Consider the following 288,358-nt stretch of genomic DNA (forward strand, 5'->3'; position numbering starts at 1 on the left):
CTGCTCGGTTACATTGATTACATTTTTAGAGACATTTGATACATAAATCATGTAAAGTCCTCCAGACTTTACTCCATGTGCTACTGTCATCGAACCCTTGGATATCTTCCACATGTTTTGTCCAAAAGTGGTGACGTAGCCAGCATCATCAAGTAAACCTGTGCTGATCAAGATCTTTGTAATTGCGGGAACATGTCTCACATTCTTCAGCGTGAAAGAAGAGCCATTCTGAAACTTCAATTGAACATCTCCAACACCTAAGATCTCACATGTCTGCCCATTGCCTAGCCGAACATGATCTTTAGTGGTCACATAAGAGGTAAACCACTCCTTGTTTGGAGACACATGAAGTGATGCCCCTGAGTCTATAATCCAGTCACTCAGTGCATTTCCATGAGATGCTGTAAGAAGAGCTGAGTCCATTGTATTCTTCAAGAAGTAGATGTCGCCTGACACTAGACTGTCATCCTCTGCAACAGTGTTTGTCACATTTATTTCTTGAATCTTCACTGAGGACTTGTTCTTCTCACCATGGTCTTCAGCTTTCTCTTTGCCTTTTTCTACTTTCCATTCTCTGCAGTCTCTTTTCATGTGACCCTTCTTGCCACAATGGTAGCATTCTATGTCACTCTTGCCTTTAGCACTGCAGGACTTGCTACGAGACTGATTCCTCTTTCCACCTTTGTAATTTTCTTTGGTCCTTCCCCTGACAACTAAGGCTGTTCCTTTGCCTTTGTCCATTGTCTTTCTATTGGTTTCTTCAGTAAGTAGACTTCCTTCTACACCTGCTATGTTCAAACCATCTGGAGGTGCAGAATTACTCAAAGCTGTGCGAAAAGTGTCCCAACTTTCCGGCAATGTGATCAACAGGAACATAGCTCTAACAGGTTCATCAAACTTGACACCTTGAGCTGACAACTGACTGTAGATGGTGTTGAATTCATTCAGATGATTGGACATAGGTGTCCCTTCTTTCATCTTCAAGTCAACAAGCTTCTTAAGCCAATATACCTGTGAAGCTGCACACTGCTTCTCATAAAGATCACTCAGCTTTGTCCATGCTTCATAAGCCGACATCTCGTCTGCTACATTGAAGTAAACGCTTTCTGCCAAAGTCAACATAATGGTAGAAAGTGCCAATTTATCCATTTCGCTCCATTCATCTTCGTCCATATCTTGTGGTTTTATCCCTTTGAGCTTTATAGGTTTTATCTGCTTCTTTTGTACCAACACGTGCCAAATCTGCTTCTTCCACAATGGGAAATTGGTTCCATCCAGCTTCTTGATATTGTAAAGAGCAGTGTCTTGTGATCCAACCATAGCTACGCTTCACAATAGTTTACTTTCCTGGGAAAAATTCGGTAGAGTTTCCCCTGTAAACTGACCTCTGAACCAATATCAACCTGTCAAATGAACCAAGAAAGCTTCAGATTTTGCAGAAATTTCGGCAGAGTCTCCTTTGTAAAATGGCTCTGGTGTACTAAAAAACAGACCAAAAAACAGCTCAAAAAACACTGTCTCTCTGACACTGTAAGCTGCGGGTAAACCTGTCCTGCACCTGTACTGTCTCTCACTATCCTATCACTGTCTTGTAAGCATAGACTGTGACAATGCCTCAATGGCAGTAAAGCAAATATGCAATCCTAACTGTCTAACTCATAGTCAATACATCCTAGCTGCCTATCTAAGGGTGCTCGAGGGATCGCTCCAAGACCTGTATCACCGAAAGGATCTCAACATTCGAGAATCCCCCAGCTCAATAAAACCTCACTCGACCCTCAAAAAAGGATGCAGTAAATCTGACAATACATAGACTTCCCACAAAATCATACATCCACAAATTTCCCACTATATGTTGTAATCGCTGCGGCGGTTGTTTGCTGCGTGACTCACAGCCAGCAAACCCTCAACAGACATACATCATCTCTGACAATACATCCCATGTGGAAGTACCTGCAATGTCAGGATGAAATCTGGAACATCAAGCAGCAAACAAAAGCTACCTGATGAACTAGTGGATGTCACCTACAATCTGTGTGTAGATGCGCCCGTGTCGTATGTGACACGTCTCCAAGAACTGTGAGCCGTCCTTCGATTTGTAGACAGCCACAAATCAACACTTTGGGAGTGCCGATATCCTCAGCACCTGCAGTCGTAGGCCGAAACCCCAAATTTGCAGAGTCGGATCTGCACCCGCTGAGACCACGTAGTCGAAAATGGCCTGGGCAGAACTTTGTCGAAGCCGAACGTTGGCCGAGATGACCTCAGAATGAAATTCTGAGAACACCAAGTCCTTCGGGATCTCCCACAAGATTTGGGGCCGTGTCTTCGCCTGTCGAATCTCACTCCAATATGAGCAGGTGACTCTAGCTTCCTACAGTGCTTCCCCGAGCCTCGATCTGAGCTCTGATACCAGTTGAAGGAGTACGAGCGGAAGTGCGACGCGAGAGAGAGTGCGAGAAGAAGAGCACGACGATATGGTGAACTCTCTCTACTGTAATGTGTAGAGCATAGTGAGTTCTTATTAGGTTTTTACAAAAGAATATGTGAACATACCTGGCGGCCCGCCCACTTACCTGGGCGACCACATTGGGCTTTATATCCCAACAGTTAATGCTTTCTACAAAGTTTATGTTATGCTTGTGATGCATGAAGATTTACATCTTCATTGCATCACCTAGGTCACAAGGAACACAAAGATTGTATTGTACCAAGTCTCTCTTGATGGGAGAAACTATAATACAAATGCCTATTGGAGGGGGGACCGGCTCTGTATGAATCCAGTCCTCAACAGTTGTCATGTTCTCTAAACTCTCTCTCTTGCAAAAGTATTGTTCGTGCCAAGTTAACTAAGTACCATGTTTATGTTGCTACCATCAATTAAGTTCACCCACCCGCTATGCTCACAAAGTAATCTCACAAAAGTGCTTATCTAATTTTCTAATTCCGCTACTCTCAAAGTTCATAGGCCATTTCCGTTACAACAATTAAGTTACATTATCTATGGAGAGTTGTCAAAGCTTCTCCTTCTAATTGCTTCTTTGTATTATTGTCACTATATTATTAGAATGATATCATTTTATACTTTATCCCTTTGTGCTCACAAAATTTGGTACTTACTTATAGAGTCAACTTGTTTTGATGGGACAAGAGCAAGCAACCATATGCAGAGATGAAAAACACTCTATTCTCGGCATGTGAGGAATCTTAGAATACCTCCATTGCAATTCCAAGCAGCCTAATCCCCTTATCCCTTAAAGGTGCTTCAGTGTTTAAGGTGGAGGATGAAAAAAACTTTCCAAGCATATCATGTACTTGTATAACCACCCTAACCTCACTGTCAAGTACCACATGCCTCTCAAGAATTCCTTTTTATTTTCAATGATCCCGAGCCTCTTTAATTAAAGATATTACATCATGTTGATGATGATGCTGTATAAACTGTATAGCACTATAATGTATTTCTTATTTCTAGTCTCATCTTGTCTTTATTGTGAAGGTCAATTCTATTTTTGACAGTTTATTTGGCTTGTAACAAGGAATCTGCACTGTTGGTGTAGATTTTTTCAAATAAAAAATGCTTCCTTGCTTCAACTTTTAACAATAGACTTATGATAGTCAACTTAAAGGCATTATAATCATCACTGCTATCTTAGATAGTTTACTAAATACTAATCTTCACAAAGTTCATTTTAGTGCTGAACAGTTGGGTGTAGCTAACTATACCATTATGGTAGGAGATGGAGCAAACTACACCATTATGGCAAGAGATGGAGCATGGTCCCTTTCCTACTTCATGTTTACCTTGGACCACATCTCTTGACTGTTGTCGCCAAGGGATCCAAGGGGAGATGGAAATAGCTATCTAGACCCCCTTTGGCAGCGGAGTTCAAGGGCAGCACCCCCGAAGGCCAGAAATAGATGCATTTTGGGATATGATTTCTTATGTATCTTAACTAAATTGGGTGATATCACCATGTGATCAAGAGTGTTTAAATACTCATTTTTGTATAATAGATTGATACACATTTCATTTGTGGTAAAAAAGAAGCACTCTCTTGTAAGAGATTAATATGTACCTATTTAATTGTTGATGTCTCTCTCCATCCCTCTCTTGCTTTCTGAGAAAGGATCAAGTCAACAAAAAGAAATGTTTGACACAATAAAATTATGATAGATATGGGAACCAAGTCCATGGTTTTAAAAAAAGGGTCCTAAGACCATGCTAGGGCCCGAGGGATGAGTGGCCACAAGGACGTGCAAAACTGCCAAACAAGAACCCCTATTGTTAAGGGCCCATAGGGCCTTAGCATGGCCCTAGGGCCCCTTTTTTCTAAATACATGGACAAAAGAAATAAGCTAGAGTCATGCTTATGAAGACCATTTGAAAATCATACCTCGAGAAGTCTATGCTAGAAGAGCTTGAAATGTAACATAGACAAGATTGGGATACTTGAAGTGGCCCCTAACGTCTTTGGATACACCCAAGATTGATAATTTTAGGGCTTACTTATCAAATTATTGAATCTTACCTTATCATAGCACAAAGAGTACATTATTGGGGTAGAGCCTCACTGCAAGGTTGCTTTTGAGAAGATTAGTTCATTAAACCTTCTATTTCATTTTATTTGCGTATATGCCAAATCTCAATTCCATTAGAGTCCACCAACTTGAAAGAGACTACAACATATAGACCGACTTGTAGATCTCCTTCTCAATCTCTCTCTCTTGCTCAATAAAAAGAAGGAATCCAGTACCAACACAAGGAAATTCTCCTTGATCTATAATCCATCAGCACAATCATATTAATATGGTGTTAAGTTTTGATGGCACTAGTGCATGGTGGGAATTCTACCAAGGTTATTCCTTAGATATTATTCAGAGATTGGCATCTACTCTATTAAATACCTTTTCATGTTCTAAATAGCCAAAGAAAGCAGCAATTTACACTTAAAATGTTACAAATCTAGTTTAGGTTATCAACAAGCTCAAAATATGGTAGAGATAGGGTGATCTTGTGCATCAACAAAAACAATTCTTATTAATCGTGATCAAGTTATGGTCATGAAGAGTAAACAAGGGGTATTGTAGTCATAGTTCTGCATCCATTCAATGACATAGAGTGCTCATGGTAACATGTTACATTAAAACTATCTCTGGTGAGGGTGTTCCATGTTAGGAAATAATGTCTTGCTCATGGAAATATTTTTAATTTTTCTACTAAGGATCCCTCCATGTTAGCACAATGGTTTTTGTGGTGGGAGTTGCATTCTATTATACAATGAAATTGCTTGAGGAGAGCTTTGTGCCACCAAAAGAGAGTCATGTTATGCTAGAAGCTTGAGCCATTATCACAAATACCACGACTCAAGTAACATAGTAAGAGGTCATTTGTACCCTGACGCTTTAGAGACCTGCTCAAACAAAAAAATGCATGAGCTCAACATTTACAAAACGTATAATAAACACACTTGCTAATTATATGTTGTACAAATTTGCAAAAAATTGTATCCAATTTGGACTAAACAATGTTGAAATATACATTATGAAGAGATTACCCACCTCCAATAAGCATGGATTTGAAAAACCAACTTGCAAGGTCTTTGTTTATTTACAGAAAATTGGTGTTTGAGCTCTATTATGTCAAAGATTAAAAGATTGCGCAAGCTCTACAATGAAAGAGAAGGAGATGAGTGAGTGCATGTGTGTGTGTGTGTGTGTGTGTGTGTGTGTGTACGTGCTGGGTATACACACATAGAGTGTTAGGAAATATGATGTAGCCAAATAGATATTTGAGTAGATTACTTAATGGAGATAGATAGATTTCACACACAAGAGATTATAGAGTAGAGAGAGAGAGAGAGAGAGAGAGAGAGAGAGAGAGAGAGAGAGAGAGAGAGAGAGAGAGTACACACGATATATGTGGTTCACCCAATGTGGGCTGCGTCCACGGGAAAGCAGCCACTCAATGGCTTTAGTACTTCAAAACAAGAAGTAGTTTACAAAGGGATTATACCCTTAATGGAGCTCCTACCTTGCTTCACTCTCACCACCTCACACTCACCTTGTTGCATCAACTTCACACTATGAAATGTGTGTAGAAATGGCCTCCTTTTATAGGCCAAAAGGGCTGCCCTCTCTCATGAGAGGCAGCCATGTGTAGCCGCCCTTGTGTAGATAAGTCCAAATCAGACCCTTCAATCCGCCCATGTGTGGCCGTCCTTGAGAAGACAAGTCCCCTTTTGAATTCGGCCACCGGCCATTGACTTCCGACCACCGGCCACCGACCATTGACTACTGGCCACCGGCCAACTGACCGGTTGTTTTCCGACCACTTTCCGACCGCCGTCCGGCCATAATATTCCATTGAAAAGGAATATTTCGGTGAGGAAAAAAAAAAAGTCTCGGTTGCCCCTGATTTTTGGCCATGAAAATTTTGGTTTCCGGCGATTGATTTTCCTTCACGCATGATGGATTCTCCTCATAGTGGGGGCCTTACAAATGTGCGCTTTTACCACAGAAACTTACAAGGGTAAATCAGGCTCCATACTTACTAACAATCTCCCACTTGGAGACTGATCTCCAAACCAAACTTGTGACTGCTTTCCATCCTGGCTTCTTATCCTTGAATGCCGATTGAAGATGAGCAAAAGCTCAACTTCTCCTTGTTGACCACCTTTGTAAACATGTCTGTAAGATTTTCGCTGGTATGCACCTTTCCTAGCTTTAGCTGTCCCTCTTCCAAAAGAGTGCATATGAAGTGATATCTCACCTCAATGTGCTTTGTCCTTGAATGAAAGGTTGAGTTCTTTGCAAGATGGATAGCGCTTTGGCTATCACTGTACAAGACACAATTGTTTTGTTTGAATCCAAGCTCTTCTAAGAATCTGTGAAGCCACAAAATCTCTTTGCTTGCCTCCGTCATTGCTACATACTCTGCTTCCGTGGTAGAAAGTGAAACCACTTTCTGCAGCTTTGAAGCCCAGCTTACTGCTGTGCCTCCAACCGTGAACACATAGCCAGTAGTGCTCCTTCGAGTATCTTTGTCACCTGCCATATCTGCATCAGTATACCCTTCTAGAAAAATATCAGTTCCTCCAAAATACAAAGCATTTGTTGTTGTCCCTTTTAGATACCTAAGTATCCACTTCAGAGCTTGCCAATGCTCTTTACCTGGGTTGTCCATGAACCTACTCACAACTCCCACTGCATGTGCAATGTCTGGCCTTGTCCAGACCATAGCATACATTAGAGAACCCACCGCTGCAGCATATGGAACTTTAGACATATAGGCTATCTCCTCTTGTGTCTTTGGACACATATCCTTTGTTAGTTTAAAGTGACCAGCCAAAGGTGTAGAAACTGGTTTTGCATTTTGCATTGCAAACCTTTCTAGTACCTTCTTGATGTAATCTTCTTGAGATAGCTTTCTTGTCTTCTTTGTCCTGTCCCTTGATATTTTCATACCAAGTATACTCTTTGCAGCACCTAAATCTTTCATTGAAAAAGATTTAGACAGCTCCTCTTTTAGGTCTTTGATGTCCTGCATGTTAGCACTTGCAATCAACATGTCATCAACATACAACATTAGGATGATGAATTTCCCATCTCCCAAATTCTTTGTGTAGACGCAGTGATCCGAGTTGCATCTTGTGAATCCATGATCCAACATCCATCGATCAAACTTCAAGTACCATTGTCTTGATGCTAGCTTTAAACCATACAAGCTCTTCTTTAATCTGCAAACCATTTTCTCCTTACCTTTTACTTCATACCCCTTTGGTTGAAGCATGTAGATTTCCTCTTCTAAGTCACCGTGAGGGAATTCCGTATTTACATCCATTTGCTCGAGATTTAGATCATGAGCAGCCACAAGGCTTAAGACAAGCCTAATTGAGTTCATTTTTACAACATGAGAAAATATTTCATTGAAGTCAATACCTTTCTTTTGAGAAAAACCTTTTACCACAAGCCTAGACTTGTACCTTTTCTTCCCACCTTCTTCTTCCTTCACCTTGTACACCCATTTGTTTTGAAGTGTCCGCTTACCTTTAGGCAACTCAACCAACTCCCATGTTTGGTTGCGATGTAGTGAGTCCATCTCGAGTTGCATGCTCTTCGCCCATTCTTCTTTGGATTCATGTTGCATAGCTTCTTCGTATGATTCTGGCTCTCCAAGATCTGAGATCAAGAGATGGTTGAAGGAAGGCACAAACCTTTCTGGAGGTCTACTTGCTCTTGTAGATCTTTGGGGAATAGGTTGAGGCTCCTCATTTGGTTGACATTGTTGCACATTGTCACCGTTTACAGTCCTTGAGTCTTCACCGTCCTCAAGCTCCATGTACTCATCACCTGTTTCTTTCGTTTGTTTTCTTTCCAAGTAATCTTTGTATATATTTTGTGCGTTAAAAATTACATCCCTACACCTTAAGATTTTACCATCTTCAGGATTCCATAGGCGATACCCAAAGTCACCTTCTCCATAGCCAATGAAGAAACACTTTTTGGACTTTGCATCTAGCTTTGATCTTAGGCTTCTATCTATGTGCATGAAAGCCTCACACCCAAACACTTTGAGAAATGCATAATTCACTGGTTTACCCGTCCATGCCTCTTCTGGAACTCCCCCATCCAATGCCGTTGAGGGTGACCGATTGATTAAGTACATAGACGTACTTACAGCTTCTGCCCAAAGCTCAAGCGGTAGGCCTGCATGTAGCCGCATGCTTCGTGCTCGCTCCATGATTATCCCGTTCATTCTTTTTGAAATACCATTTTGTTGAGGTGTCCTTGGGGTGTTCCTTTGCTTCCGAATGCCATCGCTAGCACAAAAGCTTTCAAAAGCTTGGCTGCAATATTCACCTCCATTGTCAGATCTGAGGCATTTAACCTTGGTACCTGTTTCATTCTCCACAAAGGCTTTCCACCTTTGAAATATGGAAAATACATCGGATTTATTCTTCATGACATAAACCCATGTTTTTCTAGTCGCATCGTCTATGAATGTTACATAGTACAATGAGCCACCAAGTGATGGTGTACTTGCAGGACCCCAAACATCCGAATGAACCAACTCAAGTTTTTTATTTTTTCTTTCATTTCCTAATTTTTGAAATTTTACCCTCTTTTGTTTACCATAAACACAATCTTCACAGAACTCTAAGTCTACTTCTTTCAAACCTAGTAGAAGATTCTTTGTTTGAAGGATTTGCATTCCTTTGGCACTCATATGCCCAAGCCGATAGTGCCACACCACACTATCAACTTCTGTAGTTGCTGCACAAGCTGAAGGTTGCGTGCTAACATTACACAAGTAAAGTGTACCGACCTTTTCTCCCTTGGCAACCACCAAAGATCCCTTTGAGATCTTCCACCGTTTGTTTTCGAATGCAATGTTGTGACCTTCATCGTCCAATCGTCCTGTAGAGATCAAATTTTTGCGAAGAGAAGGAACATGCCAAACATCTTTAAGCTTCCATTCATTTTTGTTAGCAGTTTTGACAGAAACTGTACCTTTGCCGACAATCTCACAAGCTTCATCATCTCCCAAGTATACATACCCAAAATTACCTTTGGTGTAATATTGGAAATGTTGCTTGTGTGGTGTCGCATGGAATGAAGCCCCGGAATCTACTATCCATGAATTAGATACATTGTCAAATGAGAGAATTAGAGCATCTTGCTCTAATTTACCTGCCACATTGGCCTCCGATGTTGGCTTGTTGTCTTGAGACTCGGTCTCCTTCTTCTTCTTGGACCAGCAATTCTTCTTGATGTGGCCCTTCTTGCCGCAGTTCCAACATTCAAGAACTGACTTTGTGCGTGACTTGCTCCGTCTTGAACGATCACGACTCTTTTGGTTTTTGAACCTCTCCTTGGGCCTTCCTCTTGTTTCCACTGACAATGCAGCACTTGATGATTCTCCTGTGCTTCTCCTTCGTATTTCCTCACTTAGGAGAACACCCACAACATCATCAAACTTAAGAGTATTTGTGCCAGAAATAGAATTACTTACAGCCATCACAAGGCTGTCCCAACATCCGGTAGAGATGATAGTATAAGGAGAGCTCGTACTTCGTCTCATCGAAATTGATTTTCACCGATCGAAGTTGACTTATGTTTGTGTTAAAGTCATTTAGGTGTTCTGCAATTGAACCATTCTCTGTCATCTTTAGATTGAACAAGCGCTTCATAAGAAATACCTTATTGGATGCGGATGGTTTCTCGTAGAAGTCGTCAAGTGACTTCATCAAGTCCTCCGTGGTCTTCATCTCCGAAACATTGAAGGTCACCGTTGACGCCAAGCTTAACCGGATTGTTCCCAGTGCCTTTCGATCAAGGACAATCCATGCTTCATCTACCATCGTTGCGGGCTTCTTTGCAAGACCGCCTAGTGGCAGATAGAGGTCCTTCTAGTAGAGATAATCTTGAATTTGCATCTTCCAATGTTGGTAGTTTTTGCCATTGAACTTCTTAATCTTGAGCTTCGCTTCCTCCGCCATAACTCCCACTCAATTCAAAGAATCCTTTCCTTGAGATAAACTTAGCTACGAGCAAACCTTGCTTTGATACCAGTTGTTAGGAAATATGACGTAGCTAAATAGATATTTGAGTAGATTACTTAATGGAGAGAGATAGATTTCACACACAAGAGATTATAGAGTAGAGAGAGAGAGAGAGAGAGAGAGAGAGAGAGAGAGAGAGAGAGAGAGAGAGAGAGTACACACGATATACGTGGTTCACCCAATGTGGGCTACGTCCACGGGAAAGCATCCACTCAATGGCTTTAGTACCTCAAAACAAGAAGTAGTTTACAAAGGGATTATACCCCTAATGGAGCTCTCGCCTTGCTTCACTCTCACCACCTCACACTCACCTTGTTGCATCAACTTCACACTATGAAATGTGTGTAGAAATGGCCTCCTTTTATAGGCCAAAAGGGCTGCCCTCTCTCATGAGAGGCAGCCATGTGTAGCCGCCCTTGTGTAGATAAGTCCAAATCGGACCCTTCAATCCGCCCATGTGTGGCAGCCCTTGAGAAGACAAGTCCGCTTTTGAATTCGGCCACCGGCCATTGACTTCCGACCACCGGCCACCGACCATTGACTACCGTCCACCGGCCAACCGACCGGTTGTTTTTCGACCACCTTTCGGCCGCCGTCCGGCCATAATATTTCGACGAGGAAAAAAAAAGTCTCGGTTGCCCCTGATTTTTGGCCGTGAAAATTTTGGTTTCCGGCGAGTGATTTTCCTTCATGCACGATGGCTTCTCCTCATAGTGGGGGCCTTACAAATGTGCGCTTTTACCACAGAAAATTACAAGGGTAAATCAGGCTCCATACTTAACATAGAGGAGATTTTGGTAAAAAATGGTTCAAACGGGTGTTTTGTGATATTGTTGAGCATTATGGCTGCTAAACCTAAAGAAATGGAAGGAAGAAGAGGGAGGTAGGGGAGAGCAGAGGGAGAGAGTTAGGAGAGAGGAAAGGGAGAGGGAGAAATAGGGAAGAGGGAGACGACAAGAGAGGAGAGTTAGAGAAGGGGAGAGGGAGAGGGAGAGGGAGGAGAGAGGTAGGGGAGAGGGAGAGGGAGAGAGAGAGGGAGGAGAGAGGTAGGGGAGAGGGAGAGGAGAGGAGGGGGAGAGAGAGAGGTAGGAAAGAGAGAGAGGAAGAGGAGAGGAAGAGAGTTGTTTTTTTGGAGGGAAAAGAAAAATTCAAAAATTTTCCTTCTAGTGACTGTAAGTCAAAAAAGGGTCAAAAAATGCTTTTTTGACGTGTGTATAAGTAGAGAGGAACTTTTAAGTATAAAGTAGGTGAAAATGGGTTTTTTGGAATTTTTTTATTTAGCTTGGGGTTATGCACATTTTTTATGATGTGGCAAGGGAAAGGGATGGAAGTAGGTAGTTCATGCCACAACACCTTTTTCCCTTGACTTTCAAAGAGCTAGAGAGAGAAAGGGATGTCTAGAAGGCCCACAACTTACATGGCCCTAAAAAAAAGGCCAAAGAATCCTACTCAAAAGTAGCCTATTGAATGCACTTGTTCCCCAAAGTGTACACAAAATTAGCTTTCATTCCTTAAAATTATGGGTTTCTACAAAGCCCATGCAAAGTTCATATTTTTCCTAATGCTTCTCTCTCTCACTCTCTCTCTCTCTATGTGTGTGTGTGTGTGTGTGTGTGCCCCTCTCTAGATAGCAAGTGTCCACCTCTCCCCAAGGGTGATTTAAAAATTGAAGAAGGAAGGCGTGGCCAAGGGGTCTACCTCATCCGTCCTTTCTCTCATACCATGGGCTTCTCGCCATTGAACTCCAGTTGAACAAAGAAGAAAATCACACAATCTTGATGACTAATTAAGATTTTATTCATTGTATGATTGGCATTAGCACTAACATTTAAGAGATCAAAAGGCCATAACACATGCCGTTCAACTCTATCAGGACAAAGAAGACAATCCCACAATCTTGATGAATAATTAAGATTCTATTAATCATACATTGAAAGTAGTAGTTTCCTTTGTAAGATCAAAAGGCATAACATGAAGTATTAGTGACCACTTTCGATGTAAATTCCATCTCTCTCGCTCTCTCGCTCTCTCTCTCTCTCAACACCATACCACAATGGGTTAGGCCATCTGCACCTACCTTTGCATATAGCCAGGAGACGGTGGAGTATACAGATGCATACACTTACCTTGGTGTGATCTTTAGTGGCCCAGTGTTCTCTTTGAGGAGAGTAGCAGAGACTAGGCTAACGAGAGTGTATGCGGCTTTAGGGAAGATGGAGAGGATGTGTTCGTAGGTTCAATTTTAGGAGCCTCGAACATAACTATGGCCTTTTGACACTTTGGTCACATCAACTATGCTTTATGGGGTGCACATTTGGGGGCCATCAGTGGACTACCATAGCCGGCGGGCTGGCAGTCTTGATGGATGGAAGTGCATGGAGAGGCCTCTCGTCTCTATGATTTTTCGGATGATTAGGGACAAGCCCTTTGTACCACATGAGATTATCCATGAAGAGCTTGCTGCTCCACCATTGGTCATCGAGGAACTCACCAGATCCATCTCTCTCATGCACAGTATCTAGGATCTCCCCAGAGACAAATATGCCCATCTAGCTTTGGAGTCTTCTCGACAGCTTGCCTCACAGGGAGATACCTCTTGTTGGTATGCATAGATGACAGATTGGTTCAAGTTGCATGGTTTTGACATGGATAGATTACCCCCTTTCCAGTATTCGCTGGATGCACCCTCCTTGTCTCTCACACAAACCGAGATCACTCAACTCATTAGACAGGACTTGATTCAGTTAGACACTAGGAGGACATGGATACAGCCTATGCATGTGCCTGGCACGAAGATGGCTTTCTACAGAGAGCATCTCCTTGAGCTTACAGAGGATGGTTTTGTGATTAGACCCACTTACATGGACACTCATCTATCCCATGGATTACCATGTGCTATTGGACAGATGCACACATCATCACATCAATTAGAGATTGAGGTTGGTAGATTTAGAGGAGTACAAACATAGGCCATGATTTGTCAGCTATGCCATATAGAGCGAGAGACAAGAGTTACATCACATCTATCACTGCCCAGTCTACTATGAGATATGAGGTCATTTCCATTGCCTATTCAGAGAGGGTTTTGGACCACTGGCCACAGTTATGAGAGATTAAGATCATAGATCTCTGGGCTATTTTTATAGGAGTTGCCTAGACATAGGGAGAGCCTCTTGAGGAGACCTGCCAGTAAGAGACACTCACAAAGGCAGATCATTGTTTTTTTAGACTACATGCACGACATTCTAATGAGCAGACATCACAACAGACTTTAGAGTCCACCTGTACCAGAGGTACATTGACTGACAAGGCCATTGAGCTTGGGAGATCTAGACACCCACGATTGCGTCATTGAGACATTAGTGGAAGCTGCATCAGAGGGTTCGGACTGTTTTGGCACGACATGTGAGACACCCAGTCAGAGTACTCCACTGAGGAGGACATTGATGAGATCCGCCAAAGACCGGTGCTAGATATCATAGGATAGGATCTTGATTCCAACATCTCAGCCTTTCATTCAATTTCATTACATTTCATCCCATTTCACTTCATTCCATTTCATTTTAGCTCAGTTCAATTTTAGTTTTTCAGTTCAGTTTCAATTTTAGTTTTTCAGTTTTCAGATTTTAGTCTTTTACACAGGCATTGTATCAGATTCACCATTCGTAAACTCTTTTGTCTCATAGGTCACTTTGGCCTTTTTGAAGACGTTAATATATCATTTCATTTCATTTCATCTCTCTCTCTCTCTCTCTCTCTCTCTCTCTCTCTCTCTCTCTCTCTCTCTCTCTCTCTCTCTCTCTCTCTCTCTCTCTCTCTGGCGGCCCTGTGGGGAGGCATTAGCCTCAACCTTGCCGTACAAACAAACACACCCCAACCCGGCTCTCATTTGCAGCCTCTCTCTCGCATCTGTTGCACCTCCGCTCTGTTACACCCCCGCTTTGTCGCACTCATCTCTTCTCTGAAAGTTGCATTTGTTGCACCTCTGCTCTGTTGAATCCCCGATCTATCGCACTCATCTCTGATGTTCAACCCTCAGTGACAGTGGGGAACAAAGCGGCAAGCATGGCGGCACCACACAACTTACAACCCTAAGTTCAAAAAATGACAACCCTAAGTTCAAAAAACCAAGGAAGCATTCCCACTCTCGGAGTAAAAATGTGTTTGATGCCAATCACTCGCCCTTGCAAGACTTTTTTTACGGTCGCAGATGCCCCAAAGAAGGAGCCTTATACTCGCCAAGATGCAAGGATCACAACCCTAGAGGCCCGGATTCAAGAACTCCTTGAGGAGAATGCTCACCACAAGGAGCATTTGTGCAAGCTTAAGGAAATGAAGGACATCGAGAGCCAAGCTCTACTTGTGAAATCATGAGGCGAAAATCAAATCAGCCCACAAAGAAGCTCATGATGAAACACATAAAAAGATTGTTAGCGAAGTACAAGCAACATTACAAGAAAATTGACTACAAGAATCTATTGGCATGAAGGTCCGGATTGGGGGACTCCATTTGCCATGGTGCACAGAGGAGGATACTCTTGATGATGCAATTGCCAAGCTTAATGAAATTCTCCAACCAATAACTATCAAGCCTGAAACCATCTCTTGGATCAACGAAACACATAGAAATGTGCTACGCAAGCATTGTATCCTTACTTTTAAGGACAAAGAAGAGCGGCAAAAGCTACTACACTAGTCTTTCCTCCTAAAGGGAACAAAGCTTTGGATCGCCAAAGAATTGACCTTGAATCAACTCAAGGTCAAAGCAAGTGAACTCAAGAAGATGCACGAAGCTCACAAAAAAGGCAAATGGGTAGTCTACCGAGGTGGTAAAGCCGTCATCCAAGAGTTTCAAACCCCCAAACCGCCCCCCCTCCATTGGATCCCCTCGTGGATCCCCCTTAGGTTTCATCCCTCATCCTCCTTCTATTTTCATTACCCTTTTGATGGACCCTCCGTCCTTAACTGTTGATACGTATCTATGCTTCATTGGAAAGCAAGCATTGCAATGTTTTGTCTGATCCCAGAGGTCATATTTGACCTCTGTGGATGATAATTCAATCTCTCTCTCTCTCTCTCTCTCTCTCTCTCTTGCGCGCACAAAAACACACACACAAACATTAACGCATACATGCCCACAAAAGCACAAACACACTCTACACTCACACTATATGCACCCATTAGAATAAAACAAAAGAAAAGCACACAAGCACTCCCAAGTATGTGTATGTGCACACATATACACCTATACCACATATCTTACCATATCAAAATCACAATGTATGGTGGTATAAATGGAGTATTGCCTTGGCATCTCGGGGGTCCATGTCAAAATATGTACGTGTAGCGCGAGTTTACCTAGAGGGGTTTTCTATATTTCAAAGAGTTATAGAAATACAAGACCGGGCTTTGAAATAGAATTTTGAAAAATAGTTACAGGTTTATGAATGGAAGTGGGTCATTTCATTGATGGTGGTGTAGAAGAAATTTAAAATACCTCTTGAATGCACATAGGTACTTTTAGTCATTGATAGAGACAATACAACATGAATATGAGCAGCCATCGCAAGGGATGTCCATCCAATGTTGATTTTAGAAGCAAGCAGCTTCAATTCAACCATGGTCACCATTCATGTCTTCCCAAAGATGATTACATGGTAAAATGAATTGACCTCTTTCAGAAATTAACTCCACAATAAAGCATGGTCAAATACAAATTTCTTAACATAACAACAAAATTTAGTATATTTGTTCTATAAGCTTGATCTTCTACCCATGGGGACAAAAAAGAAAAGATACAGGTAGGGACAGTGCAACAAAGGGTCTACACCTTGAGCCAAACCAAATCAATGACACACATAGACAAATCTAGCAGTGATTCATGAGCTCATAAGTGATATTGAGTATTGCAATTTGAGCTTTCAAAAGTCAAAAGAACACTGATAATGTTCCAAAAAATTACAATATGCAACAAGCATCGAACACCCATGCAAGGTCCTCATGTGTGAGTTTACCTTGATGGATAAACATGTTATGGTCTACATCCACTCCAAAGATACACAAAAAAAGTAGCAAATGTGTTTGCATCCAAGATATGGACGTCTTTCTACTACTCACTTTGCAAAGTCTTTGTATGTGCACATTGGGTTTGTTGCAATGTGCACTTCATACACATAATCACACACTTGCAAACCTGAAGTGGCCATAAAAAATCTTTCATGCTATTTTTTCTTAATAACAACACCTGACTCAATCCTTATCTGTATAGATATTGCAGAGTCCGTTTTTCTAGTGGCAACAACTAAAATCTTGGATGATACCGCACATTTGTCATTTCCTTCACTACCCACTTTTAAACCTTGAATCCTCCTTCCTCCAATATTCTTAATTCACTTGAAGTTTTCTCTAGAGGCCATGTTTTTGGGACTCTTCTCGAGCATTAAGTAATCGTGTTGTAAATTTGTCACCTATAATCTACGCTGTCAAATTGCAAAACCACATGTGCTATGATTTTTCCCCTTGTCCCACCCACCATCATTTCCATTGTGCCAAGTTCTAATCCCCTAGAATGGTGGTGTTACATTGCCAATACTCGTATTTTAAATATTCTTCTTGCATTTTCCAGCCTCATCACCCAACCAACCTTGACATTGCGCTCTACTATCTCTAGGGATTCATTAAATTGCCCACGTTGTTTTTTGGATTTTAGATTCTTCAGCAACCATCCCTTCGTTGCTATCTTTATCCAAGATTCTTGGTGGTTCTTGGGGTGTATATCTGTTCGGTCTTGCAACATTTAAAGTTACATATTTTGGCCCATGTGAAGCATTTTCCTCTTCTTGTGTCATTGGTCGTGTTGTTTTTTTCTTGCGTGAGATTGTGACATTGTCTTTGATTGTTGGTAAATTAGGGTTTTCTAGTCTACATTTCTAATAAGTGAGGCCGTAGTCATAACCAATGGCCCACCATGCTCGAATATGTCTATACATTGTTGTGTCTTCTTTGTCACTCCTAGACATTTCAATAGCCCTTTGCGTCTAGCCTAAAAGTTTTTTTTACGGAGTAGTGTGAATATAGAGGCTCTGTTCCCAACAAAACAAACAAGATTTCTCTCTCTCATTCGTAACATTCAATGCCCCTCTATTGAAAATATTTTGAACTACTCCCCATCTTGTTGTAGCTTTTATCTCCCATGAATCCATGAAAGTCAATTGGAGGATGGCTGTTGTTTAACGTGAATAGTTTTCCAAAATATGATGGGTTGAGGTGTCCTCCTATGTAATCTCACATATGGATAAAGTTTGCATCTCTTGAACATAGCTACCACACAAAGTAGCCAAATTATTTTAATGCATATGAAAACCAACATCGGGTTGTTCAAGGATTTTACGTTAAATTGTACACATGTGCTGCCATGGTTGTCTAACCTGCCACACATCGAACATGATGCAAGAAAACCCAACTCTTACAAAGATAGCGAGCTCCATCTCAGCACATTCTATCCACTAGCTGAACACCTGATCCAAGCCCACTTGTTGACACTTTGAAAACATGAAATCTTCTATTTGGATCTACATACAATCTAGGAAACAATATGCCATGGAAAATGGATATCCATAGGTGCTTTTAAATATTAGTAATTGTGTCGCGATATCCACTCCATCTCTACTCGCACTTGTTTCCTTCATCGTCTGCTTAAATCTACAACCAAAAACTGTCTCAATTTGTATCGATTAAACCAATTGACCTCCATATCAGCTTTCCAACAATATTTAACAATGCATGTGCGCCAAAGGCCTCATCTCCTCCAAAATTGACAAGCGCTCATTGCTATTGAGTTCTCCACCATTGCCTTGCACGATAGCTCCCATCACCATTTGTTTAGCAAGTTTTAGTTTCAAATGGCTTGGTCCTACTTTTGAAACCACCCAAAAAACAAGCTCATATATTCTTTGTAGATTCTAGCACCCCGGGTGTTTGTTGTTCTCTAATGGATGAACAAAGGAGAGATGTTGTTGTTTGCTAATACATAGTAGACAAAGCAAGGTAAATCTTGAAACAATATTGTGGATTCACAAGAATAGAAGAAAATCAACAAAGTTCCATTTTGTATTGCTTATCATGCAATCGCATGCAACAATTTCCTTTTCATGCCATCTCGTCTAGTTTACCACTTAATGCTTTAATGGGACATGTCCACATCTACTTCATCTAATCACAACAAGGAAATTTATTTGTGTATGGACTAGCTTCATGTAGCATTGCCCATTGTAATTTTGTTTCATCCCAAGCATAGTAGAGCATCCTACATGAATTGGCACCAGTTCATAAGCACAATTACCATTATAGTGTTGTGGAATCTCTTCAACCTACTCAATTACCATTGTAGTGTTGTGAAATGACTGTGCTTAATCTTTGATACTTGTGCCTAGCCAAATAATGCACTGCAAAGTGCTTTCCATGGTGACTTTGTTTAGCGTAGCACACAGAAAACTGTCTTCTATATTGCCATCATTGACATTATATACTTCTCCGTCTCTACCATGAATTCTTTATTCGCATTCATATACCATCATCAGCCAAGTTGTTAAAGCTTTTTTCCTCCATCTCTTTAAAAGAGCTATCTGAAAAATTGATCTTTTCAATGTTGTTCTTATTGGAGTCCATACTTGGAAAAATTGATCATTTCAATGTTGTTCTTATTGGAGTCCATACTTGGAGGAATATTACTTGAGGATCCATTGTTCCTATCGAGAGATAATATCTTTGTATTTGTGACACATTGCCTCCTTGGTGCTAGCACGGAATAGCTGCATCATTCCTTGTTGCATCGAGTGAAAATCTATGAAGCATTTGATTGTTTGATTAGTTTAGGTTAGGTTTTTTTTCCATCAATCTTTCCATTAAGTTGTGGGAGGGTCACAAACCTTAAACACCAATGTGGTTGAGACTTTCTCTTGACGATTAGGTCTAGTTAAATTAAGATTAGGAGTTTTTCACCTTTTTGATGCTTGCTTTCCGAAAATATAATGAATTTAACTTTTATTTGTTTTTGCATTTTGAAAACCAAACACAAGTGGTTAAATGTTTATATCAACATTAGGACTGGCCCTAGAGAGAAGAATTTTCTCCAAAAAGTAGGACTACACACCAAAACAACTCTCTATCCGTGAGATTGTTTTGGGCTCAAGGTGCTATTTTGGACCTATAGTGGGCTAGTGAGGTCTTTAGACCCCTTGTGACACATAGGTATGCTCATAGCCTCATTTGGATATCAAAATTCTAAACTATATAAGCAAACTTTGGACTCAAACCTAGCCAATGAGTTAGTCTAAGGAGGCCTTCAAGGTGCTCAACCTTGCATAATTTTTCCAAAATCTTCCAATGTAAACTTTGGAGTCAAACCTAGCCAATGAGTAAGTCTAAGGAGGACTTCAAGGTGCTCAACCTTGCATAATTTTTCCAAAATCTTCTAATGTTAGAAAATGATATGAGCTCATAATGTTTTGGAGCTGTTAAGGTTTCTTGTCAAATCTTTTTGACCCTAGAGTTTGCCAGTGAGTTAGTCCAATGAGGCCTTCAACGTGCCCAACCTTGTAGAATTTTTCCAAAATCTCCTACTACCAAATTTTTTCCAATGCGGCTCTTAAAGCTTTTGGTGAATCTTGTAGTGTTGACCATTTGTGGCCCTCCTCTAAAGGCCGTGGATCCTGAGCAAAAGAAATCTATTGGCACAAATTAATATGAGCAACAAAGGGGGCTTAGAAACCATCTAGTCCTCTGTCGACTACCCAAAACAATCTAAGCCATAGTAGGAACATCTGCCTCGGGTGCTAACTTGCATTATTTATCCTCCAAAATAAATATTGGCTTTCCGATCTGAAGCACCATCTAAGGATTGTACTCGTAGTACTCAGGTGGTACCTTCCATGGACCATTTAGAGACCATATTTAAGAAGAAATAGTGTCAAATTATGAGGAAACCATCTCGTGTGACACTATCCCTGTTGGCTTAATGAAAAAAAACCATTGAGGCAGTTAGTCAAATCCTTTATAACTGTATTTTTTACTCTCATACCAATATCTTTTGTCCTGGATATCTATACAACCGATGACCAAACCACGACAGTGAATCTAGGAGGAGGTCACCATAAATTTCACCCACCCTTCTATTTTCAAAGACAAAGGAGATCACCTAATTGAGCATGGGAAGGACACCATCTTTCTAAAAACTCGCGTCTATGAGGCCATGGACCTTGGGGTAAGTCTCCTCACAATGATGCTTTGACCTAGAGTGAATCACCACCAATGACAACAACCCCTTTGCCATTCTTGAGGAGTACAAAACACCAAGACACACACCGTCGGCCCCAACTTGGGTGCCTAATTTGTTTGACACTCCTACAAGAAAAAACTCCACACAAGGAGAAATTCAGAGGTGGTTTAAGTGCCGACTCCACCACCAGAGCTTCATCCTAGATTCATAGGAAAAGTGACAATACAAAGGGTGTGTGTTGATAATTCTTATGTCAGGGTGGGTGTACACGATGCATAATCACAACCGTAACTACACACTCATGCAAACTCTATGTTTATGCAAGTGAATCCGATCCTTCTCAATTCTTGGATGGATGGGGAAATGAATATTTCAAGTTCATCCTGTGCAATCTTAGGGACTATACTTGGAGTGGAATGTCGACCTTTCCAAGAGACATAAGAAGGGTTAGAGCCGATGGCTATGAATTTGCCAAGCCAGCTCCCTTATTCCAGCCCCAAGATCCTCATTTTAGAGCTCAAACACCCCAATACCAATGAGACCCTTGGAATGTAGAGGACTTGGATGAGGACCATAAGAAAAAAAGGGAAACCAAACCGGTGTTTCCTTTGCTCCTATTCCAGTCATCCCACCTATAGGTCCCAAGGTCACTATGCTACCTAAAGGGAAATGGGGGGAATAATGCATAAATAGAGTGATGTTAAGGATGATCTTGAGACAAAATTTACCATAGTGTAAGCATAAGAGGGTAGTTCAAAGGAGGTGAAACACTCCCATCTACAAAAGTTGTCCAAGTGCTATCATGGAACCATTAAAATTTCATATGTGATCTATGCCAGAAAGGTCATAGAAATTCATACTATGGTCCAAGGCTTTGGGAGTCCTTGGCGTGGTTCTAGACTCTCCAAGTGCCGGTTTTGCACAATCTCAATTTTATGGTCAAGGCATTTATAGAGGAGAATACTAAAACTGGCATCAAGCACAACACTTGAACTCAAATTTTAAGAAGGAACTGTGCAAGATGCAATCGGCATGGTATATCTCAAGGTGTCCCACTTCAGAGAAGTGGTTGGAAGAGCAACATATTTCTTGCTTCCTATAGGCACTCATCTTTATGTATTGGTGTGTGTTGTAAATTTTCCTCCTTTCTCTTCGAAGTCGGAATAGCTTAGGTTAGCTACCCTCTGCTACTCCAATCTCACCGCATTTGGAGAACTAAATAGCAAATCTTTGTAAAAAAGAATGCCATTGACTGGCGAGTCTCTTATCGTAAGAATATGGTAAGAATATGACCAACTTCAAAGGCACCTTTTCCAATCCATCTACAAAGGTGAAATAAACTTCTTTTACCATCAAGCTTCAATATCTTATTTCAAAAGGCAACCTCCCTTCTTGGTTTAAGCTTCTAATCTCATTATCTAAGAAGATTTACCATGTCTTTTTTAGTCTTTCTTGATTGACCGTTTCCATCATTTAAGTCTCCACAAATTAAAATATTTCATGCAGAGGAAAGATTCAAGGCTTTAAGGTAAGAGAGGCAAAGCTTCAAGTTCCAATCATAAAAGGTCAATGTTGTTAAAGTATTAGAAGCAAGCAAAAGGATATCATCATGAAGGTTCTGTAGCCGCCATTATTCATTGGGACATTAACTTTGGAGGATCTCTTATGGAGCATCTAATTCACGTATTGCAACAAAGATGAAACAGAAAGAAAGTAATTTTGTATTTATCTATCAAAAACCCATTTGTCAAATCAATGTAAGGGGTCAGGTAGTGCCCTTGAGGAAAAATAAAGCCTAAGTGTCTGCTAGGTTCTTTGAGTTACGAAAAGGCCTTGGTTCTGGGAGAAGTACTCTTTTTGTATGGGTTTGTCCTACCTCTTTTTTGTTTGTTTGGGGGATTTCAATGTTGCTATCCTTTACTCTTGAGACAACCTGGCATAAGCTAGCTCTCCTAAGAGCCCCCTAGCAATAAGCTGTGTCGATGCAACCGTAGGAGCGATGCAACCGTAGGAGCCTCATGCATATATGATCGTGGACTAGGCTACTCACATTGGTCACTAGGCCAAGCATGGATCAAGTCACTGTGTGCTAGTCTACATGTAGGATGTGTTGTATGCATCGTATCTATGGATGCCATGTGTGCTCCATGGTCTTGATACTATAGTTGATGCGAAATACCACCTCTTGAAGCAAAGTTTACGTCCTTGTAAACATCATGGAACCCACTGAGGAGAGAAAACTATAAAAAGGTAAAATACTCTCCTTGGCCTTAGAGCTCCTCATTTCTTTCCTTTTGAGGTCTCACTTTTGAGAACTCTTATATATCAATCCAACTTGTGGATTACCAATGTAAAGTCCTCTCATGGCAACCCACAATCTTTTTTTGGTTATTTGGTGATAGATAATTACCCTCGCACTTTAGTGCCTAAATATACATAAATCAAGCATCTCATACTAGTGTGGTAATATCCCGGGGGATTCACCATGGAAAACTTCCCGCACCATGTAAGTGTAGGGGAGGGGGGTTTTTTACAAGTCACATAAACGTATAAGTTAGGGACATACCCCCAATAATTTATCTCCCAAGCTTAAAAATAAGGGAGAGGGGTATCATATTTGGTGGGGAGGGGAGTTTGAGGGAAGGGGAGTGAGAAAAGGAAAAATGAGAGGAAGGATTTGTGTTTCAAAATCTTGGCTTCCCAAAAGAGTTTACTCTCAAACTTATGTGTCAATAGCTACAAAGATACATGCAAGAACTAACACTCTTTTGTATCAATCGCTTATTCTCTGATTATAGTTCATTTGTCGAGGGATGAAATCTATAAAGAGTTTGTATAAAAATGAAAATTTACATGGAAAACCTAGCAGAACCTTATAACCATGTTTTTTGAGTAATTTAGATGGGTCAAAATTGGACAAGTACCCTAAGTGGAAGCTCATCGAGCACATAGTTTGAAAGTCAAACTAAGACACATTGAAGGTACATCTAGTTATCAATAGAAGTGGTTCCTTAGAACATTGCCAATCACTATGCTACAACTCCTTGACTAGTTTTACTCAATTAAATCATGTGAGACCTACATTCTATATATAAGATAGGGGTATGATAGTTTTTTCTATTGATTGTCGTATAAGCATAGAAAGGGGGGTCATATTCCTTAATATGAGTCGTATATAGAGGTTTTACCAATATTGTCCGCTCGCAGGTGGCGTCTCGTTTTGTAGAGTGAATCCCTCGAGGGTAATATCAAAATATTCATGTCAAGTAAGTGCTTTCCATCTTACCTTTAGTGTCTTTAGATTCTTTATACCACTAGCCAAGTAATAACTCCAAAGATCTACTACGTTTTCTCAAGATGTTATTGGCTGGGCATCTTTTGCTTGCAACCCACTAGCTTATTTCTTTCCAAGCCATTAGACTTATTTTCCCACCCAATGACACATTGTACACTAAGAGACTTACACAACCTATTACCTATTGGTCATAAGATAAATCGCCAACCAAATTGTGTTTCTTCTTGGATACTTATGTTAAACTCTTAGTTGGTTGCCATTCTCTTAATTATGAGTTTCTCTAACCATGTTTTCCTAAGTATCTGATATTCTTTTATTTTCTTTCTCCTTTGAGGATTTTATGTCTTCATATTAAAGTTCTTTATTAGATGTAACAACCTCTTGAATTTGTTCTTAAATCAACATAGCTGACTCAAGGCCTTCAATTTTCTTCCTACAGTAGAAAGCTAGGCCAAAAATTATATACAAAGTGCTCCTAGATGGAACCATGCATTGCATACTATATGGCTTCATTGAAGGCTGCTTTGTTGACAGAGTAGGGATTAGAGATCTATTTATTGAGACTAGCATCCGAATCGCAAACCATTAGGACTTGGTAACAAGGTTGACAATGTAGGATGCATCCAACATTATCAGTGTAGATAATGTTGGCAATGTCTTGTCCAACACCCAAATCAACCGTAAAGCTTCACAAGTGAGGAACTAAGTTGTGGATGGGTGGCTATCTAGTTGCCCCTAACATGTGAGCCTATCGAGGACCTAAGTACAAGGTGGTCATGCACAAACCACTTATCAAAACACTTTTTACTCTAGGTAACCATGCACAACTACCTTTAAGCTATTACCAATCCATCTCTAGCTGTCTCGATGGGCATTCACGCTAACGCCTTTATCGAGCGACTAAGTCTATAGACCTTGTATTGCTTCCCAAATGTCCAAGTTAGTCAATTAAAACTAACCTTGTGTAATTCAAATTCTAGCAAAGAACTGAAGGTTGAGGTAAGTTCCTCTATTCTTAAAATATGTGTCAGTTCCTATCAAAAGTCGTGAAAATTCTCATAGAGACTGGCCTCAACTTAGCATGTTCCAATTCAATGGTACCTACTTCCATCTCCACACATTTCTCTAGGTATTCATAACGGTTATCCATGCCAATGTGCGCGCGCATGAGCACACGCACATGCAAGGATAATATTGCTTTGACCAATGTGAGTGTCCGCCCAACCCATAGGAGTCCCATGCATATATATTTATGATGAGGATTGCTCACACAAGCGATAGTGTGATGGCGAACACACCTCATTGGGCCTCTTGACAATCTGGTGTGGCCTAATAGTCGTAGCATGTAATTACCACTTAATAGAAAATAGCAAGATTCTCTTCCAAGTAGCAAGAGAATCTGATACCTCACACGAGGGGGTCTTTAAACCACTGAAACCGCCTAATTTCTTAGCACAAAAATACATTTGGAAGGATTGTGTACAATTATATTGAGGACAAATATTTTATTTGCTAAAAAAAGTAAATTTTTTCGATAAAAATACCCGTAAGCCAAAAGGGTAAGCAATGTTATGGCCTGGCCCTTTGGGCAAGACCCCCCCCCCCCCCCCCCCCCCCCCCAAAAAAAAAAAAAGAATGGGTCTTGTAATTCCTAAAATAAATGTTGTGAACTCAATGAAAAGTGGAAAACTGGCAATTTGAGAAGTTGCCTTTGAACACAGTGTAGAAGTCGCATTGAAGTTTTCACAGGAGCTTCAACTCGTTCTTTCTCATTTGTAGAGAGCTGATTTGAACTTGCATTACCTCAACTCTTACTCTTCTCCATATCCAGGTCTTTATACAGTCGCACAACTTCTTGTGATTCCTCTTTCAAACCTGCTTCAAGCAACGCCCTTCACCAACCAAGACAAGTGTATTAGACCAAGTGTATTAGACCTTGTGGAAAGATTCTCTTGAGTTTGCAGTTGCAATGCATCGTCCTTAAGAAAACCAACCTTCCCAATATGACTAGAGAGGCATAATAGCAGTGCCTACTATCGGGATGCTCAGGTGCTTGAAAGCTTCTGATGGGTCTTAATGTTTCAATGCATTCCATCACCATACCCTATCATTTAGAGCAAGGACAACAAAATTCAATAAAAGAACAAGGAACCCATGATGCTATTCTATCATTTTATGCTAGAAGAAACATATAATGACACGATTTAAACGGGTGGATGGAGGGAAAAATCGAGGGATGGTCACTTTTCAAAACGTGTATCATATCACCCAAGTTAACTGGAGACAAGTTATAATACTCCAAAATGTATTTTAGTGGGGGTTTTGAAAATAGGCGCACAATGTGAATATAACATGTAAATAGGGGTATTATTAATAATCTCTTGAACGCATGAGATATAGGAGCTTTTGATGAGCCACCACCCTGGGAGAAAAATATGAAAGTATGAACTCTGATAAAAATCCATAGATGAACGAGACTATGATAAAAAGCAGAGGGTAGCTGATTGCTGATTACCTCCTTCAAAAGAGCTAACCCACATCCAGCATATGCAGCAATCTTGAAATCATCTGTTTTTCCCTGCAAGACATCATACAGGATTCTTAAGTGAGCTCTACAATAAGTCATAGCCATAGTTTTTTCATATGCCAACTATTGCATACACATACGGGTATGAAAGTATGAAAAAAGTATGATTCAGACCCAGAAAAAATACCATATGTTGGATTCCATACGCCATAAAGAAAACAGGGGGAAAATATGACAAGATGCATGAATTTCCCAATAATATTTCTAAACATAAAAAGACTAAACATTAGAAGCTAGAAGGTACAACTAAAAAGATGCAAATATAATGAAAAAAAAAAATGATTAAGCAATCATACGCATATGAAAAAAACAACGCTGTTAGCTTGATAAATCACATGCATGCTAAGTTCATTTCAACAAAAATTGGACTCAATTGCTTTAGAGAACACAAAAACTGACCTTGGAAATAGCTTGCTTGTAGTAAAATGCAGAATTCTCCCAATCTTCTTGTGTCTTGTAAACTAGCCCTAGCAATGCATAAGCCTCCCCTTTTTCAGGTTCCTCTTTGATAGCATCCCTGTTAACCATCACGCAAAAGAGCTGCTAAGTAGATCCATCGACAAGTTTGTAACATAGCTTTAGGACTGGCTTTCCAACAGCATAACCCTTGTATCAAACAACGCTTGACTAAAAATGAGAATCGGATTCTAGAATGCTTCAGCTTACTTAAGCAACTCGATGGCTTGTGAAATTTTTCCTGAATTGAAACGAGGACCAGCATCCTGACCAAGAAAATTGAAAGGATACATGGCTGAGTACTTAGGGCAAATTTAAAAAAAAACAACTGTTGCAGTCCTTGATGAGGCTAAAATGCGTCCACTGTCACGTAAGATATAAAAGCATAACCCTCGTTTCTATGTTCAATTTTCTGACAATAAAAGGATATCTGAATACAAAATGTTTACAAAAAGATGACCAAACGAGAGAGAAACAAAAATGAAAGGTTAAGAACCTTAGCTGAAGCTGAGTTCAAGATAGTGATGTCCTTTCAAGTAATAAACCTTAGTGATCAAAGTAAGCGTATTGGAATCATTCATTGGTGATGTGCCAAAAAAAAAGGAGGGCGAGGTGAAGAACAAAAGATAGTTGAGTAACCCCAAGAAATATTCATTGGTGATGTGCCGAAAAAAAAAGGTTGGTGAGATTGTCGAATAACCCCACCAAATTTTGTCAGCTTCAATAGACTTCTGCATTATGGAGAGCACGAAAGATTCTATCTATCAATTCTGACAAATGCCAACCTGGCCTACATTATTATCAATATATGTTGCCCTTGTTTCTGTGAATCATGCATAAAGACTAAAAGCACAGAGCTGAAAAGCATTGTGTCTCATGTGATCCATCTATGCCAAGTGCCCTGTTGCCACCGCTCCATCATCATACCCTTTCCGTGTCTGTGCCACTCCACGAGAAAGAGTCCTAGACAAAACGCCACCATGAAATGTTTCAGCACTGAGATGTTCCACAACTGAAATGGAACGTTTCACCCCGAAACGTGTCATCCTGGATGACGGTCTCGGTGAACATCTGTACATACATGTCCATGTGTAGTGTGCATGTCTAGTGAAAACTATAATAGAAGTGAATTCAAGCTTGCCAATCTAGCTGTGAATTGCAGATAGAAAAATCTAGGGTTTGTGCACACCATCCTAGTTTTGTAAACCTTCATGGGGACAGACTTGTGAAGCTTCCCCAGGAGCACTTCGTAAACAGTAATACAACCTTGGTCCTTTTGCAAAAAATAAAAATAAGGTTTCCTACTTTCCCCCATTGCACTTTCTTGTAAGTTAAGGTTACGACAATGATAGCTTAAACTAAATACAGTTTATGTTGCAAATAAAAAATATTTTACTTTTTGTTTCAGGCATTTTACCTTTAGGCTTCTGACTGGCAAAGTACAACATTTTGCCCATTTCAGGCGGTTCACCTATCAGGCTCGCCAAACCACATTTCGCAGTGACCATGCCTAGACATTTTTGAGAACTACATCACACTCTGAAATGAATCAGGTCCCTCTTAAAAACATATTGAGCATCTACAAATCAGTTTCTCTGCAGATTTTATTTACTGCTGACATAGTATACACATCCGACTCTCATAGCAGATTTTATTTCCTGCTGACATAGTATACACATGCGACTCTCATAGAGTACGCACCCTGTTCTTCCATCTATGGGATTCTATGCGATGAGATCTGAACCTGGGCTAAAGTCCTTATAGCCTGTGACATATACACATCCATGTACAGAGGTCTCTGGATATAACTGTGCAATACAATATTTAAAACTTGATCTCCGTAGACTTGCATCTTCATGCATTAAAGCTGAGATCCGTCAATGCATGCCCTGTCTGCTATCTTTGTTCATCAAATCAAATCGCATAACCATGTTTCTCTTTACATAAGAAAGTCAAATATAGTGGGCAAACAAAATCTAGCTGGAATGGTGGTGATCTATCATCTCTTGCCAGTCATAGCGGACTACCTATGCCTCCTACCCTGCAAGAAACACCTCCCAAGCTCTTTAAATCATCCAAGCATGATCAAATCCTTAGTCTATGAATAACTTATTGTCCGAAATAACGCCTCTAGCGGTGGCCGAGCCCTTGAAACGCATTGTTTCACTGCAAACGTTTCAGCTTGAGGATAGAGTGCAGTAAAACGAAGGACCAAAATGTTCATAAAAGGGTCCCCAACTTTTGAACCATTAAAAAGAATGGTAGCTCGTTCTTAGTGAAATGGTGTGTTTTTCACCCAATCAAGTGTAACGTTTCGGTGTTCGAAATGTTCCCCCCTTCAAACCTACTGAAACGTGTTTCATGGTGGTGACCATGCCTTCCAGTGTGCAACAAACACAGTACCCAAAATGTCATGAAATAAAGTTCTTTGTGGATCATCCAAGGTAAGATAATAATTTGACGGCGCTCTAGTGATAGCTAGAGATAAACCTGGAGCCCATACAAGTGGACTAAACATTAATGAGGGTATCACAATAATATAAAACGCCACCCCTGCAACCCAGGTTCTTGAAAATGTGGCCATTGGCACTGTGTCTTTAGTGTAGCAAAGGCCACTTACCCTTGCTCAGTGAGTGAGAGTCATCTCATCTACTTATGAAGCACACCTCCACTACCTCTCTGCATACATGATACATGTATACCTTGACTACGGAAGATGTGTGTAAAACTTATAACTTCGGTCTTCCCAAGGTCAGCTAGAAGTTCCCTTACCGATACAAAACTCGCAAGCCCTCTCCCGGGCTATTATGTGTCTCTGAAGTCCCTTCTGTGAAGGGCTATTTTCCCTCTTTTGTGAAGAGAACAGGCTACCAAGCAAGCACACTTGTGTGAAATGTGAAACTTAGCACTGACTACGCTGTGAAGCTTTTCCTCTTTGAGAAGTTTGCAGAGTGCAGCAGAAAAGCACACAAGACATTGGTGTTGTCAGCAGCCCTTTGTCCACATTGCAAACGGCTATTCGTTTGAATGTGTTTGAGATTTCCATTTTGCAAAACACAAATTTGAAAACGTTTTGGCATGGTGAAAACGCAATTTTCAGAAACAATGGACAACAGAGAGAGATCTTATAAAAAAGAACTACCACCATTTGTGATGTTTAGCCTCTGAGGCTAAACATCACAGTTAATATGGCCACCTTAATCGTAAAGGAGAACACAAAAGGGTTTTATGAACGAGAAACCAAGCATTTAAACAAAATGAGAGCTGTAAGGACTAAATGGCAGTAATTATATTATAATTGATGTTTTCCTCACAGGAAGTAAAGCTTTTCATGCACAGAGAAGAAACAGTGGATTTGTATGCTTAACTTAAGAGTTTCCCATAGCTGCTTAATGCTACAATAGATAGACCGCCAATGAATTGCAACCTTACCTTAATAAATTTCCTACACCTGCATGACAATATTGTAGACTCACCACCAGTGAATTTAAATGCTTACCTTGAGAAGTTTCTCATAGCTGCTTAAAGTGGTTGTATGATGACCACTAGAAGCAACAGGCGCCTTGACAGCGGCATTTTTCCTTGGCCCAACCACTTGTGTCAAAAACTTCTCATTTTGAAAGAGTACTGTCTGCCAACCAACATGAAATGTTCATCTCTTGAAGCCTAGAAGAGCCAAAGATTTCACAATCCTGTTACACTATTTGTAAACTATTTTGAAGGCTCTTGCTAAACTAACGCCAAAAAATTTGAGTATGCCTACACTTTCAAAACAGCAACCATGATAATTTAAACTGCAACTATTTGGCTGTTCCATGGAATCAAAACGTGGGGAGTTAGCCTCCTTTCACAACCAAGAATTCTACAGTAACCCTAAGCTTCAAAATAATAACTAGGCTCTTGCAGTGAGCAGACACTTGCAATCTCCATTTTGTGAGAAACACTTACTGCAGATACCCAAGCTAAAGATACTACTAAAACAGGTCCTTCAGTACATCGAATACAACAACAAAGAGCATTATATCTTTGATGTGGAAAAATAACCCTTTCCTCCCACATTCAAAACCTTTATGTACTATTTTTTTGTAGCCTACACTTGCTTGCACCATTTCTAACTTCTCATATTTTTTTAATGTTATGTTTTCAGGTCACGACAAGAAGAAAATTGGACACACCTGTGAGAAAGTCATAACGCTGTGTGGCACCAAAAACACTTGCAGAGCCTATCATAAAAATTAAATTCTCACATTAGTCAGCTAGACGGCTGACATGCAACTCTGATTTCAATAAACAAGGCATGCAATAACCTCTTGCTAACTGACATGCATGCTCTGGAAAAAGAAATTGCAAAAATGCATGGCAAACCCCTTATTATCAGCAGCATACCTGAGGAGCAGAACAGGTGAACCAAAATATGAATAACGTGGAGCACTTCAAAACTGTTTTCAAGGCCTGTAAAGGATCACACATCATGAGCACACAACTAGAAGCAAAGGATGCACTTTATTAAGCTGACGGTTACCTTTTCAAAGTCACCCCAAAGCCCCTTCCTGATTGGATGCCCCTGGAACAGTACCTAAAACTCTACACCTACCATAATTAAGCCACAGGAAACAGAAACTATCTCATAAGGCTAGAAGAAAGAAATAATCTAAATCTGGATCAAGCAAATTATCAGACGGCAGTAGGAAGAACAGACAATCAAATCTTCAAGCAGGAAAGAGCTTACATGCACATTTCCAAAATAGACAGCAGCCACCAGTAGAGGCAGCACAGCTCCAACAAGTCCCTGCCCAGGAGCCGTCAGGTCCTTAAACCACAAAATTCCACCCTGCATTGTATCAAAGTTAAATCAAGACCGATCACGATGACAATGAGGCCAATTAAGAGAGAGACTAGATGGGTAAAAGCCTATAGAGAGAGAGAAATGAAATGAAATGTTATATTAATGTCTTCAAAAGGCCAGAATGACCTATGAGACCAAACTGATACAAAAGTGGTGAATCTGTTACAATGTCTGGGGACCTTAGTACTAAAGTACTAAGTGTGAAAAGTGTGAAAGTGTGAAAATAAATGTGAAAAACTAAATACAAAGTATTAAATAAACTTCTTAGGAGCATTCTGGGTGTCTGGCTAGAATGCTTCTAATCCTTTGTTGTAGTCTCCTCCGGTGAAGCGTGCTTCTGTATCTTGGTCGTGGTCGTCTCGATTTCCTAAGCTCAATCGCCCTGTCAATGAGGGTGCCTTTGGTATGAATGTGGGTACTCCTTTGTGCTGGCTGCTGGCCTCTTGCTTCTCCTTCCACTCCTGCTTCTCTCGATCCGAAGAAATCTGTGATCTGCCTTTGAGGTTGTAGCAAGGTTGTAAGGTACGTAGTATTCGGTACGTGTTCGATACGTACTGTATGTTGTACCGTATGGATTGGGCCATAAGGTACGTAAAATTCGTAGTATATTTTTTAAAAGCTAAAAATACAAAGAATTTCAAATTTATATACAACCTATCTAATTTAAAAACAATGCACAATACTTAAACATAGCCACAACTTTCAAAAAACACTTAAAATCACCCCACAAGTTAAGTAACCGCTAGAATCGAGTCCAGACCACATGGCATAGTGTAGGTCAAAAGTACATAACTGAATGCTGAATCCTGATACAAAAATAACAGTCACTCAATAAAGAGTCTGGGTGGCTCAAGCAACAAAATAAAAAGCATAAATGAGTCATGACAAATGTCCAAGTCCCAAGACCCAAAGCACTGGGCAATCACTAGTAAGTACTACTCAAAATCATCATCAGAGGCTGATGAAGACTCAGAGAGAATGTCTCCATCTGTCAAGACATTGCCCTCATCATCATAATCGGGCTCTCTCTCCTCTGGCACAGATGCTAGGGGTGCATCCCCTCATCTGGATCATCAGCCTCTGAACTCTGGGTGTGGATGAGTCGAACAGCCTCATTGGCTTGTCTACGAGCAGGCCGAACGGGTAACTTTCCTCTGCGAATGCTCTCTCTGTGTGCAACCTCTGGATCTGCAGCAACAATGCGAAGAGGAATACTGTAAGCTCGAGAGTGAGATCTAGTGACCCGGCGATCCACGCTCTCTAGCTCCCTGTGCAACTCTCGAAGGATCTCCTCCTGCTCATCTCGAATCCGTGCATCGACCTCCTCCGCAGTAGGATCTGCCACCATCTTCAACTCTGTGGGATCCACCTACAATGACAAGACAAAACATAGTCCATGATTCAACACTGTCTTTTGATCATTGATTTGTTTTCATAAATGTGCATGTAAATCTCACCTGCTTGGGTGTCCCCAAGGCATGAAAGCTGCGCACAAGCCGCATGTTAGCACGGCAATAAACCAGTCTCTCTAACTGCTCCGTGCTAAGACGATTGCGGATCTTCGTGTGAATAAGAGAGTATGCACTCCAATTGCGCTCGCATGCCCCAGCTGAGCAATCCTACAACAATTCAAATAGCGAACACTCATGGGTCACAAGTGTCACGTGTGACAATATAGATTCATCATTCAATAATTATAAATTATAATTCAGACTTCAGTATTCACCTGAGAAAGGATGCGCAATGCAAAGTGGCACAACTTGGGAAGGCCCTGGCGTCCATAGTTCTGCCACCATGTTAAAGGAAGCTTGGTAGCTTCCTTTCTCAATGCTACGGACCGCACAAAGGTGGGTCCTAAACTGTTCATGTAGCTACTCATCTCTGAATCCAGAATCAATTGCTCATCCTCATCATATATAATGTTCAGATATTCAGAGAGTAGTGTGAGCAATGAAGCCTCCTCAAACAATTCTTAGCTCTTGTAGAGAGGATGGATAACTGCAGCCATCCCATGGATGGGACGACGCATGAACTGCCATCGAGTCTCTACAATAGTCAAAATATCATCACGACTGCAAACAAAATAGTCACAGTAAGTATGTGGTTTGAAAAATTATAAATAGACATGTCACATGAGGACATTAGAGCACTTTGTAGTTTGTACTTACCGATCCTGTGTCAATGAGGTACATCCAGAAATGTGTCTTCATCTGCATAAACAGATGATACACCAACCCAAGTGTAGAGCCCTCCATGTCTGTGACCCGTAGTAGTACATACAATGCTGTAGAGCCACTGCCAAGGATTGCACCTGTGTCCAGAAGGTCTCATCAAGAACCTTTCTTTGAATGTACTTGGTCGCCTCTGACTGAGCGTGGTACATCAATCTCCACTTTGGATCCACAACTGTCTGCAACAGTGGATCTCTCAATCTGAACAGCCTCTGAAGCACCAGATACATGTATGCAAATCTGGTCTTCGAGGGACGCACCATGTCTACTGTGCTGTGGCTCCTGAAGATTGCCAAGGCCTGGTGTTTTTTTGCGGAAAAAAGTGGTAAGCTTGGACGCATCAGACACTGTAGGCTGCACCTAGGGAAGTTTGCCTATGTCCTCCATGAGAAGGTCTAGGCAATGTGCAGCGCATGGTGTCCACACAATGTGCGTGAACTCAGCCTCTCACTATATCCCCCATGGCCTTGCAATTGGAGGCATTATCAGTGACTACCTACAATGAGTCATGACAAGATATTAAATGAAGTGTGGACATTATTACGTTGGACAATGTATGAAAAATTCAAATGTGCATGCCACATGGTCAGGAATCAGTATCTACCTGCACGACGTTCTTCTCCCCAACCTCCTTGATGGCCTGGCAAATATGTTTGAAGATGAACTCCGCAGAAATGCATTCTCCAGCTTTCCCTGCATCCACGGCTCGTAAGAAGTATGTGCCCAAGCAGGAGGAAACAAGGATATTGATAATGTGGCGCCTCCGCGTGTCACTCCACCCATCAAAAAGAATAGTGCATCCAAATTGTTCCCACCCAACCTTCACTGGAGTCAATGCTCGGTCTATGATCTCTTTTTGGTCGTTAAGCATGGTAGTGCGCATCTTTTGGTAGTCAAGACCATTCCAAGAATCTATAGCACCAACCTGTGAAATAGCTCTCACCATCCTCTTCCATTGACCATTAATACTAGTGCCTGCAAATGATGGCGCTGCAGACGCAGAGCCGCCAATATCTCCAAGTAATGCATCCTGCAAGGCATCCTCTGCTGCTGCACGTGCTCCCCTTGACTGTGATGATGCAGTAGATCCTGGAGGAAAATGCTCCAAAATCAAGGTATCCCTCAATGCTGGCGGGATAGCCTCGCGACCCCCACAATGTCCAGTGGTGCCAATACCAGTGAGGTGCTTCAAAACCCTGGTAATTGTACTCGTCATCTGCTCTCCGCAGTACTTGCACACCCAAGTGCGAGTCCCTGAACTTGCTTGGCCTCCTGTGTTGACAACTCTCAGGACATTGTGTGCTCGGCCCAAAGAGGATTAGGTCGACGAGGCATGATAACTCTGCAACACAATTAACGCACACTTCAAAGTTGAATACAAAACTTACAATCTTTCGCAAGGTGAGGACTCTAGAGTGCCTCCTTGCAGACTCCAAACACAAAGGGAGGGAGGGAAGGAGGGAGGGAGAGAGGGAGAAAGAACCTTATCGGTGGCGGCAAATCCTTCCTTGGTCTTTGTGCAGACCCTGTGCAGGCTCTGAGCGTGAGAATATGATCTAAAGTGGAATAACCCCTCCTGAATCCAGCTTGCCCTGTTGCCCTTATGCCCTCATTCTATGCCCATCTACTCAATTTTTGTTCAAGAATGGATGCGTACAGTTGGGTCAATGTGTTACCTACCATAATGGTACGGTAGTTCCCGGGTATCATAGGATCCCCTGACATGAAAATAAGTACGATAGTAGATAATTTCCAAGATTCAGGTAATCCTTCACACATGACCCGATTAAACAGACGAGCAAGGACTTCTAAAAGTAGATCCCTGGCATGGATCAGATGTTCTGCTACTAAACCATCATGATCATATGCTCTTCTTGTCTTCATCTTATCAATGGATTTTTTCACCATTTCCGTAGTAAAGAAAGTACTAGTAGCAGGGCATGGCTCTAGCGGATCTGGTAATGGAGGCTGTCCAGATACCATATATAATGATGTTACATATTGACCCCATGTCACAAAGTGATGACGTGGCAGATAGCAGAAACCCTAATTTCTGCCAGAAACCCTAAAATTCCTGCAAACCCTAATTTCCGGAAATCGCGGAGGCGGATTATTATTATTATTATTTTTTTTTTTTGGGGGAAATTTTGAGCGACGCAAATCTCAGCTTTTCGCTTTGATTTGGGAGAAAGAAAGAGAAAAAGAGAACTTGCTTTTTACTGACTCTCATTGAGAGAGAGAGAGAATCTGCTTTTGCTTTCAAGCTTTTGGGTCTCTGCTTTTGGGCATCCCTTGTAACCTTTAAATTAGTGGTGAGGGCCTCACTTCTCAGGAGCATCTGGACGCAGAGTCTGAGAGTGAATCCCGACCCACTCTCTTGTACTTTGAATTGATTAATACAAAAAGAAATACCAAAAGGGGCGCCAGTCTTTGGGGCCAATATCTCTAGGCACGGAACTCCGCCGGGCCAGTGCAAATCTATTGTGATCTGTGAATTGTTTTGAAGTGGTTATTTGGTGCTGTCGCGGTTGATTCTTGACTTGGAGTGTCCAAGTCTGTTACACCCCAAATCTCAGGAGAAGTAATCGTCGGAGGCGGTGAGTGCTCGTGAAATAAACGCCAGGCCTCATGTGAGTCCTGACTCAAGAAGAGCTGATATAAATCCTTCTCCACTTTGGCCAAAAATGCCCTTTTCTTGCGACGGACGTACTGTACGCCGAAGAGTAATCCGAGACTGCTTATATGTGATGATCCCAAGTGTAAGCTCTTTCTGGACCTGGGTTCTCGTCTCTCTGTATTCCTCGTCATACCAACTGTTCTGAGGCATGTTCCCAGGTCCTCTCTTCTGATCAGGTTGAGTATGTGGGTATGCCTCTTGTGCTGCTCCATGTAGTATCTCTGTTAACTGAGAAGTAATCTCTTCTACAGTATATACTGGCTCGGCTGCCCACATCCTATTATAGATCTTTTCCACATAGACTGAATCAGTCTCTGGCGTGAAAGTATATCTTGTGTGTGTCTTCTTCCTTTGTACTTGAGAGGCATTGTATTGGAAGGAGATTGATAAGGTCAAGAGAGCATGATCCACTGCAATCCCAACCGGTCTGGGTCCCACCTTAAAGTCCTTGATACTAGAAATAAAGCTTGGTAAAGTCATGACATAATCCAATGTACTAGCCCCATGCCTGTGCGGGAAGCATGTGAATCCCCCAGATAAAGGGAAATTCTCTAGACCATTAAGTATGGCCAAACCATGTATAGTTGCCATCTCCATGAGATGTCTCCCATATTCAGTGTGTTCTTTATCCTGTGAGTTTCTAGTAAGCCCCCTCTGTGATAAATCCACTTCCCTGAGCATTTCCTCAGAAGTATCATAAAATATTGCTTGAGAGTTGGCCGTTCTGGCATTAAAGTCTCCTAAGAGAACGATGTCTTCATCTCTAGAGAACTCCCATATGTCATTATTCAATATGGAGAAAGGGGACTGTCCTTTAGGTGAGGAGTAGACTGATGTACTTGGAGGGAAGTAGCATATAGCGATATATAGAAATCTACCTGTCTCGGCTCTCATTCTCACCCACATATACCTTGCTTGCTCATCTTTCCTGATAATCTGTAGTAGTGGTTTCAGCTCCTCTTTAAATAAGACTGCTGCTCCTCCTGAACCCCGGCTACCCCGTAGAGATCTCTTGTCTGGTCGACCAGCTGTTTCCCATAAATAACCCTTCACATGTGGCATAAGCTGTCCCGGTATCTGGTGTGTCTCTGAGTAGAAAACTATGTCTCTGTCCCTTAAGCTGTTTGCAAAGGCACCTACATCTAGCCTATATGATCCAATACAATTCCACGCCGCTATCCGGAGCGTTGCCCCATAGGTCTCGCACCGTCATGATAAGCGCTTTTCCAGAACCACTACTTTCCCTCCTCTATAAAAGGCGATTTTCCCCTTTTCTCTTGCTGCTCTGATCTCTGGCATCAACTCTTGCATGTGTGCCACTTGTGCCAATGTAAGGTCATCTCCCAGGAAAATACTGGTTTTCTTAAGAGTTGGCGTCTTCTTTAGAAATTCTTTCCTTATTTCTATATTCGGGAAGCGGAGAATAAGTGCCCTATCCTTTACAATTCCCTTCTCATCGATTCCTTTCTTGCCCACTCTCCATGCACTTGTGTGAGTAGGCTCTGTGATGCCCATGCGTTGTAGCAATTCCTTCACTTCTTCATCTACATTCTCTTTGTCTTTGACTCCTGTGACCCGCACATGCAGAGCTCGATTCTTCCTTTTCTGCTCTTCCTCGATGGTCATATTAATAATGGTGGAGGTAGGTGTGGTCTCAGGCATCTGGGCCTTCCCTTTCTTCGCATCCTCAATCCATTTCTCTGCTTCATCAACCTTTTCTTGTGTCTTAAAAAGACGTTCCGCCCATGAAGATGCCGTTTTCGATTTTTGTTCATCTCCTTCCCGTAGAGCTTTCATCTGATCCTTCCATGTCCTCGAGCTCCTTTAGCACCGAAGGTTGGTCGTTTCCCTTCTCCTTAGTTGCAGATTTGCAAGCCGCAAGTTCTCCTTTTAGCTCCTCGATTATTGCATCTTTTTCCCCCATGTGCTTTTCCATATTTGTTCTCCATGCTTCAAAACTTGCTACTGCCTCATCGAGTTTCTTTTGCATAACGCATTCTGTTACATTTACTTCGGCCTTGATTAGGTTTCGTAATTCCGTTTTCAAGATCTGAATTTCCTCATTCTGTATCCCCCAGATTTCTCTCCTTAGTTCTCTCATCATGTCTGCATACATGGAGTTCCTGTAGCTCTCAGCGCTCGCGTGCATTTCCTTCCTGATGTCATCCCTCATATAGTTTAGCTCTGATTTGAGCATCACCTGGACCTTCTCCATCATTAGTTAATCATGTATCCTAGAGGTTTTCCCAACTCGTAAGGATCCTCGTGATAGTACAATATCTCTGTTTCTCCGTTTAAATCTAGCTGTTGTTTTTTTTGGGGTGGTGTAGCTATCTACACCCAGCACTTCCCCTGCGGTAGGCGGATCAATCGAACCCGAGCCACAAATGTGGCGACCCCTGCTACCTATGGAATCTTCGGCAAAGGCAGCGCCTGTCTGTAGCTGTGGTGGCGTCCAAATTCGGCAACCCTTCGGGGTGGCGCGCGACGGCGCCGAGAGAGAGAGAGAGAGAGAGAGAGAGAGAGAGAGAGAGAGAGAGAGAGAGAGAGAGAGAGAGAGAGAGAGAGAGAGAGAGAGAGAGAGAGAGACCCTTACTTGATGTTGCTAGCAGGTGGAGCTGGTGGGCACTGTAAAGGGTGACGACGATGGGAATTCTCCAGCGCTGCCCTTGCACGCTCAGCAACCCGCTGCCTTGAGACCTGCGTGCTGCTCGCGCTCAGATAACAGCCCGCCAAACCTGCTCGCGATCAGACAGTAGCCCGCCAGAACCTCGCGATCAAACAGTAGCCCGCCAGAGCCTCGCGATCAGACAACAGACCCTCGCGCTTAACATCCTGCTCGCGTAGGAGATCTGCTCGAGAGAGAGAGAGAGAGAGAGAGAGAGAGAGAGAGAGAGAGAGAGAGAGAGAGAGAGAGAGAGAGAGAGAGAGAGAGAGAGAGAGAGAGAGAGAGAGAGAGAGAGAGAGAGAGAGAGAGAGAGAAATGAAATGAAATGAAATGTTATATTAACGTCTTTGAAAGGCCAAAGTGACCTATGAGACCAGAAAGTTACAATGCGGTGGATCTGATACAAAGTCGGAGTAACAAAATAACAACATAACAAAACAAAGATATATACTATGGGATTCTAGACTGGTCGATGTGAACTAAGCAAAATGGGCGGCTTGCTCGGATAGCTAATTCACAGGAGATCTAGCATCGGTCGTTGGCGGATCTCATCAATCTCCTCCATGGTTAGTAGTCTGACCAGGCGTCGTGCATGCCTGGCCAGAGTGCTCCGAATCTTCTGACGTAGCCTCTGTCGATGCTGTGTAGTCCTCCGTAGTCGTGGGCGCATGGATTTCCCTAGCTCAATCGCTCGGTCGATCAGTGTGCCTCTGGTGTGAGACGAAAGGGAGCTCTGCTGTGGGAGTGGCTCCTACGGTTGTCTCGTGTCTACTCTGAAGGAGTCTGTGATCCGTCTCTAGGACTGGCTAGCCTCGCCACTCATCAAGCTATCTCTGTGTCTGTGCAGCTCGAGCAAGAACAAACCCAGGCATCTCTGATCCTCGTATCCCATGACTCTGGAGAGTGGTCCAAAACCCTCTATGAGCAAGCAATGGAAGCAGCCTCGTATCTCGTAGTAGACGGGGCAGCGGCATGTGTAGTGCAACTCTGTCTCAGGCTCCATGTCACACAAGGGGCATGTCCTAGCCTCTGCTGGTACTCCGCTGTATCTCCCAGTCTCAATCCGCAGCTGGTGAGAAGATGTGCGTAACTGGCCAATAGCACATCGTATCCCATGGCACAAGTGGGTGTCCATGTATCTGGGTTTCGTTACAAAACCATCCTCCGTAAGCTGGAGAATATGGTCTATGTAGAAAGCCATATTCGTGCCCAATTCCTGTGCTGGCTGTATCCATGTCCTCCTGGTGTCTAGCTGGGTCAGGTCTTGGCGGATGAGCCTGGTGATCTCGGACTGTGTAAGAGTGAGAGATGGTGCATCCACTTAGTACTGGAAGGGTGGCAACCTGTCTATGCTGAACCCATGCGTCTGAAACCATGATGTCATCTCCCCATACCAGCATGCTATATCTCCTTGCATGGCTAACTGTCGAGAGGACTCAAGTGCAATGCGAGCATATCTGTCTCTAGGAAGTTTCCATGTGCGGTATATGAAGGAGACTGATCTGGTGAGAGCCTCAACCACTAGTGGGGGGGCCGCTAGCTCTGCTCGGATAATGGCCCGTGGTACTGATGCCTTGGCTCTAATGAGCCGCGAGATCATAGAGACGAGAGGTTTCTCCATGTTCCCCCATCCATCAGTGCGACCCGGCCTCCTGTGGTGATCCAATGAAGGTCCCCATATCTCAGCTCCATAGAGCAATGCAGAAGGCCTCCCGTGGTGATCCAATGAAGGTCCCCATATCTCAGCTCCATAGAGCAATGCAGAAGCCACCCAAGTGTCAAAGAGCCAGAGCTTCGTTCGAGGCTCCTGAAACTGAACTTGCGAACACATCCTCTCCAATCTACCCAATGTTGTGTGGGCTCTAGTCAATCTGGTCTCTGCTGCTCTTCTGAGTGAGGATGCAGGTCCGCTAAAAACCACTCCAAGGTAAGTGTAAGCATCTGTGTACTCCACAGTCTCCTGGCCGTATGTGAATGTAGGTGCTGACCTCTTGATCCATTGTGGGGTGGTATTAAACACCATAACCTTGGTTTTACCAAGGTTGACAGACAAACCACTTTCGTGGGCAAACCTATGCAAAGCATCCAATTGACGTTGCATTCCCTCCGGAGATTCGGAGATCAACACACTATCATTAGCATATAACAAAAGTGGAATCCATGTCCCTGCCAACTGTGCACCTCTATCACCATCGCTCTCAATGTAGTTAGAAACCTCATCCACATACATACCGAATAGAGTAGGAGAGAGCGGGCAGCCCTGCTTCACCCCAATAGTGGAGTGAACCGGTGTAGATAGTCCCTCAGGGGTGCGTACATGCCCTACTATTGATCTGTACAATGCCATGATCCCACAAATGAGCACAAAGCTACAACAGATCCGTCTCCCATGAGATCTGCCCTCCTCGATGATGGCCCTGAGTGTCAAGATATGGTCAAGAGTAGAGAAGCCTCTCCTGAACCGTGCCTGCCCAGCTGCACGCATTCCTTCCCTCTCCGCCCATCTACTCAACTGTTGCTCAAGAATGGATGCTTACAACCGTGCTAGTGTGTGTCACAAAGTGATGACGTGGCGGACAGCAGAAACCCTAAAATTCCTGCAAACCCTAATTTCCGGAAATCGCGGAGGCTTTTTTTTTTTTTTTGAAAATGATGAGCGACGCGAATTTTGCTTTTTTTTTAAAAAAAAAAGAGAAAAGACTCTCTAAGAGAGAGAACTGATGCTTTTTAATTATAAAGCTTTTGGGGCTCTACTTTTGGGCATCCCTTGTATCTTTAAATAAGTGGTGAGGGCTTCACTTCGCAGAGCATCTGGACGCAGAGTTTGAGATTGAAACCCTAGCCACTCTCTTGTACTTTGATATGATTAATATAAAAAGAAATACCGAAAGGGGCGCCAGTCTTTGGGGCCAATATCTCTAGGCACGGAACTCCGCCGGGCCAGTGTAAATCTATTGTGATCTGTGACTTGTTTTGAAGTGGTTATTTGGTGTTGTCGTGGTTGATTCTTGACTTGGAGTGTCCAAGTCTGTTACAGTGGTATCAGAGCACGGCTGATTTCTCTTCTACGGGAAATCCGATCCCCGAATTGTTTTTTCCGCGGCACCTATGGCTTCAGGCAATGATCAGTCGACTCCCTTTGCATTTGGAGATGCGTGCAGGGATCACAACGAAGATTCCGGCACGGAGTATGTCCCGCCTAGGCCTACTCCAGCGGAGCAGCAAGAGATGGAGCGTCGAAAATTGATTGATGATGCAACAAAGATGATGCTCAATTTTGCCAAGGACCCGAAGATGGAAAAATATATGAACCAGACCTCTTTGGAAGAGGTACAGATGGAGTAGCAGAGAACCACAACACACTCCCGAAACCCGCTCTCAAGAAACCTTCTGCCTCCAAGAAATATATAGAGAAGGAACTGGCGAACGTAGTTGATGCACGGATTGCTCAGCTTTTCAACGTGCAAAAGAAAGACAAAAAGCACGGCAAAAAGAAAAAGAAAGGCACTGACTTCCCGGAATATTTGGGTCGTCGGTTGACATTCGATAAAGCAAAGAAACTGAAGAAGCGCGTCAAGTTTAAAGACCTACCCAGTTCTTCTTCTTCTTCTTCTGACAGTTCTTCTAGCTCTTCAGACTCGAGCGAAGAAGACGGGAAAAGCAAAAAGCGAAGCAAGAAACAACGCTTCGGAAAGGGCAAGAAAAAGGCAAGGAAGTCTAAGTCTCGCCCAATGAGTGACACTTCTACAGAGGACTCGTTTACGGACAATTCAATCTCTAACATCGGAAACTTTTATGCGAACAAGAAGAATTTTTACAGAGCCAACCAGTATGACTTTCTCGAAGATGAAAGCAAGAAAGTTCGAGAGTTTAGGGAAGGTGGCCACTTGATCAAGTTTGATACTTTTTCAGGATACTCAAATGCTTCGAAGGCTTTGTCTTTTATACAGCAGTTTGACATCGTTTTCGCGGGAGGACGCTATTCAGAGCACTCCAAGATTCGGAGAGCTGCCTCTTACTTTAAGAGGAATGCTCGTCTTGGTGGTCCACACTTCTTTTAAACAAGACTGCCCCAGTTAAATGGCTGAAATTTAAGAAGCTTTTTATTTCTTCTTGGTTGACGCAAGAATATAAACGAGATATACGAGCTGCTTGGAACCATCTTCGGATGACCAAGATACAATCACTGCTTATTGTGAAAGATTCTGGAGCTCTTTTCTACCCACCTCTTCATTCAAGAAGATCTCGTTCAGAGAACAGATTGAGCGGTTTACCTTGGGTCTCCCTACAGAGATCCGAGACCACTGCTTGGAACAGAAGTCAGCTTCTATTCAGGAGTTGATGAGTCATGCGAAGCGGGGCTTTGCCATTCACTCTGGCAATCTGACCTACACCACAGATGAGGCCATGACACAACGAGCCGAACAGACTACTGGGAATGAAAGTAGAAAGAAAAAGAGAAACCCAGAGAAAAAGGATGCACGACCCAAGCTTACTCCTGAGGAGAGAGCTCGCTTCATCAGAGAGGGGAAGTGCTTTGGATGCGGGGAACATGGACATATCTCCGCGAAGTGCCCTAATAAGGGACGACAGGTCTGAGAGTTCGAGAGCAGTTGAGGAATGTGGCAGAAAAGGCAGATAGAAAAGCAGAACTGGTACTACACGACGTGGGACCTGCACCGAATCTAATGAATGAAAGTACAAACTTTGCCGCTTTTGGGGCAAAGTGAAGGATCAGGAAGCTCTTTTGAAGGAGCCAAGGCCAACTTCTTTTCACTTGGAATTGGCGGCTCGATTTGGAATTACGCTCGACAGACTAATGCCACAGGCGGGGTTAGTTCGACTGGCACCCGGATGGGATGTTGCCATTACACCGAGCATTGGCAAACTTTGTTTGCAATGACAGGGGTGTTCAGGGTACGCGAGTGACATTCTACTCAGGATCCCTTGGTACCACAAGAACTACGCCGTGGTTGACTACCGGGCCGAGAAAGCGACTTTGATAAATGAAGGGCTTAGAGATTGTACTTGATGAACTTCAGTTTCTTACTCATTCTTTTGGGAGAGAACTGAACGATGGATAAAGGTGGAATATGTTTTGACCTGAACAAAAGAACGATTTTTCTACACGCTCATGCCGATTGCTTTTTAGAGGGCCTGAAGATCATACCATTGATCTGATATCTGGAAGCACGTCACCGAACCGGCGACCTTACCGTGTGAGCCGAGCACAGAATGAAAAGAGTATGAACCCAGTGAAAGATCTCTTGGAAAAGGGTCTTGTCCAGCCTAGTACTTCACCGTATTGCTCTCCAGTGTTGTTGGTTTTGAAGAAAGACGGATCTTGGAGAATGTGCATCGATTATAGCACTCTCAACAAAATCACCATCAAGAACAGATTTCCGATTCCTAGGATCGATGATATACTTGACAGGTTACAGGGATCCTCGTGCTTTAGCAGAATTGACTTGAAGAGTGAATATCATCAGATCAGGATAGCACCAGGAAATGTCTACAAGACAGCTTTTTGGACGACTTTTGGGTTATTTGAGTTTTTGGTGATGCCTTTTGGCTTAACCAATGTTCCTGCGACATTTAACAGGATGATGGACAGGATTTTTCGAGAATACAGGCTATTTGTTGGCACTTTCTTTGACGACATCATTGTTTTCTCCAAGAATGAGACAGAACACATAGATCATCTGCTTCATGTCTTTCAGGCATTACAAGATCACACATTAGTGATTAATGCAAAGAAAAGTGAATTTTTTCTACCAGAGATACACTTTTTGGGACACATTGTGTCAGCAGGCAGGAGTGCAAATGGACCCGGCCAAGATAGAGACTATCCGTGATTGGCCCGATTTGAGGAATGTCCATGAAGTTAGAAGCTTCTTGGGACTGTGTTCGTACTACAGGCGGTTCATACGAAAGTTTGCAGAGGTTGCTTCCCCTTTGCATACCTTGACTCAGAAAGGAGTACCTTTCTCGTGGGGACCCACAGAGGTGACTGCCTTTCGGACATTGAAAGAGAAATTGACTACGCGACCTATTTTGACTTTGCCAGACTTGCAAAAGTCATTTGAAGTATATTGTGATGCTTGTGGTCGTAGTCTGGGTGCGGTCTTGATGCAAGAAGGCCATGTCATAGCTTATGAGAGCCGATTGTTCTCTAGGCGGGACATGACAGCACAGACATATGAGAGAGAGATTTTTGGCGGTTATCGATGCTCTTACTCAGTGGCGGCATTACCTACTCGGAGCGGATTTTACTGTCTTTACAGACCATCAGAGTTTGCGCTACTTCTTGTCACAGAAGCAGCTTTCGTAAAAGCGGATGCGGTGGGCGAACATCTTGTCACAGTTCCACTTCCACATTGTCCATGTGCAGGGACAAAAGAATGTGGTGGCAGATGCTTTGTCTCGGAAACCGTTGGTTCTGGCTATTTCCGCGATACATCATAGGAGCTTCGAGGATATGGTCAATCAGTATGCCAAAGATACAGATTTTGCAGATATTTTCACATGGATACGGGATGGGGAGACAATAGCGGGATACTCCCTTCGGGAAGGCTACTTGATGAGAAAGACTATGTTGTGCGTTACACAGCCGTTGCGGGAAAAGGTTATGACTGAATGCCACTGTCCACCTTTACGGGTCACCGCGGCATTGCTACCACCATGAAGGGGTAGAGAGATACTTCTTTTGGCCGAGACTCAAAAAGGATGTGGAAGAGTTTGTGCGCAGTATGCCAGAAGGTCAAGTTTGACAGGCATAAGGCACAGGAACTGTTACAGCCTTTACCCATACCCACCCGCTCCTGGGAAAATATTGAAATGGATTTCATTTTTGATCTCCCGAGAACACAAAATGATCACGATGATTTTCCGATTACATGGCACGTCTGAGACGATTGTCTCCGACAGAGACCCTAGATTTATGAGTTTGTTTTGGAAGGAAATTTGGGAGAACATTGGCACGCGGTTGCAATTCTCGTCATCGTTCCACTTGCAGACTGACGGACAATTTGAGATTGCAAAATCAGTGGTTTTAGATTTATTGAAGTCTTGTATCTCGGATCAGAAGACTCAATGGGAAAAGAACTTACCTTTGGTGGAATTTGCCTACAATAACACGATACACTCTTCGACGGGGAAGACGCCATGTGAGATTGTTGAAAGTGCTCCGAAGGTTCCATCCTTCCTGAGCACGAAAGATTAGATATTTGAAGCGGATGAATATTCCCGAGATTTGGATACGGCTTTTGCCAAGGATCGCGAGACTTTGCAGGAGTCTCAAGAACGACAGAAAAAGGCAGCGGATTGCCATCGTCGCGACTTGAAATGAAGGAGGATGATTGGGTGCTCTTACTTTTGAGAAGGCACGCCTAAGAAAGAAAAGGGAAAGGAGAGGCTTTTTTAAAGCTTAGTATGCGATACTACGGACCTTTCCAGATAACTGAAAAGATAAATGATGTCTCCTTCTGATTGAAACTGCTAGATACTTGGAGGATTCACAATGCATTGCATGTGAGTCTCTTGAAACCTGTTAAGGGTGATGTGCCTGATGATGGGGAGCCTGATGAGCAACCCGAAGTGGAAGAAAAGGAGGAGATCCTTGTTCCTTAACAGATTTTGGCACATAACGATACGAAGAAAGGTAAAGTCCGAAGGCGGTTCTTGGTTAAGTTCAAGAACTTTCCTGCATTTGATGCGAAGTGGATGGAGGAGGACCTAGCAGATACTCCTCAGATTGTGAAACTTTACCTTGATGTTTTGGTTTAGCATAGTCTACTCCAAACGGAACCCAGAAACTCAGCTTGGACGAAGATCTGGTGCAGTGGGATGCACAAGAGGGGAGTTACTCCGCTCCTTTGTCAACAGATGCCTCAATTTTGATACTAAAGTCACCGATGTCTCTTTGAGCTTCAGGGATACTGAGAGCTGACAGTATTCTGCTGGATGACTTTATGAAATGGAATTCCTGATAATGATACTGATTTGTTCTTGACTTCTTGTGAGTGCAGGAACTGATAGCCGAAATGACTGCAGCATTTTGGTCTGATTGATCTCGAATAGACATGGTTGCAATAGGGGTTAGTCAATCGGACATCGTTGAGGTCTCGATTGGACCTAGATGTGATTGCTAGCTACATTGCTGATAAATCATGGTCTAAGATCCAAATGAATGTTGAATGTCATGTGATGTCCTGTGATGTCTGGTGATGTCCTGTGATGTCGTGTGATGTGACTGTCGATTTTGTACATGTGCTAGATGTGTGTTCCTAGTACGTAGGTACTAGCAGTCAATGTCTGCTAAGACGGTTTATGGCTTTGTCAGTTTTGCAGGCGTAATCCCGATCGATTACAATGCTTTCAAGAGGGGGGTATGTCACAAAGTGATGACGTGGTGGACAACAGAAACCCTAATTTTCAAAAATCGCGGAGTTTTTTTTTTTTTTTGAAAATGATGAGCGACACGAATTTTGCTTTTTTTTTTATAAAAAAAAGAGAAAAGACTCTCTAAGAGAGAGAGAGAACTGATGCTTTTTATTTTAAAAGCTTTTGGGGCTCTACTTTTGGGCATCCCTTGTATCTTTAAATAAGTGGTGAGGGCTTCACTTCTCAGAGCATCTGGACGCAGAGTCTGAGAGTGAAACCCTAGCCACTCTCTTATACTTTGATCTGATTAATATAAAAAGAAATACCGAAAGGGGCGTCAGTCTTTGGGGCCAATATCTCTAGGCACGGAACTCCGCCGGGCCAGTGTAAATCTATTGTGATCTGTGACTTGTTTTGAAGTGGTTATTTGGTGTTGTCGCGATTGATTCGTGACTTGGAGTGTCCAAGTCTGTTACAGTGTGTGTCCAATCATGATAGTGCGATAATTCCCAGGCTCCATGAGGTCTCCTGACTTGAAGATAGGTACAATCGTAGATAGGCTCCAAGCGTCCGGTAGGCCCTCACACATGGCACGGTTAAACATAACTGCTACAGGCTCTGCTAGTAGGTCTTTGGCATGCATGAAATGCTCAACCACTAAGCCATCATGATCATATGCTCTCCCAGTCCTCATCCTGTCAATGGCCTTCCTCACCATCTCAGCGGGTGAAAAAAGCACATGTGTGGGGGTAGGGATTGGGGGGGGTTGGAAAGGTCGGCTCTCTAGGGACTGTGTACAAAGATGAAGCGTACGGCCTCTGTAGAGGTAATGGCGTGGGGGGTTGTGGGTGTTCATGAAAGAGCCGCCATGCCTCACGTGAGTCCTGACTCAAGAATAGCTGGTATAAATCCTGCTCTAGGCGAGCCAAAAATGCCCTCTTCTTCCGCCGCACTAGGCGTCAGAAGTCAATCCGTGATTGTCTGTGAGTGATGGCCCCCAAAAGCACCTCCCTCTAAAGTCTAGCTCTGGTCTCGCGGCATTCCTCATCATACCAGCTGGTCTGGGGCATGCTCCTAGAACGGCATCTCTGCTCAGGCTACGTGTGGGGGTATGCCTCTGCTACTACATCATGTAACGTATGTGTTAGTATAGTAGTAAGCTCCTCCAAAGGTCGCGCTGGTTTTTCTTTACACAAGCATCTGTAGATCCCATCTATGTATACAGAGTCCGTCTCCCGCGTGAAGGTGTAGCGAGTAGGAGCTGTTGCCTGTGGCCTGTGTGCTACACTAAACTCGAAAGAGATGGTCAACGACACAACAACATGGTCCACTGCCACACCAACAGGTCTGGGTCCAACCGTGAGGTCCTCGATACTAGGGATGAGACTCGGCTATGCCATGACATAATCCACTGTGCTAGCTCCATGTCTGTGTGGAAAGCATGTAAAACCCCCCGCAGCAGGAAATCTCTGTAGGCCATTCAAGATGACCAATCCATGTGCAGTCCCCATGTCTATCAAGTGTCGTCCATACTCAGTATGCTCCCCATCCTGTGATAGTCTGGATAGGCCCGTCTCTGTAACATCCAGCTCTCTCAGCATCTCCTCTGAAGTATCATAAAAAACTGTCTGATGATGGACAGTCCTAGCATTGAAATCCCCTAGAATGATGATGTCACCATCTCTAGAGAACTCACAGATGTCATCATCCAAAATAGAAAAGGGGGATGGTCCTCTGGGTGGTGCATACACTGACGTACTGGGGGGAAAGTAGCAAATAGCAATGTGAAGATATCTGCATGTCTCTGCTCTCAATCTCACCCACATATACCTAGCTTGCTCATCCCTACGAGCTATATGTATCAATGGCTGCAACTCCTCCCTGACTAACACTGCCACTCCAACTGAGCCCCGCCCTCTGTGCTCTCATCGTGTCAAGAGAGATTGGCCCCAAAGATTGGTGCCCGAGAGAGAGAGAGAGAGAGAGAGAGAGAGAGAGAGAGAGAGAGAGAGAGAGAGAGAGAGAGAGAGAGAGAGAGATGGAATGAAACGATATATTAACGTCTACGAAAGGCCAAAATGACCTATGAGACCAAACTGATTACAATGATGAGTCTAGTATCAAGTCTGGGTACAAACAAAGAAAACTACAAACTAAAAACTGAGATAGGAGTGCTATCGACTCCTATGGGTGGCTGGTAAGCTGAGCAATGGTATCATGCAACAAAGGTACAAAGTGGGGATAAGTGTCACCATGATACAATATAGCAGTCGCATGAAGCCTATCTTGATCGACACTCTGGGTGTCGTGCTAGAATCCTGTGGATCCTCTGCCGCAACCTCCGTCGATGCTGCGTGGCTCCCCTCCTCAGTCGTGGTCATCTCGATCTCCCCAACTCTATAGCTCGGTCAATGAGAGTACCGCAGGTGTGTGTATGGGTGGGAACCGAGCTCTGTGATGGTGGTGTCCCCTCTGCCTCTGTGGTACTCGGACTAAAGAAATCTGAGATGCGTCTCCGGGACTGTCTCTGTCTATGCCCTCTCAATAGAGTCTCTATGTCTCTGTATCTCAAGTAGAAATAATCCGAGACATCTCTGATCCTGATATCTCATGACTCTATCTAACGAGTCAAAACCATCTCTGAATAAACAGTGAAAGCGTCCCCGTATCTCATAGTAGACTGTGCAGTGACATATGTAGTGAAACTTTGTCTCTGGCTCTGCATGGCATAACTGACATATCCTATTGTCTGCTGGTATGCCTCTGAATTTACCTGCCTCAATCCCAAGCTGGTGAAGATGTGTGAATTTGGCCTATGGCACATCGTAACCCATGAGATAGATGTGTGTCCATATAGCTGGGCCGTGTGACAAATCCGTCTGTCGTGAGTTGAAGAAGATGCTCTCTACAGAAAGCCCTCTTCGTACCCAACTCCCGTGATGGCTCTATCCATGTCCTTTTGGTATCAAGCTGGATAAGATCTTGCCGAATGAGTCTAGTAATCTCCATCCATGTAAGAGTCAAAGATGGTGCATCAAGAGAATATTGGAAAGGGGGCAGCCTGTCCATGTTGAAACCATGCCTCTGAAACCATGAGCTCATCTGTGAATACCAACATGATGTATCTCCCTGTAATGCCAGCTGTCTGGATGACTCAAGAGCAAGCCTAGCATATCTGTCCTTGGTGGTGTCCAATAAGCTGTGTACAAATGATACTGATCTGGTAAGTGCCTCAACCTCCATAGGTGGGGCAGCCAGCTCCGCTCATAACATCATATGGAACTGAGGCCTTGGCTCTAATCAGCCTAGAAATCATAGATACCAAGGGCCTCTCCATATTACTCCATCCAGCACTATCAACAGACGGTCCCCAAACCTGAACCCCATAGTGCATAACTGAAGCGACCAAAGTGTCGAAGAGCCAGAGCTTTGTTCGAGGTTCCTGGAACTGAACCTGTGAACAAATCCTCTCTAAACCGCCTAGGGCTGCATAGGCACAAGTCAATCTAGTGTCTGCGCCACTTTTAGTGTGAACCTCGGTCCACTAAAGACCACCCCAAGATATGTATATGCATCAGTGTACTCCATACTGTCCTGACCATATGTGAATGTAGGTGCTGATCTCCTGACCCACTGTGGTGTGGTATTAAACACCGTGACCTTGGTTTTACCAAGGTTGACAGACAATCCACTATCCCCTGCAAAACTATGCAATGCGTCCAAATGTCTCTGCATACCCTCTGGTGAGTCTAATATCAACACGATATCGTCAGCATACAATAAAAGAGGGATCCATGTCCCTGCAAGCTGAGCACCTCTATCTCCTCCTCTGTCAATATAATCAGAGACCTCATCAACATACATGCCAAATAAAGTAGAGGACAATGGGCATCCGTGTTTCACCCCGATAGTGGAGTGAACTATGTCAAATATCCCCTCTGATGTGCATACATGACCCATCACTGAACTGTACAATGCCATAATCCCCCATATCAGCTTTGTGGGTACCCCCAATTCCATAAGTCGGTGCATCAATCTGGCCCTCGATACTGTGTCAGAAGCTTTGCGGAAGTCCACAAAGCTGCAATATATCCGTCTCCCATGTGCTCGACCCTCCTCAATGATAGCTCTCATCTAGTGTGGAGAAACCCCTCCTGAAGGTGCCCGTATGCCCATAATATCTGCCCAACTGCTCAGCCTATGCTCAAGGATGGATGCATACAACCGTGCCAATGTGTGTCCTACCATGATAGTACGGTAATTCCACGGCACTGTGGGGTCTCCTGTCTTGAAGATAGGTACAATAGTAGATAATCTCCAAGACTCAGGAAAGCCCTCACACATGACACGGTTGAATAACCGTGCAAGCATCTCTGCCAACAAGTCCCCAGCATGTATAATGTGCTCGGCTACCAAACCCTCATGATCATGTGCCCGTCTGGTCTTCATCCTGTCAATGGCCTCCTTTACCATCTTAGTGGTAAAGAAGGTGCTAGTAGTCAGACATGGCTGTGGTGGATCTAGTAATGGTGGTTGTCCAGGTACAGTGTATAAAGATGCTGCATACTGCCCCCATATCTCTGTAGAAGTAATCATTGGGGGGGGGGGAGACTCCTCATGGAATAGACGCCAAGCCTCTCTCGAATCTCTACTAAGGAAGAGATGATATAAATCTTGCTCCATCTGGACCAAGAAAGCTCGCTTCTTCTGTCGTACTAGTCGTCGTGTAGCAATACGAGACTGTCTATAGGTGATCACTCCCAATGCAAGCTCCCGCTGGATCTGAGCTCTCCTCTGTCGACACTCCTCATCATACCAGCTGTTCTGAGGCATGTGCCCAAAACGACGTCTCTAACCAGGCTGAGTGTGTGGGTATGCCTCCGTCGCTGTCCCATGTAATGTCACTGTTAGCATAGATGTGATCTCCTCCATTGTGTATACTGGCTCTGATGTGCATAGAAGTCTACGTATCTCCTCTGCATAGACTGAGTCAGTCTCTGGTGTAAAAGTATAGCGTGGATGTCTACCACCCCGTGAGGCTTGAGATGTATTGTACTCAAAGGAGACTGATAATGTCAAAAGTGCATGATCTACTGTTATCCCAGCAGGCCTGCGCCCCACTGTAAAATCCTGAATGTGAGAGATAAAGCTCCGATGTGTCAGAACATAGTCTACCGTATTGGACCCATGTCTGTGTGGAAAACAAGTAAAACCTGTAGACGATGGGAAAGTCTGTAAGCCATTCAGTATGGCTAAACTGTGAGTAGTCGTCATCTCCCTGAGGTATCTCCCATACTCTGTATGCTCTCTGTCGTGTGAGCATCTCTCAAGCCCCATCTCCTCTGAGGTGTCATAGAATACCGTCTGTAAACTGCCTGTATGGGCATTGAAATCCCTCAAAAGTATGATGTCTCCATCCCTGGAGAACTCCCAAATATCATCATCAAGTACAGAGTAAAGAGACTGTCCTCTGGGTGCACAAATGAAAATGAAATGGAATGTTATATTAACGTCTTCAAAAGGCCAAAGTGACCTACGAGACCAGAGCGTTACAATGTGGTGGATCTGATACAAAGTCAGAGTAACAAAATGACAAAATGACAAAATGGAATCCTAAACTGGTAGGTGTGAACTAAGCAACTAGCTGGGACAGCTAAATCACAAGTCACAAGAGATCTAGCATCGGTTGCTGGCGAATCTCATCAATCTCCTCCATGGTCAGCAGTCTGACTGGGCGTCATGCATATCGGGCCAAAGTGATTCGAATCCTCCGATGTAGCCTCCGTGGATGATGTGTAGTGCTCCGCAGTCGTGGGCGTTGAATCTCCCTAGCTCAGTCACTCGGTCGATCAGTGTGCCTTTGGTGTGAGGCGACAAGCTCTGCTATGGTAGTAGCTCCTCTGGGTGTCCAGTGTCTGCTCTAAAGAAGTCTGTGATCCGTATTTGAGACTGGCTGGCCTCTCCCCTCATCAGGCTCTCTCTGTGTCTGCGCAACTCAAGCAAGAACAGACCCAAGCATCTCTAATCCTCGTACCGCATGACTCTAGAGAGTGGTCCGAAGCCCTCTCTAAACAAGCACTGGAAGCGGCCGCGTATCTCGTAGTACACGGGGCAGTGGCATGTGTAGTGCAACTCTGTGTCAGGCTCCAGGTCACACAGGAGGCATGTCCTGGCCTCTATTGGTACTCTGCTGTATCTCCCAGTCTCGATTCGCAGCTGGTGTGAAGATGTGTGTATCTCGCCAATAGCACATCGTATCCCATGAGACAAGTGGGTATCCATGTATATGGGCCTCGTCACAAAACCGTCCTCCGTAAGCTGGAGAAGATGCTCTTTGTAGAAAGCCATCTTTGTTCCCAGCTCCTGTGCTGGTTGTATCCATGTCCTCCTAGTGTCTAGCTAAGTCAAGTCCTGGCGGATGAGCCTGGTGATCTCGGACTGTGTAAGAGTCAGAGAGGGTTGGGGGACAATCTATCAATGCTGAACCTATGCGCCTGAAACCATGATGTCATCTCCCCATACCAGCATGTTGTATCTCCCTGCATGGCTAACTGTCGAGAGGACTCAAGTGCAAGGCGGGCGTATCCGTCTCTAGGAAGTTCCCACATGCAATGTATAAAGGAGACAAGATCTTGTGAGTGCCTCAACCACTAGTAAGGGGGCAGCTAGCTCTACTCGGATAATGGAACGTGGTATTGAAGCCTTGGCTCTAATGAGCCGCGAGATCATAGAGACCATAGGCTTCTCCATGCCCCTCCATCCATCAGTGAGACCTGTCCTCCCGTGATGATCCAATGAAGGCCCCCCATATCTCAGCTCCATAGAGCAATGCAAAAGCCACCAAAGTGTCAAAGAGCCAGAGCTTTGTCCGAAGCTCCTAAAACTGAACCTGTGAACACATCCTCTCCAATCTACCCAATGCCGAATGGGCTCTGGTCGATCTAGTCTCTCCTGCTCTCCTCAATGAAAACGTTGGTCCACTAAAACCCATTCCAAGGTAAGTGTAAGCATCTGTATACTCCACTGTCTCCTGGCCGTATGTGAATGCGGGCGCTGACCTCCTGATCCACTATGGGGTGGTATTAAATACCATGACCTTGGTTTTACCAAGGTTGACAGACAAACCACTTTCAAGGGCAAACCTATGCAAAGTATCCAAGTGACGTTGCATCCCCTCCGGAGAGTTGGAGATCGACACAATATCATCAGCATATAACAATAGGGTGCACCTCTATCACCATCTCTCTCAATGTAGTCAGAAACCTCATCCACATACATACCAAATAGAGTAGGAGAGAGCGGGCAGCCCTGCTTCACCCCAATAGTGGAGTGAACCGGTGTGGATAGACCCTCTGAGGTGCGTACATGCCCTACTACTGATCTGTTCAATGCCATGATCCCCCAAATGAGAATGAGCTCTGTGGGTACTCCCATCTCCTGTGATCTGCGCATTAATCTAGCTCTGGGTACTGTGTTCAATGCCATGATCCCCCAAATGAGAATGAGCTCTGTGGGTACTCCCATCTCCTGTGATCTGCGCATTAATCTAGCTCTGGGTACTGTGTCAAATGCTTTGCGGCAGTGGTTTACATGGCAGTTCCACAACCCAGTAGTGGACCAGCATTTTCATTGAGGGGTGAGAGAGAGAGAGAGAGAGAGAGAGAGAGATGAAATGTTTGTTTACAACTGTGAAAGGCCTTTAAGACCTATGTCACCCTGCTGAGGGGTTCTCCTCTCTCCAAGGGTGGCTTGTCTTCGAGTTGGTGGTTCTGTTAACTCTCCTCTACCGTGTATTTAATTCAAATTTTTTATACTCTTCTACTGACGTGTGTGTGTGGGCTGTTGTAGAGCAATGTGCTGCAGAATGCCGATGCTTCTGCTGCATGGTTGCACTAAAATTCTGCCATTTATCATCCAAGATGTTATGTTTCATACACTACACACTGGTCAACCAGTACCTTAGTACTGGTCGCTTTTCTTTTTAAATGCTTCTAATGGATGCTAATGTTGGATCTTCTTCAAGACCTTTTTACTTTTAGAATGAGCCAAGCTCACCTTCAAGGCCAATTGATCATGATGGATGAGGAGGGAGCCGAGTACGTTGGGGATGGCAATATCCTCATAAGGTGGAAAATCTTATTTTTTTCGAATCTATCATTAGCAGGCGACTACTTTTGTGAGAGAAATTTTGAGTTCTAATTTGACTTTGCATGCTATGGAAGTGACTATTGTGGTACCAATTTGAGAATCCATATTCAGCAAACATGCATCACACACATAGCATCACATGCATGCCACAAAAGTCACTCACATGTTACTCGTATGTATGGTTCCGGAATTAACGTGTTCTATGGTTAAAAGTTACGGTCCAGTACCGTACAATGTTATTTTTCCTACTTTACGTATCATATTTAACGTCTCTATCGACCTTGTTCTGCAGGAATGTGAGTGTACATGGCGAGTGGTTTACATGGCAGTTCCACAACCCAGTAGTTTCCACTTTCACCTTTTATGTACACCACTGACGCTATGATTATAGCCTCTATTTTTGTAGATCTGTATCACTATGATTTATCCCCTATGGTTTGTATTCATTAAATATCCAAAGGGTTTTTCTCCTCCATTATATTTTTAATCTTGACTTGTTCTGGTTGTACTATTGTCTTTAGGCTTCAGTAACATTATGGCTATCAAGCACCCTTATCTTGCCAAGAACGAGAGATAAAGAAAGGAGACATGAAATAGAATGACATTTAAATTAATGTTTGCAAAAGAACAAAAAGACCAATGAGTTTGAAACACAGATAATCTCACCATGTCAAAACCCAAATGTTGCTCTAGCGACATTCTTCGAAGTGAGTAGGCGATCGTCAATACAAGTGGTACCTGCAATTTTGCAGAAAATAAAGTGATGCATCTGGCCACCTTGCGCCTGCTATAAACTCATGGTAGAAAGCTACAAAACATGAAAGGTCTAAGGAAGCCATTTGGAAAAAAAATTACTAGGATATTTGAGACAATATCTTTTGTCCGATTGTAATATTGATGCACCATATTGCACCTCATGCAGACAGAATAATAGTATCTTCACCGTAAGATAATACACCAAAAATTCTCATATCCCTTGTTTTCTTTTTGGTGAGACATCAGTTGGACGACAATGGAGCTTTTAAATACAGCTGTCAACACCTACTCATTCACATAGTCACTGTAACTGTCAAGTTAAGATCCCACAAAGATTTTTTTGTTACCTGTCTTGACTTTAACTGTCAAGTCAAGATCCCACAAGGCATGTAAATTTAGAAATGTACCTGTAAACAAATTATGTACCTGTAAACAGATTCCTGGTCCAAGTATCCACAGAAGGCTGGGAGATGATAGTCCCTGCTTTCGTTTCCTTAGTTGCCGGCATTCTTCTAGGAAATTGCCTTGTGACAGTCCTCTAGCAAGTCGCTCTAGCTGCACTAAGAAGAGGCACATTCAACAGTCAAAATAATGCAAGAAAAAAGTACCTCACACATCTCTTCATGACCTAGTAAATAGGAAGAACACCAGTACAAGTGAATGAAAAGCCTAAATCCATAAATATCATCATTTTGTTCCTCACATTCTCCCTTCCCATATTGACAGACCTCACCACAAATACTCATGTCAAAAGGGCAACAAAATACTAGAGTAACATGGAAGAGGAACAGAGACAGGTAACAAAATCTAGGGAATGTAAAAACGGGCAAGAGAAAAAGCGTTTTTTAATATTTTTCAAATTTCACTAGCCACATGACAACTTGAGAGGGAGATTGCATAAAATAGTAGAAGCTTCAATCTTGAGCACTCATGTGTGCAGGGTGTGTGTGTCAATGGGAGAGGGAGCCCATGTGAGGCCAAAGGCCATGCACGGTCTAATGGAGAACCAGCGTGGGGCCTATCTATAAATATAAACAGGGATGGCTCGGAGGAGAATGAGGTCCCCTGCCCTTGAGCCTCTCACTCGTATCAGAGCAAGGGTCGTGGTTCTATTTTGGGAGTGCCGTTTTGCATCCATGCACCAAGGCGTAGATAAGAAGGAGAGCTCTCAACTGAACCACGTGTGCATCTTCTCTGGTACACACACAAGCATCTACGGCAACTCAGATGGGGCAACGTGAGCGATTGTCTCTCCCTCTCTCTTTGGTTCTCCGCTGCCTACACCATAGCTTGGCTAGAGTGGCCTTGAGTTCACACTCAAGGGCTGCGAAACCTTTAGTTTTTTTTGGTCTTTGGGGGTTTTCAAGGGTCGATTCTCAACCCCCCCCCCCCCCCCCCCCCCCCCGGTCCGCAGCAAAGCCCGGCAACCCAGCAAGCTTCAAAGCTAGCAATCACAAACAAGGCAAGGCCTTGTGCTCAAAGTTTTCTTTTGTGGAGGCATTGGGAAAACATCCGCAACAAGGCAAATCAAGGCACTCCCAACCGATTCACCAAGCTGTCAATTACAGGTCAGGAAGTTGCATCTAAAGAATCGACCACAAAGTTTGGGTTTTGCCAAGCTCTCCAGGCTTTCTAAATCGTACTTCAGCCATCTCGCAAAGAAAGCTCTGAGCATCAAAGCTTTCATGGCTTCCCGGAAAGGAAATTCGGCTTAGTACTTGACTGCGACGGTATTTTGACATTCAAATTGACTTCAACAAATTAGTTTGGCATAGGAAATTGATTCGGCACGGCCAATCAGAATCCCTAGCTTGCTTTTTCTCATCAGGAAACACTCGAATGACTCGGCAAAGCTTTGCAAGGCATTTTCTTTTCCAAGGTACTCATTTTTTTCTCGTTAGCAGTAGCACTCCAACATGGATTCAAACATATCATTCCTTCGATTTTGAGCATCCATCGTCCGTTAGGCCCATCGTTACCCCACAAAAGGATACTCTCATGGAGAATACCTGCACAACAATGGGCACAGACAACCGGATAGAGTTGCTGTCACAAACTGCTGACGTGTCAAGCCACTGAAAGAACAGAGCCATTGTGCAGATCACCGGCCAAGGGGCTTGAACCCTAAGAAGCAGAAGCAGAAGCAGAAGCAGTAGAAGAAGTTGACTTGGCAAACTATACGGAACTCCGGATTTCGCCCTTGCTTGTTGGCGTGGCAGACTATACAAAATCCCGCTGCTCGCGTTGAGTGCTGACGTGGCAGACTGTACGGAATCCAGCATTTTACGCTAACTGTTGATGTGGCAGACTGTACGGATTTCCGTGATTTCGATGACAGGTCTTGACGTGACACTGTACGGATTTCCGTAATTTGCGCTGGCACCTTTTGGACAAGATGCTTTTGTACCTAATGCTTTTGAGTTTAAGGCTTTTCATGTAAACTGTTTTTGTGGCCTAGGGCCTTTAAATATGAGGCCATGGGCTCATTGTCGGACACACTTCTGGGAGAAAGTGTGGAGCGTGGAGTACCGACTTGTATTGTGTAGATGCAATATAAAGAAATACTGAAAGGGGCGCCAAGGTTTGGGGACAATACTCTCTGGGTGGAATTCCGCCACTCCGTGTCGCGTGTCGTTTCTCTCTTTCAGTTCAGTTCTTATTGAAGTGTTAAAAGTCTGTTCAGTCTGTTCTTTTCTAATGGCACGTGGTACCTGTCTTGTGACAACGATATCAGAGCATCAGGCGTGTGCTTTTTTGAAAGCATACCGGGCCTACAAAAGAGAAGACAAAGCAGACGGGCGCTTGCAAAGTCTATTGGAATCTTATTTGAAGTATCTTAGGGTCCCGACCCCGGACTTATTAGGCACTCCCACCCTTACTTCATAGCGCATCGGGTGTGCTCCCGTCTTCGCCGCTCTGTCTTACAAGGCCTAAGCCATAAAGAACCCAAGACATGGCATTCATGGATTCACCAAAATATTTGCAATTTCTTCTCGACAAGCTTCACGACATTCTTTCGCGGCATCTTAAGCAGAATCTTCCGATGCTGCAAAGTTTTCAACAATTTTTGAATTACATGTTGCCCCCTCTGATGCCTCAGGTGGTACCTCCTCCTCCGGCACCACAAAGTACGAGTGCTTCCAACCGCCATGGTCTCATATTATAGAGTCTCTGTTGCATGCAGGGCAGTGGTGTGTAGGGGGAGACTTCAACATGCTAGGACTTGCTTGGTTCAGATCTTTGCAGCGCATTTATGTACATCTTGGACACTGGAGAGATGCCTAGCAGCATGAGTGAGGGTTTGATTTACCTTATTCCCAAGGAGGGTGGCTCCTTGGACGAGATTCGACAATGACGACCCATCACCATCCTCAACTCAGTCTACAAAATTCTAGCAAAGGCTCTGAGCTTGAGGATTCAGCCACTCCTAGAGAGTATTATACATGGGACCCAGACATGTTTGTCCAAGGAGCGTAGTATCCTTGACAACATCTTCACTTTTTGGGAGGTGTCGGCCCTCGCTCGTCTCCGAGGAGAGGATCTCGTGATACTCCTCCTCGACTTTGAGAAGGCTTAAGACAGAGTTCACTGGGACTTCTTGGAGGGCACTCTACGTAGGATTTCTGGAATGTTTGGATTAGAGGTGTGTCAACTCTCTACAGGCGTGCGTGTCACAAATTGATGACGTGGCATGACCATAGAACAAGCAGACCGAACAGACAGATGACATGGCAGGCTGTACGGCAGCATACGAACGCCCAAAATTCACGCTGACATGCCACATGGACCAACGGTACGAATTTCCGCTTTTCACACTGACATGCTGACGTGGCATACTATACGGAATTCCGAAAGTTACGCTGGCTGTTTTTGGTAGATTTTAGAGCCAATTACTTTTGGGACTCATTCCTTTTGAGTTTAACTACTTTTGGCCCTTGGGGGCTCTGGTTTTGGCTTCCCTTTGTAAGAATAAAAAGAACCCAAGGGCCTCACTCTTTAGAGCATCTGGACGCAGAGTCTAACAGCTAAGGACCCGTGGGAGTTGTCTTTGCTCAAAGATTAATACAAAAAGAAATACCGAAAGGGGCACCAGTCTTTGGGGCCAATCTCTTTTGGCATGGAACTACGTCGGGCCGTGTCGACTCAATTGAATTGTGATTTGTCTCTGAAGTGTTGTAAGTGAATCTCTCTCGTGTCGTGACAGATTCTAGACTTGGGGTGCCAAGTTTGTTACAGTGGTATTAGAGCACGGCCGATTTCTCTTCAACCGGGAAAATGCGATCCTTCTTGCGGCACGGATAGATTCCGAAAAGAATCAGATGACTCCACTTGCCACCTCTCGAGAGGGAGGCAGTACGGGAAATTCAAGTGGATTAGCAGAGAACGAGTACAAGCCACCTCGGACTACGCAGTATCAACTCATGGAGATGCAACGTCAACAACTGGTTGATGAGTGTTCAAAGCAGATGCTCCAGTTTGCCAAGGATCCACATTATGCCAAATTTTTGACCCAGCATCCAATGGATGAAGTGAATACTCATTGGCAGAAAGCCATTGAGTCACCAATTAAACCGGAAATTAAGAAACCTCCTACTCCAAGGATGTTCACTGAAGAAGAACTCAATGATGTTGTCGAAACCCGAATCAATCAACTTCTAGACACGAAGAAGCCATCGAAGAAGCAATTGAAGAAGCGCAACAAGGAGACAGACTACCCGTTACTTGGGCCGTCCATCTTCTTTTTCAAATGCACGAAAAAATAAGAAGCATGTGCATGAAAAAGCTGACCCAGAGCTTGCTGCTGCTGCACGCTCCCCCCCCCCCCCTCCCCCCCCTTGCGCCATCGCTCCCCCTCACCCCCCTTCTCCTTCTAACCCTCCCGCTGCCCTCAGCCACCCCCACCCCCCCCCCCCTCGCCCTCGCGCTGCACCCCCTCCCGCCTTCGCGCTGTTTCCCCCACCCTGCCCAGCCCGCCACCTCCTGCCCGTTGCTACCCGCCGCCCTCTCCCCCTAGCCCTCCCGCTACCCCCCCCACTCCTTGGCTGTTTTCTCCCCCCCCCCCGCAACCTACTGTACCCGTGCTCACCTCCTTTTCCTTCCCTCCATCCCCCCCCTTTTTTGTCCGCATTATCTCCTAAGGGTTTTTTGCGCCTGGCTTTGCAACACCTTTTCTTCGGACAAGTGTTCGGCGTTCTCGGCTGCAGATTGTTCTTCTCCGTCCGCTTCTTCGACTCAGCAGTAGACACAAATGGAGGCTCCAGTTCCGCCACAGAGGGACTCGCCTGAAGCCCCCTCGCCCGACCCCGCTGAGCCCACCATTCGACTTGCTCTTTCGCCGACAGAGCAAGCGAGCATTGCCGCAGAGGTAGAGCGCTTGCAGGCGACTTCTGTCATCTTCAAGGTTCTCGGCACCCGTCCTAGCAGAGGAGAGCTGCGAGACCTTCTCCAAGCCCGCCTTCTCGCAGAGGTGGGCAAGATTTTGGATGTCCAGATCCTCGGACGGGGGTACTACCAGATCGAGTTCAAGACTTCCGAGATGGCCTCCAAGGTCATAGCTATGAGTCCACTGGCTATCCGAGCATCACGCGCCCACTTTCGACAGTGGCGACACGGTTTTGACCCGACTTCGGATGTGCTAGTAAAGGAGGCAGACATCCCCATCTCAGTCTGCTTTCCGGGTTTACGGAGGGAGTACCTCCCACTTCTCTCCAGGATTGGCTCCGCCATCGGGACTGTTCTGGAGACACCTTGTACGGCAGCATCAGTAGCTGCCAAGGCGGCCGGCATCCCTTCAGTTCGAGTTTTCGTCAGAGATACCCGCACGCTCCCGAAGGTCATCCTTCTGCCTCGGGTGAGTGGGGGTTGCTTTAGGCAGAGTGTGGAGTACTCGGGTCTCCCGAACCAGTGTTTCATTTGCAGACAGATAGGCCACCTAGCGAAGGCCTGTCCATGGATAAGGCCACGACCTGCACCTCAGCCTCAGCCCCAGCCTGCCAAGGCTCGGCCGCAGCCTCAGCCAACGACAGCGCACAGATTCTGAGCCACCCTCCGAGCCTGGGGCTCCAGCGGAGGAGGGGTGGCAGCAGGCCCGTGGCCGTCGACGCCAGGGGCAACAGCGACAGCCTGGCACTCAGAGTGGCCCTCAGGTGCCTACTCAACAGCAGTGGGTTCCCACGGGGAACCGCTTTGGTCCTCTTGAGCAGGAGGAGCCCCCTACGCCAGCCTCCTCTTCCGCTTCACCCTCGCCAGCCCCCCCACCTTCAGATTTTCCCTCTTCCTCCTCATCCCCTCCCCCGCCCTTTGCTCCCGCCCACTCCTCACCTCGCCCCCCTGTCTCTGTCGCCCCGCCCCGCTTCCCCCCCCCCCCCCCCCCCAGCTCCTTCTCCCCCTCCTCCTGCTTCAGTACCACAGTCGACTCAGGAGACTGGTCGCTCGTCGGCGGCTAGGAGATCTCTTGGCAGCGCTTTTGCCACGAGTCGCCTAGGGAGAGAGAGCCAGCCATTCTTGCGGCCCCCTTTGCAGATTCAGACATCTTCCCTTGTAGCTATCCCTCGTGGTCTGACGAGCATTGACCTCCGACGCCGCTGGGACTTCTTCGATTACGGATTCACTCGCTTTCTCGGCGATTCCGCAGCAGACCACAAGGCAGCCTGCTTCAGGGTCCACGCTTTGTTCCTCACTGCTAGGGGGACAGAGGCCTTGGACTCAGCAGTTGGTTTCTCCATTCCCCTCTGTGGTAGAACCGAGACAGAGTGGTCCCTCGACTCAGTGGTGGGATGGTTGCATACACAGGTTCTCGAGTTCTCTCACCACATGGGAGAACTTGGAGTTACAGATTTGGTGCAGACTTTGTGGCCACTGGCCAAGTTTGCGGTGACACCCCCAGACTCAACAGGATGTAGGTACATTGTGGTGTACTTTATTGCTGATACACAGTGTTTGCCTTGCTATGTATACATACATGAGGACTCTTGGACAGAGGAGGTTGCTTTACGCACGGCTCGCTCTGCTTGGGCTTGGGCCAGGCACTCACTAAAAGCTCGCCTATCTAGAGGACGCTCGGATGCGGATTACTCCCCATCCAAGCCTGCCTCGGAGATAGCCCGTCTTGCTGCTGCGGCAGCATCTGTTCTCTCTCGCTCCCCATGAGGATCGTCTCGTGGAACGTGCAGGGATTAGGTGGGCCCCAGTTTCAGCGACAGCGGGGCCGATTGCGTCAAGAGCTTCAGCGTTGCCTTGTGGGAGGAGAGATTGATCTCCTTATGCTTCAGGAGCACCATTTGTCTGAGAGCCGCATTCGGCGATGTGGTCAGATTTTGCGTGGACGTTATCATACCTTTTGGTCAGCTGCTTTTGGACCTGGAGGCATCCAGGGTGGGGTATGTATGACTATTGCGGACTCATTGCAGCAGGCCATTGTGGGCAGAGGGATTATTGTACCAGGCAGGGCTCAGTGGATTACTGTGCAGGTTCAGGGTGGCCTTGTGGGCTTCCTGAACATCTATGCGCCCAATGTGGCGAGTGGTCGTGCAGAGTTTTGGTCACAGATTGTTGAGTCTTTGCCACAGGTTGACCATTGGTGTGTAGGAGGGGACTTCAACATGTTGGAGGACCCCTCTGACAGGATCGGAGGCAGCCATGCTAGTGTGCATGGAGTCGAGTTAGCAGCTTGGGAGAGGTTGTGTATGACTTTGAGGGTCTCCGATACATGGCAGCACTCTGGTTTTGTGAGGCCCCCAGACAGTCTTGCCTTCTCTAGATCAGACCGCAGAGTGGGAGGAGTAAATCTATCGCGGATAGATTGCTTCTACACTAGTGACCACTTCAGTGACTTGGGGGGATCAGTGGGCATCCTGGTAGGGACATCCTTCTCGGACCATGCGCCAGTGATCCTCACAGTGGCAGACAGGCAGAGGAGTGGGAGCACGATGCTTCGCATTGCAGAGAGCGTCTTGTTGGACTGAGCACTCAGAGAGAGGGTAGAGGCTCTCTGGACAGAGGGCATGGACAGCCAGGTTCCACCTGCAAACAGAGTGGCCTCAGGCCTAGCTCAGCTTATCCACTTTTTTCTTCAGGAGTCTCTGGCTCGCCAGGCTGTAGCGAGAGAGGCGGAGCAGCGTCTCAGACGAGGCATTGCTTCACTACAAAGGATGCAGGAGCAGCATCTAGACAGTCCATGGTTGGAGGAGCAGTTACAGCAGGCTCGACAGCAGCTTGCTAGCACAGAGGAGAGGCGTCATGAGTTTGCCTTCCACCGACAGGCATCTCAGTGGACTCAAGTGGGTGACAGAGTGACTGGTGCTTTTTTTGACACAGTGGGACCTCGATACTCACATGCCAAGGTCAATCAGTTGAGGACGCCCGATGGGTCACTTGCTTGTGAGCCCGAGGATATGCGTGCAATTGCTACTGACTTTTAACGTGAGTTACTGTCGGTTGAGCCCCAGCCAGAGCGGTAGGATGCATGCAGGGAGTAGGTTTGGGCACAGATGCCCTGTCTTGTAACAGAGGAGATGCGCCAGAGGCTAGAGATGCCACTTCAGCTTAAGGAGCTGCACACGGCTCTTAGGGCCCTCCCTCGTGGTAGCTGTCCAGGTGAGGATGGGTTGACTCCCAGCTTTGTCTTGGAGTACTGGGACCTGCTTGGCCCAGATCTTTGTAGTGCCTTTCAGTACATTCTGCACACAGGAGTGATGCCGGATAGCATGAGTGAGGGCCTGATTTACCTCATTCCATAGGAGGGTGGCTCCTTGGATGAGATTCGACAGTGGCGCCCCATCACCATCCTCAACTCAGCCTACAAAATTCTTGCCAAGGCTCTGAATTTGAGGATTCAGCCACTTTTGGAGAGCCTTATACATGGGACTCAGACAGGTTTTGTCAAGGAACGCAGTATCCTTGACAACATCTTCACTTTCTGGGAGGCTTCTACCCTGGCACGTCTCCGTGGGGAGCACCTTGTGATTCTTCTTCTCGATTTTGAGAAGGCATACGACAGAGTTGACTGGGGCTTTCTAGAGGGCACACTTCGCAGGATGGGCTTTTCAGATACTTGGATCAGAGGGGTGTCAGCTTTGTACAGACAGGCTCACAGTCAGGTGCTTTTGGCAGGAGGTAGAGGTGAGCGCTTCATGCTCACACGATCGGTCAGACAGGGTTGTCCTCTTGCCCCCTTTCTCTTTCTGTTCTATGCGGAGGCGATGAGCAAATTTTTGGTGTCACAGCAGGTTGGTTTGAGGGGCTTAGCACTCCCTATATGGGGAGATGAGCTTCTGGACGCTGAGTTTGCCGACGACTCAGCCTTGTACTTAGAGGGCTAGGAGGCCAATTTACACAGGTGTGGGCAGGCTCTAGAGACCTTCTGCTGTGCATTGGGCGCACTGATCAACTGGAGAAAGACAGTGGCTTTCTCGGTTGGCAATGCTCCTGTGCCAGAGTGGATGCCAGGAGAGGGTTCCAGGTGGATTCCTCCAGGGATTGCATTTGGATACTTGGGTTGTCAGGTTGGTTTTGATTTGTCCCTCGAGCAACAGATTGCTCCTCTTCTCCTGTCCATCAGGAGAAAGCTGTTACACTGGAGCTCAGCACGACTTTCGCTGGCTGGTAGAGTAGTAGTTGAAAACCAGGTGTTGTTGGCAACTATGTGGTACATCACTTCTTGCTACATCTTCTCGAGTTCTTGTATCAGTCAGGTAGAGAGACTGATCAGGAACTTCCTTTGGTCAGGTCGCGACACTCAGGTTGCCCGAGCCAAGGTGGCTTGGTCGGTCATCACACTCCCTTGTTCTCAGGGAGGGCTTGGGATCATTGATCCAGCACAGCAGAGCAGAGCCCTTCTTGGGAAGTTCGTCGTCACAGGACTTCTTCCAGGCGAGGAGCCCTGGAAAGAGTTCTTGTTGCAGAGGCTTCGTGCCAGGGTGCCTCAGTCAGGAGGCCCTTGGCAACCTTCGACCAGATGGATCTTTACAGAGTTGCGCCGAGTTGGTTTGAGCAGGAGACTGGAGGACCGATTCGCTGTGAGTTTGCTTTGCTCTTGGGAGCTCTTACGGCGTGGCCTAGAGCAGAGACAGCCGACATGCACGGAGGAGCGCCTACGACAGCCCCTCGTCTGGAACCCCATGGTTAGCACTCAGAGAGGCCACTTAGTTGGGAGTAGGCCTCATGTTTCTTGGGGTCCCATGGCAGCAGTCGCTCTCTAGGTGACTGGCTAGAGTTCACAGGTTTGTCAGAGGAGGTGCAGGGTGTCCAGCTACAGGGCATGAGAGGGGTTCAGAGCATGTGTCAGAGCTGTCTGAATGTCAAAATGCGGTCCGACAGGTCTTCATCAGTGATGAGTTCACCACCTCCCCCTATGCAAAGACAGTTGCAGGGATTTTGTGCAAGGATAAGGCAGAGGATCTTGAGTTCTGGAAGGAGCTCAAGAGTCTAGATGCACAGGTAAAACCGGTGGTTCATTTGCTTCGAGTTCTGGATGGCATGGATCCTTGCATCGGCAAGATTTATGAGGTAATGGACCGCATGATTGAGCAGCTTGCACAGCTTGAGCCGAACGCAGAGCGATATGAGGAGATCCATGCGCTTTGCAGCTCGAGGTGGAATTCATATGCCTCTCCTTTACACGGGGCAGCGTACATGGTGGATCCAGAGTTCCAAGGTGCAGGGCAAGAGACAGATAGGGAAGTCATGAACCAATTTACAGAGATCTTAAACAAGATGGTTCTAGACAGAGATGGGCGACGCATTGTCAGAGATCAGCCTGCCGTGCCGCGCCGTTCCCGTTCCGGGCCCATTCCCGTTCCCCCGTTCCGCAGGGAGGCCCGTCGCCGTTCCCGTTCCGCGTTCCGGGTAACTCTGCCAGGGGGTGCTCAGATGGCATTACTGTCCACCTGTGTGGCTCTTCCCTCCTCCCATCTCTTGATTTAGCCCCATTGTATATATGCTGTTTTTTCATTGGGAGAGTCTCCCCATCATGCTTGTTGTAGCCCTCTCTTGTAGAGGTGGATGTAGCCCTATGGGCAGTTTTCATTAACTAATAGAAGGATCTTTTTCTCGAAAAAAAAAAGAAGCATGTGCATTTGAAAGGACTACCTTGTTGTTCTTCTTCTTCTTCTTCTTCTTCTTCTGACAGTTCTTCTAGCTCTTCCTCTTCCAACTCGAGCGAGGAGGACAGAAAGGGCAAGTGTTGCTAAATTGGCTTTATCTAACAGAAAAATAATTCTAAATGAATTATTGGATTTATAAGTGAGAGGGTTTTCTCGCTTGGAGCACCAAGGAAAAATAATTCTAAATGAGTCATTGGAATTTTAAGTGAGAGGGTTTTTCTCACTGGAGACATCCGAGTACAGAGTATTCCTAGCGCGTCATTCAAAGTAATGATGGGAGCACTGAGAACGGGAATATCTGTAAGGCCACCAGGAACAGGTACTTCTGATGCGTCACATCGGATGGGTGACAGGGAGCATCGGGAAGAAGTATCCGACCATCCGGGAACGGTATCTATGATGCGTCATAGGATGGGTGACATAGAGCATCGTGAAGGAGATTGTACCGTAAGTTCGGTAGGAAAGGACTAGGTGATGGGTATTCCTGATGCGTCACAAGGTGGGTGACGGGTGCATCGGAAAGGGGATATCCATAGTCGAGAGGAAATCCGAACTGGAAAAGAGGAATACGCGTAAAGACGCAAGCACAAGAATAAACATGGGTTTTGAGAAGCTTTCTTAAAAAGCGGAATATTTTAACGAGTTTTCCGAGAAGAGTAGACGCTTTCCCGCGAGGAATCTATGTTTTCATTGCATTCGTACATGTGGTTGCATCCAGGGACGCCTGGGAAGTGTTGTGAAAAGCATTGTTTTCAACTTATAAGGTTTTGTTGAGTTTTTGGGCAGGTTCAGATCAATTTTAAAATATGCCGGCCGTCCACTTAATAAGTGGGCAGCCACTTAGAAAATAAAGCAACAAAACCAGCCAGCGAATTCTCTCCCTATTTCAGGTAGAAGAAAAAAAAAAACGAAAAAAAAAAATTCCACGATCTCTACGCGAGCAGCTATTCGTGTCGTGGCCAAGGAGCTATAAAAGCACCACATGCCCTCACTGAAGGAGAGGTTACCAACGCCAGCAAGGGAAGACTCTGCCGCCAGAAGACGTGAGAGATCGCGAGACTACGAAGCACGGAAGTCTCTTTTCCCACGCAAGAGCGACAGGTATCTATTGTGGATTCGCCATAGGAATTGTTGTCGCGTGTTTGCGTGTGTGTTTGCAGGTACTTCATCGCGAAGGAGAAGCGAGAAGGCTTTGGCCTACACTTGGGAATTCCGAGAATGGAATCCGGAAATTGTCTGCGGAGTCTCGACTCCGAGTACAAACAGAAAAAGGATTGAGAGCTCGTCTCTCGGATTCCCCTTACGGGAAGGAACGACCATGGAGTCAGAGAATTAGAACGGAGGGGTTTTCTCCGGTTCTTGTGCTTGTAAAAAGATTCTCCCTAATAAAGGATTCTCTTTAAGGGGGGGGACCAGCCCATCTTTTGGTCCCTAGTATTGAGTCGATCTTCTCTCTCTCTCTCTCTCTCTCTCTCTCTCTCTCTCTCTCTCTCTCTCTCTCTATTTCTCTCTATATCCTCTGGCTTCAATATTAAGTGATAAATTCTATTTATTCGAGTATATTTTATATTGTTATGCGCTCCCGTTTGTGACAGCAAGAACGACAAGAATCAAAGTTTTAGAAAGAACAAGAAAAAGGCAAAGAAGATCAGATTCCAACCAGTTTCTGACGGTTCTACTAAGGAGTCATCCTTTGACACTTCGGACTCCGATGATCACATGTTTTATGCAAAGAAGAAACACTTTTATAGAGCCAACCAATATGATTTCCTCGAAGATAAGAACAAAAAGACTAAGGAATTTAAAGAGGGTGGACGGTCTGTGAAATTTGAATCCTTTTCCGGATTTCGCGATGCTCCCAAGGCTTTGGCTTTATTCAACAGTTTGATATAGCATTCTCTGGAGGGTACTACTCAGAGCACTCCAAGATCAGGAGGACAACATCATTCTTGAAGGGAAATGCACGAACATGGTGGTCCACTCTTCTTCTGAGGAGAGAAGCCCCGACCAAGTGGCTAAATTTCAAACGGCTCTTTATTTCTTCTTGGTTGACCTAGGAGTACGAACGAGATGTGATAACCGATTGGAACCATCTTCGAAAGACCAAGGGTGACACTTTGGATGCATATTGTGAAAGATTTTGGGATTCTTTTTTTTTTTCCGAGAAAAAGATCCTTCTATTAGTTAATGAAAACTGCCCATAGGGCTACAACCACCTCCGCAAGAGAGGGCTACAACAAACATGATGGGGAGACTCTCCCAATGAAAGGACAACATATATACAATGATGCTAAATCAAGAGATGGGAGGAGGGAAGAGCCACACAGGTGGACGGTAGTGCCATCTGAGCACACCCTGGACAATGGTGTAGAAAGGCCCAGGGCGCCAGAGTCGAAGGAAAGCCTCGCGGAGCTCCTGCATGCGGTCGGAGCTGCCCTGTAGTCCCTCAAGCTGTCCTCTGAGAGTATGGATCAGCTCTAGCCAAAAGTCACGAACAATCCCTGCTGGTGGCACAGAGCGAGCCTTGAAAATGCGAAGACAGCGGGCCCTCCAGATGAACCAAAGTGTCAGGCCACTCATGAGCTCCCAACACTCCTCTCTCTGACTGCACCACTCCTGTGGAGTAATCTCTATAGCAGACTGGAGTGTAGGTCACCCCCCCCTGTATCACTATCATCCTGCTGGTGGAAGATAGCTCAAACTGAAGTGCCGGGCCCGTGAGAGTGGACCAAGCCGCTGGCCCCCAAGTGTACTGTCTAGCCGTGGAGAGAGTAGCCATTAGCCGAAGAACTCGTAGCCACACCTACTGGGCCGAGGGACAATCCCAAAGACAATGACGCTGACTCTCCACCAACTGGTCACAGGCTACACATGCGGCCGAGAGACCACTATGCACAAGCCAGCTCCCTAATGCTGTGACTCTGAGTGCAACCAGCCACTGAAACAAAGTGACGCGCCTCGGCTGTCTGGAGTCCCACAGCCTCTGCCAAAATGCTGCCAAGAACTCGATTGTGAGGCCCTCCTCCTGCCAATGGCGTGCTGCACCAGGGCGGGCCTCTCTCTGTGCTGCAAGTATATGACGTACAAGCCGAACAATGTACTGAAAGAAGGGGACTCCTGGGTGGTCTACAGAAGAGAAGGGGTCCCTTCATAGCCACTCACCAGGATCCCATTGTACTTGTGCCAATGGACAACACTCCCAAGCCCATAGCCTCCAGTGTCCAGTCTCAAGAGCTGTTGGGTCAGAGTCTATGACGCAAGTCCTCCCACAGATTCCCACAACTCGGATCTTCTGAAAGCAGCACTCTGCTACCTGCTTGGCCTCTACTGCAACTCGCTGTAATCGTCCCCCACCCTGAAGCTCGAAGAACAGGGTTGGGACAGTCTCTGAGCAGGCCCTGATTGAAATGAGAACCTCCAGTCGTGTGAAGGCTCCCATCCACTGGGGTGCTACTGGATCGAGAGGCGTGAGCCACTAAGCTGGAACTGACTCTGAGATGTCCTGACACATGCTCTGCACCCATCTCACGCCTTGTAGCTGGAAACCCTGCACCTCCTCTGACAAACCTGTGAACTCTAGCCAGTCACCTAGAGAGCACGTTGGACCTGCTGCCATGGGACCCCAGGAAACATGAGGCTGACTACCAACCAAGTGGCCTCTCTGAGTGCTAACCATGGGGTTCCATACGAGGGACTGCCGTAGGTGCTCCTCCGTGCACGTCGGCTGTCTCTGCTCCATGCCACGCTGTAAGAGCTCCCAAGACCGAAGCAAACTCACGACGAAGTGGTCCTCCAGTCTCCTCCTCAAACCAACTCGGCGCAACTCTGTAAAGATCCATCTGGTTGAAGGTTGCGAAGGGCCTCCTGACCGAGGCACCCTAGCACGAAGTATCTGCAGCAAGAACTCCTTCCAGGGCTCCTCACCTGGCAGAACTCCTTTGACTATGAACTTCCCAAGAAGGGCTCTGCTCTGCTATGCTGGATCAATGATCCCAAGCCCTCCCTGAGAACAAGGAAGCGTGATGACCGACCAAGCCACCTTGGCTCGGGCTATCTGAGTGTCACGTCTTGACCAAAGGAAGTTCCTGATCATCCTCTCTACCTGGCTGATACAAGAACTCAAGAAGATCCAGCAGGAAGTGATGTACCACATAGTTGCCAACAACACCTGGTTGGCAACTACTACTCTACCAGCCAGCGAAAGTCGTGCTGAGCTCTAATGTAACAGCTTTCTCCTGATGGACAAGAGAAGAGGAGCAATCTGCTGCTCGGGAGACAAGTCCAAACCAACCTGACAACCCAAGTACCGAACTGCAGTCCCTGGAGGAATCCACCTGAAACCCTCTCCTGGTATCCAATCTGGCACAGGAGCACTACCAATCGAGAAAGCCACTGTCTTTCTCCAGTTGATCAGTGCGCCCGATGCACAACAGAAGGTCTCCAAAGCCTGCTCACATCTGTATAAATTGGCCTCCTGGCCCTCTAAGTACAAGGCTGAGTCATCGACAAACTCAGCGTCCAATAGCTCATCTCCCCGAATAGGGAGTGCTAAGCCCCGTAGACCAACCTGCTGTGACACCAAAAATCTGCTCATCGCCTCCGCATAGAACAGAAAGAGAAAGGAGGCAAGAAGACAACCCTGTCTGACCGAGCATGTGAGCATGAAGTGCTCACCGCTACCTCCTGCCAAAAGCACCTGACTGTGAGCCTGTCTGTACAAAGCTGACACCCCTCTGATCCAAGCATCTGAGAAGCCCATCCTGCGTAGAGTGCCTTCTAGAAAGTCCCAGTCAACTCTGTTGTATACCTTCTCAAAATCAAGAAGAAGAATCACAAGGTCCTCACCACGGAGCCGTGCCAGGGCAAAAGCCTCCCAGAAAGTAAAGATATTGTCAAGGATACTGCGTTCCTTGACAAAACCTGTCTGAGTCCCATGTATAAGGCTCTCTAAAAGTGGTTGAATCCTCAAACTCAGAGCCTTGGCAAGAATTTTGTAGGCTGAGTTGAGGATGGTGATGGGGCGCCACTGTCGAATCTCATCCAAGGAGCCACCCTCCTTGGTAATGAGGTAGATCAGGCCCTCACTCATGCTGTCAAGCATCACTCCTGTGTGCAAAATGTACTGAAAAGCACTACAAAGATCTGGGCCAAGCAAGTCCCAGTACTCCAAGACAAAGCTGGGAGTCAACCCATCCTCACCTGGACAGCTACCACGAGGGAGGGCCCTAAGAGCCGTGTGCAGCTCCTCAAGCTGAAGTGGCATCTCTAGCCTCTGGCGCATCTCCTCTGTCACAAGACAGGGCATCTGTGCCCAAACCTACTCCCTGCATGCATCCTGCCGCTCTGGCTGGGGCTCAGCCGACAGTAACTCACGTTAAAAGTCAGTAGCAACTGCACGCATATCCTCGGGCTCACAAGCAGCTGACCCATCGGGCCTCCTGAACTGATTGACCTTGGCATGTGAGTATCGAGGTCCCACTGTCTCAAAAAAAGCACCAGTCACTCTGTCACCCACTTGAGTCCACTGAGATGCCTGTCGGTGGAAGGCAAACTCATGACGCCTCTCCTCTGTGCTAGCAAGCTGCTGTCGAGCCTGCTGTAACTGCTCCTCCAACCATGGACTGTCTAGATGCTGCTCCTGCATCCTTTCTAGTGAAGCAATGCCTTGTCTGAGACGCTGCTCCGCCTCTCTCGCTACAGCCCGGCGAGCCAGAGACTCCTGAAGAAAAAAGTGGATAAGCTGAGCTAGGCATGAGGCCACTCTGTTTGCAGGTGGAACCTGGCTGTCCATGCCCTCTGTCTAGAGAGCCTCTACCCTCTCTCTGAGTGCGCAGTCCAACAAGACGCTCTCTGCGATGCGAGGCATCGTGCTCCCACTCCTCTGCCTGTCTGCCACTGTGAGGATCACTGGCGCATGGTCCGAGAAGGATGTCCCTACCAGGATGCCCACTGATCCCCCCAAGTCACTGAAGTGGTCACTAGTGTAGAAGCAATCTATCCGCGATAGATTTACTCCTCCCACTCTGCGGTCCGATCTAGAGAAGGCAAGACTGTCTGGGGGCCTCACAAAACCAGAGTGCTGCCATATATCCGAGACTCTCAAAGTCATACACAACCTCTCCCAAGTTGCCAACTCGACTCCATGCACAGTAGCATGGCTGCCACCAATCCTGTCAGAAGGGTCTTCCAACATGTTGAAGTCCCCTCCTATACACCAATGATCGGCCTGTAGCAAAGACTCGACAATCTGTGACCAAAACTCTGCCCGAGCACTCGCCACATTGGGTGCATAGATGTTCAGGAAGCCCACAAGGCCACCCTGAACCTGCATAGTAATCCACTGAGCCCTGCCTAGCACAATAATCCCTCTGCCCACAATGGGCTGCTGCAATGAGTCTGCAATAGTCATACATACCCTACCCTGGATGCCTCCAGGTCCAAAAGCAACCGACCAAAAGGTATCATATCGTCCACGCTAAATCTAACCACATCGCCGAATGCGGCTCTCACACAGATGGTGCTCCTGAAGCATAAGGAGATCAATCTCTCCTCCCACAAGGCAACGCTGAAGCTCCTGACGCAATCGGCCCCGCTGTCGCTGAAATTGGGGCCCACCTAGTCCCTGCACGTTCCATGAGACGATCCTCATGGGGAGCGAGAGAGAACAGATGCTGCCGCAGCAGCAAGACGGGCTATCTTCGAGGCTGGCTTGGATGGGGAGTAATCCACATCCGAGCGTCCTCTAGAGAGGCGTGACTGCAATGAGTGCCTAGCCCAAGCCCAAGCAAGACGGGCTATGTTCGAGGCTGGCTTAGAGGCTGGCTTGGATGGGGAGTAATCCGCATCCGAGCGTCCTCTAGATAGGCGTGACTGCAGTGAGTGCCTAGCCCAAGCCTAAGCCCAAGCAGAGCGAGCCGTGCGTAAACTAAACTCCTCTGTCCAGGAGTCCTCATGAATGTATACATAGCAAGGCAAACACTGCGTATCAGCAAAGAAGTACACCACAATGTACCTACATCCTGTTGAGTCTGGGGGTGTCACCGCAAACTTGGCCAATGGCCACAAAGTCTGCAGCATATCTGTAACTCCAAGTTCTCCCATGTGGTGAGAGAACTCTAGGACCTGTGTATGCAACCATCCCAACACTGAGTCGAGGGACCACTCTGTCTCGGCCCTACCACAGAGGGGGAAGGAGAAACCAACCGCCGAGTCCAAGGCCTCTGTCCCCCTAGCAGCGAGGAACAAAGCATGGACCCTGAAGCAGGCTGCCTCATGGTCTACTGCGGAATCGCCGAGAAAACGAGTGAACCCGTAGTCGAAGAAGTCCGAGCGGCGTCGGAGGTCACTGCTCGTCAGACCTCGAGGGATAGCTGAAAGGGAAGATGTCTGAATCTGCAAAGGGGGCCGCAAGAAGGGCTGACCCTCTCTCGCTAGGCGACTCGTGGCAAAGGCGCTGCCAAGAGATCTCCTAGCCGCCGGAGAGGGACCTGTCTCCTGAGTCGACTGTGGAACTGGAGCAGGAGGGGGGGGAGCATAGGAGAAGAGGGGCAGGATGGGGCGACAGAGGTAGAGGGGCGAGGTGGAGAGGCGACGGGAGCAGAAGGCGGGGGGGAGGATGAGTAGGAGGAGGGGAACTCTGGGGGGGGAAGCGGCTGTCGAAGGTGAAGCGGAGGTGGGGGCTGGCGCAGGGATCTCCTCCTGCTCAAGAGGACCAAAGCTGTTCCCTGTGGGAACCCACTGCTGCTGAGTAGGCACCGGAGGGCCACTCTGAGTGCCAGGCTGACGCTATGGCCCCCCGCGTCGTCGGCCACGGGCCTGCTGCCACCCCTCCACCGTTGGAGCCCCAGGCTCGGAGGGTGGCTCTGCATGTGTGCGTTGTGCCGCTGATTGTGGCTGCGGGCCAGCCCTGGTAGGCTGGGGCTAAGGCTGTGGTGCGGGTCGCGGCCTCCTCCGTGGACAGGCCTTCACTAGATGGCCCATCTGTCGGCAAATGAAGCACTGGTTCGGGAGGCCCGAGTACTCCACACTGTCTAAACCAACCCCCACTCACCCGAGGCAGAAGGATAACCTTCGGGAGCGTGTGGGTATCTCTGACCAAAACTCGAACTGAGGGGATGCCAGCCGCCTTGGCAGCTACTGATGCTGGCATACGAGGTGTCTCCACGACAGTCCCAATGGCGGAGCCGATCCTGGAGAAGTGGTAGGTACTCCCTCCGTAAACCCGGAAAGCAGACTGAGATGGGGATGTCTGCCTCCTCTACTAGAACATCCGAAGCCGGGTCAAAACCATGTCGCCACTGTCGAAAGTGGGCGCGTGATGCTCGGATGGCCAATGGACTCATAGCTATGACCTTGGACGCCATCTCGGAGGTCTCAAACTCGATCTGATAGTAACCCCGTCCGAGAATCTGGACATCCAAGATCTTGCCCACCTCTGCGAGAAGGCGGGCCTGGAGAAGGTCTCGCAGCTCTCCTCTGCTAGGTCAGGTGCCGAGAATCTTGCAGATGACCGAAGTCGCCTGCAATCGCTCTACCTCTGCGGTAAGGCTCGCTTGCTCTGTCGGCGAGAGAGCAAGTCGAATGGTGGGCTCAGTCGGGTCGGGCGAGGGGGCTTCTGGCGAGTCCCTCTGTGGCGAAGCTGGAGCCTCCATCTGTGTCTACTGCTGTGTCGTAAGAAGAGGTCGACGGGAGGACGCTGCAATCAGGCGCAGAAAGCACCGCCCCAAGAATTGAAACAATGCTGAGTGGGCCGAATTGCAGGGGCTGACAGGGTGAAACCCAGGCGGGCAGGCAAACGGGCCGGGGGGGGAGGGAGCGATGACGGCAGCAGGAGGGGGTGACGGGGGCGACAGCGGGCTAGGGCAGGTGGGAGCGCTGGTCGGCAACAGGAGGGGGTGACGGGGGCAGCAGCAGCAGGTAGGCAGCGCGGGGCAGGCAACGGGCGGGCAGGCAGGGGGGCGGCAAAGGCTGGGAGGCAACGCGGAGGCAGTTAGGGAAGCGGGGGGGGGGGAGGCAACGAGCAGCACTTGGGGGGGGGGGGGGGGGGGGGGGGGGGGGGAGCGAGGGCGTGCGAAGGGAGCAGCAGCAGCAGCGAGCCAACGGGTTCAGATTTTTGGGATTCTTTTCTACCAACCTCTTCGTTAAAGAAGGTCACTTTCAAAGAGAAGATTGAGCGGTTCTGCTACGGACTCCCTAAAGAGATCCGAGATTACTGCCTTGAGCAAAAGTCCGAGTCCATATAACAACTAATGGGACATGCTAAGCGGGGTAACTTGACCTACCCCACTGATAAAGTTTTGACACAAAGGACCGGACAGAACTCGACAACGACAATAGAAAGAAGAAGCACTCCCAGAAAAAGAAGGGTGCATGACCCCGATTGACTGCGGAACAAAGAGCTAACTATTTCAAGGAGAGGAAGTGTTTTGGTTGCGGGAAAAAAGGACACATATCCACAAAGTGCTCCAAAAAGGCACAACGTGGACAATCAAAAGAAAGGCCAAAGAGTTCAAGAGCAACAAAAGAATGTGGCAGAAAAGGCAAGGTGAAGCAAGATTGGTACCGGATTGCATGGGGACCGAACCGAGTCAGATGGACGAAAGTACGAAACTTTGCCGCCCATGGGGCAAAGTAAAAGATCAGGAAGCCCTCGTTTTCTTTGATGGAGGAGCCAAGGGCAACTTCATTTCACCTGAATTGGCAGCTCGACTTGAGATTACGTCTGACAAGATGGGACCACCGGTGGAGGCAGTTCTAGCGGCGCCCGGAATTTAGGGTATTTAGGGTACGAGGACTTTTACATCATGACTACGGAAGGGTGTGACGTCCTCCTAGGAATCCCTTGGTACCACAGAACAACGCCGTGGTTGACTATCGGGCCAAGAAAGAGACTTTGATGAATGAGAAGGGCAAGAAAATTGTACTTGATGTAAAATTGAAGGGCGAGTCCGTCCTTGTTGTATCGACTTCGGCCATTTCGAAATTAATGAAATCCAATCTTTTTGTTTACTCGATCTACTTGAAAGAATTGAATGATAAACAACGAACCAAGATGTCTGAATTGGATAAAGAACGACAAGGATTTCTGCACACATGCTGATTGTTCCTTAGAAGGCCTACCGAGCGAGTTACCTCCATCTCGTCTTGAGGACCACACCATTGATTTGATACTTACAAATGCTCCAACAACTTTCAACTGAATGATGGATAGCATTTTTTGGGAGTATCAATGGTTTGTAGGCACTTTCTTTGATGACATTATAGTTTTCTTCAAGAATGAAGGAGAGCACCGACACCATTTTCTACAGGTCTTTCAGGCATTGCACAATCATAGATAGGTTATTAATGCCAAAAGGAGCGAGTTTTTTTTGCTAGAGTTACATTTCTTGGGACACATCGTCTCAGCAGGCAGGAGTACAGATGGACCCGGCCAAAATTGAGACTATCCGCGATTGGCTTGACTTTAAGAATGTCCATGAAGTTTGAAGCTTTTTGGGCTTGTGCTCTTATTATCGGCGGTTTATTCGGAAGTTCGAAGAGATAGCTTTGCCTTTGCACTATTTGACTCAGAAAGGAGTCTCTTTCTCGTGAGGACCAATAGAGGTGATTGCTTTTCAAACACTCACGAAAAAAACACTTACGGAAAAATTCACTACTGAACCAGTGTTGGGTTTGCCAGATTTGCAAAAGCCATTCGAAGTTTATTGGATGTTTGTGGTCATAGTCTGGGAGTGGTCTTGATACAAGAAGGCCATGTGATTGCTTATGAAATCAGAATGTTTTCTAGGCCAGAATTGGTAGCACAGATCTATGAGAAAGAGCTATTGGCAGTGATCCATGCTCTTACACAGTGGCGACACTATCTACTCGGAGCAGATTTCACAGTTTTTACAGATCATCAGAGTCTACGCTACTTATCACAGAAGCAGCTTTCGGAAAAGCAAATGCAGTGGGCTAACATCTTGTCACAGCTTCACTTCCAGATTGTTCGTGTTCAGGGACATAAAAATTTAGTGGTAGATGCATTGTCTTGGAAGCCCCTAGTCTTGGTTATTTTTGTGATTCATCACAGAAGCTTCGAGGATAGGTTGACTAGTACACCATAGATCCTGACTTCACGGACATTTTATTCGGATACAGAATGGGGAGACAATTCCAAAGTATTCCATACGGGATGGCTACTTGATGAAGAAAACGATGTTGTGTGTTACACAGCCTATGAGGGAAAAAGTCTTGACAGAGTGCCATTGTCCACCTTTTACGGGTCACCGCAGCATCGATACCACCTTGAAGGGTGTGGAGCGTTACTTCTATTGGCCGAGACTCAAAAAGGATGTGGACGACTTTGTTCGCAATTGTTTAGTATGCCAAAAAGTCAAGTTTGACAAGCATAAGGCACAAGGATTACTACAGCCTTTACCCATTCCCACCCGCCCCAATACTGAAAGGGGCGCCATTCTTTGGGGCCAATCTCTCTGTAGCGGAGATAATGTGTCGTGCTCTCTACAGTCGGTGCTCCTCAGTGCAATGTGCGTGACATCTCACTCCAACAGAATGAAAACACAGAAACTAGATAACAAAGCAAACAAACACATCGACTCAACCAGGGTAGTTTTCGTACGACGTACGGAACGTCTCGTTCCATACTGCGGGTCACGTACCGTCCCGTACGTTTTGTACGTTTTTTTTTATTTATTTATAATAAAAGCAAAATTCACAATTGTGAATGGATTACATTGAGCAGCCCAACTCTCTCTCTCTCATGCTCTAGCCTCTTCCTATTTAAGCAATGCCTCTCCATCTTGTTCTCCAACACTTCCAAGCTCTCAATGCTCATTGCTCTCAAGCTCTCAATGCTCTCAATGCTCATTGCTCTCAATGCTCTCACTGCTCAATGCTCCCATGTTCTAGCTCTCAAGTGACAAGCTCTAGAGACTAGAGTCTTGCCTCTCCATCTTCTCTCCATTGGGTCTCTCCCTCTCAAGCTCCCATTGAAGATCTCATAACGTCAAGTTTCTTTAAGTGTAAAGTTTAAACCCAAGGGCATGAGCCTTAGACGTAAGAATTCTTTGTTTTTTTATTTTGAACGTACGTAACGTCATCGTACATCTTAATATTTTTTAGTTCGTTTAGTACCGCACATCATCGTACGTGTACAAAACGTACGGGACCATACGAGACCACTATGGACTCAACAATAAAACCTGAACATATGGGACTCGACTAACTCAAAGAAACCAGTACAGACTCTAGCAATGGCAGCACACTCAGCTCAAGATAAAGAACTCATAGGTACAATGGGGTGTCAAGGCTCAAATGTGCGGGGATGGTGCATACGTGTAATGTATGGACCTGAGACACTAGACGAAGACGCTAAACCATACAAGAAGAAGATGATGATAATGACCCAAAACAACTATGCATATGTCCCGCCATAAAGAGCCACCAACGGCTCATAAATATCCAGTCCAACTAAGTCTATCTCCAAATTGTCGTGGTGGTGACCTCGCCATGGTGTCCACTAGACCACCATCCGTATCACTTGCCACGTGTCATTGCCTAGGCCAGAGTCCGTCCAGTGTGAACTCCAGCCCAACTACAACTAATTGCTTGTCCTCTGCCAGTGACACTGTATCCCTGCTACTACTGGTTGCCCGCCACAAGACCACTCACCGTCCCGGTGAGATAGGATATTGGACAGTGAAAAGAAACTATTACTGTACTAATTGAGAAGGGTTGGAAAAATCCTCTGATTTTGGGGCTATGAGCATTGCTACTTCCCCAGGCATTGAAAGTGGAAGAACTGGAAGCTCACCATCTTGCACACTCAAAGCAATGCGATACAATGGCTGAGTAGGCATTCAAAACAACCTCAACTTTAACATCTGACCACCACTCGGTTCTATAGGAAAGGGCAGTCAACACCTCTGACCAAGAATTCTGATTAATGCAGGTTAACACCGTGTAATTCGTTCAGGCCAAGGGAGTTGGGATTGCAAACTCCGAGCCGTAGGGGTGAGAGAAAGAGGGGAGGAGATGGAGAGGGGAGAGGGGCGAGGTGGGGGTGAGTAGGGGCGAGAGGGGAAGGGAGGGCAACTCGGTAGGGGTGAGGGGGTTCAGATAGGGGCGAGTGGGGAGGGTAGGGGCGAGAGGGGGTGGGTAGGGGCGAGTGAGATAAGGTAGGGCAGAGAGGGGATGGGTAGGGGCGAGTGAGGGTGGGAGGGGGTGGGTAGGGGCGAGTGAGAGAGAGGGTAAGGGCGAGAGAGGGTGGGTAGGGGTGAGTGGTGGTGGGAGGGGGAGGGTAGGGGCGAGTGAGAGAGGGTAGAGCCGAGTGAGGGTGGGAGGGGGTGGGGAGGGGTGGGGAGGGAGGGGTAGAGGGACAAAGAAAGAGGAGGCACAAAAACATAGTTTTTCTATTCTTGTAGAAGGGAGCTACTTGGATCTTGTTTTGCGACCTAGACCCGAGCAAATATAATCGTCTGCGCTGCACATGGCCTAGCAGAGCTGGGTGGGTATCAGAAACGCCGAAGTTTGCTTCCTTTATGGGGTCTGGAAAGGGCACTACTGAAGATTGCACTGTAGGTGGAGAGGTTGCCACATCTAGGAGTAGAGAGACATCAGTGTCGTCCCCTTTGAAATTGACATCTTTTTGCTATAAGCCACCTTGAAGAGGCTTGGTGAAGGGTAGTACTGAAACTGGCCCGTAGGGCGGTAGGCGTTGGCTTTCACCCGAAATTCTTTACTTTAAACACACACACAGAGCACTTTGCAAAGTGAACCTGCGACGGGAGTTAACACTTAATCACACACACGGCTCGTAAGCTAGAATGCTCCGTGCAGACGCCGACAACCTGTAGGCCCCAAAATTGGCGCCCCTTTCGGTATTTCTTTATTCTTTAGGAGGGTAAATTACAAGGTAAGGTCCTCGGAATCCTTCACGTGTATCCACCTAGATACCATTTGATTTGGCCAAATTTCGGCAGCATAACAACCCCAAAACTTGTGCGAAACCAATTCCCCTGCTGGAACTCGCTTACACTGTCGTATACCCTCTGATTCCTGTCCAAAAACAGTAAATTCAGCACGCTGTATTTACTGGTTTTTGCCCTGTTTTCAGCCCCAAACAGTCCCCTAACTGTCCTTTGCCAGTGGGGCACGATTCCCAATGATCCTGGCATTCGTACGGCTGAAAAACAGTGAATTTACAGCGCATACACAGCGCTGATTTTACACCTGTACGGTGAGGTTATGACCCTCACCAGTGCGTGCTTTGGAGCAGCAGTTAGCTACCCCTGTTCCTGCTCAAGGAGGCTCTTGCCTCAACACAAAAGCATGAACCCACACAACTGTACATCAATCAAATGAGTAGCCCTCTTGTGGGGCATCACATAACTGCACGTAGGGGAGAGAGAGAGCAGTGTGTAGTGTGCTCCTATTGTACTCCAGCAAGCTCTTGCAAGCTGGTGCCAATCTGTCAAGACATCGGCTTCAAATTCATTTGATAGCCAAGCATATGCAAACATTTGCTTGAAGTAAACCCAAGTGGCGGGTGCCTGTCCTTGCATTAACAATGTCGTCCACCATGTAAGCGCATTGTCCTTTAAGAAAGTGGCAGCTTTCCTGACCTTCGAGGCCTCTGCAAAATTCCCTCCCGCATAAGCTGTATCAAACTGCTGGAGGAAAGTGAGTGCCTTTGTCTTATCCTCGAAACCACTGAAGGTACTGAACTTTACCGCTGCACCACCTTCTTTGTAAGCGTTTGGCTTCTCTAGTGCCCCCAAGTTGTCATACGGAATGGTCTGCAACATGGGCACTGTACTAGGCATGATCGGCACGCCTTGGCCATTCACATTTTGCGTAAGAGGTGCGATATCTGGCTGCTGTCCAGAAAAACCAGCCATGCCAAAATGACCCTGTGGCACCCCAAAATGGCCTTGGTTGCCGTGGAAACCTTGCTGCATGCCGATAGTACCATACATGGGGTTTGGCATGATGCCTTGCATACCCCCGAACACTGTTCCTGGCATGTACGGCTGACTTCCAGGCGCATAACCAGCCATACTTTGGAACACTGATCCACCCCCGAAATACCCAGGATGTACCGTGGGTGGTGGAAAAACTGAGTGCATAGCCTGGTATCAAGCTCCCTGTCCATTCAAGACAGCATGCTGGCTCTGAAAGGTGGCGGGCTGAACTGGCATAACCTGTGGGATAGGCGTTCTAGCCACCTATTCAAGCACGGGAGGAACCTGCTTTGGAGCCCCCGACTCCGCAACATGCGAGTGTTCCCTTTCCTCCTGCGCCTCATGAAGTACCTGGGCTTGAGCTTCAACAAGCTCCGTACGCGGCGTAGGTTGCCTATTTTGTTGTTGCACTGGTGGCGCTTGCAAGAATTCCATAAACCTCGGATTCTGCACCAGCTGCGAAAAGACATTCACCGCAGCAACTAACTGAGTCTTAAACGCATCATCCTCAAGTTGCCCTGTCATAAAGCCCTGTACTACTGGAGGGACATTCACGTTGACAGGAGGTACAGACTGACGTGGCCGTGAGCTCTCGCCAATCTCAAAAACCATAGGAATCTCCTGCCTGTCCTTTGGAGAGGAACCCTCTTCCATAATTCCCTTCCCCTTGTCGGCCATAGTGTAATCCCCGTGTTCTTGCACTGTGTGTATTTACCTTGAACAATCCAGGCTCACTCTTTGAGGAAAAAGTGATTGATATCCCGGCAATGGAACCATGGAACCGGCCCGTAGGGCGGTAGGCGTTGGCTTTCACCTGAAATTCTTTACTTTAAACACACACACAGAGCACTTTGCAAAGAGAACCTGCGACGGGAGTTAACACTTAATCACACACACGGCTCGGAAGCTAGAATGCTTCGAGCAGACGCCGACAACCTGTAGGCCCCAAAATTGGCGCCCCTTTGGGTATTTCTTTATTCTTTAGGAGGGTAAATTACAAGGTAAGGTCCTGGGAATCCTTCACGTGTATCCACCTAGATACCATTTGATTTGGCCAAATTTCGGCAGCATAACAACCCCAAAACTTGCGCGAAACCAATTCCCCTGCTGGAACTCGCTTGCACTGTCGTATACCCTCTGATTCCTGTCCAAAAACAGTAAATTCAGCACGCTGTATTTACTGGTTTTTGCCCTGTTTTCAGCCCCAAACAGTCCCCTAACTGTCCTTTGCCAGTGGGGCACGATTCCCAATGATCCTGGCGTCCGTACGGCTGAAAAACAGTGAATTTACAGCACATACACAGCGCTGATTTTGCACTTGTACGGTGAGGTTATGACCCTCACCAGTGCCTGCTTTGGAGCAGCAGTTAGCTACCCCTGTTCCTGCTCAAGGAGGCTCTTGCCTCAGCACAAAAGCATGAACCCACACAACTGTACATCAATCAAATGAGTAGCCCTCTTGTGGGGCATCACATAACTGCACGTAGGGGAGAGAGAGAGCAGTGTGTAGTGTGCAGGGCATCACTCCTAGCACCACACTGTACATGAGAGGGAAAGAAAGCACTCCATAGCTCTTAACCTGTGACAGGTTGCAAATGAGGCCTCCCCCAGCATAAAAATCAGCGCCCATTTTTTTGCAAGTGCATGAAAAGTTGACACTTGGCGCATTTACAAGCATTTGCCCGTTTCGGGTTCGCCGCTTAAAAATATCCCAACCGACGCGTCAGTTGACTTCGCGGCAGAGTTATAAAATGTTCCCCTAGTCATACCGGAGGTAATGACGCGAACACATTTCACGGCCCAAAATAGCAGTTCCCTAAATTTTAGGAGATGCTTCCGTTGGGTTCCCACTGGTCTTCTGACCATCTATCCTCATTGGAGCCGCATCCAAAAGTGCAATGTGGCCCAACTGTCGGATACTTTTTGTTGGTAGTCCCACCTTGACTTTACGCCTTAATTGAGTTCACTTCCTAGTATCCACCAACTTGCTAAGTGCGACGGGGGGACCTATATGATCTTGCTCTGAGCCTAGACATCCTCTTACCATACGAATTCCAGTGCCGACCACTTCCCGTCTGCGGGTGAATCTACCGTTCACATTGGCCATACAATGTCCGACCGTTTGCTACTTCAAAAAGAGGGTCTTAAACAAATAAAATAAACCCCATTGGAAAGAAACCAACAACCAAGGTTAGCAGTTGCCACATCTCTGTGACATGGTTAATAACTGCCACGTCCTCGTGACAAGTACACCAGACACAGAGTATGAATATGGCTTGACTGAAGAGTCAGACACAGATGGGGTGGAGTGTGGAAACTCCTGTAGGTCTTCTACATTGGCTGTTTGCTCAGTTGGCTGATTGGGCTCAGACACTGTAAAAAATTTGGAATAGGGTGTATCCTTCGGCAAAGGTTGAATAGAGACTCCATAGCAAGGCATAGACTTGGTAGCTTCCAACCACTCCAGCAGATCCTCATCTGACCCGTGAGGTGGAGTAGGCTGTTCCAATCCAGGGTTGGTTTCCAATGACAAAGAGCTATACTGCACTATGAGATACATGCCGTCTTCAAGGTGAATTTGTTTCATTGGGGAGCCAGGTATATGTATCCACATTGCGTCATTCCCCAATCATGCACTGCTTTAGTGTGCCGCAGCCATGGTCTACCGATGAGCAGAGGAAATCCTCCTTCAACCTGTGGAAGACGAACAACAACAAAATCGGTGAAGTCTTGTACCTGCAGAGGCACGTTGTTCACTATGCCCACAGGGTAGACTGTCCTCTGGTTGGCCAATGTAACTGTGAAGGGAGCAGGACGGGTAGGCCGCACGCCTAAGGCCAACATGGGGAACTCAGGCATCAAGTTGATGTCAGAGCCACCATCCACAATCATTCTTGCTAATTGATGACCCAAGATGGACACAGTGAGACGAGGGCTTTGATAATCAGTGAGGGGAGCAGCGGGATAGGATATCATATAGGACTCAGATGGTTCCACAGGGGAGGCCCACCACTAGGACCTGCTCCGGGGTAAAGTGATTAAATAACTACAAGGGTGTCACTTCTAAAACTCGCATCTAGCCACAGCATGCCATAGAGCGAGATCACTTGTTGGAAGGTGTTCTTCAAGATTGTCTCTAATGTAAGCTTTTCTTTTTCTACAAGTAGTTCCTCCAATACCTCGATCTGCTGGAGATCGGCTACTGCTTCGAAAAAAGCTTCATCAATATCTAAGAGCGGAGATGAGGAGCCTCGCTTTGCACTAGGGGACTGCTTCTCGACAGCTAGAAGCGAGGGATGCACTGGTGGGATAGTGGGTGTCATAGTGGAACTTTTTCTAAGACCGAGAGCTGCCCTCTGGGCCCGAGTGAGGACACCTACAGGCTCCTCTACCAATGCTTGTTTTGAGGGAAAACCACATGGGCAGAAGGTGGCGGCTGAGGGATGGTTGAGACCTGAGCTCTTCTAGCTCGGGCTTGATTTGTTCCAAAGCCTCGTGATGTGGAGGCTTCTCCTGTCTAAGAGAGAAGGACCTCTCCTCTTGAAGAGCTCGTTGTAACTTTAGGGCTTCCAGTTCCTTGCGTTAAGAGGTTAAAGGATCAGAGGGACTTTCTAAAAAGACTGAGGTGGTCTCTACCTGAGGAGAGTCGGTGAACAGCTTCCTAGCTCCTTCTATCCGAGTAGCCGCTGCGACAAATTCCTCCAGAGCGGCATTAGGTCGAAGACTCTCTCAGAGTTTTTGCTGAGACGTTTTGGGAAGAGCCTTCTCCACCCAGTTCTTAACCATAAACTCTCCCTGAACGAGTGTCACAAGACAGGCACCACGTGCCAATAGAAAAGAAAAGACTAACACGCTTTTAGCACTTCAACGACAACTGAATTGAAAGAGAGATTGAACTGAAAGAGAGAGAATGAACTGAAAGAGAGAGAGCATGCGCGACACGGAGTGGCGGAATTCCACCCCAAAGAGTACTGGCCCCAAACCTTGGCGCCCCTTTCGGTATTTCTTTATATTACTTGAACTCATTAAAATGCCGGTACTTGCGCTTTGCACCTTCTCACCGAAGCGTGTTAGAGAATGAGCCCTTTGCACATATTTAAAGGACCTTGGCCTCAAAGCAATTACATGAAAAGCAGTAAACTCAAAAGCATCTGGTCCCAAAGCTGCGAGCACAAAAGCAGGAAATCCGTACAACTGCACGTCGGCAACGCAATTCGCGGAAATCTATACAGGCTTGCCACATCATCAACGTAAAATGCGAACGTCCGTACTGGCTGCCACGTCATCAATTTTTATGCTATTTTTTGTGTGTGTGAGGGTCCAATCTTATTTTGATGCCTTTATGTCACTTGGGCCCCATCGAATGGTGTCCTATAAGTTGGCGGGAACTCTTCTTTAAAAATAGGCCACTCGACAAGACTTTGCAAGTTGGTAAAACTTCTTCTGCTGCTTCTGCTTCTTCACTTAGGATTTAGGCCCCTTGGCTGGAATCTGCAAGTTGGCTCTATTCTTCAATGGTTTGACACGTCAGCAGTTTGTGACACAAAGAACATGACTCATGAGAGGTACTGACTCCAAGTAAGCCCAATCTGCAATGAGGACCTCCAATCGCGTGAAGGCCCCCATCCATTTGGGAGCTGCTATCTCTAGAGGGGTGAGCCATTCAGCTGGTAAAACCTCTGTAATGTCCTGGCACATGCTCTGCACCCCTCTCATGCCTCGTAGCTGGATGCTTTGAGCCTCCTCAGACAAACCTGAAAACTCGAGCCAGTCTCCGAGAGTGCGGGCTGGACTCTATGCCATGGGACCCCAAGAAACATGAGGACTACTACCAATCAGGTGGCCTCTCTGAGTGCTAACCATGGGGTTCCAAACAAGGGGCTGCCTCAAGCCCTCCTCCGTGCATGTGGGCTGATGCTACTCTAAGCCACTCCTCAATTGCTCCTAAGACCTAAGCAAGCTTGCAGCAAAGCGATCCTCCAGCCTCTTGCTCAGACCAACTCTGGGCATCTCTGTAAAAATCCACTTGATGGAAGGGCTCCAAGGGCCTCCTGCATGAGGCACTCGAGCTCCAAGCCGTTGAAGCAACAACTCCTTCCAAGGCTCCTCCCTTGGCAACAGTCCTCTGACCACAAACTTCCCAAGAAGGACTCTACTCTGTTGGGTTGGGTCGATGATCCCCAACCCCCCTGAGAACATGGTAAGGTGATGACTTGCCTTGCTACATTGGCCCGGGCGAGTTGGGTGCCGCACCCTAACCAAAGAAAATTCTTGATCAGCCTCCCCAACTGGCTGATATAGGAACTTGAGAAGATCCAGCAAGACGTGATGAACCACATAGTAGTCAACATCACCTGGTTGGCCACTACAACTCAACCTGCCAAAGAGAGCCATGCCGAGCTCTAATGTAGAAACTTCCTCCTAATGGACAGGAGGAGGGGAGCAATCTACTACTCAGGGGACAAGTCCAAGCCCACTTGACAACCCAGATATCGTACTGGAGTCCCTGGGGGGATCCATCTGAAGCCCTCACCTGGCAACCAATTAGGCGTAGGAACACTGTCAACCCAGAAAGCCATTGTCTACCTCCAGTTGATCAATGCGCCTAATGCACAACAAAACACCTCTAGAGCCTGCTCACACTTGTGTAGATTGGCCTCGTGGCCCTCCAGGTACAAGGTTGAGTCGTCGGCAAACTCAGCGTCCAAGAGCTCATCTCTCCCAAGAGGAAGCTCTAAACCACGCAAGCCAACCCACTGTGAAGCTAAAAATCTGCTTATCGCCTCAGCATAGAACAGAAAGGGGAAGGGGGCTAGAGCGCAGCCTTGTCTGCCCGAATGTGTGAACATGAAACGTTTCCCTCTTCCCCCTGCCAAGAGCACGTGATTGTGCGCACTGTAACAAACTTGGGCACCCCAAGTCTAGAATCTGTCGCAACACAAGAGAGATTCACTTAAAACACTTCACAGACAAATCACAATTCAATTGAGTCGACATGGCCCGGCGTTGCAGTTGGGCTGGAGTTTTCACTGGACGGACTCTAGACTGGGCAATGGCACGTGGCAAGTGATACGGATGGTGGTCTAGTGGACACCGTGGCCAGGTCACCACCACCACAGTTTGGAGATAGACCTAGCTCGACTGGATATTTATGAGCCGTTGGTGGCTCTTTATGGCATATGCATAGTTGTTTTGGGTCATAATCATCATCTTCTTCTTGTATGGTTTAGCGTCTTCGTCTAGTGTCTCGGGTCCATACACTACACGTATGCACCATCCCCGCACATCTGAGCCTCATAATCGTCATCTTCTTCTTGTATGGTTTAGCGTCTTTGTCTAGTGTCTCGGGTCCATACACTACACGTATGCACCATCCTCGCACATATGAGCCTCGACACCCCATTGTACCTATGAGTTCTTGTCTGAAGCTGAGTGTGCTACCATTGCCAGAGTGTACTGGTTTCTTTGAGTTAGTCGAGTCCCATATGTTCAAGTTCTACTGTTGAGTCACTGTGTTTGTTTGCTCTGTTATCCATTGTTTCTGTGTTTTCATACTGCTGGAGTGAGATGTCACGCACATTGCTCTGAGGAGCACCCATTGTAGAGAGCACGACACATTATCTCCGCCACTGGTGCTCTCATTTTTGGCACGCCTGGTGGGACCTCAACTGAAGTCTCACTCCGTCGAAAGTCGAGTCGAGGAGCTACCTGGTTTAAGCTCTCTATATCAATCGGTTGCTTTGGATAGGCTTGGGCCTTACTTCAGCTTGGTCTTGTCTAGTTTTCCCTTGACCTGTTTAGTTTTCGACCTGCTTGTCTAGTCTCTCGTCCTGGTCTAGTAGTCTCTCAACTTGGTCTAGCCTCTCTCGTCCAGGTGTAGTCAATCGCCCTGGTCTAGTGGAGTCTGGACCAATATTTAGTAAGGTAAAGGTCTTCGTGCCCAAAGCTTGGGTGGGCTTTTGGTTACTGCATGACACATACAAGGCAGTCAAAAGAGTGACAAAGCCCACTGTTGAGTCCTCTAAAGTACTACCATAGCAAGCGTCAACCCTTCGTGCCAAGTAGAAGTCCACCAGCCCCATTACCCCTACCTTCCCCTGTAGCTACCTCCATTCCCTCAACCAGTTCTACACCTCCCCAATAAAGTTCTCGCTCACTGTGTTACAGCAAGCTCTTGAGCAACAGGCTCCTGCGCAGACGGCCATGGAGGAGCTCACATGTGCTCTCACTAACGTGAACATCAAGTTCCCGACTTTCAAAGGTCTCTCTACAGAGGATGCCGACGACCATGCTTGAAGATTTGTATCCCTTTGTAGGGGTTGTGGTCTCAACAAAGAAGACGCCTACTTAGTACTCTTTCCATCCACCTTGGATGGCTTAGCCTACAAATGGTACAATCAGTTTGCAGAGAACCACATTACAACTTGGCCACATTACGACGACAGTTCTCTGAAGCTTTCTAGCTAGGGGACTTCCAAGAGAAGCTTTTGGATGAATTGGAAAACCTGTTGCTCCAACCAAATGAGACTTTTGCAAAACTTATGACCAGAACCAAGTCTCTGGTCGCTAAGCTTCCTCAAAAACCAGGTGAAAACTCTTCACAGGGTCTCATTAGAGGCTCCACAAGTTGCAGAGTGTTGATTTCAAAGGATACGAGTTTTGGGCATCTGTGGGAGGAACTGTCATAGATCTTGACCCTACAGATCTTGAGACAAGCCGCTGGCGTCTTTGGGCTTGGGAGAGCCGCCCTCTGGCACCAATGCAGTAGGACCCTGGCGAGTAGTTCTAGAGAGACCCCTTCTCTTCAACCAATCACCCTGGGATCCCATTCTTTCTGTACACAGTTCAACTGGAGTGCCACATACCGGTAGCACGGATGGAGGCTCGTCTTGCTACTGCAACACTTCATTGGCAGGATGAGGGTCTCACATCTGAGTTCTTGTCAGGTTTCTGAGAGCAATTGTGGAACTCCAGACAGCAGAGGAGAGTCACTTTGTTCCAGTGGCTTGTTGTATACAGAGCTACAGCATTTGGGAGTTGGCTAGTACACAGTGGCTTCTGGGCAACCTGTGCAGCTTGTGGCCAACCTTTGGAGAGTCGGTGACAGTGTTTGTGGGACTATCCCATGGCACAACAGGTTTGGCTTCGGGTTCTTCAACTGATGCTAGCTCTTTCCACAGCTCGACAACACACTTGGGGTGCTGAAGCCTGGTCCACTCTCACGAGCCCTGCGTTACATTTTGAGTTGGCTTCCACTAGGAGTATGATGGTGATCCAAGGGGATCGACCTACACTTCAGCTTGCATAGGAGTGGTGCACTGAGAGAGAGGTGTGTTGGGAGCTCGTCTGCGGCCTAACACCTCGGTTCGTTTGGCAGGCCCGCTGCTTCCGCATCTTCGAGGCTCGCCCTGTCCCACCAGCAAAGACTGTTTGTGATTTATGGCTAAGACTGTTTGTGATTTATGGCTGGAGCTGATGCACACTCTCAGGTGTCAGTTCGAAAGACTCTAGGGCAGCTCCGACCGCATGCAGGAGCGCCAAGAGGCTTTCCTGCGACTCTGGTGACCAGGGCCTTTCTTCACCATGGTCCAGGGTGCACCCAAATGACACTATTGTCCACCTGTGTGGCTCTTTCCTCCTCCCATCTCTTGATTTAGTCCCCCATTGTACATATTTTGGTCTTTCACTGGGAGTCTCCTCTTGTTGTTGATGTAGCCCTCTTTCTAGTAGAGGTGGTGGCAGTTTTATAACTAATGGAAGGATCTTTTTCTCAAAAAAAAAAAGTTGTTTGTCTCACACATTTTCAGATTACATGGTATGCATGAATCTATAGTTTCAGATAGAGATCCCTGCTTCACAAGTTTGTTTTGGAGAGCAATATGGGAGAATATAGGCACACGGCTTAAATTCTTGTCCTTGTTTTATCCACAGACACATGCGCAGTCGGAGATGGCCAATTAAATGGTTTTAGACTTGTTAAGTCATACATCTCTCATTAGAAGACTCAGTGGGAAATTTTTTTGCCCTTAGTGGAGTTTGCTTACAACACCACAATTCACAAGTCTACAAGGAAGGCACCATTTGAAATTATTGAAGGTGCCAAAAAGGTTCCACCCATTCCGAGCACCAAAGATAAGATTTTTGAAGCAAATTTATATACGCAGGATATGGAAACTGCTTTTGCCAAGGTATGGGAAGCTTTGGAGAAGTCTCAAGCATAGCAAAAGAAGGCAGCAGACAAGCATCAAACATGACTTGCAGCTGAAGGAAGAATGACTAGGTGCTACTCAGGTTCAAGAAAGCACGATTACAAAAGCAGAAGGGTAAGGAGCAACTAAGGCTACCAAATACTCGAAAGTTTCACAATGCATTTCATGTGAGTCTATCGAGACCAAAGTCACCGTGAGACGCGGTTTAGTAAGATAGAAACACGCAACAGCTGAAATAGCCAAAACGTTTCACCTTGTGGGTGAAACACCTTTGAGTGAAACGTTTGGAAAAAAAAAAATCTTTCTTTTAATGTTTATTTATCTATATTATCTATAAAGAGGGGAGGGATTCTGGTCCCCCCCCCCCCCCCCCCCCTCCTCGCCACATGGTTGCAGCTCCTCTATCCGGCCAATGCTCTCTGTAGACCGGCGACACAGTACATGCGTGTGCGCACAAAGAGAGAGAGAGAGAGAGAGAGAGAGAGAGAGAGAGAGAGAGAGAGAGAGAGAGATGAAATGTTATATTAAACGTCTTCAAAAGGCCAAAATGACTTGTGAGACCAAACTAATACAATCCTTGTGGATCTAATTCAATGTCTAGGTACAAAAATAAAATGAAGTAAAGTGAAAGACTTAAGACTAAAAGACTTCCAGCTGCTAAGTCCCTGCTCTAAAGAAGTCAGTGATCTCCCTCTGAGAATGTCTCCCACAACCTGGTCTCCTCAAGAGACTTTCCCTGTGTGCGTAGCTCTAGCAAAAACAACCCGAGGCATCTCTTATCCTGACATCTCACGACTCTAGCCAAAGGTCCAAAGCCCTCTCTGAATAGACAGTGAAAGCGGTCTCGTATTTCATAGTATACCGGACAATGACAAATGTGATGCAACTGTCTGTGGCTCTGTATGACACAACTGGCATATCCTTGCTTCTGCTGGTACTCTGCTAAATCTATCAAACTCATTCTCTAGCTAATGCGATGATGTGCGCATCTGACCAATAGCACACCGTATCCCATAGGATAATATGTGTCCACATAGGTTGGATCACATATCCATCCTCTGTTAGTTGGAGGAGATGCTCTCTATAGAAAGCCATCTTCGTGCCCAGCTCTTGTACCAGTTGTATCCATGTATCCATGTGCTTCTGATATCTAGTTGAATCAAATCCTGACATATAAGTCTAGTGGCCTCTGTCCGCATGAGAAAGAGAGGGTGCATCCAAGGAGTACTGGAATGGAGGCAGTCTATCCATACTGAAGCCATGTGACTGAAACCATGATGTCATCTGCCCATAGCAACATGCTGTGTCCCCTTGTAGGGCTAGCTGTCGGAATGACTCAAGGGCTAGCCGAGCATATCTGTCTCTCAGAAGGTCCCATAAATTATGCATGAAGGAAACTGATCTAGTAAGGGCCTCAACTACGAGAGGAGGTGCAGCTAGCTCAGCTCGAATAATCTCCTGTGGCATTGAGGCCTTAGCCCGAGTCATCCGAGAGATCGTAGAGACTAGAGGCCTCTCCAATGTCCATACATCTCCATCCGTCAGTGCTACCAAATCTGCCATGGTGGTCCACTGAGGGCCCCCAAATCTGAACCCCATAGAGCAAAGCTGAAGCCACTACAGTGTCAAAAAGCCACAGCTTTGTTCGAGGTTCTTGAAACTGAACCTGCGCAATAATGGCTCTGAGTGTCAGAATATGATCAAGAGTAGAGAAACCTCTCCTGAAACCCGCATGTCCTCTTGCCTGTACACCCTCTCTCTTTGCCCATCTACTCAACTGCTCTCAAGGATGGATGCGTGCAGTCGTGCCAATGTGTGTCCAATCATGATAGTGCGGTAGTTCCCAGGCTCCATAGGGTCCCTTAACTTGAAGATAGGTACAATCGTGGACAGACTCCAAGTATCAGGTAGGCCCTCGCACATGGCACGGTTGAACATCACTGCTAGAAGCTCTACAAGCAAATCTCTGGCATGTATGAAATGCTATGCTAACAGGCCATTGTGATCATATGCTCTCCTAGTCTTCATCCTGTCAATGTCCCAATTGAGTTGTGTTGAACTGTAATGAGACAGTAAACATGAGGAGAGCATGATCTACTGGTACCCCAATAGGCCTCGGCCCGACTGTAAAGTCTTGAATAGAGGGTATGAAATTAGGCTAAGCCAAAACATAATCCACTGTGCTGTGCAATCCCCAAATCTGTCAACTATCCCCCATATCCATTGTGCTCTTCATCTTGCAAACACCTAGCCGATCCCATATCACTGACATCCAATTCTCGTAACATTTCCTCTGAGGTATCGTAGAAAGCTATCTGAGACTGGCCCATCCTTGCATTGACGTCTCCCAAAAGAATGACATCTCTATCCCTAGAGAACTCCTATATGTCCTCATCCAATATCATGTAGGGTGACTCCCCCTTGGGCGATGCATAATCAGATGTGTTGGTGCAAAATAGCATATTGCAATGTAGAGTGGCCTCCCATGTTTCCGCTCTCACTCTGACCACATATATATGGCTTGCTCATCCCTCCGAACAATATGGACAGGTTGCAACCATAGTTGGATGGGGGGGACGGGCCCTAGGGCCGGGGGACGGCCGTAACCGGGCCGGGAACGGCAGGGGATGCTGTGGGACGGATGGAATTCGGCCCGGACGGGCGGGTCGCAGGGGGGACGGACCGAGGACGGCCGGAACGGCAAGGGTTGGACGGGAACAGCTGCAGTCAGGCCGAAAAATGTGACCGTTTATGACCGTTTTTAACGGATCTGTGCAGCCCCAACTGCCACATTTTGGGAGGCCTTGGCCCTTAAGAGGCTATAAAAGGCTCCCTTGGGCCTCTTAATACTCATAGTCTCATTCCAATTTGCAATTTCCCTCAAGCTCAAGCTACTCAATGCTCATTGCTCAAGCCTCAAGGCTCAAGCTTGAAGCATGACCATTGACTACTCTACACTCTAGTCTCCACTCTCAAGTCTCTCCCTCTTCTACCCACTTTGAAGTTTGAACTTTGAAGCTCTCCTCTCCCTCTTCTACCCACTTTGAAGCTCTCCTCTACTCTCTCTCCACACAAGCTCTCCTCTAACTCTCTCTAACTTCTAAGCTCTACTCTCTCGAGTCTCTCCACCATCATGTCATCTCAAGCCAACTCCACTTCTCAAGCCGGTTCTTCTCGAAGGAGGCCCACTGTGCAAACGTGGTCGTGGTGGGATGAAGTCGACTTTAGCTCGCGTGGCAAAGGTGGCGGTGCAAGACCATGGACGTGCAAGCTATACCCATACAAGAGAACGGGTGGTTCAAACAAAGTGCGAGCCCATCTTCTTCATGAACCCGGTCACGAGGTGAAGTTTTGCCCTCATGTAGCTCCCGAGAAGAGGTTGGATCTTCTTGAGAAGCTCACGGTGTATGAGGTTGCGGAAGCGGCCAAGAGGGGCCGTTTTGTTGCCGTTGATCCCTCCGCCACGGCAACACCGCAACAGCAAAGGGAAGCCAACCTTGACGACATCTCTCGAAGCTTCAAGAGCCATGCATCTATACCGTCCTCTTCCGTTCTGCATCGCCAAACCACTCTCAACGAAAATTGGAATCCTAAATTAAAGGAAGAGGTGGATAGGTCGGTTGCCCGATTCTTCTTCCACGACCACATTGCCTTCCATGCTTCGCGGTGAGTTTCCCTTGGCATATGCACAGTGCAATCTTCCATTTTGTATTCATGATGGGTTATAACTTCTCGACTCTCGACTCTCCAACTAACACAACATGCTCTATTTTGTGTGGATAGGTCTCCATACTTTCAACCATGGTTACGAAAATAGGGGAATATGGCTCCTCTTATGTGCCACCTTCATCGGAGAGGCTTCGCACCACCCTCCTTGACAAAGAGAAGCTTGCTGTGGAGAAAGCGGCCCAAGCAACAAAGGATTTGTGGGAGACCAATGGCGTCTCTCTCCTTGTAGATGGATGGAGCGACACCCGCAAGCGGTCCATCCACGGGGTGGTGGCCTACTCTCGAGGGGAGATGTACTTTGTGGACTCACATGATGCATCCGATAGTGGCAAGGCCGCCGAGATGCTTGCTGCGGAGTGGACAAGCACCATAGAGATCACCGGCCCGGAGAATGTCCTTTGTATGGTTGCAGATGGAGAGGCGTCAAATAGGGCAGCCGGAGCTATCATTGAGGGCATGTATCCCAGCATCCATGTCACATTTTGCATGGCGCATTGCCTCAATAACCTCCTCAAGGACATAGGGAACTTGTCATGGATTTCACCCACCATTGGTGACGCCTCTCGAATTGTCTCCTTTGTGCTCAACCATCAAAAAGTACGCCATGAATTCTCAAAGAGGAGCCACTTGTCCTTGCTCAAATATTCAGAGACAAGATTTGCATTCAATTGGCTAATGCTAGGCCGCTTGTCTACATGTGGCGGAGCCTTAAGGAGCCTCTTTCTCAGTGATGAGTTCCAGGCCATCCCGGAGTCTACATCAGCAGCAAGATTGAAATGCCGAGAATGGGCCGACGACGCCGCTTGGTGGGAGGAGGTGAAGACTCTTGACGCCATGGTCAAGCCTATTCTACACCTACTTCGAGTGGTGGATGGCTTGCAGCCATGCATTGGCAAAGTCTACGAAGCCATGGATCGGATGATAGAGGCACTTGAGAAGCTTGTGCCTGACCATGTTCAGTATGCGGAGATTCATGGCTTGTGTGAGTCGAGGTGGAATGGATACTACTCTCCACTTCATGTGGCAGCTTATGTGCTTGACCCTGAGTTTCAAGGAAGGTGTCAAGAGACTGACTAGGAGGTGAGCAAAGGATGGCAGCTTGCATTGGAGCACCTTGAGCCTAGCAGTGACATTAGGCGCAAGATTAGAGACGAGCTACTCAACTACAGGCAAAAGAAGGGCTGCTATGGATGTGTAGATGCACAGCTTGATCGCAACAAGATTGGCTCGGTTTTGTGGTGGGAGGACTATGGAGGAGATGGCCCACATTTGCAGCGCTTGGCTGTTCGTGTCCTTAGCCAAGCATGTACCACTAGTTGCTTGGAGCAACTATGGAGTGTGTACAGCCACATTGCCTCTAAGAAGAGGAATCGCCTTGGGGTTCAGAGGGCCAATGATTTGGTGTTTGTGAGCGCTAACTTGCGCATGCTTGCCAAGAGCGTCACACACAAGGCAGATCCTTTCACTGAGTGGGAGATGGCACAAGAGAATCCATCTATGGCCGATACTCTTTTGGAGGAGCTAGAGGAGGATTTCGAGCCTCAATGCGAGCCTCCCGAGCCCTCATACGTCGCTGACGACCTCGACTACGACGACAATGTGGAGATTCAGCAGGCGAGCACTTCTTGAGTTTGATGATCATTGATCACTCGACTCTCGAGTCTAGACTCTTGAGTCTACGACTCTACCTACTACATAGCCCTTTGTACTTTTTGTTATCCTTGAGGCCTCAGGCTTGTCCTAAGTCCTTTAGGCTTTTTGACTCTTGAGCCCTTGTGGCATGCACTTCTCATTTTGTATCCATCGATCATCGATGTTTTATTAGCACATTTCAGCCTATATAACTCGTGTTCTTTGGTCTATTTAGTGTAAATTTATGGTCAAAGTGATGCTCTATGTGTGTGGCATGTGAGTAGGTCAAAAAATGCCAAAAAAAATCTCTTTTTTTTTTGCCATTCCGACCCCCATCCCCGTTTCCTGACTTTTGCCGTCCCGACCCCGTTCCCGACCCCGACCCGCCGTCCCATGTAACTATGGTTGCAACTCCTCTCTGAATAGGACTACCACACCTCCTGACCCCCATCCATGCGTTGATTTTACTTCTTGCCTACAAGTAGTCTCCCAATGGTATCTCGTCACTCTAGATAATGTGCCGCCAAGATTCTGATGCGTTTCCAAGTAAAAAATAATGTCTCTTCCCTTAAAGCTATCCTGAAATGCACGTACATCTAGCTTCATTGATGCATTACAATTCCATGCTGCCAGTTTAAGGTTGGTCCCATAGGTCTCGCACCGTCATGCGGTGCATTTTTCCAACACCACTACTCTCCCTCCCTTTCCCTTTCTCCCTCGCCGCCTTGATCTCTGGCATCAGCTCTTGCATGTGTGCTACATGTGTTACAGTGAGGTCATCAGTTTGCTTGAGTACTGGTCTCTTCTTCCGGGATTCCTTCCTAGCTTCCAGTGTAGGGAAACGTATAATGAGTGCTCTTTCCTTGGGCCTTCCTTTCTCATCGCTTCCCTTCTTGACAACTTTCCAAGAATCTGTGTGTGTGGGTTCAAAAATACCCATGCACGACATTCAACAAGTACAGACGTAGAGAGCACGCTGCTGCTGTTGCGCTACCCACTCGCCATCGCAACCTCCCCCTGCCCCTCCCCCCCTGCCCTCGCGCGCCTCCGCTCGCCTTTCCCCCCCTGCCCTCGCCGCCCGCACCTGCTGCGCGTGCGCCAGCGCGCTGCCCAGCCTGCCCGCAGCCCTATGCCCGCCCTGCCCACCTGCTCGCCAGCTTTCCCCCACTCCCGCCTGCCGCCCCGTTTTCTGCCTTAGCCCCCCAGCCCCGCCTCCCAATCCTTCCTCACGACGGCCATCCTGCTCGTCGGGCCTCGCCAGTACCAATGACGGGTTCGGTCCTGCAAAAGCTTCGTTTTTCGACTACGTTTCCCCGCCCCTCCCCTACAGTAGCAGACACAAATGGAGGCTCCAGCTTCGCCACAGAGGGACTCTGATGAAGCCCCCTCGCCCGACCCCGCTGAGCCCACCATTCGACTTGGTCTCTCGCCTACAGAGCAAGCGAGCCTTGCCGCAGAGGTAGAGAGATTGCAGGCGACTTCGGTCATCTGCAAGGTTCTCGGCACTCGACCCAGCAGAGGAGAGCTGCGAGACCTTCTCCAGGCCCGCCTTCTCTCAGAGGTGGGCAAGATCTTGGATGTCCAGATTCTCGGACGGGGGTACTACCAGATTGAGTTCGAGAATTCCGAGATGGCTTCCAAGGTCATTGCTATGAGTCCACTGGCCATCCGAGCATCACGCGCCCACTTTCGACAGTGGCGACATAGTTTTGACCCGACTTCGGATATGCTAGTAGAGGAGGCAGACATCCCCATCTCAGTCTGCTTTCCGGGTTTACGGAGGGAGTACCTTCCACTTCTCTCCAGGATTGGCTTCGCCATCGGGACAGTCCTGGAGACACCTCGTACGGCAGCATCAGTAGCTGCCAAGGCGGCTGGCATCCCTTCAGTTTGAGTTTTGGTCAGAGATACCCACACGCTCCCGAAGGTCATCCTTTTGCCTCGGGTGAGTGGGGGTTGGTTTCGACAGAGTGTGGAGTACTCGGGTCTCCCGAACCAGTGCTTCATTTGCAGACAGATGGGCCACCTAGCGAAGGCCTGTCCACGGAGGAGACCACGACCCGCACCCCAGCCTCAGCCCCAACCTGCCAAGGCTGGGCCGTAGCCGCAGCCAGCGACACAGAGCACAGATTCAGCGCCACCCTCCGAGCCTGGGGCTCAGGCGGAGGAGGGGTGGCAGCAGGCCCGTGGCCGTCGACGCCAGGGGCCACAGCGTCAGCCTGGCACTCAGAGTGGCCCCCAAGTGCCTACTCAGCAGCAGTGGGTTCCCACGGGGAACCGCTTTGGGCCTCTTGAGCAGGAGGAGCCTCCTTCGCCAGCCTCCACCTCCGCTTCACCCTCGCCAGCCGCTCCGCCTTCCGATCTCCCCTCCTCCTCCTCATGCCCTCCCCCGCCCTCTGCTACCGCTCACCCCCCACCTCGCCCCCCCCATGTCTCTGCCGCCCCACCCCGCTTCTCCTCTCCCCCGCCCCCCCCAGCCCCTTCTCCCCCTCCTCCTGCTTCAGTACCTCAGTCGGCTCAGAAGACTGGACCCTCGCCGGCGGCTAGGAGATCTCTTGGCAGCGCCTTTGCCACGAGTCGCCTAGCGAGAGAGGGTCCGCCTTTCACGCGGCCCCCTCTGCAGATTCAGACATCTTCTCTTGCAGCTATCCCGCGTGGTTTGACGAGCATTGACCTCCGACGCGGCTGGGATTTCTTCGATTACGGGTTTACTCGTTTTCTTGGCGACTCCGCAGCAGACCACGAGGCAGCCTGCTTCAAAGTCCACGCTTTGTTCCTCGCCGCTAGGGGGACAGAGGCCTTGGACTCAGCAGTTGGTTTCTCCTTCCCCCTCTGTGGCAGCACTGAGACAGAGTGGTCCCTCGACTCAGTCGTGGGATGGTTGCATACACAGGTTCTCGAGTTCTCTCACCACATGGGAGAACTTGGCGTTACAGATTTGTTGCAGACGTTGTGGCCACTGGCCAAGTTTGCGGTGACACCCCCAGACTCAGCAGGATGTAGACACATTGTGGTGTACTTTTTTGCTGATACGCAGTGTTTGCCTTGCTATGTATTCATTCATGAGGACTCCTGGACAGAGGAGGTTGCTTTACGCACGGCTCGCTCTGCTTGCGCTTGGACCAAGCACTCACTGCAGTCTCGCCTATCTAGAGGACGCTCGGATGCGGATTACTCCCCATCCAAGCCTGCTTCGAAGATAGCTCGTCTTGCTGCTGCGGCAGCATCTGTTCTCTCTCGCTCCCCATGAGGATCGTCTCGTGGAACGTGCAGGGACTAGGTGGGCCCAAGTTTCAGCGACAGCGGGGCCGATTGCGTCAGGAGCTTCAGCGTTGCCTTGTGGGAGGAGAGATTGATCTCCTTATGCTTCAGGAGCACCATTTGTCTAAGAGCCGCATTCGGCGATGTGGTCAGATTTTGCGTGGACGCTATGATACCTTTTGGTCAGCTGCTTTTGGACCTGGAGGCATCCAGGGTGGGGTATGTATGACTATTGCGGACTCACTTCAGCAGGCCATTGTGGGCAGAGGGATTATTGTACCAGGCAGGGCTCAGTGGAATACTATGCAGGTTCAGGGTAGCCTTGTGGGTTTCCTGAACATCTATGCGCCCAATGTGGCGAGTGCTCGTGCAGAGTTTTGGTCACAGATTGTTGAGTCTTTGCCACAGGTTGACCAGTGGTGTGTAGGAGGGGACTTCAACATGTTGGAGGACCCTTCTGACAGGATCGGAGGCAGCCATGCTACTGTGCATGGAGTGGAGTTAGCAGCTTGGGAGAGGTTTTGTATGACGCTGAGGGTCTCGGATACATGGCAGCATTCTGGCTTTGTGAGGCCTCCAGAGAGTCTTGCCTTCTCTAGATCGGACCGCAGAGTGGGAGGAGTGAATCTATCGCGCATAGATCGCTTCTACACTAGTGACCACTTCAGTGACTCGGGGGGATCAGTGGGCATCCTGGCAAGGACATCCTTCTCGGACCATGCACCAGTGATTCTCACAGTGGCAGATAGGCAGAGGAGTGGGAGCACGATGCTTCGCATCCCAGAGCGGGTCTTGTTGGACTCAGCACTCAGAGAGAGGGTCGAGGCTCTATGGACAGAGGGCATGGACAGCCAGGCTCCACCTGCAGACAGAGTGGCCTCAGGCCTAGCTCAGCTTAGCCACTTCTTTCTCCGAGAGTCTCTTTCTCCGGGAGTCTCTGGCTCGACGGGCTGCAGCGAGAGAGGAGGTGCAGCGTCTCAGACGAGGCATTGCTTCACTACAGAGGATGCAGGAGCAGCATCCAGACAGTCCATGGTTGGAGGAGCAGTTACAGCACGCTCGACAGGACCTTGCTTGCACAGAGGAGAGGCGCCATGAGTTTGCCTTTCATCGACAGGCATCTCAGTGGACTCAGGTGGGTGACAGGGTGACAGGTGGTTTTTTTGAGACAGTGGGACCTCGGCACTCGCATGCCAAGGTCAATCAGTTGAGGAGACCCGATGGGTCAGTTGTTTGTGAGCCTGAGGATATGCGTGCAGTCGCTACTGACTTTTACCGTGAGCTACTATCGGCTGAGCCCCAGCCAGAGCGGTAGGATGCATGCAGGGAGTAGGTTTGGGCACAGATGCCCTGTCTTGTAACAGAGGAGATGCGCCAGAGGCTAGAGATGCCACTTCAGCTTGAGGAGCTGCACACGGCTCTTAGGGCCCTCCCTCGTGGTAGTTGTCCAGGTGAGGATGGGTTGACTCCCAGCTTTGTCTTGGAGTACTAGGACCTGCTTGGCCCAGATCTTTGTAGTGCCTTTCAATACATTCTGCACACAGGAGTGATGCCGGATAGCATGAGTGAGGGCCTGATTTACCTCATTCCAAAGGAGGGTGGCTCCTTGGATGAGATTCGACAGTGGCGCCCCATCACCATTCTCAACTCAGCCTACAAAATTCTTGCCAAGGCTCTGAGTTTGAGGATTCAGCCACTTTTGGAGAGCCTTATACATGGGACTCAGACAGGTTTTGTCAAGGAATGCAGTATCCTTGACAACATCTTCACTTTTTGGGAGGCTTCTGCCCTTGCACGGCTCCGTGGGGAGGACCTTGTGATTCTTCTTCTCGATTTTGAGAAGGCATACGACAGAGTCGACTCGGACTTTCTAGAGGGCACGCTACGCAGGATGGGCTTCTCAGAGGCTTGGATCAGAGGGGTGTCAGCTTTGTACAGACAGGCTCACAGTCGGGTGCTTTTGGCAGGAGGTAGAGGTGAGCGCTTCATGCTCACACGATCGGTCAGACAGGGTTGTCCTCTTGCCCCCTTTCTCTTTCTGTTCTATGCGGAGGCGATGAGCAGATTTTTGGTGTCACAGCAGGTTGGTTTGAGGGGCTTAGCACTCCCTCTACGGGGAGATGAGCTTCTGGACGCTGAGTTTGCCGACGACTCAGCCTTGTACTTAGAGGGCCAGGAGGCCAATTTATACAGATGTGGGCAGGCCTTGGAGACCTTCTGCTGTGCATCGGGCGCACTGATCAACTGGAGAAAGACAGTGGCTTTCTCGGTTGGTAGTGCTCCTGTGCCTGATTGGATGCCAGGAGAGGGTTTCAGGTGGATTCCTCCAGGGACTGCAGTTCGGTACTTGGGTTGTCAGGTTGGTTTGGATTTGTCCCCCGAGCAGCAGATTGCTCCTCTTCTCCTGTCCATCAGGAGAAAGCTGTTACATTGGAGCTCAGCCCGACTTTCGTTGGCTGGTAGAGTAGTAGTTGCCAACCAGGTGTTGTTGGCGACTATGTGGTACATCACTTCCTGCTGGATCTTCTCGAGTTCTTGCATCAGCCAGGTACAGAGGCTGATCAGGAACTTCCTTTGGTCAGGTCGCGACACTCAGATTGCCCGAGCTAAGGTGGCTTGGTCGGTCATCACACTTCCTTGTTCTCAGGGAGGGCTTGGGATCATTGATCCAGCACAGCAGAGCAGAGCCCTTCTTGAGAAGTTCGTCGTCAAAGGACTTCTTCCAGGCGAGGAGCCCTGGAAGGAGTTCTTGTTGCAGAGGCTTCGTGCCAGGGTGCCTCAGTCAGGAGGCCCTTGGCAACCCTCGACCAGATGGATCTTTACAGAGTTGCGTCGAGTTGGTTTGAGCAGGAGACTGGGGGACCGATTCGCTGTGAGTCTGCTTCGTTCTTGGGAGCTATTACGGCGTGGCCTAGAGCAGAGACAGCCGACGTGCACAGAGGAGCGCCTACGGCAGCCCCTCGTCTGGAACCCCATGGTTAGCACTCAGCGAGGCCACTTGGTTGGGAGTAGGCCTCATGTTTCTTGGGGTCCCATGGCAGCAGGTCCAGCGCGCTCTCTAGGTGACTGGCTGGAGTTCACAGGTTTGTCAGAGGAGGTGCAGGTTGTCCAGCTACAGGGCATGAGAGGGGCTCAGAGCATGTGTCAGGACATCTCAGAGTCAGTTCCAGCTGACTGGCTCACGCCTCTCGAGCCAGTGGCACCCCGGTGGATGGGAGCCTTCACACGATTGGAGGTTCTCATTTCAGTCAGGGCTTGCTCAGAGACTGTCCCAGCCCTGTTCTTCGAGCTTCAGAGTGGGGGACGACTACAGAGAGTTGTAGTAGAGGCCCCGCAGGTAGCAGAGTGTTGTTTCCAGAGGATCCGAGTTGTGGGCATCTGTGGGAGGACTTGCGTCATAGACCCTGACCCAGCAGCTCTTGAGACAGGACACTGGAGGCTATGGGCTTGGGAGTGCTGTCCACTGGCACGAGTACAGTGGGATCTTGGTGAGTGGCTATGGAGGGACCCATTCTCTTCTGCAGACCGCCCAATAGTCCCTTTCTTTCAGTACACTGTTCGGCTTGGACGTCATATACTTGCAGCACAGAGTGAGGCCCGCCCCGCTGCACCACGTCATTGGCAGGAGGAGGGTCTCGCAGTTGAGTTCTTGGCAGCTTTTTGGCAGAGGCTGTGGGACTCCAGACAGCCGAGGCGCGTCACCTTGTTCCAGTGGTTGGTTGCACACAGAGCCACAGCAGTAGGGAGCTGGCTAGTACATAGTGGTCTCTCGGCCGCATGTACAGCCTGTGACCAGTTGGTGGAGAGTCAACGTCACTGTCTTTGGGCCTGTCCCTCGGCCCAGCAGGTGTGGCTACGAGTTCTTCGGCTGATGCCTGCCCTCTCCACGGCTCGACAGTACACTTGGGGGGCAGCGGCTTGGTCCACCCTCACGGGCCCGGCACTTCAGTTTGAGCTATCTTCCACCAGCAGGATGATAGTGATACAGGGGGGTCGACCTACACTCCAGCCTGCTACAGACCTTACTCCACAGGAGTGGAGCAGTGAGAGAGCGGAGTGTTGGGAGCTCATCAGCGGCCTAGCTCTCTGGTTCATCTGGCGGGCCTGTTGTTTCCGCATCTTTGAGGCTCGCCTTGTACCACCAACAGAGACTGTTCGTGACTTTTGGCTAGAGCTGATCCATACTCTCAGAGGACAGCTTGAGGGACTACAGGGCAGCTCCGACCGCATGCGGGAGCGCCGCGAGGCTTTCCTTCGACTCTGGCGCCCTGGGCCGTTCTACTCCATGGTCCAGGGGGTGCTCAGATGGCACTACTGTCCACCTGTGTGGCTTTACTGTCACAAAGTGATGACGTGGCGGACAGCAGAAACCCTAATTTCTGCCAAAAACCCTAAAATTCCTGCAAACCCTAATTATTTGCCAAAAACCCTAAATTCCGGAAATCGCGGAGGCGGATTATTAAAAAAAAAAAACAAAAATTTTTTTGTTTTTTGGAAAATGATGAGCGACGCGAATTTTGCTGTTGCTTTTTTTTTATAAAAAAAAAGAGAAAAGACTCTCTAAGAGAGAGAGAGAACTGATGCTTTTGATTTTAAAAGCTTTTGGGGCTCTGCTTTTGGGCATCCCTTGTAACCTTTAAATTAGTGGTGAGGGCCTCACTTCTCAGAGCATCTGGACGCAGAGTCTGAGAGTGAAACCCTAACCGCTCTCTTGTACTTTGATGATTGATTAATACAAAAAGAAATACCGAAAGGGGCGCCAGTCTTTGGGGCCAATATCTCTAGGCACGGAACTCCGCCGGGCCAGTGCAAATCTATTGTGATCTGTGAATTGTTTTGAAGTGGTTATTTGGTGCTGTCGCGGTTGATTCTTGACTTGGAGTGTCCAAGTTTGTTACAGTGGTATCAGAGCACGGCCGATTTCTCTTCTACGGGAAATCCGATCCCCGAATTTTTTTCCGCGGCACCTATGGCTTCAGGCAATGATCAGTCGACTCCCTCTGCATCTGGAGATGCGGGCTGGGATCACAACGAAGATTCAGACAGAGAGTATGGCCCGCCTCGGCCTACTCAGGCGGAGCAAACAGAGATGGAGCGTCGTCAATTGATTGGCGATGCAACAAAGATGATGCTCAATTTTGCCAAGGACCCGAAGATGGTAAAATATATGAACCAGACCTCTTTGAAAGAGGTACAGATGGAGTGGCAGAGAACCACAACACCACTCCCGAAACCCGCTCTCAAGAAACCTTCTACCTCCAAGAAATATACGAAGAAGGAACTGGAGAACGTGGTTGATGCACGGATTGCTCAGCTTTTCGACGTGCAAAAGAAAGGCAAAAAGCACGGGAAAAAGCAGAACAAAGGTACTGACTTCCCGGGATATTTGGGTCGTCAGTCGACATTCGACAAAGCAAAGAAACGGAAGAAGCGTGTTCGAAGGAGTACCCAGTTCTTCTTCTTCTTCTTCTGACAGTTCTTCTAGCTCCTCGGATTAGAGCGAAGAAGACAGAAAAAAAGCAAAAAGCGAAGCAAGACACAAAGCTTCGGAACGGGCAAGAAAAAGGCAAAGAAGGCTACATCTCGCCCAGAGACTGACAGTTCTACTGAGGACTCGTCTACAGACAGCTCAGATTCCGATGACGGAAAGTTTTATGCGAACAAGAAGAATTTTTACAAAGCCAACCAGTATGACTTTCTCGAAGATAACAGCAAGAAAGTCCGAGAGTTTAAGGAAGGTGGCCACTCGATCAAGTTTGATACTTTTCAGGATACTCAGATGCTTCGAAGGCTTTGTCTCTTATACAGCAGTTTGACATCGCTTTCGCGGGAGGACGCTATTCAGAGCACTCCAAGATTCGGAGAGCTGCCTCTTACTCTGAGGGGAATGCTCGTACTTGGTGGTCCACGCTTCTATTAAGCAAGACTGTGCCAGTTACATGGCTGAAATACAAGAGGCTTTTTATTTCTTCTTGGTTGACTCAAGAGTTTGAGCGAGATATACGAGCTGCTTGGAACCATCTCCGGATGACCAAGAGCGATACAGTGAATTCTTATTGTGAAAGATTCTGGAGCTCTTTTCTACCCGCCTCTTCATTCAAGAAGATCTCGTTCAGAGAACAAATTGAGCGCTTTACCTTGGGTCTACCTACAGAGATCCGAGATCACTGCTTGGAACAGAAGTCAGCTTCTATTCAGGAGTTGATGAGTCATGCGAAGCGGGGCTTTGCCATTCACTCTGGCAGTCTGACCTACCCCACAGATGAGGCCATGACACAACGAGCCAAACAGACTTCTGGGAATGAAAGTAGAATGAAAAAGAGCAACCCAGAGAAAAAAAAAGGATGCACGACCCAAGCTTACTCCTGAGGAGAGAGCTCGCTTCATCAGAGAGGGGAAGTGCTTTGGATGCGGGAAACATGGACATATTTCCGCAAAGTGCCCTGATAAGGCACAGAAAGAACAGAATGATAAAGACGACGACAGGTCTGAGAGTTCGAGAGCAGCTGAGGAATGTGGCAGAAAAGGCAGATAGAAAAGCAGAACTGGTACCACATGGCGTGGGACTTGCACCGAATCAAATGAATGAAAGTACAAACTTTGCCGTTTTTTTTTGGGGCAAAGTGAAGGATCAAGAAGCTCTTTTGAAGGAGCCAAGGCCAACTTCTTTTCACTTGGAATTGGCGGCTCGATTTGGAACTGCGCCCGACAGACTGACGCCACTGGCGGAGGTAGTTCGACTGGCACCCGGATGGGATGTTGCCATTACACCGAGCATTAGCAAACTTCGTTTGCAATGACAGGGGTGTTCAGGGCACGTGAGTGACGTTCTACTCGGGATCCCTTGGTACCACAAGAACTACGCCGTGGTTGACTACCGGGCCGAGAAAGCGACTTTGATAAATGAAGGGCTTAGAGATTGTACTTGATGAACTTCAGTTTTCTTACTCATTCTTTTGGGAGAACTGAACCATGGATAAAAGTTGAATATGTTTTGACCTGAAGAAAAGAACGCCAAGATTTTTTTCTCCACGCTCATGCCGATTGCTTTTGAGAGGGCCTGAAGATCATACCATTGATCTGATATCTGGAAGCACACCACCGAATCGGCCACCTTATTGTGTGAGCCGAGTACAGAATGAAAAGATTATGAACTCAGTGAAAGACCTCTTGGAAAAGGGTCTTGTCCAGCTTAGTACTTCACCGTATTGCTCTCCAGTGTTGTTGATTTTGAAGAAAGACAGATCTTGGACAATGTGCATCGATTATAGCACTCTCAACGAAATCACCATCAAGAACAGATTTCCGATTCCTAGGATCGATGATATACTCGACAGGTTACAGGGATCCTCGTGCTTTAGCAGGATTGACTTGAAGAGTGGATATCATCAGATCAGGATAGCGCCAGGAGATGTCTACAAGACAGCTTTTCGGACGACTTTTGGGTTATTTGAGTTTTTGGTGATGCCTTTTGGCTTAACCAATGCTCCTGCGACATTTAACCGGATGATGGACAGGATTTTTCGAGAGTACAGGCTATTTGTTGGCACTTTCTTTGACGACATCATTGTTTTCTAGAAGAATGAGGCAGAACACAGAGATCATCTGCTTCAAGTCTTTTAGGCATTACGAGATCACACGCTAGTGATTAATGCAAAGAAAAGTGAATTTTTTCCTACCATGGATACACTTTTTGGGACACGTTGTGTCAGCAACACAACAGGAGTGCAAATGGACCCGGCCAAGATAGAGACTATCCGTGATTGGCCCGATTTGAGGAATGTCCATGAAGTTAGAAGCTTCTTGGGACTATGTTCATACTACAGGCGGTTCATACGAAAGTTTGCAGAGGTTGCTTCCCCTTTGCATATCTTGACACAGAAAGGAGTACCTTTTTCGTGGGGACCCACAGAGGTGACTGCCTTTCAGACATTGAAAGAGAAATTGACTACGGGACCTATTTTGACTTTGCCGGACTTGCAGAAGTCATTCGAGGTATATTGTGATGCTTGTGGTCGTAGTCTGGGTGCGGTCTTGATGCAAGAAGGCCATGTCATAGCTTACGAGAGCCGTTTGTTCTCTAGGCCGGAGATGACAGCACAGATTTATGAGAAAGAGCTTTTGGCGGTTATCCATGCTCTTACTCAGTGGCGGCATTACCTACTCGGAGCGGATTTTACTGTCTTTACAGACCATCAGAGTTTGCGCTACTTCTTGTCACAGAAGCAGCTTTCGGAAAAGCAGATGCGGTGGGCGAACATCTTGTCACAGTTTCACTTCCAGATTGTCCATGTGCAGGGACAGAAGAATGTGGTGGCAGATGCTTTGTCTCGGAAACCGTTGGTTCTGGCTATTTCCGCGATACATCATAGGAGCTTCGAGGATATGGTCGATCAGTGTGCCACAGATACAGATTTTGCAGATATTTTCACACGGATACGGGATGGGGAGACAGTAGCTGGATACTCCCTTCGGGAAGGCTACTTGATGAAAAAGACTATGTTGTGCGTTACACAGCCGTTGAGGGAAAAGGTTATGACTGATTGCCACTGTCCACCTTTTACGGGTCACCGCAGCATTGCTACCACCATGAAAGGGGTAGAGAGAGATTTCTTTTGGCGGAGACTGAAGAAGGATGTGGAAGAGTTTGTGCGCAGTTGCTTGGTATGCTAGAAGGTCAAGTTTGACAGGCATAAGGCACAGGGATTGTTACAGCCTTTACCCATACCCACCCACCCGCCCCTGGGAAAGTATTGAAATGGATTTCATTTTTTTTTATCTCCCGAGAATACAGAATGATCACGATGATTTTCCGATTACATGACCCCAGATTTATGAGTTTGTTTTGGAAGGCAATTTGGGAGAACATTGGGACGCGGTTGCAGTTCTCGTCATCGTTCCACTTGCAGACTGACGGGTAATTTGAGATTGCCAATTCAGTGATTTTAGATTTATTGAAGTCTTGTATCTCGCATCAGAAGACTCAATGGGAGAAGAACTTACCTTTGGTGGAATTTGCCTACAATAACACGATACACTCTTCGACGGGGAAGACGCCATGAGAGATTGTTGAAACTGCTGCGAAGGTTCCATCCTTCCTGAGCACGAAAGATTAGAAATTTGAAGCGGATGAATATTCGCGAGATTTGGATACGGCTTTTGCCAAGGTTCACGAGACTTTACAGAAGTCTCAAGAACGACAGAAAAAGGCAGCGGATCGCCATCGTCGCGACTGGAAACTGAAGGAGGATGATTGGGTGCTCTTACTTTTGAGAAGGCACGCCTAAGAAAAAAAAAAGGGAAAGGAGAGGCTTTTTCCAAAGCTTAGTATGTGATACTACGGACCTTTCCAGATTACTGACAAGATAAATGATGTCTCCTTCCGATTGGACCTGCCAGATACTGGAGGATTCATAATGCATTGCATGTGAGTCTCTTGAACCCTGTTAAGGGTGATGTGCCTGATGATGGGGAGCCTGATGAGCAACCCGAAGTGGAAGAAAACGAGGAGATCCTTGTTCTTGAACAGATTTTGGCACATAATGATACGAAGAAAGGTAAAGTCCGAAGGCGGTTCTTGGTTAAGTTCAAGAACTTTCCTGCATTTGATGCGAAGTGGATGGAGGAGGAGGACCTAGCAGATACTCCTCGGATTGTGAAACTTTACCTCGATGTTTTGGTTTAGCATAGTCTACTCCAAACGGAACCCAGAAACTCAGCTTGGCCGAAGATCTGGTGCAGTGGGATGCACAAGAGGGGAGTCGCTCCACTCCTTTGTCAACAGATGCCTCGATTTTGATACTAAAGTCACCGATGTCTCTTTGAGCTTCAGGGATACTGAGAGCTGACAGTATTCTGCTGGATGACTTTATGAAATGGAATTCCTGATTATGATACTGATTTGTTCTTGACTTCTTGTGAGTACAGGAACTGATAGACGAAATGACTGCAGCATTTTGGTCTGATTGATCTCGAATAGACATGGTTGCAATAGGGGTTAGTCAATCGGACATCGATGAGGTCCCGATTGGACCTAGATGTGATTGCTAGCTACATTGCCGATAAATCATGGTCTAAGATCCGAATGAATGTTGAATGTCATGTGATGTCCTGTGATGTCTGGTGATGTCCTGTGATGTCGTGTGATGTGACTGTCGATTTTGTACATGTGCTAGATGTGTGTTCCTAGTACGTAGGTACTAACAGTCAGTGTCTGCTAAGACGGTTTATGGCTTTTGTCGGTTTTGCAGGCGTAATCGCGGTCGATTACAATGCTTTCAAGAGGGGGGTATGTCACAAAGTGATGACGTGGCGGACAGCAAAAACCCTAATTTCTGCCAGAAACCCTAAAATTCCTGCAAACCCTAATTTTTGCCAAAAACCCTAAATTCCGGAAATCGCGGAGGCGGATTATTATAAAAAAAAAAAATTATTTTTTTTTTGGAAAATGATGAGCGACGCGAATTTTGCTGTTGCTTTTTTTTTATAAAAAAAAAGAGAAAAGACTCTCTAAGAGAGAGAGAGAACTGATGCTTTTGATTTTAAAAGCTTTTGGGGCTTTGCTTTTGGGCATCCCTTGTAACCTTTAAATTAGTGGTGAGGGCCTCACTTCTCAGAGCATCTGGACGCAGAGTCTGAGAGTGAAACCCTAACCGCTCTCTTGTACTTTGATGATTGATTAATACAAAAAGAAATACCGAAAGGGGCGCCAGTCTTTGGGGCCAATATCTCTAGGCACGGAACTCCGCCGGGCCAGTACAAATCTATTGTGATCTGTGAATTGTTTTGAAGTGGTTATTTGGTGCTGTCGCGGTTGATTCTTGACTTGGAGTGTCCAAGTTTGTTACATTTACCCTCCTCCCATCTCTTGATTTAGCCCCATTGTACATATGCTGTTTTTTCATTGGGAGGGTCTCCCCACCATGCTTGTTGTAGCCCTCTCTTGCAGAGGTGGATGTAGCCCTATGGGCTGTTTTCATTAACTAATAGAAGGATCTTTTTCTAAAAATAAATAATTTAAAAAAAAAAACCCATGCACTTCAAGACCTCTTGCACTTCTTCTACTTTTCCCGTGTCTTTGAGACCTGTAACACGCATATGAAGGGCTCTAGTCTTTCTCTTTTGCTCCTCTTGAATTGTCATATTGATGATAGTCGATGTTGGTGTGGCTTCAAGCATCTTATCTTTTCCTTTCTTTGCGTCCTCAATCCACTTTTCAGCTTTATCAACCTTCTCTTGTGTTTTGAATAGGTGCTCCGCCCATCAAGAGGTTGTTCGTGCCTTTTGCTCTTCTTCTTTTCGTAGAGTTTTCACCTGCTCCTTAATGCTTTCGAGCTCCTTGATCATTGAGGGTTGATTTTCTACCTCCTTTGTGGGGTTATTTTTGCAAGTTGCAACGTCCCCGTTAAGTGCTTCAATCAGTGCATCCTTTTCATTCTTATTTCCATGATTCGAACATAGCAAGTGTATCCTCTAATATTTTCTACATCATACATTCCATTACATTCACTTCTGCCCTCACAATCGTCTGCATTTCGGCCTTCAATGATGTGTACATCTCATCACGCTTACTAAGCATCTCTTTTTCCCACTCTTTCCTCATATCTGCATACATAGCTTTCTTTGCATTTGCATACATCTCTTTTTCAATGTCACCTCTGAAAAGGCTCAACTCCGCTTTGATCATCACCTGTACCTTCTCATACATTAAGTCATCTTTGACTCTAGACACCTTCTCTGCTCTCACAGAACTTGGCGATAATGCGGTCTCTCGAAACCTCCGCCAAAATGTCACTTTCTGTCACGTGACACATCCAACCCTATGTGTCCGTGGACAAGCTACAGCACGACAAGGGTTCAATTAGTCCAGTCAGTCTAGATTTAGAAGTGATCTCGCACTTTTTGTGAGTCTATTCGTAGACCGTGCATGCCCAGTCACTTAGCATAGATGAATATCCTCTGGTTGCACACAGCATGATCATCAGTATTCCCTTCAGAATCCATCAGATTCAGTCAAGGGAATTTTCCAATGCATTTAGCCTATTTTCCCTATTTTTGACATTTTTCACTTATTATTTTTAAGTGACTTCCCAACAAAAGTAGGTAGGGTAATTTTGCTAAGTTAATATATAAGCAAACCAGAGTTACCCGGAACGCGGAACGGGAACGGCGACGGGCCTCCCTGCGGAACGGGGGAACGGGAATGGGCCCGGAACGGGAACGGCGCGGAACGGCAGGCTAAAAAAACACCCAAATATTATTTTTTTTAGCGTTATGTGTTTGAATACAAGTAGTATTAGAGTCCTTTGACTCTAATACCCACAAAAAACACGATTCGAAGACCATTTAACCTTATTATGACTTGATTGGGATGTGAGGCGCCCAGATTACATAGCCAGATGAACAACAATGAGCAAACACAATGCCCATAGTACATACACAATGCTCTCAAATAATTGCAAGAGTAGTAGTCAGAGATAACACTTTGGAATTAATTATGGCTAACATAGTAACAAGCCTCAAGGGCCGCCAGCGGCCAAGGTGCTACAAAAAAACCAAAGGGGGGCAAAGTTCAAACCAGACTTCAGTGACCACAATACCAAAAGACTGAAGGTGACAAATACCATAAAGATGCTAGTAGCTACAAATGGCAAAGAGGGCAAGGCTCAAGCAGCCATACAAAAAGGTGGATAAATGGCAAAGACTCAAGACTCAAGAGCCACTAGCCTGAGAGGCCTCCCAATCCGTAGTAGCCGGCTGTAAATCATGCACATCCTCCCATTCCTCATCATCGAGGTCTAGGTCCGGCTCGATCTCAGCCACAGATGAAGTACCTGGTGTTGGTGGATGTGCATCTCCACCCGCCTGAGAAGCCTCTTGCTCCATCTCCCACTGTGTAAAAGGATCTGTCTGTTTGTCTGTACTCTTGCAAAGCATTTTCAAATTTGCGCTGACGAAGACAAGATCATTAGCCTTCTCCACTCCAAGCCGATTCCTCTTCTTGGAAGCAATGTGGCTAAAGGTACTCCACAATTGCTCCAAGCATGAGGTACTAACTGACTGGCTGAGAATACGGATCGCCAATCTCTGAAGCTCAGGGCCATCATAGCCATAGTCCTCCCACCAAAGCACTGAACCTATTTTCCTGCGATCAATCTGAGCATCTGGACTGCCAAATGACCCTCGCATCTCTCTGTACTGTCTTAGCTGATCTCTGACAATGCGTCGCCCATCTCTGTCTAGAACCATCTTGTTTAAGATCTCTGTAAATTGGTTCATGACTTCCCTATCTGTCTCTTGCCCTGCACCTTGGAACTCTGGATCCACCATGTACGCTGCCCCGTGTAAAGGAGAGGCATATGAATTCCACCTCGAGCTGCAAAGCGCATGGATCTCCTCATATCGCTCTGCGTTCGGCTCAAGCTGTGCAAGCTGCTCAATCATGCGGTCCATTGCCTCATAAATCTTGCCGATGCAAGGATCCATGCCATCCAGAACTCGAAGCAAATGAACCACCGGTTTTACCTGTGCATCTAGACTCTTGAGCTCCTTCCAGAACTCAAGATCCTCTGCCTTATCCTTGCACAAAATCCTTGCAACTGTCTTTGCATAGGGGGAGGTGGTGAACTCATCACTGATGAAGACCTGTCGGACCGCATTTTGACATTCAGACAGCCTGCGTACAAGAAGAAAGTTGAATGCGAAGCGGGTATCTGAATACTTTAGAAGCACTTTGCCGCCCGACCTCTTGAGGTACTCACTCCGAACCAAGTTGTGATTGTTGATGAAAGTAACCATCTTCACTGCATCAGCAATGGCTGGAGCAATCCAGTCTAGCTTGCCGATGTCTTTCAGAAGGTTGTTCAAGCAGTGTGCCATGCAAAAGCACACTGTCACATGTGGATAGTGGCCCTCTATGATAGCTGCTGCTGCCCTGTTTGATGCCTCCCCATCTGTGACAAAGGCCACCACGTGTTGCTCACCGATGGTTTCTATGGCCGCTGTCCACTCTGCAGAGAGGACATCGGCGGACTTGCCACTCTCAGTGGCATCATGAGAGTGCACAAAGTACATCTCTCCACTGGAGTATGCGACGAGACCATGGATAGATCTCTTCCTTGTATCGCTCCACCCGTCAGCAATGAGGGAAACGCCATGTTTTGCCCAAAGACGCTGAATGTTGAGGGTTGCTTGCTCCACGATAGCCTTCTCTCGATCGAGCAAGGTGGTTCGGAGAGCCTCTGAAGATGGCGGCACATAGCCGGTGCCATACTCTCCTATCTGTTGCACCATGACTTTCCAATACTCCGACCTATTTCGATCAAACATAGAAGAGGTTAGTATCAAAAAAGTGGAAACGACGATAACGGAAGAAATGAGAGAGAAGATTGATGAATCATAAAACAATGTACATACCTCGCTGCGACAAATGGGATATGGTCGTGATAGAAGAATCGGGCCACGGTCGCATCCACCTCTTCTTTCTTCTTTGGGTCCCAAGAGGTGGTAAGGGTCTTTTGGCGACGAATTGGACCTTTTGAAGATGCACCAACACCTACACCGGGTAGAGAGGAAGAAGGGAAAATGAGGGTCTTTGGATCAATACCTTTGCGTGCCGGCTTGGCTTTATGGTTGAATTGCCGATCCTTTTCCTCGAGCTCCTTCCTCTTCTCGATGGTTACGTTGGCACAAAATTTCACCTCATGTCCCGGCACTCGAAGAAAGTGTGCCCTCACTTTGTCATGCCCCCCTTTCCGCGTGTAAGAGCATAGCTTGCATCCCCATGCACGAGAACCTCCCGCCGCCGACAAGGTGCCCTCCGAGGTCACTTCATCTCACCACGACCATTCCTTCGCCTTTTGAGTGTTGCCCGCATGAACGGAGGGGGTTGAACGAGAAGAAGAGGCCATGGATGATGGATTATCCGTGAAAGAGAGAGCTTGATCTTGAACTTTGAGAGAGAGAGAGAGGGATTGAGAGAGAGAGGCTTGCCGCTTGATTCCGTGAGAGCTTGAGCCTTGAGCCTTGAAAGTTGAGGGTTAGAACTTAGAAGTTAGCCCAAGAGAGAGAGAGGTTGAGAGCTTGAGCCTTGAGGCATGCCGCGGCGCCACACTATGGCTTGAGAGTTGAGAGCAAGCTAGGGAGAATGAGCTTGGCTTGAGAGTTGAGAGCAAGGCTCAAGCAAGGGAGAATGGGCCTTGAGGCTTGATGAGTGTGTGAAGAATGGGGGAGGAGAGGGGCATTATATACTTTTTTGACTGCTGAAAATGGCCGTTGGCTGCCTAACAGTCATTTTTTTCAATTTCAAAAACTGCCGTTTATGGCCGTTGGGGCCGTTCCGGTCCGTTCCGTCCCGTTCCAGCCCGTTCCGGTCGTCCCGTTCCGGTGACAGTTTCCAGCCGGAACGCCGTTCCGTTCCGACGCGTTCCAGAAAATCCCAGCCGGCCGGAACGCCGTTCCGGCGTTCCAAGGCCCGAAATGTCCGTTCCCTGGTAACTATGAAGCAAACCCAAGTTAGCACTTTTTGGCAGACGAGGCAGCAAGAGCACATGCTCGACAGGCACCTTCTCAGCAGAACCCCAGCAATACCCCCTTGGCGTTTTTGGTTCCTCCATCCTCGCCATAGACAAGCAGCCTAGCGTTTTGGTTTCCCATCAACATCTCAGCTAGCGCTTCAGCAAGCAGCAGAAGGACATAGCGTTTTGGACATCAGCACCATCGCCAGCAGATCCAGCTTCTCTAGCGTTTTTGCAGAACCAGCCTTCCTAGCGTTTTTGGTTATCTCAGCCTAGCGTTTTTGAAGGACAGCCCAGTCTTGCAGACCCCAGCATTGGCAATCCCAAGCAATAGCAGAACCGCCAGTTTCAGCCCCTACAGAGGCAGCCTAGCGTTTTTGGTTTTCAGCCATAAACGCAGCAGTTGGTTCAGCGTTTTCAGCAAGCATTAGAAGCAGACAATTCTGCCCTAGTTGGTTGCAGATACACCCCAATTTTCAGCCATCGAAAACGCAGCCAAAACAGTCATTTTCAGCCACCCAAAACAGCCCAAAGATTAGCAGATAGAAGACCACAGATTTCAGCCCTAAAGTCGTCGTCGTCATCGACACAGTCCCAAGTTGCATCAATCCATTGCATACGCATTGTACCACTTTGTGCAATCAAAAGTAGATCACTCTCGCCGACGAGAGTGGGGCCTTCGGGGAGGGTTTTTACAACGTCTCTGGTGTCATATCTCTCTTCTCTCTCTATCTCTCAGTCTCATACACTTGCACGCACAATGTCCATTCACTTTGTTTGTGATCATAGCATTCTCTCATTAAGAACGGAAGGCTCTACCTTCCATAAGAACAAGAGGAACCTTGAGCACAGTTCGGAGCACTCATCTTGAGCAAAGCACAAACATTCATTCTGCTGCACCTAACACTTTCGATTTAGGCAAGGTTTCATAAATATCGTCATCCCCGGGGTCAACTGATTGGTCCATCCTCAGACCCTGCTCGCGCTCAGACCCTGCTCAGTGCTGCAACACCTGCTCGCGCTCAGAGCCTGCATCTCGACGATAGGTAACCCATGAAAAGACCAGCAACTCTCCTCAACAAAACCTGCTCGGGTTGCTGAGTTGACTGCCTGCGCTCAGAAGCTCAGAACCTGCTCGCACTCAATGCTGCAGAACCTACTCAGGCAATCAAAGCCTGCTCCTCGCGCTCAGTGCTGCAAAGCCTGCTCGCGTAGTGAACCTGCTCGCACTCAACGATTATCATCACTTGATGGCGCTCAGAACTTGTTTGCGCAATGAGCCTACTCGCTTAGACCCTGCTCGCACAGAACCTCCTCGCTCAGAACTAGAGCGCCCAGAACCTTAGAGAGCTCAGAACCTTAGCACTCAGAGAGAGAGAGAGAGAGAGAGAGAGAGAGAGAGTTCACTCCCACCCACAGACCCCTCGCTTTCTTCACAGCTCCAATGTGGACCTCTTCTCTTCTACCCGAGCTCATACCTCTAATAGCCCCCATCTTCACAATCATTCTCCCTCAGCAAAGCTCATCTCTCCAACGGCGACACCCGCCCACCCTTCACCAAACCTCACAGCTACAATGTCTAAAACCTCAACATGCCTCGCCCCTTCGCAGCTTCTTCATCCTTTCTTCCTTCTTGGTCCTGCTAGTACTGGCAGTCCTAGTCTTCCCAACGGCAAGGGTCTACCCAGCTCTCAAGCAACCCTTTCTGGTGAGACCTAATGAGGCACTCTCTTTTGCTCTACTGCATTTTTTCCATAGAAGGCACTCGCTTTCGCTCTACTGCATTTTTTCCATAGAAGGGCAACTGAACCAAACCATTCTCCCTCTTAAGAAGTAGGGGAGCATGCCGAGCACATTAAAGGTATCAGCATGATACACTATAGTGACAAATGCTACGAAAGAAGGCAGTCGTTTAGATTGAGAGATCAGAGGCTTCCTATTCAGCTCAGTGACCCTCGGTATGCGCCCTTTGTGCGTGGATTATAAGGTTGACAAATGCAACATAGTATGTGCCTTTCTCTACTACAAGCAACAATATGTTTAACCTATTGAGCAACTATCCCGACAAGACCTTGTTAGTCCTCTCTCTTTTCAGCACATCTCACATACGTTCATTATACATAAGAGGGTGAGTAAGTACTTTCTCTCATTACTTGTAGGCTATGATTGAAATAGGTGCTTCTTCTTCTTCTGCTCCTCCTCCTCCTCCTCCTCTCTCTCTCTCTCTCTCTCTCTCTCTCTCTCTCTCTCTCTCTCTCTCTCTCTCTCTCTCTCTCTCTCTCTCTCTCGTGATATGGAGATTGTATCAAATTGTAACATTCAGATCTGAATCCTACAACTCATCTAGTATGCTTGGCATAAAATACAACAAACTTTCAATACATACACATACATGTATAATATATAGTGGCATTTCAGTCAGACATTTCACTAAGGCCTTCATGGAGGCTGAAAAGTTTCGGGGTGAAACACCTCGTTTCGGCCATGAAACGTATCGGGGCTAAAACATTTTGCGGTGACGCTAATAATTTGAGACCTTTCAAAGGTGAAGTGTGAGTGGACAACGAGCTAGACGAGCAACCAAAAGTGGAAGAGACGGAAGAGATACTCATTCGCGAACAAGTTCTGGCTCACAAGGAAAGGAAAGTGAAAGGTAAGCTGAGACGACGGTATTTGGTAAGTACAAGAATTATCCAGCTCTTGATGCTAAGTGGATGAGTAGGGGGACTAATCCAAAAGTTACCCATACATTAGCAGGTTGAATCTAGTGCGGTGCGGACTACACAAGGGAGGAGTTACTCCGCTCCTTTGTCACACATTACCTTGACGGGAATAAAGTCACTGATTTCTTTTGGGATTTCAAGGATACTGACTAACTGACGGTATTTTGCTTAACAACTTTATGTAAAGAAGTACTTTTGATATAGAATTTCCTAAAACAAATTTATTACATGTGCTCTCTCATGTGTCTATTGTCTGAGTACGTGTCTGAAAGATGAAAACATTGTAGCATTTTGTCTTACTCACTTGAGGGGTGATGTGGATGTGATAGTAACTGTCACGTGCACATCTAACCCTATGTGTACGTGGACAAGCTACTTCGTGACATGGGTTCAGTTCAGTTCAATTCAGTTAGCTTAGGAAGTGTTCTGGCACTTTCATGAGTCTGTTCGCAGACCGTGCATGTCCAGACACTTAGAGTACATGCATATCCTCTGGTTGCACACAACATGATCATTAGATTACAATCAAAACCCATCATGAGCACTTTTACAATGCATAGACCTATTTTCCCTATTTTAGCCAATTTTCACTTATTATTTTTAAGTGACTTTCGTGGGGAACTAGGTAGGGCAATTTTGATAAGCAAGTACATAAGAAACCTAGCGCTAGCACTTTCTGGCATAAGAGGCAGCAGGAACCAGCATTCAACAGGCACCTTCTCAGCAAGACTCCCCAACAATGACCACCTAGCGTTTTTGGAGCAGACATACCTAGCGTTTTCTGCTGCAGCAACCTAGCGTTTTCATCAAAATTCAGCCCTGGCATTTGCAGTTGCAGATTAGCCCTGGCGATAGCAGATTCCAACATTCAGCCTAGCGTTTTTGCATCAAGCATCAGATCAGCCCTAGCGTTTTTGGAGCAGCAGGCAACCTAGCGTTTTACAGTTCCTCCGCGATGGATTCAGCATATACATTAGCGTTTTCAGTTTTCAGCAGTTAGCAACCGTACCGCAAGTCCCGAACCTCGCAGATCTCACCTTCCCGCAGCAAATCCTCGCCGCATGGTTAGATCAGCCAACGTTTGCAGATTCAACCCAATATAGCAGGTTTTAGCATCTCCGTTTTCAGTGCATCGTCGTCGCGTCGTCGTCGTCGTCAATGACATAGAGTTACAATTCAGCAGATACAAGATTTGTAGATTTCAGTCCTTAGCGTTTTCGGATTTCAGCCCGTCTCATCGTCGTCCTCATTGTCGTCGACATCATCGGCAAGTCCATTGCATTGTAGAGATTTGTGCAATCAATAGTAGACCGCTCTCGCCATAGAGAGTGGGGCCTTCGGAGGAGGGTTTGACAACATTCTGGTGTCGTATTCTCTTCTCTCTCTATCTCTCAGTCTCAACACCTCCGTGAACCTTCATTCACAATGTTCACCACCTTGTTTGTGTTCATTGCACTCTCTCACTAAAGGAACGGAAGGCTCTCCCTTCCGTAAGTAAAAGGAACCCTTGAGCACAGTTCGGAGCACTCATCTTGAGCAAAGTTCAACATTCACTTCTGATGCACTTTACTGTAACAAGATTTCGTAGATCAAGCCATCCATGAAAAGATCAACGCGAGATTTGGATGTGATTGCTAATAAGTTACAATGATCATAATTCTCATCTAAGATCTCGACGGGGATAGTGATGTGAATGTTCAGTGACTATCGTCTTCGTGCAAGTGCTGGATATGTGTAGTCTAGTACATCAGTACTTAGAATCAGTGTCTATTGAACTACTTTTTGTCCTATGTCTTCTTTTGCAGGTGGGCGATTACAATTCTTTTATAAGGGGGGTATGTCACAAAGTGATGATGTGGCATGACCTAAAGGACAGAACCTAGCCGAGAAGCAAAAGAAGTTGTTCTAACTTGCAGGTTCTAGCCAAGTGGCCCAGAGAGGGCTAGGCCTAAAAATCTAACCCTCTCAACTTACAGAACCCGGCCGAGGGGCCTAAAACCTTCTTAAATAAAGCAAGGGACCCAATTCGAGAGCAACTGCTAACGTGGCAGTCTATTCGGACAGCCCCGGATTTCACGCCGACCAAAGAGAGGACCCTCGGACATTGTAGTTTGAGAAGCATAATAATAAAGAAATACCGAGAAGGGGCGCCAGTCTTTGGGGCCACTCCGTCTGGGTGCAAAGCTACGCCATGCTGTGTCGACTTTCCTCTTCTCTCTCCCTCTTTTCAAGTTTTGTTCAATTATTTGCAGTTCCCTCAAGTGTGTTGCCGTAGATTTTTCGCTTGGAGTGTCCAAGTCTATTACATCCTCTCTAAGAAGTGGCCTCTGGGCACTTAGAAACGTATAAGGGATGCCCAAAAGCAGAGCCCCAAAAGGTTCAGTTCTAAGAGCACTTGAATCCAAAAGCATTTGCACCCAAAAGCTGCAAAACAGCCAGTGCAAGATGTGGAAATCCATACAGCCTGCCACGTCAGCATGCCAACGAATTTACAGAAATCCCAGTCAGAGTTTAAGCTTTTGATTATTTAGGTTTAGGCCCCTCGGCCGGTGGGAGCGCTGTCATGAATCCTTCTGGATGGGGGTGCTGGAGTGAATATACTAGGTGAGCATATCAAACAGAAGCAGGGAATCATTGAAATGAAACCTGCATCTTTCAGAATAAGGATGACAGATCAAAGGATAGTACAAGCTACTGGCCTAGTTGAAAACTTGCAAATCAAGGTAGGGTTTGAGAAGTTTAAAACCAGTTTTTTGGTAATGGACGTGCAGGGTGCCTACAACATGTTGTTGGGCAAACCTTGGCGGCTCAGAAATGTTGGGGCCATTCATGACTATCCTAGCCAGACATTCACTATACAAGGACCAGATAGAAGAATCCAGGTCAAGAAAAATAACACGAGAAGTTGGAAAAGGGCCGTGTGACCAGAGAAATTATGAAAGAAACATGGAACCAAAAAGATAGAAAGAATGTTACATCAATGAACATCTTCACCATTGCACAATTAGATTTGAACACGGTACTACTAGATCAGAAGAAGGCGTGGGAACAGAGAGAGCAGTACCCGAACAGCTTCACTGAATCGAAGCAAGGGGAGAGAACAGTACAAAAAGGATTACTTTTTAGCTGTTGAAACAAAATGCCCTAGAGACAACAAATTGCAATATTCCCAACAAAGCATCACCCCCCCCCACCCCCCACACCTCTCCAAAAAATAAAATACTTACATTTAGACCCGAGACTTTTTATCTCTGCCACCTTGCGATCCTGTATGACTTTTAATGGAAGCATTAAAGCTCGTAGAATGATGGCAGATACCAATATTGTACCCCACCTGAAATTTTCAAGTAAAGAAAAAAATGTTACTAGATAAGTGGTAACCAAACTTGTTCTTTAAATGCTGATATAGAACAACCCACATGATATTTTTTTGTAAAACAACAGGTGAACCATGTATAATGCATAAACACGATGAAAAAAGAAACAAGCTCGTAATCATATATTGTCCAGTATGCAACTCCGTCAGTATAATTAAACTTAGTTGAATGCGATTTGAAACAAATTTTTTATTAACTTATTTGTAAGAGTTGCTAGAGAAGAACAGATATTACACGGCATTCCTGATGGCTACATTGAGTCAGACCTAAAGGCCAAGAGTCTGCTGCATGAAGCAGGGCAGAGGAATACTAGCTCTGCATATCCAATCAAAACATTTACTGCACTTCATTAACACAAAAAAGAGTAAGGTTGCAGGCTCTTTGCGACCCTACTAGTGCTCATTTTGATTCAGTGTTACTTAGGATTGTTAGAAGCCCCTACTACCCCGTGAGACTATACAGAAATGGGTACAGCATACGGCAAAAGCTACACGAGCCTTGTGTAGCTCCAAACGGTAAGTGTGCATGCTGCAAATGAGTCGCATACAATGACAATCTTGACAGCTTTGAGCAACATTACGAGATGCTCAAAATTGAGGCACAGTTTTGTATTCAATTCACTTTAAATCATAAATCATATCAAGAACCTCATAGGACCTACTCTATGCCTCTCAAAAATGGCCTAGATGTGGCATTTATAAATTGTTGGTGACATGATCTATGATAGGGACGAGGGCCTTGAGATCTACTAATCTATGTAACTCTATCTAGAAAAGTCCCATGGGCTGAAAACTGATGTGTCCTCAGTCCTACTAAGAGTTGCTTCTCTGGAAGAATCTCTCTCCTACCTCTGAGTGGGTCCCCTTCTAGGGTGTGAAGAACTCAATAAAGCATGTAAGTACATGAGTAGCTCCAGCAAGAATAGCCCAAAGCACTATCTATATGTTGTTTAACTTTACCTGTACTTTACAACACAACGTAATTTCACAATTAAACCTGCAACCGGGATTCAACACTTCAAAACAAATCACGACTTGGTAGCTAGAGTGCTCCCAAGTAGCCAGTGACACCTATAAGGTATGGGCTTTGTCCTAGAGTCACCAGAGTGTGAGTAAATGAGAGAAGAGTGGAATGATCCCACATGTAAAGGTCTGAGACTGTAGAGCTACTTAAAGCTCCTTTCATGAATTAACAATCATTCCAAGTTTTCATTACATGTCTCTTGTCTATGGTGAGCTTGGGATGGGTTAGCCAACTACTCAAGATCGTGTTTATGAGTCCAAGTTAATCTATCTTGGAACCTAATTCGCTTGAGTAACAATCTAGCCTACACACACTCACTTGCATGCATAATGTTTGTCTATCACCCACCTTAGCTAGCATGATCCCATCCCCATCAAGTGGTATCAGAGGCTTCAGAGCTATGGTGTGCTAGCTAGGTTTATTGCTATGCTTTTGTGTGTTATTGTGATTACCATTTCCATTAGGTTTCTCTACTCTCTAATCAATTTATGATTAAGCTGTGTGGGCAAGTTCACGGTGAAAGTACTACTTCCATAGCTAGGTCAAACTTGATTAAGAGCTCTTTGCATTTAATTAGCGTTGAAATTCTCCATTTGCATCTCGAATAAGATCTCTAATTGAGCATCATGAAGAAGGTGCTTGCATTTGTTTTTTTAATTACATTTTGTGTCAATTTTTGCGTGGTTTGCATCTTCAATTAATTGCATTGAATTCATTTTCTCCTTGCATTGGTCACATAATCTCGAAGTTGCCTTCACAAGCTCTCCATAGAGCCTCCAAGGTCTGCAATCCGAGCTCGGGAGCTCCTTCAAACATCACCCCATTTTTATACTAAAATTAGGTGTGTGTGTGTGTGTGTGCGTGCGCGCTTATGTGTGTGTACCCCCTGCTAGCCTGAAAATATAAGCTACTTTTAGAGCCCTATCCACAAGCAAATGCTCATGGTGTAGTGGCTACTGCACTATATATAGTATATTTGGTGCATTGGTGGGGGGTCAAGTTGCCACTAGCCTATTTTTAGTATGAGGGCAACGCGGACGGACTTCAAATACAGCGCTCAACTACATTGCACGACTCTGTCGGGTCTGGCTAGACGCACGCCACCAGCCTGAGCTAATCCACTTTTGCCCGCGGCTCCTCGCAGCCGACCAGTCTGCTTATCGCTATCTGCCAACCGGCCACACTTGTTGCGGGCCTTCTTGGTTCCTCAACCGATTGGACCGAGCGTGCACAAGCTTCTGGAAGCTGACCCGACGCGCCCATTTTCTGCCAACCACCGAGGAGCCCAGCCAAAGGCTGTTTCCCACGCTGCTCTTCACAGAGCCAAGCCAACAAGCCAAAGGTGATTCGCCATTACAATTTGCTTCCTCGCTCATTAAGGCCTACGAGAGGCTATTCCTGCCTGTAGAGCCACTTACGTCGCGAGTCAAGGCACGCATTAAAATTGAATCTTGCAACCAAGCACCATTTTCAATCTATGTCACCACATCTATCAATAAGGAGAATAATGTCATCGTGCACTTGTACGGAGTCAAGACACTGGCCTTAGAGAGTCTCCAAGTGCAAAGAACGCTCCAAGGCACCATGGGGGAATTTGGGAACTCCACCTCAAGGGGAGGGAAACTGGTAGCAATAGCATTTGCATCCGCGTTAGTAGTTTTTGCATCAGTGGTTTTTAGCATTGTACTTGTTTTCAATAAAGCTCGACAAAGCTATGGCGACATCAACATCATTGGCACCACCAACATGGTGCGGATAGACGACTCCAAGAATGAAATGAAGAAAAAAGGGGGCAACTTACAGAGCACCTTCTCAGCAAGACCGGCAGGAGACTCAACGTTTTCAACCACAAGACAGCCTGGCGTTTTGGACTTCCCAGATCAGCCAGCATTTTCCAGATCCCAGCCCTAGCTTTATCAGATTGAGATCAAGACCAACGTTTTTGCTATAGATGCCCTAGCGTTTCCCAGATTGCAGACCTTGCTAGTTTTCCGGTGTCAGATCAGCCCTTTGCATCAGCGTTTTCAATTTTCAGCACTTAGACATAGCAGATCCCGTCCCTAGCCTTGCAAATCTCACCTACCCGTAGTAGCAGATCCTCGCCGTACCGTCAGATCAGCCAACGTTTTCAGTTTCAGCCTTCAGCATCTACGTTTTCAGCGCATCGTCGTCGCGTCGTCGCCATCGCTGTCCTCGCTGACACAATGTCAGAATTCAGCAAAAAGAGATTTCAGCCCTAGCGTTTTCAGATTTCAGCCCGTCCTCGTCGTCATCATCATTGTCGTCAACATCGTCAACAAGTCCATTGCATCTAAACCATTGTACCAGATTTGTGCAATCAATAGCATAGACCTCTCTCGCTATAGAGAGGGGGGCCGTTGGAGGACGGTTTGAGAACCGTCTGGTGCCGTACTCTTCTCTCTCTCTCTCTCTCTCTCTCTCTCTCTCTCTCTCTCTCTCTCTCTCTCTCTCTCTCTCTCTCTCTCTCTCTCTCTGTGCACCTTCATTCAGAGTGTCATTAACTTTGTTTGTGATCATTGCACTCTCTCACTAAAGGAACAAAAGGCTCTCCCTTCCGTAAGTACAAGGAACCATTGAGCACAGTTCGGAGCACTCATCTTGAGCAAAGTTCAGCATTCACTTCCGCTGCACCTTACATTGGTATCAGAGCTTTGGCAGTGTTATGTATCACTCAAGGAAAGAACCACAAGAAATTCTTTTTGCTTGTTGTGGTCGCATGTAACCCAAGTCCACTTCGGCGTGTCGATTCGTAATCGTGTTTTTGAAGAGTGATAGGTAGCCAAGGAAAGAAGGGCTTGTCGAGCCTCCCCTAGTTCCTCTATTCACTCATTGAGAGCAGACCGTGCACTTAGTGGCCGGCCAATCAACAGAGATGGGAAAAAGCAACTTTGGTGTGAGCGCAAGGCCGCTAAGGGGTGCGCCCGCAGTGAAGAGTCGAGCTCGGGTAAGAAAACAGCCTTCTCTAACACAGATTGCAAGCTAAAGAACCTCAACAACTCAAGAAGCCCAAAAACCCAAGTTCCTCATGAACTTAATGTAAGGTGCAACGGAATGAATGTTTGAACTTTGCTCAAGATGAGTGCTCCGAACTGTGCTCAAGGTTCCTTTTGTTCTTATGGAAGGGAGAGCCTTCCGTTCTTAATGAGAAAGTGCAATGATCACAACAAAGTGATTGGACACTGTGCGTGCAAGTGTATGAGACTGAGAGATAGAGAGAGAAGAGAAATACGACACCAGAGACGTTGTAAAACCCTCCTCCGAAGGCCCCACTCTCGTCAACGAGAGTGGTCTACTATTGATTGCACAAACTGGTACAAACTGAATGCATGTGACTGATGCAAGTCTAGGCTACATCGATGACGACGACGGGGATGGTGAAACCGATCTAAGGGCTGAAATCTGCTACTCTTTATCTGCTGTCCAAAAACGCTGATAGGCTGAATTCTACTGCGGCTGAAACCGCAAGAGAAAACGCTGCCTTTGCTGGTCTTTATGGCTGAAAATCTGCGGTTCCTTGGGGCTGAAAACTGATGGTCTTTGTCTGCTGAAAACTGCAAGTCTTTGTCTGCTGAAAACACCATGCACACAAGGGCGATGGAGGTCCAGAAAACGCTAGGCTGCATGGAGGAAAAACGCTAGCACTGAGGACTTCTGGCGATGCTTGCTTGGATTAAAAACGCTAGGACTGTGGGGTCTTGAAACGAACGAGGAGATAGGATCTCCCGGCCACACAGACCGCCTACAGATGCGCCTCGGACAAACCACCCGACCACAGCCACCATCCGGCAACTCCCCCATGCTGGGGCCAGCGTCCGAGGACATAGGCGTGCACCTGTAAGACCGGGCGTCCCATACCACCCGGCCTCACCTCCCGGAGGTGACCTCGTGCACTCCTAGCCTCGCGGGCTAACCACTGGCACTCTGCCAGTGGGGGTCGATAACTGTAAATGAGGCCTTGGCTTCCCTTTTATAATAATGGCCGGCCACACTGGCCGTGTTCACACTACGACCGCCCGGACACTGGGCGCCCATCCCAACAACATCTGGGCTAGATCCCCTCTCCTATGAGCGGGACATAGCATACTTCCCCCCTTAAGAACCATTGATGTCCTCATCAATGAAGTGGGGATACTGAGCCCTCAAAGCTCTAACAGGTTCCCAAGTAGCAAACCTTTCAGATTGACCCTTCCATTTAATTAAGTACTCGTCCTAAGCCTTTTGGCGAGAATGACGGGTACGATGATCCAAAACTGCTTCTGGTTCTCGAGGAATATACTCAGTTTGCATATCTTGCCATACATTTTCCTCAATAGGCACCACAACATCAACTTCGCCCAATTTCACTTTAAGGCGACTGACATGAAACATTGGATGTACACTAGCATCCGAAGGAAGAGCCAGTTTGTAGGCAACTTGGCCAATTTTCTTTGTGATCAAGAACGGACCACAATATCTAGCTGAAAGCTTATAATGCTTTCCTGTTCGCATAGTCTTGGAATCCTTGGGTATCTTCAGATAAACCCATTGTCCCACATCTAGAGTCCTTGGAGACCTCTTTTGATTAGCATAAGTAGTGACTCGATCACGAGCCGTTCTTATACTATCCTTAGCCAATTCGAGCATTTCCTGCATATCATACAGGAAATCACGAGCTTGGCGTTGCTTGACTTTCTCTAAGCCAATAGTAATTGGGGATTTAGGCTCAAATCCATACATCAGCATGAACGGGCTAAATCTAGTAGCAGAATGCTTGCTACTATTATAGGCAAACTCAAACTGTGGAAGATACCTTTCCCAGTCAGACTGCCTATGAGAGACATAGGCTCTCAACATGTCCTCTAACGTCTGATTCATCCTCTCAGTTTGTCCGTCGGACTCAGGATGGTCAGAAGACGACATACTCAACTTCGTCTGAAGATGAGCAAACACATCTCGCCAAAATTGGCCAGTGAACTTAGTATCTCGATCACTGACGATATCCTCTGGGAGACCATACAGCTTATAAAGCTGATCAACAAATAAAACCGCCAACTCATGGCTTTTTACTGTCGACTTCGTTGGTATAAACTTCGCCAATTTTGTGAGTCTATCGACCACAACCCAAATAGCGTCATTGCCCCGACTAGTATTAGACAAACCAACGATGAAATCCATGGAAATACTCTGCCACTTGGCATCTGGGATTTCCAATGGGTGTAGCAGGCCAGCTTTCCTAAGGCGCTCTGCCTTATTGACCTAACACTGAGCGCATCTCTTCACATAGCTCTCTATGTAAGAGCGCATCCTTGGCCAATAGAAATATCGCTTGACCAAAGCCAAAGTTCTCTGGATGCCTGGGTGCCGAGCGCTAGGAACATCATGGCATTCGCACAAAATCCTTTGTCAAATCTCATCGATTTCCGACACACAGACTTTACCATTTCTGCACAATAGTCCACCTCTAATGGAATATTGTCGCTGTCTCGTCTCTCCAGCACGACTCACTTGGGTCTCCGGACCACCCAAGCCTGTATGCAAGTCATGCCCCGCTTTGACCTCATTCCATATCTTGCCAAAATGGCCATCAGAACGACATAGCCCTTGGAGAGAGATAGAAATCCGTCGAGATTTCAGCCATAGACAAGGCATTGACCTCAGGAATCCTGCTGAGCGCATCGGCAACTCGATTGCTGGATCCTTTTCTATAACGGATCTCAAAGTCAAACTCTTGCATAAGCTCAACCCATCTAGCCTTCCGGCCTCTAAGATCACCCTGATCATAGATATAGCGCAAGGAGTGATGATCTGTCCATGCAACAAACGTAGAGCCATACAAGTAGTGCCGCCATCTCCTCAGGGCATGGACTACAGCATAAAGCTCCTTTTCATACGTTGTATAACACATCTCAGCGTCAGAAAGCTTCTTACTTTCAAACGCAACAGGACGTCCATCATGGTATAACGCTGCACCAATAGCATAATCACTAGCATCCGTTTCAACCACAAACGGTTTGCTAGGATCCACAATGTGCAATATTGGCGCAGTAGTCACCAAGAGAAGTTGCGTAAGCGGAGCAACAACTTTTGAGTAATCCTTGATAAACTTGTGAAAGAATCCAGTAAAGCCTAAAAAGGACTTTACTTGGCGTAGATTCTTCAGAATGGGCCAATTTCGCACTTTATCTAACTTTTCAGGGTCAACGCGAATTCCATCGCGAGTAATGATGTGACCCAAGTACAGAAGCTATTTTTTAAAGAATTCACACTTCGAAGCCTTAGCATAAAGCTTCTCAGTTCTCAGTACTTCGAGAATAGTGCGTATATGCACTAGGTGCTTAGACAAACTTCGGCTGTAGATCAAGATATCATCGAGAAATACAACAACGAAGTTGCCCAAAAATAATCTCAGCAAATCATTCATCATCTGCTGGAACGTAGCTGGAGCGTTGGTCAAACCAAAAGGCAAGACCAAAAACTCGTAGTGACCATAACGCGTATGGAAGCCTGTCTTAGGAATATCTTCCAGTTTGATCCGTATCTGATGATAGCCTGATCGCAGGTCTATCTTCGTAAAATACAACACTCCATGGAGCCGATCTATCAGATCGTCCATGTGCAGGAACGGATACTTGTTCTTGACAGTGAGTTTATTCAACCCCTTGTAATCCACGCAGAAGCGCATAGTGTTATCCTTCTTTCAAGAAAGTAGCATTGGCGCTCCCCACGGGGATTTGCTAGGCCGAATAAAACCCATGTCGAGATAATCTTTCAGATGTCGCTGAATCTCGTCCTCCTCGGTTTTACTAAACCGATAGGGTTGCTTTGAGAAGGGCTGACTACCAGCCACCAACTCAATGCCATGATCTACTCCTCTCAAAGGCGGCAAGCTAGGAGGTAGATCATCAGGAAAAACATCCTTGAAATCAGTCATGATTTCTCGGATAAAGTTGGATTCGTGAGAATCCCCAGGTTAAACAGAAGAACATGAAACATTTTTACGAAATTCAGTGAGACAGAAGTACCAAGCACTAATGAATCAAACCAAGCAGATGGTACACATTGATAAAAGTCAACATCATAAGACTTTATTTCTTTATACATTGCAAAAGCAGTAACAACTGGTATTGCAAAACCATTATTTACAGACTTCTGATTACAAAGTGACATAGATACATGAGGCATGTTTTGCTTAACAAAAACGAGAGTGATGTACATAGTCTATATACAATGAGTCTTGTTTATCATAAAACCATGGAATTCCTAAAATAACATCTGCTCTGTCCAGGCGCATGATGTGGAAGTCCAGGTTCTCTTTGTAATCAGCCAGCTCGAGCGACAAGTTTGGAACCATCCGATTCCATACATCCGTATCTACGCCATGAGCCACCTTCACGCGATACTCATGGTCACTGCCCTGCGTCCGCAGGTTCAGTTTCTGCACCAATTTTGCATCCACAAAATTGTGTGAGCTTCCATTATCAAGGAGTACGGTCACGTCGTGACCATTGATCTTCCCGGGGAAACGGAAAAGATCGTGCTTACCAAACACTTTGGTGCTAAAAGTACAATTTGTGCATGAACTGTGCGCTAAATGATGGATTTCAACTTGAACAACATCAGAGTTACCTGAGATCTCGTGAATCTGAACCGAAGGACGGCCTTGCGGTTTCTGCGTCTTTTTCTTTTTAGGGCAATCCTTGATTTGGTGACCCGTTTGGCCACATCCGAAGCAAGCCCCCTTCTTCACTGCATCAGCAACTGAAGCATTTCTGGCTTTCTTCTTTTCCTGAGAAGATCTCGGCGGTGATTTTGACTTATGCTGGAATCGGGGTCGCTTCCTCGAAGCACCCTCACCGAATTGATGATCTGCAGTTCTTTTCTTCTCATAATTCGCTCCATTTATCAAATGGAACATCCTGGCCTTTGCCACTGCATCCTCGACATCAGTCGGGGCTTTGTCCTTGATCAAGGCCCAATGGTAATCTTCATGTAACCCCAGTAAGTACATGTGCACGGCGTGCGTGGAATCCACCTTGCAGAAGGTGAGCGCCTCTTTGAAAGCTGTCGTATACTTATCAAAAGACAGAGTTTTCATCGAAAGACTCTACAGTTTGGCATAAGCTTTCAAAGGGTCCATTTTGGCGAAATCCCTCTTGAATTTCACGCGAAGGTCAACCCACAACGTAGGCTTCTCTGTCATGTCACGCCACCAGGTAAGCGCCTTGCTGCACAGATAGAGAGGAATCGTCTGAATCCTCCGTTCATCATGCTCCCCATGGAGATCAAAGTATGTGTTCCACTGGTACAGCCAGTTATTTACAGTCAATTCCGTACACTTCTTCTCTTTACCTGAGAAATTTGTAGTTTTATACGGACTTGTGGCAGTCGGACCACCCTGTGAGCGCCCAAAAGCAGCAATCTGCGTCTGCAATTGCTGGAGATGAGTTTCGCCCTCGGAAATACGCACAGTCGTCGACTGAGCCATATTTTCAAGAGTAGAGAGGTGGGAACTCAGCCCTTGCATGTCCCCTTCGAGAGAGGCCAGGCGAATGTTCATCTGAACGTTCGCGTTTTCCAGAGCAGTAACACGCTGGTCGAAGCTCTGGAAAGTAGTTGTAATCCATGTGTAGAGAGCATGCGTGAATGGGATTTGGATGTTACCTAGCGCATCGTCCTGCTGCACATCTGAGCTGGAGGAATCCATGGCGAAGAGCGTGAAAAACTGGAATTTTCACGCAAAATCAAGCCTTTTCTGCACTTTTCGGTAGAGGAAAAGTCGAAGTTTGAAGAGCTCTACGCGTCAGCGTGAGCGTCGGAACACGAGCAGGTGATGGCGGGAGTGCGGGAGTGCGAGAGCGCAAGCAGGTGAGAGAGAGCAGGCTTTGGAGAGGAGCAGGAGAAGCAAATGGGAGGTTCCTGTAAACTTTGCAACTCTATAAGTGGGTTTTTTAATGAATGTACACGTTTCACATTCATTTTTTTAAGAAATTAAAGTGTCCAGTCTATACTATTAAAAAAAATCAAATGTCCTTGGCCACATTACCTAATGGGCGCGGACGCCCCCTCTCTTAAAAAAAAATCAACGCAAACTCCCAGCGTTAAAAAAAACGCCAACGCTGAGGCCGTCGCGTGGGAAAAAAAAACGCACCTCCCTGGCTCGTGGATGCGCATGCCCGACTCACGCTGGAGGCCAGCTGGGCTAGCGACCCCTCCACGCTGGAGGCCAGCACGGCTTCTCTCCACGCTACAACAGAAGCCCTCTACCCACACTTGTGTGCAGGTATCACAAGAGAGAGGTCTCTCTCTCTCTCTCTCTCTCTCTCTCTCTCTCTCTCTCTCTCTCTCTCTCTCTCTGTGTAAACTTAATCACTACACAGAGAAAACTAGAGAAGGAGTTTATTAGGAGCTGTAATAAGGCATGTTGAATTTAACGCTCAATGAGCAGATGAAACAGCAATAAAGCAATTTTCATCGAAAATCACTCAAAAAGAATCAATTAAAAAGCTCCGATTTTGGGCACTTCCCTTCGCTAATTTGCTGATTTTTATCAAAAATCAGCAACCGAACATCAATTTTTCACCTGCACACCTCCTTATAAGAAGGAAAAGTATTAGTTAAACAACCATTTCATCAAAAATTGCATGAAACAATGATTATCCGACTCTAAACAGCCCGTAGGTGTGCACACGGTCCTTCGTGCAGCCAAGCCGGCTCTGATACCATGAAACGAACGAGGAGATAGGATCTCCCGGCCACACAGACCGCCTACAGACACGTGTCGAACAAACCACCCGACCATAACCACCATCTGGTAGCTCCCCCGTGCTAGGGCCAGCGTCCGTGGACGTAGGCGTGCCATAGTTACATGGGACGGCAGGCCGGGGCCGGGAACGGGAACGGGGACGGGACGACAAAAGTCAGGAAATGGGGACGGGGGTCGGAACGGCAAAAAAAAAAGAGAGTTTTTTTCGCATTTTTTGACCTTCACACATGCCACACACATAGAGCATCACTTTGACCATAAATTTACACTAAATAGACCAAAGAACACGAGTCATATAGGCTGAAATGTGCTAATAAAACATCGATGATCGATGGATACAAAATGAGAAGTGCATGCCACAAGGGCTCAAGAGTCAAAAAGCCTAAAGGACTTAGGACAAGCCTGAGGTCTCAAGGATAACAAAAAGTACAAAGGGCTATGTAGTAGGTAGAGTCGTAGACTCGAGAGTCGAGTGATCAATGATCATTAAACTCAAGAAGTGCTCGCCTGCTGAATCTCCACATCGTCATCGTAGTCGAGGTCGTCAGCGACGTATGAGGGCTCGGGAGGCTCGTATTGAGGCTCGAAATCCTCCTCTAGCTCCTCCAAAAGAGTATCGGCCATAGATGGATTCTCTTGTGCCATCTCCCACTCAGTGAAAGGATCTGCCTTGTGTGTGACGCTCTTGGCAAGCATGCGCAAGTTAGCGCTCACAAACACCAAATCATTGGCCCTCTGAACCCCAAGGCGATTCCTCTTCTTAGAGGCAATGTGGTTGTACACACTCCATAGTTGCTCCAAGCAACTAGTGGTACATGCTTGGCTAAGGACACGAACAGCCAAGCGCTGCAAATGTGGGCCATCTCCTCCATAGTCCTCCCACCACAAAACCGAGCCAATCTTGTTGCGATCAAGCTGTGCATCTACACATCCATAGGAGCCCTTCTTTTGCCGTTAGTTGAGTAGCTCGTCTCTAATCTTGCGCCTAATGTCACTGCTAGGCTCAAGGCGCTCCAATGCAAGCCGCCATCCTTTGCTCACCTCCTTGTCGGTCTCTTGACGCCTTCCTTGAAACTCAGGGTCAAGCACATAAGCTGCCGCATGAAGTGGAGAGTAGTATCCATTCCACCTCGACTCACACAAGCCATGAATCTCCGCATACTGAACAGGGTCAGGCACAAGCTTCTCAAGTGCCTCTATCAGCCGATCCATGGCTTCGTAGACTTTGCCAATGCATGGTTGCAAGCCATCCACCACTCGAAGTAGGTGTAGAATAGGCTTGACCATGGCGTCAAAAGTCTTCACCTCCTCCCACCAAGCGGCGTCGTCGGCCCATTCTCGGCATTTCAATCCTACTGCTGATGTAGACTCCGGCATGGCCTAGAACTCATCACTAAGAAAGAGGCCCCTTAAGGCTCCGCCACATGTAGACAAGCGGCCTAGCATAAGCCAATTGAATGCAAATCTTGTCTCTGAATATTTGAGCAAGGACAAGTGGCTCCTCTTTGAGAATTCATGGCGCACTTTTTGATGGTTGAGCACAAAGGAGACAATTTGAGAGGCGTCACCAATGGTGGGTGAAATCCATGACAAGTTCCCTATGTCCTTGAGGAGGTTATTGAGGCAATGCGCCATGCAAAATGTGACATGGATGCTGGGATACATGCCCTCAATGATAGCTCCGGCTGCCCTTTTTGACGCCTCTCCATCTGCAAGCATACAAAGGACATTCTCCGCGCCGGTGATCTCTATGGTGCTTGTCCACTCCGCAGCAAGCATCTCGGCGGCCTTGCCACTATCGGATGCATCATGTGACTCCACAAAGTACATCTCCCCCCGAGAGTAAGCCACCACCCCGTGCATGGACCGCTTGCGGGTGTCGCTCCATCCATCTACAAGGAGAGAGACGCCATTGGTCTCCCACAAATCCTTTGTTGCTTGGGCCGCTTGCTCCACGGCAAGCTTCTCTTTGTCAAGGAGGGTGGTGCGAAGCCTCTCCGATGAAGGTGGCACATAAGAGGAGCCATATTCCCCTATTTTCGTAACCATGGTTCGAAAGTATGGAGACCTATCCACACAAAATAGAGCATGTTGTGTTAGTATGGAGAGTCGAGAGTCGAGAAGTTATAACCCATTATGAATACAAAATGGAAGATTGCAATGTACATATGCCAAGGGAAACTCACCGCGAAGCATGGAAGGCAATGTGGTTGTGGAAGAAGAATCGGACAACCGACCTATCCACCTCTTCCTTTAATTTAGGATTCCAATTTTCGTTGAGAGTGGTTTGGCGATGCGGAACGGAAGAGGACGGTGTAGATGCATGGCTCTTGAAGCTTCGAGAGATGTCGTCAAGGTTGGCTTCCCTTTGCTCTCGCGGTGTCGCCGTGGCGGAGGGATCAACGGCAACAAAACAGCCCCTCTTGGCCGCTTCCGCAACCTCATACACCGTGAGCTTCTCAAGAAGATCCAACCTCTTCTCGGGAGCTACATGAGGGTAAACTTCACCTCGTGACCGGGTTCATAAAGAAGATGGGCTCGCACTTTGTTTGAACCACCCGTTCTCTTGTATGGGCATAGTATGGGCGTAGCTTGCACGTCCATGGTCTTGCACCGCCACCTTTGCCACGCGAGCTAAAGTCGACTTCATCCCACCACGACCACGTTTGCAAGGCGGGCCTCCTTCAAGAAGAACCGGCTTGAGAAGTGGAGTTGGCCAGATGACATGATGGTGGAGAGACTCGAGAGAGTAGAGCTTAGAAGTTAGAGGAGTTAGAGGAGAGCTTGTGTGGAGAGAGAGTAGAGAGAGCTTCAAAGTGGGTAGAAGAGGGAGAGAAGAACTTCAAAGTTCAAAGTTCAAAGTGGGTAGAAGAGGGAGAGACTTGAGAGTGGAGACTAGAGTGTAGAGTAGTCAATGGTCATGCTTCAAGCTTGAGCCTTGAGGCTTGAGCAATGAGCATTGAGTAGAGAGGAAAGCATTGAGTAGCTTGAGCTTGAGGGAAATTGCAAATTGGAATGAGACTATCAAGGCCTCCCAAAATGTGGCAGTTGGGGCTGCACATATCCGTTAAAAACGGTCATAAACGGTCACATTTTTCGGCCTGACTGCAGCCGTTCCTGGCCGACCCCGTCCGACCCCTGCCGTTCCGGCCCGCCCGTCCGGCCCGAATTCCGTCCGTCCCACAACGTCCCCTTCCATTCCCGGCCCGGTTACGACCGTCCCCCGGCCCTAGGGCCCGTCCCCCCCATCCCCTGTAACTATGAGGCATACACCTGTAAGACCGGGCGTCCCATACCACCCGGCCTCACCTCCTCGAGGTGACCTCGCGCACTCCTAGCCTCGCGGGCTAACCACTGGCAGTCTGCCATTGGGGGTCAATAACTGTAAATGGGGGTCAATAACTGTAAATGAGGCCTTGGCCTCCCTTTTATAATAATGGCCGACCACACTGGCCGTGTTCACACTACGTCCGCTCGGACACTGGGCGCCCATCCCGACGGCATCTAGGCTAGATTCCCTCCTATGAGCGGGACATAACAGGTCTCCTGCGGTGAAGCTTGCTCATGGAAACGCCAAGGGCTGAGGTTGATGAAAAACGCTAGGCTAGGGGAAGTCTTGCTGAGAAGTTGCCTGTTGAGCTTGGGCAGCAGGGCTCCTGCTCCCTCTTCTGCCAAATAGTGCTAGTCCACGTTTACTTATATACAAACTTACTCAATTTGCCCTACCTACTTTCAAACAAAAGTCACTTAAAAATAGTAAGTGAAAAAAAGTCAAAAATAGGTAAAATAGGCTAAATGCACTGGAAAATTCCCCTGAAGGATTCTGATGGGAATGCTTATGATCATGCTGTGTGCAACCGGAGGATATGCATCTACACTAAGTGTCTGGACATGCACGGTCTGCAAACAGACTCACAAAAGTGCCAGAAGACTCGCTAATCTAGACTGACTGGACTGATTGAACCCTGGTCGTGCTGTAGCTTGTCCACGGACACATAGGGTTGGATGTGTCACGTGACATTCCCTCCTTTTCAAAGTGAGGTACTGGTACCAAACTGTATGGCGTCGAGGGAGATCGCCAATAGCATCCGGAATCCTGGAAGGGACTCTTCGCCGGCCCACTCTGGAGTCTGATGTGTGGGTCGTGCGGTACTTGAACTTCATAAAGGTCTGCAACGCTTGCTTCTTTGGGCCGCGCCGAAAGCGACACAAAGTCTTTTGAGGCTCCTTCAATGCTTCAACTTTGTCGAGAGTCATGCTTCTTTCTTCTTCAAGAATCTCTATGGCTGAAAATTCCTGAAACCACTTCCAACACAAAAACATGAACATACCCATTCCATGTAAAGTGAGTAGAAAAAATCTTGTCTCCCTAAAAGACTGTGCATGAAATGTAGATGAACAAAGAGACGGAATGCCAAACCATTCACTACATACACGCAAACAATGAGATCGAATCTTTCTCTTCTAATCTAAATCAATCAACTGAGGCAATTCACAATGGAAACGCCCATGCTTCGTGCTCATACTTTCGTGTGCTCTTTCTACAAATGTGTCATGCCAAGGAAGAGACATGGAATGTGACTTCCTTACATACATACGTTTCAGCTTTTCATGAAAAATCCGCGTACATCCGTGCTCATCCATGAGTGAAACATGCTCAACATACAATATGTCATGCCTAGGAAAAGGGATCACATAAAGATGCTGACGAAAATACAGGAAACGATCGCGAATGAAACACTCGAACAATGCATGTTGACCAATCATGCGAACACATAGTACTTCTTGTGAGGGTTCTTTGGACCTAGGCTCGAGAGCCAAGATCGGTTCTTCTTGAAGAGGTTCTTGGGACCTAGGCTTGAGAGCCAAGATCGGTTCTTCGTGACTGATCGAATCTGCAACGAGGTTAGCTTCGCTAGAAACAGTATCAACTAACACATCATCCTTGTGAACAATCACATCATCTTCATGCAAATCATCATGCTTGTCATTGTCATCCAAATCATCATGCTTATCATTGTCATTCAAATCATCATCATGCAAATCATGTGTCATGGTTTGAAGAAGAAGAGACTGAGAGAGTCTCCTTCTCCTGGATCCGTTCAATCTTCGCCTGCACATTGGCAATGAGAGAGGGAGAATGAGCAACCTCCTCTCCACAAATGACAATGGGAGAGTCACCTTTGGCATTCAAAGTGAACGTATTTTCCACCCAATCAATGAGAGGGTTACACTCACGAAACCATCGAATGCCCAAAATCATATCACATCCTGAGAGAGGAGAGACAAAAAATCTTCTATGGAAAGCAGCTTGTTGAATTGTAAACAACACACCAGGACACTCTTTCGTGATGAGAGAGCCCATACCGAGAGCAAAGCCAAAGACCTCAAGAGGAGATTTCTGACTAACCTCTAGGCGGGCTTTCTCAACAAGAGAGGGATTGATCACATCATGCATACTACCTGGGTCAAACAATATGACAAAACGGTGCCCCGTCATAGGACCATAACATTTAATGAGAGAATCATCAATGGGAGGGTCAAGAGTAACTTGGGGCACACTCCCGTTGTCATTAATTGCATTGACAGAGGAAGTGGGTTCTGTGGATTCTTTAGATTCATTAGAGTTAAGCTTAGGACATGTTCTTTTTATGTGACCCTTAATGTGACAATGAAAACAACGACCTTCCTATCCTCCTAAAATTCCTTGTGCTACCTTTTCATCTGGAGTGAGCTTAGGTTTAGCAATTGTGTTAGCCTTACCCTTAGGTTCATCTTTTCTGAGAGATTGTTGGAAGATTGGTTAGAAGAGTTACCATTCTTACCGTTCTTACTGTTCTGAGAGTTTTGAGAAGTCTGCGAGGTACTCGTGGAAGTCTTGTTCTCTTAGGCTTTCCCTTGTTGTGCTTCATCTCTTGTGTAAGAGCAATCGCTACCGCCTTGTTGAGATCGATTGGATCGAGCACCTCGACATCGTACTTGATATACTCGTCCAATCCATAAAGGAATGCCTCCTTGCGCTCATCATCCGACTTGCGTAATTGGATACCTAGCTACAAAAGACGATTAGAGAGACATAACCGGCATACCATTTTGCTTGAGAGCACGCCAATCGTCCTTCAATCGTGCGAGGTACTGAGGTGGCATAAACCGCGCCTTGAGCTTGTCTTGGAAATCAGCGAAGGAAAGGGGCATGAAGTTGTCGGCTTCCTCTAGGTGCGCGGCTAACTGTGCCTCTTCCCATGCGTGGTACCAATTGATGGCATCACCGGCAAGATACATAGCTGCCGTCAAAACCTTGCTATTCCCTGTCTTCTTAGTTGTCGCAAAATAAGCATTAAATTGATGCAACCAAGAATGAATAACCGTAGCATCCATCTTACCATCATACTTACTGAAAGTCAACTTTTCTGTGACTGGGTTGTTGGAATCCGCATCGTGGCTTGCGCCACTTGAGGAACTCCAACGATCTTTGGCTGGTTCGGACTTCTAGGCAAGTACTTGTCGAACCAATTCTTGAGTGCGGAGGTCTCTTTGAGCTTTATGCTCGACCTCCAAGGCCGCTCTTTGAGCCTCCCGATCGGCCTCCAAGGCCACTCGTCTTACTTCCGCTTCCTACTTTCTTTGTGTTTTTCTTTCATTTCGTTCATCGCGCTCGCGTTCTAAAGCAATGCGAGTCGCTTCTTGTTGTATTGCATTTCTTTCGTTTCGTTCTTCGTGCTCGCGTTCCAAAGCAATGCGAGTCGCTTCTTGTTGTGCCAGCGCAATTCGATTCGCTTCTTGTTGTGCCAACGCAAGACGAGTCGCTTCGCGATTCGCTTCTTGTTGCTCGGCCATCATGTCCAACATCGAATTGACCATCGCCTCCATGAAAGTTGGTACAACTCGTGGCGTAGATGGAGAAGGGGGAGGGTCAGAAAAATCTCTTGGTGGGGAGAACTCTTCGCCTCTCTCATGCTCATCACCTGTATGCGAAGTATCCATTCCGCTTCGGGTGATGACCATGCACTATGATCTTTGGTTCTTAAGTTCACGAGGAAATTGGGTTCTTGAGCATCTTGGGTTCTTGGGTTCTTGAGGGTCTTGAGGTTCTTGAGGGTTTTCTTTCGCTTGCAATCTGTGTTTGAGAAGGATCTTCTCTTCACCCGACTTCTGCTCTTTTCCGTGGGCACACCCCTTGGCGGCCTTGCGCTCACACCAAGGTTGCTTTTTTTCACTTCACGTCGATTGGCCGGCCGCTAAGTGCACGGTCCGCTCTCAATGAGTGAAAAGAGGCACAAGGGAAGGTTGGACAAGACCTTCTTTCTTGGGTTTCCTGTCACTCTTCAAAAACACGATTAGGAATCGACACGCCCAAGTGAACTTGGGCTCGTGCGACCTCAACAAGCAAAAAAAAAAATGTGGTTCTTGTGGTTCTTTCCTTGCCTGATACAGAACACTGCCAAAGCTCTAATACCAATGTAAGGTGCAACGGAATGAATGTTTGAACTTTGCTCAAGATGAGTGCTCCGAACTGTGCTCAAGGTTCCTTTTGTTCTTATGGAACAAAAGGAAAAAAATGAGAAAGTGCAATGATCACAACAAAGTGATTGGACACTGTGCGTGCAAGTGTATGAGACTGAGAGATAGAGAGAGAAGAGAAATACGACACCAGAGACGTTGTAAAACCCTCCTCCGAAGGCCCCGCTCTCGTCGGCGAGAGTAGTCTACTATTGATTGCACAAACTGGTACAAACTGAATGCATGTGACTAATGCAAGTCTAGGCTAGATCGATGACGACGACGGGGATGGCGAGACCGATCTAAGGGCTGAAATCTGCTACTCTTTATCTGCTGTCCAAAAACACCGATAGGCTGAATTCTGCTGCAGCTGAAAACGCAAGAGAAAACGCTGCCTTTGCTGGTCTTTATGGCTGAAAATATGCGGTTCCTTGGGGCTGAAAACTGATGGTCTTTAGCGTCGAAAACTGCAAGTCTTTGTCTACTGAAAACGCCATGCACACAAGGGCAATGGAGGTCCAAAAAACGCTAGGCTGCATGAAGGAAAAACGCTAGCATTGAGGACTTCTGGCAATGCTTGCTTGGATCAAAAATGCTAGGACTGTGGGGTCTCCTGCGGTGAAGCTTGCTGATGGAAACGCCAAGGGCTGAGGTTGATGAAAAATGCTAGGCTAGGGGATGTCTTGCTTGGAGGGAACACCACCAAGGGGGTCCTTGCTGAGAAGTTGCCTGTTGAGCTTAGGCTCCTGCTGCCAGTCTAGGTTTGCTTATATACAAACTTACTCAATTTGCCCTACCTACTTTCCAACAAAAGTCACTTAAAAATAATAAGTGAAAAATGTCAAAAATAGGTAAAATATGCTAAATGCACTGGAAAATTCCACTGAAGGATTCTGATGGATTCTGGTGGGAATGCATCATGCTGTGTGCAACCGGAGGATATGCATCTACACTAAGTGTCTGGACATGCACGGTCTGCGAACAGACTCACAAAAGTGCCAGAACACTCGCTAATCTAAACTGACTGGAGTGATTGAACCCTGGTCGTGCTGTAGCTTGTCCATGGACACATAGGGTTGGATGTGTCATGTGACACTTAAGTACCCAAGATCTCAGTGTATGGTCATCACCTGAAGCGGAATGGATACTTTGCGTGAAGGTGAAAAGCATGGAGGTGGTGAAGAAGAATTTTCCCCACTAGGAGATTTTCCCGACCCTCCCCCATCCCCATCTACACCAAGGTTTGCACCGAATCCTATGGAGGCTTTGGTCAAGACGATGATGGACATGATGCTACAACAAGAAGCGCAACACGCCACCTTGGATCGAGAGCGCGAAGAAAGAAAGACAGCCTTAGAGCGTGAGTGTGAGCAAGCGCGCTTGGCGGCCAAAGAAAGAAAGGCAGCCTTGGAATGTGAGCTGAGCAAGCACGCTTGGCGGTCGAAGGAAGAAATGCAGCTTTTGAGCTTGAGCGTGAGCAAGCACGCGAAGCCCAACGCATAGCGGCCGAAGACAGACGAGCGGCCTTGGAGTTAGAGCGTGAGGCGCAAAGAGACCAACGCATGCAAGAGTTGGTCCTACAGGTACTCACCTCGAAGCCCGAGCCGGTCAAAGATGTTGGCAGTTCATCATGTAGCACAAGCAGAGATTCGGACTCCAACAACCCCATCGTTGAGAAGTTGACAGTAAGATGGATGCTAGTGTTATTCATTCTTGGTTGCATCAATTTAATGCTTATTTTGCGACAACTAAGAAAACATGAAATAGCAAGGTTTTGAGGGCAGCCATGTACCTTGCCAATGATGCCATTAATTGGTATCACGCATGGCAAGAGGCACAGTTGACCGCACACCTAGAGGAAGCCGAAGAAGGCGTGCCCCTTTCCTTCAATTGGGCCGACTTCCAAGACAAGCTTAAGGCGCGGTTTATGCCACCTCAGTACTTAGCGCGGTTGAAAGAAGATTGGCATAATCTCAAGCAAAATGGTATGCCAATTATGTATTTCTCTAATTGTGTTTTGCAACTTGGCACTCAATTACGCAAATCGGATGATGAGCGTAAAGAGGCATTCCTTTTCGAGTTGGACGAATAAATCAAGTTTGATGTAGAAGTCTTAAGACCCCGTGGATCTCAACAAGGCGGTAGCGATTGCTCTCGCATAGGAGATAAAGCACAACAAAGGAAAGCCCAAGGAGAACAAGTCCTCTCACAGTACCTTTCAGACTCCTCAGAACCCACAGAACGGTAAGAACGATAAGAACGGTAAGAATGGTAAGAATGATAACTCTTCTAACCAATCTTCCTCTAATCCTTCGGAAAAGAACTCTCACAATGAATCTAAGGGTAAAGCTGACACACCAGCTAAACCTAAGCTCACCCCCTATGAAAAAGCCGCACAAGGAATTGTAGGAGGATACATAACGACAAAAGATCAAGTCATTTATAAAAGGAAAGAAGATGTTATCCATATCACACTACGGGTCACATAAGACGAGATTGTCATAAGAACGAACCTAAAGAACCCACAGAATTCACATCTTCTATTAATGCAATCAGAGCGCACACTAATGTGTCCCAAGTTTCTCACGATCATGCCGATGCATCTCTCATACATTGATATGGTTATGTGAATGGTCAACGCATTGTAATCTTCTTTGATTCTGGTAGTATGCATGATGTGATTAGCGACTCTCTCGTGAAGAGCGCACGTCTAGAAGCTCGACCCATTGATCCCATTAGGACCTCTCGTTTTGCTCCTAGCACACACTCTTCGTTTACGCATGAATGTCCTGATGTGACCATATCCATTCAAAATGTCCGTTCCGAAGTTTGTGATTTCTCCTCTTTCAGGATACAATGTGATTTTGGCATTAAATGGTTAAAAGGTCATAATCCACAAGTTTGTTGGAAAGAAAACACTCTCAATCTCGCAGTTGAAGAAGCACCTCTCGTGGTTCTTCAATGTGACACTAAGATTCCATCTATGTCACTGATCTCTCACTCTCATGTTTTGAACGAGGATAAAACACGTAGTCTCATTCTAGAGAAGCATGATTTGTTGCATGACAAAGAACAAGAACAGACACATGAAACGGAACATGAAAAAGAGACTCTCTCATTCATTCCTTTTCTAAAGAACGACACACATATTTTGCATGATAAAGATGTGATTGTTCACAAGGATGATGGTTTAGATGATGATTTTCCTAGTGAAGCTAACCTCATTGCAGATACGATCAGTCACAAAGGACCGATCTTGGCTCTCGAGTCAAGGACCAAAGAAACCACTCCTGAAGTATTGTGTGTTCGCATGATTAGTCAGCACGCATTGTTCGAGTGTTTCATTCGTGACGGTTTCTTGTATTTTTGTCACCGACTTTACGTGTTCCCTTCCCACAGGCATGCCGTATTGTACGATGCACATGATTCAGTCATGGATGAGCACAAATCTATGCGGATCTCTCTTGGAAAGAACAAAAGTTTGCATTCAAGGAATTCACTTTCCATGTCTCTTTTTTGGCATGACACAGTCTTAGAAAGAGTACAAGAAAGATTGTCCATCAAGCATCGGCATTTTCATTGATTTGCCACAATTGATAGGTTGAGGCCGAAAAGTCAGGATTCGATCTCACTTTTTGCATGTGTTTGGTGTACAGTTTGACACTCCGTCCCTTGGATCATCTCCATTGCATGCACAGTCATTTAGAAAGCATAGTATTTTTCCAGTCACTCTACATGGAATGGGTATGTTCATGATTTTGTGTTGGAAGTGGTTTCAAGAATTTTCCTCTTCGGAGATTCTTGAAGACGGTGGACCTACGTCCATAGACGCAGTTGGCGCATGGAAGCCGCAACAAATCACTTTGTGTCGCTTTCGGCGCGGCCCAAAGAAGCAAGCATTGCAAATTTTCATGAAGTTCAAGTATCGAGGAATCCACGAGGTAGTGTGGGTCGATGAAGAGTTTTTCAAAGATTACCCAAAGTTGTTAGCAGACTACAAGGAGCCATGCAACTCGGTACCAGTACCTCGCTTTGAAAAGGAGGGGATGTCACGTGCACATCCATGTGGACAAGCTACTTCAGGTCTAGGGTTCAGGTCGGCTTAGGAAGTGTTCTAACACCTTTGTGAACCTGTGTGCAGGCCATGCATGTGCAGGCACTTAGAGTAGTTGCATATCCTCTGGTTGCACACAGCATGATCATCAACGTGACAGTCAGTACCCATCATGAGCATTTTACAATGCAAAAAACCCATTTTCCCTATTTTATCCATTTTTCACTTGTTATTAATAAGTGACTTTGTTGGGAAACTGGGTAGGGCAAATTTGCTAAGTACTATAAAAGAAACCTAGCGCTAGCACTTTCTGGCAGAAGAGGCAACAGAAGTCTACCAACTTACAATGCACCTTCTCAACAAGACCGGTAGGAGAATCAACGTTTTCAACCACAAGACAACCTGGCATTTTGGACTTCCTAGATCAGCCAGTGTTTTCCAGATCCCAGCCCTAGCGTTAGCAGATTGCAAATCAAGACCAACTTTTTTGCTACAGATGCCCTGGCGTTTCCCAGATTGCAGACCTTGCTAGCGTTTTGCAGTTTTCCGACGTCAGATCAGCCCTTTGCATCAGCGTTTTCAGTTTTCAGCACTTGACACAGCAGGTCCCGTCCCTAGCCTCACAGATCTCACCTACCCACAGCAAATCCTCGCCGTACCGTCAGATCAGCCAACGTTTTCAGTTTCAACGCGCTATCCGTAGATTTCAGCATCTACGTTTTCAACGCATCGTTGTCGAGTCATCGCCATCGCCGTCCTCGCCGACACAGTGTCAGAATTCAGCAGAAAGTCAGCATTTGCAGATTTCAGCCCTAGCGTTTTCAGATTTCAGCCCGTCCTTGTCGCTCGTCGTCATCATTGTTGTCGACATCATCGGCAAGTCCATTGCATCTAGACCATTGTACCAGATTTGTGCAATCAATAGCATAGACCTCTCTCGTCATAGAGAGAGGGGCCCTTGGAGGAGGGTTTCAGAACCGTCTAGTGTCGTATTCTTCTCTCTCTCTCTCTCTCTCTCTCTCTCTCTCTCTCTCTCTCTCTCTCTCTCTCTCTCTCTCTCTCTCTCTCTCTCAGCACCTTCATTCACAGTGTCATTCACTTTGTTTGTGATCATAGCACTCTCTCACTAAATGAACGGAAGGCTCTCCCTTCCCTAAGTAGAAGGAACCCTTGAGCACAGTTCACTCATCTTGAACAAAATTCAACATTCACTTCCACTGCACCTTACATGCGCTTTGTCCTAGAGTCACTAGAGTGTGAGTGAATGAGAGAAGAGTGGAATTATCCCACATGTAAAGTTGTGAGACTGTAGAGCTACTTAAAGTGTAACAGACTTGGACACTTCAAGTCAAGAATCTACCGCGACATGACAGGAATTCACTTCAAAACAGTTCACAATTAGATTCGACACCGGCCCAGCGGAGTTCCGTGCCAAGAGGTATTGCCCCCAAAGACTGGCGCCACTTTCGGTATTTCTTTTTATATTAAATATGTTGCACAAAGTACTAGGGAGTGGGTGGGTCTCACTCTCAGACTCTGTGTCCAGATGCTCTGAGAAGTGGGAGCCCAGACCACACTTATAAAGGTTTACAAGGGATGCCAAAAGCAGAGCCCCAAAAGCTGCCCATTAAAAGCATTCTCAAATAAAGCAACTTTTAAAAAAATAAAGCTCTCTCTCTCTCAAGCTTGCGTGGAAATTAAAGCAACCATTGCGTAGGACTTCCAACCTAAATTTACGTACAAAAAGCACCCACACACTGCCGTGAAATGCGCCGCAAAACGCGGAGGGTCCGTACGGCAGTGCCACGTCAGCATACAGTGAAAATTCCAGAAAATCAGCCACGTCACTGCCATGTCAGCATTTCAGCCAGCAGCCACAGTGTGTGTGTGTGTGTGTGTGTGTGTGTGTGTGTGTGTGTCTGTGTGTGTTTCTCTTGCCCCAATAGACTATGCCACGTAAACGGTTTGTGACATACCCCCCTCTTGAAAGCATTGTAATCGCCCTCGATTACGCCTGCAAAACAAACAGAGGCCATAAATTGTCTTAGCAAACACTGACTGTTAGTACCGACGCACTAGGAGCACACATCTAGCACATGTACCAATGGACAGTCACATCACACGACATCACACGACATCACATGACAAATCACGTTCACAAATTCATTTGGATCTTAGACCATGATTTATCGGCAATGTATTTAGCAATCGCATCTAGATTCACTCGGGACCTCATAGATGCCCGATTGACTAATCCTTATTGCAATCACGTCTATCGAGATCGTTCAGACCGAAATGTTGCAGTCATTTTGTAACAGACTTGGACACTCCAAGTCAAGAATCTACCGCGACAGCACCAAATAACCACTTCAAAACAGTCCACAGTACACAATTTAATTCGACACTCGCCCGGCCGAGTTCCATGCCTAGAGATATTGGCCCCAAAGATTGGCGCCCCTTTCGATATTTCTTTTTATATTAATCTGAGTTCAAAGTACAAGAGTGCGGCTTCAGTTTGAGCTATCTTCCACCAGCAGGATGATAGTGATGCAGGAGGGGCGACCTACACTCCAGCCTGCTACAGAGCTTACTACACAGGAGTGGTGCAGTGAGAGAGAGGAGTGTTGGGAGCTCATCAGTGGCCTGACACTTTGGTTCATCTGGCCGGCCTGCTGTTTCCGCATCTTTCAGGCTCGCCCTATGCCACCAGCAGAGACTGTTTGTGACTTTTGGCTAGAGCTGATCCATACTCTGAGTGGACAGCTTGAGGGACTACAGGGCAGCTCCGACCACATGCGGGAGCGCCGCGAGGCTTTACTTCGACTCTGGCGACCTGGGCCTTTCTACACCATAGTCCAGAGTGTGCTCAGATGGCACTCTCGTCCACCTGTGTGGCTCTTCCCTCCTCCCATCTCTTGATTTAGCCTCATTGTACATATGTTGTTTTTTCATTGAGAGAGTCTCCCCATCATGTTTGTTGTAGCCCTCTCTTGCAGAGGTGGTTGTAGCCCTATGGGCAGTTTTCATTAACTAATAGAAGGATCTTTTTCTCGGAAAAAAAAAAAGTACAAGAGTGCGGACAGGCGCTCACACTCGAACTCTGCGTCCAGATGCTCTGAGTTGTGAGAGCCTGCTCAGGGGTTGCCAAATGCAGAGCCCCAAAAGCTGAAAATCAAAAAGCTCAAAAGCTTGGCAAATAAAGCAAAAGTTCTTCCTCTCTCTTTCTTTTAACAAATAAAGCAGAGAGGCTTTCTCTTTCTCTCTCTTGCTAAAATAAAGCAAAGAGGGATCTCTCTCTCTTTCTCAGCAATTTGCGTAGAAAAAGCAACGCCAAAAGCCTGCCCAGCTTTCCGTAAATCACGTTGATGTCCAGCAAATCAGGGTTAGGGTTAGGGTTAGGGTTAGAGTTACGGTTAGGGTAAGGGCAGAATTAGGGTTTTTGATTTTAGGATTAGGGTTTCAACAATATTAGGGTTTTTGGTTTTAGGGTTAGGGTTTCAATAAAATTAGGGTTTCTGGCAACCACGTCATCACTTTGTGACATACTTTGTGACATACCCCCCTCTTGAAAGCATTGTAATCGCCCTCGATTACGCATGCAAAACAGACAGAAACCATAAACCGTCTTAGCAGACACTGACTATTAGTACCTACGTACTAGGAACACACATCTAGCGCATGTACCAATCGACACTCACATCACATGACATTCAACATTCATTCGGATCTTAAACCATGATTTATCGGCAATGTAGCTAGCAATCGCATCTAGATCCAGTCGCGACCTCATTGATGCCCGATTGACTAACCCCTATTGCAACCATGTCTACTCGAGATCAATTAGACCGAAATGCTGCAGTCATTTCGTCTATCACTTCCTACACTTAAACAAGTCAAGAACAAGTCAGTTTCATATTTTCGGGAATTTCATTTCATAAAGTCATCCAGCAGAATATTGTCAGCTCTCAGTATCCCTAAAGCTCAAAGAGACCAAAGTTACTTGGAATGGGAACGGGGAACCGGAACGGGGGGCTCCAGAACGGTACCGGAACGTATAGGCGTGGACCGGAACGGGAACGCCGGAACGGTCCACCAAAAAATGCTGAAATTAGCCTCAAAACAACCTATAAGTTAGGAAACAACTATAAGCCAAGCTTCTAACACCTACTTGGATAATTAGAATCATGTTCAAGCATGTTTTAAGTTTCAACATGTCGCTTGTGCGCGATGCGCGTTAGTGGTTGCGGATGTAAATTCAATTTACCGGGGTTGTAGACACCTCATAACATACTAAGTGCATCACAAATAACATTATCTAGGAAGTGCAAAGATTAAAGAGCTCAATAAAGTTGAATAGACAGAAAGACGGATTAAAAACTTAAAAGACTATGACTATAAATTCAAGTGTGGCTTATAAGGCCAGCCAAGGCACTACAAAAAGGTAAGCACTGAGAAAAGATAAGAGTCGAGGCTCAAGAGTAAAGACTAGCCACTATGGACTCAAGAGCTCAATACATAGATGCCAAAATGCCATAAGGGAAACATGTCAAGGGCCAAGGCTCAAGGACCAGTGGCAGAAGAGCCAGCCTGCCAATCTGTAGTGGTGTCATGGAGATCATGGATGTCATCCCAATCCTCATCCCCAACAGGCTTGTCCGCATCATCCACTTCATGTAAAACCTCTGTAGATCCACCCTCCCCAAGTATCTCCGCCTCTGCCTCCATCTCCCACTGTAGAAAGGGATCTGATACTTTGGATGCCGACTTGCAAAGCATACGCAAGTTTGCACTCACAAATACAAGATCATTTGCTTTCTCCACTGCAAGTCGGTTTCTCTTCCTAGATGCAACGTGGCTATAAACACTCTACAATTGCTCCAAGCAAGAGGAGCTAACCGCTTGGCTGAGGATGCGGATAGCTAGTCTCTGAAGCTCTGGCCCATCTGAGCCATAGTCCTGCCACCACAAAACTGAGGAGATCTTGGTGCGATCAACTTGGACATCGGCAAGCCCAAATGATCCTCGCATATCCCTGTACATAGCAAGTTGATCCTTGATTTTGCGGCGCTCTTCTCGATCAGGGTGAAACATGGTCAAGATCTCGTTCCATTGCTTGGTCACCTCCCCATCATACTCCTGTCTTGCACCTTGAAACTCTGGATCCAACACAAAAGCCGCACCATGGAAAGGGGAAGCATAGGCGTCCCATCTGCTCTGACAAAGCAAGCTAATCTCCTCAAACCTATCTGCATCTGGCTCAAGTGTTTGGAGGGCCTCCACCATGCGATCCATAGCCTCATAAACCTTGCCAATGCAAGGTTGCATGCCATCAACTACTCGAAGCAAGTGGAGTACCGGCTGTACCATTTGGTCTATAGTCTTCAGTGACTCCCAAAACTGGGGATCCTCTGACTTGCTTGCACATAAGATCCCTGCGACTGAACCTGCATAGGATGAGGAAGTATACTCCGTACTGATGAGGGTCTGCCGCACTGCACTCTGACATTCGCATAGGCGATGAACCATTAGGTAGTTGTAGGCAAAGCGGGTCTCGCAATACTTCAAGAGAACCTTACCCCCTGACCGCTTCAAGAATGCAGCACGAAGGAGATTGTGATTGTTGATGAAGGACACTATCTTGGACGCACTTGTAATGAGAGGCTCAATCCAAGGTAGGCGCCCTATATCCTTTAAAAGGTTGTTGAGACAATGTGCCATACAAAATGACACTTTGATGCGGGGATACATGCCCTCCAAAATGGCGCCGGCTGCCCTGTTTGATGCCTCCCCATCCGTGACAAGCTGCAACACCATCTCTGGGCCAATGATCTCTATGGCAGACGCCCACTCTCCAGCAAGCACATCGGCGGATTTCCCTGTTTCTGTGGCGTCATGTGAGTGGGCAAAGTACATCTCTCCCTTGCAATAAGCCAGAAGCCCATGAATGGATCTCCTCCTTGTGTCGCTCCATCCATCTGCAATGAGTGTCACTCCATACTTGGCCCATTGTCGCTTCATGTTTACGGCTGCCATCTCCACAACGGCCTTCTCTCTATCAAGAAGAGTAGTACGGAGGGCCTCTGAAGTGGGTGGCACGTAGCGTGGCCCGTAATCCCCAATCCTTGTGCACATTGCCTTGAAGTAGTCCGACCTATACAATGTACATGTCACAAAGGTCAAAAGAGAAGACAATGTAGATTGAAAAACAAACATACTAGTTATGGTCATGATATGAAAGAGCATTGAGAACTTGGAACTTACCGAGCCTTTATGAAAGGGATATGATCGTGATAAAAAAAGCGGGCAACGGCGGCATCCACATCCTCCTTCTTTTTGGGATCCCATGACGAATCTAGAGTTCGTTGACGATGGGTGGGATGAGAGGGAGTGCTCGTTTGAAATGATGATTGAGCCGCCGCACTACTACCTCCAACGGAAGCGTGCAAATGAGTGGTAGAAGAAGGAAAAACCAAGTGATTGGGGTCAATGACTTTCCGCTTGGGTCGATCATTTGCTTTGGCTCTTATGATGGCATCCTTGATCTCAAGCTCCTTCTTCTTCTCGGCCGTCACATTGATGCAAAGTTTCACTTGCTCCCCCACTATGTGAAGAAGATGTGCTCGAACCTTGCTTGTCCCGGATTTGCGTTGAAATCCACATAGTTTGCACGTCCATGATCTTGCACCGCCTTCTTTGCCCAAGACTTCGGAGTGCACCTCATCCCACCATGAAGGCTCATCCTTCTTTCCTCTCTTACCAACCGAGGGACCTTCATTTGATGCGGAAGCTTGTGCCATGTTGATGGCGCTTGAGACTTGAGGCTTGAGGCTTGAAACTCAAGAGAGAGATGGAGGGATGGAGCTTGAAAGTTGAGAGAGGGATGGAGCTTGAGAGAGGGATGCGATGAAGGAAATTGGAATGGAGCTTGCAAGTTGCGAGAGGGATGAAGCTTCAACCTTGAGAGCTTGTGGCTTCAAGCTTGAGAGAGAGGGTGAGAGAGGCTTGAAGCTTCAAGCTTGAGAGAGGGTGTGAGAGAGTGGCTTCAAGCTTCAAGCTTGAGAGGGAGGGTGAGAGGGAGAGAGTGGCGCTTCAAGACTCAAGTAGCAATGCGGGAGAGTGAGGGCTATGAAATTGTGAGGGGTGTGCATTAGCTTTTATAGGAGAAAATAGTGAAGACACCCCCCCCCCCCAACACACACACACCTCTAGTGTGAACCATCCCATGAGTGGGCGCTCCAAAAACTGCCGCCTGTTTTTGAAATTTAAAAACTGCCACCCAAATTTGAATTTTAAAAACTGCCGCCGTTCCGCCCGGCTGGAACGCTGTTCCGCTGTTACGTTCCGGAACCGGAACGTCCGCCCGTTCCCGTAGCCGTTTCCCCGGCCGGCCTTGCTCAGAACGCCGTTATGGAATGAAATGCCCCCGTTCCGCCCGTTTCGTGTTACTGTGAAAGAGACATCAGTGACTCTAGTATTCAAAAATCGAGGCACCTGTTGACAAAGGAGCGGAGTAACTCCCCTCTTGTGCAAACCCACTACACCAGATCTCCGGCCAAGCTGAATTCTGGGTTCCATTTGGAGTAGACTATGCTAAACCAAAATTTTCAAGGTAAAGATTCACATTCCGAGGAATATCTGCTAGGTCTTCCTCCTCCATTCGCTTCGCATCCATTGCGAAGTAGGTCTTGAATTTAACCAAGAACCGTCAGATGGCTTTACCTTCTTTCTTTCTTTCTGTGCCAATTTCTGTTCTGGAACGAGTATCTGCTCGTTTTCGTCCAATTCGGGTTGCATATCTGGCTTCCCATCATCGGGCACATCGCCTTCAAAAGGCTTTAAGAGACTCACATAAAATAACATTGTGAATCCTGCAAGTATTCTGGCAACTTCAATCCAAAGGAGATATCATGTATCTTTTTGGAAAATCTGGAAAGGTCCATATTATCTCATGCTAAGCTTTCAAAGAGCCGCTCCTTTCCCTTTTTTCGTTCTCAAGGGTGCCTTCCCATAATGTAAGAGCACCCAATCATTCTCCTTCCATTTCAAGGTGGTACCAAACGTACTGTACGTGGCGTATATGTACGTACTGTACGTTGTTCCGTACGGGAAAAAATTTTATGTACGTAAAAATACATACTCTTGGTAAAAAACCGCAAAATACTACATTTTCTAGGACTTCTCCAATATAAATCAAGAGAGAAGCCAACAACTTATAGAGACATTCAAAGACATGTTGTACAAGACAACCACATATTGTGTAACTACTGCAAGAGACTTAAAAGTTAAGACGACAATGATAATTGAACAAGAACATCAAGGCTCAAGAGTCAAATGAGATCTGAAATAACAATAAACACACCAATGCTGAAAACATCAAATGACAAAGTACCATAGGTGATAGCCTACAAGGCCCACGCCATAACAAAAGGCTCATCAGCCATCATAACTGAAACCATCCTACTCAAAAAGTCTGTCTATATAGAAGTAGATACTAGAAAGCACTAAATAGCTAGCTCAAAGCTAGCAAATCATCCATGTGATGGCCCCATCGTCAAAAATCATCATCAGATGCAGATGAAGACTCTGTTGAAGAGACCAAGTCCTTATCCGTCAGGACATTGCCCTCTTCATCGTACTCTGGCTCTGCCATCACGGACATCTGTGCCACATGTAGATCATCCTCTACTGCCTGTGTCGAAGCCTCAATGAGACGAACAGCCTCGTTTGCCCGTTTCCGAGAAGAACGAACAGGTAGCTTCCCTTTACGAATGCTCTCTCTTCAAGCACTATCTGGGTCTGGATCATGCTCTCGTAGAGGAATAGCCAAAGCTCGTGCGCGTGACCTCGTCACACGCCGATCAACACTCTCCAACTCCCTGTGAAGCAGCCGAATAATCTCCTCCAGCTCATTTCTGATCTGCGCCTCCACCTCCTCTATAGCAGCAGGATCTGCCACCATCTTCACCTTGGTTGGGTCCGCTTGTTGAAAAATGAAAACAAAGGAAATATTATTTAGTATGTACTAAGTACTCAATGGCCGAGTGTATCATGATTCATGACTCAATCATTCATGTGAAAATTAATAGTAGACCTGCTTGGGTGTTGCCAAAGCGTGGTAGGCTCGCACAAGCCTCATATTTGCTCGGCACTAGACTAACTTCTCTAGTTGAGAAGTGCTGAGACGATTGCGGATCTTCGTATGTATCAAGAAATAAGCGCTCCAGTTGCGCTCGCATGCACCAGCCGAGCAATCCTACAACAATGAGCATTGAGATTTAATATATGGCAATAGTAAGTACTAAGTACATTGTGCAAAAACTGTAAGTCTCAAGATTCTCAATTACCTGTGAAAGTACTCGTAAAGCCAGATGTGTAAGCGTTGGAAGACCTTGTCTCCCATAATTCTGCCACCATGTAAGAGGGAACTTGGTAGCCTCTGGCCTCAACACCACAGCTCTAGCAAAGGATGGTCCTAGATTGTTCATGAAGCTGATCATCTCTGCATCAATCTCCAGCTGATCGTCAATGTGGTACATCATATTGATGTAATCATCCTTGAGCTTTAAGAGAGTCCTCTCATGGAAAAGCTATGGCGTCTTGTAGAAAGGATGAAGCAATGCAGCCATCCTGTGAATGGGACTCCTCATGAAAGTCCATCTTCTTTCTACAATGGCCATGATGTCATCTCGGCTGAAATTTTCAGCAATAAAACAAAGTTGAATTGGCAAATTCAAATGACAAGTCTACTAGAAGATTTCAAAAGACAAGTACTTACCAGCTTTGTGTCAGAGACACGCACTCTGTAAGGTGTCTCTTCATCTCCATGAAGAGATGATAGACTAGGCCCAATGTAGAGCCCTCCATGTCTGTGACTCGAAGAAGCACATACACTGGCTGCAATGCCACTGTCAAACTCTGAACTTGTGTCCAAAAGGACTCATCGAGCACCCGTCGCTGTATGTATTTAGTGGGCTCTGTCTGCGAGTGATGCATCGATCTCCACTTCGGGTCCACGACTGTCTGGAGAAGTGGATCCCTCAATTTGAAGAGTCTCTGTAACACTAAATACATATAAGCAAATCTGGTCTTTGAGGGTCGCACCATATCAAGTGTACTGTGGCTCCTGAAGATAGCTAAAGCTTGATGTTTCTTGCGGAAAAAGGTGGTCGTCTTAGTGGCATCTGTAACAATAGGCAATACCCAAGGCAACTTGCCTATATCCTCCATAAGTAAGTCAAGACAATGCGCAGCACATGGAGTCCAAGAAATCCGAGGGTAAGCTGCCTCAACCATTTCACCCATAAATTTACAATTTGAGGCATTGTCAGTCACAACCTGTACCACATTATCCTTCCCAACCTCATCAATAGCTTTCTTGATGTGCCCAAAGATAAACTCACCACTGATGTGCTCCCCGGCCTTGCCTGCATCCACAGCGCACAAGAAGTATGTGCCAAGACAAGACGACACAAGAATATTAATTATGTGCCGCCTACGAACATCACTCCAGCCATCTGATATGATGGTGCACCCAAACTGCTGCCAACCGGCTTTGACCGGGACCAAAGCCTTATCTATCAAAGCCTTCTGCTCATCAAGCATTGTAGTGCGCATCTTCTTATACTCCACCCCTGACCATGAATCTGTGTGACCAACATCAACTATAGCCCGGACCATCCTCTTCCGTTGCTCAGTCCTCAAAACATTGAAGGAGATGTTGCACTCAATGAGAGTACGCGCAATCTCCATCTCAGCCACCTTTTGACACTCCTTCACCCAAGAGATAGAGTTCACACACGAAGGCAAGGTGCTTTGCCTACGTGCATCCATATCACCTCGATCTTCCTCCTCCTGTACAACTCGAGCCCTCTTTCTACTAGAACCAACAGTGGGATGATCCTCTTGAACCTCAGAAGATGAAACGCCAAAATCCCCAATAAGAGCATCATGAAGAGCATCCTGTGTGTGCTGGCTACCTGTATTTTTTTTTGGTGTTGGTACTTCGGGAAAATTCTCCGCAATCAGCTTGTCCCTAATATCCTGTGGAACCTTTTTGCACCCTCCACAATTCCCGTCAGATGCTTGACGACACGAGAAATTGTACTCGTGAGCTCAAAATTACAGTACTTGCATTGCCATCGTCGAGTGCCGGAACCCGCTTGGCCTGGAGTGTTGATAATGCGGATGACATTGGTATGCTCCTTCCAGTACAGGTTGCATGGCTTAGGCATGATGAATATGTCGCAAACAATAAGACACACGTGACACGAGTGAGACAAAGAGACAGAGAGAGAGAGAGAGAGAGAGAGGGAGCCCCGGAGCCTGCAATAAGAACTTGGAGAAGAGAGAGAGAGAGAGAGAGAGAGAGAGAGAGAGAGAGACTTTACCTGCACAGTGACGCTCTGTTTCTCTGCAGAGATAATTGATTGCGTTATTGGTTTTCTGCAACCCAATGCAAGCGCCTAAAAAATAAGGCCAAAAAACTGGTCGCCTGGGCCTAGTGAAACCCTCAGGCTGAAAAAAAACGCTAGCTCCTCCTGCTTGCTGGCGATAGTTGCATGGGATGAAAACGCTAGGCAGCCACCAGTGAGTTGGGCGATGGCAATTCTTGGAAACGTCGGGGAGGGGGAGGTCGTCTAGGATGAAAACGCTGGTCTTGAGGGTGTGGCCTCGCCAAGGGAATGGAGAGGGTTCTACTGAGAAGTTGTCTGTTGAGCGGGAAGCTCTTACTGCCTCTTCTGCCAGAAAGTGTGAACTTTGGTTTGCTTATATATTAACTTAGCAAAATTGCCCTACCTACTTTTGTTGGAAAGTCACTTGAAAATAATAAGTGAAAATCCCAATAAATAGGAAAATAGGCTCAATGCACTGGAAAATTCCCCTAACTGATGCTAATGGATTCTGATGGGAATTCCGATGATCATGATGTGTGCAACCGGAGGATATGCATCTATGCTAAGTGACTGGGCATGCACGGTCTACGTATAGACTCACAAAAGTGTCAGATCACTGCTATTCTAAACTGATCGGACTGACTGAACCCTGCTGTGGTGTAGCTTGTCCACGGACACATAGGGTTGGGATGTGTCACGTGACATCCCCTCCTTTTCAAAGTGAGGTACTGGTACCGAACTGTATGGCGTCGAGGGAGATCACCAACAGCATCCGGAATCCTGGAAGGGACTCTTCGTCGGCCCACTCTGATGTGTGGGTCGTGCGGTACTTGAACTTCATAAAGGTCTGCAACGCTTGCTTCTTTGGGCCGCGCCGAAAGCGACTCAAACTCTTCTGAATCTCCTTTCTTGCTTCAACTTCGTCTAGAGTCCTGCGTTTTTCGTCTTCAAGAATCTCTATGGCTGAAAATTCCTGAAACCAACTCCAACACAAAACCATGAACATACCCATTCCATGCAAAGTGAAGGAAAAAAATCTTGTCTTCTCTAAAGACTGTGTATGCAATGTCGATGAACATAGAGACGGAGTGACAACCCGTTCATCAAACATATGCAAACAATGAGGTCGAATCTTTTTTGTTTGATCAAAATCAATCAACTGTGGCAAATCACAATGGAAATGCCCATGCTTGGTGCTCATACTATCATGTGCTCTTTCGGAAACTGTGTCATGCCAAGGAAGAGACATGGAATGCGACTTCTTTACATACAAACTTTTCAGCTTTTTATGAACAATCCACATACATTCGTGCTCATCCATGAGAGAAACGTGCTCAACATACAATATGTCATGCCTAGGAAAAGGGATCACATAACGATGCTGACTAAAATACAGGAAACCTTCACGAATGAAACACTCAAACAATGCGTGCGTATCAATCATGCGAACACACAATACTTCCTGTGAGGGTTCTTTGGACCAAGACTCGAGAGCCAAGATCGGTTCGTCCTGAATGATCGAATCGTCCTGTGGGGGTTCTTTGGACCTCGACTCGAAAGCCAAGATCGGATCTTCATGATTGATCGAATCTACGAGGTTAGCTTCGCTAGGAAAAGCATCAACTAACACATCATCCTTGTGAACAATCACATCTTGTTCATGCAATTCATCATGCTTGTCTTTATCATCCAAGTCATCATGCAAATCATTATCGTGCAAATCATCATGCTTCTCATAATCATGCAATTCATGTGTGTCATGCTGTGGAGAAAAAGAGAGTCGAGACTGAGAGAGTCTCCTTATCTCGAATCCTTTCAACCTTGTCCTGCATATTAGCAATGAGAGATGGAGAAGGAGAAGTATCCACTCCATGAAAGACAGTAGGAGAATCACTTTTGGCATTGAGAGTTAAAGTGCTAGCCTCCCAATCAACGAGAGGGTTGATTTCACGAAACCATTTCATGCCTAAAATCATATCACATCCTAAGAGAGGAGAAACAACAAATCTTCTAGTGAAGGCAGTCTGTTGAATTGCAAACAACACATCAAGGCACTCCTTCGTGATGAGAGCGTCCATACAAGGACGAAAGCCAGAGACCTCGAGAGGAGATCTTGGACTAACTTCAAGGCGGGCTCTCTTAACAAGAGAGGGGCTGATCACATCATGCATACTACCTGGGTCAAACAATATGACAAAACGGTGCCCCGACGTGCGACCATAAGATTTAATAAGAGAATCATCAATGGGAGGGTCCTGAGAAACTTTGGGCACAATCGTGTTATCATTCATTGCATTGATAGATGTAGTGGGTGCTATGGGTTCTTTAGATTCATTCGATTCAAGCTTAGGACATGTTCTTTTTATGTGACCCTTAATGTGACAATGAAAACAACGACTTTCCTTAGAATAAGTGCTTTGTTCTTCCGACGTGATGTATCATGTAACAGACTTGGACACTCCAAGTCAAGAATCAACCGCGACAGCACCAAATAACCACTTCAAAACAATTCACAGATCACAATAGATTTGCACTCGCCCGACGGAGTTCCGTGCCTAGAGATATTGGCCCCAAAGACTGGCGCCCCTTTCGGTATTTCTTTTTGTATTAATCAATCATCAAAGTACAAGAGAGTGGTTAGGGTTTCACTCTCAGACTCTGCGTCCAGATGCTTTGAGAAGTGAGGCCCTCACCACTAATTTAAAGGTTACAAGGGATGCCCAAAAGCAGAGCCCCAAAAGCTTGAAAGCAAAAGCAGATTCTCTCTCTCTCTCAATGAGAGTCAGTAAAAAGCAAGTTCTCTTTTTCTCTTTCTTTCTCCCAAATCAAAGCGAAAAGCTGAGATTTGCGTCGCTCAAAAATTCCCAAAAAAAATAATAATAATAATAATAATATTCCGTCTCCACGATTTCTGGAAATTAGGGTTTCTGGTAAAAAGTAGGGTTTGCAAGAATTTTAGGGTTTCTAGCAGAAATTAGGGTTTTTGTTGTCCGCCACATCATCACTTTGTGACATACCCCCCTCTTGAAAGCATTGTAATTGACCGCGATTACACCTGCAAAACCGACAAAAGCCATAAACCGTCTTAGCAGACACTGACTATTAGTACGACAACTTGATGGCTGAAATCTGGGATCTTCTATCTGCTGATTTTTGTGGCTGTTTCGGTGGCTGAAAATGACTGTTTTGGCTGCGTTTTTATGGCTGAAAATGAAGGATCATCTGCAACCAACTTGGGGCTGATCTGCTACTGTGCATAAGGCTGAAAACGCAGTGGTCTGATGCAGATTAGGGCTGAAAACAAAAACGCTGGCTGGATCTGCCTCTTGCCAAAACGCTAATCTAATCAATGCAAAAACGCTAGCTCCTCCTGCTTGCTGGCGATAGTTGCATGGGATGAAAACACTAGGCAGCCAGTGAGTTGGGCGATGGCAGTTCTTGGAAACGCCGGGGAGGGGGAGGTCGTCTAGGATGAAAACGCTGGTCTTGAGGGTGTGGCCTCGCCAAGGGAATGGAGAGGGTTCTGCTGAGAAGTTGCCTGTTGAGCGGGAAGCTCCTGCTGCCTCTTCTGCCAGAAAGTGTGAACTTTGGTTTGCTTATATATTAACTTAGCAAAATTGCCCTACCTACTTTTGTTGGAAAGTCACTTAAAAATAATAAGTGAAAATCCCAATAAATAGGAAAATAGGCTCAATGCACTGGAAAATTCCCCTAACTGATGCTAATGGATTTTGATGGGAATTCCGATGATCATGTTGTGTGCAACCGGAGGATATGCATCTATGCTAAGTGACTGGGCATGCGCGGTCTACGAAAAGACTCACAAAAGTGCAAGATCATTGCTATTCTAAACTGATCGGACTGACTGAACCCTGATGTGGTGTAGCTTGTCCACGGACACATAGGGTTGGGATGTGTCACGTGACATACAATCTCTGAGCCCTTCAATTGTCAAAGTCGCATTCTCTGCCCGGTAGTCAACCAGGGCGTTGTTCTTGTAATACCAAGGGATTTCGAGTAGAACGTCTCAACCTTCCAAGGCAATTACGTTAAACTCCGCGTGCCCCAAACACTCCTGTCATTGCAAATGAAGTTTGCAAATGCTCGGTGTAATGGCAACATCCCGTCCGGGTGCCACTCCAACTACCTCCGCCTGTGGCCTCAGCTTGTCGGGCGTAATTCCAGATCGAGCCGCCAATTCACAAGAAGTTTGCCTTGGCTCCTTCAAAAGAGCTTCCTGATCTTTCCTTTTGCCCTAAAAACGGCAAAGTTGTACTCTCATTTACTTAATTCAGTTCGAGTCCCACGCAATGTGGTACCAATGCTGCTTTTTATCTGCCTTTTCTGCCACGTCCCTCAACTGCTTTAGAACTTTCTGGCATCTCTTCATCTTGTTCATTCGGTGCCTTATTAGGGCACTTCGCGGAGATATGTCCAGTTTCCCCGCATCCAAAACACTTCCCCTCCCTAATGAAGCGAGCTCTCTCCTGAGGAGTAAGCTTGGGTCGTGCATCTTTCTTTTCTGGGTTGCTTTTCTCTTTCTACTTTCATTTGTTGAAGTCTGTTCGGCTCTTTGTGTCATGATCTCATTGGTGGGGTAGGTCAGACTACCAGAGTGAATGGAAAAACCCCGTTTCGCATGACTCATCAACTCCTGAATAGAAGCTGACTTTTGTTCCAAGCAGTGATCTCGGATCTCTGTAGGAAGACCCAAGGTAAACCGCTCAATATGTTCTCTGAACGAGATCTTCTTGAATGAAGAGGCGGTAAGAGCTCCAGAATCTCTCGCAATAAGCGTCCACTGTATCCTTCTTGGTCATCCGAAGATGGTTCCAAGCAGCTCGTATATCGCGTTCATACTCTCGAGTCAACCAAGAAGAAATAAAAAGCTTCTTAAATTTCAGCCATTTGACTGGCGTATGTTTAGAAGAAGCGTGAACCACCAAGTTCGAGCATTCCCCTTAAAGTAAGAGGCAGCTCTCCGAATCTTAGAGTGCTCTGAGTAGCGTCCTCCCGCGAAAGCGATGTCAAACTGTTGTACAAAAGACAAAGCCTTCGAAGCATCTCTTATCCCGAAAACGTGTCAAATTTAATTGATTGTCCACCTTCCTTAGCCTCTCGCACTTTCTTGCTTTTATCTTCCAGAAAGTCATATTGGTTGGTTTTATGAAAATTCTTCTTCTTTGCATAAAAGTTGTTGTCGTCAGAGTCTGAACTGTCTGTAGACGAGTCCTCTGTAGAACTGTCTCTCACTGGGCGAGATTTATGCCTTTTTCTTGCCCTTTCCGAAGCGTTATTTCTTGCTTCGCTCTTTACGTTTTCGGTCTTCTTCGCTGGAGTCAGATGAGCTAGAAGAACTGTCAGAAGAAGAAGAAGAATTGGGTATTCCTTCAAATCGAACACGCTTCTTCTGTTTCTTTGCCTTTTCAAAAGTCGACTGACGACCCAAATAACCCAGAAAGTCGGTGTCTTTCTTCTGCTTTTTGTCGTGCTTTTCTGCTTTGTTATGCGCGTCAAAAAGCTGAGCAATTCGTGCATCAACCACCTTTTCTAATTCCTTCTCTGTATACTTCTTGGGAGCAGAAGGTTTCTTGAGAGCGGGTTTTGGGGTGGTAAGCATCATCTTTGCAGCATCGCCGATCAATTGACGCTCCGCCTGAGTAGGCCAAGGCGGGCCATACTCCTTGCCAAAATATTCGTTGTGATCCCTTCCCGCATCTCCGGATGCAGAGGGAGTCGATTGATCTTTGCCTAAAGCCATAGGTGCCGCGGAAAAAAAAATAAAAATTTTGGGATCGGATTTCCCGTAGAAGAGAAATCGGCCGTGCTCTGATACCACTTTAACAGACTTGGACACTCCAGGTCAAGAATCTACCACGACAGCACCAAATAACCACTTCAAAACAGTTCACAGTACACAATTTAATTCGACACTGGCCCGGCAGAGTTTCGTGCCTAGAGATATTGGCCCCAAAGACTGGCGCCCCTTTCGGTATTTCTTTTTATATTAACCTGAGTTCAAAGTACAAGAGTGCGGGCAGGCGCTCACACTCAGACTCTGCGTCCAGATGCTCTGAGTTGTGAGAGGCCTGCTCACTTATTTAAAGTTACAAGAGTTGCCAAAAGCAAAGCCCCAAAAGCTGAAAATGAAAAAGCTCAAAAGCTTGGCAAATAAAGCAAAAGTTCTTCCTCTCTCTTTCTTTTAATAAATAAAGCAGAGAGGCTTTCTCTTTCTCTCTCTTACTAAAATAAAGCAAAGAGGGTTCTATCTCTCTTTCTCAGCAATTTGAGTAGAAAAAGCAACGCCATAAGGCTGCCCAGCTTTCCGTAAATCACGCTGATGTCCAGCAAATCAGGGTTAGGGTTAGGGTTAGGGTTAGGGTTAGGCTTAGGACAGAATTAGAGTTTTTTATTTTAGGGTTAGGGTTTCAGTAGAATTAGGGTTTTTTATTTTAGGGTTAGGGTTTCAACAAAATTAGGGTTTTTGGCAGCCACGTCATCACTTTGTGACATTCGTCTATCAATTCCTGCACTTAAACAAGTCAAGAACAAGTCAGTATCATGTTCGGGAATTCCAGTTCATAAAGTCATACAGCAGAATACTGCCAGCTCACAGTATCCCTGAAACTCAAAAGAGACATCAGTGACTTTAGTATCAAAATCGGGGCAATCTGTTGACAAAGGAGTGGAGCGACTCCCCTCTCGTGCATACTCGCTGCACCAAATTCCGCCCAAGCTCAGTTCGGGGTTCCATTTGGAATAGACTATGCTAAACCAAATGCTTCGAGGTAAAGATTCACAATTCGAGGAGTATCTGCCAGGTCCTCCTTCTCCATTCACTTCGCATCCAATGCGGAGTAAGTCTTGAATTTAACCAAGAACCGTCTTATCGCTTTACCTTTTATCTTTCTATCTTTCTGTGCCAATATCTGTTCTTGAACGAGTATCTGCTCATTTTCCTCCAATTCGGGTTGCTCTTCTGGCTCCCCATCATCGGGCACATCGCCTTCAAAAGGCTTCAAGAGACTCATATGAAAAACATTGTGAATTCTCCAAGTTTCGCACAGCTTCAATGTAAAGGAGACATCATTTATCTTTTTGGAAAATTCTGAAAGGTTCGTAGTAACTCATGCTAAGCTTTCGAAAAAAAAAACCGCTCTTTTCTCTTTTTCTTTTTCGGGCGTGCCTTCTCAAGATTAAGAGCATCCAATCGTTCTCCTTCAATTTCAAATCGCGACGATGTCGATCTGTTGCCTTTTCTTGAGATTTCTGCAAAGCCTTCCGGACCAAGTCCAAGTCCCTCGTGAATTGGTCGGCTTCAAAGAAAAAATCTTATCTTTCGTGATACGGAAGGGTGAAACCTTCGTAGCAAATTCAATAATCTCAAATGGCACCTTTCCCATCAAAGAGTTAACCGTGTTTCTGTAGGCATATTTCACCAAAGGTAAAAACCCTTTTCCCATGAAATCTTCAGATTCAAAGAAGAAGACTTCAACAAATCCAGTACCACTGAATTAGCAATCTTTGATTGCCCGTCAGTCTGCAGGTGGAACGATGACGAGAACTGCAACCACGTGCCAATGTTCTCCCAAGTAGCCTTCCAAAACAAATTCGTGAATCTAGGGTCTCTGTCAGAGACAATCGTCTCAGGCATGCCATGTAATCTACATATCTGGGCAATAAACAATCATGCCTACGCTGTGTTTTCGGGAGATGAAAAATGAAATCCATTGCAATACTTTTCCAGGGGCGGGTGGGTATGGGTAAAGGCTGTAACAATCCCTATGCTTTATGCCTGTCAAAATTTGACCTTCTGGCAGACCAAGCAACTGCGTACAAAATCGTCCACGTCCTTCTTGAGTCTCGGCCAAACAAACGTATCTCTCCACCCCTTTCAAGGTGGTAACAATGCCGCGGTGACCCATAAAAGGTGGACAGTGGCATTCGGTTAGAACCTTTTCCTTCAACAGCGGTGTAACGCACAATATCGTTTTCTTCATCAAGTAGCCATCCCGAATGGAATATTCCGCTACTTCTTCCCCATTCTATATTCAACTGAATACATCTGCAAAAATCTATATCTGAGCCGTACTGACCGACCATATCCTCAAAGCTTCTATGATGTATCGCGGAAATAGCCAGAACCAACAGCTTCCGGGACAAAGTATCTGCCATCAATTTCTTCTGTCCCTGCACATGGACAATCTGGAAGTAAAAGTGTAACCATATGTTTGCCCACAGCATCTGCTTTTTCCAATAGATGCTTCTGTGACAAGAAGTAGCGTAACCTCTAATGATCTGTGGAGATCGTAAAATCGGCTCCAAGTAGGTAATGTCGCCACTGAGTAGGAGCATGGATAACCGCCAATAGCTCTTTCTCACATATCTTATTGTCAATTCTGGCCTTGAAAACAATCGGCTCTCATAGGCAATGACATGGCCTTCTTGCATTAAGACCGCATCCAGACTACGACCACAAGTATCACAATATACTTCGAACGACTTCTGCATATCCGACAAAGTCAACACTGGTCCTGTAGTCAAATTTTGTTTCAATTTCTGAAAGGCAGTCACCTCTGTGGGTCCCCACGAGAAAGGGACTCGTTTCTATGTCAACATAAGCAAAGGGATAAACAACCTCTGCAAACTTTCTGACGAACCGCCGGTAGTAAGAACATAAGCCCAAGAAGCTCAAACTTCATGGTTATTCTTCAAATCGGGCCAATCACGGATAGTCTCTATCTTGGCCGGGTCCATCTGCACTCCTGCTGCTGAGACAATGTGTCCCAAAAAAATGTATCTCTGGGCTCGGCTCACACAGTAAGGTGGCCAGTTCGGTGGTGTGGTTCCAGGTATCAGATCAATGGTATGATCCTCAAGACGAGTTGGTGGCAACTCGCCTGGCAGGCCCTCTCAAAAGTAATCAGCATGAGTGTGGAGAAAAATCGTGGCGTTCTTCATTCAAGTCAAAACATATTCGACCTTCAATCATCATTCAGTTCTCTCCAAAAAAAAATCAAGTAAAGAAACTGAAGTTCATCAAGTACAATCTCTATGCCCTTCATTTGTTAAAGTCACTTTCTCGGCCCGGTAGTCAACCACGGCGTTGTTCTTGTGATACCAAGGGATTTCGAGTAGGACGTCACAACCTCCCAAGGGAATTACATAGAAATCCTCGTGCCCTAAACACCCCCGACATTGCAAACGAAGTTTGCCAATGATCAGTGTAATGGCAACATCCCGTCCGGGGACACTAGAACTACCTCCGCCCGTGGCCTCAGCCTGTGTTGGGCGTAATTCCAAATCGAGCCGCCAATTCAAGTGAAAAGAAGTTGGCCTTGGCTCCTTCATCCAAGAAAAAAAAGAGGGCTTCCTAATCTTTCACTTTGCCCTAATAGCGGCAAAGTTTTGTACTTCCATTCATTTGATTCGGTTCGGGCCCCACGCAATGTGGTACCATTTATGCTTTCATCTGCCTTTTCAGCCACGTTCCTCAGCTGCTTTCGAACTCTCTGATCTTTCTTCATCCTGTTCATTCGGTGCCTTTTTAGGGCACTTCGCGTAGATGTGCCCAGTTTCCCCGCATCTAAAGCACTTCCCCTCTTTGATGTAGTTAGCCCTCTCGAAGAGTGAGCTTGCGGCGTGCATCTTTTTCTTTCTTTTCTGGGTTGCTCTTCTTCTTTGTACTTTCATTGTTCGAAGTCTGTTCGGTTCTTTGCGTTATGATTTCATCTGTGGGGTAGGTCAAATTGCCTGAATGAATGGCAAAACCCCGTTTCGCATGACTCATCAGTTCCTCAATGGAATCTGACTTGTGCTCTAAGCAGTGATCTTGGATCTCTATAGGAAGTCCCAAGGTAAACCGCTCAATCTCTTCTTTGAACGAGATCTTCTTAAATGAAGAAGCTGGTAGAAAAGAGCTCCAGAATCTCTCGCAATATGCGTCCAATGTATCCTTCTTGGTCATCCGAAGATGGTTCCAAGCAATTCGTATGTCGCGCTCGTACTCCTAAGTCAACCATGAAGAAATAAAAAGCCTTTTAAATTTCAACCATTTAAGTGGCGCTTTCTTGTTCAATAAAAGAGTGGACCACCAAGTTCGAGCATTTCCCTTGAAGTAAGAGGTAGCCCTCCGAATCTTGGAGTGCTATGAGTAATGTCCTCCAAAGAAAGCTATGTCAAACTACTGTATGAAGGCTAAAGCCTTCGAAGAATTTCGAAATCCAGAAAACGTGTCAAATTTAATTGATTGTCCACCTTTAAATTCTCGGACTTTCTTGCTTTTATCTTCCAGAAAGTTATACTGGTTGGCTTTATAAAAATTCTTCTTCCTTGCATAAAATCTGTTGTCATCGGAATCCGAACTATCCGAAGACGAGTCCTCTGTAGAACTGTTCGAAACTTGGCGAGATCTAGATTTCTTTGCCTTTTTCTTGCACTTTCCAAAGCGTTGCTTTCTGCTTCGCTTTTTCCCTTTTGTGTCTTCTTCGCTCGAGTCGGAAGAGCTAGAAGAATTGCTAGAAGAAGAAGAAGAACTGGGTACTCCTTCAAATCGCACACGCTTCTTTTGCTTTCTTGCGGAGGCAAAAGTAGATTGACGACCCAAATAACTCGGGAAGTCAGTTCCTTTCTTCTGCTTTTTGTCGTGCTTTTTGCTTTTGTTCTGCGCGTCAAAAAGCTGGTTAATCCGTGTATCAACCACCTCTGCCAATTCTTGCTCTGTAAACATCCTCGGAGTAGGAGGCTGTTTGAGCGCCGGTTTGAGGGCTGGCTCCATGGTTTGCCGCCACTGTGAGTTCACCTCGTCGAAGGAGATCTGGGTCAAAAATTTTGCAAGTTTAGGGTCCTTCGCAAAATTCATCATCAACTTTGTCGCATCATCGACCAATCTCCGATGTTCCATCTCTTCAAGCTCCGCCTGAGTAGGCCGAGGCGGGCCGTACTCCTCGCGTGAATCTTCTTCGTGATCTCTTCCCGCATCTCCGGATGCAAAGGAAGTCGACTGTACTTTGCTTGAATCCATAAGTGCCGCGTAAAAAGGATCGGATTTCCGGTAGAAGAGAAAATCGGCCGCGCTCTAAAACCACTGTAACAGACTTGGACACTCCAAGTCAAGAATCTACTTCCGCACGACAGGAATTCACTTCAAAACAGTTCACAATTAGATTCAACACCGGCCTGGCGGAGTTCCGTGCCAAGAGGTATTGGCCCCAAAGACTGGCGCCCCTTTCGGTATTGCTTTTTATATTAAATCTATTGCACAAAGTACAAGCGAGTGGGTGGGTCTCACTCTAAGACTCTGCGTCCAGATGCTATGAGAAGTGGGAGCCCAAACCACACTTATAAAGGTTTACAAGGGATGCCAAAAGGCATTCTCAAATAAAGTAACTTTTAAAAAAGTAAGCTCTCTCTCTCTCTCAAGCTTGCGTGGAAATTAAAGCAACCATTGCGTAGGATTTCCAGCCTGAATTTGCGTAGAAAAAGCAGCCCCACACTGTCATGAAATGTGCCACAAAACACGGAGGGTCCGTACGACAGTGCCACGTCAGCATACAGTGAAAATTCCGGAAAATCAGCCACGTCACTGCCATGTCAGCATTTCAGCCAGCAGCCACAGTGTGTGTGTGTGTGTGTGTGTGTGTGTGTGTGTGTGTTTCTCCTGCCCCAAAAGGCTATGCCACGTCACTGGTTTGTGACATAAAGCTCCTTTCATGAATAAACAATCATTCCAAGTTTGCATTACATGTCCCTTGTCTATGGTGAGCTTGTGATGGGTTAGCCAACTACTCAAGATCGTGTTTACGAGTCCAAGTTAATCTATCTTGGAACATAATTTGCCTGAGTAACAATCTAGCCTACGCACACTCACTTGTGTGCACAATGTTTGTCTATCACCCACCTCAGCTAGCACGATCCCATTCCCATCAACCGTTAACCCCAAAGTTCGGTATTTCTTTATTCCAATTAAACTTGGAGAAAACCTGTAAACTTCTACGAGCTGTCACACTTTGATTGGGCTGAAATTTGCCTACTCTAGCCCAATTTTACGACAGTAGAAGGCATCATACACAAAATCCCCATGTACTAGGTGACTTTCCACGCGCATTAGAGCACTTTTACAAACCTGGCGAGAGAATACAACACGCTGAATTCTCTGTTTTTCGCCTCTAAAATGCATTGGAACACCTGTTTAACAGTTCCCCATCTTCCTTGAAGCTCTTGGGACCTTTAGGCATCAAAAAGGGTCGAAACCCTAAACTTGCAAAAAATTAAAGCAAGTTGTTTTGGGCTCCATTTTGCGTGCTGATCGCACCTATAGGTAGCTCTCGAGTTCCCGTACCAATCTCTTTAAATCAACCTATACTTGCTTTGGATTGGCAGTTAGCCAATCTGGTACCTATGCAAGAGGCTCTTGTTGGGCATCACGATTCTGTATTCAAAAGGGGGGGAGAGGTGCACGAGAGCAAAATCATCGTGCTAACAAGTGTTAAAGGTATAATGCTCACTTCTATGATTGACAGAAATGACAAAAGTATGAAGGTTTTATTAAGTCATTTGTATCTATGTTTCATAATCGAGGACGTTTGCAATTTTAAGAGGGAGGTGAAACCTACCCATAGGGTGGTGGAAGAGGACTCTGGAAACCGAATCCAGAAAGAGTTGCAAGGATGTTATGCCCTGAGTCTGGAAGGTGAGATCCAGAGGCAAGAACCTTGGTTCCTCGAGGTTCTCGAGGATTCAGAATAAGGAACGAAAGTTCCTTAGAATAGGGTTCTGCCCTAGGAATAGGAAGTTGAGGCTTCAAGGAACCCTCAAGTCTTGTTCTAAAACGAATGTGGTAATACATTCAGTTCAAGTGCTTGTATAGACTTCTCCTCAGTAATAAAGATACTATTTCGGGGGGGGGGGGGGGGGGGGGACCAAGTTCCAACCCATCTTCTAGTCCCCAGTACTGTGTCGATCTTCTCACTCTCTCTCTATTGCTCTCTCTATTTCTCTCTATACCTTCAAGCATCAATATTGAGTGATAAATTCTATTTATCTGAGTATATTTTATATTGTTATGCGCTCCCGTTTGTGACACGCTGACTGTTTCTCTCAAGGCCTACCAGGCGAGTTACCACCTTCTCATCCCGAGGATCACACGATTGATTTGATTCCCGCTAGTACACAACCTGTAACAAACTGCTGACGTGTCGATCTATTGAAGAATGGAGCTACCGGCCGAGGGGCCTAAACCCTAGAAGAAGCAGAAGCAGCAACAGATTTCCGAAAATTGCGTAGCTGCTGATGACGTGGCAGATTTTTTAAAATCACGATGGCTGATGACGTGGCATGCTGTACGGATTTTCGCGTTTTGCGTTGACTGCTGACGTGGCACCTGTACGGAATTCTGGATTTTACGCTGGCAGCTATTGAGCATTGCTTTTTGGACCAAATGCTTTTGAGTTTGAAGGCTTTTCACTGTAATTGCTTTTTAGGCCAAGGGCCTTTAAATAGGAGGTTAGGGCTCATTCTCTGGCATGCTTTCTAGTGAAGGTGCAGAGTCTGGAGAACTGGCTTGTACTGTGTTGATGCAATATAAAGAAATACCGAAAGGGGCACCAAGGTTTGGGGCCAATACTCTCTAGGATGGAATTCCGTCACTCCGTGTCACGTGTCGTCTCTCTCTCAGTTCTGTATTTATTGAAGTGCTAAAAGTCTGTTCTGTCTGTTCTTTTTTCTATTGGCACGAGGTGACCGTCTTGTGACACCACCGAACCGACCACCTTATCGAGTTAGACCAGCCCAAAACTCAATCAGGAATTCCATTTCATAAAGTCATACAGCAGAATACTGTCAGCTCTCAGTATCCCTGAAGCTCAAAGAGACATCAGTGACTCTAGTATCTACATCAAGGCATCTATTGACAAAGGAGCGGAATGACTCCCCTCTTGTGCATCCCACTGCACCAGATCTCCGGCCAAGCTGAATTCTGGGTTCCATTTGGAGTAGACTATGCTAAACCAAAAGCATCGAGGTAAAGTTTCACAATCTGAGGAGTATCTGCTAGGTACTCCTCCTCCATCCACTTCGCATCTACTGCAGGATAATTCTTGAACTTAACCAAGAACCGCCTTCGGACTTTACCAGTCTTCGTATTTTTATGTGCCAAAATCTGTTCAGGAACCAGGATCTCCTCGTTTTATTCCACTTCGGGTTGCTCATCATGCTCCCCATCATCAGGCACATCACCCTTAAAAGGTTTCAAGAGACTCACATGGAATGCAGTGTGAATCCTCCAAGTATCTGGCAGTTTCAATCGGAAGGAGACATCATTTATCTTTTCAGTGATCTGGAAAGGTCCATAGTATCGCATACTAAGCTTTGGAAAAAGCCTCTCCTTTCCCTTTTTCTTTCATAGGCGTGCCTTCTCAAAACGTAAGAGCACACAATCATCCTCCTTCAATTTCATGTCGCGACAATGGCGATCCGCTGCCTTTTTCTATCGTTCTTGAGACTTCTGCAAAGTCTCGCGAACCTTGGCAAAAGCCGTATCCAAATCTCGCGAATATTCATCCGCTTCAAATATCTAATCTTTCGTGCTCAGGAAGGATGGAACCTTCGCAGCACTTTCAACAATCTCAAATGGCGTCTTCCCCGTCGAAGAGTGTATCTTGTTATTGTAGGCAAATTCCACCAAAGGTGAGTTCTTTTCCCATTGAGTCTTTTGATCCGAGATACAAGACTTCAATAAATCTAAAACCACTGAATTAGCAATCTCAAATTGCCCGTCAGTCTGCAAGTGGAACGATGACGAGAACTGCAACTGCGTGCCAATGTTCTCCCAAATTGCCTTCCACAACGAACTCATAAATCTGGGGTCTCTGTCGGAGACAATCGTCTCAGACATGCCATGTTATCAGAAAATCATCGTGACCATTCTGTGTTCTCGGGAGATCAAAAATGAAATCCATTGCAATACATTCCCAGGGGCAGGTGGGTATGGGTAAAGGCTGTAACAATCCCTGTGCATTATGCCTGAAACTTGACCTTCTGGCATACTAAGCAATTGCGCACAAACTCTTCCACATCCTTTTTGAGTCTCGGCCAAAAGAAGTATCTCTACACCCCCTTCATGGTGGTAGCAATGCCGCGGTGACCCGTAAAAGGTGGACAGTGGCATTCAGTCATAACATTTTCCCTCAACGGCTATGTAACGCACAACATGGTTTTTCTCATCAAGTAGCCTTCCTGAAGGAAGTATCCAGCTACTATCTCCCCATCCCGTATCCGTGTAAAAATAAATCTGCAAAATCTGTATCTTTCTCATAAATCTGTGTTGTCATCTCCGGCCTAGAGAACAATCGGCTCTCGTAAGCAATGACATGGCCTTCTTGCGTTAAGACCGCACCCAGACTACGACCACAAGCATCACAAAATACTTCAAATGACTTCTGCAAGTCCAACAAAGTCAAATCGGGTCCTGTAGTCAATTTCTTGTTCAATGTTTGGAAGGCAGTCACCTCTGTGGATCCCCACGAGAAAGGGACTCCTTTCTGTATCAAGATATGCAAAGGGGAAGCAACCTCTGCAAACTTTCGTATGAACCGTCTGTAGTACGAACACATTTTTCAAATCGGACCAATCACAGATAGTGTCTATCTTGGCCGGATTCATTTTTGCACTCCTGTTTGCTGAGACAAAGTGTCCCAAAAAGTGTATCTCTAGTAGGAAAAATTCACTTTTCTTTGCATTAATCACTAACTTGTGATCTCGTAATGCCTGAAAGACCTGAAGCAGATGATCTCTGTGTTCTGCCTCATTCTTGGAGAAAACAATGATGTCGTCAAAGAAAGTGCCAACAAATAGTCTGTACTCTCGAAAAATCTGTCCATCATCCGGTTAAATGTCGCAGGAGCATTGGTTAAGCCAAAAGGCATCACCAAAAACTCAAATAACCCAAAAGTAGTCCAGGTATCAGATCAATGGTATGATCTTCAAGCCCTCTGAAAAACAATCAGCATGAGTGTGGAGAAAAATCTTGGCGTTCTTTTGATCAGGTCAAAACATATTCAACCTTTATCCATCGTTCAATTCTTTCCCAAAAGAATGAGTAAAGAAATTGAAGTTCATCAAGTACAATTCTCTGAGTCCTTCATTTATCAAAGTCGCTTTCTTGGCCCAGTAGTCAACCACGCCGTAGTTCTTGTGGTACCAAGGGATCCTGAGTAGAACGTCACTCGCGTGCCCTGAACACCCCTGTCATTGCAAACGAAGTTTGCCAATGCTTGGTGTAATGGCAACATCCCATCCAGGTGCCAGTCGAATTACCTCCGCCTGTGGCATCAGTCTGTCGAGCGTAATTCCAAATCGAGCCGCCAATTCCAAGAGAAAAGAAGTCGGCCTTGGCTCCTTCAAAAGAGCTTCCTGATCCTTCACTTTGCCCCATAAGCGGCAAAGGCTGTACTTTCATTCATTTGATTCGGTGGGGGTCCCACGCCATGTGGTACTAGTTCTGCTTTTCTATCTGCCTTTGCTGCCACGTTCCTCAGCTGCTCTCGAACTCTCAGACCTGTAGTCGTCTTTATCATTCTGTTCTTTATGTTTTTAGGGCACTTCGCGGAGATATGTCCATGTTCCCCGCATCCAAAGCACTTCCCCTCTCTGATGAAGCAAGCTCTCTCCTCAGGAGTAAGCTTGGGTCGTACATCCTTTTTCTCTGGGTTGCTCTTTTTCTTTCTACTTTCATTCCCAGAAGTCTGTTCGGCTCGTTGTGTCATGGCCTCATCAGTGGGGTAGGTCAGACTGCCAGAGCGAATGGCAAAGCCCCGCTTCGCATGACTCATCGACTCCTGAATAGAAGCTGACTTCTGTTCCAAGCAGTGATCTCGGATCTCTGTAGGTAGACCCAAGGTAAACCGCTCAATCTGTTCTCTGAACGAGATCTTCTTGAATGAAGAGGCGGGTAGAAAAGAGCTCCAGAATCTTTCACAATAAGCATTGATTGTATCTTTCTTGGTCATCCGAAGATGGTTCCAAGCAGCTCGTACATCTCGTTCATATTCTTGCGTCAACCAAGAAGAAATAAAAAGCTTCTTAAATTTCAGCCATTTAATTGGAGCAGTCTTGTTTAAAAGAAGCGTGGACCACCAAGTACGAGCATTCCCCTTAAAGTAAGAGGCAGCTCTCCGAATCTTGGAGTGCTCTGAATAGCATCCTCCCGCGAAAGCGATGTCAAACTGTTGTATAAAAGACAAAGCCTTCGAAGCATCCGAGTATCCTGAAAAAGTATCAAACTTGATCGAGTGGCCACCTTCCTTAAACTCTCGGACTTTCTTGTTTTTATCTTTGAGAAAGTCATACTAGTTGGCTTTGTAAAAATTCTTCTTGTTTGCATAAAAGTTTTCGTCATCCGAATATGAGCTGTCTGTAGACGAGTCCTCAGTAGAACTGTCAGTCTCTAGGCGAGATTTAGCCTTCTTTGCCTTTTTCTTGCCCTTTCCGAAGCTTTGTTTCTTGCTTCGCTTTTTACCTTTTCTGTCTTCTTTGCTCGAATCTGAAGAGCTAGAAGAACTACCGGAAGAAGAAGAAGAAGAAGAACTGGGTACTCCTTCAAATCAAACACGCTTCTTCTGTTTCTTTGTCTTGTCAAAAGTCGACTGACGACCCAAATATCCCAGGAAGTTAGTGCTTTTTGCCGTGCTTTTTGGCTTTCTTTTGCGCGTCAAAAAGCTGGGCAATCCGTGCATCAACCACCTCTTCTAATTCCTTCTCTGAATATTTCTTGTGAGCACAAGGTTTCTTGAGAGTGGGTTTCGGGGGTGGTGTAGTGGTTTTCTGCCACTGTTCATGCACTTCCTGAAAAGAAGTCTTGCTCATATATTTTGCAAATTTTGGGTCCTTCACAAAATTGAGCATCATCTTCGTTGCATCGCCGATCAACTGGCGACGCTCCATCTCTCGCCGCTCCGCCTGAGTAGGCCGAGGCGGGCCATACTCTCTGTCGGAATCTTCGTTGTGATCCCTACCCGCATCTCCAGATGCAGAGGGAGTCAACTGATCCTTGCGTGAAGCCATAGGTGCCGCAGAAAAAAAATTGGGGATCGGATTTCCCGTAGAAAAGAAATCGGCCGTGCTTTGATACCACTGTAACAGACTTGGACACTCCAAGTCAAGAATCAATCGCGACAGCACCAAATAACCACTTCAAAACAATTCACAGATCACAATAGATTTACACTGGCCCGGCGGAGTTCCATGCCTAGAGATATTGGCCCCAAAGATTGGCGCCCCTTTCGGTATTTCTTTATGTATTAAAATCAATGTCAGAGTACAAAGAGCGGTTAGGGTTTCACTCTCAGACTCTGCGTCCAGATGCTCTGAGAAGTGAGCCCTAATCCGTGAATATAAAGATTACAAGGGATGCCCAAAAGCAGAGCCCCAAAAGCTTGAAAGCAAAAGCAGATTCTCTCTCTCTCTCAATGAGAGTAAAAATAAAGCATATTCTCTCTTTATCTCTCTTCCAATTTCCTTGCAAAGCCAAAAAGCAGGGATTTGCCTTGCTCAAAAAAAAACAAAAAATATATATATTTTTATTTTTTTCCACCTCCGCGATTTCCGGAAATTAGGGTTTCTGGTAGAAATTAGGGTTTCTGTTGTCGGTAGCCACATCATCACTTTGTGACAACATATACATAACATAATGGGTTTTGCATGTCAACAAAAAAGTGTACCACAATGTGTCTACATCTTGCTATGTTCGGAGGAGTCATCGAGAACTTGGCCAACGGCCATAGAGTCTGTACCAAATCTGTCACCCCCTAAGTCTCCTGTGTGATGAGAGAACTCAAGAGCCTCAGCCAAGGATGAGGAGAAGCGTCTCCGACGGGGCATTGTTTCCTTGCAGAGGATGCAGGAGCATCATCCAGACAATCCGACAAGCATCTCGGTGGACCGAGGTGGGTGACAGAGTTACTGGGAAATTCTCTGAGACGGTAGGGCCCCGCCATGCGCGCACACCAGTGTCAGCCAGTTGAGGATACCCAACAGGTCAATTGCTTCAGAGCCTGAGGATATGCATGCAGTTGCTATTGCCTTTTACCGTAATTTGTTGTCTTAGTCAGAGCGTCAGGATGCATGCAGAGAGCAGGTTTGGACACAGATGCCTTGCCTTGTTACTAAGCAAATGCATCAAAGACTAGAGCTTCCCCTACAGCTAGAGGAGCTCCATGAGGCCCTTGGAGCACTCCAGGGGAGGATGGTTTGACTCCCAGCTTCTTCTTGGAGTACTGGGACTGCTTGGTTCAAATCTTTGCAGCGCATTTCAGTACATTTTGCACACTAGAGAGATGCCTGACAGCATGAGGGAGGGCTTGATCTACCTTATGAGGCTCCTTGGATGAGATTCGACAGTGGCAACCCATCACCATCCTCAGCTCACCCTACAAAATTCTAGCAAAGGCTCTAACAGCCACTACTAGAGAGCATTATACATGGGACCCAGACAGGTTTTGTCAAGGAGTGTAGTATCCTTGACAACATCTTCACTTTTTGGGAGGCGTCTCCCCTTGCGCGTCTCTGAGGAGAGGATCTGGTGATACTGCTCTTAGATTTTGAGAATGCTTACGACATAGTGGACTGGGACTTCGTGGAGAGCACTCTAGGCAGGATGGTTTCTTAGATGCTTGGATCACAGGGGTGAGATCTCTCTACAGGTGTGCGCACAGTCAGGTGCTCTTGGCAAGGGGAAGAGGGGAATGCTTCATGCTCACAGTTCGGTCAGACAGGGTTGCCCTCTAGACCCCTTCCTCTTTCAGCTCTATGTTGAGGCGATGAGCAGATTTTTGACTTCACAACAGGTTGGCTTGGGTGGTTTAGAGCTCCTAATATAGGAGAGACGAGCTACTTGACGCTGAGTTTGCTGACGACTCAGCCTTGTACTTGGAGGGCCAGGAGGCCAATCTGCACACGTGTGAGCAGGCTCTTGAGGAGTTTTGTTGTGCATCAGGAGCACTAATCAACTGGAAGAAGATAGTAGCTTTTTGGGTTGGCAGTGCTCCTACGCCTGATTGGTCGCCAAGTGAGGGTTTCAGGTGGATTCCCCCAAGGACCCCAGTTCGTTATTTGGGTTGTCGAGTTGGCTTGGACTTGTCCCCTGAGCAGCAAACTGCTCCCCTCCTCCTGTCCATTAGGAGGAAGTTGTTGCATTAGAGTTCGGCACTGCTCTCTTTGGTAAGCAGAGTTGTAGTGACCAACCAGGTGTTGTTGGCTACTATGTGGTACATCACTTCTTGCTGGATCTTCTCGAGCTCATGTATCAGCCAGCTAGAGAGGCTCATAAGGAACTTTATTTGGTCAGGGCACGACACCCAGTTAGCCCGGACCAAAGTAGCCTGGCAGGTCATCACCTTACCATGTTCTCAGTGGGGCTGGGAATCGTTGACCCAGTACAACAAAGTAGAGCCCTTCTTGGGAAGTTTGTGGTCAGGAACTGCTTCCGGGGGAGGAGCCCTGAAAGGAGTTGTTGCTTCACCGGCTTCGAGCTCAAGTCGCTCATGCAGGAGGCCCTTGGAGCCCTTCCATCAAATGGATTTTTACAAAGATGCGCAGAGTTGGTCTGAGCAGGAGGTTGGAGGATCAGTTTGCTGCGAGCCTGCTTAGGTCTCAAGGAGTGGCCTAGACCAGCACTAGCCCACTTGCACGAAGGAGCGCTTGAGACAGCCCCTTGTTTGGAACCCCATGGTTAGCACTCAGAGAGGTCACCTGGTTGGTAGTAGGCCTCATGTTTCTTGGGGTCCCATGGCAGAGGGTCCAGCCCGCACTCTCGGCGATTGGCTCCAGTTCTCAGGTTTTTGGGAGCGGTTGTAGGACTCCAAACAGCCGAGGAGAGTCACTTTGTTCTAGTGGCCAGTTGCACACAGAGCTACAGCAGTTGGGAGTTGGCTAGTGCACAGTGGCTTTTCAGCAGCTTGTGGCTATCCTTTGGAGAGCCAGCGTCATTGTCTGTGACACTGCCCCATGGCACAACAGGTTTGGCTTCAAGTTCTTCGGCTGATGCCAGCTCTTTCAAGTTTCCGCAACACGACAATACACTTGGGATGTTGTAGCCTGGTCCATCCTCACAGGCCCTGCGCTCCATTTTGAGCTAGCCTCCCCTAGCACGATGATAGTGATCCAAGGGGGTCAACCTTCACTTCAGCTTGCCACAGAGCTCATCCCCTAGGAGTGGTGCAGTGAGAGAGAGGTGTGTTGGGAGCTAGTTTGTGGCCTGACACGCTGGTTCATTTGGCGGGTCTGCTGCTTCTGCATCTTCGAGGCTCACCCTGTCCAACCGACAGAGACTGTTCGTAACTTTTGGTTGGAGCTGATTCACACTCTCAAGGGTCAGTTCAAGAGACTCAAGGGCGGCTACGATCGCATTCAAGAGCGCAGAGAGGCTTTCCTGCGACTCTGGCACCCAATGCCTTTCTTCACCGTGGTCCAAGGTCCACCCAGATGGCACTACCGTCCTTGTGTAGCTCTTTCCTCCTCCCATCTTGTGCTTTAGTCTCCATTGTACATATTGTGTTCTCACCGGAAGAGTCTCCCCTTGTTTTTGATGTAGCCCTCTCTAGTAGAGGTGGTTGTAGCCCTATGGGCACTTTTATTAACTAATGGAAGGATCTTTCTCTCGCGAAAAAAAACATTATGAGCCTTTTAAGATACTCAAGTGAGTTAGGGATATGGCTTACCAACTTTGTTTACCTGCACACTCTCGTTTCATCCGGTTTTTCATGTAAGTCATTTACCTAAACGCTTGCATAGGGACAACAATTTCATTGACCAACAGATTCTTGTTTATTGAAACGCCAACCCAGCCGCATAAACTCGAGTGCATTTTAAATTATCATGATTTCCGTACTCCTCATCATGTGCGCCATCAAGCACTAGAAAGACGGACCTTAAGAAGGTGCAACTTGGAAAAATATTAGTGTTCTTAAGAAGAAATATCCCGCTTTTGTTTTTGAAAACGAAAACACTTCTGCAAGAGAAAGGAGGGGGGTTGGCGGGGGTGGGGGGGTTAAATGTGAGGCCAAGGACTAGTGTGAAGCGGCTCAAGAGTTTCCTATAAGTAAATATACAGCTGGGTGGAGAGGCATGCTTCACAACGCCTTGCCTTAAACATAGACTTGGCAAGGTATACGTTGCTAATGCATTAATGGACACAACCGGCTAAGGTACCTCCTCTCTCTAAAATTGTCTGCCACACGATCCTTGTCTTGATATCAGTCCCTCGAGGAGTTGCTAATGCACCAAAGGAAACAATGTAACATTAATTTAGGAACGTTCAGCCAGTGACAGAATGCTCAAGCAAGAAAGTAACAATAACGTAGCTGTATGATAAAGAACCTATGCTTCAAATCATAAAATGTGTATTGGCTTGGGATAAATTGAGAAGTAGATATCAGCATACCAGGGAAGTCCTGTTAGGTTGTTTAACGAGTCAAGCCCAGAAATCAGCAGATCAATTGGTGAGGGAATGTCCAAGGACCCATTTGCTGCGAGCTCTTGAACTGGAGAGCTGGATGAGCATCCCTCTTTAACACCATCAGAAATCTGTCCATCTGCTCTTTCTCCCGAGAAGAATTGGGGAACCGAGGAGAAAGGACGCACATTGGCAAAATTAGAAAGCAAGGCACCTGTTCGCAAAGCTGTGTGCTGCGAAGGGTCGCTCTGAAAACGATCAAGGATGAAGCGCTTTGTGCTTGGTAGAGAACGAGCCTGGCGATTGAGGCTCCTGCACAGAGCCCTCCACGCCATGCAAAAATCGTTTGAAAGGGCCTTCAATTTGGAAATGGGTCTATAGCTGGGCTGTGAGTACTAGCTAACACCAGCTCTGGCCTGCCTCTATGGTTTTGATAGTAAATTTTTAACAAGTGAAAGGGTCACGACGGGCCAGTGTTAGGATTTGAAGGGCAACCTATTCTTTCAAAAGATGGGTTCTAAAAAAATGCACCCTTCCCTATAGAAGGGTCTATTTTTAGTTTGCCCTTCCAATGAGAAAATTTCGCATAATTTACAAGGCAAGATACTATATTATGTCGATGAGTATAACCAATATACATATAGATATTGTAAATGAGCATTAATATATATAGAATGTTTTTTAATTGGCCCTTCCATTGACATGTATTCTATTTTTTCACCCTTCTCTATAGAAGGATAATTTTTGAACAAGCCCTTCCAATGACAGACTCAAAAAAACTTTGGCCTTCATACGACCGGCAAAATGCCTTAAGAAGGGCAGATGGGCATCAAATCCTATCACTGACGACTGCTTTCAAAAACAATAAGAAGTGATAAAATTGTTAAGTTGAGTTAAATTGGTATCAGTGTTTGGGAACGGATTGTCTCAGCTTAGTCTTGAGCCAATTGAAAATCGAGACTAGCTACCTCTGCAAACCAAGGTAAACGAAAGAAAAATCGATGAAATATATGAGAAAGTTGTCCAAAAATTTTGCAAATCTCAAAATTTCTACTAGTATTTCCGGTTTTCTTCTTTGCGAGGAGGAAACTAGATCAGCATCTGCTTAATTAAAGAGACTTTCTCGAACGTTAACACTAACTGGAATCAAGCTATAAAATGCAAGAAATATAAAACCATGTGAGTTATGAAATGAAAGGTGAAAAAAAAGAACTATTAATATATGTGTGTGTGGAATCAAGCTATAAAATGCAAGAAATGTAAAACCATGTGAGTTATGAAATGAAAGGTGAAAAAAAAGAGCTAATTAATATATGTGTGTGTATAGAATTTATTAGAATTATGCAAGGTAAAGCTTCACTTTACATTCTAAAACAATAGAATGCAAAAAAAACATATATGTGTGTGTGTGTGTGTGTGTGTGTGTGTACGTGTAAAATTTATTAAAATTATGGAAGGTGAAGCTTCACTTTAGCATTCTAAAACTATAGAATGCAAGAAAAGTAAAGACATGTCACGATGTGAAATGAAAGGTAAGTTTCCATCATGCACTGAAAACTAAGAGGTCCCCCTAAGTGAACCCAACACTAAGGGTTTCTTTTAGAAAGCCAAAAATTGCTCTAAATCTGGTTGCAGACATAAGCTGGGTTTAAATGAGCCCCGCCTTAAAGGCCGCGCAAGGGCCTTTGAGCCACTGACAAGTCGTTCGTGAGGTAAAACCTGAGTGCAAAATTCTCTATGATGCGACGACAAACTACATTTGTGATGCTACTTCCACGCTGCAAATGTTGCGAGCACTCTGCCACATCGGACCCCTTTGTCGTAGTGGCCCTTTTCCATGCACAAGTGCAGTAGCTTTCATCTGAGCTCCAACTACAGCCAATGATTGCCTCTAGCCATGCAAAAAGGATACCCCTTTGAGCAAGTCTTCCACCATGTCGTATGAACACAGCGATAATAGGCAGAGGCAGTGATGGACAAGGTTGACATCACAAGATTGTTTCACTCTCGGAACGCACACCCCCCCCCCCCCCAAAAAAAAAAAAAACCCAAACAAAAAGAAAAAGTAACCTATGCCTTCAACCCTCTTTTTCACACGAATTGTGGGCTACCAAATGCATAGTCGAGGAGGTAACACTACAGTTGTATGAGAGACATTGTCACAGAGGATGCAATTCCTTTCTCCACCTTTTGTGAACTAGGATGAGGGAAGCTATCATTTGCCAGTAGCTAATTTTAAATCCATCCTAACTAAATTTGTAGGCCATTATTAGAGACAACTTAAGTATGGGTCCGGTGAGCTATACATAACATATACATGTGATCCTAAAGGAAGTCCTTGGCATGTTGAAGTTTCTTTGTGGCTAACCCCACCAACACATGTGGCTTAGGTTGAAAGCCATACATAAGCATAAATAGATTGAACTTGGTAGTCACGTGTTTTGTACTATTATAACTAAACACAAGAATAGGGAGATAGTCTTCTTGTTGACAAATGTTCGTAGCAAACTATTATAAGATATGTCAACAAGAAGCAAACTCAGTGTATTTACTTCTTGCCGACATATGCTCGCAGCATAAATTCACAAGCTTGGCGGCCCTTTCTATCTGACCATCTATCTTTGAATTATCAGATATACTTAGATTGAGTTGTGAGCCCAATATCTTAAACAAAACCCTCCAAAAATGATTGTTAAACTTTGGATAACAATTACTTACTATGCTACTAGGCAAACCCTAAAGCATGTAAACATGCTCTGCAAATAGCCATGCTAATTTGTGCATCTTTATTGTAGATTTGGTGGGGATAAAACTACTTATCTCAATCAACCTATTGTAGAGTGCACGGTGCGTGTGCAATGCATGCGACGTGCAAGGGAGAAGAAGAGCAGGAACATAGAGTGGGTGGAGCACAGAGTGAAGATAACGATACCTCACAGCTCCTTATTATTTGTTTTATCAATGAATAAGATTAGACATTATGTGATGGGCTAATAATGGTCCCGCCACGCAGTTGGCCCGAACCCCAACAATCTCCCACTTGAAGGCCAACATGGCCCATGTATGTACAACATGTACAAAGGTGAAGCATTCTAGTGGCTTCGCCTTACACCCATCATTTCTATGCAATGTGCAAACCACTATGACGGTAGACTCTTCGTGGGATCATCTATAGGATTGTCATCTGTATGAGCTCAATGTGCTAGCTAGACAATATGTCGCGTATTACATGATAATGGACTTCTATGTGTTTCAACTTGGAGTGAATCACGGGGTTATTTGCTAACGCAAGCCCAATCTGACTATCACAATGCAACACAAGAGTTTGAGTAATGCCAAGATCTCCCATTAGGCAAGCTAACCACACAGCTTCCTTGCTAGCATCAAAAAATTATACATACTTTGTCTTTGTGGTAGAAGATGACGTACAATCCTAGAGACATGATCTCCATGACACAACTGCTTTAGTAAATAAGAAAACATAGCTAGATGTGGATCTTTGACTACCCACACAACCCACATAATCTACATCCATATAAATCAAAATGGATGCATCACTATTCCTAGAGCGTAAGATTTTGTCTATTGTACCTTTCACATATCTCAAGATGTGCTTCACTACTTCTCGTGCTTTCAACCAAGATTTTCCATGTATCTATTAACCACTCCTACTGCAAAAGCAATGTCCGGTCTCGTGACTACCATGGCATACATAAGACTGCCTATTACTAAAAAATATGGCACCTTGGCCATTTCCACTTTCTCACTACCAAACTTGGGAGCTTCATCTTGCTAAGTTTTGCATATGCCTGCATTGGGATACTCGGGTAGCTTTCTCCCCCTGCGTATTGAAATGTTGCAAGACTTTGTGGATATACTCTTCATGAGACAACTCTAGTATTCCATGCTTCCGATTTCACTTGATTCGCATACCAAGAAAGTGATTCAAATCTCCCAAATATTTCATAACAAACTATGTGCTAAACAGCTTCTTCAAGATGGAAATCTTGTTTTTAAACTTCTCGACAGATGAACATATCATCGACATAAAGTATCAAGATGATAAGTGAACCATCATTCAACTTTTGACAAGTAGTGACTGCATATACTTGTCAAATTTCATGTACCACTACCTTGAGCCTGGCCATACAATGTCTTATGCAATCGACACACAAGTTTTGTCCTTCTAGGCTTCTCAAGTTTGACTTCAAAGTCCCCTAGCTATTTCATGTAGACATCCTCATTAAGATCCACGCGAAGAAAAGTTATCTTCACATCCATATGGACCAATTCCATGTCCTCATTGGCTACTAATCCAAGCACAAGACGCAATGTACAATTGACCACTAGAGAAAATATTTTATCAAAATCCATGTCTTTCGTTTGCTTAAAACCCTTAGCAACCAATCTAATCTTGTAATTAGGCTCGAGATCTCTGCCGTGTACTTCTTCTTGTACATCCATTTACAAGCCAAGACTTGTTTGCCCTCTGGAAACTCTGTCAGTTCCCAAGTCTCATTTGCCATAATTGGGTTATATTGAGGCCTATTGGGGTAGCAGTAGATCATGCTCTTCTCACATTTACCGTCGCATTCCAATTCAGCACAGCTCGACCGGAATATTCCTTTTCATCGGAATATTATGGTCGGACGGCGGCCGAAAAGTGGTCGGAAAATGACCAGTCGATTGGCCGGTAGTCAATGGTCAGTGGCCGAATTCAAAGGAGGAATTGTCTTCTCAAAGGCGGCCACACATGGGCGGATTGGAGGGTCCGATTTGGACTTGTCTACACAAGGGCGGCTACACATGGCTGCCTCTCATGAGAGAGGGCAGCCCTTTTGGCTTATAAAAGGAGGCCTCTTCTACACACAAAAATAGATTGTGGAGCATTGTGGTGTATTGTGAAGTTGATGTGAGGTGGTGAGAGTGAAGTAAGGTGGTGTGAGCGGGATGGAAACACATAGAATGCCTCTATAGTGACCCAACACACACTCTTGGGATGATACACACACACACACTATGGGGCACCATTCGGCTTACAAAACCCACCTGGCCGAGACAGAGAACACACCTATGGAGTGAGAGGAGAGAGACTACCCATTTACCCACTCCACACAGAGAGACACACACACACACACACCCAAAAAACTCAGCTCAAAAGAGGAGAATTTTTTATGTTTAGATACAACTGAGCTTGGGCCAACCCCAATGGGGCAAATAGCTCACACAATATGGGTAAAATATGCCAGATACAATCACAAATTGGAGCAGAAGCTTCGCTCAGAGGAGAAACTTACACAGCCAAAACACAGAAGAATAGTGAGGAATTTGGAAAAATGGACCCATCGCGTCCGGAACGGCCCAATACCCAGTCTACAATGTCAAAGTGCTCAAATCCGACCTCGGATGAGCAGTTTACAGCCAAAACAGGCTCCAAAAACAGCAAAAACACAGTTGCGGCCGTTCCTCCTCTTCTCCCCATGTTTTTTCTGGTCTTCTCTCAGTTTTTTCAGTTCCCACACTTAGCTTTATTACTTGAGCACCCTTGGTTTTTTAGTTGACCTCAAACGGACCCCGAATATGCCAAAAACTGACCTCGCAGTGCATAATTGTCACTTTTTTGCATCATCCGCACACCTGGCACTCAACTTTTTCCAATAATGCATCCCGCCACCACGTGAAGTGGCCCCAAATATAGTCCTTATGATGACCTTTCTGCGTAATTATCACAAAAAAACACCCACGTGGTGTCCGTACTTATCCACGTGCAAGTCTTGACCCCATTCGACCTCCTGACGCCACAAGATGCCATCTGACGCACCTGCTTACCTCATGTCGTCGGCCCGCGGCTAGCTTCCTCGAGAAGTTTTACGTGCCACCAGCTCCTCATTATTATGAAAAAACACCCTGATACTGGTGATAGTGAAAATCGATGCACTATGCACATGCTGTCCTACATCTACACATGTGGGCCCCACGTAACCACCTGGCTTTGGAAAATGGGCAATCCTTTAGTTGATGCACCATGCATGTGTATATACATATGCGCAATCACTTCTCCAAAAAAATCCTGACATAATTTTCCCATCCCTTAGCTTGCTAGATCATTCATGATCAGCAGCAGCAAAAAGAGATATAAGACTCGCAGCGTCACAAGACTCCTCATCCCTCACCAAAATTGCTTGCTCTACAGACAGCTCATCTTGCTCCACCATCATTAACCTGGCATGATACAATTTAAGACGCAATCCATTTACCCTTGACTTATGTAGAATCCCATCCAGATTAGCCAACCGATAAGTACCATTCGGAAAACACTCCACTACCTTGAAAGGGCCTTCCCACTTAATTTGAAACTTCTTTTGGAAGGTGTTGTCCAGCTTACTTTTGTAGCACAAAACCAAGTCATGTTTTTTGATACCCTTACTTTTGACCTTTTCATTTATCTTTGCCAAAGCTTTATCCTGCATCTGCCCATAATGTTCCAAGGCACTCATCCTATCCAGCTGAACCTCTTGTAACTGTAAGAGCCTCTCTTTGAATGCATCACTAGGCGGCCCAAGCAACTTTTCTAGCATCTTTACTGTAGGCAACTCTACTTCCACAGGCAATAGTGCTTCCTTTCCATATACCAAAGGAAATGGAGTAAACCATGTACCTGTCTTCACCGTAGTATGGTAAGCCCATAATGCACTAGGCAATTCCAAATCCCAATTCTTTTCTTGGTGCTCTGTCATTTTCAAAAGAATTTGTACCAACTCACCATTGAATCTTTCATTTAAGCCATTGCATTGCGGATAATAAGGAGTGGTATGCTGGTGTCTAATCTTCATCTTTGCGCATAAAAAGTCTAGCAGGTTAGCTATAAATCCTGGCCCCTTGTCCGAAAGTAGCTCTAGTGGCACCACAAACTTGCAACATATTTCATCGTACACAAATTTTGCCACATCCTTTGCAGTGATCTGTTTTACTACTATAGCCTCTGCCCATCTAGAGAGATAGTCCACTGCAATCAAAATATAGCTTTTGCCCCTGCTTGTGATAGGTAACAGGCTTATTGCATCAATCACCCACTTTTCAAACACATCAAATGCCATAATGGTTTTTCGTAGCTCTGGCTTCAACACTCTCTTCCCAAATGCTTGACACCTATTGCAAGACCTACACCAATGGTGAACATCCTTGTGCAAACTATGCCATACATACCCTCTTGCAAGATCTTATGTAAGGTGATCTTTAGAGAAAAATGGCCACCACATGTGCCTTCATGATTCTCTTCCAACACTCTATAAAGCTCCTCCCGCCAAGGTACACGTCTCAACACGAGATCAACCCCTTTCATGTATAAGACGTCACCAATCAATTTGTACCTAGATGCTCTACGCACAAAACCATACTTCTTAGACTTCTGAATGTCCTTCAGAATGATTCCTGTTAGCAAAAACTCCTCTTCTTGAGCCAAACTTTCCCAGCCATGATAAAGAGGTAAATTGGTCCTCAACACAAATAGCTCCCCAATCATGCTTTGAGCTGCTTCATGTGCCTCTCCATTTAGAGCACATTCAATGTGTCTGATGCTCCATGCTTCAAACTTTTTTAACAGGCCTTTAATTCTGAAACACATTACCTTCAAAGAGGTGTTCTTGCTCTTCCACACACCTAGCACTTTCTTCACAACTAACAAGGTATCACCTTTTATGCTCAACCTTCTAATCCCATGCTTCAAACAAATGTGTAATACGGCTTCCAAAGCAGCATATTCAGCCTCATTGTTACTATGCGCATCCAACTTGAACCCTCTCTTGCATACTAGCTTCCCCTCTGGATCGTAAAGTGCTATACCCCCTGAAGCCGCATCATGGCTCTTTCTGTATGAGCCATCAAAGAACAACACATGTGCATTGCTGATATGTGGAACTTCTTCAACTACCTTTCTCACCACCTCTTCCTTAACAAGAAGGGGATTCTCCTTGTACGTCAACAAATCAGCTAGGGTAGCCCTTGTACTGTCTTCCACTAGAAAAGAGAACTCAAACTCTTGCAGCTCAATTACCCATTTCTTCACCACCTTTGACAACCCAAATGGCCATATTGTGTAGCAATAACAACCCCATGGCATAATGAAAGTTGTCTTTGTTCGGTCTTTAAGAGCAATCTTCAATTGAAAATAGCCTGAAAAACCATCACACACACTGTACCTCTCATAACCTGCCACTGAATCCAAGATCTGATCAATGAATGGAAGAGGATATGGGTTCTTCTTAGTGGCTACAATTAAGGTTTTAGAATCTACACAAATCCTCCACTTCCTATCCTTCTTTGGACTGACTACTACTGGACTCACCCATTCTGTGATCTCCACTAGGACTATGAACCCTGCCTTCAATAACTTGTCCACCTCTTTCCTCAAGGCTTCCATCTGCTCCTGACCCATCCTTCTTAGCCTTTGCCGCACTGGCTTAGCACCTTCTTTCAGCTCTATATGCATCTCTTCGCCCTTGAACCCTCTGATCTCTTCATATGAAGTAATGAACAAATCAGGAAAGCTAGCCAACCAGCATGTGTAAATATATCTCCTTCTCCATAGCTGAGAGGTCTCCACTGATCATTTGTGTCATCAATTCCTGCTTCTTTGACAATTCAACCTTGGTTTGCATCAGCCCTTCAATCACTTCATAAGGCCCTTCACTTTCATCTTCAACTTCATTCGCAAATGCAACTAAACCAGACTCCTGGATTTCTTTGTCCATCAAAAGAAATGTAGCATCAAAATCCTCATCATTGTTCTACTGGTAGTACTATCACTGTCCTCATCTGTCACCGTGGAATAATCTTCATCACTAGACTCATCCTCATCTTCATAAAGCTCCTCCAATCGTTTCCTTGTGTCCATATTATATAGCTTCTTGGCACCTGTCTTTCCATAGAGGCTAATCGTACCACGTCTCCAATCTTGAACAGCTCCCACTACACGTAACCATGGTCTACCCAGTATAATAGGATACGCTCCCAACCCCGCTGGCATCACATGGAAATCAACCACCGCCTTTGCATCATACGCCTCCACTTTTAAGCTCTTTACAACACCCAAACATTTTACTTTCTGATGGTTTGCCAATCTGATCCGGAGGCCTGACACCCCAGTCTCACTCTAAGACCCATCTTCTCAACGCATGAGTGTGTTATGACACATATTTGGGCTCCACCATCCACATAACCTTGTCCCAAATTTTTTCTTTTGTGCCACACATCTACTATTGGACAAATGTCTGGTAGCTCATCCATTGTCAACACCTTTACTGAACCTCTCTTTGGCTCTTTCTCCATTGGGTTAACCATTCTCTTCCACTGTCGCTTTAGCTTAGGCACCATCTCTATAAGTTGCCCAAAAGTAACATCTGCCTTCCTACTTGTCAGATCCTCCTTCAAGTCATAGCTTAATTGCCCATCCCCTAGTGGAAAATCTGAAACATGAAACTTGCGACGAGCCCTTCTTTTACTCTTGGCCTTGATATCCTCGCCTTCATGGCTCTTTCCCTTCTTCTTACTAGGACCTGGGGCACTTCTTCCTTCCTTGTCCTCTGTGGTCCTCTTTCCAATAGGCATCACTAATGTATCCTCTAGCTTTGATGCCTTCTCCAAGGTGACTACACTGATCACTTTTGTCTTTCCCTTTTCCTCTTGGGTTAATCCACTGGTTCCTTCTTCTCCCTTAATTTCAATGCCATAATCATTTGACTTAGTTAGCACCTGTCTTGGCAATGTATACATGTCTCCACCCATCCTTGGTGGCTTATCACATTGCGGGGCTGATGTGGCCCAACTCTTCACAATTATAACACGTGGGCGTCTGCCTCCAAAACCTACCATTGCTTTGTCCAACACCATTCCTAGGTCTTTCTTCACCTGCTGGCTGATTTGCAAACCTCCCTCGACCTCGATTATTTCCCACTTGACCTAGCATGTTTAGGCTAAGATTCTTCATTAAATCTACCACTTGCCCACGTCTTGCCTTAGCCCATCATCTTGCACTGTTGTAGTGACCACTGCTGGCATAACTTGAGAAGTAACAGAAACCACTGGTTCATGACGAACCCCTGGCATGCAGCCTTGTAAAGAGTCCATAGGCTGGCCTTGTACTTCTTGCCACACCTTGTCAGGATCTTTTGTCTTCACAAACTCCACTTCCAATCCATGCCTTAGATTGTCCCAACTCAATCTTACAGGTGGATCAGCCACACACAAATCCTCTTCAAATGCTTTGGACCAAACTCGTGCATCACTCTTCAAACAAATTTGGAGAAGACGTAACATCTGCGCCGGGTCATGAATCTGGTTGCTAATACAGGCAACCTCCATCTTTTCCAAAAAGTCTTCCACATCTTCATCACTTCTTCCATGAAATTCCGGATAAGAGAAAGCCATGGCTACCCAAGTTATGATGCTTTGAGAACCCCTTCGAACACACGTGCAAGAACCCAAAACTTTTTACTGACTCAATTCCCAGAAACTTCAATGGAGCTCAACTTTAGATAAGGACAAACACATGCACATCAAATGAGTTTTCATAGTTAATCATCAGAATTACAACAGGCAACGGGCATTCCAGTATCTCTCTTAATCTTCTTGGCCCGAACATAAAGACTATGCGCTGTTGGAAAAAAATCTTCTTGGACACATGAACATTTATCTGGATTCTTTGAGTTAAATGAAAAGGAGTGAATTGAGGGTCATTTTGATCATCCATTAAAATCAACCATGCAGCTCCCAAGAAGGCACATTTGACTTACCCTCTGATTTTTTCCAAAATTTCAGCAGCATAACAATATAAATGGCTTAAAAAACCAAAAAACCAACCATCATAACAAAATTTTGGCAGAGTTTGCCCAGAAGTAGAGCAGTAAGAACCCAAAATATAGACTGCCAACAATAGAACCCGAGCATCAAGTAGGAATCACTAGTACATAGCCTATGGCGAGGTCATGAAAAGGGTGCTCCAACCACATGTATCACCGAAAGGATCTCACACTTGAGAATCCCCCAGCTTAATAAAACCTCACGCTATCGACCCTCTCACGAAGGCTTATGAAAATCTCGTTTGGTCAAGTCTCAGAAATGACTATCTTCTAGACCAAGTCTCAGAAATGGCTGGGACTGCCAAATAAAACCAAGTATGGCTCCACAAAGGCGTACAATGGTAGTTTCCACAAGTAACGTACAATACCAACAGACAATGAGCTCAAACAGGCGTCAAATGATGCGGACCCACGACAACTGCAAGTGACTTTCACTATCAATGTATCACTCTACTCCAGCTACCTGTACCTGTGTGAATCATCAGTACATGTACCTGTCCCCTGTAACCTGTAACCTGTAACCTGTAGTCTGCAATCTGAAACCTGTAATCCCGAAGCTGAAGGTACTCAAAGAAGATCCTCTGTGGGGGCACCAAAAGAATGTGAGCGGGATGGAAATACACAGAACGCCTCTATAATGACCCAACACACACTCTTGGGATGACTATGGGGCACCACTCGGCTTACACAACCCACCTGGCCGAGAAAGGGAACACACCTATGGAGTGAGAGGAAAGAGACTACCCATTTACCCACTCCACACAAAGAGAGAGAGAGAGACACACACACCCAAAAAACTCATCTCAAAAGAGGAGATTTTCTGATGTTTAGATACAAGTGAGCTTGAGCCAACACCAATGGGGCAAATAGCTCACACAATATAGGTAAAATATGCCAGATACAATCACAAATTGGAGCAGAAGCTTCGCTCATAGGAGAAACTTACACAACCAAAACAGCAGAAGAATAGTGAGGAATTTGGAAAAATGGACAACGCCATCGCGTCCGGAACGGCCCAAAACCCCAGTCTACAATGTCAAAGTGCTCAAATCCGACCTCGGATGAGCAGTTTACGGCCAAAATAGGCTCCAAAAACAGCAAAAACACAGTTGCAGCCGTTCCTCCTCTTCTCTCCATGTTTTTTCTGGTCTTCTCTCAATTTTTTCAGTTCCCACACTTAGATTTATTACTTGAGCACCCTTGGTTTTTTAGTTGACCTCAAACGGACCCCGAATATGCCAAAAACTGACCTCGCAGTGCATAATTGTCACTTTTTTGCATCATCCGCACACCTGGCACTCAACTTTTTTCGATAATGCATCCCGCCACCATGTGAAGTGGCCCCAAATATAGTCCTTATGATGGCCTTTCTGCGTAATTATCACAAAAAAACACCCACGTGGTGTCCGTACTTATCCACGTGCAAGTCTTGACCCCATTCGACCTCCTGACGCCACAAGATGCCATCTGACGCACCTGCTTACCTCATGTCGTCGACCCGCGGCTAGCTTCCTCGAGAATTTTTACGCGCCACCAGCTCCTCATTATTATGAAAAACCACCCTGATACTGGTGATAGTGAAAATGGATGCACTATGTACATGCTGTCCTACCTGTACACATGTGGGCCCCACGTAACCACCTGGCTTTGGAAAATGGGCAATCCTATATTTGATGCACCATGCATGTGTATATACATATGCGCAATCACTTCTCCAAAAAGCTCCTGACAGCGGGAGCTCCGAAAGGATATAATCCCTTTGTCAACTACTTCTTGTTTTGAAGTACTAAAGCCATTGAGTGGCTGCTTTCTCGTGGACTAGCCCACATTGGGTGAACCACACATATTGTGTGTACTCTCTCTCTCTCTCTCTCTCTCTCTCTCTTTCTCTACTCTATAATCTCTTGTGTGTTCAAATCATCTCTCTCCATTAAATAATCTACTCAATTATCTACTTAGCTATGTCCTATTGTGTAATAGAGATGGTATCTACAGACACTTATGCATAGAGGCTCCAATGAGACCTTTAGGGGAGCTCACTTTTATATTGACAGAGACATTATAGGATGCTACAACAGAGGCATACCCAGTCATTGAGCTTGGGTAGCGAGGATGTTCTGGGAGCACACCCAAAAATAGTTGGTATGATGAGGAGTGCAGAGAGACTAGAGCCTAACTTCAAAATGAGGTACTTCTAGGAGTAATTACTCACAGGCAGTCATGAATTTCTTCTCAACGTTTGGTATGACAAAAGAAGAGGGCATTTCTAGTTGGGCTAGAACAAGATTTATATCAGTTTCTTTTGAGCCAGGATTCTAGTGAGGCATGGGGACTCTTCCATGAGCACTCCCCCCCATCGGTCATCACTTCTACGGAGGTATGGGGTCAGTATGCATCATCTCTCTAAATAGTCTTGGAGCAGCCACCTTTTCCAAATCCACCAGAGCCATGCCCACACACATATGCTTTCTTTATTGTCGAGATGGTAAAGAAATTCATTGACAGGATGAAGACTAGGAGATCATATGATCACAGTTTATACATACCAAAGATTTTATTGCAGATCTTCTAATCAACCGTGCCATGTGCGATGGCCTACCTGATACTTAAAGTTTTTCCACTATCATACATATCTTCAAGTTAGGGGACCCTATGGAGCCTAGGAACTACCACACTATCATGATTGGACACACATTGGCACGATTGTATGCATCCATTGTTGAGCAGCAATTGAGTAGATGGGCAGAGAGAGGGTGTATGGGCAACATGACAAGCCAGTTTCAAGAGAGGTTTCTCTACTCTTGACCATATTCTGACACTCAGAGCCATTATTGAGGAGGGGAGATCACGTGGGAGATGGCTCTATTGTTTCTTTGTGGATTTCCGCAAAGCCTTTGATACTGTGCCCATAGGTAGATTGATGCGCAGACTGTAGGAGACGAGGTGCCCAAAGAGTTGATTTGGGGGATCATGGCTCTATACAAGTCAGTAGTGGGGCATGTACACACTCTAGAGGGGATTTTGGTTCACTATTGGGGTGAAACAAGACTGCCCACCATCTTCTACACTATTTGGCATGTATGTGGATGAGGTTGTTGTCTACATTGAGAGGGATGGTGATAGAAAAGCACACGTGGTAAGGACATGGATCCCGCTATTTTTATATGCTAGATAATGAGATACCATCATTGCTTATTGTAAATTGATAATGTAGCATTGTAGATTGATTTTGACCATGAGACTGGTAGATAAAGCATGAGTCTAATTGGTAATGTAGACAAATTTTGATCACTAGATTGATAGATAGAGCATTGTTTGTGTTGTTTGATGCTTAAATTGTTTTTAACCTCAAAATTAATAGCTGAATTTGTTGATGCCAACAGATTATCCTTATGCAACATGGTGAAAGGACACGAGTGGAGGTATGTGCATGAATTGCGTGCCGAGAAGAATACATCTTGGTTGAAATGCAAGTCTTGTGGCCACGAGTTTAGTGGTAATGCAACTAGAATCAATGAGCATTTGTTTTAAAGTACCTAGCCATGTGGAAAAGTGTACTGCCCCACCAAGAGATATTCATTTTAGATTTCCAAAGTACTCTGGCACATCAGAGAAGATTATTGTAGCTAAAAAGAAAGGTGGTGCTCCTAAAGAAGTTTCAACGAATGCTGAAATGTCCGTTTCCAATGAGGAGATAGAGCATGTGTTTACGCAAGAAAGTGATTTTACTCCTTATTTGAATCCTCTTGATGGGCATGCTTCAACGTCAGCGCGAGTCCTAGCACAACTAAATCTTGCAAAGCATCATCTAATGGACATAAGCTATATGGGCGCTATACGAAGCATTAGATAAGAAGTCATATTTCAAGATGCTTGGATGAGCACATCCAAAAAAGAGTTTGTGCTTCCTGATTACAACAAGATGCGCATAGAGTATTTAGATAAAGTGAAAGACAATATTGAAGCCATCCTCAAATGCATGGTGGCAGACGTTGTTCCTGCATATGGTTGCACCATAGAGTTAGATGGATGGACTAACTGTCAGAATAAACCGCTAATCAATGTGATTCTTATCAACCCTAGGGGCTCCATAATCATTGAATCTATTGACACCTCGTTGAAAGAAAAAATTAGTGACTATCTAGCAAGGGTATACAATCATGCAATAGCAAGGGCAGGTTGGCCAAAGCATGTGACTGCAATCGTCAGAGATAATGCATCCAACTACAAGGCTGCAGGAAGGGCTATCCAACTTAAGTACCCAAAGATTACTTGGGTGTCATGTGCAACGCATACTCTTAATTTTCTTTTAAAGGACATTGGTAAAATGGATTGCATAAAATAAATACTAGATGCAAACCATGTGGTGAAATTTATTAGAGAGCATCAATTTTTGTATGCTCTTTTTCGAACAAAGTCACCAATAAAGCTTTACATATATTTTCTGCGACAAGGTTTGCTACCGCATATTATGTTCTTGCCACCTTGCAAGAAGTGAAGCCTGCTTTGATTGAATTGTAGCTAATAGACGATGGGATGCATGGCTCAACAAGTATTATAGCTATCAAGATGCAGCTACAAGATGCGCACATCTTGTGAACTCAAGAGTTTTTTGGCGTAATGTAGAGAGGATTGTCACTCTAGCAAAACCATTTGTAGATCTTTTGCAAGCTATTGAAAAAGACTCTTTCATCTTTGACCGAATTTATAGGTATATGCTAGAGGCCTTATGCAAAGTAAGAGAGTATATTGGCTTTGGTGCAAAGGACAAAGCTACCATAATCACACCTGCCAACAAGTGATGGCTACAATTGCATACGCCGTTTCATGGTGCATCATTTGTATTGGACCCTAAATTCCAAATGCATCAACAGTTGGCCAACAAAGAAGTCATGACCTACTTCAAAACAATGGTCTCCCAAATCTTGGGACAGGAGGATGGGAAAGTAGCTTCAAATCAGTGAGTTGATTATGCTGACAGAACTAGTATGATGTCATTGCCAAAACAAGTGCGCCACTATGGTGGAAGGAGTATGGCGGGGAGAAGGTGGAGCTGGAGTAAGGGTTTTATCAGTTGCAGCATCAATGTTACCATATACATGTGGCAGTGATGTGTGTGAACACACTAGGACCACCGGGCCATTTTTTCCCTCTTTAGGAGGTTTTTTCCCCCGAGAATTGTATATACGCCCATCACTCTAGGGCTATCCATCTTTCCATTACACACTAAGTAACACACTCTCTATTGTGTGCCTTGAGCTTCCTTCGTCTTCTCCAAGCTGTGTGCGTTTCTCTGCAACCCTAATTCCAACAATTGGTATCAGAGCAGGTTGCATCCTCTCGGGCTTAGTCGCCAGCTGCTCCAGCAAACGCCTGCTCACTTTCTTCGATTTCAGTGAGCTTTGGCAAGCGTTCACTGGTCGACAAATATTTCAGGAAAGGTCGTAGAGCTTGGTTTGCTCAGATTTTTAATTCGGGCTCATTTCGGCCTCCATTTCCACTACAAGCAAGTCTGCACAAGCAATTTTGTCATTTTGTGTAGAATTTTTGTCAGTGCCGTTTTTTGCATAACAGGTGCCTTACAGTCTTCTATGGTTTGTGCTATATAGCACGTGTTGTTCCCGCTCCGTTTCTCCTCTTTTCGGGCAGTTTTCACATCAGGTGCAACATTTACCATGGTTGACAACAACAACACAGATGTGTTCAAGATGTTTGCTGCTACGGACAGGTTGGATGGGAACAATTACCCTATGTGGGCTTACATGATGCAACATGTTCTTGTGTCAAAGGGCGTCTGGAATATTGTGCAGGGCATTGATGTACGTCCTGGTTCTGAGGATGTAGGCGATGTTGAGGATGTTGCAGGTCTTGCTGCAAGGATTACTGCTATTAGAGTTGTTTTGCCTACGACAGAACAAGCTCGTTGGGATGTAAAGGATGCGCAGGCTCATGCATTGATTGCGTTTTCTGTGAAGTGCACCATTATTCCTCACATCCGTTCAGCAAAATCTGCAAAACAGGCTTGGGATATTTGGGCTAGTCTTTATGCAAGTCGCAATGAGGCTAAAATTGCTTTGTTGCATAAGGAGTTGGAGTTGAAGATTATGCATGAGGAAGATGATATGGACACTTTCCTTGCTAGTGTCAAGGATATCAATGAGCAACTTATTTCTGCAGGTGAAGTCATTTTAGACAGTTCCCTTGTGCAGACTGTTCTTGATGCCTTACCAGACTTTTGCTAGTACTTGGAGACTTATGACCCAAGGAAATCCAGAAGTTGTCAAGTTTGATGCATTATGCACATTGCTGTTGCAAGAGTCACTTTCTAGAAAAGACAGGACTGGACAACGTGCAGTTGAACATGCTTTTATTGCTTCTCAAAGAAAGGGTGGTAACAACAATGCAGCCACTTCTTATGGTTCTGCTGCGAGTGGAAAAAACTTCTGTTCCCAGTGCTTCTTCTGGCAGCACTTCGTTTGGCAATTCTGGTGATAAGGGCAAAAAGAAGATGCGTTGCCATTATTGTAAAGCTAATGATCACTTGATCAAGTCGTGTCCTAAGTTGAAGGCCAAAGAAGCTAAGAAGAAAGATGTTAAGTATAGAGCCTGATTTATCCTTGTAATTTTCTGTGGTAAAATCGCACATTTGTAAGGCCCCCATTATGAGGAGAAGCCATCGTGCGTAAAGGAAAATCACTCGCCAAAAACCAAAATTTTCACGGCAAAAAATCAGGGGCAACTTAAGGGCCCTCGGGGGTGGAAGCCCCCGAGACTTTTTTTTCCCTCGTGGGAATATTCCTTTTCGCCGGAATATTATGGCCGGACGACGGCCGGAAAGTGGTCGAAAAACAACCGTCGGTTGGCCGGTGGTCGGAAGTCAATGGCCGGCCGGTGGCCGAATTCAATGGCCGGTGACCGAATTCAAAAGCGGATTTGTCTACACAAGGGCGGCCACACATGGGCAGATTGGAGGGTCCGATTTGGACTTATTCACACAAGGGCGGCTACACATGGCTGCCTCTCATAAGAACAAAGAAGTCGTCAATAACAAAGAGCAGACATAAGGACAGACTTTGCATTGGAGTGCAACTTGGCCTAAAAAAGTTACGGGTTTAGCCATCTTTTTCTACAAAATCCTTACAAAGTTGTCATTGGCTCACAAGATCAGAAAGCCAATCACTCAATTCTACAGATTGTAGAAGTTGTTTAAGAGAATCACAAATACTCTGAATTGACAGATTTGCTGGAGCAAGTGATGGATGGAGCTTTCTCTATCCATGATGATAAGAGTCAAGTTCAATGACATTGGGTTCTTTTTGAATTTAGATATGGCAGTAGACCTATAATGAAGGAAACAGATGCTGCAGCTCGGAGCGTGGATGTGAAAGACATAAAGTTTGTCATCAATTATGATTTTCCTCAATCATGTGAAGACTATGTACATGGGATTGGACAAACAAGACAAGCTATTGCAAAGGCTATAGTCTATACTTTCTTTACAACAACAAAACGACAGCAAAGACCACATCGCCATCGACAATCAGGTCATGTCGGGGACGACATGCACGCGGAAGGGGGGAATGTTGACCGCTGGGTCAACAACACAACATAACTCAAGTTTCATACCAAAGTCTTATCTTTTGCGAGTTATGAAATGCTGCGGATTATGGCTATAAACGTCATTTGTAATGAGTAGTTATTCTAGTTTCAGAAGCTGGGGTGCAATGGCACTTCCAGATTGTAAATACAAAGCCATTTGACCCTTTCAATCCCATTTTTGGTTAAACCTAAGGTAGCCTTAGTATATAAGGTACCTAGGTTATTTTGTAAAGAAGACTTTTATCATAATCAAGTTTTAGCGCTGCCGTCTACTGTGTGTGAGAGAGAAAGAGAGTGAGCGTGAGCTTCATCCTCTCGCTACGCCCGGCTCGCTCAACACATTGGAGATCCGACTGCACCATTGCTGTAGGCTCGAGGAGAGCTACGCGACAACGCCAAGCATTCCACGCGAGACGAAGCGCACACGTTGACGCATCTACGAGCTATTTGTGGCCGTAAGTGTATCAAACGATGCCTGTTTTCTGCATGCTAGTAGTCTATAGAATCGTGGCGACGTAAGCTACGCATGGGTACTCATTAATTTCAGTTTCGGGCACTTTCAAAATCTTGTTCTGTCATCCTACGCGTTTTCTACAGATGGGTTTAGAGTGAGGGTTTTGAGTGTAGAAGCTTAGGGACAGGTGTATCCTAGTGAGGGGACGGTGTTCCTTTAGTTTCGTATGATTCTGGCATGATTAGGTGAGTTACCTTCCGTATGTGTGTATGTGGCTAGGTGGTGTAGTTGAGGGTAGTGAGGTTCTTGATTGTGGTTTAGTTGGCCTTCCAGAGTGTTGTATGTGTAGGATGGTCTCAGCCTGACAAGCTTAAGAGATTTCCTCCGTGTGCCTATCGTGTCATCTGTGTCCTCGATTGACATTATGTTGATCTAGGTAGTGTTTGCATGCACTTCATGGGTGTGTGAGACTTCCCGTCCAACATTGGCGCCGCTGCCGGGGACACAAGGACCTAAGTAGGTTTCGTACTAACACTCGTGTGATGGTTGCTTGATTTTAGTTTTGGCTAAAGAAAGCGTTTTTCTTAAGTGGATCCGGAAGAGGATATTCCGCGATCAAGTGGATAGCCAGGAAGCGTGTGTCTTGCCGAGGGTCTACGACTAGATAGGTTTAGTTAGGATTTGTGGATTAGAGTAGTTGTTGGTGGTCGAGTGATTTGTGAGGTGATAAAAGTGTTTACTAGTCCGTGTGTGGCAATGAAGCGTTTTTCTACTCATAGATGCAAAACTCCATATGATTTGTAGGAGTAGCTTTAGGTAAGTGATCCGATTCTGATCTAGAGCTATTCATCACTGAATTATTTGCTAAAGTGCTTGATTGCATTTGAAATCACGGAAAAGTGTGCTTTTGAGGGTAAAAATGCATTAAACAAGCTTTTGTGAATATTTTTGTATGACTGACTGATGTTGTGCATATAAAAGAGCATTTGCAAGGGTTCTGTGAAGAAAACCTGCAATTCTGTAAACACAGACATCCTACGCGTAGGATGTCTCAAGGGGGTTCTGGAGACCAGATTTGAAAATTCTAACTGCACCAGTGGGTTCAGAGGGTAGGTTTTACCCTAGCAACATATTGACTTGGGTGTTTTTCCCTATTTTTGTTGACCAAAAGCCAAAAGGCGGAGTCAGAAAACGTAAAATTTCAGAAAAGGCTTAAATTGAGTGATTGTTGCATGTTTTTGCAACTGTGAAGCATACTTGCACTTGTTGAGAGCATAAGGAAGCATCAGGGACACTTCAATCTCAAAAAATCAGCAGTAGACATCCTACGCGTAGGATGTCTACAGGGTGATCTGGGCATTTTTTTGAAAATCTGAGGTTACCAGTGTATTTAGAAGGTAGGTTTTACCCTATTTTCACATGGAAAGTGGAAATTTGACCAAATTTTAACAGAAAAAATCCAAAAGACGAGAACTGCCAGACACCCTACCCAAATTGTGTCCAAGGCCTAATTTTGAGACCAAACCATAGGATGACTCCAAAGGCATGTTCTAAATGTTGTATTTAGTGCATGTGATCAATTTCATTTCATTTGGGTCATTGAAAGGAAGATTGAACAGACTTTTGAAATCCAAACCAAAATCTAAGCATAGCATTGGGTTGTTGACATCAAGGGAAAGCTGGTGGCTCAAGTTTGGGGCAATTCTAAGCAATTAGACATCCTACGTGTAGGATGTCTTCACCATGATTTAACACTCCAAATCAACCTCTGAGCATACCACAGTGATCAGCACCTTAAGGAGAGTTTGTGGTTCAAATTTGGGGCAATTCTGAGCAGTTAGACATCCTATGCGTAGGATGTCTAAGGCATAATTCTGAAACCAAAGTTCTACTATGACCATACTATGCTGTTGTATAGCCTTAGGCAAGCCTCCTAGTCAAATTTAGTCCAATTTGGAGTTGATTTGACTTGGGAATTCATCAGTTTAGACATCAGGCTTCTGGAGCAGATTCTTGATCATTTGACCAACCTATAGGTGTCAGAATCAAAAAGTAAAAATAACTGTGAGTTAAGCACATCAAGGGGAAGCTACAGTGCAAGTTTGAGCTGAAACAGAGCAAAAAGACATCCTACGCATAGTATGTCTCCAGCTTGATTTAGGACTCCAAACCAACCTATGAGCACACCACTGTGATCAGCACATCAAGGAGAAGCTGGGGTGAAAATTTCAAGTCATTCTGAGCAAAAAGACATCCTACGCGTAGGATGTCTAATTGAAATTCTGAGCATACCATTGTGTTGCTGGACTCAAGGGGAGTCTCTGGACCAAATTTTGTTAAATTCTGAGCATATAGACATCCAACGCGTAGGATGTCTCTAGGCCAGTTTTAGGGTCCAACTGTACTTTTGACCGTACAGGAGTGGTCACAGTGTCACAGAGATCCCAAATATTTTTTCAAAATTGAATTTGGACTCATTTTGACCAGTCCAAACTGCATTTCACTGTTTTGGCCATAACTTTCACAAACGGTATCGGATCGAAAAAGTTTTTATATCAAAACATAGCCTGAGAGCGGCTCAACAGATCTTAGTGCAAAACTTGAACTAAGTGTATGCCTATGGCAACCATTTAGTTCAACTTTGAAAAAAACATCGTTTAAGGCCTTAAAATTCATCTGGAAGTTAGGGGTGTCTGAAAGCGACAATTTGCGAGAATTGTGACTAAACGATCGCGGTTTTTGACACAGTTTCGACTTTTCCCTAACCAAAGAACTTGAACACAGTGGACTAAGTCTACTTGAACCAAGAAAAAGCTCTTAAGCCTAGAAATCATGTCTACCCTAGATTCAAACGCAGCTTACACAAGCTTGGAGATCCCGACGATAGAGGAATATCCTCCCACAATGGATCTTCCAAACTTGCAATGGATAAAGACCCATCTTGTTGAGAGAGTTTGGATGATTGGTCATGAGAGTGAAGGACTATATAGATACATTGACGACAATGAGGTCAATCTTTATAGGTGCTCAGATCCATACCTAGAAGAGATAACGGATTACAAGCTCTTATATGTCTACACATACGGAGTGGACTGTCAATGGAGATCTATAGTTGTCGACAAGTGTGGACGAGAATACAGATTTGTAGAAAGCACAAATCCACAGAGTGTACTAGAAAGAGGTGGATATTTAGTCAATGAAGGACCACAAATGCCTCCACCAAACACGAGAATTCCTATAGGAATTCCAAGAAGAGAGCCACCAGGATTCCCTTCAAGAGCGATAACGAAAGAAGGATTGGGAGAGTCTCTGGTTAGACTTGTAGACAATCGACGAGTTAGACCATCCCATGTCCAGAAATGGGTAAACAGAAAATACTCAAGAGATAAAGATCCGAGAGATCATGTAGCGGCTTTTAGAAGAGTAATTAGAGCAGAGGAAGTTTCAGATTTTGCGACACAGTTTGCGGGATTTGGATTGACTCTAGAAGATGATGCAGCTACATGGTTCGACTCGGTGGAAAAATGGGAATTTGAGACCCTAGATGAGTTGTTTGAGGAGTTTATTGAACAATTCTTGCCAAAAGGCATTGCTCACAACACGGTCTCGCAAATCCATAGATTCCAACAGAAAGAGGATGAATCAGTACGCAAAGCATCATTACGGCTCAAGAGTATGTTAAGCTCTGTCCGAGAGCGGAATTACCTACGCAAGCACGACTAATGTTGATCTTTATCCAGGGAATGAGACATGCGGGCCTTCAAAAGGATCTGCATATGATAAGGAGGATGACGCTAAACGAGTTGATCAAAGAAGCTCTTTATCTAGTGGATAACTGTGATGCATACAAAGAAAAGGACTTAAAGAGTCAAGGAGATGACACATCCTCTCAGCACAGTGTTTCACAGATAAGCGAGTCATTTGCCAAGCCAACGGCACCTATTGATCAAGAAAAGCTTATTGACGACTTGGTCAAGAGGTTGATTCCTCTTGTAAGGTCTGATTCGGGAGAGCCGAAGTGGTGTGAAATTGAGAGAAAATGGACGAACCATACGGGGGAAGAGTGCTATTATAGCATGGAAAATGCTAGGGAGAGGTATGTACAACCTGTTCCAGAAGCACCTACTCCACCTAGATGCATTACGGGGAATGCGCCAAGACCGGTAGGAGTTTTAAGGCCACAGCTTGTCTTAGGACAACAACCTCCGCTGCCAGGTGCTAGAATGCCGGTAGACATGAGATACATGCCAATGATGGAAGCATCAAATAAACCAACGCTAGTACCAGCTACAATGTGGTATAGCAACCAAAGTAAGTACTACCCTTCTGAGAAACAAAATGTGAAAGAAACACATGGAGTGGTGAGGCCGGTACAACCTCCACCTTCTGGGTTTCAGTCAAAAGAAAGAAGGTATGAAATGGACGAAAGGACATTGCGATTCATTGCAAATAGCGGCTTATCTAGGTCAAAGCTTGCTTATAGCCAAGAGGAAATGCTAAAAGAATCTCCTCAACCAGAGATAGATTGTCACAAAAGTCGTGACAACCAACTTGGTCAAACAATGTCCTCATACGAAGATCACTGAAGTAAATGCTTATTGTCTTGAGTGTGGCATCACTCACTTGATCCCCGATTGCCCGAAAAACCCTAACCAAATCAGGAAAATCACGACAAATGTATCAGGGATTGTTTAGCTCCCTAGTAGCTCAGAAAATGAAAATGTCGTACCAGTTCAAGTGGTTACGAGAGCACAAGCTCAAAAGAAAGCTGATGAGAATCCAGAGACAAAGAACACGGAAAGTGACACGAGTCCAAAGACAGATGATGGACCAAAGACAGATGATGGACCACAGACAGACGCAACTAGTCAGAAAACCAAGAGCAAACGAAATAGTTGGAAAGCTAGAAAGACTAGGATAAAAGCACGCAGGGAACGAGAGCAAAAATCCCTAGCTGAGAAGCTTACCGAAGCTGAGGAGAAGATAAAACAACATGAGGAAAAGGAGGCACCTTCTCTTACACAGATGGTTAAACCTCTAGAAGAACCATCCACGGATGAGAAACCGAGAAGTGCTAGTTCAGGAGGATCTGTGTTGGTAGATAAGGTTAATGAGACATTAGATGCCCTCTTGAAAGCCTATGATGCGAGGCTCAGAAACAATCAAACCCAAGAACAGAGGTGGATGACATATCCCTATGCGGAATTAGAAAAGCAAAGGTTGGAAATGTGCAGGAAAATGATTCAAACAGCCCAATCTTTACTAGAACCACCAGTTGCAAAACCTGAGGATGTGATCCGCATCATGCCAACACAAGTAATCCCACCAAACTAGGAACTAAAAGAGCTAGATACTAGTCATGAGCACAGACCAAAACTCAAAGACCCAGCATTAGAACCAAGGATAGTATTGAATACCACGGATAACTCTTCCGAGGGATTTCACCAAGCTATACCTGAGGATTGTAAAGAGATAGATGGTCTTGATGAATTGTGGAAACAAGTCAGAGAGGCCAATGAAGCCGATGACCTAAGAAGACGAGTAGACAAGACTAGTGATGAACGAGGAGTGTTTCTACCACCAATAGAGGAATTTGAGACTGGATCTCAAATGAATCTAGATGTGCAATCGTGTTGGGGCGACAAAGGATCTTTACAATCTATGGATAGTCAATCCCATTCGCTAAGAACACTACCGTCCTACATGGGAGAGTACGAAACCAAGTCAGATGTGGTTGCAGTCCCATCACAGAGACTGTCTCCCAACAAGGCCATCGATTCAAAGGGGCTAGTAGATATTCTATCTACCCCAGTCACTTGTACAATAATGTTAGCCGAGTTGCTCAGAATAAGACCAAACATGTGGGCTAATGTGGGTAAATGTCTAGAGAAATTTGGTGTAAAAACCCCAATGACTCAAATCGAGGAAGGCATCAAAGAGCTTGAAATGCCTCAACTAAATACTAGTCCAGTGCCATTAAACAAGGTAGGCGAGTATTACGAGGGAGAAGATGGAAACACCACCCTTCCTGTGGAGTTCAATGGTGTAAAAACCATGGCAATCCTTGACAGTGGAGCTGGTGTGGCCATTGCAACCAAAGAGGTTTGGACAAAATGGGGAAAACCTGCCTTGATATCCACACGAATGACCCTGCAGCTTGCAGACGGACACAAGGAAAAGCCCCTAGAACTGCTAGAAAAAGTACTTGTTACTTCTTGTGGCATTGAATATGAACACACTTTTGTTGTTGTTAACTTTGGCAAGAAGAACAACTATGACATCATTCTGGGAAGACCATTCATGCGACAATTGAAAATGGTCCAAGATTGGGGTTATGACCATATATATCTGAGACATATAGAAACCATAACAAAGATAAACTTGAGGGACCATAGCTATAGGGATGTGACGAGAACACCGGTTGAGGAGTTTGATTCCGCCATAGTAACAGGATCAGAACTTCCACCTTGGTTAGGTAAGCCTAAAGAACTGTGGATGTGTGGAGCTTCACAATGTGGTAGCTTGAAACGTGAGGAATGTATCCTAGAGCGGGTTATAGAGGATAAGGACTATATCCCAGAACCATTTCCTGAAGAAGAGTTAGAGCCTTTTGGATGGGAACACATCTTGGCTACTCTGGACGTGTGCGCCGTGGAGGATGCTCACACAACAAAGTTTTGTGATGGAAATGGCTATGATGTCGTTCCTTATTTTGCAGTGAGTGTAATCCAGGAAAACGAAGAGATCCAAACATCAACAAGTTCTCGAAATAAGGAGCAAACAAAGAAATGTGGAGAATCAAAAGATGAAGAAAACGACGAGTTCTATGACTTTGTAGAACAGTTCGAGCTTCAAGAAGATCAACGACTGGGGAATCAATGTCATCGCTACACGAATAACGTGCATCAAAAGTGGATTCCAAAGTTCTCAGTGAAGACACAGCCACCACAAGCATCCTCATACATGGCTCCTAATAAGGATGCAAAGACTCATCTAGGAGGAATACGACCAAAGCAACGAGCTAACAATGCTCTAATCAATGGGCTAGAAAAGTCCTCCAAGAAACTACCACCCACGAGCAAACAGACAGTAACTTTCCACTACCAGCCAAAAAATCAAGGGAAAGTACAAGAAGTCAACCTTGCTGAGGATAGTAGCGATAGTGATGAATCTTACGACATCCCCTATCATCAACTTAGACCATCACTATCACCAACCCCTTCAGCAACAACCATGACAGGTCAAAAGAACAGAACAACAAGTCAAAGCCAAAAAGCTCGACAAATCTGGATACCAAAAAGCCAGATCGGCCAAAAATAGATATGGATCAAGAAGACAAAGATCTCTGATGACAAATCACAAGATCCAACACCAAAACAAAAACAAGGAAAGATTGCACGAACAGGTAAGAATATCACAAAGTCGCAAGCTTTCACAACTTAGGTTTGGGCTCCAAAGAAGTTGATTCAAGCACAAAAAAGTCAGGAATTCATTTGGATTCCAAAACAACCACAGTATCAACTTTCAAAGCCTGAATCCCGTCACCAACCAAGCGTACAAGGGCCGAAGCAAAGACCACTGTCGACTCACACAACAAAAAGGTGGATCCCAAAGAAGTCTCTTCAAACACAAACGAAGCACGGGCAAGTATGGGTTCCCAAACGAGCGTCAGCAACAAAATAGCCAATAATCGCAAAGAAATGGATCCCACAGAAGAACAACCTAACTGCTGTCAGTGCATCGCCGCTTGAATTCTTACAATTGTTTCTACGATTACAGTACAGTTAGAAGAGATGGCAAGTCGCTTCAATCAAGCAACGATACAGGAGCTTCAAAGACCATTACATTGCTTAGAATAGGAAGCCTCGCCAACAAATGCCAATAAGCAAATTGCTTATACCTACATCTTGCACAACATAAATCTTTTCCATGCATTGACTGTGTATGCATAATAGGGCTACATTACAAGGCCTGCATAGGCACAACTTTTTATTGCCCAAGCACAACACATACCCTTTGCGATACCCTGTCGTAAAGGATGACTCCAAATAGGAAGGGGGGAGGCATTCTGAATGCGGACCTAACATTATGACTATTAGAGGGCAATGTTTTGTGAGATGCATTAAATTTTTGCGTTTTATTGTGATAATTTTTTGACGAAATTTAGAGTATATGCCCTCATAGTAGTGTTACAGAGGAGTATGGGGACAAAATCCATATATGAGCCCCTAGGGACATGTATATAGTGTACATAGCATTTAGATTTCTATTTAAATGATTTTTCTTTTGTTGAGTTGTTTTAAGATTTTCCTTGTTTATTATTAAGAAAAAATTTAAAAAAATCCATAATCCACATGAAGAAAAGAATGACGAGAGGCCTGAGCACTAGAAAGAGAAGAAGGTACAGGAAAACGATGAAATTTCACGAAGTATGTCTCAACAGCCACTACAACAGCCGAAGAACTTGTCACAAAGCAGTGTCAACAGGCAACCGACAAGTCATAAAAGTCAGAATCGAGTCGCTAAGCCACAAAATGAGTGAGGTGTTAGTCCCAAAGCTTCAAGTAATATTCTCTGTATTCTAAGCGTCTTAACTATTCTAGGTACTGCTCAAGCTGGAAGAGTTGAGCATATTTACGTTGTGTCGCTCATGCTGGTATAGGTGAGCAAAAGAGTCGAAGTCTAAGTACATAAGTCTGGTGAAGTGAAGGAGAAGGTCCAAAAGACACTCACGTACTGAGCACAGTGAGATACGAGTGGAGAAACTTCTACATCAAAAACCCTTATTGGAATGGTGGAAGCTATTGAGACATCTTTTGATGTCACATGTGCTACATTTATTCCTCGAACGCCCATCATCTCCTTCTTTCACATTGCATGCTTTTGTTGATAAATTTCTCATATGCATATAGAGTGTCCCATAATTGGCACTTGCAGCAGGCACTCTTTCCGTGTTTTACCCAAGCACTCACCTTTCATGAACATGTACTTCACGTTCAATTGCTCAACTCCAATAAGAGTGTATACCAAAGGCATTTTTTTCCCACCGGGTTTTTTCCCTTTGGTCATCCAGGTTTTAGACCCTAATCTACAGACACCTATCACCATCCTCTTGTACATATTCCTTCTACATCAACAATAAGGAAATGCTACTCAAATCAATTGACAAATGAATTGGAGCACCAATTTCAGATCATAGCATACTTCTCCTCAATGGCGAGTCGAAGAATGGCCTACAATGACAAAGCTGCAGACAACACTAACAACATGATTGCACAGGAACAAAGAAGTTACCAATGAAGAAGAGCAGACATAAAAGTAATCAGAGGATCTCACAAGATGAATGGTTATGATGATAGATGTCCGCTCTAATGGATCATAGTTCTTATTGTGGTTCGACAAAGATACAAGCAGTGCAACAGATGAAGCCAAACCAACAGCAAAGTGTTGACCGCTGGGTCAACAACACAACATAACTCAAGAACAAAGAAGTCGTCAATAACAAAGAGCAGACATAAGGACAGACTTTGCATTGGAGTGCAACTTGGCCTAAAAAAGTTACGGGTTTAGCCATATTTTTCTAAAAAATCCTTACAAAGTTGTCATTGGCTCACAAGATCAGAAAGCCAATCACTCAATTCTACAGATTGTAGAAGTTGTTTAAGAGAATAAAAAATACTCTGAATTGACATATTTGCTGGAGCAAGTGATGGATGGAGCTTTCTCTATCCATGATGATAAGAGTCAAGTTCAATGACATTGGGTTCTTTTTGAATTTAGATCTGGCAGTAGACCTATAATGAAGGAAACAGATGCTGCAGCTCGGAGCGTGGATGTGAAAGACATAAAGTTTTATCTTTTGCGAGTTATGAAATGCTGCGGATTATGGCTATAAACGTCATTTGTAATGAGTAGTTATTCTAGTTTCAGAAGCTGGGATGCAATGGCACTTCAAGATTGTAAATACAAAGCCATTTGACCCTTTCAACCCCATTTTTGGTTAAACCTAAGGTAGCCTTAGTATATAAGGTACCTAGGTCATTTTGTAAAGAAGACTTTTATCATAATCAAGTTTTAGCGCTGCCGTCTACTGTGTGTGAGAGAGAAAGAGAGTGAGCGTAAGCTTCATCCTCTCGCTACGCCTGGCTCGCTCAACACATTGGAGATCCGACTGCACCATTGCTGTAGGCTCGAGGAGAGCTACGCGACAACGCCAAGCATTCCACGCGAGACGAAGCGCACACGCTGACGCATCTACGAGCTATTTGTGGCCGTAAGTGTATCAAACGATGCCTGTTTTCTGCATGCTAGTAGTCTATAGAATCGTGGTGACGTAAGCTACGCATGGGTACTCATTAATTTCAGTTTCGGGCACTTTCAAAATCTTGTTCTGTCATCCTACGCGTTTTCCGCAGATGGGTTTAGAGTGAGGGTTTTGAGTGTAGAAGCTTAGGGACAGGTGTATCCTAGTGAGGGGACGGTGTTCCTTTAGTTTCGTATGATTCTGGCATGATTAGGTGAGTTACCTTCCGTATGTGTGTATGTGGCTAGGTGGTGTAGTTGAGGGCAGTGAGGTTCTTGATTGTGGTTTAGTTGGCCTTCCAGAGTGTTGTATGTGTAGGATGGTCTCAGCCTGACAAGCTTAAGAGATTTCCTCCGTGTGCCTATCGTGTCATCTGTGTCCTCGATTGACATTATGTTGATCTAGGTAGTGTTTGCATGCACTTCATGGGTGTGTGAGACTTCCCGTCCAACAGTGGTCGGTAGTCAATGGCCAGTGGCCGGTGGTCGAAAGTCAATGGCTGGCTGGTGGCCGAATTCAAAAGCGGATTTGTCTACACAAGGGCGGCCACACATGGGCGGATTGGAGGGTCCGATTTGGACTTATTCACACAAGGGCGGCTACACATGGCTGCCTCTCATAAGAGAGGGCAGCCCTTTTGGCCTATAAAAAGAGGCCATTTTTACACACATTTCATAGTGTGAAGTTGATGCAACAAGGTGAGTGTGAGGTGGTGAGAGTGAAGCAAGGCGGGAGCTCCATTAAGGGTATAATCCCTTTGTAAACTACTTCTTGTTTTGAAGTACTAAAGCCATTCAATGGTTGCTTTCCCGTGGACGTAGCCCACATTGGGTGAACCACGTATATCGTGTGTACTCTCTCTCTCTACTCTATAATCTTGTGTATGTAAATTTGTCTCTCTCCATTAAGTAATCTACTCAATTATCTATTTAGCTACGTCTTATTTCCTAACAAAAGAGGGTGTTTCCACTGCAAATGCTGGTTCCACTACAAATGCAGCCATTGTTGAGTCTTCTGTGAAAGGAGACTGTATTGCTGATGTTGATGTAGAATGGGATTTTAGCGCAGAGTGCACTTACAATCCTGTTGTTCGTGATGCATGCTTGTCAGTTGCTGCAGATTCACATGTGTGGTATTTCAAGTTCTCCCAACATGGATCGCAATCCACGTTTCTTTTTGCCAAAATTTATCTGTTATATTACGTCCTTGTGCCTATAGTAATCCTAGATTCACTGGTGAAATTTGGTCAAATTTGGAGTTCTGTTGACAAAGTTATGCTCATTTTATGGTCAAGTTTACACTTTTTGACAGTTCCAATCAATGGTTAAAACCTATTTTCAATGCTAAAATTGACCATAGGATTCCTTGAAGGAAAGCACAAAGGGAGTGGAATGCGGCACCCTATGAGATAACCGATATCTCATCAAATGAGAAAGCTCACATCACCGAACAGGTACTTGAAGCAATTCCGACGAACATCTTCATTGGAAGTTTTCAAGCAGTAGACGAAGAAATAGTAAAGGCCATAATCTTTCCACGGGAAATGTGGACTTTGCACCAAAAGCCAGAAGTGCAAGCAGGGGGCAGGTGCCTACAGCTAGACAACTTCTTACGAGTGCCTCCTTGGGGAACGGACTTCATACAAGCTCATGAGCTCATAACTTCAATTCAGTACAATGGGAAAGCAACTCTGACGGACAAGGATGGGGCAGTCGTCAAGGTAAAGATCACATCAAAAATTATAAATAAAGCCCTCCACCTGCCGCAAGGGACACCCAATCTCTTGCAAAAGACAAAGGCAATATACAATGACAAAGCCTTCCTGAAGCAACGAGGCCACAATCTAACATATCAAGATCTGATATACTCAGGAACTGAACTGCCATTGTGCCTTATATCGCAACACTTCAAAGTGCAGAAGCCGCCCCGATATACATATCTTTGTTGTACATGGCAATGGTGATGGTAGTAGGCTTGGCAGAAGGAAGAGTGCCAGTTACGACTTCGGCAATTATCTCCTTGACAATATTGTCGAAGCAAACCTGAAGGGGAGCCAAAGAAGCAAAGCCTACATGAACGGTGGAACAATGTTGACCCGTATTGCCTATCAAGCACTCGAAATGATCGATGATCTACCACCAGCCGAAGCACAGATAGATTTGATCCACAGATCCAAAAGAGTAGTAAGACCAGTGAGGACCTTCCACAAGGCCAAAATCGGAATTCAAACAGATGAGGCAAAGTGCATCCTTAAAGGATTCTGACAGCGAGAAGACCGAGTGAGATGCTCTGAGTAGCCAGGAAGAGGGGTCCCAACCAAGAGACACTCCTTCGGAGTACCGGTCTTCAGAGGAGGAGCAGGACAGCCCATACACACTTGGATATACCCGATTGAGGAAAAAAGTTGTGCACGTGACAGAGGCTATTCCCATTACTCATGCCAGGAGGACAATGGAAGAAGCTCAGGCATTGAGGGAAAGGCTCTGCCAACAAAAGCATGATCAGAAACAAACCCAAGGAACAAAAGTGGATGATGAGTAAGAGGAGGAAGAAGCCAAAAATATTCCACTGCTACATAGGAAAACAACGGCTTTAGAAAGGATCAAGCAACAGAAGAGGCAGGAAGCTGAAGAAAAACGGGAGATTGCCAGTGCCATGCGACAGCAAATTCATAATGAACTCAAGTGAAAGATGGAGCAAAGAAAAAAAGAATAATCAAAGAAGCCACGCATTGATGATCTCGAATCATCTGACGAATCTAATCAACACAAAAAAGAGGAAAGTCACTCGCAAGGGGAGGAACAACAAGACACAAAGGACCAGCAAGCCCAAGGACACTGAGGCACCTCCAGAGACTTCGGTAAAAGGGAAGGAAAAAATTGAAGGCTTGCCAGAACAAGGAGTGTAGAAAAAGCAGAGTGAACACAAAACAAATCAAGAAATGGAGGCCGCACAAACAAAGCCCTCCACAACCTTTGCTGCTCTAGAAGATTCGAAACAAAGAGAAAAGCAAACTGATGAGGCACTAACAATCGGATCAGGGCCAAGATCGCCACGATCACAAGCGGCTATGGAGGAAGGAGCGGAGATAGTTAAACCCTTTGACATTGATGCTCACTTAGAGAAAATCAAGCTACAATTTCAATGTCAAAGGGATCTTTACAATCTATGAGAGCTGGAGTTAGAAGATACCGAGAAAGAAGCATCTAAGACAGCAGAGTCCTTGCAGCTAAAGCAAAAAATAGAGGCACTAGAGAAGGCACAACTCCAGGCACAATCGGAGTTGCAAAGAGAATAAGAGAATGCAGCCTACTATTACAAGGAGGTGCAACAATTTAATGAGGCGAACTTTGCATTGCAGGTCAAGCAGCAACGTCTCAAGGAGGAGCTAACCAAATAAAGAGAACAAAATGAGAAGCTGCAAGGCTTGTATGCGGTGGTTAGTAGATCTCTGACTCAGCTCCCCTCCTGGGCATACAAGAGACCCCGTCCTCCTCAACGACGACTGCAAGATCTACCTCCTTGAGTCAAGAAATTAAAGAGTTGAAAGAAGCCCTGACTCAAGAAAAATGTGATAGAAGACAGATTATGATAGCAGGACATAGGGCCATACAACAAGCCAAGGACGAAGAAATCAAAGAATTAAAAAAGTAGTTGGCTGAGGCAAGAGGAGACTTAGCAACTCTGAAAGAAAATCAGACAAAGTATCAGCAGACCCTAGGGGAATTTGAGCAAGAACGAGGATTCGAACAATCCACATTTAAAGCTCATCAAACAGAGGTGCCGACTACCAGCACGGGAACGGAACATAGGAATCTGCAGATCTAGCCATGACATCCACTTCGGAGTTGGCAAGGGACGAAATTCAGTGGTGGATCTCAGAAGTAAAGGAACCCTCGCACAAAGATTATATGCAGTATGAACTGAAGGTGCTGGAATTGTCTGTCCTCCTCATGATTACTCCAGATGAGGTAGTAAAGAATCTCGGGCAAGAGATGATCGCCCTACCACTGATGCGGCAAGAGTTTAAATTATGGCAACAGAAAATGCTCCCTAAACTTGAACCAAACAACAGAGGGGACTACAGTGAGATTCCTATCACGGCACTTCCGATTTAGACAATCATTAATAATCAACCCGTCTGGCGAAAGAAATGGTTTGATCAGAGGCCAATAGATGAAACCTATTATAGGAACGCTCCCCAACATCTCAAGATCGACCCCACTTACTGTCCCATCAACAGAAGGCGATCCTAGGATAGATTTTACATTTGGCAAAGCAAAAGTCTGGCAATGCTAAAGTACCGATAATCACAAAGCCTCTCAATAACAACCCATCATCAGAATAATATATGGTTCAAACTCTAAAAGGGGTAATCAACATGATGAAGGAGATCCTAGATCTCGCCTGTCAAATGCTTGTAAAGATTGCCCGGATGCTCATCACCTACATTACAGCTTTCAATGATATAGAAGCAGCAGAGCATCCCTGGAAAATCTTTGTCGAAGTCATGCAAGGCATTTGATGGAATATGGAGACTGAAATCCCAACCAGGAATGTCATCATGGGATTATATGCAAGAGTCATGTTTTTGCCCTCTCATTACATGGAGACCTTTGAAGAGGCGTTCCTGACCAGCTTCTTCAAAGTGGACTCTTCCTTATTTAATCCCATGACAAAAGATCTGCCAGCCCGTCACATTGCCTATCAGAGTACCCTCAACAACAATACCTTCCGAGAGATGGCCACTAAAGTAGAGATTGAAGCAAGAGCTCAGAAGTTCAGGAACCTCATTGCAACACTCGAGAGAAGAAAGCAACATACAATCAAAGACGGCTTGCACGAGGACGTGCAATGAATAGGAAGGGGGGAATGTTTGGTGGATACAGGTGTATGCACACTAAACCCTGTAAAAACTCAATTTTTCAAAGAAAGACATGTAATTCAATCTATGATGAGTTGTAATTATGATGTAATTTGATAATACCCTCTCTACCTCTTTGAGTATACACCGTTGTAAGAGGCCGGATGGCCGTGGGAAAGCTCTCTTAACTTTTAAAGTCAAAACCCTTAGTTTGGAGAGGAGAATTATCATTAGCTTAAAGGTTTTTTGAAACGTGCACTTTGGGAGCCTCTTACTGTTACAAATTGTAATCTTTTTTTCTCCTTGACTAGTAATCAAAATTTGTTTCCGAATAGCACATTGCATTCCTTGTCTCTTGCTCTACAATCTAAGTGTAATTTTGCTGTGGTTCGCGATGCATTGTTTGTGAGCTAAATGCATTGATTTGGAGGTTAAAATGGTTGTTTTCGATGTTTTGACCATGGATAAGTGTTTCTATGCCTAAGGAGGTCCCTTCCAACAAGTACTTCTGTTTCAGTTTTCTGCACATTTTTTGTGATGGATCGTGATTTATGTACCTCCCCAGAAGGTGACAAAATTGGGTAGGATTATGACCTTAAGTGTTGCGATACCTCTCCTTAAGTTTTGTTGCATTCCGGATTCGTTTGGATGCCAAAAAGGTGTGATGACCTAGAGCGGTGAGATTGGACGCATACTGATTGTCTGACTAGGAAGTGGTTGATTTGCTTTTATCGTAGAATGATTAGCCCTCTAAGTTCACTTCGATGAGATTGACACTCTCATTAAGTCTCCGTGCCCCATCCCGAGTCGCTTCCTTGCATATTGACATTATGTTAGTACAAAAGAGCTATGCTGCAGTCGTCCGTCGCGGTGACCCGCTCACACCATGCTACCTTCCAGGTGTGCCTTCTGACACACATATCCCTTGAGAATTTTCAGGAAACATTCTAAAAACAACATCCATCTGGAATGCACAGTGCCTGCTATTTCAACCTCATCAACTATGTGAATAAGAAGATGCACTTGAATGGTTAGTATGGTAGTAAGAAAGTGTTTCTCGAACATGCAAACAACCTCCACAGCTTTAGTTTGGTGGATGGTATGGAACCTACCTTATGGGAGATCCATTGCGCCAACTTTGCGAGTTAAGTAGATTGTGGTCCGGACGCTAGGGGAGTGTTGATGGTGGGTCAACAACACGACAAAACTCAACAAAGCCTTATTCTCTGAGAGTTAAGAAATGCTGCGGATATGGTTAGAAACATCATTTGTAATAAGTAGCTAGTCTACTTGTAGAAGCCGGGGTGCAATGGCACTTCCAGATTGTAAATACCGAGCCATTTGACACCTTGAACTCTATTTTTGGTTAACCTAAGGTAGCCTTAGTATATAAGGTACCTAGGTCACTTTTGTAAGACAACTTTTATTATAATCATAGTTTTAGCACTGCCATCTACTGTGTGTGAGAGAGGAAGAGAGAGAGCGTGAGCTTCATCCTAGTGCTACTCCCTGCTCATTCATCACATTGGGGATCCGACTACACCATTGCGCTAGCCTCGGCAAGAGCTACACAACAAGGCCAAGCATTCCTCGCGGAACAGAGCATACGTGCTCACGCATCTACGAGCTACTCGTGGTTGTAAGTATATCAAACGATGTCTATTTTCTACCTACAAGTAGTCGTTAGAATCGTAGCGACATAAGCTACACATAAGTACCCATAAATTTCAGTTTCAGGCACTTCAAAAATCCAGCTCTGTCTTCATACGCGTTTTCTGCAGATGGGTCTAGAGCAAGGATTTTGAGTGTAGAGGCTTAGACTGGTGTATCCTAGTGAGGGGATATTGTTCCATAAGTTTCATACAATTCTGGTATGATTTGATGGGTTTCCTTCCGTTGTGTGTATGTGGCTAAGTGGTGTAGTTGAGAGCAGTGAGACTCTAGGTTGTGGTTTAGTTGCCCTTCCAGAGTGTTGTATGTGTAGGATGGTCTCAGCCTGACAAGCTAAAGAGATTTCCTCCTTGTGCCTATCGTGTCATCTATGTCCTCGATTGACATTATATTGATCTAGGTTGTGTTGCATGCACTTTATGGGTGGTGTGATTCGCTCCTGCAACATTGGCGCCGTTGCCGGGGATACAAGGACTTAGGTATGTATTCCTACTAACACTCGTGTGATGGTTGCTTGCTTTAGTTTCGGCTAAAGAAAGCATTTTTCTTAAGTGAATCCAGAAGAGGTTATTCCGAGATCAAGTGGATAGCTAGGAAGCATGTGTCTTGCCGAGGGTCTGCAACTAGGTAGATTTAGTTAGGATTGCCGAGGGTTTGCAACTAGGTAGATTTAGTTAGGATTTGTAAAATAGAGTAGTTGTTGGTGGTCGAGTAGTTTGTGAGGTGATAAAACCAATTTTTAGTCCGTGTGTGGCATTGAAGTGTCTTTCTACTCATAGATGCAAAACCCCATATGATTGTAGGAGTAGCTTTAGGTAAGTGATTTGATTCTGATCTAGAGCTATTCATCATTGAATTATTTGCTAAGTGTTTGTTTGCATTTAAAATCATTGAAAAGTCTGCTTTTGGGAGTAAAAATGCAAAAAATAACTTTCTGTTGATAATTTTCCATGATTGATTGATGCCGAGCATATAAGAGGGCATGTGCAAGGGTTGTGTGTTGAAAAACTCTAATTCTGTAAACTTGGACTTTATATGCGTATAAAGTCTCAAGGGGCATATAGAGACCAAATATGAAAAATCTGACTACACCAGTGTGTTCAAAAGGTGTCATTTACCCTAAGAACACCATGAGTGGGGAGTTTTGGCATAGACTTGGGGACCAAAAGCCAAAAGATAGAGTGGTTGTGACTGAAAAAGCAAAAACTTGTGTTTGTGAGCACTTTTCAGCTCTAAATTTTGCTGTAAACACATATATATGTTGCTAATGATAAGGGGAACTTAGAATAGAAACAGATCTGAAATCTGAGATAGTAGACTTTATACGCGTATAAAGTCTCTAGCACCATCTTGAGACAAAATTTTGAAAATCTGACTGCACCAATGTGTTTTGAAGGGGGGTTTTACCCTACGTACACCTTGAAACTAAAGTTTTGACGAACTTTTGATACCCAAAAGGCAAAATACGGAGTGTCGGAAATGGGAAAAAGAAAAACTTGTGATTCTGAGCACATTTTTGCATGAAAATTGGCAAGAGTGCTTGAAAACCAGTGCTAGACACTTGGGGATGCTTGTGAATGAAAACTGTCCAAAAATTCATCAGTAGACTTCATACGTGTATGATGTCTCAAGGGTGATTCTGCCAGGAAATTTGAACTTTTGACATTATACCCATGTTCTACATGTTGTGTTGAGCACACCCACCAAATTTCATGTCATTTGGACTTATAGACTGAGAGTTAAGGGGATTTTACTCTTTCAGAGGATTTCCTTGTGAAAATTGATGATTTTGAGCAATTTTGACATCCAAAAGTTGCTCTGATCACATATGCTTGTTGTATGCATCAAGGAGCATCTCTGGTAGAAACATAACTAAAATCTGAGCAAAAGACTTCATACGTGTAAGAAGTCTTAGAGGCCAGATCGGGGATCAAAAGTTACATCTGAGTGTACACTTGTGATCTACAGCAATTTAAGGAGCATATAAGCCGAATTTCATCAAATTTGGATTACTTTTGGGCTTGCAAAGACCAAAAGATGCATTTGGACAAGTGAATGCTTGTCTTGGCCATAGCTTGCTCAAAAAGTGTCAAAATTCAACTTTGAAACTTGATGTGAGTTGCCTATGTAGTGATGAACGTATGGAGTGAAACTCACTTCATTCTGACAAAAAAGACTTTATACTTGTATGAAGTCTAAAGGACACCAAAATTGAAATTTGAGCTTACCAAGGTTTTAAGCACCACAAGACAAGCTTACTCACCAAATTTGGGCCAATTATGAACACAGACTTTATATGCGTATGAAGTCTCACGGCCAGATCTGAGAGTCAAATTTCACTTTTGACCACATAGGGGGTTGGGAAATGATGTGTTAAGCTTGCTTGCAAAATTTCATCTCATTTGGACACCTACTTTTGCATGTACAGAGACTTTGCAGATACAAGACTGTAAAGGTGAAAAAGTGGTGATTTTGAGCAATTTTGGCATCCAAAATTTGCCGTGATTACATATTCTTGTTGTATGCATCAAGGAGTACGTTGGGTAGAAACCTAAGTAAATTTTGAGCCAAAAGACTTTATACGCGTATAAAGTCTCATGGGCTAGATCTAGGTCAAATCAGACATTTGAGTATACCTCAGTATCCTAGAGCATAAAAGAAGTGCCTAGCCAAAATTTCATTGAATTTGGAGCTCATTTGGGGTTGCAAAGAGCAAAAGACACAAAACTGTAGATTCATGCTTGTATGGGTCTTAACTTGCTTAAAAAATGTCCAAATTGAATTCTGAAACTTGCTAAGAGTTGCTTGAGTGATAAGGAATCAGTGGAACAAAAGTCACCTCATTCTGCCACAAAAGACTTTATACGTGTATAAAGTCTCAATTGTCAAAATAAAGGTCAAATCATAAACTGAGCATACTAGTGGGTAGAGGACATCAAGGAGAGCTCACATACCAAATTTTGTCAAAATCTGAGCAAAAAGACATCATACGTGTATGATGTCTCTAGCCCTATTTTGGAGGCGAAAAATCACATTGAGCTTCTAGAAGTGTCAAGCACTATACAGTAAGCCTAGCGACAAAGTTTCAACAAATTTGGGCCACGTTTGGTCAAGAAATGAGCAAAATCCTTGATCCTAAAACTGTTTTGAGTGTTGTTTCAAGTGCAGTTCACTAAAACTGCTCTAACTTTTGAGAGACAACTCCAAATTGAGTGAGGTATAGCCTAAGTTTCCTAAATCCAAACTTTTAGGGCACCCAAAACTAGTTTTCAGAGACCAAAAGAGCCACAAATTCTTGACTACTAAGAGGCCTGATCAAGGGAAAAAAGGGATAAGTTGCACTAAGCCAAAGGTGCTTATAAAGGGCTACCTTGAGAGTATTAAGAGGGCCTGACATTAAGAAAGCTAAGATCATTAGGATGGAAAGCCAATACACCAATCCTTTTGTAGATATGACCAGTGGTATGGCAAGCCAAGTTAGAAGTGCTGAAATGCCAATCTATCCACATTTTGACACAAACCCACACAATGCACTAGAAAGAGGTGGATAGTTGGTCAATGAATCACCATATATATTCAACGAAATCTCTCTACACAGGAATCCCTCCCCCTTTATGAGTCCCCTCTCTCTCTTTATCTCTCTCTCTCTACTTGTCCATGTTTTCTTCTCCATTCATTCAATATTAAGTTTAAATGTTCGTGTGTTTAATGCAGGTATGGATGATGAGCAGTTTCTTTCTTCTTTGTCACCCGAGCAGAGACAGTGGTACGTGGAGCGTCATCGCTCTGGCGCACCATAGCGCGTTCCTACTCCTTTAGCGTCTCACTCTGTTTCAAAGGATTCAGCACGCTCCGAAGCTTCAGTGTCGATGAGACGATCTTCACACTTGTCAAGGCACCAACGCTCTAGTGTTGGCGGGCGGTTGTTGTGGGGATGCCGCCGCCGATGCCTCGACACCGCCTCGTGTTCGACGAGGCTCTTTACCCTCCCCTTCTTTGCCCGCCCCCACACCAGCCACAGCATCGCCATCTACACTAGGTTTTGCGCGGCTGACGGCCGTTCCTAGTGGCTACACACCACTAGCTACTCCTCTAGGAGTCACTCCAGTCGACACTCCTCGCTTCGGGGCCCAGACTCCAGTGGAGACATCTGACGTTCGTACCCCCATCGACACGCCACTAGAGACTCATATTGGGACACCCAGGTTCACGTGTCACCGACGAGAGGGCTTGCCTTACTCCGTCGACTTCAGCGACGGCATCATCTTGGATGATGAAGGCAAGAAGGTGATCTCGCGCATGTGCGATCTTTACTCTCAGGTGTTTAGACACTACATATTAAACACCTGGGGTGAAGTACCAAGTGATTTAAAAGACAGAGTCATTTGCATGCTTCATGACGAGTTTCCCGTTCCAACACGGGATGACCGCTTCAATGAAGACCCGATGAAGATTCGAATGCGCGAATACTGCAAGCACAAGCGTTCCGAAGTGCAAAAAGCAATTAAGAATGGGTGGAACAGACCAGATTGGCTGGTCAAAGAAGATTGGAAGAATGCAAAGAAAGCAGCACGCGAGAATCCTGACAAGTGGAAGCAACAAAAGGAGGCAGCCAGAGCATGAGTAGAGGCAGGGAGCCTCACACCACTTGGGGAGCGGTGGGTGGGCATCATTTGAGGCCGATTTTGTAAGTGTTTTTGCATTGCTCTTTAGGTTTGATAGTTTAGGATTTAGGGGTTTTTGAATTCTAACGTAAGGGATTCTTTGTATGTTTTGACACTGGTCGATGACAGGACATGACCCCACACCGTACGAGCGCGAGTACGCAGGCAGGAAGGGCTTAAACGCCCTGATAGACATTCTGAGTTCTTGCGGCAACATGGTTAGTATTAGGATTTACTCTTTTCTATTTGTTGTATTATTTTATAAATTATATGTTTATACTTACAGAAAGCTGTCTTATTGTTTTTTTTTGCAGAAACTGAAGATACGCCGCCTGGACGCGATGAGACGTCTGATTAGACGATGTTAGTCTAGCCGTAGCTAGATAGCATTAGTTTTCTTTTGTCATAGCATATGTGTCATGAGATGACGTTTACACGTCTTTTTAAAAACCATGTATATTTTTTCAATAATGACAATGGTGTTGTATTGCATTTGCAAAGTTTAACAATCAAGTGATTTTGCCTATGATGTGTACAATTGTCATTGATTTACTTTCATCAATTTACTTTTGTCCGTTTTGTCTCTTTATTCTGCAAACAATACTATGGATGATGGAGTTAATGGTTATATTGTCTTGTGGGTGACTACTTTGGGTCTATATCTAAGCTTGCACCTTTTTTCAAAGGTGAATCTGGGTTTATCTTGGATTCATTTAGGTTTACTCAATTATTGAAACATTCAATATGGTTGATGGGTGAATGCCTTGCCACCAATTTTTTTTTCTCTCGGGCGTCGCTATGACCGTCGCTATATAAGGCTCTGCAGCATCGCTATAACATCGCTATAGATGGCCTGTAAACGTTGCTATGATTGTCGCTATAGGCGTCGCTATATAGCGACGGCTATAGCGACGCATATAGCAACCATTATAGCGACGCCCATAACGATGTTCCCGTATCAACGCTATTAGTGGCGGTCTTAGCGACGTTGAGGAGTATAAAAATCCAATGTATTTTTGTCGCTAACAACGTCACAAGTGCACACAACCTCTTGTAGTGATTGAACTGTTACATTATTGAAAAGAAATGCAACAATGAACTATTTAGATTACAATATATTCCAAACGATTAAAAACTATGGATAGAAAAATATTTGGCAACATCAAGTAAGAAATTAAGAAAAAACAAAGTGAAATTAGATGGGAAAGATTGTGAGGGGCCAGTATCCAATACCCCTATCTACAGAGGGAGGTAAAAAAATTTCAACACCCTTTTACAAGGACCTAAAAAAAAATAGTAAAAAAAAAGCTTTTAATCATTATCTTGCCATGTGGCACTAATCTATAAGCTTTATCCAATGGTCCAGAGATGCACTTAAAATCCAACCCTTTAGTAAGGACTACTTATGTAGTCAAACAAATGGACCCATGTGAGGTTGATAAATGAAAGGACTCTTTTACAAGCTTAAATATGATAGAAACTTTTAGTCAATGTCAAAGACAAATCTCTCTATCAAATTTTCAAAACTGGTCTTCTTAGTGGGTATCTCATGAGATAACCCTCTAGGGAAGGAAAGTAAAACTAAATAGGAGAGAAAAAAAAAACAAAGGCTAAGGCGAGAGTGTAAATAAAGTATATTTTTTTCACGTGGGAAGGCGTGAGACACTTGGAGGAGAGACATGAAGAGAGAGATCATGGTCGATGGAAGATAGTGCATCATTGAGCAGATCGCAGACATGGTCTCTCTATCTCTATCTCGTTTGCAATGTGGATCGTGGGTGTAGGACCGTAGGTGTGAGAGGACGTGCATGTTTGCAGAGGCTGTGTGTGTGTGTGTGTGTGTGAGAGAGAGAGAGAGAGAGAGAGAGAGAGAGAGAGAGAGAGAGATCATGGTCGATGGAAGATAGTGCATCATTGAGCAGATCGCAGACATGGTCTCTCTATCTCTATCTCGTTTGCAATGTGGATCGTGGGTGTAGGACCGTAGGTGTGAGAGGACGTGCATGTATGTAGAGGCTATGTCTATGTGTGTGTGTGTGTGTGTGTGAGAGAGAGAGAGAGAGAGAGAGAGAGAGAGAGAGAGAGAGAGAGAGAAGGGACACGGATGACAATAGGGGAAAGCTGCAATGAGAAGGATGCAGCAACTTGCAGTGTGTGGTGTTTTGCAGTATCGCAAGCAACCTTTCTATGGCTAATCATGCTGAGCAAGAGAGACATGGGTCGGAAGGGTGGCGGACCAGGGCAAAGAAAACGAGGACAAGGATACATCACAGCAAGGGTCACAATGGAGAAGTAATGGTATGGCACTTGCATGGTCATGGATGTCTTGTCCTTGTCTACAACATGAGACTCTCCTTCGAGGAGCAAAATCTCTCTCTCTCTCTCTCTCTCTCTCTCTCTCTCTATCCACACACCAATATTCTTTTCAAGGCCATAATGACGAATCGAGCCCCGAGCCAAAGCATGCACTAGGATTGGGGGGGGGGGGGGGGGGGGGGGATCGACTTGCTCATTGGTTGCGCACTGTCTCTTGCCCTCTCTAGAGCTCAGCGCACGCGAGAATATTGGGGAGGTGGGGCGGGGGAGAAATGGTGTAGACGAAGGAGCCGAAGGAGGGGAGGGTGTTTTGCAGAGGTTGCCAGGTACCCATGCAAGAATTGGCTCCAAACGATTTTCCTTCAAGTTCAAAGATTCGAAGAGGAATCAAATCTTGAAAATTAATGGGTTTCCTGTGGAGTAGACCCAATAGATTTCATTTGAAAGTCAAATTTTTATCACCATATGTTTTTTTTTGGAAAAACTCACAAAAGTGAGTGATTGTTATATTAAAAATATCAAAAAATTACAAGGTAAGCTGTGCTCACAACCCAAGGTAAGGCATCCACAGTATCATAGAGATACACCAGAGTTTAAAGTACAATCAAGAGCGAGAGGTGCCGCAGACTCACGAAAGCTCTAGCATGTCAGAACAGCCTTGATGGCGCAAGGACATTCTTTTGGGTCCTTTCTTTTACCAAATGAGAGGATCACTTTCTTGCTTGCTTGCCTTATCTCCAAGAAATTGGCATAGAAGAGACTATTCTCAAACACCCGATCATTTATTACCATATGTTCTATGACTCGCAGGGATTTAATATTTACGTGATCACGTGAAATTTCTTGTGATCACAATGTTTATTATCACATTCACATAATCACAATTAACGTGATCACAAAATAGCCGATAAATGGTGAGGTGGCAACCCACCAAAACCCCATTGGGGTATGTTTTCCTGATGGGCCCATTGGGAAACTATAAGAATGCTAAATCGAGCCCACCAAAAAATGAAAAACCTCCAGTGGACGTACTGAATTGGACAGTTTCTATAGGTTAAAGAGAAGTCACGTGAGTATTTAACGTGATCACTTATTTTGAAATGTAATCACTGAATGTTATTAACGTCATCACGTATTCGTGATCACACTAATGAAATCCCTGTCTATGAGAGAGAGAGAGAGAGAGAGAGAGAGAGAGAGAGAGAGAGAGAGAGAGAGAGAGAGAGGACTCATTCTCACATGTGTTGTAAGGGATAATTTGCAAGGGTAGTTTATAAATAGCCTCACTTCAAGATGATCCTACTCGGTCCACCTTTATTAAGTGGAATCTCAGCAGATGCCCTTTTGAAAACAAAACCCCAGGGCGATGCTCTCTGTGGACGTTTGGCCTCAAGGCAGTCGCCGACCGCTGCTGGCCTCAAGCCTCACAGGAGGACAGGACGAGAGAGAGAGAGAGAGAGAGAGAGAGAGAGAGAGAGAGAGAGAGAGAGAGAGAGAGAGAGAGAGAGAGAGAGAGAGAGAGAGAGACTTCTGACTATGCCGTGCGCATCATCCCCACCTGTCTTAGTCTCAAGACTCATTGCTGCATGTGACGACGCACAGAGAGAGAGAGAGAGAGAGAGAGAGAGAGAGAGAGAGAGAGAGCGAGAGAGAGAGAGAGAGAGAGAGAGAGAGAGAGAGAGAGAGAGAGAGAGAGAGAGAGAGAGTTTAAGCCTTAATTGACTGGTAACTCAGCGCACTCATGTGCACGGAAACGCACACACCACCTTGCAGCACAACTCTTTCTGCTCGCCTTGGGGCACAATACTTTCTGCAACCCCTCTCCCTCCTGAGCAGCTCGTTCGAGCTCTAAGCAAAACACACACACACTCACCTATATTGTATAGTGATCGCAATAGAGAGATACAGTGATATGAATATCCGTTCTCTCTTCTTTTGTATGTTCTCTACCTTGCCCCTATGCACAAGAGAACAAGACATAGCACGAGAGAGAGACGTAGCACTAGAACTGCTTAGATCCGCCTCCGTTTTGCTGCATAATTGGCTTCTCCATTTGTTGCCCATGCGTCCCCACACACACACATACGCACACGAACACACACATTCAAGCCTTGCTTGATTGCTCTACTCAGTCATGGCAATTGCTACTCGTAGAAGCTCATAATGGCTTTGGGTCCTTGTGCCCTACGCGCTGCAGGTTGGACTGCACTGCTGACCTTCATTCCCTCCCCTCCCCGATTGCCCCTACCAGCCACAACAAGACGTATGCATAGGGGAGTTCTGACTCCTGAGTGAGAACAAACTGAGAATTGAAGTTTTGGGAGATCCCTCTCTCTCCCATTTTAGGCACGTGTGTCCGGTGCCATTGATATTTGTTCTCTCTCTCTCTCTCTCTCTCTCCCCCCAAATGTGGAGGTTTAATTTTTCCCTTTTTACTTTCACTAAGGTTGCAAAGGGATCTTGCTTGATTCCCGTGGAGAAGAAATGTGTGCCATCCTACTCGTGAAACATATAGGTCTCTTTCTCTTTTTATTTTTGAAAGAAACAAAATTTTTACATTAATGTCTCTAATCCCTTTTTTTTTTGTGTGTGTGTGTGTGTTTTTGGTTTTTTTTTTTTTTTTTGGGGGGGGGGGGGGTTACCTCAATGGCGATCAGTAGTATATATATATATATATTAAACATAGCAAAAAGAATTGGTCTCTAAGACTCTAATCTCTTAGTGGTGCCTTGGGTAGAGGACAAAATTGTGTACACAAGAGGGGAGCACATCACTTGCTACAAGTGGCTTGGGGAATGATGTGGAGAAAATATTCCTAGAATCAAGGAAAATATTAATATTCAAATTTTAGTATGCTTTGAGCTATATGTCTTTAGCCTTGTGTTGAATGATTTTTTTTTCTTTTTGAATAGAAGAGAGCTAATTTAATTATTTTTTGCCTCGTTTTAGTTTATGGTAATTGCACGAAAAATGTTGGAAGGAATTGAAAAGGAAGCAAAGATGAGAAAGAGGGGCAAAGGGAAGTAAACAAAAAGAAAATAGTGAGATTAATCACACAGCCAAAGAGCCACGTGTAGCAAAAGCAAATATATAAAGGGCCTCTTTCAAAGGAGAGAAAATCCTAAGGAGGGAGAGACGCTTAAGTGTCCATGTCTAAGGTCCTTGTCTCAGTTTGAGTTGTTAATATATCCACCCCACATCACCACTTTGGGTATAGTTGTACAAAGGCTTCAACATAGCAAGTGCTTGCAAAGATCTAAGCACAGGGACACGTGACATACACTCCTTTCCTTGTGGAAAATTCAAGGTGTGAATCTCCTAAACACTCAATGATTGCTTTACGTATACACCGCATGCTAGTTTTTGCGATCCATGTGTTGTTTATTAGATAATTGGTGGTTAATTCAATCAAATATATGTTTTTTTCCGGTTGCAGTCTCAAGTACAACTCGTGCCTTTTCGCATAAGAACAAAATACACCTCAACCAATGACATGTCACTATATGGGTGCTACAAAAACTTGTTTCTTATGGTGTTCTATAAATACTTGTGTAGCCTTACTTAAGTTTACACTACACTTACACTTACTCCCTAGCTTTGTAGCCAACCACCACAAGCTTAAGAACCTTAAGACCTAAGCTTAGCCTTAAACCTCAAAGTTTGAGTATCCTCTAATGTACTCCATTCAAAGTGGAAAGGTTAAATCACAATCACTGGCTCTATTCAAGCCTAGGAAGGATTCTCAAGGTGCTTCTCTCGATACAATGGAGGAAGGGAAGGCGCCATTATTAAATAGAGGAGTTGGGGACGAGCGCCGTGATCAAGCAGAGGAGAGTGTAGGTAGACAAAATCATGGAGAGGCCTTGCAGGCGCAGCTAGTTAGCGGGACTGATAATCAAATGCCGAGAACAAAGGAAGAAGGTGGCAATGCAAAGCAGGAATCAAGGTCCGCAGAGGAGGTATGGGCGTCCATAGTACTAGCCGGCAAGAGTCAAGCAACCACGAGTAATAATGAGGGCGGTGATGCAACAAATGCGCCGGACGTCGACCCTGCACTACAGCTAAATCATGGTCGCGCTTCTGCCACAAAAGATGATGATGATGGGGCAAGAATTGGAGCAGCTCAATCGAAGAGTTGAGGAGTTCATTGCGCGATTCAATCAGCAAATGCGCCTGCAGCGCTTGGAGTCGCTACAACGTCACGGCAACCGTGTCGGTAGACAATGACGTCGCTCCCACCGTTGCCATGGCCACAATGTTGGACCTCCTCACCTGCAGCAGCTCATGCCCCGGACTCAAGCTACCGCCGGCCTCTTAGTGGGTTAACGACATAGTTCTCTATATGGCTTGCAGATGAGCCACGCACTTCTTTTCTCTACCCGTTCTACAAGCCGCATGTATGAGTCTTTGACTGTTATCCTCGTATACTAGATATTTAGTAAAAGCTTTGTTGTTCACTTCAAGAACTTGTTTGTTTATGTGGGCTTGTCACTTTTCAAATCCATACTTCAATCCTTCTTTCTTTCTTGGACGCCTTACTTAACAAGCATTAAGGCCACGGAGCTCACTCTAGCTTCATGTCACATGAGCTGCCAAGGGGGTTTGAACCAGGACCTTGGACACAAGAGGCTCTTGTTCCCCCGGTCCATATGATGGGGTGGCCAACCTTATGTGGCTAGGATGCTCCACCTCATGGAGTTGGGTGTGTGAGTTGTAATTTCAAGTTCCTACTCTCTCTATAATTAGAAAAAAAAAACTCACTCTGGTTAGGAAAACTTGGTAGCCTCACCCTCAGTTTCAAAATGATCTACGTGATAGTCACCCTCAACCTCAGTTTCAAATAATTATTAAGTGACCCCTCGAGAGTGCAGATAAGAAGAACATGACTTCCCATCTTCTTTCCACCAAGGAGCAGATCAGTCTTGAAGAACCTGATCTGCCATGTCCTTTGGACCCACAATTTTCCTAGACAAGTCTCTAATTGCGTAGCATTCCATGAATAGGTGGGCTAGACCTTCAATAACAATCCTACACCCCAAGCATCTATCGGACCCAAATCCTCTTTCTTGGATCTTTATGCCCGTCTCGATAGAGCACCCCACATCACCTTCCACAAAAAATATATTCATAAACTGTGGCCACTTTGGCTTCCAGATGTTCTCCATGACTTCCTCTCATTGTCTCTTCCATATTTTGTTGATAGGCATTAGGAAGAGAATGGGGTTTAGGAGGTCTCTTTATTTGGTAGTTTAAGGGACCTATTGTGAAAGCAATCAAAGGTCATCTTTTGAATTCAAACAAGCAAAAAGGCTAGTTTATTTGAATCCAAATATTTCCCACAAAATGAAATTTAAAATCTAGCGGGCAAAACCATATCATGTAACATACCTACGGAAAGATCTCGACGTGTAGATTTTGGATCTATAATCTCCGCTCACATCGAAGATCGTACGGAGTTATGGAAGGCCGAAAATCATAAAGTTGTCAATCTCCTTTTTTTAAGGAAAAAATTGCATCTTTTGACCACTCTTACACCTCTCTTACACACCCACCATTCTTGCAGACGTGGCGTGCATCTATTTGTCAAAATGTTAATCACCTCCATAATCTCATGAAAAATAAAGAGGCCTTCCTAGACCCCATCCTCTTCCTAATCCGGGCTAGACCAATTATTCTCGTGCATCAATGCATGATGTATGTACTTAGAATGGGGTTTCCAGAAAAGACTTCTGGGCCATCTCCAAACAGGCGTTCCACTCAATCCCATATTCACAGATTGGCATTACCACATTGTCAAGCTCTTTTATCACTCTGTTGACTAACAATATCTCATAGCCATTTAGTTGGTATTGGGTTGCTATAAAGTCAATGGTTTTCCACCTCTTATTGTTACCATCCCAAAAGTGAACAAGCTGCTTCAGAACCTTATTTTTGAATTTCCTAGTAGTTTCTATAAAAAAGGGGCTTTGTGGTGGTCCTAAAACTTTCGACAGCCAGGGGGACTAGTCAAGATAGGGTTCTTGAAGTACCTGGTTTCTTCCTCCCACTCCAATACCCCAATTGCTCTTTTGCACTTTCTCACCAGTTTCCCTGAAATGACGCCCAAACTTAGGCTAGACCACCCCGGGGCTTAAAGTTTTTCTTAATATTTCATAGAATCCATAACGTACACTAATATTTTTGAAATTCAATAGGACTAAGCAAATTGCTTTATTTGATTAATCTAAGCTTTCTATTCTTTTGAGGTTTCTTGAATGGATATGGATGCATAATTTTTCCTTTAGACATAGCATATCAATTCTAGTTTTATGGGATGTTAATTAAGCATTGGTGATCTTTTTTTTTTTTTCAAAAACTCACAATTGTGAGTGAATGTATTAGAAATGCCATAAAGAATAATACAATCGATCTCAAGCTCATGTCGAGTCTTGAGAGATAGATGGCTACATTAGAGTGTCACATCGAAGCTAGCTAGAAGTACAATCACCAAGAGCCCAATCCTTTACATATAAGAAAGCTTGTCCGGATGGTAAGAGTCGTCCTAATCCATTAATCCAATTTTGGCTTTTTACCTATCGCATATATTAGCTCTTTACTTCCTTGTAGAATCTCAACATTGGTGGTCTTTTTATTTTATGCATCCACACAAATTGTCCTTCTTCCATTTACATACCATCGTGTCTCCACTCTCAAAAAATTAAAAAGCCTCTCAAAACATCAAAAGAAGTTAAGTGAAGGGTGAGATTAAGAAATGAAAAGGCCATGGAAATGGAAAGTCAAAAAGATTTTTGTGTTTACATAAAGAGAGATGGTACAATGCACATTAGTACATTTGTGTTCTTTGCTTAATTTCTCTTTAACGATGGAAATGGAAAGTCAAAAAGATTTTTGTGTTTACATAAAGAGAGATGGTGCAGTGCACATTAGTATATTTGTATTCTTTGCTTAATGTCTCTTTAATGGTTTCTTCTCTTCAGAGTGCACATTAGTATATTTGTATTCTTTGCTTAATCTCTCTTTAATGGTTTCTTCTCTTCAGAGTGTGTCCTTGCACAGTGCTGAAGCCATTAGGTATACTTTTTAGCTATAATACTTAAAGTGTATGGGTGCTATAATAATTGTTTTAGATGATCTCTATACATAGGTACATGTTCTTGAATTGACACTACATATTGCATAGTACCCTAGCTTTTGTAGACAACTACACGCTCAAGAGCTCAATCTCTAACCTTGCACCTCAATTCGTTGTTTACTCTACTATTTTGCATCTTAAGTAAAAGATTAAACTATCCATTCTATGCATGTCGAAGAAAAATTTCTTAGCATGCGTCTCTTTATTTGGGTATTGCGACAAACCTTGTAGCTCCTCTCTTTTTTTTGGCCATACTCATAGTGTGAGTTCAGAGAATTTATATTAATTCGAAAAGAATACAATTGCTTTCAAACACTACACTATGAAAATCTTCAAGTGTTTATCGCGTTGTTTTATCGTGTTTTGTAGAGAGAAGGTGTAAATTCAACGAGAGAAACAAGAGAGAGGAGGGCGGGTTTTTTTGTGTGTTTAAAATATTACTGTGACTTTATTTGCTGTTATTACCGATGTTATTATCGCGCCCATTATCATCGTTATATCTGCTGCTCAAATTTAGCGTTTAAACTTTCAAATTATGGCTTATCTCCTCCCCCCCCCCCCCCCCCCCAAATAAAATTTTGGTGTTTCCCTCCTCTCAATAAAAATTAAAGAATACTGATTATAATTTTCAAATATAAAAAAGAAGAGAAAGAAATAGAGAGAGAAAGAGAAAGAGGGGGGAGAAGGAGGCGGGGGCTATAAGGCCCGGTTCAGACGCTACGGCGGAAATGCTTCCCACAGGGGTGTCTAAGCTGGGTGGCAAAAGCTTATTTGCTACAGCAGGTATCATCTTCCTTCGGGCCCGCCATTTTTCTTCTGGCACTCCCCCTCGGAAGAGTTGCTGGCCTCTCTCCACCTCTCTCTGTTTTTCGCTCTTCTTCCTCCAACACCGTTTAGACGAGGCGGCGGTAGACCTGCAGAAAGCCTTTCTTCCTCCAGCCTCGTCTGAACCCAGCCTAAGATTACCCTTGGTTACAACTAAAATAATCATTGTCAATTGATTAACATAATTGAGCATATTCTCAAATCTAAAGAGAGGAAAAGGAGGGAGAGAGAGGTGAATGGATTACACGACCAAAAAACTTCATAACTGCAAAATGTTTATGAATCATCTTCTAAAATATCTCTACATGAAGCATCATCCAATTCTAAGCCCATGGCTCCTAAATCAATAAAGAGAGAAACGGAATTGTCATTTGTGGATGCATTGAAGCTGTGCCAGCTTCATCATCTTCGAGTTCGTCATCCTCCATCTCATCATCTTCATCATCATGACAATCATCCTCGCTAAGACTTGCTGCCGTCAAACTTGATTCATCGACCTCCCTCTCCTCTGTTTCCACCTCATTCAAAGTCAGAGGTGGAAGAGGGTTGAAGATCGTCTCCACTTCATTAGTGGAAAAATATGATTCTCCCCTGAGGTGTTATGGGAATTACGAACCAAAGTTTTGGTTGGTGGATTGCTGGGATATAGATGACCTATAAAATAGAAGCTCAAAGTAAGTAACATTGGTATAACTAACGCTACAACAAGTAAATAAGAATAAAAAAGGTACATGTTACTCACCTGTTCACAATTGCGCGGTAAAACTAAATTGTCATACCTCCCTGCGTGATGCACACTAGAGTCCACCATGTAGAGGCCATTCTCATGTCGTTTAGACACATTTGCAAACCACTTGCACTTGAAGATGAAGCTATGGAAGGTTCTAATATTAACTTTTAGTATCCTTTCAATAGTTCCGCAGTACCTGGCTTCATCACCGTCTGTGTCAAAGTTGCCCATGATGGCACAATCCATGGTGGTTCAATTCTACGCTCGTCAATGTGGCGCGTACGAAAGTGGCGAACCTTTGACCACATAGAGTTAAAGGAAAGGCACTACAAAATAGAAAAATATATTAATTTATCAAATACATATTAAAAATAATTTCAAGAAATAGCGAGACAATATAGTTTAGGTATATGAGTACTCTACCTTTGGTACGCAGCCTCGTGCATACTCCCATTCTTTGTTGGTGATGTCTTCTCCGCACGCTTTTGCCTCGGTCATTCTCTCATGAATCCACTCTGCACTAATGAGATCTGGGAAACATGCAAGGTGTCTAGGCACTGGAGGTGCCCTCGTTTCTCCATGTGCTTGTTTCCATGCTTCCCTCTCTTGCAAACGCCTAGCCTTTGCCATTGTCCACAAGTCCACGCACTTGGTCAAATCTTTGCATTGAGAATGCAAAAGTTATCGACCACTTGGGATAGATTCATATCCATGCTAAATAGTTCTCTTTTCCACTTGTCATGTGTGATGTCATCCTTGAATCTTCCTCGTCTGACCACATGCGAGGCATTGAAGGATCAACTTGTGTCAAATACTCTGATATGTAAACAAATGCCTCTTGAACAATCCACCCTTCAGCCATACATGCCTCTAGTTGAGACCATAGCCGCACAAAATTTTTGAGAGTCTTTAAAAACCTCTCTAAGAAGAACATCCATCGTGCGTGCACTACTCCACATATAGCGATCTCCTCCACCACGTGAACCAAGAGGTGAATTTGACTAAGAAGGACCGATCGAGGAAATGCATCTTCAATGGCACACACAGTTTCTGTTGCAAGTGTTTGAGCAGCAGGGATAGCATCTATTTCAATTTCCTTGGAGCTCACAAATTTGCAAGAAAACACACAAGGATACACTAAGTGCTAGTTGAAATTATTGTGTACATAAAAAAGGTGTAGTTGATTGGAGTCTTGTGGTGTACCTTACTAGCTCTCCTAATTTGAAAATAGCGTCCCTGACTTTCTTGTCCCGACATATACACATACTCAATGGCAGAATGAACTACAATGTAAATCAGGGAAAGGGAAAGTGAGTGATAGTCATACACACAAACTATAGATAGAATAGGGAGTATGAAGATTACCTGAAGCATCTTGTGCCAATCGTGGGACTTCAACGCATACAATTGAACGCTTCCACCCTTCTTCGCTTTTGTGAAAGCTCCCTTTAGCGACCTCATGTATCCTGTTGGTGTGCGAATAGAGACAATGGTACCCTTCACCTTGTCTAATTCTTCTTCTGCTAGCATCCATGGTGCTTTAGGAAGCACAATCTTTCCATCTAGGGCACGTCGTGGAGTGGCAGAGGCGGGGAGACGTTTTAAAAGCCTCAAATCCTTCCTCGCACCCAAAGAGTCCTTGCCAATAATGCGGTCCCATAGTGTTTGGGCTACATTCTTGAATATGTGCATGGGATCCAAGAGGTGTTGTATTTTTAAGTCCTTCCAATATGAAAGCTTTAAAAATATGGAATACCTTGACATACCTTTTGGTGGAGGACACGGAGCCGGATTGTTGTTGTGGTGTTCCTCCCAAATGCTTGCCCAATCTGCCATCGTGAGCTTTAGAGGAGCCTTCCCATTTGTTGGAGCCTTGTGCTTGTTATGCCCTTGGGGTAAGAAATGATGGTTGTTTGGATAGATTACCTTGTGCAAGGAATCTCGCCTCTCCGTCACCAACGATGGCCCGCCAGTAGGACATGCATTGTGCCCCGATGTGGACAACCTTGCATACATATCATATGGTTAGAGAGATGAGTGAGCTAAAGTGAGATAAAGGGAGAGAGGGAAAGAGAGATAGAGGACAAGGGGTTACCAGAAATCTCTCCAAGCCTAGGATAGTCGTGTATAGTCCACATAAGGATTCCCCTCACTTGAGCCTCTCCCCCCCCCCCCCCCCCCCCCTTTGCAAGTGAGACATCAACAACAGGAATGCCTCTCCATAACTCCTCCAAATCCTCGATGAGTGTCAATATTTGACACTTTGTACTTCCCTGGCACAAGCAAGGAAAGAATATTGCCCTTCTTGGTTGTCTCCCATGGTGGAATATTGTAGTTGACATTCCCCACATGCCAAGTGCTCCATGAAGTAGACTTAGTGCCGAAGGGGTTGACACCATCACTTGCTAACCCTAGCCTCAAGTGTCTAGGCTCCAACCCAAACTTTGGCCATCGAGTTTCGATGTGCCTCCATGCAGGTGAATCGTCAGGGACACACATCATTCCATCATTTGAGCGATGGTTTGCGTGCCACGCGAGAAGCTCCACAGTAGACTTGCTTTTAAACATGTGTTGGATGTGAGGAATTAATGGAAAATGTGTTCATACCTTGTGGGGTAGGTGTGCCCCGCTCACACCTGTCTTGTATCGTGCCTCCCCGCACACGGGACATAAGATAGCATGTGCATGCTCATTGTGGTATAGCATGCAATCGTTGATGCACGCATGGATGCGCTCATACTCCATTCCAAGTGCAGTGACATACGATCTAGATCGTCGATGATCTGGAGGCATGTGGTGATCTTATGGCAACATTTTGTCCATCAAACTACAACAAACATGCGTATTAGTATAATTCCTAGAAGACGACACCATAAATAGAGAGGGAGAGAATATATAAAAGCCACATTCCATACTATCAGAAGTAGTGCATCGACACTTGCATTACTCCAACCAAATTTTTCTTGCAAGTTGAGTACTTCCAACGATGCTCGGAGCATCGAGTATCGTGCACCGTCATAACGAGGTATTTGGGCACTCGTCATCAATCTATCCTCCGTTTCGGCAGTCCGTTTAGTGTAGGGCTGACAATCCTCTTTGCATACGTCACGCTCATGAGCTAGTAACTCATCACACATGTCAAACATGTACTCATCCTCTACTTCAAAGTGTGACGAAGACGCAGTAGGAGCTTCCGACGTAGAGCCAACGGGAGGATCACCATGTGGTGCACCCAAAACCCAATCGCTCTTGCCTCTGCTGTTCGGCCTTGCGCGCCGGTGCACCACCACCGAACACAGACCAATGGGGCACCTCCTCAAGCGACGGGTAAGTCGCGCTATCATCTCTCCGAGTTATTTTTCGAGGATGCCAAAGCCCTTCGTTCTCCGCGTGCTCCAAAGCAATGCGCCTCAAGCGAGGAATTGTCCTTTTGCACTTGGTGCAAGGACAAGGTAGTTTTTCCTTGAGCCAACGATCTCGCTCTGGGCCTCTAGGAGGACCACGATCATCCCAGTTGATGTCCTGTACACGCGAAAGGTTGTTTATTTAGTCATGTGTCCTAAAAAATAAATAATTAGAAAAACACTTAATTCCATTAGAAAAATTACATATAGTTAAAGTCAAAGGGAATAAAAGACAATGAGTGTTAAAATTATTTTTTAACTAAAAGAGATTTTAAAAAATTTAATGACTAAACATTTAAAAGTACTACAAAATAAAGTATCCATAAAAAATTAAAAATCTTCATAAAAAAACTCAAAAGGTTAAATAATGAAATTCACTACAACACAACATGGAGATATTGACGCGCGTATATCGACGAATTAGCGGGCGTCGCTATACGCGTCGATATACGCGTCTCAATGTACGTCGATATACGCATGGAAAGGCTTTACTTCCCACGCGTATATCGATGCGTATAGCGACGCAAAAAAAATTGGGGGAAAAAAGCGAAACCCGTGAGCAGCAGGGGCCATTTTCGCCTGGGCTTTGCTCAAATCTTGGCCTCCACCTGCTGCGCAGGTATTATGCCCCCTCCCAACCCCTCTCTCTCTCTCTACATCGTGTGTGTGTGTGTGTAGGAGGGAGAGAGAGAGAGAGAGAGAGAGAGAGAGAGAGAGAGAGAGAGAGAGAGAGAGAGAGAGAGCGGTGTGTGTGTGTGTGTAGGAAAGAGAGAGAGAGAGAGAGAGAGAGAGAGAGAGAGAGAGAGAGAGAGAGAGAGCGGTGTGTGTGTGTGTGTAGGAAAGAGAGAGAGAGAGAGAGAGAGAGAGAGAGAGAGAGAGAGAGATAGATAGATAAATAGATAGATAGATTTTATTATCGTCCTCGGAGGTCAAATATGACCTATGGGACCAAAGTTACATGTGATGTAGTATGTGTACGGCTGATGAGTGACTCTCGATGCTCCAAAATTGTAGTGATGAGAGTCGCAATGGAGAGCCCACACTTTGGCTGGGAGAGGAAAGTGTGTAGGTCTAAGTTATGGCTGAAAATGTGAGAGAAGCAAGTTCGGATGTGATCAAAAGCTGAGCACTCTAGTAGTGTGTGGTACTCAGACTCTCGAACTTGCAGTGAGCATAATGTGCACAATCGATTTGACTCTTCTCCATTGCCCCAACGCCCTATCTCGCATCGAAGGAAATGGGAGCTAAGCCGAATTGCTGCGATAGTGCGTATCGCGGACAAGGGAATAGGCTCAAGCATGTAAGTGTAAGTACGGTTTCCTCTCTCAGCGAAGAACATGGTTTTGTAGTTGGGGGCAATATAGGTGGTGTAATGTATGAAGCGTGACCCACCGGATTTCTCCCAAGCCGTAATACATTGGCGTTGTAGAAAAGCTTCATTCACTTGAGAGTCAATTGAAGCATCATGTAGCAAGTGTAATGCATCCCATCTCCCAAACCACTTCTTTATGTCTTGCATCCATCCCGTGCTCAAGATCTTGCTTTTATGCGTCTTTTGAACTTTTTTCCTTGCTTCCCATGCAATTGTAGGAAGTCGATGTGAGGGGTTTTGACGCATCTTTATCATGTACTCCACAACCCTTTCCATGCCCATAACCTCAATTGGAAGAGATCCCGACTCAAGAAGTAGGAGCATATATGGTGTTTGTGTCTTAACTTGGAGAAAGTTTGTAAGAAAACGCTTTTGGACATTCTCAAACTCTTTCCAAGTAGACTTTGAGATGCTCCCACCCCATACTTCAACTCCATAAAGAAGAACCGGTGTCACCAATGCATCAAAAAGATACTTCTTGAGAACCCAACACTTGATGTTTCCCGCATTACACATGTTCTCAAATGCATAATATGCTCTCTTTCCCGCTTCCAAACGATGCATAGCACATTCATGCCACTTGTGATTGGATGGAACCTCAAGGCCAAGGTACTTAAAGCTCTCAACAACTTCAAGTGTCTCGTTGTTGTACACAATGCATGGCTTCTCCTTATGGTTGGTTTTCACAAGCATAACCTTTGTTTTGGATTCATTTACAATCAGCCCACTATGAAAGCAAAAGTTCTCAAGGACAACCATAAGCTTTTGTGCATTTTCTAAAGTGTGTGCTAGAAGCACTACATCATCCGCATACAACAAAAGCATGATTACCGCATTGCAAATAGTGACCTCTTCAATGCCTTCTTCTTGCATAAAGTCAAGTACCATTTGTTCCAATTGATCGATGCATAGACCAAAGAGAGTTGGTGACAATGGACATCCTTGTTTAACCCCAATAGTGCTTACAAAAATTTCTGAAATTTCTCTTCCCATGAGCAATTGACAAATCACCTTCTCATAGATTCGAGAAACCGCAAGCATAAACTCACTTGGCACTTGGAGTTCTTCCATCCTTCTCCACAAATTGTTACGTGGAATCATATCAAAGGCTTTCTTAAAGTCCACAAAACAACAATACAATCGCTTGCCTTTCAACCGACTTTCCTCCATGAGAACACGAAGAGTGACAAGATGATCAATGGTGCTATGGCATCGACGAAAACCCGCTTGTCCCTTTGCACGCTTATCATTCTCTTCAGCCCAATCACTCAATTTCATCTCCATTATGCACCCAAATAACTTTGCCATAAGAGACCCAATCATTATAGTCTGGTAGTTGCTTACATTCTTTACATCCCCTCCTTTATGCAAAGGCTTAACCCAATTAGTACTCCAATCATAAGGCATACCATGTTGAAGTGCAAGGTTGAACATATCACACATCCACTCATGGGTAAAATGTCCCGTCCATTTGATCATCTCCGGCTTGATACCTTGAAGATCTCCCGCTTTGCGAGTGGCCAACTTTTCAAGCCCACCGCATACATCCTCAATAGTAAAAAAAGACGGCATACATGGGAGTGAACCATAAAATGGCATTTTTTCAGTATTTTCTTGCTCATATAATTGCCTACAATGTGTGTACATATCCACTAGACTCAAGTTACCAAAATTCTCAACCCGCTTGCCTCTCAAGTTTCTCCAAAATCTTCCACATGCATGTGCCTTTTCTTGGACTTGAAATTCTTGTTGCTTTACTTCCCATCTTCTTCTCTTCTTTTGAATCAATGCCTTGTATGTATGCAAATGACTTTGATAGTTGTCTTTGTCCATAGTTGCATCAAGCTTTATCAAGGACTTTCGAGCATCTTGACATTCTTTATCAAACCACCTTTTGCGTGATCTATCTTTGTTGACACCATGGAGATGCTTTATGGCAAAGCATTCTTCCGCACAAGAACAAATAGCTTTCTTGAAAGCTTCCCATTTAGTTTCCAATGGTGCATCACATTGAAGCTTTGTCATCCATAATTTTTGCTCAACCATTTCAATGTACATTGGTGCCCGTTTGAAATCCATACATAGTGATAACTTCTCTTTCCTTTGGCTGAGATTATCATGCTTAGTTGCTTCTCCACATGAAAGGTCAATACATAAGGTGCGATGGTCGGATTCCGGGGTCCATTGACCAAACATAAAACTCTTTATGCGATACATGATGGCTTCAAAGAGTAGCATATAGTCAATCACACTATCCCCATTATGTCTTCTACATGTAAATCCATTGGTTCCACTCCACAAAGATACACCATTGGCAATGAGCATACCCGTGCTATTACACATGTGTAAAAGTAACTTTCCATAGTGATCCGGCTCTTTCTCATCCATTGAAGTACGATCATACAAGTGAACTTCCTCCAACTCCCTTGAAATGTATGGCATATCAAATTGTTGAGTATCATGTTGCAATGTTTTTGTGCGAGCATTCATATCCCCAAATACAATAACATCACCTTCACCTTTGAAATAAGCAATGTCCTCTTCCAAATCAGAAAATGGTTGATCTCTATCCATGCAAGCATAAAAGGGAGAATCATGATGAGGAATGTAGCAACCGGCTACAAAAATGGGTACTCTTTTTGGTGTCATAATTTTCAGCCATACATAACGTTTGTACTTGTCATCTTTCACAATTGATACAAAATCTTCCAATCCTTTCTTAACCATACATGCTAACCCTCCTTGTCCTCTTCGTTGCTTGAGATTCTTTGACCACATCAATGAATGTACATTGTAATCCTCCAAGCCGTTAATCCTTTGTGTATCATGCTCCCAAGTTTCAACAAGAAGTACAACATCGGCTTTGCTTGTTAGTTCATCAATGCCAACCCCCGCATTCCATGGGTATCCATTACAATTCCAAAAGCATATGTTCAATTGTAACTCGGTCTCATAGGTCACGCATCCCTATTTGCTTGAGAGACTTGCCTCCTCCTTGGGCACATTTTCTTCATGAGAGATTTCCTTGTTTTTATTATTCTTTTCCTCATATGCCTTGCGACGCATATTTTGTTGCTTAATAGTGCGATCTTCACATACAAAACATTTTGTATTCCTCAAGTAGATCCAACTATTATCAAGGATAATCTTTTGCTTGGTCTCATCCGGCATGGTGCATACAATTGGCCGTTCTTCCGAGCGAGGAGCTCCTTGCTTCCCCACTCTATGTGCTCCATAGACCATAACTCCGGACATGCAAAAGTGGGTTTTGAAGAAATCTTCAATAACAATGGCAAGAGAAGGAGGTGTCTCTAACTTCTCTTCGGGAATTCCACGAATAACAATGTTCTTGGAACGTCGCTTCCGTTCCTTCAACTCCTCCACATCTACATCCTCAACATTCTTTGTTTGAACCATAGCTTGCATGAGTGAGGAATTAGAAACCACATTGCTACCACATACATCAGCCCAAGACTTGTTTGTGCATACATTTTTCATGTCGCATACATCCCGGCTCATAGTGTCAAATTTCTCCTCTTTCAATACATGGTCATGCTCTACTTTGCTCATCCGCTCCTTCAAAGCATTCAAGTCCACAAGAGAGCGTTTACATTCCTTGACTTCCTCTTCAAGTTGCATCAAACGTGTTGTTTGCATCTCAAGTGTCCTCTTGAGATTCTCATTCTCAACCACAAGTACCCTTAGTGTGCCATTCTCCATTGCAAGTGCTCGTAAGTCTTCGCCTTGTTTGTTTACGGTCTCTTGCAATGATACCAAGTACGCCATGATCATGGTTTCCGATGTCGTTGGTTGGGTGGTTGTGTTGCTATCTCCACACGTAGGAGATTTTGGATCATTTTCCACAATGGTTGTGGACCTTGTTGAAGAAGAAGAACCCTTGCGAGTGCCGGAAGACATTGTATGTAAAATAGGAGATGAGAATCAATTTTGTTGAACCTGTTCACTTCGGAAATGCTGCTACAGAAACGCCTTCCATTACTCTGAAAATTTCTATCTTTACATCAATGCGTAGAAGAATTCGTGCTCTTCGATTGAGGCTATAGATCACCCAAATCGGAGTTCGGATGAAGAAGTTATGATCAAAAGAGTGGACTGCTGTCTACTAGGTCAAAAAACGGCTGCACTGAGAGAGAGAGAGAGAGAGAGAGAGAGAGAGAGAGAGAGAGAGAGAGAGAGAGAGAGAGAAGTGTGTGTGTGTGTAGGAAAGAGAGAGAGAGAGAGAGAGAGAGAGAGAGAGAGAGAGAAATGCGTGTGTAGGTAATCAGAGAGAGAGAGAGAGAGAGAGAGAGAGAGAGAGATAAAGAATTAATGTATGCTTAGGAAATTAAAATTAAAGAAAAATAATTAAAGAGAGAAATTAAATAAAATGTTATATTAACATCTTCGAAAGGCCAAAGTGACCTATGAGACATGAGATAAGAAAGTTACAATGTGATGGATCTGATACAAAGTCAGAGTAAGAAGATGACAAAATAAAATATTATGGAATCCTAAACTGCTGGGTATGGACTAAACGGTTAAACCAGCTAGCTGGGATAGGTAGATCATAGGAGATCCAACAGCTGTCGTTGGCGGATCTCATCAATGTCCTCCATGGTCAGTAGTCTGACTGGGCGTTATGCATGTCGAGCCAAAGTGACCCAGCTAGATCCTCTGATGCAGCCTTTGTCGATGTTGTGTAGTCCTCCGCAGTCGTGGACGTCTAGATCTCCCTAGCTCAGTCGCTCGTTTGATCAGTAGAGAGATAGGGAAGTAGAGAGAGAGAGAGAGAAAATAGAGAGATAGAGAAAGAGAGTTATATATATATATATATATATATATATATATATAGAGAGAGAGAGAGAGAGAGAGAGAGAGGTAGGGAAGTGAAGAGCGAGACAGAGAGAGAGATAGGAAAATAAGGAAATAGAGAGAGAAAGAGAGATAGCGAGAGCGAGATCGAGAGAGAGAGAGAGAAAGAGAGATAGCGAGAGTGAGATCGAGAGAGAAAGAGAGATCGAGATCGCTTTTTTGAGCAAGAACCATGCAAGGCTTGTGAATCTTTCTCAAGTTGCGCATCCATCTCCACATTATCTTCTGGCTTGGACATGGAGGCCCCGTCTGGTTTACAATCAGGTAGAAAACTTTCATTGGGCTGAGAACTTCCATGGCTTGTGCTTTCATCAAGTGCGGCATTGGAAAGCTTTCTCTGACAGGCTACCTTGGAATGGAGGCAGGTGGGTTCGTAGACAGAGAAGAAACTATGGAACTAAAAGAGGCAAAGGGGTTTTGTCTGCTACATGCATTGCCATGTACACCTGGGAGTGCACGTATGTGTCTACCCATATAGGATTTGACCAATAAAGACGAGATTTTGACCCGGTGGTCCTCATCTCCGTACACCTCTGGACCGAGGTGTACGGAGATTGGGCAAGACTAGAGAATGCGAGGTGGTTTACATTGTGAGGAGTATATATATATATATATATATTAAAACAACATTCATAATCATTGTAGATGGCAACGTCATCAACTAACATGGAGGAAAAGATTGCATGCTCGTGCACGCTCTGCAAGTATCAAATCTTGCGCAAGCGTAGGATATGTAATGAGCATGTGCACAAGTACGGAGAGTTTGCTAGAGAAACTGTACAGAATCTGCGATACGACTCCTACGGAACGGGCATTGATTTCCGCGACATACCACCTACATCTGAGAGAGAGAGAAAAAAGATTATGCGTGAAGGTCCGACCAATATAGAGCCACGGATGGAAGCAGAAAAGGGCTTACAGACAGAAGACGACGGCATGGAGGAGATGCTGGATGCCTTCTTCCAGAGAAGCGAGGAGAATGCGAACGAAGCTGCACCAGAAGCCGTGCGCCTATCTCCTGAAGACATGTTGAGGAAGTTGGCACGTCAACCAATCTATGAAGGCGCCAAAATATCTGTGCTTCGTACTTATCTGGCGTTTTTGAATCTTCAGTCAGTGTACGGGTGGTCAGATGCAAGCGTCACTGCTTTGTTTAGGTACGTAATTTACAAAAGAGATTTTTCAATTGCAACGGTGATGTGCTCGGAGAGCTTTTTAATTTAATGTGGCTTAAACAGGTTATTGCGGGAGCAACTTCTCCCGGCTGGCAATGAAATGCCCCCCTCTAGGCCAGACGCAAAGCAACTTCTGACCTCAATTGGCTTGGACTACAACAAGATTCATGCATGTCCAAATGATTGAATTCTTTTTCGCAATGAATTCGCAGATTGTCTGTCGTGTCCTAAGTGCGGAGCAATGCGCTACAAACAAGATGCAGTTGGCGAGACAGTGCCAGCTAAAGTGTTGCGGCATTTCCCTATTATTCCTAGGATAAAAATCATGTTTCGTTGTGGTTCCATTACAAAGTTGATGCGGTGGCATTCTACGAATAGATCCACTGATGGAACATTTAGGGTGCCCGCTGATTCGAAGGCTTGGAGGCACATTGAAGATACCTGGCCACATTTTAAGAGTGAACCACGCAATTTGCGTTTGGGCATGGCAATGGATGGAGTCAATCCATTTGGCTTGAGAAGCTCGTCATGGAGCACTTGGCCTGTGTGCCTTATCAATTACAACCTCCCGCCGTGGCTTGCTATCAAGAAGGGTCATTTGATTTTAAGCTTGATTGTACCTGGTAAGTTCAAGGCAAAAAACATGGATGTTTATCTAGCTCCAATAGTTGACGAGCTCCAGGAGTTATGGAATGGGATCGACATAGCAGATGCGATTGAACCAGTAGGACAACAACATGCAAGGATCCATGGACTTCTTATGTGGACTATGCATGATTGGCCAGGATACGGAGAAGCTTCTGGTAATGGTTATTGATTTACAAAATTCTCGCTATTCGCAAGCCCTTTGCCTTGGCCTGATTCATGCTTTGATATATGCAGGCTAACAACTTCGGGATACAATGCATGTCCAATTTGCGGGCAGTCTTTGGATGTGCGCTATTCTACCTCTCTTCGAAAGACAATTTATCAAGGCCACCACCGTTATCTTCCAGATGGCCATCACTTGTGCGAAGGCCAGCTTGGTCGCGTCGAATGTCGTCCTATGCATGTACAAGAGTGGCGTCGCGGATGGGAGCAACATGAGGAGCCGCAAGGGCAAGGGGTGCCGAAGAAAATGAACCTGGCCATGCGAGAAAAGATCATGAAGTTCTGTATACTAAATTCAGCGCCGATGCAAAAATGGCTTGAAAGGTACGAAGCAGAGAAAGAGAGACGCAATCTAGAGCGACAGGATTTCAGGCGAAGTCGAACGACTAGAGGCTTACCCTTGCCAAACTATCTCGCTCCTCTACCTAAATTCCCTACAATGGCATGGTTGGACAAGACAGTGAGAGCAGCTCGACAAATCGGAGAACCCATATCTCTAGAAGAGGAAGAGCTGGCTATTGGATGTGACTGGAAGTATCATACATACATGGCACTGTGGTCGCATGGAAAGCATTTTAGAACACAAAAAATTGACAGCAGAAGAAACACGTTTGACAGTGGGATAATGGTTAGTTTCATGCAAAAGAGCAGGGCCAGTGCTAGAGACACGAATGAGAGCACTAGCAACCTGGATTGCTGTGGTCTGGTGTCAGATATCCTGAAAGTAAGCTTCAGGCGGTTTGAGATGTTTTTGTTGGATGTGAAGTGGTTCAAGGTGATTACTTCTGGTCGCAATGCAACGGTACGCATAGATGGAAACAAGCTTGTGCAAATAGATTCTACAAAGACTTGGACAGATGCGAGCGACACATTTGCTCTCCCCGAACATTGCGAGCAAGTGGTCTTTGTACCGGACCCTCGAGAGCGACAATGGTGGTTTGTGGTTCAGGTTGCTCCAAGAAATAAACAAGTATTTGAAGGGCAAGATCTCCTGGAGGAAAGTCAGTCACACGACGTCCATACTACTGTGACATTAGATGAGATGGATGAAGGTATGGCAGAGGAAGCTGACAGATATACGAGGGATGACGCAGACGAGCCAGAATTGACACTTGTAGATGAAGATGCAATGGATGAAGACAATCTGCCAGAACGAGTTGGGACAGAGTTATGTTTGCAATTAGAGATAGACGATGATACGGTGCAAGATCTTATCGATGATGCCTCACTCGTCGAGGCCTAGGCCTGTAAGTGTTTGTGTGAAGACTTTGATTTAAAATTAAGCTTAAAGTTAATTTAAACAACTGTGTTCTGACGCTTTATTTTACTTTCTTTGTGCAGGACTTTAGTATGACAGACGAGATTCTAGATCCCGCTTCCATGAGTGCAGATGCATTCATGGGCTTCATTACACGGATGACGCCTGCTCAGATGGCAGAGGCTTCTCAGTACTGGGTAGCCAGAGGCACGGGTACAACGCCTCTGAGCTTCACACCCGAGGGACCAACGCCCAGGGGGGGGATGCCTACGGGGTTCAGGATGCCTATGGGTACGACGCCTTCTTCTCCCATCACGGTTGCTTTGATACCTAGGGGTGGGACAGAGGCGGGTACGTCCTCATCTCCGCAGCACATGCGCACTCGCCGATCTCAGCGATCGTCAGGTGGAGGTGGTGGTTGCTGTGGAGGAGGGTCCACAGATGCTTCGACCCCTCCCCGCTCACGACCCCCGTCTTACCCAGGCACACCTCTCGACACACCTCTTGGCACACCTCAGACACATTGGGGGGCACACGATCCTAGTGCCTCCAAGCTCTATACTGTACGGGGAGATGGTTTTGTTGACATGGATAGAGTCGGGACTGAGATGCGACAGCGGATTCGCCAGCTCGTGGAGCTGCAGTTTTCGACCAGTATTCTGACGTCTTGGGATCAACAAGACAAGAAAAAAGTCACTTACATAGTGGAGACCATCCTGAGAGAGTACCAGCCTACTCCGGGTTCTTCTGTTGTTTCGGCGTGGTGGATCAAGGGTGTTGCACGGGACACCATCAAACATCAACGAGATGCAGCTCGGAAGGTTTTCAGGACCGGCTCGCCGTAGCCTTCGGGCATCCCACACGAGACGTGGCTGCAGATCAGGGAGGATGAGCGGACAGCGGCCACGCGGTTCAGACAGCAGCGTGAGGCCGCGCAGGTACGACAGATGACTAGGGGGACATCTCATCTTGGCAGCGGAGGCTTCGACACCTTTCGCTATGAGTTTGTGAGTTTCTAATCCAATCTTAACTATGGCGTTTTTTAAAACGCGATGAATCATGTATTCTTATTACTTTGATTTTTGTATAAACGCAGAATCTTGCGATGCATCGAGCTCCATCACGCGAGGAGGAGTCAGATGGATATCGCAGAGTTATCTATGAAGTACTGAATGATCTTGAAGCTTCAGGAGAGCCTGTAGATTGGGAGGCCTTACAGTCTCGCTGATCGCTTGAGGTGAGACGTTAATATGTGTGAGTTGATTTAATTAAGTCAGTATATGTGAAGTAATATCAATACTAATTTTGTGAGTTGTCGTATGTGCAGGTTGCGACGCCTAGTCATTAGTGGACCAGATTTCATCTATATTCTTTGTGAGACACAGACACGCTTTTGTGTCTCTTTTTTGTACAAACAGTTAGTGTTCATACAATTATTGTTTCCCTTATGGTTATGATTATTTTCATTGTCATTGTATAGACAATTATTGTTTCTCTTTCTGGTTATGCTTATGGTTATTGTTAATTTTGTTTATGGTTATGGTTATCTGCATTATGGTTTTGATCAAAGTGGTTATAGCCGGTTATGGTTTTAAGTTATGGTTATGCTTTTAAGTTATGGTTATGGTTCGTTATGGTTATGCTTTTAAGTTATGGCTATGCTTTTCAGTTGGTACGATTGTCTTTCATTGGCCTTAAATCTCATGTGAGATCCTGCATGGATAGCATGTAGGAGGCGTATACATGATATGGTTTTTGTTGAAAAGTTTATGTAAAAACAAAGGGAACTCTGCTGAAATTTTTGCGCGTGGGAGCATGGTTGATATTTTGGTGCTGCTCGCTTTCTTGGGCAGAGGGCAGGAAGTCTGGCTGTGGCTATGTCCATCTTTTAATTGGGCACAGGCCAGGCCACCTGCCCTCTACCCAACAAAAAATTTTCTGCTATGGTCGTCGCTATATGCGTCGCTATGCCCGTCGCTATCCGCATCACTAATAGCGACTGGTTTCACAACGACGCGTATAGCGACGGGCAGCGTCGATATATGCATCGATAACACCTGTTTTTGTTGTAGTGAAATAATGTATAGCTAAGGATAGAGGGGGTGGTTTGTACCCCCCCCCCCCCCCCTCTTCTACAACCTCGGATTCGCATGTATCCGTTTGAAATAACTGGCCGCGGTAATATGGACGGTAATAGCCGCGGTAATAACTAGTGCCTAAAAAATGAAAGAAGGCAGAGTATGCCGCGTTTTTGTAGCATACCCTGCGTTCTTGCTCTCCGCCATCGCTCCCAAGCTTCCTCCCCCTCCCCTCCCCCACCCCCATCTCCCTACACTCTCTCTTCTGCAACAAGCCTTCCCCCTCTCTCCTTCTCCAAGCTTCTCAAGTTGCGTCAAAGAGGGTTTTGTCCAAGTTTTGGTAAGGGGGTATTCCGCCATCTTCTTTGGAAGCTCAACCGTGCTACAAAGAAGAGGTAAACACAAAAGCACATCCTCCCTCTTCCCCTTTTGTTTTCTATTACACACACACACACACTCACACACTCACACACACACACACATACATACACACACACATACATAAATAAAAAATAGAGAATCCATTATAACATACCTCATTCATTAAGAAATGGTTGTTTCACACGGCTTGTTTGAAATGGTTGCTTTGCTAAGCACGTTTGAAAATGGTTGCTTTGCTACGCACGTTTGGAAATGATTGATTTGTCACGCAATAAAGCTTCTATGTTAGTATGATCAATGATGTCATTAAGGTGTTCAATAGCTCTTAGGTGTCTGTACTAGAAACCCTATCTAGGGGAGTCTTACCATATCCCAAGCGATATTGTCTGAGCAAATACAAATTTGAGCAAATAATTAAGAGAGCACATGAGCTTATATCTTGATGTGCACATCATTAAGTGATGGAAACATTACTCTTACATGGTTGGAAGGGATTAAAGGGTTTATATCCAATCATCTATCCTTCTTGGATCATCCACATGGTTTGAAACTAGAGAAATTAAATCCATAGCATGTATCATATTGTATAATCGTTACCATATTCATAATTTTGAGAAGAATCGAACAAATTTTTCTTTATGCAAGTAATAAAATTTTAGACTTCTAGCCTATAGCTTGAGTAACATGCATAGATGGCGACGAATACATGACATGATCCAAAGGGTGTGGGCTATAGCACAAGGAAGAAAACTATCCCTCATCCAATTAAAGATTCTATGTTAGTGAATGATCAATGATGTCATTAAGGTGTTCAATAGCTCTTAGGTGTCTGTACTAGAAACCCTATCTAGGGGAGTCTTACCATATCCCAAGCGATATTGTCTGAGAAAATACAAATTCGAGCAAATAATTAAGAGAGCACATGAGCTTATATCTTGATGTGCACATCAAGTGATGGAAACATTACTCTTACATGGTTGGAAGGGATTAAAGGGTTTATATCCAATCATCTATCCTTCTTGGATCATCCACATGGTTTGAAACTAGAGAAATTAAATCCATATCATGTATCATATTGTATAATCGTTACCATATTCATAATTTTGAGAAGAATAGAACAAATTTTTCTTTATGCAAGTAATAAAATTTCAGACTTCTAGCCTATAGCTTGAGTAACATGCATACATGGCGATGAATACATGACATGATCCAAAGGGTGTGGGCTATAGCACAAGGAAGAAAACTATCCCTCATCCAATTAAAGCTTCTATGTTAGTGAATGATCAATGATGTCATTAAGGTGTTCAATAGCTCTTAGGTGTCTGTACTAGAAACCCTATCTAGGGGAGTCTTACCATATCCCAAGCGATATTGTCTGAGCAAATACAAATTCGAGCAAATAATTAAGAGAGCACATGAGCTTATATCTTGATGTGCACATCAAGTGATGGAAACATCACTCTTACATGGTTGGAAGGGATTAAAGGGTTTATATACAATCATCTACCCTTCTTGGATCATCCACATGGTTTGAAACTAGAGAAATTAAATCCATAGTATGTATCATATTGTATAATCGTTACCATATTCATAATTTTGAGAAGAATCGAACAAATTTTTCTTTATGCAAGTAATAAAATTTCAGACTTCTAGCCTATAGCTTGAGTAACATGCATAGATGGCGACGAATACATGACATGATCCAAAGGGTGTGGGCTATAGCACAAGGAAGAAAACTATCCCTCATCCAATTGTTGAACTAGCCTCTCTTGGGCACCTTAGGTTGATCCTCAAATACCTATGACTAATGATCCTCGTGTTCTACCTGCATGTCTAGCTAGTCTAAACGGAGGATGCTCTGCCTCCTCATTTCTCAACTCTTTCTCTCACTATATTCAAAGTGTTAACAAGAACACACCAACCAGAACCTATTTACTTCCTACTGTCTACCTCTACCTCTACTACTGGCTTTGGTTACTTTACTCTATTGACTTTGACTAATCTAATATCTATTATGATGTATGGAAGCACCCTACTACTAGGAAAAAATGTGCTTGGTCTTTTGTGGCTGAGAAGATTTGGCTCTCCTATGATCCTTCTGTCTTTCTACTATCATCCTCTAGGGCCCTTCCTTAAGATGGCCCATCATATATGACATCTATGAGCACTAGCTTAGTTTTCTTGTAACCACAATCCTTTGCAATTAGTACAATAACCGTAATGTAGCTGAGAAGAACTAGCTTTGTTGCGACCAGTCTATCTTTGCTCATAATCCACTCTAGTGCAATTCCTTGCCAGATGGCCATCATATTTGCCTTTGGCTTTGCAGTCCCAAGGACCCCAGAACTTGAATGGTGCCAAGGAAGCTAATAAATTCTAGCCATTGCAAAATGAATGGTTGATTAATTAGGAACACTAAGGTTTTTTCCAAGCGCTTCCTAAAAATTTATCCAAAAACCGTTCCTCTGACCATACCTCTAACTCACATTTCAGGATGCTTATAAAAAACTTCTCCTAGCATTGTAGGTTGGCTAATAGCATTGCAAGATGCTTACAAATTGGTTTTCCTAAGCAAGCTAATTAATGTCGCAAATGGAGAGTGCTCTCCGGAGTTGTTACACCTTGCTTGATCTCATAGTACAAAAGCCAAAATCATGTAGCAAATGATGCCGCGAATTGAAATCTCCCTCCGAAAGTGCCTCCACCCTACTTGCTCGCATGCTCAATGAGTTGAGCTGATTTTGTTGGGGGTGGGTGGGGCGGAGGGGGGGTGTTCCTCAATTGTGATCCTTTTTGGAGCGGAACAGACTTTATTGGCCTTATAAGTATCTTTAGGGATTTATTCAGTTTCTTAGACTACATCCAAGAACATGAAGAAATTTTGAGCCCATATCAACCTTTAACAAGCAAAAGGTTAGGGGAGGGGTTACTTTTAAATGCCACATGGACTTTGGAGTTATCCGTACCCCGTGCATTGCCTCGACAACTATCGCACGCCGGCGTGTGCTCCTTCTGGAGGTTCCTTACAGGAAGCGATCTAGCATAGCTACGTTGCACTATCCTACTGACAATCACGAGCTCCAATTCCTCTATTGTACATGTTGGAATGGTGACACCACCTCCAGCTCTTCCTCTATTGTGCCAAAACAGTGATATGCTGTGAGGAGTTAGGCAACGACCGAGCCTTGCTGTAAAACTGTGTTGCTAGTGGGGAGGGGATAAGATGACAACTGTGTTGCTAGTGGGGAGGGCATGGCAATATTGTTGTTGCTGTTGCTATGAGAAGATGATGACATCTCTTGCATCACAAGTGAGATGCCCTGCAAATGCCGCACGACGACGTGCGCTCATTCCAAAGGCGTCGTGCAGTACCATTTCGTTTCAAGTTTTTCAATGTTCACTAATATGGGTTCCAATAGGCTCCCCCTCGGAACTGGCAAAGATGCACTCGCTTTGGGGAGGAGCCTCTGTGGCTCATGCTAGACTTGAGGACAAGAGGTTGGCTGCCGAGCCGTACTCCAAGTTTGTGCAAGGCGATACCATCGCCTGCATAAGTAGCACACACAGGTGAGGGAGGGCAGGTCAGGCGGGTGGTGGAGGGAAACCTGCTTACTCTATCTGTCCTAAGAAGATAAGCAACGCGGCCCTGGCTCCAACCTTTAGCGCGGGTCAGCTTAAGATGTTTCGAGGGTTAGTCTTGGGCTCGATTCCTACCTGCAGAATTTTGCATGGAAATTCAATGGCCGAAATAGGCATCGAATGGACAAAAGAAGGATCTCGTGGGTTCCATTATCTGGAAACTCATCAAATTTTTTCTCTATAATATAACCATTTACACTGAGCTCGTCTTCATCATGTTGCCCATCATTGTTGATACCACTAATACGGCCTGCCGCCTTCGGCGGCCTCTCTCTCTCTCCCCCTCTCTCCCTCTTTATCGCATGCTGCAACTGGGCCTTTTTTCTTTTTGGACTTTAGCCTTCAGGTCGCAGATTGCGACACTTGTAAAGGGAAGCCCTTCCGCCATATTATGTTAGTAGATACAAGAATTTATTCTTATTGTCATTTTCATCATGTTCCCATCGTTGTTGATACTGTGCAAGAATTTATTCTCATCATCTTCTTTGCCCTCATAATGGACACAAGCATCATCGACATCATCACGAGAAGCAGTGATGCCATTAGTATCATTGTACAATTCTTCTGGTTGTGTCTCAATGAACTTTTTCCCCCAAATATTTAGCATTGTCCTTGGCAGAAGATATTAGGGATGACGCATCAACAGAGGTAGATGCTCCAACTGGGCTTTTTTTCTTTTTGGACTTTAGCCTTCAGGTCGCAGATTGCGACACTTGTAAAGGGAAGCCCTTCCGCCATATTATGTTAGTAGATACAAGAATTTATTCTCATTGTCATTTTCATCATGTTCCCATCGTTGTTGATACTGTGCAAGAATTTATTCTCATCATCTTCTTTGCCCTCATAATGGACACAAGCATCATCGACATCATCAGGAGAAGCAGTGATGCCATCAATATCATTGTACAATTCTTCTGGTTGTGTCTCAATGAACTTTTTCCCCCAAATATTTAGCATTGTCCTTGGCAGAAGATATTAGGGATGACGCATCAGCAGAGGTAGTAATATCCATGCTATAAGGTAACAGTTTCTCACTACCCTTGTTTGGAAACTTTTTTGAATGGAAATGCATAGCTTGCAAAACACGAAGAAATTTAGGGCTATCAAAGCAAAAGTGACACATACCATGGACATGAACTACACCATTTTTACACGTCTTTTAGATGCACTCTATTGCTTTGTTTGCAAGGTCAAATCCAACTTTTCTTCACATAAGCGAATCAATGGCTATGCTTTAGGTTTAGAACACTGTGATAAGTCACATGAGTATCCACCAAAGCACAATTGGCCTTAGAGTAAACCTAAAGAGAAAACCTGACCAATGATCAAAATGATTGGAACGATATGGTTTTCAAGATTGATCCCTAAGGCTCTTTCTGCATCCATAATTATATTGTAGCAATGGTCCAATTCTTCTTGTGAGTTCACTAGTTTAGTGTTTAGGTAGGTTTTGATGTGGGACAATACAACCTTTAAATGCACTTACAATGGATACATTGATGTTATCATATGTGCTCTTCAACCTTATTTTGGTACTATCCACATTTTGCCAATTTGTCGGGATGCTATAGTGCCATGATCTTGCAACTCAATTCAAGACTGGAGAATACGTATTGCACTCGTGAGTGCAGGTGATCACATCCCTTCTGGATTTGGTGAGTATCGGAATGAAGTGAAAGTACAAAAGACAATTTGAACTATAAGAAAAAATGGGCCTATATAGGATGGACATTCGATTCTTCTTGCATTCCCTCGTAAGCAAAAACAATGGGTTTGGTTGTTTTCATTTGATTTGAACTAATCTACTTGGTTTAGTGCTTTCGCGGATATGATCGCTCGGAGATTGGGATTCCTCATCTAGGGATTCCATATTTATGTAAATTTATTGTTAAGTGAAACTACAATCACTAGGCCAAAATAGAGAAGACATTGGTTTCTTATTGGTAAGAATTTAGATCGCAGGTAGGGTTGTCCTTACCCTCGTATTTCAAGTTCACTTTCTATTTTTATGTTTTTTTTTTTTTGGTTTGCTCTTTTTTTTTTTTCAAGTTCTTTGCTAAGCATAGATGGTAGTGGTTTCTTCAATGCAGGCCTTATCATGCTGCTCTATGCTCAATTGGATGCATGTTGTTGTCCTTGGCCAAAGACAACGATTTGTGTATAAGAAAGTTTTGAGGAAGACTATGGCACATGGTCACTAATTTGATTGACCATGCTTTGTGCCATAGTTTTGAGGAAACTATGGCACATGGTCACTAATAGAACCTTTGCAGGTTCCTCAAATTGCTTTGTTGCTTAGAGAATATTCTTGCACATGTGAATGAAGCATTGCACAACGTCTACGCTATTAAAATAAACCACTCTGATGTCCGGCTCCCCAATACCTCCCCTCGTCTTGCCAAGCCTTGCTACTCTGTGGACCCTGCCAAACCGTGCTGTTGTGAACCCCACAACACATTCGCCTTGTCTTCTCAATTGCGCCCTTGTAGTAGATGATGTCAACCAATAGTGGAGGGCATTGCCCGCCCCCCGTCACCACCCTTTGATTTACTATCTTGTCGTGCCAACTAGCATTCTTGCAGTGGATGACATTAACCAATAGTGGAGGGCATTGCCCTCCCCCCATCACCACCCTTTGCTTTCCTGTCTTGCTGTGCCAACTAGTGCCCCCCCCCCCCCTTTCCCCTTTTCTTCTCGCGATAGTTTCCTATGCATAGGCCAGGTCTACATATCTGACAAGGAACAAATGCACAAAGATTGCAAAAGCTCAAAAACATTCATAGCTTCACTAATGAATTTACCATACCTTGTAGCTCAACCTTAACTATATCTAACACAGGCATGGGAGATGGGATCAAAAGCTCCCATCACTTTTGGGCCCTGACATTAGGCACGCGCCGTAGATCTTGTCGCAAAAGTAAACTTGGGTATTTTTGTAAACTCGGGTACCCGAGTTTACAAAAATACCCGAGTTTACTTTTGCCCGCCCCGATACTTTTGCACGTCAAAACTCCATGGAAAGGTGTACATTCCACAGTGACATGCGCGGGCGTGGTGGATAGGCCACATGGCCCTCAAACCCTAGGTTGTGGGTTCAATCCTTGCGGACGGGGGGGACGGGCGAAGTAAACTTGGGTACCCGAGTTTACATTGTACCCGAGTTTACATTGTACCCGAGTTTACATTTTTCTCGAGTTCACATTGTCCACGGAAGCCCGAGATCTACGGTGCTCAATCATCCCACTGTAGATCCCATCTCCTCCCATGCCCGTGTGAGATATGCAGCTATATCTAACACGGGCATGGGAGATGGGATCAAAAGCTCCCATCTCCCATCTCCCATCTCCCATGGCGTGGTGGATAGGCCACATGGCCCTCAAACCCTAGGTTGTGGGTTCAATCCTTAGGGACGGGGGGGAGGGGCGAAGTAAACTCGGGTACCCGAGTTTACATTGTACCCGAGTTTACATTTCTCCCGAGTTTACATTGTCCACGGAAGCTCGAGATCTACGATGCTCAATCATCCCACTGTAGATCCCATCTCCTCCCATGCCCGTGTGAGATATAGGCCATGGTAGCTCAAGGTAGCATCACGAGGGCTTCCATATGAGGTCCCTCTTGCAATGGCGACAACAGCGAAAAGTCCCCGACTGCTACCCCCCCACCCCCCCTGTTGGTCGGCGTCGCTATGTTGTGCAACAGCTGGCACTCTGCCTTGGTCCTTGCACGACACTTGCCGTGCCATCCCCATCCCCATTCCCATCCACTACTTTGATGTGCAACTACATTTGTGTCAGGCCAAGGGCCACCCTAGAGGTCAAGGATCGGGCCAAGGGCCGATTGCTAATGGAGACAGGATCCTAGGGGCAAGGCCTATAAAGGGAGGTGGTCGGAGAATCAAGGTAAGGCAGTCCCAAGGCCTTTCACTATTATCAGAGCTATTTTGGGCCAAGGGGGTTGTGGATTTCTCATGCAAATTTTGCATGATCACGCAAGTATAGGGCGTGGAGCAAAGCTGTGGAGAACATCTCTTGCTATGCGGGGAGGTCAAAGCTGAGGAACACTGCGTGTGCAGAGCCGCTTGCAGCGGGGGGAGGGAGCAAGATCACCCTCCACCAAATTGCCAGTGCTCTGGCTTGAGGGCATCACGCTACAGAGGGGAGGAAATCTCGTCACTTTGGTGACGATCGGGAAGCCACACAAGGGTTATAAGCTCTCTCTCTCTCTCTCTCTCTCATTCTCATTGCACTCTTTGGCCACCATAGCCCGACAAGGGAGTTCCCTTTCATACTCAAATGCCCTAAGGCCTTTGGCCTTGTGTAATTTTAGTCACAACAAGGGAAGGTGCCCACGGGACAACCCTCCCCTCGTCCTGCCAGCATCTCAAAAACCACAAAACGTCGACATTCAGAATTGTTTTGGCACGGTGGCATCTCAACAAGCTGATGAATTAAAGAAGTAACGACTAAATTTTGACAGATCGGAGATTTTAAAGCACGCATATATTAGGGCTGTACACTCCGAGAAGATTATGCCCGTCTACAAAGTTTCAAAGCGGACAGCTAAAACTTCTCCACACATTGCGGAATAGTGCAGCCAAGTAAAATTGCCAAAATCACATCAATTCAATTGCCATTTAATTTCATCAATAAAATCAAGACTAGGCAATTAAACCGACAAAATTAGATAAAAAATTGACACAATTGAAATGTCTAAATCCCTATTTTGAGCACAAAAACGCAGAAATTAATCCTTACACACATCAATTATGCAATGAAAACATTGAATTAACCATGCAAATTAAACACTTTTTTAAGCGCACACACACTAAAAATTTGGCAGTTTTTACCAATCTTTAGGTGCACACACAAAAGAGTTAAACCTGTCGAATTTGCAATGTGACTTCACAAATCATTAGTTAGGCATGAGCACAACACAAATCAATTATCACAATTGAAAAATCATAACGCACACATTGATGTTTAGGTGCATAAACATGGGTAAAATAGTGCACACATACCTAAAATTAGGCATACACACACTCAATTAGAATGCACACACAGTTGATTTTAGTGTACACACACACACCATCCAAGCATGCAATTAACTAAATTAGGCACCCCATTAGCAATCCACAATCACCAATCAGCAATTGAAACTTGTCAAATCATACACCACCAAATCTTTAAAATTTTGGCATTACGACGGCGTGAAAATGAAAAATAAAAAAAAATCAATCCACATTGCATACATTACATTGCATCAATATAGCATAGCGTCAACATTACATTGCATCATGGTGGGATCTCTACACAATTCGAAACGCCTTTAGATTCTAGGGAGGTTGAGAATACCACCTTGATTACCTTTCCATTGAAGATCAATTGAATGGTTTAATGCTCCAATCCTTCATAGCAAATTAGTAAGTTAACAAAAATTAGTCAAATTAGCAAGGGGTTAGTGTGAAATAAGAGTGTGTAAACACACAATTGGCAAGATACGGTGACACATTAGAGAATTATGAACACATTGCTACATGCACACACATCCATATCCACAAAAACATAAACACACAAGTGAAATTAGTGAGGAAATACATCCGATTATGGCACAATTACACTAGCATAGGCCATCGTCCCCGGCAGCGGCACCAAATGTTGGGGGTCCCATTGTTGCAATAGCTCCAATGACCAACAAAATTATCAATCCGGAGGGATGAGCTACCCGGCTAGGGCATGAAAACACTCACATGGTTAGTGAGCTAATCGTGGCAACACAAATGGTTAACTCTACGAGGTGAGCTTCTCGGCCTATGGAGGAGCTAAGCCACAATGAAGGGCAATCTCTGTATCCACTTCTCTTCACCTCTAATCAACCCAATCACACACACTACGATTGCTAGATGCACACAACACTAATCCTATCATGCAACACACTAATCACAAGCACACACACATAGATCTATCGAGTGCCACACTCCAATCAAACCTACATGCACACACAAGCAAGAGAGGGCAATCACACAAGATTAAAGAGGGATTAACCACTAATTATTAAGATCTAGCTAATATAAGCATCATAGGCAATCATAAGAAGCATGAGAGAGGCATAGTGAAAGAGAATGAATCATTGATTAGTGTTAATCAAGTCTCATGAACAAGGAGAAGCTCAAGGACTCCATAGCCACACACCTTAAGAGCTCTCACCAAAGAGTGCTCTCAACAAATGAGCTTGAGAACCCTAATTTCTTTTACACACTGCTTTATATACCTAGGGTAAAAATATGCAATGTCCGCGCGCCCAAGGCCTTTAGGGCTCCACCACTCACTAGATCTGCAACCTATGCACAGTAACTGACCTATTCTTTACATCTTGGAACTCCCATTGAGCCCGTAACACATTAAAATATCACAATGGCTTGAAATAATTCGAGAATTTACAATACGTGACCATTTTGGGAAAACGTGAAAAATGTATAACTTTAATATTTACTGCTTCTTTGTATTCATCCTCGATGTGCATCCATACGTCTTTGGTCTTTAGCAGCTTTTGTTAACTGACGTTGACTCGGTTAACAATTTTGTACACTTGTGAAAAACTTTCAAGAAGTGGCTTACGTGCCAATCTCACCAAATTCCTGCAAAATGTAAAACCAACAAAAGAGGGTGATGTAAAAGCTCAGCTATCAGATAGGCAAAACTATCTCATTTTGCATCTTCAATAAATATACAGAACAAGAATGTGCTTTTCGCAAAACCGACAAAACAGGCTGATGTCAAAGCTCATCTATCAGATAGGCAAAACTGACTCATTTTGCATCTTCAATAAGTATACAAGAGTAAAAACGTGTTGTTGACTGGAGACATATAAGCTTTGCCACAACCAGCCAGTGCATGTTGTATCAACATACTCTAATAAAGGCTCTCCCTAAGTATCCCTTGAGGTTTCATTTTGCAAATTAGAAGCTTCAAATTTCACAGACGTTCAAACATTAAGGCTCTCCCTAAAGGCTAAGTATCCCTTCAATCTACAAATTAGAAGCTTCAAAGAATCAAAGTTCACAGACGTGAAAAACTTAAATATTAACTGTGGCAAACAATAAAACTACCTCTTGAAGCTGACCTGTGACTCCTGATCAATGAATGAGTCCTGAGTTTTGGTGATGCAATTAAGAAACTCTGCATCTTTGCATTAAATAAATGCATTGTCTTTTTTGTGCCCACTGTCGTTCTTGCTTAGACCCGCTTTTTGTTTGTCGCATCCAACTCTCTAGTAATTTGTGTTCCTTGGGTCGGGTGCTTGAGAGATAGCCTGGTCAGTGGTAGGAGTCGGATTAAGCAACAAGGGCTCAAGACATGAGTGTTGACTTGAGAAAGAAGAGATTCTTCAGAGATGTGAGACTCAAGATTTGAACTCGCTATTCATGGGCGACTCATATTCTCCACATGTGGAATATATCTCAGCTAAATATGTCTAAATAACATACTTCAAGTATGAGATGTATTGGTGTATGGAGGTAACTGCAAACACTCTACAAAGGGAGTGAGAGGGACCCTTATTAGCCTTGCTCCACACTGGCTAAACCAAACTCCATGAGTTCCTAGACCATGGTGTATCCCATGTGACAACATGTGCCAAAATTGCGTAGTGTAGGAATGTATATTGGACACTATGGTCCAAAATACTTTGCTCCTACATGACCTTGTCATGTCTCTTAAAGAGAAAAATGGACGAAAACATAGAAGTTTATGCATCCTACCTATAGTCAAAGGAACCTACCCAAATTTCCCACCTGCAAAGGCCTAGGAACACTTTTTGAAAATTAGTGAAATGCAAGAAAAATATTGCACATGTAACCTTGGGTGTTGCCTTTGCAATCCAAACCCCTTGGTTAAAGTCTACATTGTCAAACCCCTTGGTTAGACTTTGCAGAAAAATTGCTCAACTAGTAGCCAATAGTAATTGAAGTCAACTTTGGAAGTTGTAATTGTCTTCTACCCCTTGGCAGTGTGTGGACTTCTTTCCTTGAAAGTGCAAGTGTGAAGGTTTCAAGGATTGATTATCAATAAGTAATGTAGTAATCATGAGCTGGATCTAACCCCAAAACTGTACTCGTATAAACACTCTTAGTGCTATAGATAAAATAGGAGATCCACTCAAGTTGGAATCTTATTCACAACTAGATCTTTTCTAGACCCAAAAATCCAAAATCTTGGGTTGTTGTGAATAGTCGTACTGTGTGAAATGATGGCTATATGTATATACCTTGGTAGGGATAAGCCCTTACAAATTTAAGACATTCAAAAACTCAACTTGATTTTCACACCACTTAAAGTGTGTAGTGCTAAAATAACACCCAAAAAATCAGTAATGGAAAGACTCTTGCTTGTCCATTAAAATCGATGGATACTCAACTGGATAGAGTTGTTCAATCTTGAAAGCAATCTCTGATGTATTACAAATAGATGGCTCTTAGCCATTCCAAAATAGGTTACTCTTAGCCCTTTGAAAATAGATGGCTCTTAGCCCTTCCTAGTACCATATTGATATAGAAATATTTTAGTAAAATCATGTCTAATTTCACCTTTCCTGCAAAGAATTAAGAGAGAGAAAGAGATAATGCTGGGACGAGGAAAATCCCTTATGCTACTATATTGTATGCCCTCTATGTATGCCTTGGTATAGACAATGGTTGTGTGGTAGCTTATCCTATAAGCATACAATAGTTTGCTTGTACAATGCTCTTGTAGAGAGAGGTACCATAAGCCACGTCTTGACCCACTTACCTTGTATGTGATCATGATTGTATTAGGGTGACATAAATATGGTACTTTGCCTATGAATAAATATAAATAATAAATGTTTCAAGATCTCAATAATTGACTTCGTTCTTGATAGAGTAGCTAATGCCATAGCGGAAGCATATACAATGATGGGGTGCATCCATATGTCCATTGTACTAGTACGCCATGCATACATATTAAAACAATATAATAATAAGTCCTTGGCTTTAATGACAGTCTCAAGCATGTGAGCCCCTGGTATACGTGCCTTGCACGATTACACTCACATGGATATATCGCAGTGCGTCATTGCATAAACTTTGAGCTTATATCCATGTAGTGCCAAAGATGTGTGCCATTATTGTTGATCTAAATTCAATCGATGATACCTTGGCACATAAGAGAAGCCTTGCTTCGTATGAAGTCTGGAAAAGCACTTTGCTTTGCACAATTGAGAAATATTTTTCAAATAAAAGGTTAATTTACCAAATAAACAAGTATAACTTGAACTTTACTAACCTTGTCGCTCACTTGTGGCCAGGTTTCTAGTAATTCGCTCCAATTTGGCTCATATCCATATGTACTGGTATGTATCATATACACCCTCATGGGATGTAAAACCTGCACACATCTTGGCAATTTTCCCCAAGCCCTTCTGCTATTCCAAACTTTGAAAATCTTGATACCAAATTCCAAAAGGGAAGCCTTGCTTTACCTTAGTACTCATTGAGTTCTGGTGCTCGTAGCTAGCAGATACTCTAGCCAATTTACAAGGTCATAGTAAAAGAAAGTCGACCTTGTTGATCATTCACCGATAATCAACCTTGTCAAATCGTACAACGTATTGAAAAAATAAAAATACTTGCAAGATATGTACCTCATACATGCATGGCTTGGTTACTATTGTCCTTGAACATTCAAGGACATCCATTGCAATGTGCATATCATAGCTATCAAATTTAAAAAAATCAACTGCATACCTTATTAAGTACGGTAGTCGACGGGTCTTGCCATCGGAACAATCAATGTTTGGACAGAGCCTTGTTCTGTCGTCCCAATTATGATAAACAATTGTCGACCTTGTCGACCATTGGCCGATGTGTTCCAGCTTCCTTGATCTTGAAACCGACCATCAAGATCGTCTTTGCCTAGGAGCCTTGCCCCATCCAAAATTCAAATTCCAGAGGAAAGCACCAATGCCAAGAATCCGTATACTCTTGCTCAAGGTGAACAATAGGCCTTGCCTCGAAGTATCTGGAGTACGATGTAAGTTGTGAATCCCTTCCCACTTGCTAAGAAAGATGTTCACTATGTCCTTATTGCGCTCTCATTCCTCTCTCTTAAATGTTGGTGTCTTTTTAGTTTTCAACAAATCATCCACCTCCTTTGGAGTGAGTAAAGGTAAAGAATCCGAAGGGGGACCTACGTTCCCTGACTAGGAGGACCCTATCCCTGATCGGCTACGTGCTCATGCATGTGTGTATCAACGAAACCGTTGGCTTGCTGCTGCATAAACTCCAGCACTAAAGTGGATAATTTACTAACATTTTCATTTAGAGATGGAAAATTATTTTCCATCACAAACATGCATGCTTGAAGTGCTCAAAATTCTTGAATATCAAGCAATTTGTAAGCATCATCTCCTCCCATAGTTTCGTGGGTACCCTCCGTGAGACTCGAGAGTATCCGGCTGCGAGCCATCATTGGGAGGATCGGGCGGATGGTTCTCGAAATCAAAATTCATATTGATATTGGATTAATCCATGGCAACACTGTGCAGTGCTAGTAAAAGAGAGAAGAATACCTTGATTCCGAAAAAGCTTGTAGCTGTAGTATTCATTACATCGTCAAGTCGTAACTTTGTCAATCTATAAGCCCAATCACCCAAATTTTTGGGTATTTTTTGGATAATTTTTGTAATTTTTTGCATTAAATTTTGGTTAATTCCATAAAAACTTGATATTTTGTGATCTTTACAAGCTATTTTGTGTGTGCGTATTTACGACATCTTTTTGTTCGCATTTGTGCCCTCCGTGGTCGAGTTTTGAGCGTTTTACTATTTGCGGGGACCGGGTTGACGATTGTGTCGCAAATTACATTTTCAGTTAAATCTACTACTTTTGGTGTGCTTTTGTGTGTCAAAAATGTTCGGTTGTGAATGTCCAGTGATTTTCTACGACTCCTAGAATTTTTCGGGATTTTTTTGGACTTTTCTGGCAATTTTTGGGATTTTTTGGAGTTTCGGTAATTTTCGACCTATTTTTGGCATTTCTATACGTTTGGAAAATTTTCTTTTTAAAAAAAGGGGGACTGGGTTCGAGTTTGGCTTGCGGTGCATAACTTCCGGTGGATAGATCTTTACGGCACATAAACATCTGTTCGAGTTTGATTCCGTGCCTTACGGGTTCGAGTTTGATTCCGTGCCTTGCGACGCATAAACTTCCGTTGGATAGATCTTTACGGCCTGCTTAGGATAATTTTTGTTGACTTTGAATTCCTCTTCTTCTTCTTTCTGCTTTACGTGAACCTACCCCTCACCCTCTCTCTCTTCTCTAATTGACTCTCTCTCTCTCTCTCTCTCTCTCTCTCTCTCTCTCTCTCTCTCTCTCTCTCTCTCTCTCTCTCTCCCCCCTACATTTTCAATTTAAAAAATGCCGGTTGAGGGCAAGGGGAAAGGGAGAAATTCCGCCCCAAAATAAAGAAAAATAGAGTAAAAACCAGCCTAATTTTCTAAAATTTTCCAAGGAATTTTGTATGTTTGGGAAACTGATTTTTCCCCAATACTGGCGTGAACCTCTCTACACACTACACACACACACACACACACACACACACACACACACACACACACACACACACACACTCCCACTCTCCCACTCTCTCTCTCTCTCTCTCTCTCTCTCTCTCTCTCTCTCTCTCTCTCTCTCTCTCTCTCTCTCTCTCTCTCTCTCTCTCTCTCTCTCCCGCTGCCCACGCACGTGCAAATTTTTCCCTGCTAAGCCATTGACGCAAATTCTGCCTTGCCGCGCCGCGGACAACCCACGTGGACTGTAGCCCAGGTGCTGTCTCGCCTCTGTCATCGGACGCCCGCCACGTAAGAGACTTAAGGAAGTATGACCGGTCAATAAAGCTTTTATTTATTTTATTAAAAATTCACTAAAAAAGAAAAGAAAAATTGTTTAAAAAATTGTTTTAAAAAAATCATTAAAAATATTAGAAATTCACGTAAAAATTTAGAAAAAAGAATAAAAAACTCCAATAAAAATCAATCAAAAAAGGGGATTAAAAAGAAATCACCAAAAAAAGAAAAAAATTCGAAAGAAAATATATAAAAAAAAAAAACCTCTTAGAAAATTCTCAAAAATAAATAAAAAATTCAAAAATAAATCATAAAAAGTTGTAGAAAATAAAAAAATGACACAAATAAATACCTACAACATAAAAAATTCACAAAAACTCAAAAAATTCACTAAATTTTTTTCCAAAACTGGTCGGAAAAATAATAATTTTTTAAAAAAAGTAAAAATCATAAAACCTTCAAAGAAATGATAGAAAAATTACAAAATTATCAAAAAAATTGTAAAAAAATAAAAAATTTGACAAGAAAATCATAAACTGATTGGAATTTCAAAATAAACCACAAAAAATATTCATAAAAACCATCAACAATTCCATACAAATTAAAAAATTTCACAAAAATGTAGAAAATTCAAAAGAAATTCTTTAAAAACGAAAACTTTCCCAAAAAAATCGGAAAAAATAATAAAAAGACCAAAAGAATTAGGAAATTGAAAATTTCATAAATAATTAGGAAAGATAAAAGTTAAGTCGCAAAAAGTACCAGAAAAAGCCAGAACCAGTCACAAAAGCAAAATGCAAAGCCGAAAAGAGTGTCACACATCGAGCAAACACCGCATATCGAGCAAACCGTGCAAAAGAGAATCTGATCAGCCAAAAAAAGCAAGAAATCGACCAACTCAAAGCAGTTGAGTAGCATGGAAATTTTCAAATTGTCCATGTTAGAAATTGGCAAGTGCATTACAAATTAGCTTCCAATTGGACGAACAGGAGCACAACTCACATGTGATTGCAGATTAGGCTAGTACGAGTAGCATAAATTTTGCTAATTGATACTAAATCTGCTAGGAAACAATTTTTACAGAACAAGCCAACACGGCCGGACTCAAGTCCAACTGCAAAACATAGCAAATTCTGCAGCTTTATGGCTATAATGGAGATAAAATCTTGTACATAGATACAGAAGGACATAGGTATCGTATAAGCAACAAAAGCAGCACAGGAGTCAAGATCCTATTGATTAGAGTAAAACCAGATTCAGAGAACTCCCAGATGTTCACAGACTTCAGTGGAGACAGGTATTGCAAGCTTAAAGATGAAGTGCAGCTAGAAGTTCAGAAAGTCGATCCAAGTGTTAATCCAGAAATCTGCACTAGCCAGCAAAGCATCCAATTGGTGCATATGCAATCAGGGTCATTGTACATGGATTACTATGGTCAGATCTATAGTTGAGAACCAAAAATGGAAAATCCAACAGGTCAACCAATTGAAGCCAGTCTAATTGAAGAATCGAGTCAAAGACAGTACAAAGGTCAAGACGGAGCATTCTACAACTTGATGCTCAGTGTTTTGAAAGAAGATGCCGACAAATTGGCAAGCACAAAAGCTAAAACTTCTCTTCAAGAGCTTGACATGACAGAACCTAATGAAATACCACCAGTCATGGCGTATTGCTCAGATTGTGGACGAAAAGGTGGACATTTTTCTGAAGATTGTCCAAGAAATCCAGCCAACAGGGACATATCAAACGCCAAGCAAAGTACAAAGCAAATTGGAAATGCGGATCTCGATGTAAGTGCATTTAACTTCTCACTTTTAATGCAATAAGATGATTTTGCATTACCATTAGAAGCACCAGTAAAAACATTGCAAGTTCAAAATTAGCATAAAGATGCATAGACACCTGAAAAGCTTAAAATTGATTATTTGAACAACAAATTCCTGCATGAATTTAGTAAAGGTGTCGAGATATCACCGAAGGTTGAAAAGACTGTTAAGTTTGCAAATGATTTTGCATCCACTGCCACAAGTGTGCAATCATTCACGAGTCTAAGGGACACATGAAACAGAATGATGTTAGCTTTGGTACACATAATTCATATGCACACTATGTAGACCAAAAAGGAAAACTGTACAAAAGGGATCAACCTGTGTTTGAACGACCCACATACCACCTCATAGAAGTGCGTCCAGTGATAGATCAGAAAGGATGGTTCATTTCAGAGGAAAGAATCTATTATAGGCCATCCTCTCTAGAGCTAAAGGATATTACTTGAGTGAACCCAGAAATCTGTTCAGAGCCAAGCTCTCCTCCATCGAAAATCAAGATTCGATGTTGTGATCAAACGAGCATCTACTTTGACCAAAACAGTCGTAGATATAGACAAGAGTCTAGCATCTATGATGTCTTGGGTCCTGATACCACAAAAGCTCATATCATAGGAGACCCATGGGATAGACAATATCAGGGCAAAGATAATGCTATTTACAGCTTGACTTGGGGAATAATTTGTCATGTTTCAAGGAGATACATAGGAAACTATGCAGAAGGTTTACAGATGCCATACATCAACAATGCTACCCAAAGTGTACCTTCATAGTCCCAAAAGGTGAGATTAAACTAGAGCAAAAAAAAATTGAATTCTTACAATGAAGCAGGCTATAGTGATCACCCTAGGAAGGGGGGAGCTGTAAATCCATCAAGTTCAACTTATGTACCAGGAAATGTAACACCAGGTAGAAGCCCTAGAGCCTCTAACCAACAGACCCCTTCAAGGCAGAAAGCATTGAAAGATCATATGGTTGTTGGAAGTTTCCAATTGACCCAGGCTCCCTCAGAATCTATCGAAAAATGCTTCTATGAAGATCATCAAGGACAAAAGTTTCAGTTGATCTCCACAAGTCAAAGTCAGAAGCCTACAAATCCAATAGTGTTCAAAAATGTGATCAAGCTCACATATGCATATCAAGATGCACATGGTAACGAATATCAGCAAGATCAAGACCTTGTACAAACCCCTACGGATGGTACGACTGAAGTCAAAGACTATCTGAAGATGATGCAAAGCCTCAAGCTGCCAGAATAGATGAAAGAAAAGTCAAAGTCAATGGAAGCTAAAGTTCAAAAGGCTACACAAAGGTCACCACCAACATCTCCTTCGAAGAGACAAATTTTGCCACACAGTACAATGGATCTTTTAAGATCAAAGGTTACTTAGATGTAGGAGGACAATGCTCAACAATTGCAAAAAGGTGCAATATCATAGCCAATGGAGTCAACATTGATTGAAGCAGGTGGTCAAAGCAAAGAAGATGCAAATAAAGTCCAAGCAAAGGATGCTACCACAACAAAAGCAATCAATTCAGACACGAATCCTAAGAGGATCAAGTGCAACATTATTGGTAAAAACGAAGAAAAGCTGTCTAGTGAAGTAAAGCTAGATTTTCAGTTAGATAAGAACCTCATGTCCTTTCGCACTTGAAAAAGATGTGGCCTACTACAGCTAGAAGATGCTCCCAAATTTGTGAGAATATCTGGAGACAAACGAGAAGAATGTTGGGCAATCATCTCCAACACCATTGAAGTAAGTATACAAAACATTATAGCCCAATTCCTCGTGATTACATCAAAAGATATGCCAGACGACATCATAATGGGAATTCCAATGGCCAATAAGATGTTAGAGATACAGAATATAAACTTGATGCAGTCATCACAGACAACAAAGAATGAATACCAAGACTGGTCACCCGCGGACGACAACACAAAGTCCTCAAGCACAGTTAAAATGGAGACTTATATCAAAGTAGATCCTATTGAAGATGATTCATCTCCATCGAACATAACTTTAGAAGAGCTTAAAGAAAATCAGGCAATAGCAAGTGCAGATCAAACAGAGCAAAGAGAAACCACGGAAGCTATTGAGCAGAGAATGCATCAGATCCTGAAGTTAAGAAGAACGGGGTTGCAGACAACCAAGAAGCAATAGGAAGTCCAAAGATCGATCAAACATTGCCAGTTGAATTAGTTGATGAAAGTCAGACTGGAAAAGAAAAGTCTCAAGTCACCCTCCATAGACACATAGTTAGATCAAGATGAGACCATGGCAAAAGCAAGATAGAAATCTTCAATAGAGTCAACAATGAGAATAGCTATAATTCTCAGCAGTACAAAAGGAGCAAGTGTCAGATGCAATGCTCTACTGGATAACGAGGCAAAGAACAATGTGGTTGCTGACAACATTCAGAGTATTCTAGAGATTACTCAAGGCAAGCCAGTAACAGAGACATCATGGATAAGGCTACAAGTCAAAAAGAAATGGTTGCTACCCTTAGCATCCAAAATCATGCAGAGCAGGTAAAGTTTCAGGTGAAGCCTTCAATGGAAATTCTTGTAGATATCATCCTTGGACATCAGTGGTTAGACCAACACAAGGTCTACAAAGAAGATAAAATGCTAATACTCTCTTTTCCAAGAGGCAGCCAACAACATTTACAGGTACCATTAATGCTAGATTCAGAGTTGCATAAGTCACAAGAATCGAAGACAAATCTTGCAAACAAAGGTAAAGCTAAAGTGGAACTTCCACCGACTAGAAAAGAAGGTGTGACATCATATGCCTCTACGTCAAAGAACCATCATGGATCAGCTTCTTCAAGCAAGTCAGGCTTTCAATATTTCAAGTCAATTGCTGACCCCAACTGAAACCTCTGAGGAGGCACCCAAAAAAGCAAAGGTATATCAGCCTAAGTACTCAAGAAAGCAAAGGAAAGTCAAGCAAGTGTTTGTTCCGAGCAGTTTAGTCAAAGTCAATGATGCACTTTGGAAGACAGGAAATCAACAGAGAAAGACAAACACATGGGATGGATAGCATCACAATGGAGCTTAAAAGAACAGGAGTACTATGGAGGTAATAGACAGATATGGGTACATAAACCGCAGGTTAGAGCATTTGAAGTAGCTTCAAGTTCCTCCCAAGTAAGAAGGCCCACTAGGTATCAACCACAATATACTAGGATACCTACGCAACAGGTATGCAACATAAGAACATTGAAAGATGCTAAAGTCTACCACAACTCACAAGAGGATACAGAACAAAGACGGATCTCAAAGGATCTTCCTCTTAGACAAGGATTCTACATAGGTTATACAAAGATTTGGCTACCAGTCAACCACAAGTCAAATGCAACCACACCAGAACTGCATGAAGATCTTAAGAACTCAACAAGACGTAGAGCGAAGCAAAGTCAATAATGGAGATACAAAGGTCATCAAGAGATTTGGATTCTTAAGTCTTCCAATGCTCCTAGTCAAAAGTCGTATGCCAACAGTGAACATAGGCCTACAACAACATCAAAGACTCCTATCAATAGGCCTAATTGGAGACATCAAAAAAATAATGGAGTCTTCACAATCAAAGAAGGACAACCTAACCAATGCGAATGCAGATTTGAAGATGATAAAACAGGTATGGCAAAAGAAACCTTCAATGCCAACTTGGTCCTTCACTAATCATCTTTTGAGGATTCAAGCTTACTTTTACTAGAAGAAATGTTTGTAGTAAGCACAAGATTGTAAAAATTCAAGTTGCCAGGGTGCAAAAAACACTCTTCGGCATAGTTAGAGTGAGGCTAACGAGCCATAAAATGAGCAAAGCATTAGCCCCAAAGCTTCAAGTCATATTGAACTCTGTGGTAAGAGTCATAGTTATTAGGCTTACGCTCAGGCTGTAAGAGTTGAGCATATCTAAAGTCATGTCGCTCATGCTGGATGAGATGAACATAAGAGTCAAAGTCTACTAAGTTACAATTGGTGGAGTGTCGTAGAGTCCAACACTCATGCACAATGCACAGTAAGATGAGAGCACATATCCTCGTCAACGAAAACCATTCTTAAAGGGTGCCTGCTTGCAAAGCCATGTCACATGCTTTTATGGCTACACCATCTATCTGAAGAAACCCTCAAAATCATTCTTGCACAGTATATTATTTTCCATGCATTTCTGTGTATGCATAAATAGGCTGTCCTATCATCGGACATATGCATTAGGCACTCTTTTTTGCTTCCACCTATGCACCTTGAGTGGACTACAATAGGAAAACCAATGTTCCATCATGCTACCCTCTCATATTTGCTTCCTTTTTAATTCCATATCCATCACCAAATAATTCCTTGAGTACTTTATTGACATTTCCAATGCTAATAAGTACTCCAATAATGCGCGTATCCCAAAGGCACTTTTTTTCCAATGGGTTTTTTCCCTTTGGCCATCCAGGTATTAGACTCTAATTTAGATCCTCATCGTTCTACTTCCCTTGTACGTACTTTTCATAAATAAACATCAGCCTCATCATTATGCTATTACAACGGACAAATGCAACATCATCTCTCACATCAGACATATTCTGACCAATGAAGATGCTGCAACAAATTGAACCTCATCAACAAATCCCAAAAACCTTCCACAGCCTCCACGGACACTTTTCAACAGTGCTCGAGGACGGGCACTAAAATCGGAAGGAGGGAATGTTAACTGAGTCAACATCAGTTAACAGAAGCTGCTAAAGATTGAAGACATACGGATGCACATCGAGGATGAATACAAAGAAGCAGTAAAGACTGGAGTTACATATTTTTCACGTTTTTCCAAAATGGTCACATATTGTAAATTTTTGAATTATTTCAAGCCATTGTAATATTTTAATGTGCTACGGGCTCAATGGGAGTTCCAAGATGTAAAGAATATGTCAGTTACTATGCCTAAGTTGCAGATCCAATAAGTGGTGGATCCCTAAAGGCCTTGGGTGCCCAGACATTGCATATTTTTACCCTAGGTATATAAGGTAGTGTGTAAAGGAAATTAGTGTTCTCAAGCTCATTTGTTGAGAGAACTCTTTGGTGAGAGCTCTTGAGGTGTGTGGCTATGGAGTCCTTGAGCTTATCCTTGCTCATGAGACTTGATTAGCACTAATTAATGATTCATTCTCTTTCACTATGCCTCTCTCATGCTTCTTATGATTTCCTATGATGCTTAGATTAGCTAGATCTTAATAATTAGTGGTTAATCCCTCTCTAATTTTGTGTGATTTCCCTCTCTTGCTTGTGTGTGCATGTGGGTTTGATTGGAGTGTGGTGCTGGATAGATCTATATGTGTGTGCTTGCGATTAGTGTGTTGCATGATAGGATTAGTGTTGTGTGCATCTTGCAATCATAGTGTGTGTGATTGGTTTGATTAGGGGTGAAGAGAAGTGGATATGGAGATTGCCCTTCATTGTGGCTTAGCTCCTCCATAGGCCGAGAAGCTCACCTCGTAGAGTTAACCATTTTTGTTGCCACGATTAGCTCACTAATCGTGTGAGTGTTTCCATGCCCTAGCTGGGTAGCTCATCCCTCTAGATTGATAATTTTGTTGGTCATTGGAGCTATTGCAATGATGGGATCCCCAACAAAAATCTTCTATAGGCAGGAATAGCTACTAATTGCTAAAAAAGGATTAATCTACCTTATGATGTCCTAAGGAAAGGGAATGAGTTACGTACTCATGACAATTCTATGACCATTTACTCTTTGTTGGTGCATTCAAGTTTCTACAAAGGACTCATATGTATGTAGGCTCTACAACTCAAAAATTTTGTCCAATTTACCGTCTAGAAGGTGTTGTAAGCATTTTAGTACATAGCCAATGGCCCGTTTTGAAGGTGGCAGCCAAAGTAGTTTTATTGCTTGCCATGTTTCACTCTTTGTCCTTGCAAATAAGATATCAATGCTCTCTTTTGGGTTTTAGAGGGGATCCCCTCATATCAATGTCTAAATCTTATTCATCTTTTGCTTTGCTGCTTGTCCATTGATGTTGAGCAAATGCCTCTCAATTGTTGATTGTGTAGATCTAAGGGCGGTGCGATGCCAACGTTCATCAAAAGTTGAGGGTGAGGATGCTGCTCTTGCAAGATTTCATGTGCCTGGGGCTAAAACATTGGCACTCTCTCGCTAGTTGTGCAGGGGGTCTTCTCATATTAGTGCCTATACTTACTCTTTGCTTTGCTGGTTGTTTTTGAGATTGCATGTGAATGATGTTGGGAACACACTTTTGATTGTTGATTTTGTAGTATAAGGAATGCACGGTGTGTAGTAGTGGTCAATGCTTATTCGTTATTGAGGACTGCCATGGATGGGGACTACCATGCAGTAGCCGTAGCATGTGTGGTGGCCAATATGCTCTTGGGGGAGAGATCAACGGCAATCACAAGTGCGAAGCGGAGCAACCACTAAGAATTGAAAAGTTTGAGGTTCGCTTTAGAGATTGCAATGTCATCATGGGCACATTCTCCCTCTCCATTGCATTGTAGCGATACTAAACATAGTCGCAAACATGCTTTAGCTTGTGGTAAGAAACCTCCAACTAGAGCAATACATGATTTCTAATTCAATTTCTTGGTGCTAAAGTATGCACTTCGCATATCCTTTAGCACAAGATTACACTTTGTGATCTTCCTTTCCTCTTTGGATAACTGACACTACTGAGGTGTGTTTCCCCATAGTTTAAAGACAGTCTTCCCAAATGACTGGTAAACGGGGATCAAAATGTCGTCCAACATTGTTGAGGAATCAACAATGTCATGAATAACCATCTTGGTTAACTTGAAAGATCCATAAGCACCCAAAATGAGCCATGACCTCCATTGGTGATTGATAGATCCAAAATTAATTTCATATAGATATTGCAAATAGAGTGCAAAATGCCTCATAAGCAACTAATGTGATGAATATGCACGCCGCTTTAAATTAGCCTTTGCTAAACACTAGGGCCCATAACACCTAGTGTGCATGCATTTAGAGAAAAAAAATCCAAATCTGTATATCCATGATCATACTTGCCAATGCTTATGGCAAATGTAATGCTCCTAACACAAATGAAAGGGGAGTGTAAATAGTTCTGAAAAGAAACTAAATACGTTCTACTGGAATCATTTACAAGCCTTGTTGAAATTTTTGAACCATAATAGAAAGTGAAACATAAGTCACTTCTAGGTACAAACAATGAAACTTTTTCATTGCAAACACATAGCCTTTCTATGCATAAATAACCATCCATTAATGTTGTTTAGCACCACTTGTAACCTTAACAAATCGTGCTACGTATCCAACAATTTTTTACCACTAAAATTGTTCCTGATATGATGTGCTAAAAGTGGTCTATAAAATAGATTTGACCAGGACCTAGGGACTTTGTCGCGACACATAATTGAGATAGCGGGTGCCGGTGTATATATATATGACACCTTGCTCCTTATACTTAGGAGTGTTATGACACCTTGTTCCTAGCACAAAAGATTCATTCTAACACCTATTTCCACCATTCAAAGCTTCATTTGATGCCCAAGATGCCAATGACGCCCAAAATAGCCTCCAAATTTAAGGCCTGCAATGTTGACAATGTGAGTTGCTCAATTGACAATGTCATTGCTAGAATAGATAGAAGTATTTGTTTGATAATATGTAATCATGCTTCATCTTTGGCATATGGTAATATTTCTTAATTGGCTTGGTCACTTGCATTTGATTCAACGACTATTTGCTAGCTTAGGCAATTTGCGTTGCTAGTACTACATCGTTTGTATCAAAGATAGCTTACGTTGATATTATTTTTTTTAGTATCAATGATGTATTTCTTGTGACTTTAAATGTCATTCACAACATAAAATTGTCTTGTCATGTTATTGTTTAGTTCTAATGGTTTATATTGTCAAATTATGATGGGTTGTACTATCAAATTGTGCTGATGAACGTAATCAAGGCTAACTTTCCAAATATCAAAATTAATGCAATGTGGGATACTTCCGGTAGCCTAGTGATGATAGCCTTACCAAAGTCTCAAAAGGTTTGCAATGATACCTTGGTGTTTAGGAACTACAAGTGAAGCGCATAAGGAGTAGTCCACGTAGGCATGAAGCATTGAGTCTAGTTTAAATCTTGGACAAGAAAATATTGTTGGAGCAAGTTATGAATTCTTTAATGTTGGTGGCGAATCATCACATGGAGCCTACATCGTAGTTTCAATCCTTGGAATTCCTAGTGAAGCAATCAAGATTCTAAAAATTATGGGGTTTAAATTATACATCACGGTGCACACAATGAAGATATATATCATTCTTACCCTCTACCATTACTTATTGTGCTAAACAATTGAAAGTCTAACTCAACTCCTTCACTATTGCGAGCAGATTTGGTGTTATGCATTATGCCTATTTAAGAGGAGAGATGCCCTATATAATTTTCCTCCTTTTCCTCAATGAGGGAAGTCTAGATAGACTAATACAGACTATACCCTATCCAGTTGGTTCCCTCTTTATTCTGTGGCTAGATAAGATGGACATGAAAAAATAAGCTGGAGCCCATGCCTATGAGAGTTTGCTCCAAGGCGGAGATGAATTATGGGAAAGATACTTGATTTTATGAAGGAATGTGTACCAAAGGCTGATATCATTGATTGGATTGTACATTTGCAATTGAGATATGAGAAGTAGACTACTTGTACCACTGCTCAACTTGAGAATATAAAGTTGCACCCTTGGAGAGCCCCAAAGCTACTAGATCAAAGCAGCCTATACCTATGGTGCAATTAGGGAAAAATCCCAGGGGGTCCACTTGAAACTTTTATTGAGATCTCAAGCTCGACACGTGCTACTCCTAGATGGACTATCACTAAAATTTGTCATCATCAACATGCCTTGGTGGTTACACATTTCTTTTGTAGTGATACTACAATAGGACTACATTGACTTGATCTACCTACCCAAGTGATGGCACACTTTCCTAGCCAGCTCACTCACTAGTGGCTCATATGAGACAACTATACTATTATCTCTTTATCCATTGTAGACTTATTATCTTATATTAATAAAGAAGAAGAAGAAAAAGGTTTGGCATCTATCTGTGTGTCCACACGCCTTCTTGCAAGAGCTCAAGCTCTCTCCTTCTCTATCTATTAACATGGTATCAAAGATTACTTATGTCTGAGGAGCTTGGAACAACAAGCAAGAGAAATAGAAGAAGGATTCTGAGGATTCCTAGGAGCCATCAACAAACAACCTCCAATTGGACTAAGAAGGTGCAACTAGATTTCTATTTGGCATGTTTTGACCCCCATTTTGGATTTAGAGTGTGTTTGCATGTTGAAACGTTCAGGTTCGCGTTTTTGCATATCTACATTTTGGTAGTGCAAAAAGTTGTGTTTTGGTTTTAGTGTTTACGGATGATGTTTAGTACTATAGAATAGTGTATGTACACATATTGTGGTTACAAGTGGTAATTTCCTATGTTTAGTAGGCTATTTAGAGATAGTTCAAAGTAGTGAAGTTCTGTAAGTATGTCATTAAGCAATGATGGTTTTAACCAGATTGTCAATGAGAAGCTAGGCAAGAACAACTTCCATGCTTGAAAGTTTAGAATGACCAATTTCCTTATGAGTAAAGGTTATTGGGAGTACATTGATGGAGACCACCAATGCTCTAGAGCAAGGTACAACTACTACAAGAAGCTGCAGTTGAAGAGCTGAATATATTGCATAAGAAAAAAATGCATATTAATGACTATTCATTGAAGATAAAAAACATATGTAAGTCATTTGCATCAATTGGTGTTATAGTTGTTGATGGTGATAAAGTGGTAGTAAGTTTCTAAGGTTTAGGTACGAATACAAACAATTGAGACAAGTTTCCACCTTTGAGAGAACATTCTTGCATTTATAGATTTTGTGTCCTTGCTGATCATAAAAGAGAAGGAACTTGAGGAAACTTCCTCTACACAAGGAAAAAATAATTAGGAACAAGTCCTCTTCAACAACAGAGAAAGAGGAACAACAAACAATATAGATAGTGGAGGTGGTCGAGGAAGAGCCATTCACCAAGGGAAACATGAAAACCATTTTTAGAGACAAAATATTGGTGGTCGAGGAAATTTCTAAGGGGCGAGAGGAGCTCAAGAAGTAATGGAAATGCACATCATAACAATGCAAGTCAACATGGGAATGTTGTATGATGGAATTGAAGGAGACATGCCCACTTTGAATGTGGCTATCAAAAGATAACATAATAATTATGCAACCACTAGCAATAATGTAGATGAGCCTAAACGGCTATTTGTGGTCTAGCACATGTTAAATACTATGTTAGTAAATGTGGCAAAGTATAGTGTTAATGTCTTGTATGTGTATTAAGGTGTGTCAAATCACATGACCAGTCATGGTGAGCGATTAAAGGAAATGTAGACTATGCAAATTCCTATTTATGTAGAGACTAGAGATGATACTACACATTTCATCATGCATACAAGAAATGTACCATTATCTATAAAAAATGGTAAAGGAAAGTACTTGGCTGATGTATTGCATGTACATAGTATTTCAAAGACTTTGGTTTTTGTTGGGTAGATGGTGAACAAGCTTTGTAGGATAGGTTTAATTCTAATGGTCTCTGAGAGTATAAGAAAAACAAAGAAATTGGTTGTGCGAGGAAAGAAAGTGGAGGGAATTTTTACTTTAGTTTGTGAATGTGCCTAACACAAAGTCTATCATGTTTGCACAAGGTGCAAGACTTGTTACAACTATAGAAACCTAGCCCAAATCAATTGGTCATGTGACATCTACAACCATGGCAGAAGACAATGGAAACTGAGGAGTTTGATAGCATTTAAAGTTGTTGTTTATTTGATTTTGGTGTAATTAACCTCTAATTCAAATAAGTTACTCTCTCTCTCGTGTTTGAATTTCTCATTAATCTTTCCTTCCCTTTTGCTTGTGTGCCTAACTAGATTATATATGTTGAATCTTACATGATTAGAGTGTGTGCATAGAGTAGAATTATTCAAGATTAGGCATTGAATTTTTCTAATTTTGGGCTTCCATAAGCTTGTGTGTGCATGATTTTTGTGTGTGTGTGTGTGTGTGTGTGTGTGTGAGAGAGAGAGAGAGAGAGAGAGAGAGAGAGAGAGAGAGAGAGAGAGAGAGAGAGAGAGAGAGATCTCAAGTGATCTATGATTAATTTTTCTCTTCTGTCTCATCCTCTTCATTATGCTCTAGATTTCCCTCTTGAAAGTCCTTTAATTTCACATTTGGTGATTCCATGCCTCCAAGCATTATTTGGGTTATCCGACCATTGGATTGACGTTACATTGACCCGATGCTGCAATGGCATCATTCCAACACCAACATTAGATTTTTTAGGAAAAGCACTTTCTCTTCTAGGATAGCCAATATGAACCGTCCCTTAATGATCTCATTGGCATTCTCACTTGACCTTTGTCCCATGTTTGTAAATTTACATCTTATAAGCACCCCCAAGCTTAGGTTGAACTCCTAGCTACTTGCCACAATCCATGGCTAATCTTTGCACTTTGTGCTCTAGAGTCATACTTGACATGCCTTACCCATTTAGCGTACTTAAACACTCTATTTATGGGCTACATGTAGGCTTTGCTAAAGAGTCTTTGAACTAGCTTGACTGGAATGGTGGAGGAGTAGATGCCAATTCAAGTGGAATATATGAAGACTATGGAAGCAAGGTCGGTAATGTTAATGGGCTACATCTTTGTAGATGCTTGTGAAGATTTGATGCATGGAAACCACAAGCTTGAAGGGCACATTGATCCACTAAGCTAGTAGAAATCAAAGAAATCTTTTGAGTCCACAAGTAAATTGCCCTTGACACCGTGCTTGTTGGTAGCTTCACAAGGAAAAGACGAGTTGATGATGCTCAGGTGAGGGCCTACAGATGATATTGCAAGGCAATCAACAATGCTAGGGAGGGGAGGTGAGGAACAAAGGGCTGGAGTCTCCTGTGAGCAAAACCTCACTCAAGGAAGTTGCATAGTGCACCCCTCAAGAGACAATATACTTATTTCTTGGCTTGTGCCAGGGAAGTACAAAGTGCCAAATATGGATGTCTACCTCTAGCATCTCATCAAGAAGTTGGCTTGTGCCAAGGAAGTACAAAGTGCCAAATATGGATGTCTACCTCTAGCCTCTAGCCTCTCATCAAGAAGTTGGAGGAGTTATGGAGAGGCATCCCTGTTGTAGATGTCTCACTTGCAAAGGGGGGGAGAGAAGCCTGTGAAGGGAATCCTTATGTGGACTATGCACGACTATCTTGGGCTTGGAGAGATTTTTGGTATCTCCTTTTACCTTCTCTCTCTATTTCTCTCCCTTTAGTTTGAAGCTTCTCTTTAACGATATGATATGTATGTAGAGTTGTCCACATCAGGCCACAATGCATGTCCTACTTGTGGGCCATCATTGGTGACAAAGAGGCCGGATGCCTTGCAAAAGGTAATCTATCCAAACAACCATCATTTCTTACCCCAAGCTCATAGAAAGCACAAGGCTCCAACAAATGGGAAGATGCCTCTAAAGCTCACGATGGAAAATTGGGCAACCATTTGGGAAGAGCACTACAACAAAAATCCGGCTCCGAGTACTCTACCAAAAGGTATGTTAAGATATATCATACTTTTAAGGCTTCCATATTGGAAGGACTTAAAAATACAACACCTCTTGGATCCCATGCACATATTCAAGAATGTATCCCACACCCTATGGGACCACATTAGTGGCAAGAAGGACTCATTGGGGGTGAGGGAGGATTTGAGGGTCTTGAAACGTCCCCCCGCCTCTGCTACTCCATGTCCTGCCCCCAATGGGAAGATTGTGCTTCCTAAAGGCTAGCCAAAGAAGAATTGTACAAAGTGAAGGGTACCATTGGGTCTATTCGCACACCAACAGGATACATGAGGTTGCTAAGAGCAGCTTTCACAAAAGTGGAAGCATTCAATTGTAAGGGTTGAAGTCCCATGATTGGCACAACATGCTTCAGGTGATGTTCCTTTCTCTATTCTCTCTATTTTTTGTTTTTTGGGACCCATATGATTTGTGTGTATGACTTTTTCTCACTTCCCCTTTTTCTAATTTACATTGTCTAAGTTCATTCTTCCGGTAAGTATGTGTAAATGCTAGGAAAAGAAAGTCATGGATGCTATTTTTCAACTTGGAGATCTAGTAAGGTACACCACAAGACTCCACTCAACTACACTTTTTTATGTACACAATAACCTCAACTAGCACTTAGTGTATTCTTGTGTGTTTTCTTGCATATTTGTGAGCTTCAAGGAAATCAAAATAGATGCTATCCCTATTGCTCGAACACTTGCAACAAAAATTGTGTGGGCCATTGAGGATGCATTTCCTTGATCAGTCCTTCTTAGTCAAATCCACCTCTTGGTTCACGTGGTTGAGGAGATCGCTATATATGGAGTAGTGCATGCACGATGGATGTTATTTTTAGAGAGGTTTTTAAAAACTCTCAAAGATTTTGTGCGGCTACGGTCTCAACCAGAGGCATGTATGGCCAAAGGGTGGATCGTGCAAGAGGTATTCATTTACATCTCATAGTATTTGAGACAAGTTGATCCTTCAATGCCTCGCATGTGGTCAGATGAGGAGGATGTAAGGATGACTTTACACTTGCTAAGCAGAAAGGGAAAATTCTTTAACATGGATTTGAATTTATCCTGAGTGGTCAATAACTTTTGTGTTCTCAATGCAAAGGTTATGACTAAGTGGGCGGACTTGTGGACAATGGCAAAGGCAAGGCGTTTTCAAGAGAGAGAAGCATGGAAACAAGTACATGGAGGAAGGAGGGCACCCCCAGTGCCTAGACACCTTGCATGTTTCCTAGATCTCATTAGTACGGAGTGGATTTATGAGAGAATGGCTGAAGCAAAAGCGCATGGACAAAACAGAACCAACAAGAAATGGGAGTATGTGCACGAGGTTGCATACCAAATGTAGAGTATTCATATACCTAAAACATATTGTATAGTTTTTTTTTGATTTTATCTTTGTAATTGATAAAAGATATTTTCCTATTTTGTAGTGCCTTTCCTCTAACTATGATGTGGTCAAAGGGTCGTCACTTTTGTACACACCACATTGACAAGCGTAGAACCACCATGGACTATGGAATCATGGGCAACTTTGACAGAGATGATGATGAAGCCAGGTACTATGGAACTATTGAAAGGATATCAAAGGTTAATTTTGGAACCTTTTATACCTTCATCTTCGAGTGCAAGTGGTTTGCAAATGTGTCGAGACAACATGAGAATGGCCTCAACATGGTGGACTCTAGTGTGCATCACATAGGGAGATATGGAAATTTAGTTTTGCCACACAATTGTGAGTAGGTGAGTGACTACCCTTTTTATTCTTACTTGCTTGTAGCATTAATTATATCAATGTTACTCAGTTTGAGCTTCTTTTCTATAAGTCACCTATACCCCAACCATCCACCAACCAAAAATTTGGTTTGTAGTTCCTGTAACACCTCGGTGGAGAACCATTTTTTCCAATAATGAAGTGGAGACCATCTTCGACCCGCTTCCACCTCCTACTTTGGATGAGGGGGAGACAGAGGAGAGGGAGATCGATGATTCAAGTATGGAGTCGCAAGTCTTAGCGAGGATGGTTGTCATGATGATGAAAATGATGAGATGGAGGATGAAAATTTTAAAGACGATGAAGCCAACACATCCACACATGAAAATTCTATTTCTCTCTTTATTGATTTAGGAGCCATAGGTTTAGAATTGGATGATGCTTCTTGTAGGGATCTTTTGGAAGATGATTCATAAACATTTTTAAGTTATGAATTTTTTTTGTCATGTCATCCATTCATCTCTCTTCCCTCCCTCTTCCTCTCTCTAATTTTGTGAAGCATGTTGAAATTATATTAATCAAGCGATAGTGATTAGTTTAGCTATAACCAAGTGTAATCCCACATAGCTAACTATTGTTCCATGTTTTCATATCTTTTTCTTTAAAATTTGAAAATTTCATATAATGTTCGTTAGTTTTTATTAAGGGGGAGGGAAACACCAACATTTGAGGAGGAGGGAACATTTAAGCCAAAATTTTAATGTTTAGGTGCTAAATTGTGCTTCAAAAATAAACACGATAATCATTGCGACAATAACATAGGTAACTATCACGATAATAATCACAAAAGTAAACGTAGTAATAATCACAAAATAAACATGGTAATATTTGAAATGACCCCCCCTCCCCCCGCCCTCCTCTCTCTTCCCTCTCCAATTGATTTTGGACATTCTCTCTACAATACGCGGTAAAAGGCCGAAGTAAACACTGAGAGATTTTCATAGTGAATTAAGACATGCTAAAGAATAGTTAGTGAGGGAATGAGGTTAAGAGGGCTATGTATGCCATTCCAAGAGCTTCTCTTTTAACAATTGAGAAGTCCTAAACCTATTGTTGGTGATCATCATGCTGCTAGAAAGAAGGATGTATGTGATGTGCTTGTAGATAAAGTTGAGGTTGTACTAAAGTGTGATGATGATTCTAAGGAACTGGCCAATTATAGTAAATGAGAAAAGTCATGATGATGCCTTAATGTATGAGGAGATGAATTGCCAAACCATTAGTTGATGAGGTTGGCAAGAATTTTGAAAATTTTATTTTTTTTGTTAATGTTTGGATGTGCATGATGTTGATCTTGTTGATGCTATAATATTTGATTCTCTCGTCAAAGAGGAGGATATAGAAACCAAGGTTGATGCCCCTATTTTAAACGTATGTGAAAAGAAGGTAGCTTGTGATGAGAAGGAAGAGTTCAATGTCGATATCTTGCCTATGGGAATGCATGTGTACATGGGGATGATAGAGGCCAAAATTGATGCAACAATAGAGGAGATGAGGGGAGCCAATGTACAAGATTTTGGAGTTGATATGTCTCCATTTCTACCTTATGTTAAGATTTTGTGTGACTCACAAAGAGATAGGTGTATGCAAATGCAATTCGGCCTTCTTTTAATGAGTTCGTTTGTACTTGGTCCAAGAGAGTACCTTTTTTTCTTCATGTGTTTGGATGCTATGTGCTTTGGCCTTTTGATCTAGGTTGGATGGTTCTTTCTTATGGACTTGCTACTGAGCATAAATTCTCTAGCAGACTAGGGGGTTCACAAGTTATGTTAGACTTTTTTAAGAATGTAGAAAAATGATTAATTTTTTTCGAAAGCTTCTCAACTTATATTAATGCATGATGTGTGGACAATGCAATGTACATATACTCATTGAATTTTTTGAACACAGTTGCCCTTGTGAAGTTTTTTAGGAGCCGAGTCCTTAGATGTATGCTTTTTTCTTGATATTAAATGTTTCTTTAACGTAAAAATGGATGTCCAATGTAACTAACTTGGAATCTTGCTTAGAAAGTTCGTGTGCGGTCATCCAATATATGTGAAAATTGGTATGTGGATCCCTTAAAAATTCATCTAAACTCCACTACACAAACCCAAACACACAATGCTAATAAAAAAGCACCTTGATTGGAGGTTGTTTGTTGATGACTCCTAGGAATCCCGAGACCGCTTTTTCTATTTCTCTTGCTTGCTGTTCCAAGTCCTCGGACACAAGAAATCTTTGATACCATACTAATAGATAGAGAAGGAGATAGCTTGAGATCTTGTAAGCAAGCATGTGTACACACAAACGGAGGCCAAACATTTTTCTTCTTGTTCTTATTTATTAATACAAGATAATAAGTCTACAATGGATAAAAGAGGTAATAGTACAATGGTCTCATATGAGCCACTAATGAGTGAGCTGGCTAGACAAGTGTGCCATCACGTGGGTTCGTAGATCAAGTCAATGTAGTCCTATTATAGTATCACTAGATAAAAAATGTGTAACCACCAAGGTGTGTTGATGATGATAAATTTAGTGATAATCCATCTAGGAGTAGCACATGTTGAGCTTGAGATTTTAACAATAGTTTGAGGTGGACCCCTAGGATTGCTCCCTGATTGCACCATAGGCATAGGTTGCTTTAACCTAGTAGCTTTGGGGCTCTCAAAGGGTGCACCTTTCTATACTCAAGTTGAGATGTGATACTAATACGCTACTTCTCATATCTCAATTGCAAATGGACATTGGAGAATCCAATCAATGATATCAAACCTTGGTACCCATTCCTTCATAAAGTCAAGAATCTATCCCATAATTTATCTCCTCCTTGGAGAAAACTCTCATAGGCATGGGCAGGACATGGGCTCCTTATTTTGTCATGTCCATCTTATCTAGCCACATAATAAAGAGGGAACCAAGTAGATAGGGTACAGTCCCTATTAGTATATCTAAACTTCCCTTATTAAGGAAAAGGAGGAAAATAATCTAGGGCATCTCTCCTCTTAAATAGGCATAAAGTACCCCTATGCATAACACCAAATTTTCTCTCAATAGTGAAGGATTTGAGTTGGCCATTGAATGGTTTAGCACAATAGGTAATGGTAGAGGGTAAGAATGATCATTAGAGGAAGTTTGGGGTCCTTTTTTTTTTTCCTTTTAACATATAGAGAGAGAGAGTGCTCTAAGACAATGAGGGGAGGGCTTCCATTATGATATCTTGTTTTTGGAAATTACATTTGATTTGAATTTTCTTTGAGCCACAATATGAGGTAGCTCTCAAGTACATGTGCATTTTACCTCAAAAAGGTCTTTTTCACTGACCCCAAACAATTTTTGAATCCTCTCATGGTCTTTTTTTCCCTCCTTTTCCCACCCCTCTTAGTCTCACCTCCTCTTCCTATTTTCCTCTCTTCACCCTTAGCTACTTTGCATCCTATTCTCCCTAAGCAATGGAGTCCACCGGACCAAAACCCCTAGCACATCCATTGAATCTATTACCACTTATGCCACATTAGATGAGCACAACCAATGGATCCCAATATCTCTAACCAAGAGTAGGTGGATTATAATGCAACAGAGAAGGAGAAGAAAAAACTCATCCAAGAACCCATTCTTGTCATGCTAAAAAGGGAGAGGGAAAGACTTTCTACTTGTTGGAGCCAAGAAGACTGTGAAAGAGGTTTTGGTGCAACATGTTTACATGCACAAGGAGCTTCACCTACAATCCGAAAGCTCAAATCTTCCTTTGCACATAGCTAACTTTAAGTGTTTCACACTTCTCTTCTTGTGTATGGTTGGTTCTCTTCTTGTTGTTTAGATGTACACAAATAGATTGTTACAATTTTGGTTTTTGGTTCTCTACTATGCTCATTAAAAACATGTATCCTTCAAGCATAGAGGAATGAAAACGAGTGGAGTGTGCCATAGATATTTTAAATGTCTGGCATGGATCCATTGGTGAAGAGATTTACAAAGAGAGAACACATAGTTCTCTGGAAGAAAAAGGGATGTTCATTTTTATGTCCCACCAAAATCTACAAAGGATTGGGGTACTGTCACCAAGGTTACATTGCCTAGTCTTAGAAGTGAAGAGTGGCCATTGTCAAGCTCACTAAACAAGTGAAGCTATAGGTGCAAGATCTTTTATGAGATCCAAAAATTTCTAAAGGCAAACATTGCAAGCAAGCTAAGAAAAGTAGTTTTAATGTTTATGCCCATCATTATCTTTTTGGATTTGTTTGCAAAGCTTGATGTGAAAGTCTCTAGAAAAATGATGTCGGTTAAGTGCTTAGACAATGAAGGCGTATTAGAATTTGTGGATGATGGTTGGAGTCAAAAAACAGTGAATGGGGTCCTTTGCAAACTGCAATCTGGCTCCATTACCTGTAAATACATGATCCATATCCAAAACTTCATTATTTCATTTTTTTATAGTCGATGGCATCATGTTGGGGGGGGGGGGGGGGGGGGGGGGGATTTGGTTCCTTTAGATCAAAACATGGATGATTCCAATGAGAATCCCATTTAGGACATTGATGTATGGATGCACAATGAACACTTGGCAACATTGAAGATAAGAACCAAGTGCTCATTGTACCAAGTGAGATAGGACTTACATAATGAGGAGATAGATTTACCTTCAGCTTTTTCTTTTCAGATAGCTGGAAGAAGGTATGTAGGAAATAGTTTCTTTATTATGGAGAAATTTTTGTGTGAACTACTATTACTTTTCCTATTTTTCAGTTCAATATAAACCAAGTTTTATCTCAGTGATATCAATTGTTGTAAGACTCTAGTGAGAGCTATGGAAAGACCATTGGACATTGTCAAAAGCTTCCAAGATGAAAATTTGAAAATGACCTAGGGTTGCAGTAGAACATACCTCTCATGGTAGGGGTAGAGAAGGAGTTCACAAGTTTCAAAATATATATTGAATAGCCAAATTTTATGTCAGAATTAGTTCATCAACCATATCCACTTTCTGCTTTCTTTTCAACATATAACTTATATTCATGCATTAATAATCTACAAATAAATTCAAAGAACACTTTATAATTAGGAATAATCTACAAAAACACATATAGAATGTTGATGATTAGGAAAACCCTAAGGATGCAAGAATAATATGGTCATTGATCTCTCTTTACCAATCTTTGAGGATTTCAACACACTCAGCATCCAAGATAATATAATTTATTCTTTGAAGAAGGTCATATTTTAAGAAATAAGCCACCAAAAAGCCTGTGGAAATGACACCCTCAGCAATGAAGAGAGTTGAGCTTCAATCTCCCTGAGTTCATTTGTTTCCAAACCTCCCAGTCAACTTTGGGAGGATCCCAAAACATCATCCTCTATTAACTCCTCAACCAACATTTCAGGGTTTTTAACCTTTCTTGATGGGGGTATGTTGAGAATGTTGAAGGTTTTCTCATCTTGTAGAGGTATTGGTTCAAGAATTTTGCTGAATTTGTACCTTAATCTCCTCAAGTTAACCATATCCCTATCCATAAGTGTAACCCTATGAGAGTGGACTACACATATGTATGCATCTTGGAAGAGCTCAATTAAAAGTATTCAACAACCTCCTGCATACATGCCAAGGCACCTCTTGTCCATATCATATCAATGTTAAACTGCTCAACTATTTTCCTATAGACCCTTTGGAAAGGAAGCCTTGAAATTGCAAGTGTCAAAGCCTTTTGTGCTCTCATCTCCGTCAAGCATCTCACCTTTTGAGAGAATCTCCTTTTCTTTACAGGTGCGAGTTTCATACCAACTCCCTTTTTGGTATGTTGCTTGAAGGATGTAGCTCCCTTATCTCCTTATGAGCTCTCACCTTTGTCCACCTTTGAGCTCTAACCTTTGTCCCCCTTTGAGGTCTCACCTTTTTTTTTGGTTTGAAATCAGCTGGTGTTCCTTTGACATCTCTTGGTTTGACATTCTCTCTAGGAACCTTCCTTGCAATTTGTTTGGTCCTTGTTATATCTATAGATTAGACCTAAAAGGAGAGGACACTACCAGAAAAATTTAAAATAAACACTTGTGTTGTACCTATGTGAAAATAGTGTATTCAGACATGTGTCCAACTACTCTATTTTTGTATAGAGAGGACACTACTAGAAAATATCAAAAAAAAAAAACTCCTGTCGTCTCTATGCCATACTAGTGTAGTCAATCGACTACTCTATGTTTAGACAGAGAGGAAACTACAAAAAAATACACTTGTGTCATCTCTACACAAAATTAGTGTAGTCTTCGAGCTACACTATTTTTGCATAGAGAAGACACATCTTAAAAAAAAATATCAAAATACGTCTTATATTGTCCGTATACAAAAACAATGTATTCAGACATGTGTCCTACCACACTATTTTGAGTAACGGCGACACGATGTGAGGTTGCCAATATTTCTACAAAATGAATTTATGTTACAATAGATTACCTTTTAATGAGAATATAACTATTTGAATTGAAGAATACAAGAGAAATATGAAGAAACTGCGAAGGCTCGGTTGAAATTGAATATGTGAAGCAAGAGAAGAGGCCTGATGTAAGTTGACCTTGAATCGACTTTGTGGAGTCTGCAATGGAGCTAATAGGAAAATATTTGCTAAAAATTTGTTCGAGTGCGAGCGCCTCTATATATAGGAGTGCACAATTACCAAGGTAAGATTTGAACTTACACGATTTACGATGCATGGATTTGAAATTTGGGCACGTGTCCCAAGATGCATGATAATATTCTATTTAGAGCTCTACAAGGAGCTATATATAACATTTTAATATCAATCCATCGTATTTTGTGAAAGTGTTTTGTACACATTTCTAAAGAGCTCAAAATGTTCCTAAGAAAACAGAATGATAACTAATTTAATTCATATTGTTTTGGTAACATTTTTTTCTTTGTGTTTATGTCGTCTCTATGGAAAAATAGAACACCCAGACAACTGTCCAAGTGCTCTATTTTTTCATAGAAAAGACACAAAGTCATGCTGTTGCCCGTATGAAAAAATAGAGCACCCAGACGACCGTCCGAGTGCTCTATTTTTGCATAGGGAAGACAAAATGTTAGAAATAGGAAGTATATTTCTTAAAGAATGTACTATCACCCGTACGCAAAAAAGAGCACCCGAATGATTGTCTGAGTGCTCTATTTTTTCATAGCAAAGCCACAATGTTAGAAATAAGAAGTATATTTTTTATAAGAATGTACTGTGCCCTTATGTGAGAAGAGAGCACCCGGACGGCCGTTCGAGTGCTCTATTTTTGCATAGCAAGGACACAATGTTTCTAATAAGAAGTATATATTTTGTAAAGATGTGGTGTCATCTGTATGCAGAAATAGAACACCCAAATAGCCTTCCGTGTGTCCTATTTTGGTATAGGGATGACACATGACTATGGTTGTTGAAGGATGAGTATGACCAATAATGTTTTCAAGTGTATGACATTTTAAAGTTTGTTCTTTTGTTTCTTGTGTCGAAAAGGCCACTAGAAAGAGTTTGGAGGGTCGTGATATTGAAGAGGTTGAGGCGACATGTGATGATAGATTAATGGAGCTACTATACCAAGTCAAGCAATTGTCTAAGTTTGCCTATGTGAAAGAAATCTTTAATGTTCCTTTTGATTTGGAGAGTTTCCTAGAAGTGTTCAACAACAAAATTATTGACTATCAAAGGTTTCTTGCTGATCTTAGCATACGATTGAAAACTTTATATACTTTAATGAAATTTTTAAAGAAGAAAATTTAACACCAAGCACATGCTCCAAGAAGTTGGCATTACTCCAAGATGATTGGAAGAAGGTCTTAACCCCTGTCAGTGGCATGGAAGGCATGGTTGCAAGTTTGTGATTGAACATATGTCATTTTTTCTCTTTTTGACTCTTATTCTAGAAGAGGAAGGAGAGCCCAAATCTTTGAAAAATACAACAGTTATGAATGTCCAAGATGTGGAGGAAACACCTAAAGATTTTAGAGAGAAAATGGAGAGGCTTGAAAGCAAAGAGATCGACTTGGATGTTGTAGAGTTCAAGGCAAGGAACATCATCAAAGTGGAGGATCCAATCCATATTCCAGAGGAAGAGCTTGATCCCTTACTGTGCACAACAACCATGCCCACCTCCAAGATAAACAATAAGAAGTATTTGCTACTACAAGATATACAAAACCTCTTTAATCTAAGAGAGGACTACTGCCTTGCTATTTTGGCAAAGTGGGTAGAGCATGATAAAGGCTTTATGGACTACAATACACCATGCCCATTATCATTACTTGATACAAAATTTGAGAAGTTTATTAATTAGCCCCATGCTAGAGAGCATGTGCTAAGTGTTGTTCAAAGCTATGATGAGCAAGGGCTTTGCACAGATGAGGAGTGCTAGCAAGTTTAGAAAAGATTAAAGATTGAAAACATGGATATAGAGGTTCCAAGAGAGAGAAAATGGAATAAACCAAGTTTTTCCATTGACCTATGGAAAGAGGGAGTTTTTGAAGATGATGAAAACCCTAAGGTAAAATGGTAAAACTATATATAGTTTTTGCAAGCACATTATTTTGGCCATTGAAATTTTAGTGACACATCATTTCTATTAATTGTTTTGAGGGTTTTTTTTTGCAGATGTTGATATTGTAGACTTTGACAAGTTTCTAGGCACATGGAAGGGCTCCAGGCCTTTGGATCTAAGAAGGGATCAAAGTTGGGCCATTACATTGGGAAGATCAATAAGAAGACAATAGATATTTATCACAGGAAGATTTCCCAATCACCAACTCTCCCCATACTTGCACTAGAGTGGATCTAGGGTGGTAGGTTCACATCCAATAAGAGTTAGAGTGGAAAAAATCATACTTCTTGAGAAGTAAGAAGCCATTAGAGTTTTTGGACTTGCTTCTTGATTTATGGGCTCAAGAAGTGCATACGTTGGTACTGTGGCCAATTATATCCTTGCCTCTTCTAGTGACATGAAGCAGTTGCATGGTTGTTAGAAGTAGGAGTACTTGAAGTGGAGGGGGAAAAATGAAAAGCTTGATGTTGTCTCAAGTAGCCAGAACTAATCCTTGTATTATTCCCCATTTGCTTCCTTGCCTCTCTCTAGTGGACAACAATTTGGTCTACTCAAGTTACAGAGAAGTCCCACTATCAGACAACATTTCCCCTATGAAGTCCAATATGAGACATTTACCCTCCGATAGGAAGAGGATGGGGTCTAGGAGGGGGCCTCTTTGTTTGCCATGAGATTATGGAGGTGATTAACATTTTGACAAATAGATGCATACCATGTGTGCAAGAATGTTGGGTGTATAAGAAGAGGTGTAAGAGTGGTCAAAGGATGCACGCCCCCTCCCAAAACGGGGGTGCACAAATTTATGATTTTTGGACTTCTATAGCTCCTACATACAATCTCCGATTTGAGTGAAGATTATAGATTTGGAATCTACATGTCGAGCTCCTTTCATAGATATGTTACAAGATATACATTTTCTCGCTAGATTTTGTTTTGTTTTTTTTTTTTTTTTTTGGGGGGGGGGGGGGGGGGGGGGATAACCTAGCCGTTTTGCCTGTTTGAATTCAAAAGTTTTCCTTTTATTTCGTTCTTAATACTAAAAGTTTGACTCCCTTAAATTGCCAAATAAAGAGGCCCTCATAGACTCCATTCTCTTCCTAATGTCAATACTTTTTATTGCAGCTTCTCCGGCTATGAAAGGTTTTAGTTTCCATGCAAACCCTATGTAGAGGTGCACAAGATTTTCAATGATTCTACAAAGTGCATGCAGTGTGCAGAGGTGGACATTTGAAAGGGGAATATCTAAAACAACGTGAAAGTTTGGATCTTTAAAGTTAGCATGATTCAGCTCCTTTGTTGCACCCATGTAGTAGATACAAGGGCTTTTGGCATTGGCACCCCTTGACACATTGAACATACACTTTAGTGTCTTTATCCCCCCCCCCATGTGCCATTCCACCTTGTACCTACCAAAGCCCTTAACATCCAAATCTTCCCGAGCCTGTTGAGCTTTGATTATAACATGGATACTAGTGGTTGAATACGCACTTCAACACATTGAAATCTTCACTATCAACCTCAAAAGCACCCAACCACCTAATGTTCTTCTTTGACTCCACACTAATTTTTTTAGGGTTTTTTCCCCTATGTGGTATGAAGAGATCTATTCAAGAAGGTTATTGACACTCTAGGCTCAAGCTTTCTATCCTTAGAATTTCACTCTCATCTAATTTGATGAAAAATATGGCTCGCCCATTCACCTCAATATATTGAAGATCATAGAATTTTATCATGGCCCTTTGCAAAGTTCTCATGTCAAAGAATAGATTGTTGAAAGAGTTGAACTTGAGGTCTTTCTTCTTACCAGGATATATGTCATTGATGTGAAAAGGCTCTCCAAGAATCTCCATGATTTTGGAATTAATTTTGAGCCTGGCCTATTGAACAACTGATGGCTTTGGAAGCAAGGATCCCTTTACTCATGACTTCTTAAGGTTTTTGCTGATGAATTTGAAAATCTTTTGATAACATGCCCTATTGATTCCAACTTTGTCCAAAGTGCCTTGAACTTCATCTTTGTCCAAAGTAGAACTTTGCAAAAATCCATTGATGCATTTTTGCCTAGAAACCATAAATCTTGTTTCATTCAATAGGTTGATAGCAAGAACATGTGGAATCACTTCACAAAATAATTGTGATGCACTTCTCATGTTTACTTGTGAGCGGTCTGGCTGAATTAAGGCCCTGGGTAAACACAAGGAAAGACTATAGCACCCAAAGATACCAACTTGCAAAACAGATATCAATTTGAAAAAAAAAAGAAATTTTACCTCATTTCTTTGATTCTTCTACTCTAGCCTCCACCTCCTTGCTTGAGACTCTCAATATTCTTCAACTTCCTTGTGTTTGTCTAAGTCCAAGCTCTGTCCTCTTTCTTCTGACAATGTTCAACAATGATTGGAGGTTCTTTACTTTCTCCTTCCTTTCGTGAAGCCGATGATTAAGAGAATCCTTGAATTGTAGTAGCAAATGGTTTTCCAACTTAAGAATGCCCCTCTCTACTGCAAGGTTTTTTGTATAGCACCGTAATAGCCCTTTCATAGCATCTCCTACAAATCTCATCAATGAAGAACAATTGAAGAATGGTGGGGTACATTTGGTGATGGGATCTATGGGATGCAATCTACCATCTATCCATAG

The 288,358-nt window shown here is 44.5% G+C and overlaps 1 protein-coding gene across 2 annotated transcripts; it reads right to left on the reverse strand.

Annotated features, from left to right (window-relative positions):
• Positions 1 to 25,750: 25,750 nt before the first annotated feature.
• On the reverse strand, positions 25,751 to 179,007 carry LOC147425491 (ALBINO3-like protein 3, mitochondrial). Of its 2 annotated transcripts, XM_086500311.1 has the most exons (14): positions 178,567 to 179,004; positions 122,249 to 122,355; positions 57,314 to 57,447; positions 56,798 to 56,869; positions 31,909 to 32,010; positions 31,702 to 31,755; positions 31,566 to 31,631; positions 31,355 to 31,402; positions 30,679 to 30,810; positions 27,390 to 27,445; positions 27,123 to 27,240; positions 26,652 to 26,714; positions 26,131 to 26,240; positions 25,751 to 26,028 (listed from the first exon to the last, which is right to left on the reverse strand). In XM_086500311.1, the coding sequence occupies exons 1-14, from the start codon at positions 178,911 to 178,913 to the stop codon at positions 25,941 to 25,943; spliced, it is 1,497 nt and encodes a 498-aa protein (XP_086356437.1). In that variant the 5' UTR covers positions 178,914 to 179,004; the 3' UTR covers positions 25,751 to 25,940. The 2 variants fall into 2 exon arrangements, with proteins under 2 accessions (XP_086356437.1, XP_086356438.1); XM_086500312.1 differs by lacking the exon at positions 26,131 to 26,240 and having other exon boundaries at positions 178,567 to 179,007.
• Positions 179,008 to 288,358: the final 109,351 nt, after the last annotated feature.

This window comes from Adiantum capillus-veneris, chromosome 25, assembly GCF_014529385.1.
Source record: "Adiantum capillus-veneris isolate H3 chromosome 25, ASM1452938v2, whole genome shotgun sequence".
In the NCBI taxonomy this organism is placed as follows: domain Eukaryota; kingdom Viridiplantae; phylum Streptophyta; class Polypodiopsida; order Polypodiales; family Pteridaceae; genus Adiantum; species Adiantum capillus-veneris.

Coding starts and splice junctions, on each gene's coding strand:
- LOC147425491 (XM_086500311.1), bottom strand. CDS start 178,913: ATGGCGTGGAGGGCTCTGTGCAGGAGCCTCAATCGCCAGGCTCGTTCT. Junction 30,811..31,354: donor GCGTTATGACTTTCTCACAG/GTGTGTCCAATT, acceptor GTTGGTTGGCAG/ACAGTACTCTTTCAAAATGA. Junction 27,241..27,389: donor CAAGCCATCGAGTTGCTTAA/GTAAGCTGAAGC, acceptor GATGGTTAACAG/GGATGCTATCAAAGAGGAAC.